At 44.3% G+C, this 288,358-nt stretch overlaps 6 protein-coding genes, 1 long non-coding RNA gene and 1 pseudogene across 22 annotated transcripts; 2 read left to right on the top strand and 6 right to left on the bottom strand.

The window, feature by feature from the left end:
• The first annotated feature begins 7,477 nt into the window (after nucleotides 1-7,477).
• On the top strand, nucleotides 7,478-16,226 carry LOC132515385 (small ribosomal subunit protein uS19-like; annotated as a pseudogene).
• Nucleotides 16,227-16,707: 481 nt separating this feature from the next.
• SNRPE (small nuclear ribonucleoprotein polypeptide E) lies at nucleotides 16,708-24,935 on the bottom strand. 2 transcript variants are annotated; one of them, XR_009536765.1, is made up of 6 exons: nucleotides 24,806-24,935; nucleotides 24,282-24,308; nucleotides 23,178-23,240; nucleotides 22,157-22,235; nucleotides 19,733-19,839; nucleotides 16,708-16,911 (listed from the first exon to the last, which is right to left on the bottom strand). XR_009536765.1 is itself a non-coding variant. In XM_060129135.1 (5 exons), the coding sequence occupies exons 1-5, from the start codon at nucleotides 24,857-24,859 to the stop codon at nucleotides 19,784-19,786; spliced, it is 279 nt and encodes a 92-aa protein (XP_059985118.1). In that variant the 5' UTR covers nucleotides 24,860-24,935; the 3' UTR covers nucleotides 19,625-19,783. The 2 variants fall into 2 exon arrangements, 1 of the variants encoding a protein (XP_059985118.1); XM_060129135.1 differs by lacking the exon at nucleotides 16,708-16,911 and having other exon boundaries at nucleotides 19,625-19,839.
• A 10,655-nt stretch (nucleotides 24,936-35,590) lies between these two features.
• Nucleotides 35,591-74,571, bottom strand: ZC3H11A (zinc finger CCCH-type containing 11A). 8 transcript variants are annotated; one of them, XM_060129086.1, is made up of 19 exons: nucleotides 74,460-74,571; nucleotides 68,587-68,640; nucleotides 67,185-67,247; nucleotides 62,467-62,665; nucleotides 61,262-61,381; nucleotides 54,317-54,440; nucleotides 51,784-51,987; nucleotides 51,542-51,658; nucleotides 51,195-51,275; nucleotides 49,839-49,949; nucleotides 48,966-49,028; nucleotides 47,508-47,606; nucleotides 45,364-45,432; nucleotides 39,372-39,878; nucleotides 38,737-38,816; nucleotides 37,615-37,930; nucleotides 36,838-37,004; nucleotides 36,414-36,481; nucleotides 35,591-35,997 (listed from the first exon to the last, which is right to left on the bottom strand). In XM_060129086.1, exons 4-19 carry the CDS (start codon nucleotides 62,518-62,520, stop codon nucleotides 35,739-35,741), a joined length of 2,439 nt encoding a protein of 812 aa, XP_059985069.1. In that variant the 5' UTR covers nucleotides 62,521-62,665; nucleotides 67,185-67,247; nucleotides 68,587-68,640; nucleotides 74,460-74,571; the 3' UTR covers nucleotides 35,591-35,738. The 8 variants fall into 8 exon arrangements, with proteins under 8 accessions (XP_059985069.1, XP_059985071.1, XP_059985076.1 ...); XM_060129088.1 differs by having other exon boundaries at nucleotides 74,479-74,552; XM_060129093.1 differs by lacking the exon at nucleotides 68,587-68,640 and having other exon boundaries at nucleotides 74,460-74,547.
• LOC132508766 (uncharacterized) lies at nucleotides 67,633-68,489 on the bottom strand. The gene has a single exon (XM_060129121.1). It carries the CDS (start codon nucleotides 68,119-68,121, stop codon nucleotides 68,023-68,025), a length of 99 nt encoding a protein of 32 aa, XP_059985104.1. The 5' UTR covers nucleotides 68,122-68,489; the 3' UTR covers nucleotides 67,633-68,022.
• ZBED6 (zinc finger BED-type containing 6) lies at nucleotides 68,676-72,728 on the bottom strand. The gene has a single exon (XM_060142087.1). It carries the CDS (start codon nucleotides 72,726-72,728, stop codon nucleotides 69,786-69,788), a length of 2,943 nt encoding a protein of 980 aa, XP_059998070.1. The 3' UTR covers nucleotides 68,676-69,785.
• A 41,084-nt stretch (nucleotides 74,572-115,655) lies between the features above and the next one.
• Nucleotides 115,656-123,145, bottom strand: LAX1 (lymphocyte transmembrane adaptor 1). The gene is made up of 5 exons (XM_060129078.1): nucleotides 123,011-123,145; nucleotides 120,366-120,475; nucleotides 119,842-119,952; nucleotides 119,082-119,167; nucleotides 115,656-117,277 (listed from the first exon to the last, which is right to left on the bottom strand). The coding sequence occupies exons 1-5, from the start codon at nucleotides 123,097-123,099 to the stop codon at nucleotides 116,534-116,536; spliced, it is 1,140 nt and encodes a 379-aa protein (XP_059985061.1). The 5' UTR covers nucleotides 123,100-123,145; the 3' UTR covers nucleotides 115,656-116,533.
• Nucleotides 123,073-227,493, bottom strand: ATP2B4 (ATPase plasma membrane Ca2+ transporting 4). 8 transcript variants are annotated; one of them, XR_009536739.1, is made up of 22 exons: nucleotides 227,109-227,493; nucleotides 183,689-184,350; nucleotides 171,441-171,638; nucleotides 170,562-170,819; nucleotides 169,970-170,095; nucleotides 169,411-169,536; nucleotides 168,229-168,264; nucleotides 166,482-166,643; nucleotides 163,505-163,719; nucleotides 162,946-163,188; nucleotides 161,965-162,206; nucleotides 160,750-160,981; nucleotides 159,628-159,807; nucleotides 158,590-158,677; nucleotides 157,825-157,931; nucleotides 153,105-153,296; nucleotides 152,436-152,649; nucleotides 150,662-150,873; nucleotides 149,555-149,662; nucleotides 147,396-147,572; nucleotides 123,550-123,678; nucleotides 123,073-123,210 (listed from the first exon to the last, which is right to left on the bottom strand). XR_009536739.1 is itself a non-coding variant. In XM_060129072.1 (22 exons), the coding sequence occupies exons 2-22, from the start codon at nucleotides 183,879-183,881 to the stop codon at nucleotides 138,549-138,551; spliced, it is 3,732 nt and encodes a 1,243-aa protein (XP_059985055.1). In that variant the 5' UTR covers nucleotides 183,882-184,350; nucleotides 227,109-227,493; the 3' UTR covers nucleotides 134,327-138,548. The 8 variants fall into 8 exon arrangements, 7 of the variants coding, with proteins under 7 accessions (XP_059985037.1, XP_059985055.1, XP_059985002.1 ...); XM_060129072.1 differs by lacking the exons at nucleotides 123,073-123,210; nucleotides 123,550-123,678 and adding exons at nucleotides 134,327-138,863; nucleotides 143,612-143,719; XM_060129041.1 differs by lacking the exons at nucleotides 123,073-123,210; nucleotides 123,550-123,678 and adding exons at nucleotides 138,704-138,863; nucleotides 143,539-143,719.
• On the top strand, nucleotides 224,838-244,522 carry LOC132508711 (uncharacterized). Its single transcript, XR_009536747.1, has 4 exons — nucleotides 224,838-224,956; nucleotides 228,459-228,502; nucleotides 242,421-242,542; nucleotides 244,239-244,522. It is a non-coding gene; the product is annotated as an uncharacterized LOC132508711 (long non-coding RNA).
• The last annotated feature ends 43,836 nt before the right edge of the window (nucleotides 244,523-288,358 follow it).

The raw sequence follows: 288,358 nt of genomic DNA, 5'->3' as shown, positions 1-288,358 counted from the left end.
ATGTTGCAACTATTGAATGTTAAATGTAATATCCATGGTAACCAGAAAGAAGATACCAATAGAATATACACAAAAGAAAATGAGAACGGAGTTTAAAATTTTTACTACTAAAAAATCAACTAAACAGGACTGCAGGAAATTAGGGGGGAAAAAAACTATAACTCATAAAAACAAATAGCAAAATGTCAGAGGCAAGTCCCTTATTACCAGTAATTACTTTAAATGTAAATGGATTAAACTTTCCAGTTAAAAGACAAAGATTGGCAGACTGCATAAAAATACATGATCCAAAATATATGTTGCCTGCAAAAGACTCACTTTAGATCCCAAAACACAAATTGATTGAAAGTACAAGGATGGAAAGAGATATTCCATGCAAATAGTAATGAAAAGAGAGCAGGATTCGCTATATTAATATCAGATAAATAGACTTTAAACCGAAAAAGATTACAAGAGAGAAGGGAGATATCATATATTAATAAAAGGCACACTACAGTTCATAATAATTATGAACATTTAGGCACCTAATAACATACCAGCAAAATATATGAAGCAAAAACAGAATTGAAGGGAAAAATAGACAGCTCTACTATAATAGTTGGAGACTTGAATACCCCACTCTCAATAATGAATAGAACAATCAGACAGAAGATAAATTAGAAAACAGAGGACTTAAACAACACAATGAACCAATTACATCTAAGACATATACAGAACACTCTACCCAACAACTAGCATGCACATTCTTCTCAAGTGCACAAGGGCCATTTTACAAGACAGACTACACTTTAGACCTCGAATTAAGTCTCAATAGATTTAGAAAGATAAATGTCATACAAAGTTATCTTCTGTGACCACAAGAGGACAACGTTAGAAATCAATGAGAAGTAAAATTGGGAAATTTATAAATTGTGGAAATTAAACAACATACTCTTAAACAACCAATGAGTCAAAGAAGAAGTAACAAGGGAAATTAAACAACAGAGATAAATGAAAACAAAAACACAGCGTATCACAACTTGTGGGATGAAGTAAAAGCAGTATTAAGAGGAAAATGTATAGCTATAAAATGCTTACATTTAAAAAAAATCTGAAATCAACAACCTAAATTTACAACTTAAGGAACTAGAAAAAGGAACAAACTGAAACCAAAGCTAGCAGAAGAAAGGAAATAACACAGACTAGGGCAGAAATCAATGAAAAAGAGAACAGAAAAACAACAGAGAAAACTCAACAAAACCCAAAAGTTAGTTCTTTGAAAAGATCAACAAAATTGATACAACTTTAGCTAGATGAACTAAGAAAAAAAGACTCAAAATTACTAAAAACAGAAATGAAAGTGGGGACATTGCTACTGATTCTACAAAAATAAAAAGGATTATGAGAGTATTATGAACAACTATATGCCAACAAATTGAATAACCTAGATGAAATGGAAAAATTCCTAGAAACACAAAACCTACCAACATTAAATCATGAAGAAATAGAAAATCTGAATAGACCATAAAGGAGATAGAATCAGTAGTCAAAAATCTCTCAACAAAGAAAAGCTCTGGACCTGACGGCTTCATTGTTGAACTCCACCAAACATTTGAAGAACTAATATTAATCCTTCCCAAGCTTTTCCAAAAATGAAAAGGATAGGGAATTTTTCCTAGCTCATTCTATGAGGTTAGCATTACCCTGACACCAAAGCCAGACAAACACACTATAAGAAAACTACAGATCCAATATTCCTTATGAACAATGACGTAAAAATCCTCAACAAAATACTAGCAAACCAAATTCAGAAGCATATTAAAAGGTTATATGCCATGACTAAGTGCTATTTATTCCTGGAATCCAAGGATGGTTCAACATACAAAAATTGATTAATGTAATGTAACACATTAACAGAATGAAAGGGGAGAAAAACCCACATGATCATTTCAGTTGATACAGAAAAGGCATGTGACAAAACTCAACAGCCTTTCATTACAAAAACACTCAACAAATTAGGAATAGGAGGAAACCATCTCAACATAATAAGAACCATACCTGAAAAACTCACAGCAAACATCATACTCAAAGTTTCAAAATGGATTAAAGACCTAAATATAAGACTGGAAACCATAAAACTCCTAGAAGAAAACATAGACACAACACTCTTTAACATAAATCATAGCAATATCTTTTTGGACCTGTCTCTTAAGGCAGAAAAGGAAACAAAAGCAAAAATAAACAAATGCCTAATTAAGAGTTTTTGCAGAGCAAAGGAAACCATCAACAAAACAAAAAAACAACCTACTGAATGGGAGAAAGTATTTGCAAATGATATGACCAATAAGGGGTTCATATCCAAAATATATAAACAGCTCAGACAACTCAACATCAAAAAAACAAACAACCCAATTAAAAAATGAGCAGAAGACCTGAATAGATGTCTTTCCAAAGAGGACATAGAGATGGCTAACAGGCACATGAAAAGGTGCTCAGCATTGCTAATCATCAGAGACATGCAAATCAAAACCACAACGAGGAACTTCCCTGGTGGTCCAGTGGGTAATAATAATAATCCACATTCCCAACACAGGGGGCCCAGGTTCGATCCCTGGTTGGGGAACTGGATCCCACATGCATGCCACAACTACAAGTTCGCATGTTGCAACTAAGAAGGCTGCACACCACAAGTAAGAGCCCGTGTGCTGCAACTAAGAAGCCTGCATGCCGCAATAGCCTGCATGCTGCAACTAAAGATCCCACATGCCACAACTAAACATGCTGCAACTAAGACCCAGCACAGCCTAAATAAATATTAAAAAAAAAAACCCACAATGAGGTATTACCAATATCACCTCACACCTGTTAGAATGGCTAACAGCAAAAAGACCATAAATAATAAGAGTTGGCAAGGATGTGGAGAAAAGGGAATCCTTGTACAATGTTGGTGGAAATATAAATTGGTGCAGCCACTGTGGAAAACAGTTATGGAGGTTCCTCAAAAAAACTCGAAATAGGGCTTCCCTGCTGGCGCAGTGGTTGAGAGTCTGCCTGCCGATGCAGGGGACAAAGGTTCGTGCCCCGGTCTGGGAAGATCCCACATGGCACGGAGCGGCTGGGCCCATGAGCCATGGCCGCTGAGCCTGCACGTCTGGAGCCTGTGCTCCACAATGGGAGAGGCCACAAGAGAGAGAGGCCCGCGTAGCAAAAAAAACAAAAAAAAAACTAGAAATAACTCACAGACATAGAAAACAAATTTATGGTTACCAAAGGGGAAAAAGGGTTGGGGAGGGATAAATTAGGAGTTTGGGATTAGCAGGTACAAACTACTATATATAAAATAGATAAACAACAAGGTTCTACGGTATAGCACAGGGAACTACATTCAATATACTGTAATAAACCATAATGGAAAATAATATATATGAATAACTGAATCACTTTGTTGTACACCAGAAGTTAACACAACATTGTAAATCAACTATACTTGAATAACATTTTTTAAACTAATTAATTAAAAAGGAAACTAAAAATAGAACTACCATATGATCCAGCAATTCCACTCCAGGGTATACATCTGAAGAAAACGAAAACACTAATTCGAAGATACATGCACTCCAATGTTCATAGCAGCATTATTTGCAATAGCCAAGATATAGAAGCAAAATAAGTGTCCATTAACAGATGAATTGATAAAGACTTGGAGAGAATTATGCTAAGTGAAATAAGTCAGACACAGAAAGACAAAATACTGTATATTACTTACATGTAGAATCTAAAATGTAAAGCCAACTAGTGAATATAACAAAAAAGAAACAGACTCACAGATACAGAGAACAAAACTGGTTACCAGTGGTGAGAGGGAAGAGGGGAGGGACAGGATAGAGGTAGGGGATTAAGAGGTACAAACTATTATGTATCAAATAAATAAGTTACAATATATATTATATAGCACAAGGAATACAGCCAATATTTTATAATAACTATAAATGGAGTATAACCTTCAAAAATTGTGAATCACTGTGCTGTGCACCTGAAACTTATATAATATTGTAAGCCAATATACCTCAATTAAAAAAAATGTGAAAGCCTTTCCTCTAAGATCAGGTATAAGGCAAGGATGTCAACCTTCCTCACTTTTGTTCAACTTAGTACTGGTAGTTCTAACTAGAGCCATTAGACAAGAAAGAGAAATAAAAGGCATCTAATATGGAAAAGAAGAAGTAAAATTATCATCATTTACAGATATGATCTTTGATAGAGAAAACCCTAGTCTACAAAAAATTGTGACACTAAAATGTTAATTCAGCAAAGTAACAGAATATAAAGTCAACATACAAAAATCAGTTATATTTGTATTACTAATAATCACCAATAATAAACAATCTGAAAAGGAAATTACAAAAACAATTCCATTTACAATAACATCAAAAAGTATAAAATACTTAGGAATGAACTTATCTAAGGAGTTGAAACACTTGTACAATGAAAATTACAAATCATTGCTGAGAGAAATTAAAGAAGACATTAAAAAATGGAAATATCCCATGCTCATTTATTGGAAGACTTAGTATTGTCAGTACTACCCCACAGATGTCAAGACTACCCAAAGTGATCTACAGATTCCTAACAAATGTAATGCATTTCTTATCAAAATCCTGATATTTTTCCCAGGAATAGAAAAAAAACCCAAAACCCATCCTAAAACCAGGGACTCTGAATAACCAAAACAATCTTGAAAAGGAAGAACAAAGCTGAAAGACTCACTTCCTGATTTCAAAACATACTACAAAGCTCCAAATAGTGTGGTACTGGAATAAAAACAGATATATAGACCAATAGAATAGAGAGAGCCCAGAAATAAATCTTCACATGGTGAAATTATTTTTGACAAGGGTGCCACAACCATGCAACAGAGAAAGGACAGTCTTCAACAAGTGGTGCTGGGAAAACTGGATATTCACATGCAAAAGAAAATGAAGTTAAACTCTATCCAATACCATATACAATGAATCAAAGACTTAAATGTAGGACCTAAAACCATAAAACTCAGGAAAAAACACAGAATAAAAGCTACACAACACTGAATTGGGCAATAATTTCCTGGATATGACATGAAAGACACAGGCAACAAAAGAAAAAAATAGGCAAACTGGACTTCGTGAAAATTTAAACATTCTCTGCACTGAAAGACACCATCCAGAGTAAAAAGGCAACCCACAGAATGGGAGAAAATATTTGCCAATCATATATGTGATAAGGGATTAATATCTAGACTATATAGAGAATCCCTAAAACTCAAAAAGCAATTTGATGAAAAAATGGGCAAACACTTGAATAGATATTTCTCCAAAGATACACAAATGACAGATAAGCAAATGAAAAGATGCTAAGCATCAATAATCATTAGGGAAATGTAAATCAAAACCACAAAGTCAATTAATATAAATTATTGCAGTATTGTAAGATAGAAAATTCATATAATCATTAATGAAAGCACTCTATAAAATTTAACATACATGCAGGATAAAAAGAAGGAAAAAGTATTGTACACTTACAATTTTGTTAAAGGGTAGATATCATGTTAAATGTATTTTCCACAATAAACATTTTAAAAAGAAAAAAAAAACAACACAATGAGATACCACCTCACACCCATTAGGATGGCTACTATCAAAAAAACAAAACAACAGATGTTGCTGAGGATGTGGAGAATCTGGAACTGTTGCATGCTGTTGGTGAGAATGTAAAATGGTAGGGTTGCTGTGAAAAACAATATGGTGGTTCCTCAAAAAATCAAAGACAGATTTACCATATGACCCAGCAATTCCACTTCTGAGGATATACACTCAAAAGAATTGAAATCAGGGTCTCCAAGAGATATATGTACACCCATGTTCAGAACTTTATTTACAATAGCTAAAACATGGAAGCAACCCAAGTGTCTGTTGATGGCTGAATGGATAAGCAAAATGTGAGATATATATATACGCAATGGAATGTTCTTTAGCCTTTAAGGAAAGAAATTTTAACATATACTACAACATGGATAAACCTTGAGGACATTATGCTAAGTGAAATAGCCAGTTATAAAAAGACAAATACTGTGTGATTCCACTTAAATGAGGTACTTAAATCATAGACACAAAAAGTAGAATTGTGGGGGCTTCCCTGGTGGCGCAGTGGTTGAGAGTCCGCCTGCTGATGGGTTCATGCCCCGGTCCGGGAAGATCCCATGTGCCGCGGAGTGGCTGGGCCCGTGAGCCATGGCCACTGAGCCTGCACGTCCGGAGCCTCTGCTCCGCAGTGGGAGAGGCCACAACAGTGAGAGGGCTGCGTACCGCAAAAAAAAAAAAAAAAAAAAAAGTAGAATTGTGATTGCCAGGGGTTGGTGGCAGGGTGGGGGAGATGAGAGGATTGGGAGTTATGAGCATAGGGTTTTAGTTTAACAAGATGAAGAGTTATGAAGATGGATGGTGACATTAAATATTGACCTGTACACTTAAAAATGGTTAATATAGAAAATTTATATGTATTTCACACAATAAAAATTTTTTTTTAAACCCATCAAGAGGTATTGAAACCTCAAATACTAACCTCTGGAAAAAGAACAGTAGAGATCCATAACCAAATTTTTGAAAATTTCCTTGCAATAGCCTGTCTTCAACAAGTCTATACAATTTCTTCACCTTCTTTTCTCTAGGCAAAGTTATAAGATCCCCAAACCCCAGGGTATGTATTTTCCAGGTTTCTTCCTCTTTCTAACCTACTTTTGTAATATATAATAAATATATAAAAATATATTTATATAGGTAAGTATATATATTTACCTATATAAATGCTGGTAGTTTTTAAATACACAAACCCACTCATGGAAATATACCTCATGAAGTGCAAAAGAGATGCAAAAGGATGTTCACTGTGGCATAATTTATAGTAATGAAAAAGCTACATAAAGAAATATTTCATAAATTATGATTTGTCAACTCAGTGGAATGTTATGCACAAAGCCTGAAGGACAGCAGGAAACAGCTATTACAAGGAACCATCATTATGGGTGATAATTTAAAAATCCTTGAATGCCATAACAAACTGTTTTTAACAATGGAATCTAGAAAAAGGAACCCTCTAGAGTTGAAACAAGGTAAAAAGACTGCAGCAGAAAGTACCTTTTCATTTCTTTAGCTGTCTGAAGGAAATTATGAAGAGGAGAAAAGGAAATGCCCTTATTGACCTTCCCTCCAGCCTTTCCTGCTGCTAATTCCTTGACACTCAACACTAGCCAACACTTTAAAAGGGAGCCTATACAGAAGTGGATTTAGCACTCAGGTTTCCTCTAAGAGGAGGTGGGAAGGTTACGTATGAAAAGATCTCAAGCTGAAGCCAAGAAAAGACCCACCCGGTAAAAAAAAAAACAAACCCTCACGTCTCTTAAAAAAAAAAATGACCTGAAAAATTATTCCCAATCCAAAAGTTAAAAACTGATAAGACAGAAAAGATGGTACTTCCCAACCAGATATTCAGGTAGGTATATGTGAATCTTGTTACTGACTATCTAAAGCAAAGATAGCAACAATGTATTGAGGAATTTATAACACATCTAAAAGTATGACAAAAGAGTATGAACAATGTGAGGAATAAGGTTCTAACGCCATACATGAAGCAGTAAAATACTATTGAAGGTAAACTATAATAAGTCAAATATGTATATTGTAATCCCTAGGGGAATCATGTAAAAAACTTTTTAAATGAGGTATAGCTAACAAGCCAATAGACAAATAAAATGGAATCATAATAAAAACAATCCAAAAGACAGAAAAATAGATAAAGGGCTTCCTGGTGGCGCAGCGGTTGAGTGTCCACCTGCCGATGCAGGGGACATGGGTTCGTGCCCCAGTCCGGGAAGATCCCACATGCCGCAGAGCGGCTGGGCCCATGAGCCATGGCCGCTAAGCCTGCGCATCCGGAGCCTGTGCTCCGCAACGGGAGAGGCCACAACAGTGAGAGGCCCGCGTACCGCAAAAAAAAAAAAAAAAAGAAGAAATGGGACTAATAAAAAACAAGAAAGATGGATTCAAGAACTGTGAAGTATCTGAAATTTTACCCTACTTGCAAGCTAACAGGTTGGTCTGTCACAGGATGCTGGCAGAAGACATGAGGCATTTGAGTTACAGAAGGGCAGCTTATTATTCCTATCAATGGAAATACCCAGAGTATCAGTTTTTGTTTTTTCTACTGGTTCCCCAAATCTCAATTAGCACAGAGCAATGCAACTAGGGCCACATGACACTGACATATAGTGCTTTGTCAGGTTCAGAAAAACCGTGAACTTGGAGAACTAAATTTTTTATGTGGGCAGTAAGCATGCCTGCTCCTTGCTCTAGAAAGATACTATCTTCCAAGGCTGTTTGCTAAATAAACATCCTTGAAAAAAGACAGTCAGAAACAAAGGGCAGTCAGTACCTTGCTTGCAAGACACACAGAAATGCAAAAGACTTATGAAGCTCTGTCTCCCACTAGATGGCAGATTTATTTTTAAGTTTTTTGTTCTTTTTTGATTTTTAAATTTTTTATTTTATTTTTTTGGCCGTGCCATGAGGCATGCAGGATCTTAGTTCCCCGACCAGGGACTGATTCCATGTCCCCTGCATTGGGAGTGTGGAGTCTTAACCACTGGACCGCCAGTGAAGTCCCTAGAACACACATACTTTATAAGTGCATGTGGAATAGTCACCAAGACAGATCATGTGGGCTATCAAACAAACTTAACAAACTTAAAATAACTAAAATCATATAAAGTGTATTATCTGTACACACAGAAATACACTAGAAATCAATAACAGAAAAATAACTGGAAAATCCCCAAATATTTGGAAATTGAACAACACACTTCTAAGTAACTCATGTATCAAAGAGGAATTTAAAAAGGAAACTGAAAAGATTTTGAGCTTAATAAAAATGCAATATATCAAAATTTCTGAGACATGATGAAATGCTTATATTAAAAATGTAACCGGGCTTCCCTGGTGGCTCAGTGGTTGAGAGTCCGCCTGCCGATGCAGGGGACATGCCCGAGTCTGGGAAGATCCCACATGCTGCAGAGCAGCTGGGCCCGTAAGCCATGGCCACTGAGCCCGCGTGTCTGGAGCCTGTGCTCCGCAACGGGAGAGGCCACAACAGTGAGAGGCCCGCGTACCGCAAAAAAAAAAAAAAAAAAAGTAACCAATATTTTTATATCAATAATCTAAACTTCCACCTTAAAAAACTAGAAAATATCAAATTAAACCCAAAAGCAAGCAGACAAAAGAAAATAAAAAGCAGAAATTGATGAAATCGAAAATAGTAAAACATTACAGATTAATGAAATGAAAACCTGTTTCTTTAAGAAGTTCAATAAAAATGATAAATTTCTGACCAAGGAAAAAACTTTGACACAAATTACCAATATTAGGAATTAAAGAAAAGGTATCTCTATTGATCATACCAATATTAGGAATTAAAGAAAAGGTATCTCTACTGATCATACAGGCATTAAAATAAAATAAGAAACATTAGGAACAACTTTATGCCAGTTTGATAGTTTACATAAAATGGACAAATTCCTTTATAAAGTTTCCTCTCAAAACTCACTCAATAAATGTAGATAACCTGAATAGTCCTAGATCTATTAAAGTAATTGAATTAGTAGTAAAAAACCTTCTATCACAAAAACAAGCTGTAGAGATAGGTGAACTTAGGGGACAATGAGTTATTGGTTTTGAATACAGAGGCGTCCTAGGAGTCCTGGGGGATAAGGCGAAGTCCTGAGAGATAGATAGACTGTAGAAAGCATTGAAAGTCAGGCTAAGGACTTCAACTTCCATTACACAGATGATGTCTTTCTTTTTCATGGTGTGCCCCAGACCACCCTCCGCATTTATGCCAGTGAATCTTTTTTTCTTTTTTTTTTTATTGGAGTATAGTTGATTTACAATGCTGTTAGTTTCTGCTGTACAGCAAAGTATGTCAGTTATACATATATCAGTACATATATCCACTCTTTTTTAGATTCTATTCCCATATAGGTCATTACAGAGCATTGAATAGAGTTCCCTACGCTATACAGTAGGTTCTTATTAGTTATCTATTTTATACATAGTAGTGTGTATATGTCAATCCCAATCTCCGAATTTATCCCTCCCTCCCCTTTCCCCCTTGGAAACCGTAAGTTTGTTTTCTACATCTGTGACTCAGTTTGTTTTGTAAATAGGTTCATTTGTAGAATTTTTTTAGATGCCACATATAAGCAGTATCATATGTTATAGGATATCACTGTCATATTGTCATTGTCATATTGTCTTTGTCTGACTTACTTCACTCAATATGACAATCTCTAGGTCCATCCATGTCACTGCAAATGGCATTATTTTGTTCTTTTTTATTATGCCAGTTAATCTTTAGTATTTATATAGTGCCTTGTACTATTTTCTCTGTTGATTATATGTGTAAGAGTGCCCTAAGCAAGTCTGTAAATTCCTTAGGATAGGTCACATGATAAAGATTTCCAAGGGGGCAAAGTTACAGAAAACTTCCAACTCAGGTGGCTTCATAGGCAAAAATATACCAAACATTTAAGGACGTAATGATATGAATCCCATACAACTCTTCCAGAAAATAAAAGATGAGGAAACACTTCCCAACTTTTTGAAACTATTACCCTGATACTAAAACCAGATAAAAACACCACAAAAAACTACAGATCAACATCCCTCATAAGCACAGACACAAAAAACCTTAAACAAATAAGCAAACTGAATTTAACAATATATAAAATAGATAATACACCATGACTAAGTGGTGTTTATCTCGGAAATGCAAGGTTAGTTCAACATTGAAAACCAGTTAATGCAGGAACTTCCCTGGTGGTCCAGCGGTTAAAAATCTGCCTTCCAGTGCAGGGGACTCAGGTTCAATCCTTGGTCGGGGAACTAAGATCCCACATGCAGCGGGGCAACTAAGCCCACACGCTGCAACTACTGAGCCTGCGCATCACAACTAGAGAGAAGCCTGTGCACCGCAACAAAGAGCCTGAGCACTTCAACGAAAGATCCCGCGTGCCACAAATAAGACCTGACACAGCCGAAAATAAATAAATAAGTATTTTTTAAAAAAGAGAAAACCAGTTAATGCAATTTGCCTTATCAGATAATAACAGAAAAACCATGTGATCATCCCAATAGGTGCAGAAAAAAGTGGTGACAAAATTCAACACATATTCATGATAAAAAACGCTAAGCAAATTAGATTTGGAGGGAACTTAACCAACTAAAGGGACATGTACCAAAAACCTACAACTGTATCGTACTTGATAGTATGTTTTTTCATTAATGGTATACTTTCTTGCTAAGATCAGGAACAAGACAAAGATGTCTACTCCTACCACTCATACTAGAATGGCCCTAGCCATTGAAAAAAGGCAAGAAAAAGAAATAAAAGGCTTAGTCTGGAAAGGAAGGAATAAAACTTTTTCTTTGAATTTTTATTTCTTGCATTTTTATTTGCAGGCAAAATGATCATGTATGTAGAAAATCCCAAGCAATCCACAAAAAAGAGACTAGTATTAATAACTGAGTTTAGAAGGGTCACAGGATACAAGGTCAACTTATAAAACTCAGCTGTACTTTATAATAGCATCAAAAAACATGAAATATTTAGGAAAGGATAAATCTAACAAAATGTGTGCAAGAATTTTATGCTGAAAACTGCAGAACACTGATGAGAGAAATAAAAGAAAACCTAAATAAGTGGAGAGATATCACGTTCATCAATGGAAGATGATAGTAAGATGTCAATTCTCCCCAAAACTATTTACATCATCAAGTAATCTCAACCAAAATCCCAGCAGATTTTTTTGTAGAAATCGACACGCTGATTCTGAAATCTATATGGAAAAGCTAAGGCCCTGGAACAAACTACTTTAAAAGAACAAAGCTGGCTGATTCCCACCACCTGATTTCAAAGCTTATTATAAAGCTGTAATAGTGAAGTCAATGTGGTATTGGTTAAAATACAGACCTACAGAGCAATGGAACAAAAGAGCCCCGAAAAAGTGACCCACACATACGGTCAACTGATTTTCAACAAAGGTGCTAAAGTAAATCAATGGAAAATGACAGTCTTTTGAACAAATGGTCCTGGAATATTGGTCATCCATCTGCCAAAAAAATGAACTCAATCTATACCTCACACTGTATTATAAAATTAACACAAAATGCATCATAGATCTAAAGGTGCACCTAAGATCTCTAGAAAAAAGCACCAGAAAAATCTTTGTCACCGTTGGTTTGGCAGAGAATCCTTATGACACAAAAAGCATAAACCATAAAAAAAATTTTTTTGATAAAGGAAAACCTTGAAAATTGAAAAAATGAAAAATTTGTGTTAAGACATTGCAGAGAAATGAAAAGATAGCCACAGACTGGGAAGAAATATTTGTAAAACCCCTCTCTGATAAGGAATTTTTTGTGCAGAATATATAAAGAACTCTCCAACACTAAAAGAGGAAAACAGCCCAAGTTTTAAAACAGCAAAAGGTTTGAAGAGACACTTCATCATAGATACAGAAGGCAAATAAGCACATGAAAAGACAGTCGGCCCTCCTCTGCATCTGAGGGTTCCACATCTGCAGAACAAAAATTTTCAGAAAAATAAAATTACATAAGTTCCAAAGTGCAAAACTTGAATTTGCCCCCACACCAGAAACTATTTGCATAGCATTTACATTGTATTTACAACTATTTACATTGTATTAGGTATTATAAGTAATCTAGAGATGACAAAGTATATGGGGAGGATGTGCATAGGTTATATGCAAATACTACGCCACTTAATATGAGGGACTTAAGCATCTGCAGATTTTGGTATCCTGTGGGAGGAGGTGGGGGGCAGCCACCCAGAAACCAATCCCTCAAGGATACCAAAGAATGACTGTAGTACTCACAATTATTCAATATTAGGAAAATGCAAATTAAAACGAGATACCATTATATACCTGTTAGAATGGAGAAAATAAAATCTGACAATACCAATTGCTGGTGAGGATGCAGAGCAACTGGAACTCACATACATTGCTAATGGGAATGCAAAATGGTATAGCCACTTTCAAAAGTCTCACAGTCTCTTGTTAAACATACACTTATCATTTGACTGTCACACCACTCCCTTGCCAAAAACTGGAAACCCAAATGTCCATTAACTAGGTAATGGATGAACAAATTGTAGTATATCCATACAATGGAATACTTAGCAATAAAAAGGGAAAAAACCACTGATACAAGAAACATGTATGAATCTCAAAAGCATTATATGAAGGAAGCCAGACACAAAAGGCCATACATTGTATGATTCCACTTATATGACATTCTGGAAAAGGCAAAACTGTAAAGTCAGAAATCAGATCAGTAGTTGCCAAGGAGCTAGGGTGAATGAAGTGGATTGGCTGTGAAGAGCCTGAGGAAACCATTTTGGATCATGGAAATATCAATGTTATGTTTTGACTGTGGCAGAGGTTACATGACTATACATTTGTCAAATGTCATCAAAGTGCACACGTGTGAAGTGTGACTTTCAGTATCTGTAAATTATGCCTCAGTAAACTGAACCATGAAAAACAAAACAGATTCCCGAAGTTGTGATCTGTCTTGTTCTATGTGGAACAAGTTTACCTTTTCCCCACACATTCCTAAATAAATCTTTTAAACGACAGATCTATCCTCATTTGTAACGAGACAAATAATACTTCTTGAGCATTCCCGAGGCCTGATAGGTACTTTACATGTATTATCTCATGAAATTATTCCACCAGCCCTATGAAACTGAGGTTAAGAGGTTTGGATAATTCTAAAGTTGCCGTTTAAACCCGAGTATGCGGACTACCAAGGTCATTTTTCCCTCTGTACCTCGCTGCCTTCCCAATTCCCCAAAGACAAGGACTAAACTTTTTTTTTTTTTAGTAAGTTTATTTATTTATTTATGGCTGAGTTGGGTCTACGTTGCTGCGAGCAGGCTTCTCACTGTGGTGGCTTCTCTCGTTACGGAGCACGGGCTCTAGAGCACAGGCTCAGTAGTTGGGGCGCACGGGCTTAGTTGCTCTGTGGCATGTGGGATCTTCCTGGACCAGGGCTGGAACTCATGTCCCCTGCATTGGTAGGCGGATTCTTAACCACTGTGCCACCAGGGAAGCCCAGGGACTAAATTTTATATTCTTCACTATGTCTAACATATAACATGCAAATAAAAACTGGCACTGGTGAAAAACAACTTCCCAAACAGAGTACCTTATCAAGTGTAGGATCTAAAGAAAGATGCTTTTCTGGGGAAAATCCTCCCTTTCCCACTCTACTCCTACCATCTCTGGTTTAGTATCAGCCCATCAAAAGGAGGCACTCATTTGTTTATTCTCCCTAGTTCCTCTCTGCAATTTCCCAGCCCTGCAAAACATCACAAACTCAGGTGGCTCTGGGGATGAGGCTAATCTGTTAATACTCCAGAGACAGCAATTTCTATGGACATAGAATGATGATCCAAGATCATCTTTCTCAGGAATTATTTTCCTAACTAAGGAAGTTTACTGTTTTATTGAATAAAATCAGTCACATCACTTCATTTGTATTCCCTCCTACAGTCCAAGATTATCACTTCAATTGCCAACTTTCTTAACTATGGCATTTAACGAATCTTCATTAAACAACTAATCCCATCCCAAGTTTAAGAGGTACTGAAGACAAGTGGCCCCATTCTGACACTGTTCTCAGTTATAATGCTTTAATTGTAATCCAACCAGGAATTTTCTGCTATCACATAACAAGTTAGGTGGTAGGGAAGTTCCAGAGTTAATTCAGTGGTTCCAAAGTCATCAAAGGCCAAATTTTTTCCATTTTTCTATTCTGGCATCCTTAGGATGTTGGCAATTATTATTTCATAGTATCCTCACAATAAGCCTGTGAGTTTCATTAAAGCTGCTGCCTAACCGTTGCCTAGTATGAAGAAAACAATTTTCTCACATGTACTTTGGAAGGCAATTTAGAAGTACCTATATAATTTTTTTTTAATGTGTATATCCTTTGATCTAGCAATTCCACTTCTAAGAATTCATCTCAGAAAATGTTAAGTGGACAAAGACAGGCATGAAGACGTTCATTACAAAATTTTTTTTAATGGTAAAAAATGAGAAACAGCCTAAAATACCCATCAATAGGGTATGATTACTTAAATTGAGAGACTCATATATAATGGAATACATCATAGCTGTTTAACATGGAACTATGTGCAAGTTTTGTTATAACAGCAGAACTGCAAAGAGTATGTGTGTAGAAATAAATAAAAATACCTATGACACTAAAAAGGCAGCAGGGGATTCCTGGCGGTCCAGTGGTTAGGACTCTGCACTTTCTCTGCCAAGGGCCTGGGTTCCATCCCTGGTTGGGGAACTAAGATCCCACAAGTTGCAGCAAGGCCAAAAAAAAAAAGGCAACAAAAGCAAAAACAGATAAACTGGATTACATCATAATTAAAAAATTCCGTGTATCAAAAGACAATGAACAGAATGAAAAGGCAACCACAGAATGGGAGAAAATATTTGCAAATCATTTATTTAAGCCAGAATATGTAAAGAATTCCCTCAAATTAACAACAACCAAAAAAACTGTTTAAAAATAGGCAGAGGACTTGAATAGACATTTCTCCAAAGAAGACAAGCTAATGACCAATAACATATGAAAAGATGCTCAACATCACTAATCATTATGGAAATACAAATCAAAACCACAACCTCACAACCATCAGGATGACTGCTATCAAAAACAGAAGTTTTACCTCTCCGAAGAATCGACAAGACAGCAGAAATGGAGCAGAAGCAGCAGACCTTCGGCAATTTCACCTACAGCAGCGTAGGCCTTGTAGGACGTGTCCTACAAGCAGCTGGTACAGCTGTATAGCACCCAGCTACTGCTGAACCAGGACTGCCAAGGAAGCACACCCTGCTAAAGCGCCAGTGCAAGGCCAAGAAGGAGGCACTGCCCAAGGAGCCACCTGAGGTGGCAAAGACGCACCTGGAGGACATCATCATCCTGCCTGAGATGATGGGCAGCATGGTGGGCGTCTACAAGGTCAAGGCCTTCAACCAGGTGGAATCAAGCCTGAGTTCTCAATCACCTACACAGCCAGGTTGGCATCAGGGCCACTCCTCTGGCTTCACCCCCTTCAAGTAGCCTGCTCAGCCAATAAAGTCACAGACTTCTCTTAAAAAAAAAAAAAGAAGTTGTTTTGCCAAGGATGTGAAGAAACTGCAACCTTTATGCACTGTTGATGAGAAAGTAAAATGGTGAAGCCGCTGTGGAAAACAGTATGATGGTTACTCAAAAATCTTCAGAGAACATACTCAAAAGAACTGAAAGCAGGGTCTCGAAGATTCACAGCAGCATTATTTACAAAAGTCAAAAAGAGGAAGCAACCCAAATGTCTATCGACAGTTAAATGTATAAACAAAATGTGGTATATATACATGCAATGTTATTCAGCCTTAGAAAGGAAGGAAATCCTGACACATTCTACAACATGGATGAAATTTGAGGACATTATGCTAAGTGAAGTAAGTCAGTCACAAAAAGACAAATATTGTATGATTCCACTTATATGAGGTGCCTAATCAAACTCAGAAACAAAAAATCAAATCCAAGGGCTGAAGGGAGGGATGGTTAAGTTGCTGTTTAATAGGTACAGTTTGTTTTTTGCAAGATAAAAAAGTTCTAAATATTGGTTGCATAACAATGTGAATATACTTAACACTACTGAGCTGTACACTTTAAAATGGTGAAGATAGGGACTTCCCTGGCGGTCCAGTGTTAAGGACTCCACGCTTCCATTTCAGGGGGCAGAGGTTCCCTGGTTGGGGAACTGAGCTCCCGCAAGACATGAAGCAGAGCCAAAAAAAATAAAATAAATAAACAAGATGGTTAAGATAGTAAATATTATGTGTATTTTACCAAAATTTTACCTAAAAGAAATTTTAAAGTAATACCAAAATGAGAATCAAACCAAGCTATACATATCTGTAAAGAGTTCAGAAAGCACCTAACTGTTAACAGTGGTTATTTATGGAGAACACTGATGGGAAAAGAAGGGACTTCTGTTTTCTGCTCTGTATATTTCTGTATAGTTTACATTTGATCATGAACATGTATTAAGTTAATGCTTTTAATATTTAAAAATTCCACTGGATATAACTTTTAAATTAAAATTAAATTCTAAGTAGTAACAGACTTAAGTTCTCATGTCACCTAAGTTTTACCAAGCATCCCCTCAAAAAAGCATGCCACGAGTATGTGGTTATGATCAGTTCTAATACAAATAATTAATTAGGGAAAAGATCCTGTGTCATCCAGTTAACATGAGATGGTGCTATTAGGTTTTCCCCAGAAAATGCCCGTGACACTTCCTGGCTAATAATGCCTTAATCCAAATTAGACAGAGATCTACTCTCTAGTCTTGAAATTGACAAATGTGATACAATAATATTTGGTGCCTGCATATATAAAATTCTAGCATTTTCAAACTATTCTTATCCTTCTTTCTCCCTACTTACTACTTACAGAACACCAGGCCCAAATCAGCACTTACTTTTTCAGAGGCTGATTCTCCTCCCACCCCTCACTTCAATAATATTACAAGAGAGTTCGTGGGTGGTTAGCAAGACCCCCTTCGGAAACCAACAGCCATTCCAGAAAAATAACCGCTCACATACCAAGGGCTGCCAACAAGAGCAGCTTCCCAGCAGCATGTTTTAATAACCTTAATGAAGCAGACAGCAACTCCCTCTGTAATACAAATTCTGGTTGGAAGAAAAGATCTCCAGATTGTGGAAAAGTACAACTTAAAAAGTAAACACCACAGGCTCCAGTACAGCAGGAAAGCAAGCAGAGATTTCTAAATACAGAGCTCAATTTTAAGAGTTCACTGTACCTTATTTCTCACTATCACCACTTGCTCTGTCAAAAATAGACCTTTCCATGTCTTGATCCATTCAGGATAAGCCACAGCAGGCACAGCTTTGCTTACATAGGGCAGCCAGGTCAGAAAGGCCATACAGGGAACTGGAAAAAGCAGCCAGCAGGTTTTCTTAGGGATTATACTGCTCCAGTTTTTATCCTGCTTCCCAGCTATTTTGGTGCCAAGAAAGCTGCAGGGAGGTCTTTGCTCTGCTCTCAAAAAGCTTTTCACCAGAAAGGCTGAAGCAGTCTCAGGACTGCAACTCCCTCTGCTGCCCAATGTTTTCTTTGCATGCTGTAGCAGGTTCAATTGAATTTCAAACTCAAATATGTTAAAAGAGCTAAAGCAGCCCTTTATTTCAAAATATGACCAAAAAGGCACAAGTTCAAATGGAGTGGAACAGCTAGAATGCCAAGTTCTAAGCTAGACTGATTTCTACACTTACCGACAAATCTCCTCTGTCTCATGAAGTGATTCTTTTACTCAGTTTAAAGAAAAGTTCTGGGCTTCCCTGGTGGTGCAGTGGTTGAGTCCGCCTGCCGATGCAGGGGACACGGGTTCGTGCCCCAGTCCGGGAAGATCCCACATGCCGCGGAGCAGCTGTGCCCATGAGCCATGGCCGCTGAGCCTGCGCATCTGGAGCCTGTGCTCCGCAACAGGAGAGGCCACAACAGTGAGAGGCCCGCGTACAGCAAAAAAAAAAAAAAAAAAAAAAAAAAGGAAAGTTCTGTATCTCCCTCATAGGCACTTGGAAAAGCAGGAACTGGACTTTTTGATTCTTCCTTACCTACCCTTAATAATACTGCCCATTACCAGAATTTAAGGTAGGCCTTATTCATCTTTCAAGATTCAACTTAAATAACACTTAGCATGTGGTATTAAAGCTATGTTTATCAGCCTGTTTCACTGTATATATTCAACTAATAGCAGATGCTCTATAACCATTTAACAGAATTCTAACTAGAACAACCTTGAGATATTGGGGCAAGAGAGAACTGACCACATAATTTAATTAGGAAATAAGCAATTACTGGAGGAGGAAACAAAATTCTTGGAGATAAGAATAGGAGAGGTGTTTCCCCAACTAACATACTATTGTTCTGCCTAACAACAACTTACCAGTGTTGCCTGTGGGTCTTTTTCAGGTTACCAATCTCACAGTCTCCCTCCAGTTAACTCTTAACAGAGCTCCTTTTTAACAAACTTTCATTCTTTGCCTATATCCAAATACTTCTCACATTCTGATCTTAATCAGAATTCACAAAGGCCTTACACAATAACTCTAAGAGAGTGCTAAGCAAAAACTGAGCTACTATAATGTCCCCAACCTATTGTGGTTAGAAACCCTTGTGTCCCAGCATTCAGAATTAGAACTGATGATATTGGGACCATAATCTTTACTTTTGTGAACACTCCCCTTCTCCACCACCCAGTATCAGAAGATTACATGTCAGGCAGAATTCCTACTCTTTGCCTTAAGAATCTACAGATCCCAGTTCTGTGAAAAGCAAATGCCCAGGACAAGTGCCATCTTCAGAAAACCTTAAAATAAATACTAACAGCTAATGGTGCCGTTGTGTAAAAACTCTCTACAACTGGATAAAAGAAAACAATGTAAATATTTTAATAAAAACAATCCCACAGCATTTATTGTCATCTGGTAATAACATAAAGGTGAGCAAAACAATATGAATAAATGCTTTAGAACTACACTTCTAACAAAGCACACCTAAAAAAACTGTATTGCCTTCTCAACAATTTCTCACTTCATTGATCATTTCTAGTTGGAGACACTTTGGAGCAGAGTAATGTTATCTCCTTTTAGCATGATCCGACCTGCAACACAAAATTTAAAAAAAAAAAAAGCTATTAATAGCCACTCAGACTACTTTGTAACCACCTTTTAGCCTCAGAATTTCATATCATTCTTGAGTGATTTTGAAAATGCTTTCTCTCTTGAGAAGGTATGTGACATTTTCCAATATTCATATATTGAAAGGTTGTGCATATCAGACCATGTGCACTTTTCCAACAATAACATAATGAAGGTAGAGAAATGTTATTTTACAAAAAGTAGTTTCTGTAGACTAAGTCAACTACCCCAACATTTCCTAATGCTCCGAGTTTGTAGAAGTTGAGAAATTGGTTTTTTTTAGGAAATGCAGCATATTAACTATAATCCCTTTCTTACAGTTTTTTTTTTAACATCTTTATTGGAGTATAATTGCTTTACAATGGTGTGTTAGTTTCTGCTTTATAACAAAGTGAATCAGTTATACATATACATATGTTCCCATATCTCTTCTACAATTCTTAATATAATAGATTTCATCCTGTGGTACACAAATTTGTTTAAGTTTTACCTAACATTTTCTAAACTTATTTGAGCAGAGAATACTTTTTTCCTGAGAAATATCTATAAATATCTTCAGGAACACTGGTGTTCAGTAAAACAGTTTGAGAAATGCTAATCAACACCAATAGCAATTAAATTGTTTCACTTTCCCAGGCTTCTACAACAGGTAATATTAATCTGTTCTACAGGGTGGATATTACCATGGGAAATCAACATTTTGCAAATAATTTATAAATAACATCAATAAGGTTAGCTTGGCCTTCCTGGCAAGACATGTTTAAATTCGAAAAATCCAGGCTTTCACAAAAATAGCCTAAGCAGGAAAAAGCAAAGCAAAACATTATACCACTCCTTAGAATCTACTTTCCACAGAGCTAGTATAGGCTCAAGAGAATCCTCAAGGACTGGAAGAAAGAGGCACCTGAAACCCACCACTGATAAAAATACTAGTGAGCTCTGAAGTGGGGCATTAAACAATTAAAGACAAAATGTCTAAATAAACCTCAAGTTAATGGAGTTTTAACAGAAATGATTCAGTAGGTCTTGATGAAGCCATGAATCCTAAAGAACGTGGGTTAATAAACTGCCTTCACTGTTCAAATATTTTAAAATTTCTACTACGTGGCATGCACTGAGTTAGGCACTGAGCATATTAGGGAGCAAAAAAGACAGGACTCATGCACTAATGGAGCATGTGGTCCAGTGGCAGAGACATTAATAATCCCAGTAATGAATATTTTACTACAAACTCAGCATAGCACACCCTCCATCAATCCCCACCCCAAGCAAAACCAAACCAAACCCTGGCAGGAAGTGACATTTGGTCTGAGTCCCAAGAAACAGGTAACAGCATATACAAAGATTTATGATGGGACAAATGTACAGATTCCAAGAATTGAAAGAAGTGTGGGTAAAGCTCAGAATATGAAGTGCAAAGTGATACAAAATGAGCAGAGGGAGGTAAGGCCAGATCATGAAGGACCCTGAAGGATACATTAAAGATTTCCTTATCCTATGAGCAATAAGAAGCCATTGAAGGCTTTCTAGCAAAGAGATAACAAGTTCAGATTGGTGTTTTAAATAAAAGATGACAGGAGCCTGCAGAGCAAACTGGAGGGAGCTGAGGTAGTTGCAGAGAAATTTATTAGCAAACTGAATAGAACTGGTGCCATTCAGCATGGCAGGGAACACTAAAACTGCTCTAAACAGTGTGTGAGGAGTTGGAACTGAGTTTGATTTCTGATATGCTAACTTTGAGGAGCCTTTGAGACATCCAAGTAGAAATGTTGAATAGGCTCAGAGAGGTCTAGAGCTACAAACGTAAATTTGGAAGTCAACATATAAATGTAATTTAAGGTGCAGTCTTGAGTGCCTAGGAAAATAATACTGAGTGACAGAAGGACGTAGAACCAAGACTTGAGCAACTCAAACAGTTAATGGCTGGGTCCTAAAGAATGAATATATAAAAGTCTGAAAAAGGAACAACTAGTAATGAAAAGCAAAAACCTGACTATAGTACCACAGAGCCAAATGCTGCTTAGAGCGCAACAAAATGAGGACCATTCGATTTAACACCATTAGTCTTTGGTAACCTTTGTGAGAGCTCTCTGAGTGAAGAGACAAAAGCAAAAATGGAGTGGGGTAAAGAATAAGTGGCAAAGGATGATTTCAGGAGTATATTTCTCTCCCAAATAATTTCTCAAATGCAAACTAAATTTAAACGTGAAATGAGTTGCAATTCAATTCTGTAAGTGAATAAAAATTTCTACAATTCTTTAAGGCCATCTATAGTCTTACCCAGTTGTTTTCTTGACTTTGTTTTAGAATGAATTTCTTCTGCATCATCTAATACGAGGTTCATATACTCATCAAAACCCTAGAAAAATAAGCCAATTGACTGTCATCTTCACATAAGATCATATCCAAACCATTCTAAATGAAAATGGCTATATATAGAGATGCTAACTTCAGAAACTCACCTCTCCATTGATCTTTTAGCTGAAACACCACCTCCCCGTCCTAAGCCTTGTTTTTTTTTTTTTTTTTTTTGGCCATGCTGCACGGCTTGCAGGATCTCAATTCCCCGACCAGGGACTGAACCCGGGCCATGGCAGTGAAAGCTCAGAACCCTAACCATTAGGCCACCAGGAAACTCCCTAAGCCTCTTTTTAAATAAAGGAAGATGGAATGTACTTCACATTACTTCTGGAACCTTTGGGACTTAAGATTTCATTAACTATGCCAAAGAGCCATTTCCCTTATCTTTTATAACGTGCTCAATATAGTGTGTGTACATATATGAATTAACTCTTCCCATGTTCCCCACAAGACACTACCACCACCAACCACCGTGCTTGTTTTCTAACTAGTAAACAGGGAAGGGGAGATTATTGATGGAATCTACACTGTCTAAAAGAAATACCAGAGTCGTAGCATAACACTTCCATCCATATCTTCCTTTTTAAAAACATTATTTAGGCTATTCTGCCATCGTGGACATCTTATTTAACTAACCCCACCCAGTTCTATTCAGGTATCACCTAACCCAGAACTAATACTCCATTAATCCCATCTCCCCGGCCCCATTTTATTTCTTTTGACCCCTCCTTTAAGGACTAATACTGTTGTTTAAATAATTTTCCCTCTCTTTTATGAATTACATAATCCCTATCAAGCAGAACAATGAGACAAGGACAGTGGGTCCTGAAGAACTTTCCGTGGGTTGGGTCTTTGACTTTTTGTATATTGCTCTGCTATCTTTTGGTAAGTCTTTTTCTATAAACAAACTGCTCTGAGATAAAATATCTCGGGTACTCACAATGATACAGCCCTCTATCCGCATATTCACTTGCTCATAAAGCCACACCTGAATCCGAGATCTCTGAAATAATCAACAAAAATAGAAATGTTAAGAAATAAGTAAATAAAATCCAACCACTTTGGTCAAACAACAGACAACCATGGCTCCTAAAAAAACCTTAACAAATAAAAGCCAAGACTAGTTACTTATCAAGAAACATTCTCACTTAATAAATATATTGGAACTAAGTTAATAATTTTCCTGTGAACTTAGAACTCAATCATATTTCCACTGCTTCTAGTCTCTATACATTTAAAGTGAAAATTTGTGACAGGATAGCATTTAAAAGGGCTTCTTTCTTATCTCCTATAGCAAAATCCAGCTCCAAGACAGTTTTCTCTAGGTACTCAGTTCTCCATGTCTCACACCTAATAACCAGGAGGGGGACTCTCAATTCCTGTGATTAACAATTACAAGAGCTTGAAATTAATCTGTTTTTCAATTGTGTTGTCACACACTAAAGTTTGTCAGAACAACAGCAGCCACATTTTCTTTCAGAGATAACTTAAATACTCCGCCTTGTCAAGTCAAATTTTGAATTGCTAAATCTCCCCTCAAAGGAAAGAAGGCTGCCACTAAATCCTCTAAACCTATCCTTCCTGTCTTCCTTCTTTTGGGTCTTTTCTGTAAATATGTGTCCCCCACCCCGCAAAGTGCTAAACACACCACTTTATGACCTAGTTTAAAGCCGACTGAATTTTTCTTCCAGTGTCTCATCCTAAAGGGAAGGGGGAAAGGTTCCAATGTTCTGGCCATACCCACTGCAACAAAAGTACCCAATTACCACTGTCATGTCAACCAATAATTACTTTTTGAAATTAGTAATTTTGGTCTTGTAGAGTAATTACGACACAATTCTTTGCATGCTTGGAGTTGGCATGGTTACACACCATTTTAACACATTAGAGCTTTCCCAGCACTCCTTCCCCTCAAATATCCTCACAATCTCCAGTTTCATCTACATTTAACTCTAGAACAATGATCAGACAGGATGAAACAAACAAATAAATTCACCTTTAACTTAAAAAGTAATTATGAAACAGTTAACAACAAACAACTTACATTTTGCAAGTATCTGAAGATGAGATTCTGCAGCAGTAGTTAAGGAAAAAATACACGCATAGCATAGACTCTACTTCCTGGAACTGGTCAACCCTACCCCCATCTCACTTTTCTGAACGCGACGTCTGTGCCTATGCAAAGTGCCCAACTAGGCACCCATTTGGGGCTCCCTAAACACTGTAAACGAATCCCCTCCCACTCTCATTCTCCTGGAGTTTCTTCGGCGCCGACATCTTCCTCAGGCATGAGACCGGTAACTCCCGCTTTCACTGAGTACTTAACTAAGGTTGTCTTCCAACAGCTCACCCCCGCCATTCTTGCATTTCCCACCGCAGGGGTCGGCCAAGCCCACCTCCCACCTGTAATTGCTTCTTCAACTACCCGCGCTTTCTCCCAGTCTCGGCCGCCCCAGGGGCTCATGGGATGAGGGGCCGGACTCCGCTCCCTCTGGCCTGCTCCGTCTGCTCCTTCGCCCCCCATTTCCTGACCCGAACCTCCTCCTTCTCACATCCCGAGTAGGATACGATTGGCTGCACCATCACCTTCTGCACCTTCTGGCCCTGGCCTCGGTACGCCATGGTGGAAGCTCACAAAGACCACACTATCCCGCACACTACCTCAAAAAGCAACTTCCGGAATAAAGAGCCGGAAGCGGAAGTGCATGGTGCTCGCGGGGCGACCTGGGAGGCTCCTGGGAAATACCTCTCTAGCCACGGGCTCCGCTTATCTCGGTGCTTTGTAGCAACTGGGGCGACTGCATTTTGGAACGTGGGTTAGTCCTACAGCGCCACCTGAAGGGAGGCTGGAGGTGGAGCCTAGCGGCTTCGGTTGTGCCTCGGCTGCCGGGAGGCGGTGCACAGCGCTTGGCCATCGCGACTTCGTTTTCTGAGTCGGCTTTAAGAGCCAGATCGTCCCCTTGCGTACCTCTGTCTGTGAAATAGGTTGGTTTAGTGCTTTTTCTAAGGCCTGTTTCCCTGGAATTTAGGCTTGATAGCAGCGTTGTGGTGGACAGGGTAGGGCCGCAAGAAGCCCAAACTCAGGGCTCCCACAGCTGACACTTTCGGCCACAGACAATCCGAATTCAATAGCCAGATGCTCTGGTTTGCTCCAGTAACCGATTCAACTCTCATCAACTTTGTGAGGAGTTAATTGTAAGGTGGCAACAGAAGATCTATGTAGCATGAAAACCCTGAAGTCTGATTTCTGGCTTCAAATCTGGCACTGTTATAGTTTGTGACCAAGAATAAGTTATTCAGCCTTGGACTTCACTGGTGGCGCAGTGGTTGAGAATCCGCCTGCCAATGCAGAGGACACGGGTTCGAGCCCTGGCCCGGGAAGATCCCACATCCTGCGGAACAACTAAGCCCGTGTGCCACAACTACTGAGCCTGCGCTCTAGAGCCTGCAAGCCACAACTACTGAGTCTGCGTGCTGCAACTACTGAAGCCCGCGAGCCTAGAGCCCCGGCTCTGCAACAGGAGAAGCCACCGCAGTGAGAAGCCCGCGCACCGCAATGGAGAGCAGCCCCTGCTCGCCACAACCAGAGAAAGCCCACGTACGGCAATGAAGACCCAACGCAGCCAAAAATAAAATAAATGCATAAATTTATTTTAAAAAAAGTTATTCAGCCTTGCCATGTCTTGGCTTAGTTGTTACCAAAGTGGAGATAACAATGTTCCTTCGGGGGCTTCCCTGGTGGCGCAGGGGTTTAAGACTCCGGGCTCCCAATGCAGGGGGCGCGGCTTTGATCCCTGGTCAGGGAACTAGATCCCACATGCATGCCGCAACTAAGAGTTCGCATGCCACAACTAAGGAGCCCGCTGGCCACAGCTAAGACCTGGCACAACCAAAAAAGAAAGTTCTTTCCTCATGGAGTTAAAGATTCAATGAAGTAGTAGTATACATGTGTACACATTAAGGTCTCAATGTTTGACCTTTTCTTTTCCTGGGTAACACAGCTGGAAGGGGAGGAGTTGGAATTTGTTAGGGTATGTTGTGGGCTGGCAGAAATTTCATTTAATTGGAATACCCATTTTATAGACAAGGAAACTGAAGCTCAGAGTTGAAGGGGCTCGTCAAAGGGGACACCACGTAGGGCAAGTAGCAAAATCCTAACTTGTTTAACTGAGGTTGTTACCAAACCAAACTTAGGTCCACTCAGCGGAGGAGCAGTAAAGCCAAGCGGTTGACGCCGGTTTGTGATGAAGGAAAGTACAGTGTTTATTGTGAGGCCAAGCGAGGGGAACAGGCAGCTCACGTTCAAAAGACCCGAACTCCCCAGTGGCTTTTAGGAAAGGATTTTTAAAGACAAAGTAAGGGAGAGGCTTGCAGGTACATGATCAGCTCATGCACAATTCTCTGGGTGTTGAGGTAACCACGTGAGGTCACAGGGGTCAGCATTATCAATCCTCAGGCTCCAGGTGGTCTGGAGGCTAGGTGTTTATGGTCAAGATGCAGTTAGCTTCTTAGTTGTTTTGGTATCTGAAAAACAACTCAAGGATATGGCTCAGGATATTATCTCTAGCCCTTGACTTTGTTTTATGGCTAAACTATCATGATTTTGTCTTGTTTGACTGTTTTCCTTTGTTTCTGCATTTTCTCACTTCTCTGATTAAATTTACTCTTAGAAACTCAGGGAAGTCCTAGGAGGTTAAAGCTTTTCTATAAACAAGAGGCAGGAGATACAAGGGGGTCTGTCCCCTGGAAGGCCTTGCAGGGTCCTGCTCAGTTTCAAGGCCTTCTGTTTAATGAGGATAATATTAATGGCAACCTCATAAAAATGTGAGATCAAAGGATATGAAAGTGATTTTTTAAAAAGGGCTAGATGGGACTTCCCTTGTGGCACAGTGGATAAGACTCCATGCTCCCAATGCTGGGGGCCCGGGTTCAAACCCTGGTCAGGGAACTAGATCCCACATGCATGCTGCAACTAAGAGGTCACATACTGCAAATAAGGAACTGGAGAGCCACAACTCAGGAGTCTGCCTGCCACAACTAAGACCCAGTACAACCAAATAAATAAAAATAAAAAAAGAGAGCTAGAAAACACACGGAATAATTATTTCTTTTTAATCAGCCCCCCCCAAAACCAAATAGAGGGTCATGATGTGCGTGGAGTAAAGTTGAGATTTGCTGAATTTGAAGACAGTGTGACTAGAACACACCAGTATACCTAGCCCATCTCATATGTAGAGATACTTAGCTACTTGTTTTTGCATTTTCCTGTTTCTGAAGTCATGATTTCTAAACTTTTAAGGATTGATCTCTATAACCAATCATTTGACTGATTATACAACTCAAATCTTTGATCCATCTAGAATTTATCCCAGTATATCCTAGAACTGATACAATTTTAAAATTTTCTAGGTGGCTACCCAGTTGTCCATCACTATTACAAAAAAATAATCCTTTGTTCCTCATTCAATTTTAAATTCCACTTTTATGATATACCAAGTGTATGTGTGTGTGTAGGTATGTGTTTTTATGTATAGCATTTATATTTTATTCAGTTGATCTTAGTGTCTATTTATAGACTAGTATCACTGTTATAAGTTTTGTAGCTTTATAATGTTTTCTTATTTGATAGGACTAGAATTACTAGAATTTACTGCCTTCAAGGGAAGGCAGTCCAAAACACTTTGCGGCAGTAACGTATTTCACATTTCCTTACAGCTTTTCTAAACTTGACTACCTTCCTTGACGTCTCAACCTCTCAACTAGAATTTTCCTAGTTATTCTGGTTTTTCTTTAAAACTTTAGAATAAGCTTATCTAATTTTAAAAAATCCTCTTGGCATTTTTACTGTGATTACATTAAATCTAGAACAACTTAGAATTCTTTTTCTTTTTTTTTCTTGCAGTACGCGGGCCTCTCACTGTTGTGGCCTCTCCCGTTGCAGAGCACAGGCTCTGGACGCGCAGGCTCAGAGGCCATGGCTCATGGGCCCAGCCGCTCAGCGGCACGTGGGATCTTCCCGGACCGGGGCACGAACCTGAGTCCCCTGCATTGGCAGGCGGACTCTCAACCACTGCGCCACCAGGGAAGCCCCATAGAATTAATTTTTAAAAATCTAAGTACATGATGGCTTTCTATTTGTTCAAATTTTCCTTTGAGTCTTTGAGAAGTTTTTAATTTTCTGTAGTTTTTAGTTTCTTCTTTCTAGTTCATCCAGTTTAATCATAGATATTTCATCTCTCTTGGACTGAAAAATTGTCTTTTATTCAATTGTATGCTCTAACTGGTTTTTAAAGAAAAGTAATACATTCAATTATATAAAAATTATAAAGTTTTGCATCACTAAAAAGCCACCATAATAAGCAAAATGAGAAGATCTGGGAAAAGTATGTTTGTACCACATCAGAAAAGTGGGTGATTTTACTAATATATAAAGAACTCGAAAAAAAAAAATGCTGTGCAAGAAATATTCCAAAACTTAATGGCTTAAAACAGCATACTTTTTTTTTTTTTTTAATTTGTGACCTTTGTGGGTCAAGAGTTAGGGCAGGGATCAGCTGGGTGATTTTTCTGCTTCAGATGGTCTAAGGCCTTGGCATGTGTATTTAGAAGGCTAGCCCCACCTGAGTCAGTCTCCATGTCTATATAGCCTCAGGGCCTCACCTCATGGTCTCTCTGGCAGAGGAATATACTTTATTATACGGGGGCCCAAGGCTCTAAGAAGCCAAAGCTGAAGCTAACAGTACCCTTTAAGACCAGGCCTGGAACTAGTATAATATTCACACCCCAGGCCAGGTTCAAGGGCTGGAAAAATAGAGCCCAACTCTTTATTGGAGGTGTATTAAAGAATTTGCAGCCATTTCTAATCTGACACAAAGACCCAAAATAAAAATTGGCAATGGATATGAACAATCAGTTTTATAGCAAAGGAAATACAAATGGTCTTCAAAGGTATGAAAAGAGGTCAAACTTCACTCATTATAAAAGAAATGCAAACTAAACTATACTGAGAAATCATTTTCTCTCACTAGGTTGGCAAAGATCAAAAACTGGTGGTAATATACCTTATTAAGCTCCAATTCTAGACACTTAATCATACAAACTTACATGTGTGAAATAATATAGTCATTGCAGCATTGTTTAAAATACCAAGATGGGAAACAACCTAAATGTCTGTCAATAGGAACTAGCTCAATTATTGCATGTTCATATAGTGTAACACTACGCAACTATAATAAAAATTGCAGTTCTTTGTGTCCTGTTATGAAAAGATATCCAATATACAGTAAGAGAAAAAGTAAGCTATGATACATTTCAGATTAACTTCAGAATAATTTAGTGGAGCCAGCAGAGCTGGATCTCAGATGGGGCAAGCCTAAGGAATAAAATTTTATGAGTCACACTTGCATGTACAAGTACAACCCTGAGAGTGAGCACTTCCTTCAATTATGCCCAGGTACCTTGCTTGCCTCACCCTAGCCCCAGTCCTGGGGGCCAGAATAGGGGATGGATAGCTGGTATGGGTATAGGTGAAACAGGATTTGTCATGAATTTGTAATTCATAATTTAAAACTGTTCATAATAAATATAATAAAAGCAAGGTGCAGGATATCACGTTTTATATATAATATTATATAGAAGTATATTTGTTTATATGTGCCTAAAATATCTGTAGAATACCTGAGAAACTGAGAACATTGGTTTTGGAGAAGTGGGTAGCTGGGGCAGGAGTAGGAGGGAGGATTTTTACTGTATACCCTTATACACATTTTGAAGTTTGAAACTTGTGAATGAATATCACCAATTCAATGAATTTATTAGATAGTGGAAAGTACTATGACATGTTTCCCTTTTTTTGTTCCAACTAATCATAATGTTCTTGTAAAATTTGAGATTTTCATGACATTCCCAAGGTATCTGCAAATGGCTGGTACAGAGACATACCCTGAGAATCACTGGTCCAAAGGGACATATCCTGAGAAGAGTCACCTCCAGGCCTTCTGAATATTGAAGAACATCCTTCCTCTCAGCTTAAAGTTTCTTGCATATCAACCAGGAGCCTCAAAACTTGCTGAATGAAGCATGACAAAGAATGGGGTTGGGAAGAGACAGGGGCAGCCTAACAAAGATCAACAGCCCTTGAAATGGGCAGCAAGTATTTATTGAATGCTTTCTGTTATTTTCCGAAGTGTGCCCCCCAAAATTCATGTGTTGAAGCTCTAAACCCCCAGTACCTCTAGAATGTGACTATTTGGAAATAGGCCCTTAAAGAGGAAATTAAGGTTAAATGAGGTCATATGGGTGGGCCCTAATCCAAGGTGACTAGTGTCCTTCTACCGAGAGATTAAAATACAGACATGTATATGCAGAGGGAAGGCCATGCCTCATGTGAGGACACAGTGAGAAGGGGAACATCTGCAAACCAAAGAGAAAGGACTCAGAAGAACCCAAACTAGCCAACACCATGATCTTGGAATTCTAGCACCCACAACTGTGAGAAAATACATTTATGTTGTTTAAGCCACCCAGGCTGTGGTATGTTGTTTCGGCCCTAACAAACTAATATACCTTCTATGTGCCAGACTTGTACTAGGTGCTGAGAATATATAGGTTAGTAAGAATCTCTATCTCAAGGAGTTTATACTCTGCTGATGGAGAGGTAAACAATTTCAAAACAATGAGGGTAAACAAAGAGTATATGTCTAGTAGACAGGCACCAGAGCCCAGTTTGGGGAGAGGGAGAACAGGGTATTGGGAGAGGTAACCTGGAAGTCATGGAGTGTGTAGGAATCAGCCAATGAAAAGGAGAAAAGAGACCTTTAAATGGAGGACAGCATTAACAAAGGCAAACAGCTAGAGACAGATTGGTGTATAAGCGAAGTCGACTGTCAGTAATTTTGCTAGTGTAGAGCATGAAGGGTGAGTGATGGAAGAGGCTGGTACAACATGCTATTCTAAGGGACTTTAATTTTGGAGGGAAGGGGAAGGCACAGGAGGATTTCATGAAACACAGTGACTCAGATTCACATTTAAAATAGATCCTTCTTTCTTTGTAAAAGACCAGTTTATTCCTTAGCCAAGAACAGCTGACAGCAAACTGAGCAAGAACGAGACAAGACAGACTCTGAGAATACCAACGGGATTGTCAGAGGTCACTAGAAACAAACCTTACCTGCTCAATTTGGCTTTGTTTGCAGCTCAAATCATCTCCTTTGCTAAGCTACACAAAACTCCAGATCTAACACCTCAAGGAAAACTTCCCTGATCAGTCTTGAACTCATTGATTTCTCACTCATCCCCTTTATAGACAGCATCATCCATTTATTACTTGTACCCATTTCACTCTTGTTACTTTATCCTTAAAAGTATTTCAAAGGCAGGAGTTTACCTTAATCTATCCCTAGTGGCCAGCAGTGTTTAATGATGGTTAGAATTCATAATGTTCTAATTTGAGCCTCTTCAAGGGAAGGCAGTCCAAAACACTTTGCGGCAGTAACGTATTTCACATTTCCTTACAGCTTTTCTAAACTTGACTACCTTCCTTGACCTCTCAACCTAAATAAGTGACCTCACTAATCAAATACACCTACCAGGGAAGGGTTCCTTCTTATTTAGCTTCTCCATCCCCTTGAAATTTCTCTTCCTCCTTTGAGTGTTCTTGATCCATCCAATGTCCTATTTCAGTCATTTGTCTATTCAACAAACAGCAGTCTTTTTTTTTTTTTTTTTTTTGGCCGTGCCATGCAGGATCTTAGTTCCCCAGCCAGGGATTGAACCCACGCCCCATACAGTGGAAGCGCGGAATCTTAACCACTGAATCGCCTGGGAAGTCCCACAGTAGTCTTTTACTTAATCATTTTTCCTCCTCTGCATTCTTCAGTCTGAATATCGGGTGTTAACACCCTTAACTCAGTAGGCTATTGCTTTACTCCTATCTGAACACAAATCAGTCACAGAATCTAAAGACCAAAAAGCCCAGGAACAGGCATTACCAAGTTTTAATCCACTGTTGCTCATCACGATTGACTCAGACTGCAACACTTTCCCAATTAAATCCAACCAAACTTTACTAATAGGCCCACTCAGTAAATTTTATGACTCCTATTTTTTAAAATATAAAATTTTAATTGCTGTTCTTATTTATGGCCATTGTTTATACTGTCAATTTTATTGTACAATGTTAAGAAAATGGTTGGGGCTTTCCTGGTGGCGCGGTGGTTGGGAGTCTGCCTGCTAATGCAGGGCACGCGGGTTCGAGCCCTGGTCTGGGAGGATCCCATATGCCGCGGTGCAACTAGGCCCGTGAGCCACAATTGCTGAGCCTGCGCGTCTGGAGCCTGTGCTCCGCAATAAGAGAGGCCGTGATAGTGAGAGGCCCGCGCACCGCGATGAAGAGTGGCCCCCGCTTGCCACAACTAGAGAAAGCCCTCGCACAGAAACGAAGACCCAACACAGCAAAAATAATTAAAAACAAAAGTACCAATGCCACCGTGGATGTGAGGATTAAATTAGTCAATGCTTAAAAAAAAAAAAGAAAATGGCCAAGTATTTTGTGTTGATGCCTCTAACATTTTGCAATTCATATAGTTTGGAGAATAAATTATTAATGCAGTTAGATGTGTAGGTTGTGGAAACTTCCACAGACTTACTGAGCAGCTTTCAAAGACCAGATTTAAGAAAAGAAGAGTTCTTGAAAGGTTCAACGAATCAAACCCAACTGCACATAAAAATATACTTTCTTACTGTTATATCTGAACACACTGATTCTGACACTCCAGTGGAGATAAAAAGCAGTAATCTTCCAAGGCAGTGTAGGATTTAGTGTCAAAATGGATATGTGAATTAAGAGGCACATAATTAAGTACTCAATATATGTTAGCTACTTTAGAGTGGTGTTACATAGCAACTGGAGACTACATAGTTCCTGTTGGTTCCTGACAAATTCAAAGCAAATATTTTAAAGAACTGCAGAAATATTCTGCAAAATGAAGCCACAATTTTAGAAAAGGATCATAGAACTTTGATCAATATAGAGAACAAGCTTTATTTCTGAAACTGTAATTAAACATCGACCAAAGATTGGTTGAGATGAAAACAAACTATGTTCTGGTCGTATGTGAGAGGATCCACTGGAACTTGAGGTTAAGGCCAGAACTTTAAGGATCATTTATTGAGACAAATACATGAGCTGCAAATTATCTTGAAAGTTCTGGCTATGCTATGACCAAGTTCTACAACATTTGGGCCCTTTTCCTGTTAAAACTGAAAACCATCATCACTCAAAACTGAACACACAATCGGTTCTGCTTTCTGTGAAAAGCTGACTCAACTTTTTGGGGACTACTTTTAGACTATTTGGGAAAATCTATACTCTCTGGTAAATTATAAAATTTATATGTATTCCCATAACAAAAAACTGGACTTTCCTGAAGTAAAAATTTTATATGCCTTCATGCTTGAAAATTCTAAATTGTTGGAACCATCTAAGATCACTTCTAAACCCTCTCTCCTTTAAAAAAATTAATGACATTACTCGAGTTACAATGCTAATGGCTAAGTATCAGTGTCAGAAAAAATCCTCACATATAATAGTATTTATTCTTACCTAAAGCAAATGCAACTAAAACTGAGCATACTTGTGGAGAAGTCTGGCAGTATGTCTTTGTAAAAGGTTTCTAAAGACCAATAGTATCTGTGAAACTGGGCCTCTATTGAGGCAGATCCCAGGCTGAAGTGATGTACGACTACTTAACTCATAACATCAAGACTTTCCTACACCAGCTTTATTTAAAACACAAATAAAGTATTTCTCTTTCTGTAATGGCAAATGGTTCAAATAATGCTGAAAATGAATCATTGACTAATACAGGGCTTTAAATATGAAACAAAATTTTTAAAAAAGCAAAAGAATAAAGGTTATATACAAAAGGGACCTGGAATCTACAAGCCGATTCCAAAAATGAAATGAGTAGAAAATTTGCGGTGAAACCAGAACATTCCACCCTTGCTTTGGAGAAGGGCTATTAGATAACATTCAGTCAGCTGAAGATGGATTGGTAGAGAAGTGTCTGTACATAAATTTCAAGTCAGTTTTGCTTGTGTAGAATCATCCAGATCTTCCCAAAACTGAACGGGCAATCCTGTGGCTTTCTTCCTTTTCCATATTCCCAAAAACGCTACATGAAGTTCAACTCTTGATGAGCCGCTTACAACAGCAGTTCCTTAGGAGCCAACATGACAGGTGGGTCAGATTTCCCTATGAGAAACAAAACCAGCCACCTATAGCAAAATATCAAAATGGGCAGGTCCTTTCCTCTTCCTTCTGATTATGCACAGTATGTCTCCTTTCAAGACTATTATTCCCATCATACTTGTTCCTTCACAGTCTAAACCTTGAGGTGATATGAAGGAGACCAACATCAAGAAAAGAAAATTCAATTCGGAAATGAAGAAAACTGGAAGGTATACAATACACCCCCAGAGCATCTTGATAATCCCTGCTACTGTACAATTCAGCATACTGCTACAGTCCATAGATAAATAATGGCAGCTTGAATGAGTTCATTTCCGCCCCCCTCAGGTGTTTAAAGGGCACCAAATAAATACTGGGCAAGAGGAGTTTGCTAGGAGAATTAGAAATTAAAAGTTAACCAATTTTTATCCCTGTGATAATTCAATGCTAGTAAGGTGGCAAGTACTGAAGAAGAGAAGGGACAACTTTCTTACTAAAAAATAAATTCCTGTAATCATTATGTCACCATCTCTTATTAAGAATCCAAGGAATCCCAGAAATAGAAAATTAGTTTCAGAGGACCCCTGAGGCACTTTAAAGCCTTAAAAACTTACAGTAATAATAAATCAGCTATTGCTCTTCAGAGGCTTACAGAGCAGTAGAAGCATGAAAATCACATCCAAAAAGTTATGTCCAGATTACAGGTTTCCTGAGCTGCTCAGCTGTCTCTAGAGGCTTAGTTGAATTTTCCAAATACCTTTAAAAAGACGTACAATTTAACACAGACTGAGTGGATTTTTTTGTTTAGTGGTGGCATGAAATTTGGTCCTTAATGGTAGCAGCTGTCTTCATCCTTTTCAAACTCAGGTAACAGTAGGTACATTAGGATAATACATAAAAGAAATAATACAACAAAGGGGAAAAAAGTCAAAACTGACAAACACCTCAAGGAGTCACTAAGTTTTCTTGTACCCTTTCACTTAGGTCTCCCGCTCAGTCTTTTTGTGGAGAGAGGGGTAAGACAGAACTTTTTTCTCAAAGATGCTAAACAATGGCATCAAATGGACAAAACGACTACCAAGGGACTTTAAAAATCTGACCCCAAGGAATCCAGAACACACATGGATAATTCAGAGGTATATTTCTTATTTGGGGAAAATTCTAGACTAAAGAAATGATCATTTTGGATAAATGTTATAATAGATGAAACTAAGTCCAGTTTTTGGTGAGTCTTTTTTTTGTGTTTTTGTTTTAAATGTTCTACTACAACCTTCAGCTATCAATCATTTCTGATAGCTCAAGCAGAAGGTCATCTTCATCCTTCCCAGGATCCAAGTCAATCTCAGCTTCTAATTTGCCTCCTGAAATCTCCCATATTAATTTCTCAAAATCATCCTCCATAGACAGTAGCGGCTTTCCTGTTGAGGCAGAGCTGAGTCGGCGAGTTTTTGTGGCCACCTGGGATGAGGAAGGGCCAGATACTTCTGGTGGGGAAGGATCTGAAGAGGACTGGGTTGGAGGCAGCACAAAACTGTAAGAAAAAAAACCCCGAAGGATTGTTAGATAATTGCCCTTCATCAATGGTTGGCTTGACCACCCAGTCTCAGGTACACAAAGAATTTTAGCAAAGAGTTGTTTCTGAAGACACACATAAACAAAGAATTGTTTTACTGATTCGGGATAAAGCATTTTCATCCTTTAAAGGAGAATCCAGACAGGTGTTTAAAAATTGTTTTCAATAATACAGGCAAAATATAAACAACAGCACCAAAAGAGAACAGCAACCTTGAATATCACGTTTTCCTGCAATTAATATGAAGTTTAGCAGATTTATTTAGATGTGGCTAAACTGTAAATTTTTCAAATTATTTAGCAGTGTTATTCTCTAGAGAGCATAAACAATAATAGCGGCCTAAACTTTGGTTAAAAAGAATTGCAAGGTATTACCTGTCTCTAGGTTTTTCTGTCTCAGGCACAGTGACTGATTTGTCTTCAGAGAGAAGTGGGACAACAGCCTACAAAAGTGAGAGTAAGGTAATTCAGTGGGAGAGTCAGGCTTTTAAATTTGAGCAGATTCATTTTCTCTGCTGCCTTCTTAGAACCATTCTTTAAGCCTGGGAATCCAAGAATAAACCCAAAGACTGAGGGTACAAATAAGCAAAATATCTTAATTAGGTTAAAAAAAAAATTCACCCTGCCACTGCAAATGTTTAAGCTGTAAACATAATATACAGTAACAACCTAAACACCTAAAATGCTTAGGAATTGACAAACTATTAGACATAATACAGAGAGAGCTAACAGAGAATTCATCTTGCCCACTTTCCTACCACACAGACTAAAGCACCACTGAGGTGGATTTCCTTCTTACCACAGCTGCTTTTTTGACTGGGCTTTTCTGCAGGACACTGCTGGAGGTGAGTGGTTTCACAGATGCAATGACAGCAGAGTGGGGCTCCACTGCCCTGCGTTTTTGGGCCACTTTGTGTGATGAGACAACTTTAGCCACAGATGGCTTCACATTCATTTTAGGTTTAGCTACAAGACAGAAAACATCTGATTAAAAGCTAGAATAATCCCCTTTTTACATGGAGAATAACTCAGAATATCAAAATTCCTTCTCAGCAATTAGGAACAGCACAAGTAAGTAAAAAAACGAACCAACTAACCAAAAAAGAAAACCAGACTGAAAATGATCCACCAGCAATCTGCACTACACTTGGCCGTAATATATACACACACACATGTATATATACACACATGTATCTACATACGTGTGTGTGCATGTACATATATGTATATACACACACACTCTCCCCTCTCCTCTCTCTCTCAAACAATTCCTTTCAGTGCCTCTTGAATTTGCTACTGCTCTTTGCTTCCCTGGTGTTTTTCTCCTTCAAAACCAGAGGGAAAAGGTACCATGGAAAGTTTTAGACAAAGCCTTATAAACAGCAATTTTAAATTGTGAAAAAGGAACTCATCTAGTCTTTCTGTCTTTTTAAATAGAATTTTCAGAAATATTACTACCCACCTGTGTGATCAGTATACAAAGGCAAATGAAATTCAACCCAATTATTGCCAGGCAGTCACTGAAACTTGGTAATTTTGAAATTCTAAAGCAAAATGCACTAGAAAAAACATTCACCTTTACCCCTTTTTTCCAAGGTCTGTGTTGCACCTTTCACATTCAGTTTTGAGTGCCCAATCCCTGAGGTTTCCACCTCTGTCTTCTGGGATATCTTTGAATGAGGCCGTTTAGTCAGGAGCCGTGTGATGTCTGGCACGGTAGCGAGCACTGGTTTCTCTGCTAACTGGGTGTTGCAAGTGTCTAAATCTCCCCGAAGGCGTGCCAAAACTGATTTTTGCTTCTCCGACAGTTTCTGCACATGCTTTTCTCTCACTGTCTCACATCTCTTGACTTGAATTTTAGTGACGTCAACTGCTGTGGTCTCATCTGAAGTCTATGGATAAATTTAAACGACAGAATTAAAATCTAGTACCTCCAACAATCTGTATGATGATAATTATTGTTTATAAGTTACCAAGCTAACATCTAAGTCAAGCAAAGTTTCACATGATCTAGAACACAAGAGCTTTTGCCTTTTATATGATATTAAATAGAAAGATCAAGATAAAAGATGTGTGGAACAATAAAAACCCAAATTCTATAAGCTAGACTATCATGACCGTAAGCCTAACACAAATGGTTCCTAATCAGACACTTGCACAAAAATGTATGTACAAAGACATTCATTATCTTAACTGGGTAAAACAAAATCCAGTCCAGAAACAGACTATATTTGTGTAATAGAACACTACGTGGCCATTAAAAGCAATTGTCTTAAAGAATTATTAATATGGTAAAGTCAAAGCAGGCTGCAAAATGATTGAAAGAAATGCATCAAAAAAACTAAGGGTAGTGACATCGGAATGTGGAATTATAGGGTTTCTCATTCTTTTTAAAAAATAAAAATTCATGAGTTTTATAAATGAGTAGCATTACTCTCAAAGGCAACGGAAAACTTAGTTTAAAAAATATGAACGGCCAATTAAAAACAACTTTAAAAGGGCAGAAAACACCGATATACACAGAAGTACAGAAAACTCTCATAGAAAATTATAAGCATAGTGAAAGACTGTTTACCTGAATATATCAGTGAAGTGTTAAATAGAAAACTTATAAACTAAAACTAAAAAGCACATATACCATTCATCTAGCCTTTGCTTGCCATGGACAAAATTATAAAATGATTCTAAATAAACTCACCTCTTTAGCCTCTGTTCTAGTAACACTGCTCTGAGAAGCAACAACACTTTCTTCTTTAAGTTTCCTCTCTTCTTTTATACCTAGATTCACATTAAACACATCACTAGTAATTTTATTCGTGCTGCAACCTTATAACAGATGAAGTTAAACAAAACTTTTCTTAATAAAAGTAATGATAAGATAGGACAAATAAAAATTGTGGACAAAATCTATTTAGTCCTCAAACAGATTCAAAATGCACATTAAAATATCAAGGTCTATATACAGTTGTTGTAAAGAAAGAGCTTTAACAACTTTTTTGGGGGGTGGGGTGGGGGTGGGTGTTGGCACGCCTCACAGCTTGTGGGATCTTAGTTCCCCAATCAGGGATCGAACCCATACCCCCTGCAGTGGAAGCACAGATTCCTAACCACTGGACTGCCAGCTTAACTTCTTTCAGTGCCCAGCTTAACTTCTTTTAATCCAGTGGTTTTCAAAGTTATCTGAGTAAAGAAAAGTTCTCACAGAATTCCTATGAATATCCTGTAGAATACCGCCCTTTGAAATATGATCTGGGGAAGTGGTACTACAGACCAAGTTCTTTTGTTACCTGTTCTTTTAGTGATCTGGAGAAACAGACCAAGTTCTTTTGTTACCTGTTCTTTTAGTGATCTGGAGAAGCCGTCTTGCCCCTGGGGTGGCCTCAGGCTGAGGCTGGGAGCTGGTTCTGCTCTCAGAACTCTGCTGCACCCTCAGAGCCTTCTCCAGTTTAATTTCCTCCAGCGTCTTGATATGCACTTCCTGCATAGACTTCGCTCTACCTGCAGGTTCCTCTGACTGTCCTCTGCTGGCTACTACAGGTGGCAAAACCACTGTTTTTTTAATTTCATTATCAGTCTTTAGCTTGATGCTGGTTACGTCCTTTTTGCTTTTTTGTCTCTCTGCTTCCTGCTGCCGGTGTTTCTTTTCAGCCAAGACCTCAGAGAACGTTTTGATTCGGACAGTGGAGGAGGTTCTTGTTCCTGTTGTAGAATCATCAACTTTTGAAGGTCCTTCTGTCTTGAGTTTAGTTTGCAATTCTCCACGTTTTTGACTGGCTCTTTCGAGAAGAATTTCTTCTAATGTCTTCACGTGGATCTCACCAACTTTAGTAACTCTCTCTGCTTTCATGGGGGAAAAACAAATCACTGTACTTGGATTTCATCTCTTAATGACTTACGATCTCTCTATTCTTGGATCAGGACAGAGTCCAATAGAGTGGTATCACTTAGGCAAGCAATTAAAATGGTCAAAAGCACATTAGTTTCAATCTCAATTTTAGATAGTGGCCCTCAAGGAAAACTCTCAGGAGGCAAAAATTAGTGATTTGGATTGCTATTCAGAAGCTTATTCTTGAGGATCCTGAAAGCCATTTACTAGTTAGAGAAGCTTGTCATTATAAATCTTACCAATAAAAATAAATTCTTCCATTCGTGCACAGATATAAACACATGCTAGACAGTATGCTAGAAATATAATGGCAAGCAAAATGCAAACTCTGCCCACATGTATTGATAGTTCGCAGTCTAACGGACCAATAATTAAACAACAACAAAGTATGGTAATGATAACAGCTTTGATAAAGGAGGTAAAGTTGACCCTTAAACAATGTAGGGGTTGGGATGGAGTACTGGGGCACCAACCCCTATGCAGTTGAAAACCCACATATGTGACTTTACAACTGGGCTCCGTATCCATGGTTCTACATCTGCAGATTCAACCAACCAACCATGGAACATGTAGTACTGTAGTACATACTTATTGAAAACAAATCCACGTATAAGTGGACCCACACAGCTCAAACCCATGTTGTTCAAGGGTCAATTGTATAATGCTATGTAGGAGCATACAGCAAGAACACCAACCTTTTTCTACAGATTGGTTAAGGGAAGCTTTTCAGAGTAATATTTAAGTGACATTGAAAGGATGAAAAGGAAGTAGAACATGTGACAAGACAGAAGAAAAATGAGAAAGGCCCAGAGACTGGCATGCCACTGAAGAGCTATTTTTAATGATACATTAATCATTCTATATTTGTTTAAACTAAAGAGAAAATTTCACACTTGGCACATATGCCTGTCCTCATTACTGAAGGGCCTAAAGAAAGAAAGAAATAATGAAGCGATGTAAGAAAAATAAGAACAATCTGGAGATTATACACACACATATTTAATCACCAACACCTTTTAAAGAAAGATCAAAACAAAAAATATCCTTTTACAGCCTTAAACATATCACTTCTGTCTCACCTTCTGAATCTTTGAATATGCTGTCCCTTCTATATGGAATATTCCCTACTGGTCTCATTTCTCCTGCTGCTTAAAGTGAGTTCAGCTTAGAACCTGACACCCTCCAGCAGTCTAGTTTGTTTCTCTGATCACAGCACTGATCACACAGTACGGGGTAACTCCTTGTAATTCCAACCATACTAGATACTTCATGAGAACAGTGACTATGTTTAATTATTTTAGTACAGTACCTGTTACAGAGGAAGTACTCACTGATTTTCTTAGGTTTTTTAAATAAAAATTCTTCCATTTCAAGATGGTAGTCTGATCTCAAAACCACTTTAAGAAAGTATGTGAATGGTCAGTGGTTAAGAATCCGCCTGCCAATGCAGGAGACACGAGTTCAATCCCCGGTCCAGGAAGATCCCACATGCCACAGAGCAACTAAGCAGGTGCACCACAACTACTGAGCTTGTGCTCTAGAGCCCGTGAGCCACAACTACTTAGCCCTCGTGCCACAACTACTGAAGCCCGCGTGCCTAGAGCCCACGCTCCACAACAAGAGAAGCCACCACAACGAGAAGCCCGCACAACACAACGAAGAGTAGCCCCCACTCATTGCAAACTAGAGAAACCCTGCGTGCAGCAACGGAGACCCAATGCAGCCAAAAATAAATAAATAATACATGTATTAAAAAAAAAAAAAGGATGTGAATGGTGACACAGAGACCCTGTTTCCCTACACTACAAAATTTCATCAAAACAATAGAGAAGACATTAAAAGAATAAATCCACAATAGCAATGGAAAACAAGGATGCTACTGGCAGAACATAAATCTTGAGGAATTTGAGACAGAAAGATGTCTGAAATTACAGAAACAGAAAAAGAATAGATAAAACCATAGGAGTGAGATCTGTTCTTCAAAAAACAGGCAAAGAAAACTGCCAAACTAGTATGAAAATTAACAGTGGTAGAAATTAAGGATGGTTTACAACAGAACAGCTGGATCAATCAAGACCTTCTCCTGAGAACTGCTCCCTAAAAAGAGGAGAATCTGTCAGGGAAGGGAGCACATTATGAGGATGTTGGGGCTGAAAAGAAGTAGAGCATGAAAATTTCAGGCTTTCACAAATACCAAGCAGAAAGACGAGAGGTGAGGGAGAAAAGTAAAAAGCAAAGCTAGAAAATGAAATTAGTTGCACTCTGAAAGTAAAGAAAGGCTTTCTTACCATAGCAATCATATGAGCCCTCAGCCTTGCAGCCTACAACCAACATAGGCTGCCATTTAGTGCACCCTCTCTACTTAGGCAAACAGACCTCCCAGCCAGGAGAGAGGACCACTTGGGAAAAAGATCCTTAGAATCACAGGCTCAGTGATTCTAGGTTGTAAGAAACCTCGGCCCAGTACTTACAACTATGAAAAAGCAACATTAAAAATGAACCAAGATGAAGAGAAGCAATGAGGAAGACAAAATAACATACAAACCCATTAAAAAAAAAAGATTCAAATTAGAAACCCCAATCAATGAAACAGAATAAAGAGCCCAGAAATAAACCCACATGCCTACGGTCAATTAATCTTAGACAAAGGAAGCAAGAATATACAATGGAGAAAACACAGTCTCTTCAGCAAGTGGTGGTGGGAAAGCTAGACAGCAGCATGTAAAATCAATGAAGTTAGAACACACCCTCACACCACCATGTACAAAAATAAACTCAAAATGGCTTAAAGACTTAAATATAAGACATGACACCATAAAACTTAGAAGAGAACATAGGCAAAACATTCTCTGACATAAATCGTACCAATGTTTTCTTAAGTCAGTCTCCCAAGGCAATAGAAATTAAAGCAAACAAAAACAAAACAACCAAATGGGACCTAATCAAACTTACAAGCTTTCGTACAGCAAAGGAAACCATAAACAAAACGAAAAGACAACCTACAGACAGGGAGAAAAATATCTGCCAATGATGCAACCAACAAGGGCTTAATTTCCAAAATATACGGACAGCTCATACAACTCAACAAAAAATAAAAAAAAAAACCCTATTGAAAAATGGGCAGAAAACCTAAATAGACATTTTTCCAAAGACATACAGATGGCCAACAGACACATGAAAAGATGCTCTACATCACTAGTTACTAGAGAAATGCAAATCAAAACTACAATGAGGCACACTGGTCAGAATGGCCATCATCAAAAAGCCTACAAACAACAAATGCTGGAGAGGGTGTGGAGAAAAAGGAACTCTGCTACACTGCTGGTGGGAATGTAAACTGGTGTAGCACTATGGAAAACAGTATGGAGGTTCCTCAAAAAACTAAAAATAGAATTTCTATATGATCGTGCAATCCCACTCCTGGGCGTATATCCAGAGAAAAATATAATTTGAAAAAATACATGCACCCCGATATTCACTGCAGCACTACTTACAATAGTCAAGACATGGAAGCAACCTAAATGTCCACTGACAGATGAATGGGTAAAGAAGATGTGGTACATATATACAACGGAATACTACTCAGCCATAAAAAAGAATGAAATAATGGCATTTCCAGCAACATGGATGGAACTAGAGATTATCATACTAAGTGAAGTAAGCAGAAAGAGAAAGACAAATACCATATACTATCACTTACATGTGGAATCTAAAATATGACACAAATGAACTTATCTATGAAACAGAAATAGACTCACAGACATAGAGAATAGACTTGTGGTTGCCAAGGGCGGGGGGTGGAGGAGGGATGGATTAGAAGTTTGGGATTAGGAGATGCAAACTATTACATATAGAATGTATAAACAACAAAGTCCTACTTATAGCACATGGAACTATATTCACTATCCTGTGATAAACCATAATGGAAAAAATACGAAAAAGAATGTGTATATATGTATAAATGAATCACTCTGCTATACAGCAGAAATTAATGTAACATTGTAAACCAACTATATACTTCAACAAAATAAATTTTTAAAAATAAAAAATAAATTACTTTTTAAAAAAGAAAGAAGCCCCAGAACTGCCTGAAATCAGGCTGTACAAAAGGAGAAATCAGAGAACTAAAAAAAGTTCTTGGAAAATAAAAAACCAAGTGACAAAATAAATCCAACCTAATTAAAAAAAAAAAAAAGACAAGGCTAGTAGAATATCAGCCATCTAGAACAGGGTCAGCAAACTATATAGTCCATGGGCCAAATATGGCCATGGTCTAAATTTTATAAATAAAGCTTTACTGGAACACAGCCATACTCATCCATTTACATACTGCAAATGGCTGCTTTCACACTACAGTGGCAGAGTTGAGTAGTTGCAACAAGAGATTGTGAACCTCAAAGTCTAAAACATTTACCATCTGATCCTTCATAGAAAAAGTGTGTCAATTCCTAATCTAGAAAATATAACCAAGCAAAAGTCATAGAAAGTGAGGCAAAAAAACAAAGGACTGGAAAGTATGAAGGCAAGGTTAAGATACATGGAGCGTATGTCCAAAAGTTCCAACATCTAATAACAATTCCATAAAGAGAAAACAAAAAGAAGGGTGGGGAGGACATGCTCAAAGAAATCAGAGGAATATTTTCTACAACTAAAAAAGTTAGTTAAAAAAAAAAAAAAGTTAGTTAAGTCCTTAAATTCAAAGGACCCACTAAACACTGAGCATAATGAACAAAAAGATCCATGTTTAGATCTATCATAGTGAAGTCCCAGCCTAGTAGGAAGAAATAAGAGGAAATCCTCAAAGTTTCTGAAGAGTAAATTCAGGTTGTTTACAAAAGAATGTTTGACATCAGATTCCCTTTTTATGATACTTATCCTTATCTAAAGATAAGGATAGGATGAAAAAGGAAAAGCACAGGTTAACACCATTCATACATATAGATATAAAAAAACTAGAAATCATCTCACATGTGGACATTTTCCCTAAGGAATATGTTTCTATAATAAGAAAATAAATTTCATTCCCCACCCCCCCAAAAAAAAGATTCATATGTTGCCCTAAGACAAAAGCACTTGTATATACTTTCATAACCTTTCTTCGTTCAATACAAGGAGATAAGTTTCCCATATCATTATTGTTCAGAACATGACTTTTCATGACAGCAATTATTTTAGTACATAACTATCTTAATTCCTTTTTGTTAGATATTTAGATTATTTCTAATTTCTGGTTATTAATGCTATCATAAACAATCATTTTGCCACCTTTAACTACAAAAAGAGAACTCATTCCAGTGAGAAAACTATTACTTAAAAAGCAAACCCACAAAAAACAGAAAACGTAAGCCCCAACATAACTCAAAAGGTAAACTGGAGAAAAACCAAAGATTTTAACAGCAAGGAAAAAAATATCAGGAGCTGGCATTAGAGTTTACCTACCTGCTGCCTCCTCATTGTTTAGACCAGCTGACAAGCCTAATCGCTCCTTCAGAGACTTGGAAACTTGAACTGTTTAAAAAAAAAAAAAAAAAGTTGGGGACTTCCCTGGTGGTGCAGTGGTTAAGAATCTGCCTGCCAATGCAGGAGACACGGGTTCAAGCCCTGCTCCGGGAAGATCCCACATGCTGCAGAGCAACTAAGCCCATGTGCCACAACTACTGAGCCTGTGCTCTAGAGCCCATGAGCTACAACTACTGAAGACCATGCACCTAGAGCCCACAGCAATCAATCAATCAATCAATCAATCAATAAACAAACACTGTCTTAAAAAAAAAAGTTGAACAGAGACTTTCTATAGGTCAAAAATCTTTTTCAAAGGTCACGAATTAGGCTTATACTTGTTTTCTAATGAAAATGCTTTTCAAAAATCTATTCAGGTCTTACAACTTCTTCTTCACAGTACAGACAGATCTATACAAATAATGGATTCTCTAGAGCACTTTGGAAAGCACAAAGAAAAAGTCCTCTCCTTTACATCTGAAAAGCAAAAATTACTGAATTTAAGGAAATAATTTTGTTACTGTGCAACATTCTAAAATCTTATCATTCTAAAATCTTATTGGCATCAAAAGGCTTTTTCCCCCCTAGATCCATCTGAAATATGCTCTTTAGTTATGAGAGTCTTCAATACGATTGATAGGCAAAAGGGAAGGAAATTTGACTGCAAAGAAAAAAAAGTTAACTTCTGTTTACAGCTTTCAGAATACAGGAAAGCCCCCAAACAAGAAAGTCTACTCGTCAAAGCCTCTCGGGCTAGGGGAGAAGTGGAAAGAAGTGTCTTATCTTCGGCAGAAGTTGAAACTAAACACAAGAAGGAAAAAACATTTTTTTTTTCAAGTAATTAACACCACTGCTTCACTGCAAGTGAGACAAGGGGAAAAAAAATCCAACCCTTTACTTCCTTCTATAAATAACACTTCAACTATAAAATCATTCTAACTTCCAAATATCTCTCAAATTAGTCTGCATCTCTTCATACCAACTTCCAGAACACTAAATCTATGACACTAACTCCTCTTGCCTGGATTATTTTAACAGCCTGCTAACTCATTCCTGGACAGCACTCTTATCCCCTTTCTCCATATTTTAGATGATGGTTCCAAAATGCCAATATGAGGATCTCTGATGCTTGTTTATAACCTTCCCATTGTTTGCTACTATCTTAGGATAAGCCCAAACTCTCTAATATGGCTTAAAAGGTTCTGTTATCAGCAGTCCTCAAACTTTTTGGCACCAGGGACCAGTTTCGTGGAAGACAATTTTTCCACGGACCCAAGGTGGGGAGGGGGTGGTTTTGGGATGATTCAAGCGCATTACGTTTATTGTGCATTTATTTCTATTATTATTACATTGTAACATATAATTAAATAATTATACAACTCACCATAATGCTGACAGGAGGCAGAGCTCAGGGGGTAATGCGAGCTATGGTGAGTGGCTGTAAATACAGATGAAGCTTCACTTGCTCACCTGCTGCTCACCTCCTGCTGTGCGGCCCAGTTCCTAACAGGCCACAGACAGCTACCTGTCCGTGACCCGGGGGTTGGGGACTCCTGCTCTATACGACCAATCCCTTCTTCCTCTCCAGTTACCATGCTCTTCATTCCAATTCTGATTCAGTCACAGTGAGTCCCTTGAGCTCTGTGCCTTCTGTGTATTATACTCTCTGCCTCTGGCCCTTCAACTTTACCTGGCTAAATCATATTTCAGGTCTAAGCTTCAATATCATTTCCTCTGGGAACCTTTCCCTGACAGATGGTGAGATTAGGTGCCCTTCCTATGTGCTCCCATAACACTGTGTACTTTCTCTGTCACAGAATTTATCACAATATATGTAAAGATTCCTATCTGCCATTATACTACAAGCTCCTGAGGTCTGTGATGGTGTTTATTTTTATCCAATGGTGTCTACCTAGAATCCAGCAGAGTAAACATTCAAATGTTTGTTGAACGAATAATAAAACAGACACAAGAAGATAATAATCTTATTAACCTGAACAAAAAGAATGACAAACCATACCTGTTAACATTACAAGAGACAAGTGTCAAGATTACACACACAAAGTATATTAGAACAAAAGTACCTTTCTTTGGTGTTCTGTCAGTGTCAGTCTCTGGAGCTTCAACTTTCTTCCCTAGCCTTTGTGCAAGGCTATGCTTTAATGGAGGATCACTGTCGCAACCTACAAACAGAGAGAGGGAACTCAGTTTAAGATTTCAAGCCAACCTTTAGCAAGGTCAAGAAATACAGGCAAAAACAGACAATGTAGAATAATTCTGTAAGTTTTCTGCATTTATATGATGTGTTCATTCACTAGCTTCCTTATAACTCAATGTTAGAGAAGGAATAAAAATGTCCCAGAAAAAAAAGGTAAGGAAGGAGATAAAAAAATTAGAATGCACAAATTAACATTTACCAAATAACTAAAACTATAAATGGAGGATTATAAACCCTGATTAAAGCTGAAATTCAGGAATAGGAATATGTGAAAAAAAAATCTTCATGCACAAAAAATATCTTTAACTGGCCAACTGTTGAATTCTAGGTCGATCTGTGATTAAATACAACTGGGATGATTAGGAGGACAGCAAAAGAACCATAAAATTAAAAATTTTCCAGGGACATGAAGACTCCAAAGGCCAAAGAGCCCCTTTCTTCGATTCCAGATAAGAAATCTAAGGTTAGGAAAGATGCTGTATCTTACCCAAGTCACCAATTAGTGACAGAGCCAGGACTTGAACCAAGTTTCCTGACTCCTGGTTTATTGCATTACACTGGTCAATACAAGCTGTTTAAATGTCAAAAGTTTTTAAAAACTATTCTTTGGATCACTTGACTGAAGGTAGAACTTTAGCAGGGTCCCATAAAAACTTTAAAGACCCTACACAGAATGTACTTTTCTCTCTCCTCTTATTTGTAATTTAAATATACAACCCCAAATCACAAAGTTTATTACACATATGCTGATATTAAAATAGATTATTTCCGTAATTTTTTACCTAAATTTCTCAGGCAGCGAGAATGGTATAAAACAAAACACAAAACAGATAAGATTTCATATTCATAAGCACATTTTAAAGGAGTATGAAGGAACCTCTGAAGTCAGATAAGATTTTCAAAATAATTATTTTGAGACAGATACACTAGGGTCAGTACACAGTAATTCAGTTACATGGTAAAATACTTCCCTAAGTATAAAATAGCACTAATAAATTCAAGGACTGAATTTATATTAACTGGACACTTTGTTTTCCCTCTAAAAACTCAAATTTCAATTTATCCATACAAACAGAGGTATTCTTTACTCTTTTTTAAACCGAGTACCTTCTAAAAAGTTGGCCATAATCTAATTAAAACACTATAAATTTGTATAACTTCGCACATGTCAAAAACATGAAGAGATTTTATACATGCTTTCAGCCAGAAATACAAGGGAGTTAATATCAATATTGACACGGCATTTGTATAAAGAGAATTTTGGAGGAGATATGTAATGCACAAACAAGCAGAAAACAAAGGATATGCTCAAAACTTATCTCACCTCCTGAAAATTTGTGTTTCCCCAGTCTCTCCGTTAGACTCAATCTTACCAAAGGTTCTTCTCCTAAAATGGCAAAAACAGAATTTCTCTACCATTAGCCAATTTTTCCGTATTCAGTAACTACTAATGGGTACAAAGTATGCTCTGATATTAAAGTCTCTTGGAAATCAGATCTCAGTCTTAAGGAAAACTACCCACATTAAAAGAAAAAAAAAATCAACCTATTAAATAATAATTTAAATAACCAAATGCACAGTCCAAAGGGAAGCAATAGCACAGTCCTAATTAATAGTAGCTAAGTACACAAAGACAAGCTGTGTCTAACCAATTGATTATAAAACCCAAGCTATACTTTTGCTTGTGCACTTCCATATGTTAAATGAAATCATACTTTACTCCACTGCTAACTCTCCTATATAACGTTCCTTGATCACCCCAGCAAAAAGTGAGATCTCTTTCCTCTGATTCTTTGTTGTCTGAATGGCACATTTTAATGTATCTGCATACTACAATTACTTGTGTCATATTCCCTATCAGATTTAAAACTATTAAGGGAAAAAGACTTTTACATTTTTCTATAACTTAAAAGGTATATTACAGTTCTTTACTTACAATGGACAGTCAATAAATTTGTTGGATAAAATACACAGTATATGTAAAAATCAAATACAATACATAATGTGAGAGCTGCATGATTAAGAATTTCATCTTTTTAAACAGTAGGGGCAAATGCACTAATTTTTCATCGTTCTATCCAATCAACATACTGAAGACTCCCTGCAAATCCACCAATATACCCAACCCAAGCATTTTGCTCTCCCAGTCATTTAAAAGTAGTAGGCTGACACCTCTTAAGACCTACCTATACCTCACCTTGTTTGTTGGACAGAGTTACTGTCCTCACCACAGTCCGGACATTCTCTTTTTCAGGACCTGGAATGGTCTGTGGTTGGAGTAAAAGACTGGAAACTCCTGAAGAACCTTCTAAATATAGAGAGTCAAAAACAGTAAATAATTTATGGAAAATACAGCTATCAGAAGTCAAGAAATTCTGTTTTTGAGACCAGGTAAATCCAACACAGACCACTGGACTACAAGTCAATCAGTTTTTGTGTTCCTGTTTGCCTACAGTGAAATGGAGTAGGGAAAGGGGAGATAATCTTATTTTTTATCTGCCTTTGGCACAATGTGAAAGTAAAATATAAAACTGTTTTGAGTGACTCAGGCACTCAATGTACTTTTATTTACTAGGAAGGCTAACATTATTCTAAAGTTAACCTCAGAAGCACATTAGCTATTAAGTGTGTTAATTCAATCTTTTCCATCTATATTCAATTATCTGCAAAACACAACTCCAAAGTTGCTACGGAACAATCCTTAGCAAGAAGGCACTTAGAACCAACCATTTGATTCTCTCTAAATGCATTTCACACTATATAATTTTTAGGGTTGGAAATATAGATCAACCAGGCTAAGGCAAGCACCAGAAGAAAATCCTAGCAGCTCCTGAGGAAGAATTCACCTACTACAAAATGAACTTTTTCCTCTTTTAAGTAATAGTTTAGGGAATTCCCTGGCGGTCCAGTGGTCAGGACTCCATGCTTCCACTCCAGGGGGCATGGGTTCAATAACCTGGTTGGGGAATTAAGATCCTGCAAGCCATGCAATGCGTTCAAAAAAACAAACAAACAAAAAAAACAAAAACCTTATATGCTATTCTTTAGTTATATTTCTCAAAATAAACAAGTTCTTTCAGGTTCTTCATTGTATGTGCCTAGCTCTGAACAGTTAGGGACTGAAACAGCTGCAATGGGTTAAAAAAGCAACTGTGATTTAAATAAGACTGTGTTTTACTTCAAAGAAGCCACAAAAATCAAAATCTATTTGCTCATTTTGGTTGGTGTCAAGTGTCCTTATTATCAGAAGTATCTTTTTTTTTTTTTTGGCTGCATTGGGTCTTCACTGCTGCAGAAGTGTCCTTTCTATTCTTCTGTAGCAACATTCAATCCTCCGTGTCAGGATTTCCCTGGTGGTCCAGTGGTTAAGACACCACACTCCCAATGCAGGGGGCCTGGGTTCCATCCCTGGTCAGGGAACTAGATCCCACATGCATGCCGCAACTAAGGAACCTGCCTGCCGCAACTGAGACCCGGGGGAACCAAGTCAATAAATAAATAAATTTATTTATTAAAAAAAAAATCCTCCATGTCAAAACTCCTGATAACTCACCACCTTGCTTCTTTGATTTTTCCTTCATTTTCTTTGATTTAATTTCTTCAAGAGTTTTTATCCCAAAATTCAAACATTCACCTAGGAATGCAAATAGCAACCACATGAGGAACCAGCACCATTTCACCTCTGCAGTTTATTTGTACACAGCTGGCATTCAAATGTTTGTTCAATGAATAAGAGAAATTAAGTGTGTGTGTGTGTGTGTGTATATAATGGGCGCAAGGAAGATGGAGGTGGTGGTAATCATGAACTAAATTTCAAAGGTATTTAAAATAGTCTGGACTCACTCAACAGTGCTGTAAGATTTATGAGCAGGAACCAGCATCAATATAGCCTCTTCTTACCTTGTTTTAAATTGACCCCAGGTTTCCGGGCAGAAGCCACTCGTAATCCATTATGAACTTCAGGAGTTGGTTGCAGGGTAGGTGTTTTGGTTTCATCACCTTCCTCAGAAAACTGATCTATATTATCAAAATTTAAGGCAAATTCCCAATTAAAAACAGGTCTACTAGAGCTTCAAGTCTGATTCTAATTCACTAAGTTACCCTGATCATTTACTTGCCTTAAAGAAAGAGCTAAAGCTTACCATCATCATCTTCATCATCATCTGCAGCATTGATTACCACTGGTGGATGTGTAGGGCTAGGAACATTTTCTGAACTTTCTACTTTCATAATACTTCGCAGTTGAGGAGAGGGATTAGACTGGACAGATAATTTGCTCTGTTGAACTGTGAGCTGGCTAGCCTTCACTTCCTCTTCTGGTGACTCAGGCACAGTGGGCAACACAGCTAGACATACAAAGTTAGTCATAAATTAAAAATAGAAGATACAGTCCCAATTCATCAAAAATCTCTGACAGAACAGTATGGAGGTTCCTTAAAAAACTAAAAATATAATTGCCATATATCTCAGCAATCCCACTACTGGGCAAATACCCTGAGAAAACCATAATTCAAAAAGAGTCACGTACCACAATGGTCATTGCAGCTCTATTTACAATAGCCAGGACATGGAAGCAATCTAAGTGTCCAACAACAGATGAATGGATAAAGAAGATGTGGCACATATATACAATACAATATTACTCAGCCATAAAAAGAAACGAAATTGAGTTACTGGTAGTGAGGTGGATGGACCTAGAGTCTGTCATACAGAGTGAAGTAAGTCAGAAAGAGAAAAACAAATATCATATGCTAACACATATATATGGAATCTAAAAAAAAAATGGTTCTGATGAACCTAGGGGCAGGACAGGAAGAAACACATAGACGTAAAGAATGGACTTGAGGACACGGGGAGAGGGAAGGATAAGCTGGGACGAAGTGAGAGAGTAACACTGACATATATACACTACCAAATGGAAAATAAATAGCTAGTGGGAAGCAGCTGCATAGCACAGGGAGATCAGCTTGGTGCTCTGTGACCACCTAGAGGGGTGGGATAGGGAGGGTGGGAGGGAGATGCAAGAGGGAGGAGATATGGGGATATATGTATAGCTGATTCACTTTGTTATAAAGCAGAAACTAACACACCATTGTAAAGCAATTATACTCCAATAAAGATGTTTTTTTTAAAAAAAAAAATCTCCAACCACCTATCATAAGTTTGGTGATTTTCTTTGAGCATTATGTCCTTTTAATTCATGTCTTTTAATTAAAATTTTAATCTGGGCTTCCCTGGTGGCGCAGTGGTTGAGAGTCCGCCTGCTGATGCAGGGGACACGGGTTCGTGCCCCGGTCTGGGAAGATCCCACATGCCGCGGAGCAGCTGGGTCCGTGAGCCATGGCCGCTGAGCCTGTGTGTCCGGAGCCTGTGCTCCACAACGGGAGAGGCCACAACAGTGAGAGGCCCGCGTACCGCAAAAAAAAAAAAAAAAAATTTTAATCTGATTTTTAATTTCCCCATTTTCCCAATTAGGTTTTAAACTCCCAGGGAGGGAAAATGCGGCTTTCAACTAGTAACTATTCACTGCACATAAACACACTCAAAGTGGGTGCTCAAAACAGAGAATAAACAGGAAGCTAGATGCACAGCAACTATTTACAAATTCTAGACATTAAATTTTAATACTAAAATTCTAGGCTCTTTGATCAAGAAGCAGCTTTTTAAAGAGATAGCGGGCAATACTTCTGAATTATACCAGAAAGGGGTGAGCCTTTTTCCCCTTAAATAGAGATAAAAATATATATCCATCAAATTTTAATCACATAGCAGATGTGGCTTTAAATGGCTGATCACTCCACTAGGAAATTACTTTAAAAGGACTTTAAATACTAGCTTTTGGCAGAGTGTAAGTTTCATTTTAGATTACACCCTAGAGCAGGGGCAGTGTTAGCAAATGTTTTTCTGTAAAGAGGTATATAGTAAATATTTTAGGCCTTGTAGATCTTGTCTCAACTACTCAACTCTGAAGCAGTAGCACAAAATCTGGCCACAGGGGCTTCCCTGGTGGCGCAGTGGTTGAGAGTCTGCCTGCCGATGCAGGGGACATGGGTTCGTGCCCCGGTCTGGGAAGATCCCACATGCCGCGGAGCGGCTGGGCCCGTGAGCCATGGCCGCCGGGCCTGTGCTCCAAAACGGGAGAGGCCACAACAGTGAGAGGCCCGCATACCGCAAAAAATAAATATAAATAAATAAATAAAGCTTGTGTTTCCTTATTTTAAAAAAAAAAAAATCTGGCCACAGAAAATATATAAACAAATGGGCAGGGCTTCATTTCAATAAATCTTTATTTTACAAAACAGGTGGAAGACCAGACTTGCCAACACCCCTGGCCCGGAGAATCAAGTTTCTTTTGAAAATCTCTATAGATATGATAAGAAAATGGGAAATGAGGTAATAAGCTGTAGTAATCTAAACTATCTTGCCAAGAAACATTTGTGAAGCAGCATGGATTTTGGAAACAAAGTTTTAATCGTGACTGCTATTTTATTGGCTTATGACTGTGTACAAGTCATTTAACCTTAATAAAGTTCAATTCCCTCATCTGTGAAGTGAAAATAATACTGCTCTCTCACAAGACTAAAAGAAGGCAATGTTTATAAAGTACTCTGTACATTGTGCATGTAGGTGTTCATTATACAGTAACTATTCTTTCAAAATTGAAACGAATCTCACTTTTGCTTGGAGGTAGGAAAAGGCCATCAACAAAACGTCCTCTGTTGTGATGAAAAGCACAGTTTAGTTTCTGACATCCCACTGGCTGATTTTCCCAATAACAAGGAATCTCACTGCGTTTTTTCTGTAAGAGGAAAAACACATTATTTTCAAATAAAAAATAGTGTGACCTGTATTAATTTGGTCATGTTTTCTGGACAAAGTTCATACAAGGTTAAAAAATCTGAGGCATGTGAAATGATTTTGAGTATGAGGAAGCAGCGCTGCTGAAAGTAACTTATTCTAGCATGACAGAGAGATGAAAGGAACAGGGAAGTAGTCTGCTATTCTTTCCTCCTTGCCCTAATCCTTGAACTCCTAAATGTCTACATTTAATTTAGAAAAGCAGGGTAATATAGTAGGTAAGACTATGGAATCAAGGATAAGAGTCAAGAATCTCTATTATGTTACTTATTGACCATGTGATGTCAAATAATTTAATACCTCTTAGTCTCACTTTCCTCAGCTATAAAATGGGAGTAACAGTAGCTATTAATTAGTTTCTCATGAGAGTTAAATGAAATAATGTACATGAAGCACTTAGCACACAGAAAAGACGCAATAAACTGCAGTTATTATTTGAAGCTGAGAGTTCAAGACTTGGAAAAATTCTTCCTCTTCCCATTCGTGACTTCTAAAGGTTCATGTAACACACTAGGATGGTTATCTTTCCTTCCCAAGCTACCTCGCTCTTATAAAGGGGAACAAGAAAAACAAGAATACTGGTACATCTAGAATGGTTTGCTGGATAACAGGATATATGTCCAAGAGAAACACATACATAAGTTCTAATATACACATTAGATGTATATAAAGAATATTCAAAGAACACTATTTGTAACAGCTCCAAAATGGAAACAAACCAAATGTACATCAACACTAGAAAGGATAAATACATTGTAGTATATTCATAAAATACAATGATATCCAGTAATGAGAGGGAATAAACAACACCATGGGTGCAGAACGAAAGAAGCCAGACACAAAAGAGCACATCCTGTGTAATTCCATTTATGTAAAGACCAAAACAGTTAAAACTCCTCTATTGCAGAGTAGTCAAGACGGTGATTAGTTTTGGGGGTGTGGTGAGTGACAATGAAGAGATAAAGGGGGAAGACAGAGTGTTGGAAATGTTCTATTTCTTGATCAGGGTGCTGGTCTAGTAAGTATATTCACTTTGTGAAAATTCTTCAACTTGTAAGATTATGATATGTGCACATTTCTATATATACTTTAACAAACAGTTCAATAAAGAAAAAAAAAGACGTGATAAGCACTTCTGAAAAGCAACTAAATTCTGATTAATAACCTGCATTATGTTGGATCTCTCATAATAAGCAGCCTAAGGATTAAATTTCCAGGAAAGAACAGAAGCACTACTTCAGAAATCTTTAAATATGGAGGAAAGAAACAGAGGAACAATGACCATTACAAAAAGATCCTTAAATGTATCAAAAGGGGCAAAGATCCCAATATCTACTATATTGGGAGACTGATAATTTGATAATACACTGTGTTGGTAGGGATGTGGAAGAATCATGGAGTCCCACATACTGATAATGAAAATATAAATTAGCTCAACATCTCTGAAAGTGATTGGGTAAAAACTATGTAAAAAATTTATGTCCTGCATTTACTGCCACATATTTTTAAAAAGTATAGCAAATAGGGCTTCCCTAGTGGCGCAGTGGTTGGGAGTCCGCCTGCCGAGGCGGGGGATGCGGGTTTGTGCCCTGGTCCGGGAGGATCCCGCATGCCGTGGAGCGGCTGGGCCCGTGGGCCGTGGCCACTGGGCCTGCGCATCCGGAGCCTGTGCTCCGCGGCGGGAGAGGCCGCAGCAGTGAGAGGCCCGCGTACCGCAAAAAAAAAAAAGTATAGCAAATAACTTTGCCTCTGAAAAAACTGGATAGAATTTATTAGTCTCCCGTTACACTTAAAAGGTAGGTATAATAGATACCATTGTTTTTTAGAATAACAACAATTATTCTATTACTCCTTGAAGCAGAATCTAATGCCAATCTTCCTTGCTCCTGGATTTGTGTTTGCTTAAGTTTTTACTTCTTTCCTGAAAGCAATCTTCAAATTACTGGATGACTACTGTGATAGCATCCTCTTTATACAGGAGTCACATGACGTTTATTTGATCTGTTTAATACTTTTACTGAATTTTGTTTCAAAATAAAAAGTAATACATAAGCAAAGAAGATGACTTGGAAAATAAAATTAATGCCTGTTAGGCCATTACCCAGTGAGAGTCACTTATTTTGGTATAGAATACTTTTTCTTAAAAAACAAAAACAAAAACCTGTAGAATGTATTGATTCACACTTAAAAGAAAGTTGTTCCATATAATTCTGTACATTTTCACTTAGCAACGCATCCTCCATAGTAACATTCTCCTGTATGATTACTCCTCTTTTTTTTTTTTTTTTTTGCGGTATGCGGGCTTCTCACTGCCGTGGCCTCTCCCGTCGCGGAGCACAGGCTCCAGACGCGCAGGCTCAGCGGCCATGGCTCACGGGCCCAGCCGCTCCGCGGCATGTGGGATCCTCCCGGACCGGGGCACGTACCCACGTCCCCTGCATCGGCAGGTGGACTCTCAACCACTGCGCCACCAGGGAAGCCCCTCCTTTAACTTTTTAACAGTAACATAGCACATGGTCCAAAGATATATAGTTAATGCTCACATTATTTAATTAGCAAATACTGAACAATTCTGCTCAAGGAAACAGAGTTGGGTTCCTGAAAGCTCTTGGTCACATTTTCATCAAGTGATCAATACATAATCTTGTTTGATGTGTGTCTGTGTTTAAAGACACCTTATTTAATAAATATCACTGGGGACTTCCCTGGTGGCGCATTGGTTAAGAATCCGCCTGCCAATGTAGGGGACACAGGTTCAATCCCTGGTCTGGGAAGATCCCACATGCTGCGGAGCAACTAAGCCCATGTGCCACGACTACTGAAGCCCGCATGCCCTAGAGCCCGCGCACCACAACTACTGAAGCCCGCACACTCCAGGGCCTACGTGCCACAACTACTGAGCCCATGTGCTGCAACTACTGAAGCCTGTGTGCCTAGAGCCAGTGCTCCACAACGAGAAGCCGCCACAATGAGAAGCCCGCACACCGCAATGAAGAGTAGCCCCCACTCGCTGCAACTAGAGAAAGCCTGTGCACAGCAACAAAGACCCAATGCAGCCAAAAATAAATAAAATTTTAATAAATAAATAAGTATCATTGATTCATTAACACTGAACTCAAGGTCAACAGCGCTGTAACTCACACCTGAATGAAGCTTATCGAACACTCGTGTTTTCTACACAAGGCACATAAGAGCTTTCTTGCACTTAGGGACATTACATACAGCACTTCAGCACTACACTTGGGGGCCATTTAAAACAGCAAAATCACAAACAAAAAGCACAAAAATGCAAACAAACATGGCACTAAATAGATCATGAAGAGGACATCTGTACTGATTTTGGGGTTATAAATTTTAGCATATATACAAATTTGCAAATATGGAACCCATGAATAATGAAAGTCGATGCATCTAGAAAGGGGGGTATACAGTAAACTGACTCCTTACCATTCCCATCTCCACTCTCCTATAGCCATTGTTGTTAGGTTTCTCCTTTATACTTCCAGAGATATTTAAAATGCATATACGAGTGAAAAACAAATATAAATTCTTTTCCTTATCTTTTTTTTTAACACAAATGGTAGTATATTACACACTTTATTCTGTCCTTTGCTTTTTCAGTGACACTATATCCTGATCTTTTCATATAAATAAATAAGTAGTATCCCTTTAAAATTTTTTGGTAACAGCTGCCCAGCACTCCACTGTATGAATGTAATAAAATTTATTTTAAATGAAGGTTCGTTTGCTTCATACACTTTACATATTATAAATTATGTTACAATGAGTAATTCTGCATAGATCTCATTTTGCACATGAGTACAGATGAAACAAAGGTACAAGTAGTTAGTAGTTTTGAAAGATGCAGCCAAACAAGCCTCTGTGCAAAAAAGAGTTAACAGAGTAGCCTAGCCCTAAGCCTGCAGTCCTCAGATAGCCTGCTTGTAAGGCTGGTCCTTTCCCGGCATGTGGGAAATTGGCTCTTATAATGCTCCTGGTCAGTTAACTGATCACTGTGCCTGGACTGTTCATGCAAACAATATGGCTTATGCTGAACACCTGACATCCTTCTAGGAGACTAGAGTTTTGGTATGTGTTAGGTAGAGGGTGCCTATGTGACCAGCCCCAATAAAAAAATTTGGATGCTGATCTAATGGGCTTCCTTGGGCAAAAACACCCCACACATGTTGCTGCATTTTCACCACTGGGGGAAATGTATGTTCTTTGTGACCCCTTATGGGAGGGAAAGATAATAAAAGAAACCCACACATGGATTCCTCCAGTCTCTGTGTTTTTTTCTTTTATGATCAGTGTAACCTTACTATATCACTGTAATAAATCTTAGCCATGAATAAGCCATATGCCAAGTCCCACGAGTTTTTTAGAAAATCTCCAAACGCAGATGTTCTTAGAGACTGATACACCTTTCCTAGGAGTTGTGCCAGTTTACACTCTGCTCGCAATGTTACAACATGATCTTTTGAAAGTTCCAGAGTATTTCTTTTTCTGAATGTATTTAGTGAATTCCCTATTTGGAAGACAGCATAGAATGTAGCTGAGAGACCATAAATCTGAAACCAGAATGGAGTAGTTATATAACCACAGGCATACAAATTGCATATTTAGTCTCTTTCTTCTTTCCCCACCCCCTCTCAAACAATTCAGTCCAAAGTCATTAGGTGAAGCTGAGAGAGGTAGGCATTCATGTTGGGAGAGGGAAGGGCAAGTGCCCCAGAGCAAGGTGTTGGAGGTTGACTGAGATGAGGAAGGTATCCATGTGACAAGGTGGAACCAGCTCATAGGGTGTCAGGGTTAGTAAGGCATTTGTGTAGGAGGATGGCCTGGCACAAGGTTGGCGCCTGAGAAGGGTGAGCAAGGCTTTTATGCAGAAGGGATCCTAATGTAGGGTGAGGAGGGTATACTCATGGAGTGTCAGCCTAGAATGGGCATCAAAGATCAAGTGAGGTGAGGAAGGCAGGCTCTTCTGAGTGGGTCCTGGTACAGTCAGAGAATGAGCAGGGTGAGGAAAGCAAGCATCTCACATGGGAGGGCTGCCCAACACAGAGTATCAAAGCCCAAGGATGTGAAAAAGGCATCCATGAGGTCCGGAGCAGGGTGAGGAAGGAGTCCTCACAGTGGAGCAAGGTGGGAGGCCTGCCCTGGTACAGGATGTCAGAATAGAAACAAGGTGAGAAAGATGTCCTGTGCAGGAGCAGCCTCATGTGACATCAGAGCCTGAGAGGAAGAAACAGGCTGTAATACACTGTCTAGTTTACGTAACTAGGGGACTGATCAAGTAAGATTAAGAACAATGGAAATCAAGTTTTGGAGAAAAGAGTTACAAGTATGAATAAGGAGAAGCCTACACAAAACACTGTAGTGTTGGTAAATTGGAAGCATCTATGTGAACTCATGATTTTCAATACATAAAATAATAAACAATGATATAAATGTATGTATACACATTTATACATTCCTCTGTTCTGTCCACTGCATGCCTGGAAGCAGTGACACTCCAGAAGCAGTTACACTAGAAGGAACCAAGGCTCCTTGCAGAAATGGCTGATTCCACAACTGGAGGAGGAAAAGTACCAGATGAACCTGGATAATCTTGTTAGGCCACAAAGTGAAGACGTGTTCAAAGAATGATGGAAACATCAAAAAGACACAAAAACCAGCTTTAAGGTCTCTTACTGGCCCAAACTGAGTCAACCTGAGGATAACAAATGATAGTAGTGACATAAAACACATTGAATAAAATAGGAAACCATGAGTTCACACATAAAAAGCTAGAAAAAAAACCTTGAGAACTTGATGAGGAACGGGATAATTACAAGGTCTCCAAGTTTCTCTCCAAAAAATACTTACTAAATACAAAAAGGAAAACTTTATAGTGAAGCAATCTGGTGGATACCACCTTAATGAAGTGATCAAAGTTAACACCACCAGTAATGGGATAATTAATATTGTATGCCACCCAATGATAAGCAATGAGAAGAATAATAAGAGGTGACTCTGTGATATTCCTGCCAAATATACATGACCTGAATTTAGTAATGAGAAAATATCAGATAAACCCAAATTGAGGAACACTCTACAGAATAACTGTCCTCAAACTACCAAAAATGTCAAGGCCAATGAAAGGCAAGAAAAAACTAACTGTTCTAGACAGAAGGAGACTGAAGAGTTATGGCAACTATATGCAACACTTGATTCTGGACTCACTCCTACTGCAATAAAGGACATCACTAGTACAATGGCAAAACTTGAATGGGATCTGAGGATTCAATGAAAATAATACATATATGTTAATTTTCTAATTTTGATGGTTGTATCACAGTTATGGAAGACAGTATCTTTCTTGTTTGTAGGAAACAGTCATGAAAGTATTTGGAAGTGATAGGAAATGTCAGTAATTTACCCCTAAATGGCTTAGAAGAAAGTTTTATAATACTGTACTTGCAAGTTTTCTCTAAGTTCAGATTGCTTTAAAATAAACATAGAAATATAAATACCCCCCAAATATACATATATAATTTTTACACTTTGGACAGATTACCAAACTACCTTTAAGAAATATGATACCAATTCATACCATATAACATCTAGATATTAAGTGAACATTTTAATGAGAGAAATTTCAGTAGGTCATTAAAAAAATTTAACTCACATGTTATATGAAACGTTGTTTTTTACCCCCATATTTTTTATTGGCCCATTAGGACACAAGACTACTTACTATAATACAAACTGAAAACTTACATCAATCTCCATGTGCCGAAACCTGCACACCTGTCGAAAACAGCGCCCTTCCTGCCATAATGTGCAAACAGTTTCATTCCCTAATGCAGCTTCACAGTGACGGAATGGACAGCTGTCACCCTGTAAACAAGAGAATAATACAGAAAAGAACTGTGGTACCAAACTAGATCCCAGGCAAAATGTTCACTGTACATTTCTTGGTATCTAGACAAACACAAAGCAGTAAGGAGAGACAGGTAAAGTAGAAAACAACTGGGATGAGATGACACGAACAATGTGAGGTCAACAAATTTTTAATTTCCTAAAACCTATTTCTTGACAGCATCCTACATCTGATCTGACAACATGAATGACACAAGCTGAGAGACGGGGCTGAAAAAGACAAATGGGAGTATTAGGTACTGTTTGAAAATATATTTTACTGTTAATCTTCAAAACCATTTCATACATCCTGACTTGTGTAACTAGTTTTTAATGGAAAATCAGAAAGTTAATAGATTAGAATTTAAGTATAATTCCATACTTCACTATGTATTTCATACAACGTTAATATCTGAAACAAAATGCTACTGTTGTGCAACTTGCTATATAAAATCAAAGCTTTGCTCAAAACTGACAATTTTAAACATAGCACCAATATGATTTAAGAAAAATTTTTGAAAAAAAATACACATGCATAGAATTAGTCATAAAAGAACAAAAGAAAACAGCAGACAGATCTAAATGGAGCTATAGAAGAATCAAGCTGAAAAACAGGAAGCTCTGACAAAGAAAAAGCAATAAAGCTGCAAAAGCTTATTTAGAAAATGGCTTTAGTATTCAGCAGGAAATCTTAAGCAAGAAGTCAAATTCAACCCACCCATTCATTTAACACAAAGTAAATAAAAGCAAAGTTGGCCAGCCACAGTTAAAGTGTTCCTAATTCCGAAAGCACCCTGAACAGATTAATTACAGCTAGAAGAACACTGAATGATGATTAAATGCTATGAACCTTTTTATTTTTGGAGAATATGGAGAACATAAAATGAAGAGAAAAAAATGATGAAGAATGAATTCCCTTAGGAATGCTACCCTTTACTAAAAACTGACAGCAGATAATAAATAGCTGAGCAAAACACAGAGACGACTTGGTATATTGGGAAAATCTTATCCAATTTTATTAGGGAAATCATAGAAAGAAATGATTTAGAGATGCCAATTCTTACTTTAGTACATGTAGAATAGAAAAAAAAATAGCAGTCTTCTCCTTGATTAGGCATGCTGAGTAGATCCTCAGATGAGAAGTGGCTTCTTGAAAACAAGCCACTGCTTCCTCAAGGCGAGGACCAGCTCCAAGTCCTCTTGATATGGGTTTAATCTTCCAAAAGACAACTCAATCACAGGAATTGTCTTTTAAACGTAATCCTAAAATGAGAAGTCAATGAACGAAAGTATTTCAGGTAAATTCTTCCAACTTTCTCCTCCAAATCACCTTGACCAATGAGATCACATTGTTAAAACCAAATTTTAATTGTATTAGTATGTCTATATTGCCTATAACAGAGCCTTATGAAAACTGATTCACATTTTATTCTGATGTGAAAGTTGTACATTCTCATCTACAATGTAAAAGTTTTGTTAAGAATAGTCATGCTTCTTTCTTTTGCACTCTCTATGGTACTTCAGCATAACCTAGGTAAGCACTGCACGCTCAATAAATGATCTGCAGTTTAGATTATTAATGGGACTTGGATTATTTTACACAAGATAATTTGCTAAATCTACATTTCTGACAAACCAGATTTTTTTTCATCTAACAGAAGTTCCAATATTTTCACAAGCATTTTTGTTATTTCAAAAGTATATAATTATAAGTATGTGGGAAAAACTGTCTCACTAGAAAAATTGGTGAAACAATTACTCCTGAAAAATCTGTAGAGCTAATAGCTAATATAATTAAGATGGACAAAGAGCTGCACACCAATTGCAAACAAGGAGCAAAAGAAGTTCTCAGGGCTTGACCCATAAAATAGTGCTTATGCAAAATGACCAATATTCCCTCCCGCCTCAGTCCTTGCCATACCCTGGCCCCCTGCACTAAAGGGTTCAAGAAAGAAAGCTTCTAGAGAAGTAAAAATACATGACAAGAGCACAAGCCAGAATTTGGAAGGGGTTTCTACAAACTCCTACATCAGAAGATCAGGTTTCAGAAACAGTGATCTAGGGACTTCCCTGGTGGTCCAGCGGTTAAGACTCTGTGCTTCCCCTGCACAGGGCGTGCAGTCGATAGGGGAAGTTCTGCATGCTGAGAGGTGCGGCCAGAAACAACAACAACAACAACAGAAACACTGAGCTACAATTTGAAATCAGCTGAATCAAATTCCTTCATATTTCCTACTAACAATTCCTAATCCAAGAACAGCAGGCCATGACAAAAACCAGCCTTTAAGTCAGCAACCAAGGTTAGAAGAGTTATGTTACTAAACATACCTTCAAAATGTACATACCCTATGACTTCCAATTCCATTTCTAGAATTTATCCTGAGATTAAAATTCAACAAATATGCAAAATAATAGTGCATAAGAAAGTTCATCACCATCTTCTTCTAACAATGGAAAACCACTGAGAAACCTAAATGTTCAAAAACCGATGCATCTATAAGCCAAGGAATGACACGGATTGCCAGGAAACACCAGAAGCTAGAAGAAGCAAGGAAGGATCATTTCCCTACAGGTTTCAGAGAGAGCATGACCCTGCCAACACCTTTTCAGACTTCTGGACTCCGTAACTGTGAGATAATAAATTCCTGTTGCTTTAAGACACCCAGTTTGTGGTACTTTGTAATGGAAGTCCTAGGAAACTAACACAGATTACAAATACAGTCAACTAAACTTTGACAAAGGAGCAAGGCAATGTCAATGGAGAAAGGATAGTCTTTTCAATAAACACTCCTGGAAGAAGTGGACAAAAGATTGAAACAGACACCTCACCAAAGAAAACATACAGATGACAAACAAGCATATGAAAAGATACTCAACATCACAGGGAATTGCAAATTCCTTTTAGAAGAGCTAAAATCCAAAAACATACCACCAAATGCTGGTGAAGATGAGTAGCAGGAAGAAGTCTAGAAGAACACGGACCAAAATGTTAGCAGTAGTTACGGCTATGGTAGTAGAATTACAGGTGGCTACTGATTATTTTGTTTTATGCTGAGAATAACATTAAGTTTTCTAATATAATGCAACACAGACATAAAAAATTTAAGTTTGCCCTAACTGACCTGACCATCACTGATCCACGAAGGACTGGACCTTTAATAGCACCTCACCAATCCACTACCAGGATTCCTCTGACCGCAAACACAGGGAATGCATTCCACCTTGTAGGGTACACCAAAAGGTAACTTTAAAAATTGGGGGGGAGGGGGACGTCCCTGGTGGTCCAGTGGTTAAGACTCCACGCTCCCAATGCAGGGGGCCCAAGTCCGATCCCTGGTCAGGGAACTAGATCCCACATGCTGCAACTAAGACCCAGTGTGGCCAAATAAATAAATAAATATTTAAAAACTGGCAGGAGAGGGGCTTCCCTGGTGGCGCAGTGGTTGAGAATCTGCCTGCCGATGCAGGGGACACGGGTTCGTGCCCTGGTCCGGGAAGATCCCACAGAGCTAAGATCCCTTAGCTGCAGAGCAACTAAGCCCGTGAGCTACAACTACTGAGCCTGCACTCTAAAGCCCGTGAGTCACAACTACTGAAGCCTGCTCACCTAGAGCCTATGCTCCGCAGCAAGAGAAGCCACCGCAATGAGAAGCCCGCACACAGCAACAAAGACCCAATGTAGCCAGAAATAAATAAAATAAATTTTTTAAAGAAAATAACATGATCAAAGAGGGTTTATTCCAGGACAAAAAATGGTTTAATACTGAGAAATTCATTACATTAATAGAATAAAGGGGGGCTAAAAACAGAAACTCTATGGTATCTTAAGATTTCAAAAACAGAAAAACGGTGGAAAATAAAGATTGAAAATTATAATTTTTTAAAGTTAAAATGGCTTAACAAAAAAGAAAGCTACAACACAACATCTACTCCCAGTAAAAACTCTTTGTAAATTACAAGGAACCTCCTTAGCATGAATGTACTAATTCATCAGAAACTATCAACACATGAGACATGGTAAAACACTAGAGGTAAAGCACTCAAGGCAAAAAAAAAAAAAAAAAAGGCAAAAAAAAAGTCTCGCCGTCTGCACCATCATTCAACACTGTTCCAGAGTCCAGTATATGCAATAAGGAAAAAAAAGTATAAAGATTAGAAAGGATGAGGCAAAAAATTTAGTATCTGCACATTATATGCTTGCAAACTATAAAATCTAACCATCAACTAAAGAAATTTAAAATAAGATATTTAAAAGATCAATAAATTTCCTGTGCCAGCAACAATCATTCAGATAATAACATTGAATGCAATTCAATTCAAAATCTCAGTGATACTTTATTTTTACTGGAACTTGACAGACTGCAAAACAACCTAGAGTAACTGAGAAAAATAAAGAAAATCTTAAAAAGAATGAGAGGCCTTGCGCTTCCTGATATTATCATAGATGTGAAAGATAACATTTAAATGTAATATTGGCAAATAAATGAGTACAAGATTAACAGAATCCAAGCAATTTCTGGAAAAGGTGGCATTTGAAATTAACCAAAAAAATTAGCTACCCATTTGAAAAAAACAATTACTACTTCATACAAAAAGGTTCCAAGGGAATAAAAGCAAGCATGGCAAAGAGGCTTTAGCTCACTAAAAGCACTATATAAGATTCTAAATTTGTAACTATGCTGAACAAAAAAACAAGCAATATTTGACAATGCTTAATGGGAGGAAGAGAGGCAATGTCATATAATTACAATCCTTAGACTACTTTTTTTTGGGGGGGGTTCGCGGGCCCCTCACTGTTGTGCCCTCTGCCGTCGCGGAGCACAGGCTCTGGACGCGCAGGCTCAGCGGCCATGGCTCATGGGCGTAGCCGCTCCGCGGCATGTGGGATCTTCGAGGATCGGGGCACGAACCCGTGTCCCCTGCATCGGCAGGCGGACTCTCAAACACTGCGCCACCAGGGAAGCCCAGATTACATTTTTAATATAAAATATATAACCACCCAAGTACTGGAAAAAAAAAATGCATGCTATTTTTTTTATAAGCTCAGGATGAAAAACACCTGTCCTTAACATGACACCAAAGTTACAAACCTTAATAAAACTGATGGATTTCACTACATAAAATGAAAAACATTCATATAGCAAAAGGTTTACCAGCAACATGGCCAAAGATTAATATCTTCACTAAAAGGGATGTGTTAAGAACTTTTAAAAATCAAAAAGACTTCATTAATTCAGCAGATTGGTATAATCTCTTTAGGAATTTTAACAATTCTACAAATTCGCATCTAAGAAGTGGTTCAAAGAAATAGTTCACATATATGTGTGTACAGAGCTGTTTTTGGATGCAGGGCTTTTTTGTTTTTAACGGCAAAAACCCAAATGTCTACCAATCAGGGATACATATATTATGGCACATCCATCCATACAAAGGAACACTATGTAGTCATTAGAAAAAGGTGAGGCAGAGCTATGTGTATGGACACTGAACTATGCCACGATAAACTATTAACAGTGCTTTTCTCTGAGGAGGTGGAATTACAGGAAGAGTCCACCTTGTTTATATTGTTTTTACCTTTTTTATAATGTGCATATATTATCAAAAAAAGAGGGGGTAGGGATATTTCCCTCAAAAAAACTAAAAACTCATGAACAATTACAAGAAAAAAATGTGTTGACAATATTTTTTTGATTTTCTTACTGATTCAGGAAAATTATGCCTTAAATTACAAAAATGTTCACTCCTTTAATCAGGGAAAAAAAGAACACATTTCCACACTTACATTATTAGCTGGTTGCTCTCAGCAGCAATGTCTGTGTCTTCACTGAGTTCCAATCTATTACGCCTGTAGGTCGAACCAACACTCAATCCATGAATTAATAATAATGAGGCAGAAAGAATTTTCCTCCTCACATTGCCAAGGAAACCTCTCAGCCACAATTCAAACACAGGGCGTGTTTTTAAAACATCTCCCAACTACTGAGAGATTTAAGTCCATTCAAACAACCTTTGTCAAACTGGAGACAGCTAGGGTTAGTTATCTCCTCAACAAAAAAACAACAAAAAAGAGTTCATATAAAGATGAACTTGAGATTCAAAGAATTATTAAAAAAAAAAAATCCATCTTCCATAGCCGAACAATTAATTTAAAAAGAAAAAAGAAAAAGAAAAAGAACACCAAAATTCAATAAGATCCAATTTCTGGTCTTCAAGATTTCTTCACCTATTAAGAAAAAAACAGAAACCTTCCCCCATCTTTATTATCTGTATAATAAAAACATACTTGTATGTAAAAATATAAAGTGTTTTATGTATAATATACATATACATATATACTAACTGGCTTATACACACACACACACACACACACATACACAAATGTGTAGAAATAAAACATTTGGGTAAGTTTTCCCTTTTAAAATACACTACAAAAGCTTTTAAATTTGGGTTCATTATAAAAATAGTGAACTTCCTCTTCTACCAAAGTATCATGAAGTATATTAATATGTTACACTAAATTTTGCCCAGCCCACAAAATAAAGATGAAGGGAAATCCTTACACATATATCGATGTGTACAATGTGGATGTATATATATCATCACATCATCTTTTATCACCTTCAGGGAGTGTTTAACCAAAAAAGATAGAAATGTATAGTTATAGAGTAACTACAGAGCGGTGCAGCAAGCTGTAGAAGGCAGAGCAGCATTATAGTCATCCTGAACTGGCACTGTCAAAATTACAGAAAGCTTCTATCTAATAAGGGAAGATGTTTTCCTTCTGTTATAGCAAAACCAGTGTCACCGGCATGACATTCAATGGTGGCCCTGCAAAGGCTTGCTTATGCAGCCTAGTTCCAAATTCTTTACTAGTGATGGCTTCAACTAAAGACTTTATAATTATCCATTTACTCCAGTTAGTAAAAGGGTAAACTTTTGGAGTTGAAATTTCATTTCACAATGGTACATTTACCATTTAAGAATTTCAAAAAAACGAAAAACAAAAACAAAAAACAATTTTGATACATAGAAATGAGTTCTAAATTTTGAACCAGCCCAGTAACAAAGCAATTTTGATTCTCACGTAATAAATACTACATAATTTCTAGGCTAAATCTTGCCAAATACTACCCAAGACAAAACTAAAATCAAAACTTAAAAAAAAGTGGACACCTTTTACTCACACTTAATACTAGTCAATTTTCCAGGAAATTTTTGGGCAGGGAATATCCCCAAATCTAAAATGAAAAAAAGGAAAAATTGGGATCTTACATTAGTTATTCAGTCTGAAACTTTTAATAGACTTTTACTAAAAGTCATCATTTATGGCCTCCCACTCAATCACAAAAACATACTTCCAGAGTGGAAAGGGACAAGATCAATTGAGATCAATTCTCTCATTTTACCAGTGAGGCAATGATTCCTAACACATGAAAATATTGACTGCTTATTTGTAAATAAGAATTAAGGCCAAAATAATCTCATAGTTAAGAATACAGTATTATGGATCATTCAGTATAATTTTTAAATGACATTTAAGATCACTTAAATTCAGAGAAACATTCTGTGGGAAAGGGATACTGGTTTGTCACAGTATACTCATGGGGCTTTCATTCCAATTTCCATTCAATCTTTTTCAATTCTGTAAACTTTTTGTCATTTACCCATAAATAATATAAAAGTAGCTAATCTTTGTTTTTACAATAAAAGTTAAAAAGGGCATTCAAAGACTAAAAGTAATTTCTTCCTAATTGTTTTCTAATGTTTCCTCTCTATATAGACCCAATCTGAAATATAAAGGGCAACTCTATCACACTCAGTAAGTTGAAATTATAACGCTGACCAGTATGAGGAGGCAATTAGGAATTCCTAAATATAAAACAATTTTGTGAACTTTGTTTTTGCCAAGCTGTAAGTATGAATCAGGGTTTTTAAAGAAATAGAAAAATGGTGGTGATGGGGAGAGATACCAGTTTAGTATGCTTTTTCTCTATTTCATTGGTTTCAGAGCAATCAAACCTCCCAGGTTGAGAGAAATTTTTACTTAAAACCAATTACTAGTTCAATCTACCAGCCAGAAATAGCTTAAGGCTTTTCAATGCTGCACTATATTTTTTTAATTAAAAAAGTCTTTTTTTCTCTCAATTGGTATAAACAAAATTTCAAGTGACAGCTACACTGAGTTACTACTATGAAATCTTTAATCTTCACTTTGTCAACATTATATTACCCCTGAGGAATTTTCAGCCCTTTCTGTGTTTTCAGGTTTCCCCAGATTGTGCATAAAGAATAATTAGTATAACTGTATACAACAATTATAGCAATTAGGACACAGTAACATAGCAATAAGTTGCCCATTTTAAATGGAGAAAGGAAAAAGAAATTAAGATAATATTTCTTTTTCATTGCTTTGAATAACTTCATTCTCAGGATCCCAGCTCAGAACCAATGAAGAATAATCATAGTTAACATTTTTCAAGTTCATTTTCAGAAACATCAGCTGTTCTATATTGTCAAAGTCCAGGCTCATGATCTGCTTTGGATGAAAGTGGCTATTTGCAGTAAAGATACATTCAGACTGCCAACTACACATGGGGCAGCTCAGATACTGAATGGCAACTTGGGTCAAAGCTGGCCATACGCTCACCTTCTTCTGCCAGTAAATCAAAGGGTCATCACCTCCTGAGGTCTCTGAATACTTCTCTTTGAAGTATTCATCCACTACTGCCATAGCAGAAGGAAACATGAAGCTTTTGCCTCCAATGGCAACATTATCTGCAGCTGAACTATCAACAGACCCTGAACTGGAGGTGCCTTCTCTTATAGATGAGGTAAATGAATCAGCTCCTACTATGGCTGAGGAACCAGAAGCTTCTGAAGTTGCAATATGGCAGACCTCTGATGAAGATTCCATATAGTTACAAACTTCTTCTGCAAGGATCTGCTTGTAAGTTTCCAAATGTGCACCTTGAGGGAAAAAGTCTTCCAAACTGTTTTTAAAGCAAGGGTCTAACAAGGCAGCCAAGATACAGGGCTTGGATTTGAGCATGGCACTTAATAGGGTATCAGTTTCAAGTTTCAGAGATAAACTGTCTACCAGATTGAGGGCCTGAGTAATACCTCTAACTTGAAAATCTTCTCTGAGTTTCTGCAGGGAAAGGAGTAGATGATAGATTAGGGGTAGCACCTGATTCAATCCTGTGGTCTTCACACTCACTTTCTGGGTGGCCTCCTCAAATGGTTTAAGAATATCACAAACATACGTCATTAGAGTCCACTGAAGGGAGGTGAGCACAACTCCACTGGCTCTACCAAGACTATGGTGAACTGAGTAACAATGCTCCAAGAGCCATTTTAACATATAAAAGGTAGAAATCCAATGGCCAGCTTCATCCTGCTTCAAATTTTTCCATGGAAGTTGGTGATCATTTTGGAATTCTTGTAGTATCTGACGGGCCTTGACTGAATGACTAAAATGATGACAGGTTTTCCTAGCAGCCACTAACATGTTCTCAATGCTTTTGTGCTCACAGAAAAAGTCTTGAATGACTGTATTTAAACAATGCAGAAAGCATGGCACATGGGTAAAACCACCATCTTTGATTGCATGTACTACATTAGAAGAATTGTCAGAAACGATGAAGCTAGGGATGAGGAAATTAGGAGAAAGCCACAGACCAATCTGGTCACTTAATTCTTGTAAAATGTTGGTTATCAAACAGTCTTTGGCCAAACCTGTTACACAGAGAACTGCCCACTTTCTAAAATTGGGGATCCTGCCATTACTGGAAGAAGGTGTAGTTTGCAAAGAGACCCAGTGTACAGTCACAATGAAATAGTCAGTGGATGGGTCATGGGTCCATATGTCCACAGTCAGGTGGATCTTTTGGCTTTGAACATTCTCCAAAGTTAAGAAAATTTTTTCTCTGACCCAATCATATAATTGAGGCACAGCCTTAGTGAAAAAGTAAGTTTCAGATGGTAACCTATAGTCAGGGGCCACAATCTGCATGAACCTCTGAAAGGCTGGAGTTGAGAAATAGTTGTAAGGATGCATATCTTCCACAATCATTTGAATAATTGCTTGACTTATTTGACTTGAGGTTGAATTTTCACAATATGTTGTTTCTTGTTCCTGTGCATGCATTAGAGTGTCTTGCTCTGCAACAGGAATAGGACTCTCAGATCTTCTATTTTCAACCTCTAATACAGGAGGTTCATCTGAATCAGAGTCACTAAGGTCCTCAGTTGTTACATCCTGGCTGCCTGTAGACTTCTCTCCAGGCAAAGTATCACTCAAGAGATCATTTCTCTCAGTCTCAGCTTCATCTAATCCATTTCCAACTGCACCACTGTCTTTGTTGGCAACTGCCCAATGGATGGGATGTGTGGCCTGCAGGTGTCGTTGAAGTGTCGAAGTTCCTAAGTGAGAACCCGGCCTACCCCGGCTCACACTTCTTTTACATATATTACAGACAGCTCTTGAGATGTGCTGAGGATCAGTATAGAAAAAATTCCAAACTGCAGATGTCTTGGCTCTTGTTCCAGGAATTAAGGCATGCTTGACAATGTTACTTTTGATGAGAAATCTCCCTCTTTCTGCCTTCAGGGCATCAGATACTGATTTATCACGTTTCTTTCCCATTCCATTATTATCCAATGGATCAGTAGGGATATATTCAAAGCTTCCACTGCTTCCCGCGGAAGAGGGAGATAAAGGTACATCCAAAGTAAAATCCTCCTCCCCACTAGTAACTCCAAATTTGTTTGCCCTGGTCCAGTGAGGTGAATGCCTTGCCTGCAGATGTCGCTGAAGAGTAGATGTCCCAAGATGGCTACCTGGTTTACCCCTGCTAACACTTTTTTCACAGAGGTTACAAATAGCCCGCCAGGTGTACTGGGGGTCAACATGAAAGAAGTGCCACACGATGGAGGTCTTGGCTCTAGTACTAGGTAAATAGATCTGTTTTTCTATATTGCTCTCAAAAAGACTTTCTTCATCCTGCTCAGGGGCATTGGAAGCCAACAAAGCAGGGGCATCTGCAACTGGCCTCCCAGATACCAAATCCTTACTAAACTTTTTTGCAAGGATCAGTTTCTTTCGTCGTCTTTTCCCCTTAATTCGCAAACCCTTCTTTCTTTTCTTTTTCGCGGGCAATTTTGCCTCTTTATCCAGTCCTTCTGCCACCATCTTTCCCTCTACCACATCTTCATCTGTATTAGACGTAATAGGAACACATCCCAGAATCCCAGCACCACTAAAAGTGCTACATCTTCTGCCAGGAGAGAGTGAGGAAACTGGTACACTTAAGGTACATACACTCATTCTTTTTATGTCTCTGAAATTCGTACCAGAATCTATTGGTGGGTTTACTCCTCAAACAGATATACAGCTGTTCCTCTCTACTTGCATTACCTTTTCTCCAATTTCTATGGGGAGTCAAATTCCCGTTGGACCAATGACTTCCAAACCAGGTTATTTTTGGAGGAAAAATGACAGCAATGGAGAACATTCCCAAACGCTTTCACAGAGGGCTTTAAGATCCCTTCCAACTTTCTGAGTTCTGAATTCAAACAGTCCAATTTACTCATGTTACAGGAAAAAGAACTGAGGCCTACTTTCCCAGAGTAATAGAGTTGATCAGTAGCAGCTAAAAACCAGGTCTTCCAAATCCCAGGTTCATGTTCTTTCTGCTTCAAGAACTATACCTGCTTGAAATGTCTTCAGTTTTTAAAATATGTATTTTGTATGCTGCCTCATGATAGCAACATCAATTTCCCTTAATTCTGAAGTTAATTATTCTCAGTAAATTTCATTTAAACAAAAACATAGTGCATCATTCAACATTCATCGTTTAGGACTGTGATTTGGCAATAAAACCCAAAATGTCAATTCTGGAAAGCTAAATCAGACTCCACATACTGGTCATTAACAGCAAATTCTAGTTGAGGCCTTTCAACTCTAATTAAAAGTAACACAATTTTTTTAAAATGTGGGTACCTAAAAAAAATGCTTTGGGAGTAAAATTTTTAAATTTTACTCAGAAGCTGAATTTTCAATTTACTGTTCGTATGGAGAGTTAATCCATGCTTGGTTTTCAAACATTTTTAGTCTGGAGAAGCATTACAGCCTGTAAATGAGTAACTCCTAGGTTGGACTCTATATGAGCAGCAAAAACTGAAATATTAGCTTTAAACCACTTCCATGCCTTCTCGGTTGATCCCTCCCCTTCCCCCAATACCTACATACATTTACCCTAAAAAGCATCGCTATCACTAGTTCAGCCTCCTTCTCAAGGTCCAGAACCAAGGCCTGGAAGATGTCAACAATATGGGCCTTCCCCATAGGAATCCGCACCGATTATGGGAGTTTAGGGGGTGTTCTTCATTACGGTTTCATCAGTCCTACAAGGAGAACGGAAGTGTCCCTGTTGCTCTTGACTCCGATGCTGAGGGCTGGGAGTGGGAAGTGTAATTAAGGTAGGGAAGGGGTGTAGGATACCGGAATAAGGTCGGTGGCTTTCTGTGTGTGGAGTTTGAGAAAATCTCCCAAGTAGTGGGACCCTGGAGAGGAATGAGAGTAGGTAAAATCAGCTCCTGGCACTCAATTTGACTTAGGCAGCGGGGGTCCGCTCAACTACGGAAACTGTTGCCCCCAAAGAAAGCAATCTAGTGTCAGTTCTCCTCTGGGAGTAGGGAAACAAGTCGGCTTCCTGGGGCTGCTCCGGGCTCCTACAGTTTCACCAACACCGGATGTGGGGGAGGGGAAGAAGGTTCGTTGGGAAAAGGAGCAGGCGCCGTGGGGGTGGGGTGGGGTGAAGTGGGGTGGGGGTGGGGTGGATGGGAGCGGGAGCCTGGGGCTCCCAGCCCGCCCCGGCGACGGCAGCGGCCGGGAGGTGGGGGAGGGGGTCGTTACCGCGGGGCCGAAGGACCCGCTCTGACTTCCCGGGCTAGGCCGCGACCCAGGGGCGAGGGGAGGCCGTGGCCACTCCCCTCGCCCTCTCCCCCACCTCCCCGGCCCCAAGCCACCCGGGAAGCAAAAAACGGGTCTAGTTACCAGAGAACAGAAACTTTACCGAACCGTCGACACTATCCCCGACTCCCGTTTGCTGCCACGTCTTTCTTCTTTCTTAGCCGCTGCCGCCCGCCGTCCTCTCAGCAGCAACACCAGCAGAAACCCAACACTGCCAGAGTCAAAGATGGCGCCCAGCTACAGGCTCAGCTCTAAGACCCGGCCACTAAAAGTGCCAGCACGACGCAAAGCGCAAAGGTTCTGGGAGATGTAGTTTCCTCTATGAGGCGCGGCTTAAGATGGCTTCCCCGGGTAAGAGAGGGTCACGTGAGAGGAGAGGCGATAAACTGGTGGCGTCCCTTCCTTTCTAAAGCACGCGTTTTAGAAAGTTACGGGTGTTTTGAAACCGTCTTTGATTTAAAAAAATTTTTTTAATCAAATTCACGTAATAAGCGAGGAAATCGCGAGAATTGTCTCTACCAGACAGTGGGCGCTCAGTTTATTCTCACCAGAGTGTTTGCTTAATGAATAAATCGTCCAAATCCTGTGTTAATTTGATTTAGAAATAAACTACTTTTTTCTTGCAATGTTGAAGGATTTGTGCATTTATTTTTATTTGAAGAAGTGAAATGGGTTTGAGGGAAGTTTCTTTTATTTCTTAAAACAAATTTTCGTTTTGGAAAAACAATTCATGCTCATTAAGAAGTTGACAAGGATTGAGACGTGAAAAGGAAAAAGATCACTTGCCTACCCACTTCATTATTGATATTAGCCTGTATTTTCCCACTTGAATGTCTTTCCTTTTTTCCCCCGATTATAAAGTAATGCATGAGTTTTTTTTAAAGGTAATAATAGAGAAATGTAAACGTAGAAAGTTTAAATCTGCGTTAACCTCATTCCTGAGAAATAATCTCTCATTAATTTAACATGTATTCTTGCTAACTTTTTTGTATGCAAATATACTTAAATATATTGCACTGATACAGCAGGAGCCCAAGATACCCCCTGGGTTATAGGCTCAACAGAACTTGGATAAAGGATCCATTTCTGCTACTAAGAAAGGATACACTTGATGGTAAAGCTGATGGGATTCCAGGCCTCTTTTATTTCCTCTTGGGCTTGTTTCCCCACCTGCCAGCCTAGTGAGAGCGTCCCAGCCAATCCAGACGGGTGAGTCTCTTCACACTTGAGCTGCTATCTCCTTTTAAAGTGAGAAGCCACAGCATTAGAATCGTAGCACCAATCCCTGTATAACATAACAATACTCTGTTGCCATGTCAACCAGCCCTACAAGTAGGTTCTTGGTAACCAGTTTCTGTCTATGCCACAACACCTAGGGTTTTTCAGTTTAACAGAAGGCTTTCCAAACAGCTGAAATGTTTTCCAGACTAGGACTTTCAAGCCGCATCCAAGACCTAATACGTAACCAAACTGTAGTTTCGGCCTCTCCCAGGAGTGAAATTTTAATTTCCTGGTCAGCACTAGTGAGGCAATCTGCCTGATAAGATTCCCCCCTACCTTTCTCTAAGAAAGGGTAAATTTCCCCAAAAGAATCCACTTTTAACTTCCTTGTCCCACCTGCTTTCTGCCTGTAAAAACCTTCCATTTTATACAACTCCCTCCTTCTATTTGTTAGATGGGATGCTGCCTGGTTCATGAAACGTTGAATAAAGCCAATTTCATCTTTAAATGTACTCGGCTCAAGATTTGTTCTTTAACAATAGTTATATTTCATCAAATTTAAGGTATCATTGATTATAGCGTGCATCTTATTTTACAGGCCTCTAAGAGAAAAAACTGCCGCTTAAACTCTGACAGGCCATTGATCAGAGATATTAAAATTTGATAGGATGTTCATCTCAGAATGAATGAAATACAGTAATTTCAGGATAAGAACAGGCTAAAACTATGCATATTGCTTTGCAACTTGCTTTTTTTCTTCCACTTTACCATTTATCTTGAGTATCTTTTAATGGTCATCAGTGCTTAGAGGCCTACCATATTCTTTTTAACAGCTCTCATACCATGGTAAGGCTGTTTTGCAGTAAATTTCACAAGTTCCTTTTTGATGGAAATAATCCTGTTTCCGGCTCCATTAGTCTCTCCCAAGGGGGAAAAGAGAAATAATGGAGTAATAGGGACACTGAAGAATGCAGAAGTTAAAAGCCTCTGGCTATTAAAAAGAGGGAGAACTAGTTAGGAAATCCTCTGAAGTCCAGGTGGGAACCCACATGGGGATCCCCCCACCCCACCCCATATATACAAACAGAATTCTCAGGGGTGGATGTGGGCTTGCCCCTTGTTTGTTAAAAGGGGATAAATTATCTAGGCCAAGGGCACAATGCCAGATTTTCCCTACTCATACCCCACCTTGATTCTAAATGAATTTCAAACAATCTTTAGACCTCTTCAGTAAGTAATTGACAAAACATTTTACCATGTGCAATGTGAGAGCAAAGGTTTTGTAGAGCCCTCTAGAAAAATAATGCAAAATTATTGAGAATTGATTCAAAAGTGAATATTTATTTAGACTAGGAAAGGAAATCACAATAAATTACACATAAAAAAATCTTGTACTATATATATTACAAACTCAAAAAAGTCATACTTTTTTTTAACCAATAAACTATAATCCTCTATAATAGACTTTTCTATATATTTAGCTGCATAGTTTTTGATTGCCTCTTCATATGACAATCTTGTAATATTTCTATAAAAAGAATAAAAAATACATCAGTCTTCCCTCTGGAATTTTTAATAAAAATAGTTTTATCAATGATAGTTTAGAAAAGTCTCTTATTTCACAGCTTATTGGTAAAATTGGTGAAAATTATAGATTTGTTGTCAAATTTAGGGAAACTTCCATCAAGTTTCTTACATATGTAAGCACTAAGACTTCATAGAATATTGAATTATTTAATATATTCTTGACCAGGAGAGAACAATCATTTTTGCTAGATATATTAGTTATCTATTGCTACATAATAAATTATCCCTAAATTTACTGGCTTAAAACAATGAACATTTATCACCTCACAGTTTCTGTGGGTCAGGAATTCAGGAGCAGTTTAGCTGGGTGGTTCTCGCTCAGGTTCTCTCATGAGATGGTAATCAAGTTGTTGGCCATCTCTCCAAGTCATCTGAAGGCTTGACTGGGGCTAGAGGATCCATTTCCAAGCTCTCTCATATAGACCTCAGTTTCTTACCATGTGGACCTCTCCACGGGGCTGCTCAGGATTTTTCCAAACATTAGTTTCTGGTTACATAAATTTCAAACCTTGTCTCTCCTCCACAATGTACATGCTACTTATATCAAGATATGACCTCTGGCCCTACAACTTTGGGTCATAATGCCAGATGAGTCTACATAGCAGGTAATAGGGGTATTGTTGAAAGCCATTTCTACACCTAAATATCTGGCAATAACTTAACTCTAAGTGAAAGTGACTGTACACCACATAAATAAAACCCAAAATATTTGTATCCCAACTCAACTTCCTCTTAGCAGGATCCCAAAAATGTCCAACAAGGGGAAGGTATTGGAGAGAGAGTCTGAGTGAAAAGAAACAAGGATCTTAGTCATTGCTATGAAAATATCTTACTTATGGAATTTTATGATAACCACATGAGCATATTGCTAAGGCCTTGCCCAGAGCCTTGAAGGAGGCTTGTGCAAGTAGGGGGCCTGAAGGTTAAACTTCTTTAGCTTCATGTTAAATCCTCCTCTCTTGGTATAGTATGTTGACTGTGGAGCCATATGATCTAGATTCAAATCCTGGCCTGTCCCTCCTCTGAAGCTCTAGCCAACTCTGTGGGCTCCACAAGTTGGCAGTAGCCCTCTTTTTGTACTTCCCACATTAGAGAACAGAATGGGAGGGGAACTACCACATGAGTAGCTAGTCCCTTCTCTGACCCAGTGTCCATCACCACTATCCATCAACCTTCCTCTTTTTCTTCCTGCCTTTGGGTCTCAAATGTCTGACATGAGTAAGGAAATAGGAACCAACAGAGTCTCCTAGCAAGGAGCCTTGCACAGGAGTCACAAATACCTGTTAACTGCAATGGATAAATTAAAAACTTCTTGCTCTAGCTGCAAGACCAGAGCTGGTATCACTGAAATCAACCTTCCTAGGACTGCCTTCCCCTCTTCACTCCCAGTGCTTTTCTTATTTCCTTATATAGAATTTTTTCCTTGGTATTTAATTTTGGAGTGGGGTAACTGTAGTTCTGTTGGGTGATGGGTTAGTTAAGAAAAAGCAGATTAGGTTCTCATTCCCGTTTATCTTATACTAGGTATTCTTCTATGTTTAGGTTGCTGTGCTAGGCATTGTGAGGAATCCCAAATAGGCATAATATGTGGAATTGCCCATGTGGAACTTTTCCAGAAGACATGATAAACGTAAAGATAAGTAACTGCCATGTACTGTACATCAAGTGTCCAGCTACAGTTTAGACCTGGGATTACAAACTCAAATGCTTACGTGAGCCAGGCTCGTGTGTATATGAGAATGATGAGCCAGGTGTAAGAAGAGAACTCGAGGGACTTCCCTGGTGGTCCAGTGGTTAAGAATCCACCTTCCAATGCAAGGGACATGGGTTCGACCCCTGGTCAGGGACCTAAGGTCCGACATGCCGCAGGGCAACTAAGCCCACGTGCTATAACTACTGAGCTCGTGAACTCTGGAGCCTGTGTGCCACAACTAGAGAAGCACGTGCACCGCAATGAAGAGCCCGTGCACTGTAATGAAAAGATCCCGCATGCAGCAATGAAGATCCTGCATGCCGCAAATAAGACCTGACGCAGCCAAGTAAGTAAATAAATAATTTTAAAATTATTAAAAAAAAAAGAATAAAACTTGAGAATGCATGCCCTAGCTAAAGATCCCACTGTTACATTCAACTCCAGCCTAGACTTGCCAGGTGGGAATGCCTGATTTTTCAATGGAAGCCAGGAACTCAGATTTTTATGTGAAAATTTATGATTGAGCTGATTCAAATGAAACAAACAAAAAAATCACTTCATGGCCTGGCCTGCAACTCTACTTTAGTTCTAGAAAGGAAGAGGTGGTCATTGAAAAGTGCAGTGTTCCAGGAAATACTTCCTGGAGGGAGTGAGACCTAAGCTGACCTTAAAGTATGACAGAGTGAGAGGTAAGTGAAGACTATGTTAGGGAGATCCCTGAAGGAGCTAGGAGAGAAATTCAGCTGGGGAAGAGTCTACAGACTATAGGAAGAGAGAACATTGTAAAAGTAGGTTGGAGAAAGATTATGGAGGCCCTTGAATGTTGGAAAGGCATTTGAATAATATTCCTTGGACATTAGGAATTCCTTGAAGACTTTGGAACAGGGACAGAAAGGTAGAGGATGTGACATTTGCAAACTTGTGTTTCATAAAGTCTAAACTAGTGGTGATGTTCAGCAGGAGTGATGACAGTAAAGAGTCAACGGGAGAATCGAGGAGTGGTCCCTTATTGATCCTACCCATGACCCCCTCTGGTCTCTTGTATTATTTTTTTTTAAGGTAAGACATAGCTTTTATTGTCATTGTTTTCTTTTCAAATATTTATTTATTTATTTTGGCTGTGTGGGTCTTAGTGGATTCCTTAGTTGCAGCATGCAGACTCTTGTTGCGGCATGTGTGCGGGATCTAGTTCCCCAACCGGGATCAAACCCAGGCCCCCTGCATTGGGAGCGTGGAGTCTTACCCACTGGACCACCAGGGAAGTCCCCATTGTCACTGTTTTCTAAAAAATGGCACTACACTGTATGTACCATTCTGAGACTTGTTCTTCTCACTTAAAACTATCTGGAGTTCTTTCTAAGCTGGCACGTGTGTGTCACCTCAACCCTGGTTCAGCTGCAAAGAGCTCTGCACGAAGAGTTTTGAGTCTCCCACTTGCAGAGTAGGGTACACCCAGAGCCATGCAGCAGCTTCTCTACTGACAACTCCACTAAGAGTGATCTTGACCCATTTGAGTCTTTGCTTTTAGGGTATGAGGGGGACACTATGAGCACTTAAGAGGGTTCTTGTATTTAAAGAAATTTTTCTTTTATTGAAGTATAGTTGATTTACAACTATGTTAGTTTCTGGTGTACAGCAAAGTGATTCAGTTATACATATATATACATATGCTTTTTCATATTCTTTTCCATTATGGTTTATTATAGCATATTGAATATAGTTCCCTGTGCTATACACTAGGACCTTGTTATTTTTATACATAGTAGTGTGTATCTGCTAATCCCAAACTCCTAATTTATCCCTCCCCCTGCCTTTCCCCTTTGGTCGCTGTAAGTTTGTTTTCTATGTCTGTGAGTCTGTTTCTGTTTCATAAGTAAGTTCATTTGTGTCTTATTTTAGATTCCACATATAAGTGATATCATACGGTATTTGTTTTTCTCTTTCTGACTTACTTCACTCAGTATGATAATCTCTAGTTCCATCCATATTGTTGCAAATGGCATTATTTCATTCTTTTTTATGGTTGGGTAGTATTTCCATTGTGTATATGTACACTACATCTTTTTTATCCATCCATCTGTCAATGAACATTTTGTTTGCTTCCATGTTTTGGCTATTGTAAATAGTGCTGCTATAAACATTGGGGTCCATATATCTTTTCAAATTATAGTTTTCTCCAGATATATGCCCAGGAGTGGGATTGCTGGATGATATGGCAACTCTATATTTAGTTTTTTAAGGAAGCTCCATACTGTTTTCCATAGTGGCTGCAACATAATTCCCACCAACAGTGTAGAAGAATTCCCTTTTCTCCACACCCTCTCCAGCATTTGTATTTGTGGACTTTTTAATGATGGCCATTCTGACCAGTGTGAGGTGGTACTCACTGCAGTTTTGATTTGCATTTCTCCAGTAATTAGAGATGTTGAGCATCTTCCAATGTGCCTGTTGTTCATCTGTATGTCTTCTTTGGAGAAATGTCTGTTTAGGTCTTCTGCCCATTTTTCGATTGAGTTGTTTGTTTTTTTGTTATTGAGTTGTATGAGCTGTTTGTATATTTGGGAAATAAAGCCCTTGTCGGTTGCATCATTTGCAAGTATTTTCTCCCAGTCCATAGGTTGTCTTTTCGTTTTGTTTATGGTTTCCCTTGCTGTGCAAAAGCTTGTAAGTTTGATTAGGTATCATTTGTTTATTTTTGCTTTTATTTATGTTGCTTTGGGAGATTCGCCTATGAAAACTTTGGTATGATTTATGTCAGAGAATGTTTTGCCTATGTTCTCTTCTAGGAGTTTTATGGTACCATGTCTTATATTTAAATCTTTAAGCCATTTGGGTTTATTTTTGTGTGTGGTATGAGGGGTGCTCTTACTTCATTGATTTGCATGCGGCTGTCCAACTTTCCCAACGCCACTTGCTGAAGAGACTGTCTTTGCTCCACTGTATATTCTTGCCTCCTTTGTTAAAGATTAATTGAATGTGGGTATGTGGGTTTCTTTCTGGGCTCTCTTTCTGTTCCATTGATCCAGTGTCTATTTTTGTGCCAGTACCATGCTGTTTTGATGACTTCTTTGTCTGAAGTCTGGGAGGGGTATGCCTCCAGCTTCTTTCTTCTTCTTCAGGATTGCTATGGCAATTCTGGGTCTTTCATGGTTTCATATAAATTTTAGGATTATTTGTTTTAGTTCTGTGAAAAATGTCATGGGTAATTTGATAGGGATCACATTCAATCTGTAGATTGCTTTGGGTAGTATGGCCATTTTAACAATATGAATTCTCCCAATCCAAGTTATCTCTTGTATTTTAACTTGTTCCTCTCTAAGTTGTTCCCCAAAGGCTAGTAACATATATGACTTCCCATTCCATTTTTTAAAAAGGCTGGGGTATGGGTGTAGGCGAACATTATGCTCAATTCCTTGTTTCCCTCTGGCACACCTACTTTCTCATTTTTTTAAAATAAATTTATTTATTTTATTTATATTTATTTGGGGCTGCATTGGGTCTTTGTTGTTGTGCGCAGGCTTTCTCTAGTTGCGGCGACTGGGAACTACTCTTCGTTGCACACGTGGGCTTCTCATTGTTGTGGCTTCTCTTGTTGCAGAGCACGAGTTCTAGGCACACAGGCTTCTGTAGTTGTGGCACGTGGGCTCAGAAGTTGTGGCTCACAGGCTCTAGAGAGCAGGCTCAGTAGTTGTGGCACACGGGCTTAGTTGCATCTGTGGCATGTGGGATCTTCCTGGACCAGGGCTCGAACCCGTGTCCTCTGCATTGGCAGGTGGATTCTTAACTACTGCGCCACCAGGGAAGCCCCTACTTTCTCATTTTATCTTCATTGCCGAATTCCTTGGCTCTTTCTTCACCTCTCATACACGCTTCTATATATTTCATTTGGATTTATATCTGTGTGGCTTCTCTGAAATTACTGTAGTAGGGTCATTAGTTTTAAATTGAATGGATCCTTTTCTGTGCTTATTTTTCTTATTAATCAGCATTTATTGATAGTTTATTATGTGCCAGATATTGTGCTAATAGCTTTATATACATTATCTAATTTAATCCGGACAATAACTCTATTAGATAAGTAATATTATTAATCTCTTTTTGCAAATGCTTATAAAGTTCTGGTGATGTGTCCAAGGTGTCATTGTCAGTAAGTGGCAAAACTAGGATTTACACCCAGGTCTGTCCAACTCCAAATCATTATGCAATCATTTGGCCTCACTCACCATTTTCTTTCTTTAAACTCCTCCTCCCATGGTTTAAAGGACAAAATTCTGTCTCAGTTTCCTTCCAGATTCTCTGGCTGCCTGTTCTCTAGTTCCTTTGTAGGTTTCCCCTCCTCTATCATCTCTCACTTAGCTGTGATTCAGTCCTCAGCCCTCATCTTTTCTCACTCTGCATTCTCTCCGTGGGTTATTTCATCCACTTCCTTGGTTTCGACTATGAATTAATTATATGTGGTGACTCTCAGATCTGAATCTCCGACCCAGATCTCTCTCCAACTGGCTTTAGGAATCTTTGATCAGATGTTTCAGAGGCACTTTAAATTCCAAACAAAAACTGAAATCATCATCTTGTCCCCAACATCTATATTTCCTCCTGAAGTCTTTGTCTTAGTGGATGGTGCCACTCACCATCCACCCAGTTACTGAGGTCAGAAATCTGGGAATGGGGACTTCCCTGGTGGTCCGGTGGCTAAGGCTCTGCGCTCCCAATGCAGGGGGGCCGGGTTCGACCTCTGGTCAGGGGACTAGGTCCCACATGCCTCAAGTAAGTGTTCACGTGCCACAACTAAAAAAAAAAGATCCCACATGCGGCAACGAAGATCCCACGTGCCACAACTAAGACCCAGTGCAGCCAGATAAATAAATATTAAAAAAAAAAAATCTGGGAATCAATGAGGACTTCTCTCTTTTCTCACCTTCCATATCCAAATACTTAGGAAATCCTATTGACTTTACCTCCTAAATATCTCTCGAATATTCCTTTTTCTTTTCCATTCCCATTTCTTCTGCTTAGTTTAGGCCTTTATCACTTGTTGCTCATTTTCCAGATTGCTGCCACAGCCAGCCTCCTCATTGCTTTTGCTGCCTGTCCATCTTGCCCTCTCCTTAGTCTCCCTTCCAAACAGAATTTCTCCCTACCACAGAATTTCTCTTTCTAAAATGCAAGTATAATGTAAACAACACACACACACACACACACACACACCACACACACACTTATGCACAGAAAAGTTTCTGGAAGAATCTATAAATGGTGGTTAATTGAAGAGAGAGGAGCTGGATGTCTGAGGTGGAATGGAGACTTTTATTATATTTTTTTGTACTGATTCAAATATTATTTTACTATATATGTGTTACTTTTATTATATAAAAACTAGTTTTTAAAAATGACTTCTCTATACTTTGACTGAGAAATTCTACATCTAAAAGTTTATCCTATTCTTGTACATACACATGAGCAAAAGTGACATATGTACATGGATATGATATAACCTAAATGCCAATAAATACTATAATGGCTAAGTACAAAAATAGTACAGACATACAATGAATTTCTATGCTGTCATGAAGAATGATGTGCTTTGTACTATGTACCTCTGTGTATTAATGTGCATGAACATGCAAAAGAGCATATTCTATGATATACCACTTGTATATCACAGAACATCTCTGAAAGATTTTTTAATATACTTAAACAGTAGTTGCTTCTAGGGAGGGACAAGGGGACAGGGGATATCTCCTATGTAGCATGGGAGGAAGCTTACTTTCACTGGCTTATAGTGTTTGAATTTTATACCATGTTTAGTAATGTATGCAAATGTATCCATGTAGTAATCTATGCAAAATTTTTTAAATGCATATAATTTTAATAGGTAATATAATCCATTTCATGAAAAGAGGCATAATTCACTTGGATTGTCCTATACTGACTGGAAGCTATCTTGCTTCTCCAAGCTTCTTTATCACTCATTCTTTGCAGATACACAGTTTTATGCAAAATGAAGGAACGTTATACTAGTAATGGTTTTAGTATTGTATTCCCTGATAGTCTGGCTAAATATGGTTTTCTACATTGGTATACATGGTGTTACTGAAGGTCACTGAAGGTCACTCCTCTTACCCTCTCTTCCATGTTCACAAACACGTGATCTCTCTGTATTGTACTGATAAGCTCTTCAAAACACATAACATGCCCCTTAATTAGGACTTATTTATGAATCAGAACAATTCCAAACCTGTATGTTAAATTTAAACATTACTCCCCTATTGAAAATCCTTCCAATCCTGTTCATTGCCTTTAGGATAAATTCTAAGCTTCTATTAATATCTATTATTATTAAAAATCTTACTCCTGCCTACCTATTCATCCTGAAAACTTGCTAGTCCACTCTCCAGTTCTTTGCTTTGTCTTGTTGAATAACCTGCAGTAACCTGAATGTGTCCTACTTCTCAAGCCCCCATACTTTTACACATGTAGTTTATTCTGCCCCCAAACTCCTTTTTTCCACCCTCAGTCAACCTACTGACTGGTTACCCCTAAGTTCCAGCAGCCTGTGCTTGGTCACATGGTTTAGGAATCGGCTTATTGCTCATTTGTTTCTTTCCACACACTGTAAACTCATTGAGAACAGAAACATCTTGCTCATCTTCATAGCCCCAGTGCCTCAAGGCATTCAATATGTGTTTGAATGAATTTTGGGGAGTAACTGCTAAGATTGCATACATAGGGGAATAGGGTTTAACAGCCAGGGAGAGGAATTTGGATAATTACAAATAAGGAACCACTGTTCTTGTGCAAGGGAATGACGTGACAAAATGGACTGGGAGAGAGAGAGGCTGGAGGGGGAGAGATTAGATAGTCAGATGTTGGGAGTAAGTTGGGTATAAAGAAATGAGGACTAATATTAGGGCTGTGGCCCTGGGATGGGTAGGGAAAGCCTAAGGGGAAACTGGTTTGGGGAGAAGAAGAGTTTATAGGCAGAAACAGGCAATAATAGTAATAGCTACCATTTATTGAACATCTATACCATGTACATGCTAAGTGTTTTACAGGCCTGGGTGGACCTTGAGCTTTTGCTGAGAGTTTAACAATGCCCCTCCCCCAGTGCATCTATTTGCTTTTGGGGTTTGATTGTTGTGGTTGGTGGATTCTGGTGGAATCCCTTGTATCTTTCTGCAGCCATGAATTTGTTTAGAAACTAATCCATCCCACAAAACAGAGGGAACAGGAACTCTGACCCCACTGAGATTTAAGGTTACAAAAACATGACTGATGGGACTTCCCTTGTGGCACAGTGGTTAAGAACCTGCCTGCCGATGCAGGTGACACAGGTTCTATCCCTGGTTCGGGAAGATCCCACGTGCCACGGAGAAACTATGCCCATGCACCACAACTACTGAGCCTGTGCTCTAGAGCCCATGAGCCATAACTACTGAGCCCATGTGCTGCAGCTACTGAAGCCCACATGCATAGAGCCTGTGCTCCACAACAAGTGAAGCCACTGCAATAAGAAGCCTGTGCACTGCAACGAAGAGTAGCTCTCGCTCGCCACAACTAGAGAAAGCCCAGGCGCAGCAACGAAGACCCAAAGCAGCCAAAAAATAAATAAATAAAATTAAAATAAATAAATAAACTTAAACAAACAAAAACAGCATGACTGATGAATGGGGAAGGCCCAGGCAAAGCAAGTTTTCAGGAAAGGACAATCAGATTCCTAACAGGAAAATCCCTACAGGGTAAAATGGACTTGGGCCAGTGACGCAAATTCAATTCAAAGGTCTAAAGGGGAGTCCCTTTGACAGTGTACTGAGTGGTGGTGACTCCGGAGGAGTGTATGCATGTGAATTGAATGAGCTTACCACTTGCAGAGCCAGGCAGTTTTGCCTTGGGTTTAGTCGAAATGGAGTATGTTTCCTCCCATTTCACTAAAGTTGTGCTGTCTGTGGAAACCTAGAGAGGTCTAAACTAAGGTCTTTAGGAGTCAGTAGACTAGGGTTTTATTCCTTCAGGATTTCTGGGGTGTAAGCCAAGAAACTGATACCAGTGCTGTTGATGGATTTCTAACTCTACTGAGTGGTGGATCTGTGGTTCCATTATTAGCAGTGGCAGCAGGTGCCTGGCTGTCCACGCTGGGGCAGAGGCCAGAGGGCATGAATGACTTGGTCAGACTGGTGTCTCTGAGGGGCGGTCAGGGACCAGAAATTGGGCCCAGCTCAAAGTGTATTTTAGTCTCCTTTTCACCAATGGGCTGAAGTAACAAGCAGTAATCAGGCCTATCTATGGACATATAGGCGTCATGGGGATCCTCAAAAGCAGAGGCAGAAAGTAACCCCTGGAAAAGGCTGTAGCTTCTTATTTGTCCAACAGGTAGAGACTCAGCAACACCTGGAGTGTTGTTAGGAATACAATTCTCAGACCTACTGAATCAGAAAAACTGTATTTTAACAAGCCCTCCAAGTGATTCAAATAAATATTAAAGTTTGAGAATTACTGATAGAACATCACTGCAAAAGTAAAATCATTTAGACTGAGAAAGACAAACACTGTGTTAACTGAAAAAAAAAGTGCACAACCTAAAAGTTGAGAATTATGTTTTATTTGGCAGACTTACTGAGGACTTAAACCTGGGATACAGCCTCTCAGATAGCTCTGAGGGACTGTTCCAAGGAGAAAAGAGAGGAGCCAGTATATATAGGAGTTTTTGCTGTAAAAAAACCCCCATGTATTCAAACATCAAAAGATTACTGCCATCTCAAGTAATGATTTTAGTACCTTTCTATGTATGGGAAGATGCAAGAGTCTGGGCTCATTGAAATTATTCTTTTGATATGCATTTTAACTATCTAGGGCCAGTATCCTGTTTTTCTCCATCCTGAATTCCCCTCAGGTTGCACCATCAGGGGCTGCTGCAGTAGCTAGCTGACGGTTTTATGGCTGCAACATCCTTTGTTTACTGAAATGGCAGGCGACATTCTTTTTCCACGGTGTGTGATATCACTTATATGTGGAATCAAAAAAATAAAAGAAACTAGTGACTATAACAAAAAAGAGACTCACAGATGTAGAGAACAAACCAGTGGGGAGAGGGAAAGGGGGAGGAACAAGATAGGGGAAGGGGACTAAGAGGTACAAACTACTATGTATAAAATAAATAAGCTACAAGGATAAATAGTACAACACAGGGAATATAGCCAAACTTTATAATAACTATAAATGGAATATAACCTTTAAAAATTGTGAATCACTATGTTGTACACCTGAAACTTATATAATATTGGACATCAACTATACCTCAGTTAAAAAGTAAAATCATTTGAACTCAGGCTAACGATAACTTAGATATAGACTCTCTATAATCTATAATCCTCAGAACAACCCATTTTACTGACAGAGAAACTGAAGTCACTATGAGCTCTATGTTGGCAAATCCAAAGAACATCTCCATGCCCCTTCTCACTCAACCTCTCAGCATCGTTGGCCATGGACGACCACTACTTCTCGGGAACACTCTCTTCACATGGCTTCTATGACAACACACTCTCATAGTCTTCCTCCTATAGCATCAGGTAATCAGTCTCTTTTCCTGGCTCTTTTCTCCAACTTTCAAATGATGGAGCTCCAAAACTGGGACTTGCATCTCCTTCTTTCCTCTATCCTGATTCTCTCCCTAGGGGACCACTTCCCCTTCCATGGCTTTAAATACTGTCTACGGGCTTGTGACTCCCTAAACTCCAAACTTTCATCTAATTAGCTACTTCACATCTCTACTCGGCTCTCTAAAATATATCAAACATAATATATTCAAAGCAGAGCTCTTAATTCCCCACTCTGAAACTTGTTTCTCCTCAGTCTTCCCCACCCCAGCAAATGACATACCATCTACTCATCATCTATTTGCTTAGGTCCCAAACCCAGGAGTCATCCCTGATATCCTCTAAGACTAGTATAACTGTTGAGAATATAGACTCTGCCAAAGGCAAAGGTTTCCTGAAGAACTTTGCATCGAAGGTGGAGCCTTTTCCCACAATTAAGAGATCAAGGAATTTTGGTAAAAAGAATGGTAAAAAATTTGCCCCAAATGTTGGCTGTCAACTTTCATACTAGATCAAGCAGATTTTTCAACTGTGAGGTAGCCCAGGGCCATCCAAGGCCCCATAAATTGGCATCCAGATAAGTCTTTGCCTATGAAACAAGATAATACTTGTGAAAGTGCCTACTACAGTGCTTCAGGAAGTGTGATGGTGAAGAGGGCTTGGGACTGCTCAGACATACCCCAAGACTACAGGACAGATCTACCAGCAGTTGGTTTTCTAAGCCCTCAGACCCATCCATGTATTGCCAAAGTGTCATGTGGGACAGTGAGCATCAGATGACTTATTCAGTGTTGATGGGGTCTCTGCTGATTGAATTTGATGGACTGACTGATACATGAAGAGTCTTCTCTTCCCCCATCATCCATACCTGAACACAGGCTAACTGTGCAAAGGCATAAAACAGGCTCTTTTCCTTACATGGGCTTCTGGGAGTTGATTAAGGGTTAATTAATTAATTATTTTTGTTTGTTTTAAGAACTGCTTGGTATCCCTGGGCACACAGACAGTACAACACAGTAGGGCTTAAGATATATAAAAAAGAGCCAAACAAAAAATTTTAATTCTCTAATTAATTAAGAGGCTAAGCCTGTTGAGAATAGCATTAAAAAAAATCAACACTGGCTCAAACCCTAGTGAGGTGGCCAGCTGAATGTGTTTATGCTGACCTTTGGCTAACAGAGTGGCTGTAACTAACTGAAGATGAACTATAGCTTGTCAGCTCAGTGGTTCTCAACTGAGAACTTTCTATGTAACATCTCAACCATCACATTTCAACGAATATTATCAAACCTGCTTTAATACTGGGAGAAACTGTATCTGACAGAAGATACAAGAGACTCCAGAATGAACTCTGTATAAGGCTGAATAAGCCAGAACATTTTTCTTTTTAATCAAATAACTCAAACATAAAAAATAATAAAGGTGAAGCTTCTGGTTCTTTCCAAGATGGAATAAGACCACTACATCCTCCGTCTCCTATGGATTCAGCTAATAACTCTGGACACAACATGAAAAGCAACTACATGAGGATCTGGAAAGTAAAAAAAAGAAGATAAATTGTCAAGAAAAGTCAAAACTTAGAGAAATGAGCCACACAGATGTGAATTTTTTGTTTTTTAAAAAAATTTCCTCCTTTTTCTCATAGCTTTGACCGGAGGGCAGGTACCAGTTATAACACTGTGTGGTGGTGGCAGAAGAGGCTAAACTTGTAGTAGAAACCCCATCTTTCTAAAAAGAAGAAACAGGAAAAGAGGATTGAAGACAGTATGTGTATGTGATCCTCATTTTTTTCCTCTCTTACCTTTTCTTTGAAATGGGGCCCTAGTTGTGGAAATGGGGCACAAAGCTGTACTTTGATGGTAATGTAGGCAATTAAAATTTCAGTTAAAATTCTATCTGGCCAGAGGAACTGGAAAAGGTGGCCCTGAGGGCCTGAGAGTGTGAGAGGACTCATGAGGAGGAGAGAACTGGAGAAGGGATCACTTAATTCTGTGTATGAACCTATACATGTCATGGGCTGATGTTAAACTGTGCTTGCGTGGGACAGACTGAAATCAGTACAGCAAAGGCTTTGAGAACTGAACTGAGATTGAAACTACTGCCCACAGAAGATGAAGCAGAACTAGCAATCTGACCCTAACTAGGTTGATTGTCTGCTATAATGAAAAAAAAAAATCAACATTCTTAAGAGGATTTTAACTGGACCCAGACCTTATACAGCATAATATTAAAAATGCCTAGCATATAATCTAAAATTACTTTACATAAAAATAAAAGGTAAGTGTGATCAGTTCTCAAGGGACAATTAACAAATGTCAACCACAAGATGACCCAGATGTTGGAATTATCACACAGACTTTAAAGCAGCTATGGTAACTATGCTTCATGAGCTAAAGGTAAACATACCTGAAGTGAATAGAAAGATAGAAGTTCTTGGAAGAGAAATTAAAACTGTAAAAAAGAACCAAATAGAAAACTTTTTAAATTGAAAAAATACAGCACATGAAATTTAAAAATTCATTTGATGGGCTAACAGCAGAATGGAGATTATAAAAGAGAGAATTAATGAACCTGAAAATAGATCAATAGAATGTATTCAATCTGAAGAACAAAGAGAAAAACAGGATGAAAAATGAACAGTATCTCAGGTTTCTGTGGAATAAAAAAATTTTTTTAAATTTTAACATTTATGACATTGGAGTTCCAAAGAAGAGGAAAGACAGATTGATGCAGAAATATGTTAGAAGAAATAATAGGTTAAAACTTCCCAAATTTAATGAAAGATATAAATTTGCAGATTCAAGAAGCTTGGTGAACTCCAAACAGGAAAAACTAAAACAACAACAACAAAAAAAACAAAACCCAAAAACCCCCAACCGCACACATGAAGACACATCATAATTAAACTGCTAAAAAAAATATATAAAGAAAATTCTTGAAAGCAGCTAGAGAAAAATGAAATATAGTGGACACAGAGATGAACAATTATTTGAATTACAGCAGATTTCTCATCAGAAATGTTACTGAGTCCAACCTTGTACTGCTTGTTGCACAACAGGCCAATAAATCAAGAGATGATGTGTTGGGGCAAAGAATAACAATTTAATTCAGTAAGCCAGCAGACAAAGAATATGGTGGACTAGTGTCCCAAAGAACCATCTTACCTGAGTTAGAATTCAGGCTTATTTTATACTAAAAGGGGAGGGGGTGAAGTTGGTTACTGCAAACTTCTTAGTGTAGGAACCCTTGTTCTTGCAGCTGTCCACCTAGGTCTGGTCAAAATGTTCCTATAAACCTCCAACAAGACAAATGTTATTCTCTGTTCTGCAACTTTTTAAAGGAAAAGTGTTATACCTTTAAAGGTCAGAGCCTTGAGAATGGACTATCCTGTATATTTCAGGCTATAGGCAACATTCTTTTGCAAAAGGTGCAAAGCCAGCATGACTAAGCACAGGCAACAGAGCACAAAGGTTAGAGCATATTGAATAGATACAATATGGAGTCAGGTTTGTTCATCTCTGTTACAGAAACTGTGGAGGCTAGAAAACAGTGGAACAAAATCTTTAAAGTACTAAAATATCTGTCAACCCAGAGTCCTACATTCAACAAAAATATTCTTCAGTAATGAAGGCTAAATAAAGACATTTTTGGGAATTCCCTGATGGTCCAGTGGTTAGGACTTGGTGGTTTCACTGCCGTGGCTCAGGTTCAATCCCTGATCAGGGAACTAAGATCCTGCAAGCTGTGCAGCACAGCCAAAAAAAAAAAAAAAAAAAAAAAAGACATTTTCAAATGAAAGAAAACTAAGAAAATTTGTCATCAATGGACATATTCTAAAAGAACAGGAAGAAAGGAAGTTCTTCAAGCTTAAGGGAAACAATGCTAGAGGGAAACTTGGAAATTTAAGAATAAAGGAAGACCAACAGGAGTGGTAAATAGCTAGGTAAATATAAAAGTCTATTTTTCATCTCTCATGTTTCTTTAATATATATGACTGAGTGAAAGCAAAAACAATATCATTGTCTGTTGGAGTTTTCAAATGTTCCTATAATACATATGACAGCTATAATACAAAGGAGAAAGGGTAAAGAGGCCTATATGGTTAAAAGCTTCTACATATTATTTGAGACAGTAAAATATTTACTCTGAGTAAACTGTGAAAAGTTAGAGATATATATACTGAATTTCCTAGAGCAACCCCTAGAATAAAAATCCAAAACAATATAGCCAAGAGGCCAATAGATAAAGTAAAATAATAAAAAATATTCAAATAATCAAAAAGAAAGCAGAGCAGTGGGGGACAAAAACAGCAAAAGAAATAGAAAGGAAAAGCAGAAAACAAATAATAAAATGGTAACCCTAAATCCAATAATATTAATAATTATATTACATGTAAATTGTCTAAATATACCAATTAAAAGGCAGAGATTATCAGACTGTATTTTAAAAAGACCATATCACGGTTGCACAACATTGTAAATTGTACTAAATATCACTGAATTGTTCACTTTAAAAGTGTTAATTTTATATTATTATATTTCATTTCAATAAGTGATTTCTTAAAATTACCACAACATACGCTACATACAAATACAGTTGACTTTTGAACAATGAGGAGGTTGATCCGTATATAACTTAGAGTGGCCCTGCGTATCCATGGATTCAACCAACCACAGACCATGTATTTACTATTGAAAATTATCTGCATATAAGTGAACTCATGCAGTTCAAACACACATTGCTCAAGGGTCAACTGTAACCCACTTTAAAGACACAGATAGGTTAAAAGTAAAAGTATAGAAAGGGATATAATCTGCAAACACTAATCAAAAAGAAAGCTGGCAGGAGAAAAGGAATGGCTCTCCTTTACAGATAAATGCCAGTTAATAAATGTAGAGGGAATGAAGGAAATAGAAAATTATCATTATGAGATGACTGTATTAATTGTCACTGACAAGATTCACCAATGATGCTAAAATTAATGGGAGAAAATTTGAGGAGAAATTAGGTATGTGAATAGTTTCAATGTATCTTCCCCCAGATATTTATTTATTACAAAGCAGAAAATAGTCAATTCTCAGTGGAGAAATCTTGCAGACACCACCTAAATCAAATGATCAAGTTAGACATCACCAGTAATAAGACATATTGACATCATGTACCTGCAGATATAATGTACTGAGAAGGGCACATCATGCTGAAAGACGTAAAACCTCAATCTAATGATGAGAAGACATCAAACACAAATCAAGGAATATTTTACAAAATAACTGACAGGTACTGTTCATTTAAAGGGTCAAAATCATGAAAGACAAGGCAAGAATGATGAACTTCCACAGACTGGAGAAGCCTAAGAAGATATACAATTAAGTGTTCTGTGGGATCCTGGAATGGATCCTGGAACAGAACAAGGACATTGGCCAAAAGCTAATAAAAGTCAAATAAAGTGTACAGCTTAGTCAGTAATCTTGTACCAAGGTTAACTTCTCAGTTTTTATCATCATATCACAGTTACGCAAGATGTTAACATTAGGGAATGTTGGATGAAGGATATGTGGGAAATCTCTGTATTATTTTTGGAATTTTTCTGTAAGTCTAAAATTACTTCAAAATAAAAAGGGTTAAACATTTTTTAAGTGAAAGAAAGGAAAGAAAGAAAGAAGGAAGGGTAGAAGGAAGGAAGGAAGGGGGGTAGGTAGTGGCTATATTAATGTCAGATAAAGTAGACTTCAGAACAAGGAATATTACCAGCAATAAAGAGGGACATTAAATAATGACAAGAGTCAATTCAATAAGAAGACATAACAGGGGCTTCCCTGATGGTGCGGTGGTTAAGAATCCACCTGCCAATGCAGGGGACACGGGTTCGAGCCCTGCTCCAGAAGATCCCACATGCCGCGGAGCAACTACACTTGTGCGCCACAACTACTGAGCCTGCACTCTAGAACCCTCAAGCCACAACTACTAAGCACATGCACCACAACTACTGAAGCCCTCACACCTAGAGCCTGTGCTCTGCAACAAGAGAAGCCTGCGCACCACAACGAAGAGTAGCCCCCACTCGCCGCAACTAGAGAAAGCCTGTGTGCAGTAATGAAGACCCACAGCAGCCAAAAATAAATAAATAAAAATAAATTTTTAAAAAAGACATAACAATCCTAAACGTGCATGCAACTAACAATAGAGCTTCAAAATACATGAAGAAAAAATGGGTAGAACTTGAAAGGATAGATAGAGAAATTCACAATTACATTTGAAGATATCAACACTCCTCTCTGAGTAGTTGATAGAACCAGTAGAAGGAAAATCAATAAGGATATGTATGACCTAAACAACATTATCAACCAATTTGACATAACTGGCATTTTCAGAGCATTCCACTCAGCAGCAGATGAATACATATTTTTTGTGTGAGAGATTCTGCAAAATTAGAACACACTTAGAGACTTATGCCTTTATCTGAGATTATCAAGAACACATACCTCTTATAGGGAATCAGGGTTAGCCAGGACACCTGTGACAAACCCAAGCTTTTGTCAGAGATTCTAAGTATCTAACTGTAAGCTACTCAGGGATTTTTAAATAAATTTAGCCAACTGGAAGCCTCCCCTGATGTATCCCCTGATACCTGCCTGGTATCTCCCAGGGCATTGGTGGCTCTACATGGTTGCTTTCTGCTTTGACGTTTGCTGTGATTTCCATGAAAGGAAGCACCTCCACTAAATTAATACACTATCTGGTACATAATCTAAATCAGTTTATCAAGAAACCAGCAAATGTGCCAGGCCTAGCAGCCATCTTCCTACTCTCATTTTTTCTTTTAAAACCCAGATGTGTGTGTATGCCTATGTGTGCACATATCATTTTACTTTTCTGAATCTTATAACAGAGCTTCAGATGCTATCAGCTTCATCTATCATCAGATATGTTAAACTGTTATGTAGTTGTGGTAGACAAAATAATGTCCCTCCCAAAGATGGTCATGTCTCAGTCCTTGGCATTTGTGAATATGTTACCCCATGTGGTAAAAAGGACTATGTGATGTGACTAAATTAATAATTTTGAGATGGGGAAATTATCCTGGATTATCTGAGTGGGCCCAATGTAATCACAAGGGTCATTATAAGAGGGAGACAAGAGACAAGAGAGGTGAGAGTCAGAAAAGGAGGTGTAGGGAATTTCCCAGTGGTCCAGTGGTTAGGCACTTTCACCACCTGGGCCTGGATTCAATCTCTGGTCGGGGAACTAAGAACCTGCAAGCTGCGTGGCACCGTCAAAAAATAGGAGATACAACAACAGAAACAGGGTTGGAGTGTGTGCTCTGAAGATGAAGGATAAAGGCCATGAGCCATGGAATGCAGTCAGTCTCTAGAAGCTGAAAAAGGCAAGGAGCCTCCTGAAGGAATATAGTTCTGCCGATACCCTGGTTTTAGTCCTGTGAGACTCATTTCAGACGTCTGACTTCCAGAACTGTAAGATAATAAATTTATGTTGTTTTAAGTCACTAAGTTTATGGCCTCATAAAACTAATACAGTAGTCAAATTTATCAATCTTTCTCTTTATAGCTTTCTAAGTTTGGGTTCATGTTTAGAAAGACCTTTGCCACTCTGAGATTATAAACCTTTTCCCCATGTCTCATTTGAAACTTCCATGGTTTTAGATTTTATTACTTTAATAGATTGACTAATTAAAGGAACCAGCCAGAGGTCTGTATCTTGTATTGATATAATAGAAGACGGAAACATAGATGGAAGAGTCTTTATCTGTTTGATCTTTGGACTGGGCCTGTCTTTCTCTATAGGAATCTGCTAGCATAGGTAGGGATGGTCATTTATTGTCTGTCTAGCTGACACTGAAGCCTGCAAATCCTAGGCTTGGGGCATAGAGTGCTGGGGAGAGTGAAGGACTGAGGGAGCCAGAGCTCTCCCTGTGAGAAAGGATGTGTTTCTTGAGGTTGGAGTGGGAAAGACGAATGTCCCATATTCCCGTAAAGAGACTCAGTACTTTGTTTGGGGGTGGCAAATTATGCTCAGAGACTGAGATTGTTCTTGTTAAATATTTTATTTAACACAGGTTCACTGCGGGAATTACAATGATTTCACAAGCCAATAGCATACAGGATAGTGTCTCTTAATAAGCCCGTAAAGAAACAACATACAGCAAACCAATGATAGATTGCTCCAGGCAAGAGGAGATGAAAAGAATAAAGTCCAAATTTAGTTGAGGGAATACCTTTTCTATGAGCTTTGATTTCTTGTTAGAGTTAACATCCGACGCCAGCACAAAAATAAAAGTCCCTGGTTGCTAAAGCACGTTGCTAGGGAACGATGGTGGTTGTGTTGGCAGGCTGGCTGATCTCCCAGCAGTTGGTCACCACTGCCAATAAAGAAGTTGCCTTTACCAAAGCAGCCAATGCCCCAAGGTCTTCGGAGAACTAGGTTAATAAAGAGTAGCTCTGCCCAGACAAAAATCTCGGTACTCATAGTCTAAATGTTCCCTGGCCATAGTTCCTTCTCCACATCTTCTACGGAAAAGCCCCCTTCCGGATCCCTCAGCCACTAAGCTACTGACTGCTTATTAACAACAGATGAGATGATGACATCCTGACACAGCTTACTTCATTCTCATATGAAAACAACTTTACTTCTAAAAACAACATTTTTTGTCTTAGTCATAAACAAGTAGATTAAAACAACTTCACCTAGGTGATAAACACCTGGATTTGAAATCATATCAAACCAATACGCAACACTGGGACAAGCACATCAACTGGAGGACAGGGAAAGAAGGCCCCTGGGAACAGGGCCAGACAGAAAACTCGTGAGGCCCAATGCAAAATGAAAAAGTGGGACCCATTCTTCAAAAATCAGGAAAAAAAGTGTTGTCAAAGGTGCTAAAATAGAAAACGTTTTCCTTTCTTCTACTCCCTTGACTTGTGTTTTTTCACTTACTACTTAATGTCATTCTAAGTAAAGCTTGAATTTTAAATTGTTAACATAATTTTACCATTCAGCTTTATATTGTGCAAATGCCAGTTTTAAATGTAAATATATCAGCATTTAACTAACACATCAGTGGAATCACCAAAATTACACAATTTTTATTTTGTAATTTGTACATGCATACACATAGTTGATCCTCACTATTTTTAGATTCTGTGTTTGTGAATTTGCCTACTAGCTAAAATTTATTTGTAACCTCAAAATCAATACTCTCAGCACTTTTGGTCATTCATGGACATGTGCATGCACAGTTTGGGAAAAACTGGAATTGGACAACATGCATATTCCCTCCCAGCAAACCTTTTAAGGAAGGTTTAGGGAAGATCCTACATGCCAGCAAACCTTTTAGGTTTGTTGACCTAAAACAAATAGACTGCCAGATATTTCTCCAGCAAAGATGGGTTTATTCGGAAACAGCAGAGAATTGCAATTCGAGGTCTGTGAACATGGTGTGCCATGTGCAAGCCCCCACATGGCAATGGAAGGGTACTTGACAAGGAGGAAAAGGAAATTGGGAGGGCTATAGCAAACAAAGAGTCCATGGCTTTTCATTGGCTCCTTGCTGAGAAAGCAGAGGAGTCTTCCTTTTTCCTTTTGGGCTCTGCCATCATCCCAGGGGTGACAGCTTCCCCTTCTAGTCCCCCACTCTATTCAACTGAGGTTTCTGTTTATTAATTTTCTTACAGGTTGAAAGAGGTGAAGTTCTGCTTTCTTGTTTTAGGTCTCAAACTGTAAACAAGTGTCTTTTTTGTGGCCTATTTAGTGTCACATTTTTTGCATTTTTGTGGTTTTTGTTCATGATTTCACTGTTTCAAGTGACCCCCAAGTGTAGTGCTGAAGGTTCAAAGGGCAAGAAAGCTGTGATGTGCCTTATGGAGAAAATATGTGTGCTAGATAAGCCTCCTTTAGGCATGAGTTAGTGCAGTTGACTGTGAGTTCAAATGTTAATGAATCAATAGTGTATGTTAAATAAAGTGTCTTTAAAGAGAAACACACATAAAATAAGGTTATGTATTGATCTGTTGATGAAAATGTGATCAGAAGCTTGCAGGAACCTAACTCTGTATTTCCCTTGGTAGCACTGTGGTTCAGTATTCACCAATTCCGTGTTTGTGGTAACTTTCTAGACCATAACTACCGTGAATAACAAGAATCAATTGTATTTCGTTCTTACCAGAGCAGTGGAAATACTGTACAAAACTAACACAACTGCTTTAACTCCTGTGATATAGTGACCTATAATAAGAAATACATATTTGGTCTTTGTCCCCATTTCTGGCACAGAGATCTTAAAACTCTTGGAATTTCCTAAGTGATGAGGATGACAAAGATACCTTTTGTTATGTTATTGAGGTGACTACTGGCCCCACCTAAGGAAGGGGGCTGATTGTCAGGAGAAGAAACCATGTGATTAGAGGGAGGAAAGGACAAGGAGGGAAGGGAAGGGAGGGAAAGAGGAGCTAGAGGTTGAATCCATCGCCAGTCATCAATGATTTGATCAATCTGCTTGTGAAACAAAACCTCCATAACGCCCCAGAAGGACAGAGTTTGGAGAGCTTCCAGGCTGGTGAACCAGAGTGCTTCCACCATGATGATAGAAGCTCCTTTGTTTGGGATGGCACCCTGTGTATTGATGTCTGTCAACTGAAAAAAAAATTCACAACGTAAAAGCTGTGAGCTGAGTTTATTCAGTGTCTTACTGACAACTATAGCCTGGGAGACAGCCTCTCAGATAGCTCTGAGAAACCGTTCAAAAGGTAAGGGGGGAGGTCAGTATGTATGTGATTTTGGCAAAGGGTGTAGGTGATTTTGGCGAAGGGTATAGGTGCAATCAAGCACACATCTCGGGCTTCCCTGGTGGCGCAGTGGTTGAGAGTCTGCCTGCCGATGCAGGGGACATGGGTTTGTGCCCTGGTCCGGGAAGATCCCACATGCAGTGGAGCGGCTGGGCCCGTGAGCCATGGCCGCTGAGCCTGCGCGTCCAGAGCCTGTGCTCTGCAACGGGAGAGGCCACAACAGCGAAAGGCCCACGTACCACAAAAAAAAAAAAAAAAAAAAAAAGCACACATTTCAGTAGAATGTTGCTGCTAGTCATAAGGAACTCAGTTAGATAGCTTAGATAGCTTAATTAACAGTTTTGTTGCAGGAAGGGGGACCCCTTCCAGGGCCCCAGAGTGGGCTCTTGTCTAACACTCAGAAACGAATTGTCCAAGGAGACACACGTGCTGACAAAGCAAGAGACTTTACTGGGAAGGGACGCCCGGGCAGAGAGCAGGAGGGTAAGGGAACCCAGGAGGACTGCTCTGCCATGTCGCTCGCAGTCTCGGGTTTTATGGTGATGGGGTTAGTTTCTGGTTGTCTCTGTCTAATCATTCTGATTCAGGGTCCTTCCTGGTGGTACATGCATTGCTCAGCCAAGATGGATTCCAGCGAGAAGGATTCTGGGAGGTTGGTAGGACATATTGATTTGCGTCTCCTCCCTCCTTTTGACCTTTCTTAAATTATTCCAGTTGGTGGTAGCTTGTTAGCTCTGTGTTCCTTACCAGGACCTCCTGTTGTAAGATAACTTGTGCAAACGGCTACTATCTTGTCTGGCCAGGGTGGACAGTTTTGGTCAGTGTTTCCCCTAACAGTTTTAGTGACTTTCTAAGAATGGGAAGATGCAAGAATGCAGATTCACAAAAAATTTCTCCTGAAAATAGCTAACTATCTGAAGGCCTGTTCTGCCAGTTTTTCCAGAGCACAGAATGCCTAATTCCTGATCTCCACCCTGAATTCCTTACAGGGTGTGTTGAAGGTCAGTGACTGAGAGGCTAATGACTTAATGCTTGTAGAACCGATGCTGAAAACTGGGCCTCTGTGCATCGATGCCAAACTGAATCTTGGAGACAGAGTTTTGGGTGAAGTAGAAAAGAATAGCTTTATTGTTTTGTCAGGCAAAGGGCTCATGCCCTCAAAACTATGTGTCCCAAGCCAGGGGGGATTTGGTGAGGAGTTTTATAGCAGTGGTTCAAGGGCGGGGTTGCTGATAAGGATCAGGGTGTGTGCAGGACCTGCATTCCTTTAATCTGGCCTCAGGTGGTCTCCTGAGGAACTTCTGTGATTCTCAAGGTTATCAAACTGTGCCCTTCTCTCTGTAATGAAGAATGCTTCTGTCAAGTAGTTAACATCTTCCAGCTGTTGGGGGTTTCAGTTCTGCAGAAGGGCTCAAAGATATTGTTATGTGTATCCCTTGAGGAGGAACCAGGACTCTGCCCCAAGGCTGCACTATTTTTTCTTGATTCCTCCTCCCTTGTCTCTGCATCCCCTCCCTTCCCTGATTAGCAACTGTTTGAACCCGCCTTTCGGTACTCAGGGAAGTTTATGGAGGCTGAAGGGTATTCCCTACAAACAAGAAATGGGGGACACAGAAAGGCTTCTGTGCCCAGGAGCTCCACAGGGTTCTGCTCGGTTTCAGAACCAGATGGTGAGTAACCTTCTTTAGTTGGCATATCTCTTCATCTGGTTATTGAGTCATACCCTTTAATACCCTTTGTAAGAAACTGGTAATCTAGTGAGCTAACTAGTTTCTTGAGTCCTGTGAGCTGCTCTAGCAAACTAATTGAACCCAAGAAGGCGGTTGTGAGAAACTCTGATTTATAACCAGAAGCATGGGTAACAACCAGGATTTGCAGTTGGCACTGGAAATGGAAGGCAGTCTTGTAGGACTGAACCCTTAACCTGTGGGAACTGATGCTATCTCAGGGTAGATAGTGTCAGAACTGAATTGAACTGTAGGATACCAAGCTGTGTTGGAGAATTGCCTGGTGTGCAGAAACTCCCCACATGCTGTAATCGGTGATTAGAATTGTTAATTCTGGATTTCCCTGGTGGCGCAGTGGTTAAGAATCCGCCTGCCAATTCATGGGACATGCGATTGATCCCTGGTTCGGGAAGATCCCGATTCTTAGCAGAGAAACTAAGCCCATATGCCACAACTACTGAGCCTGTGCTCTAAAGCCCACAAGCCACAACTACTGAGCCTGCATGCCATAACTACTGAAGCCCACGCGCCTAGAACCCGTGCTCCACAACAAGAGAAGCTACTGCAATGAGAAACCCACGCACCACAACGAAGAGAGCCCCTGCTCCCGCAACTAGAGAAAAGCCACGCACAGCAACGAAGACCCAATGCAGTGGGGGAGAGTCAAGATGGCGTACTAGGAAGATGTGGAATTCGCATCTCTTCACAACTAGGGTATCTACCAGGCACCGGTGAGGGACCACGGACACCTAAGGGGACAGGAGGAACCCCCAGCAACCGGATAGGACGTGCAGCGTGGGGGGAGTGAAGGGGGAGGAGAAGTGGAGGTGAGATGGGACTGGCACCCCTGAGGGGAAGCTGGGGGAGGGGAAGGGATCCCACTCCAAAGGGGTAAATTGGGGAACCACTGGGAGGGCAGAGGATCAAAAGGGAGCATGGCCAGGGCTCCCCTGCCCACTTGGGCCCCCAGGAACCTGCTGAGATCCCGGGCCTGATCCTCTGCCCACCTGGGACCCCTCCAGCCGTGCTGGTCCTGAGGGAGTGGGGGGCGGGGAGCAAAAGTAAAGGCCGGACTCCCAGGAATGGCACCCCTGAGGGGTGGCTGGGGGAGGGGAGGTGTTCCTACATCCAGCGGGACCCACCCATGGTTAGGGGTCCATCGGCGACGGGGGAGACCCTGAGGGAGACAGTGGGGGAGGGGGGCAAAGGAACGGAAGGGAACATGGCCAGTGTGTTCCCTGTCCACTTAGGCACTGGGGACCCTGCTGGGCTCCCAGGCCTAATCCTCTGTCCTCGGAGCCTCCCTCCAGCAGTGCAGAACCCAAGCCCCACCCCTACACCCCCACCCAGGGCCCTAAATCTACACTCGGAGACCCCCTCTGAGACCCCCTCTAACCACACTGGGCCTAAACCCCACCCACACACCCTCACTCAGGGCCCTACCTCCAAATTCCAGGACTCCACACTCCAGACGCCCTCCTTTCGTTGTGCTGCCTCTCTCCTTCTGCTCAGGTCCTAAGCAGAGACCCTGCCCCACACTTGAATGTTGCCCCGCCTACGCCCCGCCGCCAGAGCCTTTTCTAGCTACGTGGGTCCAGAGCCTAGGCCCCACCCCACGCTCAAACGTCACGTCACCCTCCCCCACCAGCCTAGGTCCCGCCCCACCCTAAACCCCACCGCTGCCTAAGTTCCACCCCAGCCTAAACTCCGCCCCCATATCCAAGGCTTTTTTTTCTTCTTTTTTCCTCTTTTATTTATTTATTTATTTTTTAAGGTAACTTGTATCTTTTTTTTTTAACATCTTTATTGGAGTGTAATTGCTTTACAATGATGTGTTAGTTTCTGCTTTATAACAAAGTGAATCAGTTATACATATACATATGTTCCCATATCTCTTCCCTCTTGCGTCTCCCTCCCTCCCACCCTCCCTATCCCACCCCTCTAGGTGGTCACAAAGCACCGAGCTGATCTCCCTGTGCCATGCGGCTGTCTCCCACTAGCTATCTATTTTGCGTTTGGTAGTGTATATATGTCCGTGCCACTCTCTAGCTTTGTCACAGCTTACCCTTCCCCCTCCCCATATCCTCAAGTCCATTCTCTAGTAGGTCTGTGTCTTTATTCCTGTCTTACCCCTAGGTTCTTCATGACATTTTTTCTTCTTAAATTCCATATATATGTGTTAGCATAGGGTATTTGTCTTTCTCTTTCTGACTTACTTCACTCTGTATGACAGACTCTATGTCCATCCACCTCATTACAAATAGCTCAGTTTCGTTTCTTTTTATGGCTGAGTAATATTCCATTGTATATATGTGCCACATCTTCTTTATCCATTCATCCAATGATGGACACTTAGGTTGTTTCCATCTCCTGGCTATTGTAAATAGAGTTGCAATGAACATTTTGGTACATGATTCTTTTTGAATTATGGTTTTCTCACCGTATATGCCCAGTAGTGGGATTGCTGGGTCATATGGTAGTTCTATTTGTAGTTCATACCTCCATACTGTTCTCCATAGTGGCTGTACCAATTCACATTCCCACCAGCAGTGCAAGAGTGTTCCCTTTTCTCCACACCCTCTCCAGCATTTATTGTTTCTAGATTTTTTGATAATGGCCATTCTGACTCGTGTGAGATGATACCTCATTGTAGTTTTGATTTGCATTTCTCTAATGATTAGTGATGTTGAGCATCTTTTCATGTGTTTATTGACAATCTGTATATCTTCTTTGGAGAAATGTCTATTTAGGTCTTCTGCCCATTTTTGGATTGGGTTGTTTGTTTTTTTGTTATTGAGACGCATGAGCTGCTTGTAAATTTTGGAGATTAATCCTTTGTCAGTTGCTTCATTTGCAAATATTTTCTCCCATTCTGAGGGTTGTCTTTTGGTCTTGTTTATGGTTTCATTTGCTGTGCAAAAGCTTTGAAGTTTCATTAGGTCCCATTTGTTTATTTTTGTTTTTATTTCCATTTCTCTGGGAGGTGGGTCAAAAAGGATCTTGCTGCGATTTATGTCATAGAGTGTTCTGCCTATGTTCTCCTCTAAGAGTTTCATAGTGTCTGGCCTTACATTTAGGTCTTTAATCCATTTTGAGCTTATTTTTGTGTATGGTGTTAGGAAGTGATCTAATCTCATACTTCTACATGTACCTGTCCAGTTTTCCCAGCACCACTTATTGAAGAGGCTGTCCTCTCTCCACTGTACATTCCTGCTTCCTTTATCAAAGATAAGGTGACCATATGTGCGTGGGTTTATCTCTGGGCTTTCTATCCTGTTCCATTGATCTATATTTCTGTTTTTGTGCCAGTACCATACTGTCTTGATTACTGTAGCTTTGTAGTATAGTCTGAAGTCAGGGAGCCTGATTCCTCCAGCTCCGTTCTTCTTTCTCAAGATTGCTTTGGCTATTCGGGTTCTTCTGTGTTTCCATACAAATTGTGAAATTTTTTGTTCTAGTTCTGTGGAAAATGCCAGTGGTAGTTTGATAGGGATTGCATTGAATCTGTAGATTGCTTTGGCTAGTATACTCATTTTCACAATGTTGATTCTTCTAAGAACATGGTATATCTCTCCATCTATTTGTATCATCTTTAATTTCTTTCATCAGTGTCTTATAATTTTCTGCATACAGGTCTTTTGTCTCATTAGGTAGGTTTATTCCTAGATATTTTATTCTTTTTGTTGCAGTGGTAAATGGGAATGTTTTCTTGATTTCACTTTCAGATTTTTCATCATTAGTGTATAGGATTGTGTATAGGATTAGTGTATAGGATTTTACCTTATTGATTCACTGTTATTGATTCTTTTATATTTTTATTCTTCCTAACAAGTCCTTTATTTTTCTAATTTTGTCTTATTCTTTATACTTTGTTATTGTTCTCTCCTTTTGGCTTCTTCCCCCCCCCCACACACACACCCCTTTTTCTTTTCCTTTTTCTATTGTGGTTTCATTTTACCTGTTGCAGCTGTTTCAATTATAGTTTTATTTTTCCTAATATATTTTTTATCTTTCAAATTTTATCTTGTTTTTTATTCTTTGATATTGTACTGCTCCTTTTTTTCTTTCTTTCTTCCTTTTTTTTTTTCTTTTTTTTTTTTTAACCACACCATGAAACTTGTGGGATCTTTATCCCAAGCCAGAGGTCAGGCCAAGCTCCTGTGGTGGTAACTCTGTGTCCAAACTGGTGGACTAACAGAGAACCTCAGACCCCAGGGAATATCAGTCGACGTGAGGACTCCTGGAGGTCCTCATCTCAGCACCAAGACCCAGCTCTATCCAACAGCCTGCAAACTCAAGTGCTGGATGTCGCAGGCCAAACAACCAGTGAGACAGGAATACAGCATACTCATCCAAAAAATAAATTTGGATGGTGAATTCTATCAAACATTTAGAGAAGAGATAACACTTATCCTTCACAAACACTTCCAAAATATAGCAGGGGGAGGAACACTCCCAAACTCATTCTATGAGGCCACCATCACCCTGATACCAAAACCCAACAAAGATGTCACAAAAAAAGAAAACTACAGGCCAATATCTCTGATGAACATAGATGCAAAAATCTTCAACAAACTACTAGCAGACAGAATCCAACAGCACATTAAAAGGATCATACACCATGATCAAGTGGGGTTTATCCCAGGAATGCAAGGATTCTTCAATATATGCAAATCAATCAATGTGATACACCATATTAACAAATTGAAGGATAAAAAACATATGATAATCTCAATAGATACAGAAAAATCTTTCGACATAATTCAACACTAATTTATGATAAAAACTTTCCAGAAAGTAGGCATGGAGGGAACCTACCTCAACATAATAAAGGCCATATATGAAAAACCACAGCCAACATTGTTCTCAATGGTGAAAAACTGAAACCATTTCCTGTAAGATCAGGAATAAGACATGGTTGCCCACCCTCACCACTATTATTCAATGTAGTTTTGGAAGTTTTAGCCATAGGAATCAGAGACGAAAAAGAAATAAAAGGAATCCAAATTGGAAAAGAAGACATAAAACTGTCACTATTTGCAGATGACATGATAGTATACCTAGAGAATCCTAAAGATTATACCAGATAACTATGAGAGCTAATCAGTGAATTTGGTAGAGTAGCAGGATACAAAATTAATGCACAGAAATCTCTTGCATTCCTATACACTAATGATGAAAAATCTGAAAGTGAAATTAAGGAAACACTCCCATTTACCACTGCAGCAAAAAGAATAAAATACCTAGGAATAAACCTACCTAATGAGACAAAAGACCTGTATGCAGAAAACTATAAGACACTGATGAAAGAAATTAAAGATGATACAAACATATGGAGAGATATACCATGTTCTTAGATTGGAAGAATCAACATTGTGAAAATGAGTATACTAGCCAAAGCAATCTACAGATTCAATGCAATCCCTATCAAACTACCAATGGCATTTCTCACAGAACTAGAATAAAAAATTTCACAATTTGTATGGAAACACAAAAGACTCTGAATAGGGCTTCCCTGGTGGTGCAGTGCTTGAGAGTCCACCTGCTGATGCAGGGGGTGTGGGTTCGTGCCCTAGTCTGGGAGGATCCCACGTGCCACAGAGCGGCTGGGCCTGTGAGCCATGGCCGCTGAGCCTGTGCGTCCGGAGCCTGTGCTCCACAATGGGAGAGGCCACAGCAGTGAGAGGCCCTTGTACCGCAAAAAAAAAAAAAAAAAAAAAAAAGACTCCGAATAGCCAAAGCAATCTTGAGAAAGAAAAACGGAGCTGGAGGAATCAGGCTCCCTGACTTCAGACTATACTACAAAGCTACAGTAATCAAGACAGTATGGTACTGGCACAAAAACAGAAATATAGATCAATGGAACAGGATAGAAAGCCCAGAGATAAACCCACGCACATATGGTCACCTTATTTTTGCTAAAGGAGGCAAAAATATACAATGGAGAAAAGACAGCCTCTTCAATAAGTGGTGCTGGGAAAACTGGACAGGTACATGTAGAAGTATGAGATTAGATCACTTCCTAACACCATACACAAAAATAAGCTCAAAATGGATTAAAGACCTAAATGTAAGGCCAGACACTATGAAACTCTTAGAGGAGAACATAGGCAGAACACTCTATGACATAAATCGCAGCAAGATCCTTTTTGACCCACCTCCTAGAGAAATGGAAATGAAAACAAAAATAAACAAATGGGACCTAATGAAACTTAAAAGCTTTTGTAGAGCAAACGAAACCATAAAAAAAGATGAAAAGACAACCCTCAGAATGGGAGAAAATATTTGCAAATGAAGCAACTGACAAAGGATTAATCTCCAACATATACAAGCAGCTCATGCAGCTCAATATCAAGAAAACAAACAATCCAATCCAAAAATGGGCAGAAGACCTAAATACACATTTTCCCAAAGATATACAGATTGTCAATAAACACATGAAAAGATGCTCAACATCACTAATCATTAGAGAAATGCAAATCAGAACTACAATGAGGTATCACCTCACACGAGTCCGAATGGCCATCATGAAAAAATTGACAAACAATAAATGCTGGAGAGGGTGTGGGAAAAGGGAACCCTCTTGCAGTGTTGGTGGGAATGTGAATTGATACAGCCACTATGGAGAACAGTATGGAGGTTCTTTAAAAAACTGAAAATAGAACTACCATATGACCCAGCAATCCCACTACTAGGCATATACCCTGAGAAAACCATAATTCAAAAAGAGTCATGGGGCTTCCCTGGTGGCGCAGTGGTTGAGAGTCTCCCTGCCGATGCAGGGGACACGTGTTCGTGCCCCATTCCGGGAAGATCCCACATGCCATGGAGCAGCTAGGCCCGTGAGCCATGGCCGCTGGGCCTGCGCGTCCGGAGCCTGTGCTCCGCAACGGGAGAGGCCACAACAGTGAGAGGCCCGCGTACCGCAAAAAAAAAAAAAGAAAGAGTCACGTACCACAGAGTTCATTGCAGCACTATTTACAATAGCCATGGATGCAACCTAAGTGTCCACTGACAGATGAATGTTTAAAGAAGATGTGGCACATATATACAATGGAATATTACTCAGCCATAAAAAGAAACGAAATTGAGTTATTTGTAGTGAGGTGGATGGACCTAAAGTATGTCATACAGAGTGAAGTAAGTCAGAAAGAGAAAAACAAATACTGCATGCTAACACATATATATGAACTCTAAAAAATAAAATGGTTCTGATGAACCTAGGGGCAGGACAGGAAGAAAGTTGCAGATGTAGAGAATGGGCTTGAGGACATGGGGAGGGGGACGGGTAAGCTGGAATGAGGTGAGAGAGTAGCCTTGACATATATATACTACCAAATGTAAAATAGATAGCTAGTGGGAAGCAGCTGCATAGCACAGGGAAATCAGCTAGGTGCTTTGCGACCACGTAGAGGGGTGGTAGGGAGGGGATATGGGGATATACATATGCATATAGCTGATTCATTTGTTATACAGCAGAAACTGACATAACAGTGTAAAGCAATTATACTCCAATAAAGATGTTAAAAAAAAAAAAGACCCTGGGGGATTCCTTGGTGGCGCAGTGGTTGAGAGTCTGCCTGCTGATTCAGGGGACACGGGTTCGTGACCCGGTCCGGGAAGATCCCACATGTCGCGGAGCGGCTGGGCCCGTGAGCCATGGCCGCTGAGCCTGCATGTCCGGAACCTGTGCTCCGCAACGGGAGAGGCCACAACAGTGAGAGGCCCGCGTACAGCAAAAAATAATAAAAAAAAAAGACCCAATGCAGCCAAAAATAAATAAATAAATAAATACATAATATTAAAAAAATTAACTCCACTGCTCAATAGACGTGCATTCTATCAACACTCTCCAATTTTGACTTGATGAGTAAGGGCAGACAGAAGAACAAACCATGGATTCGCCTATTTTTCCCTTTCTTGATAATGGAATTTTTTCAGCGGGGGCAGGGAGGGAGATTTTCCTTCTCCCCTTCTAACTTTCTTGGCTGGCCTAACTGACATAAGACACATGAACAGAAGAAAAAAATCACAAAAGCTTAATAACATGTATTCTTGGGACAGACCTAGGAAAAGTGAGTAACTCTTCAAAGTGGTGGAAAAGGGCACCTTATATGCCATCTTCAGCTAAAGACAAAGGATGTGGTGATGGTGAGTCAGTTATGGGCGATCACCAGGAAAAGCACAGTAAACAAGGGTAAGGTTGTTATGCAGATTTAAGTTGCTGCCTTCTCCAATGATAAGAGTTTCTAAAGATTTAGTCATCCCCCTCTTCCTGGTACAGTGAGGGAGACACCCTTCCAAATGGAGATTTCCCTTATAAATGTAAATGTCTCTTACAAAGGGGTAAATTTTACTCCGTTTTCAGAGCTTCTCCTGTGTCTGCAGTTTCTTTAAAATAACCAGTTTAAAATAATCCTTATGTCAAGAGGGCATATTTTGCAGTGGCAAAATTCTGCTCCCCTACAAACATAAGTGGTTAACCAATACAAGGAAATAATGTACATAGATAGGGTAGGGGGTCCCAGGAGGAAAAGAACCAGATAGAGCTTTTTTTTTTTTTTTTGCGGTACGCGGGCCTCTCACTGTCGTGGCCTCTCCCGTTGCGGAGCACAGGCTCGGGACGCGCAGGCTCAGCGGCCATGGCTTATGGGCCCAGCTGCTCCGCGACATGTGGGATCTTCCCGGGGCACGAACCCGTGTCCCCTGCATCGGCAGGCGGACTCTCAACCACTGCGCCACCAGGGAAGCCCAGATATAGCTTTTTGACATAAGAAACGCCATTTTGGCCAAAGCCATTTTGTGATATAAGCCTGGCCATAATTCTTGTCCTTGAACAAATCTCAGTAATTAATGATCTTAACGGAACACAGGAAAAGCAGCCTAGAAACAATGGTTCAGTGATAAAACAGAGTTATATAAACACAGTTCCTCCTCATGGAACTGTTTTTATATAACAACCTGACACACATCTTTGAGTTGTTCTACAAGAACTAAGGCTCCCAGCCAGGTGGAGGATAGTAAATACTTGCTAAGACCCCAAAATGGTTGGAACCTAAAGAATGATGATATTGACCTTTTCTGGCCCTCGTGACTTCAATCAACTAAGTCTTGGACTCTAACCTTTTCCCCAATTCAAAACTTCCCCGCTTTTGCTGTTTGAGGAGACACTGCTTTGGGAAAGATCCCCAGTGTTCTCCTTACTTGCTGTAAGTAATAAATGCTTCCTTCTGCTGCTCCTTGCCTTGGTTGAGTCTTTTGGCTTGACACCCACAAAGAGGTGAAGCCATTATTTGGGTAACAGTAACAAAGTAAGAATAGCTATGATAGATTTCCTTGGTTGTTTGTGTTTCCTAGACCACCATTGCCTTCCTTCTGTGACAACAGCTTACTGACTCATTTAAGACTGAGAGTTTCTGGAAGTATTTGCAAGTTCATACAGGCTCTCAGCCCAAAGGAAAATCAGAAATGACGATAAAGCACCGTGACACTAATGGAGTGTTCAGGAAGGAGACATGCCAGAGGGAATGTCCTCTGCTCACCATTAGAGGGTGAATGATAGAGAGAGAAGGAGGAGACTTAGCCAGCTTCTGTATTTGATACTAAACAGTACTCTGAAGGAAGTCACAATCTATATGCTACAAGCTTGAATAATTAACTTACTATATTTAACTAATTAAGGACTCATACTGAATAAGTTAGTTTTATATCTACTTTCTCATCCTGATCTTGAAAAAATGTCTTCATATTTAGCATTATCAGGCATATGAGATGGGACAATTACTGCAGCTGAAACTGCACAACTCAGATGGGATGTGAACCCACGTGCCAGGACTCGAGCCCAGCCAGAATTCAGATTGGGGCTTGAAACCATGGTCTTTTAATTGAAATCACACACCTGGTCTCAGGACTTAATGAAGCTCAGTTTCTTTAAGTTTCATTGCAGAAAGAATTCAGTGAGAGACACAGTGATAGGTAAGAATGGATTTAATTAGAGAGATACACATTCCATAGACAGAATGTGGTCCATCTCAAAAGGCGAGAGTGACCTTGGGAGAAGTACACACCACAGACAGAGTGTGGGCCATCAGAAGGCAAGAGGCCTTGAAATACGGGGTGGTTAGTTTTTATGGGCTGGGTAATTTCCTATGAAATTACCCGTCCCTATAAAAACTGGCAACCTCGTAACCTGGTGCTGCTCTCGCCTTCTGAGATGGTCCACATTCTGTTGAGTGTGTTCCTCTCTAAATAAATCCACTTCTTACCTATCACTTTGTCTCTCACTAAATTCTTTCTGTGATGAGACATTAAGAACCTGAGCTTCATTAAGTCCTGAGACCAAGTGTGTGATCTCAATTAAAAGATTGTGGGTTCAAAGTTCCCTGGTGGCACAGTGGTTAAGAATCCACCTGCCAGTGCAGGGGACATGGGTTCGAGCCCTGGTCCGGGAAGTTCCCACATGCCGTGGAGCAACTAAGCCTGTGCGCCACAACTACTGAAGCCTGCACGCCTAGAGCCCATGCTCTGCAACAAGAGAAGCCACTGCAAAGAGAAGTCCACGCACTGCAACAAAGAGTAGCCCCTGCTCACTGCAACTAGAGAGAGCCTGTGAGCAGTACGAGGACCCAATGCAGCCAAAAATAAACAAAGAAACAAACAAATAAATTCATTTATTTAAAAACAGACCAAAAAAAAAAAAAAAAAAGAGACCATGGGTTCAAGTCCCATCTAGGTTTTGGCTGGGTTTGAGTCCCCCTAAAACTGTGTTCCTCTGCTGACTTTATGATTAACCTCTCTATCCAAAACTTTATTCCTTTTCTTGTCCTGCCCCTGTTCCCCTCAAGATTGAGGAGTATCAAGGAAAAGGGGGGATTGACACTGAGCAGGATCCTGTGGGCCCCTCCCAGGTACAAAAGATACACCCCCACACTTCTTGTTTATAGAAGAAGGCTTTAGTCTCCTAGGCCTTCCCTGAGTTCCAAAGAACAGATTCAAATTCAAGCAGTTACTAATTAAAGAATGCAGAAACACAGGAAAAGCAGTCGAGAAACAATAATTCAGTGATAGAACAGAGTCCTAGTTCTGCCTCAGGGAATACACGTAACAATCTGATACATATTTTCGAGTTGTTCTGCAGGAACTAAGACCCCCATCCAGTTGGAGGATGGTAAATACATGCTGAGACGCCAGACTGGTGAGAAGCAGAAGGTTGATGACTGAGATCCCTGTTTACCTCACCACCAACTAGTCCAAAGAAAGTTGTACACCCTGCAGCCCTCACCCTAAATATTGCCTTTAAAAACTCTTCCTTGGGAATTCCCTGGTGGTCCAGTGGTTAGGACTCAGCGCCTTCACTGCTGTGGCCTAGGTTCGGTCCCTGGTTGGGGAACTAAGATCCCGTAAGCCAAGCGGTGCAGCCAAAACAAAACAAAACAAAACAAAACACTCTTCCCTGAAAACCACTGGGGAGTTCAGGTCTTCCGAGTATGAACCACCCATTCTCCGTGCATGGCCCTTGCGATAAACCTTTTTGTGCTCCAAACACCGACGTTTCAGTTTGTTTGGCCTCATTGTATGTCGGGCACATGGACTTGGGTTCGACTACGTAACTGTTTCTTGGTTATGAGAATCCTTACATGCCAGTGTTTTTCAGTTCTGTCTGAATCTTCATCTCACATCTGATACAAATCTCTCCTTACTTGACTGTGCTTATTGTTGCTTCTCAGGCCAACCTTTACTGGCCATCAATATCAGACTGATGTGGTACCCTCTGTGTGGCAGGAATTTAAATACCCTCTGTGTGGCAGGAATTTAAATGCTGTAGAGTGAATCTGAGAGCAATGAAGAAATCTACCCAAAATATAGCCACCAGGTATGAGAGAGCTAGCTCCTGTAAAAATCTGTCTTTATCCCACTGTCCTGGTCTGCTTGGGCTGCTATGACAACAATACCATAGACTGGGTGACTTAAACAGCAAACATTTATTTCTCACAGTTCTGGAGGCTGGGAAGTCCAAGATCAAAGTACTCACAGATTTGGTGTCTGGTGAGAGCCTGACACCTGCTTCCTAGGCAGCCATCTTCTTGCTGTGTCCTCACAGGGCGGAAGGGATGAGGGAGCTCCCTTGGGCCTCTTTTACAAGGGCACTAATCCCATTCATGAGAGCTCAACCGTCATGACCTAATCACTTCCAAAGGCCCCACCTTCTACTACTCTCACAATGGGGATTAGGTTTCAACATATGAATTTTGGGGGCGCACAAATGTTCAGTCTATAGCACCCACCCAAGTGTTTGTGAAGCCACCTCAGATGGTCTATACCTCACAGGCGTAGAGGCCTCTTGCCTTGGCACCCTGTTGAGGTGGTGCCAACAAAATGACCCAGGTCCAGTTGCCTTCCTCTGGTGACACTTTTATTGTTGCCATGGCCAACAGTGGGTGGCCATCTGCTCCACAGCCCTTTCTCTCCATTCTGGCAACACACTGCTCTTTCTCCTTTTACTGGGGCATCAGGTGCTCTGCAGAAGAGATGGTTAGCATCCCTGGGGACGGGGGCAGTGAAGGAGGAAAGAAACTCTCTTCCTGACCAGCATGTCCTCAAAGGCTAACCGCAATCACATCTCAGTCCTCTCCTGTGGAGAAGGGATGCGATGTGGTGGAGAGCAGTACATCGTAGGACTAATTTTCCTACTCTCAGTAAGCCTTGAGTGGTGTTGGCAGACCCCTAACAGCTGGTGGTGCTCTGAACTCAGAATGTGGGATGTTTTAACACCTTTGATACTTAGCTTTAAGCCTTAGTCTCCATTCCTGAACCACAGAAAAAACCTCACTCAACATTTTATAAAGACATGCACTGAAACCACATCATCAAGTGTCACATCGATAACCTGAGTTCATCTTGGGCCTCGTGCCAAGAACTAGGGTGAATACAAAGGATTTAATTATATTTTCCTAAAGGCAAAGTGATTTCAGTTTGATAGGAGAGACTGAGTACATACATTAACAGAGCAATGCAGAAAACAGACAAATATTCAGAACAATTACAGTAGCATATGCTTTATATTATGTCCATTTTGCAGAAAAAGGAACAAAGGCACATTTATTTAAGTGGAATGAGCCCAGATGTCTTCACTTCCAGCTTTGTCCATGTTTTAAAATTATTTTTTGTTTTGACATAACTTACAGAAGAGTTGCAAAGATAGTACAGAGAGTTCCTGTATACCCTTCACCCAGCTTCCCCTAATGTTAATTATATAACCATGGCACATTGATCAAAACTAAGAAATTAACATTGATACAATACTATTAACTAAAATATGGACTTTCTTGTTTTTCATTTCACCATTTTTTCCACTAATGCCCTTTTCCTGTACTATGATCCCATCCAAGGCATCATGTTATATTTTAGTCATCATGTCTTCTTAGTCTCCACCAGTCTGACAGTTTCTCCAGTCTTCCCTTGTCTTTCATGACTTTAACACTTTTAAGAGTTCCAGTCAGGTATTTGTAGAATGTCATTCAATTTGAGTTTTCTGATGTTTCTCATGATAAGACTGGGGTTGTGGATTTGGGGGAAGAATACCACGGCGGTGAAGTACCCTTCTCCTTGATCATATAGCAGTATAACTTATTACTGGTGAGTTGACCTTGATCACATGGTTAACGTGGTGTCTACCAAGTTTAGAAACCAAGGTCTGAGAGCTAAGTGCATTCACTGCTACTGGACCATGATTGCTGCTAGACCCTCCAGTGGACAGAGTTAGGAAGTATATATGTATACTAGCCTATGTATATACACGTCTATATTTCCTTTTCTACTTGCTTATTTGTCACTTCTTTCTCTGACAGCAAGAAACCTGCCTCTCCCTACCTGTAATATATTTACTTATTTGTTCAATTCAAGTATGCCCTACAAATTTACCAACTAGACTGCAGTGTTTGTTTTCAGTTCTTTGTGTCTTTAGCTTACAGTTTCAAGCAAAACATTGTTTTCCAAAGTTACTTAGGCCAGCTCATTTTTTCCCCCACTCCCTTCAGTGAGATTATATCATACATTTGTGAAACAGTTAGATTCATTTTTTACAATCTGCATTTTATTGTGGGTTCCCCTGACAGCGTGGTGAATTTTTAAAAATTTTGCATATGATAAAAGTCACCCTTTGTGCTATACAGCTTTTTGTGTGTGTGTGTTTTGACAAATGAATACAGTCATGTATCCATCATCATAGTACAATACAGAACAATTATCCTAAAAATTCCCTTGTACAGCTCTTTGTTGTAAACCCCTTCCCTCTCCCCAAACCTGCCAACCACTGATCTGTTTTCCACCCCTATAGTTTTGCCTTTTTCAGAATGTCATATAAATGAAACCATACAATATGTAGATTTTTAGGTCTAGCTTCTATCACTCAGCAAAATACGTTTAATATTTGTCCATGTTGTTGCATGAACCTACTTCACTCCTTTTTACTGCTGAGTGTGGATAAACTCATCATGTGGATATAGGACACTTGTTTATCCATTCACCTGTTGAAAGACATTTGGGTTATTTCTAGATTTTGGCAATTACGAATAAAGCTGCTATAAACAGTCATTGTATGGGTTTTTTTGTGAATACAAATTTCACACTTGGATAAATACCTAATAGTGGAATGACTGGGCTGTATAATAGGTTTATGTTTATAAGAAACTGCCAAATGGGCTTCCCTGGTGGCACAGTGGTTGAGAGTCTGCCTGCTGATGCAGGGGACGCGGGTTCGTGCCCCGGTCCGGGAGGATCCCACATGCCGCGGAGCGGCTGGGCCCGTGAGCCATGGCCGCTGAGCCTGCGCGTCCGGAGCCTGTGCTCCGCGATGGGAGAGGCCACAACAGTGAGAGGCCTGCGTACCACAAAAAAAAAGACAAACAAAAAAATCTGCCAAACAGTTTTCCAGAGTGAATGTTATGCCTTGCAATCCCTTCAGCAATGAGCGAGAGTTCCTATTGTTCTGCATTTTCTCCAGCGTTTGGTTGTCCACACTCATTTTAGAGTGGAAACTGTCCCCCCACCCCAGCCCAACTTCCTTGTTCCTTTTGGCCTCTGCCTGGATTACCAAATAATCTGTATTCCTGCTTTGCAGCCTGCTGGTATTAGTGAAGGTAATGATTTTAGACTACTTCATGTTTCCACTGTGTACTAAAGCACTCTTCCATTTTTAACCTCCTCACAGACCTATAAGGCAGTTTCAGCATTCTTAAGTTGGTATGAGAGGTAACAGCACCCTGCCTGAGAAGAATTTCTTTCTGACTTTCTCAAACCTCTGCTTTTGTGAGCCTCTTAGCTCCCTACTCATTTCAGCTTCTTTTTAGCGTAACCAAACGAATCCACTGAAATACAAGGGTGGTCAAGGGTCTTCACTAGACCCTGTAATGGCTATGGATCCGGCAGGATAGACCACTCCACGTGACTTTCCAGCTGGGTGGCTGGGTGTTAATTCATCAGGAAGGAGCCATGTGTCAGGCCCCTGCTCAAAGTCCCTAGCTCCTACCTTGGCAGCTCACACATTCTTGTAGTCATGAGAGTCTTCATTTGACATCTCTTCTCCATGTTTCATCTGACTGTTCTCACTCTGTGCAGATGACTGATAGGCCACATAATCCTTTAAGGCCAGGAAACTCCCTGACTGCATGACAGGTTGGATGTGGGTCTCTGGACCATCTGTCCTGCCCTCTACATGGTCTGTGTTTGAGGATGTGGCTTCCTTCTCCTCCCGCTGCTGGTTTCCACTGGGATCTGGTGGTACATTTTCATAATCTCTGCAGCACTGAAAAGTTCCCCAGGGCTGCTTCCCTTGGATGGTCTCGAGATCCAACACTGCCATGTTGACATAATCATTTGAGGTCTGAGAAGACCCTTCGCCATCGTTGAGTGGATAACTGCTCTCAGTTCCTGGAGACCCCAAACTGGTGTAGTCACTGGCGTTCCCACAGCCCTCATCTATTTCTTCAGTCAACTCCAGCACCTTGGTACTTGGGAGGATGAAGAAGTTCCCAGGAGGGCTGTTCGTAGAAGCTAAAGTCTCAGCAATCTCCTTTGCTGTGGGGATATTGACATAATCTCTTGAATCCTCTGAAGAAGTGCTTGGGCAATCTCTTGAAGCTCTGACATTGACATAGTGCGCTGAGGGAGTGAGGTTTCCATACATCTGGGGTCCCATGGTATTGTCATAGATGCCCACTGCATACCCCATGGCATGAGTATGGGCTCTGTGCACATGGAGGGCATCACCTGCTTGGGAGGGCTATGAGTAAGAAGAAAAAGCCAGTGACAGGATAGAAGTAGAAACATGGACAAAACCTTTCTTCTTCCCTGCCCAGTACTACTACATCTAATGGTTCTTCCTCTCAGTTCTTCACTTTGGAGAAAAGGTCTGAATCAGGGATCTCAAACCTCAAGGCTTCAGATGCTAGGTAGGAATAAGTGAAGTAGGCTGAGTTTAAGGAAAGCAGCAGTGTAAATTTGACAATAAATTGCAACAGATTTTTGGCCACACTGTGGGGTTTCAATGGGGAGTGGGGGAAGTATTAGGAATTGGAGAGAGCCTGCCACACCCCAGAGCACACTGAGGCGCGGCATAGTTGTTAAAGGTAGAGGCTTAGGCTCAGACTGAGGGTGCAAGTCCCAGGCCTCACCACTCTGTGCTCAGTTTGGGCAAGTTACCTAATCTCACTGTGCCTTAGTTTCCTAACTTATAAAATGGGTATAATCATAATAATATCTACACCATGAGGGTTTTGTGAGGAGTAAATGGATTACGGACCGTAAAGTGTTTAGAATAGCTCCTGGCACAAAGAAAACACTAAAAAATGCTTGTTGTTATATTAGTATAGGGGCAGCTGACACGCAGGTCAGCTGCTTATGGCCAATTAGAGATGCTAGTCTGTTGTTTCCAGAACTTCTGATTTTCAAGAAAAGCTGGACATCTGGACTTTAATATGAAATCTTTTAGGTTTTTGAATGTTGCCAACTGGTTCAAAATGTCCTTCAAACACTACAGAGTACAATCCAAACATGTTTGTGGGCTTAAGCCAGTTTGAAATCTAAACTCTAGATGCAAAATTCCCTCAGGGCCCCCCTGAGTCCTAGAAGTCGCTTTAGCAGTGGAGTTTCCTCCGCTCTTCCTTTTATCAGCCCCTTAGACTTGCTGCCCCAGGAAGTTTTAGAAGCAGGAGCAGAGCCCAAGGATGGGACATGCAAGAGGAAGGGGAAGCAAAGGTGGCAACATGGAGCGGCCGCATGGTAATCAACCTAAGCCCCTGGGTGAAGAAAGGCTAGGTAACAACCGAATTAGCAGCAGCTGCAGCATGGCTGTACTTACCCAAGGATGGTCACAAAACCAAAGGAACTGATTCTTTTAACAAGCTAATGAGAACTTATCTATGGAAATAAGCACCCTGATCTTCAAAATAGTCCCTCTACTGTCTCTGGTGTGACTCCTCCTGGGGAGCTGCCTTCAGAGCCAGACTACAAGACACAAGGGATTATTGTTATTAATTGTAATGGTCCCCTTGTAACCTCAAAGGTATCCCCGACGTGCTCAGTGTTTTCTACACCAGTTACAGTGCTGAGTGAATTTACCAGTATTTCTGCTATGGAGGAGGATTGAAACAATTAGACATAGGCTCAGAAGTAATTGTCAAAGTAGGACTTTAAGAGTATTTTGAGTACCAACAGCACTGTTGGAATATTTCGGTACCCTCCCAAGGTGATTACTTTGAAGGGGACAACACTCATTTGGAAAACACATTTCAGTTCTAACATCGTGTCCTTGAATACACGTACCCTGGTGCCTTTCCTAAAATCCCAAGTGCTTGCTCCTCTCTTTCTAAATTTTTTGCCTTGGGTGGTAGGGAAGTCCTGAGGCTAGTCTTCCCAATTTATTAATAGGGCCTCGGGGGTGGGGGGCAGGCGGGTGGTGTGTGTGTGCCAAAGGACATGCTGTTTGCAGAGGCTTAGAGCCAAGACCTAGCACTCTTGCACTTCAGCTCTTCTGCCAGAGACATATCATTTCTCCCAAACGGGTTGTCATTTCACTTGGCTCTTACCACATGCTCGGAGGGAGGGCTGTCAGAATTTCTGGAGAGGAGGCTCTCGGTACTGAAAATACGAATACTTCTTGACGGATGTCTTCCTGAAAGGACAGAGAACAAACCCTGAACGTAGTCAGCCAGTCCTCCGAGTGCTTCAGCCTGTACAATTCCTGCATCTTGGGTGAAGTGGGTTTGTGTGATGTCTGGGATTTGGGGCCTGGTGTTCTGTGGGGAGAGGGTCAGAGCTACAAGGATGATGTGCTAGGAGACCTGGAACCCTCCTCGGCTAGCTGAGGACAAAAGGACACTAGCACAGGAATTGAGGAGACTGGGAAAGAGGTTCCTGGGGCGAACCCTCCCTGCCTTGAGGCTGGAGGCCATTTTCTCCTTCTGTATGTCTTTCCCAATGCTAGACGTACCCAGCTGTCGCCTGCTAACTTACGTCAAGAAAAACCAAAGCTGCTGTCTATGTAATCAAACCATCATGCTGTACTCCATAAACTTATACGGTGATGTATGTCAATTTTTTATCAATGAAATTGGAAAAAGAAACAAACAAAACCCCCAACCCAGATGACCTCCCGCTCCCTTCTTCAAGCTCTCCAAGCCCCCACTGGAGTTGCATCTTGCAGTCTATCTATCCCATTCTCTTTCATGCTCCCTGAAGGGCAGAAAGGTCTGCAACTTTAGAGAAAGTTGCGTCCAGGTGAGAGGTACATTCCGGGGGTAGAAGTTCTGTAGGTCTGGACTCCATGGATTAGAAAGAAAAACCTACCCAGCTCTTCTTGTCTTCGGGGCAAGAGGTCATAAATATTTTTGGCTCCTTGTCTGGGTCGAGGCAGAGTCAACAAGGGCATGACGGTAACTTGGAAGTAAGGAACTCGCCCTGCAAGGCAATGAGAGACACGGAGGTCATGGCTGGGCCCAGCTGCACAGAATGCGGGGCCCCTTGGGGATGAGATGGTCCCTGAAAATATTGCCCACCCTCACCATGTATCATGAAAAATACGTTTTCAGACTTGACCAATTCCCTTTGAGCTAGAAGCATAGGGGACTCAGTGGACAGAAGCAGGGCACAGGGATACCAGGGCAATGACTTTCGAAATGGAACTCCACTCAGCACTGAGCCTTATGGAGTCACAGCTTAGGATCCCAAGGGAGACGATGACCCGTGTGTCAGGTAAGAACAGAGGACTGCCCAGCTCAACAGTTTATCTCTGGAGGGTAAACTGGGCTTTAAATACCAGGCTAGTTGATTGATCCTAGTGTGTCTCAACTTCGGACAAACAAGGGACTCACACTTCTTCCATTTGCTCCAGTTCCACAGGATGCAGAAAACTGCGACAACCAGGAGGATGGCAAGGAGTCCCGCAAACCCAGAAAAGATGCTGCTGTTGTGGTCTTTAGCTCTGCGAGGAAAACCAGACGCCATGACCCAGCCATAGGAGGGTGGGAAGTTGGAGAAGATGCTTCCTTTAGGAGGTAGGGCTTGAGGATTTGGAATGAGAGCCCGGTGAAGGAAACTGAGGTGGGGTGGGCTGGATGGTGGAAGAGAGGGTCATCTTCCCTTGGAGAGAGGGAAATAGGACATGGGAGAAGGGACCTATCCTTTTTGAATGCCTACTGGATGTCAGTGTTTTGCATGTGAACCTTATTTAATCTGTACAACAATCCCATTTCTCTTTGTGACCAAGGAATCCGAGAATTAGACTCAGAAAGGTAGAGTAACATGTCAAAGATCACACAGGTAGGAAAGAGCATGATGGAACGTGAGTCTAGGTCTGTTTGGGCCCAAAGACTCTTCTTTCTATGGCTTCACACTGTCTTCCAAACTTGTAATGTCAAGTCCACCTGCTCCCGCTTCCCCCATTCGCTGCTCCTGGGCTTTCTGTCTTGCTTGAAGGAGAAGATTACCCAACTTACAATTAGGGAGCAGCTCTGGGACAAAAGTTCAGGTTGCCTGCACTTGAATAAACCCTGTAGCACCAACTTGTGGAGCTGGTCTCCAAGCAACACTCTGTTGTTCTGCGGAATTTAGCAAATGCACGGAGCAAGTTCTGGGTTACTTGCAGTTCCCAGGCAGGCACGGAGTTACTGCTCTGCTTTGCTTATAAGAAGCAGCCAACTGATGTTACAGAAGGACTCACTAGCAGACCTGCTCCCCCAGATACTAGAAACCAGGTCATCTATCAGGGAAGATTTTTGTCCTCCTGAGTTCTAGGCTTGTTTACCCAACTCTGTATTGGACATTTCCACAAGGTTGCCTAATAGACATTTCAAACCAAAAATGTCTGGAACAGAACTCCTGCTCTCTCCCCACAAACCTGCCCCTCTGTTGTTTCCCATCATCTAATGACTTGGCCAAAAACCTTGGAGCCATCCTTGAATGTTTTCTTTCTTTCACACCCCACTTCTAGTTAACCAGCAGACTCTGTCTGCTCATCCCTGGGCATCTATCCAAACCAGTCACCTCTTGCTCCTCCATTACCAGCACCCTGGTCTGAACCACTGTGCATTCCATGTGGACCTTTGCAAGAACCTCTCTAATGGGTCTCCTTGCTTTCACTCTTGGCCCCAACACACTATCTTCATGCTCGGGCCAGAGTGATCCTCTAAACGGTAAATCAGATCACGTCCCTCCTCTGCTTGCAACCCCCCATGACTTCCTATCACACTTGGGATAACATCCATAGTCCCTACCCAGTGAGAACTTCATGGCCTCTTCTGTTCTGGCTTCTGCCTGCCTCTGACCTCATTTCCTACCACTTTCCCTCTGACCTTGACCTCCAGGACTCTGTGCTGTTCCTGGCAAAGCAGTCTGGTCTCTCAGACCTGCTGCTTCCTCTCCCACAGCTCAGTCCCTCATTTCACTCAGGTCTCTTCTGAAATGTCACCTCCTCAGACAGGTCCTTCCTGGCCACACCCTCCCTCGTACTCTCAGTCCTCTTACTCTGCCCTGGTTTTTCCTCAGAGCACTTACGACTGACTATTATGTTATCCATGCATTTGTTCATCTGTTTCTATCTGACTCTCCCACTTGACTGTAAGCTCCAGGAGGTCATGAACTTGTCTGTCTGGTTCACCTGGTGCCTGGAACAGTGCCTGGTACTCAGTAGGGGCCTTATGAATATTTGTTAAATGAATCAATGAGTAAATTATCAAACAAATGAATGAATATAGAGATAGGATTTTTTTGCCGGGGGAGTTGCAGGGTTCTGACATTTTATGAATTCATTCCCCATCAATGCCTCTGTCCACCTGCAAGTGACATGTATTTGTTTGTCATGGTAATGATACTTACCGCCCCAAACTACAGTGATCTAAAATTTATTATTTTGAGCTGTGCTGTTATGATAGCACTGAAACTTATACCTCCCACTGTCAAAGTTTCAATGGCTGATGGATTTTTTATTTAATATAATATTGAAGTTTTAGCTGTAAAATTTACATCTACGATTAGTTCTTTGGGGTTTTATGTTCTAAGGATATATCTTTATGATATCTATGATTCCATTTTTATTCATGGCAAGTTTTTAGGGCCTAAAAACACATGAAAAAAGTGGGCTTTCTGTTTCCATCAGAGTGGGAACTAGTTTTTGTTTTTATTTCTTTGAGGAGTGATTGGTGGGACCTGAGACAGTAATGATCGAGGACAGCAATCAGGACCTCTGAGCGTGAGAAATCCAACCAGGCCGGCAGCCAGCTCTAAGGAAATGTTGTGTTATCATATTTTGTCTCCCCCTATCAACTCCTTTTTCTCCTCAATACCCATTTCTTTCCTCTAAGCAGTTCTGAGTAAACTTCTCTGAGTCTAGAGTTTATTGGTCTCAGGGGACCACCCTGGTGAGGGGTGGCAATGCTGCTGGGGTAGAAGCATCCCAGGGTAGACCAGGGCCCTCTGTCTAAATCAGGGGAGGGGAGAGCTCACCACCCGGGCCACTTACGTGTCTGGGCTGCCGAGGGTTCCCTGCAGAGTGCTGGGCTGTGAGGTCCTCGCTCTGATTTCTGAGCGGGTCGGTATGGTGACATCCATTATCCCAGGACTGTCTCTGGCTTCAGCTCCTCCTTCTAAGCCTTCTCTTAATCGTCATCTGCTTGCCAGCCTGTCTGCCACTTTCCCTGGCTCTTCCTAAATTGCTGACTCCTAGGAGAAAAGGCAGAATTGGTTTGTGTTTTACATATAATCCTGTGTGGTATAACCACTTTTTTTAGTAGATAAGAATGACAGAACTCCTCCTGGTCTCCATGTCTTCCGAACATTCCCTAACATACAACATTTTACTCTCAAAATTCATCTTCGTAAACCTTTATTTACCAAAGTCCCTCACAAATAAAGTCTATTGGTTTTTCTTTCTTTCTTTCTAAAGCTTCCCATCTATCTTTCTAGAACTTTCTACCCCCCAATCAACTCCCTACCTTGCCTCTATCCCTTAAATGTCAGGCTGACTTGACCCAAAATATGAAACAACAGGTTTGGTTCTACCTGGATGTAGCTGCGTTGCCGACTGCAGGAGGGGCAAGCTCCTCTGGGTGTGGTGCTCCGCAGCGAGGCTCAGGGGGAAGCCAGGGTCTCTGCCTTGTGAGGGGGATGTGAGGGGCACTGACGGGGAAACTGCAAAGAAGGCAGAGACAGGCTCCGTGAGAAGCTCATCTTCCCCCAACCCCCAAAGCAGAGATAAGAGAGCAAACACTTTGCCAGAATGGAAACAGAGAGTCAGCTACAGGAAGCAACACCACCAACGTGCTAATGAAGCATGGGGCCCAGGAAAGGCTGCTCAGCTCTTAATAAGGTAGAAGCAATCATGTCTGCACCCCGTTCCCTGGGCTGCCCGGCGCACTGTGTTCTGGGGGGAGCGTGATTCAAGATGGGGCAAGGTGGTGGGGGATTTGTGATTGTTCGCCCTGGGTTTCTGAGACACGGAGAGTTTTATAAGCCTCCAGATTTACAATGTTTGTTTCAGCACTGCGAGGTGCTTTTTAGAAACAAATGCAGATCTCTGGCACCGGCTGCTGATACGTGGGCGGAGGGGGCAGAGGAGGACTGGTGGTTTTCATAAACACTTCCCAGGTGATTTTCACAGAACTGGTCTGTGTTTCACATTTTGAGGACCTCTGCTCTGGGTACGAGCCCCAGAATGAAGCTGAAGCAGGATTGACATGGCCCCGGGGGCCTGCCCTCAGGGCCCCCGGCCGCTGGCTGGCTTGCTTACAGGGCTCTTCAAGAGAAGATCCATCCCAGTCTGGCCTGTTGTGCACCTGTCTCAGAAGCTGGAAGATTCACTCCCCGTGTCTACCCAAAGTGTCCCAAACGTCAAAGTTTTTTTTTTTTATAAATTTATTATTTATTTACTTTTGGCTGCGTTGGGTCTTCGTTGCTGCACGCGGGCTTTCTCTAGTTGTGGCGAGAGGGGGCTGCTTTTCGTTGTGGTGCACGGGCTTATTGCGGTGGCTTCTCTTGTTGCTGAGCACGGGCTTAGGCGCGTGGGCTTCAGTAGCTGTGGCTCACGGGCTTAGTTGCTCCGCGGCACGTGGGATCTTCCCCCACCAGGGATCGAACCTGTGTCCCCTGCATTGGCAGGCGGATTCTTTTTTTTGACATCTTTATTGGAGTATAATTGCTTTACAACGGTGTGTTAGTTTCTGCTTTATAACAAAGTGAATCAGCTATACATATACATATATCCCCATATCTCCTCCCTCTTGCATCTCCCTCCCACCCTCCCTATCCCACCCCTCTAGGTGGTCACAAAGCACTGAGCTGATCTCCCTGTGCTATGTGACTGCTTCCCGCTAGCTATTTTACATTTGGTAGTGTATATATGTCCACCACTCTCTCACTTCGTCCCAGCTTACCCTTCCCACTCCCTGTGTCCTCAAGTCCATTGTCTACATCTGCATCTTTATTCCTATCCTGCCCCTAGGTTCTTCAGAACCATTTCTTTTCTTGTTAAGATTGGCAGGTGGATTCTTAATCACTGTGCCACACGGGAAGTCCCTTCAAAGATTGTTCAAAGTTTTTTTTCTAGTTTTCTCCCCCTCTTCCTTTTACGCATTTCCTGACACTCTTTCATCTTGGGAGAGTCCAAGGAGAAGGGGCCACTAAGACTATTAGTGAAGAAGAGCTTCTGATGTCACTTTCCACAAGGAAATGGATTCCCAGCTGGATGGCAGGGAAGCCAGCCAGTGCCTCATCACATGCTTCTCTCTCTCTCTCTTTTTTTTTTAAATAAATTTATTTGTTTTATTTATTTATTTTTGGCTGCGTTGGGTCTTCATTGCTGCGCGCAGGCTTTCTCTAGTTGCAGTGAGCGGGGACCACTCTTCGTTGCAGTGTGTGGGCTTCTCATTGCGGTGGCTTCTCTTGTTGCGGAGCACGGGCTCTAGGCATGCGGGCTTCAGTAGTTGTGACACGCGGGCTCAGTAGTTGTGACGCATGGGCTTAGTTGCTCCGCGGCATGTGGGATCTTCCCGGATCAGGGCTTGAACGCGTGTCCCCTGCAACGGCAGGTGGATTCTTAACCACTGTGCCACCAGGGAAGTCTAACATGCTTCTCCCTTATGTCATCCCAGCGGACACTGAGGCCTCAGTCAGCTTCCCTGAGGTGTCGGTGCCTGCCCTGTGTCCAGGCTCCCAGAAGGCCCCCAGGGGAAAGGTCTGCAGGTTGGCCCTGGCCAGCTCTCCTCTGGGCTCTGCCAGTGCAGGCCCTCGCTGCCTTCCCTCCAAGTAGCCTTACCTGGCAGGAAGTAGAGATGACTCAGAGGCAGCTGGTTCTAGAGCTGGAACCTGGGTCTCTGTCCGCCTCTCCTTTGGATGGGTCTGAGTAAGAACTAGGACTCCTCACAGGGGAAGAAGATCCATTGCTGCATCACACTTGTGTCTGGGACCGAAGGAAGAGAGAGGGCTCTACAGGCCTGTCTGGAGCCATTGGTGCCAATAGGGGATGGTGTGTGAACTGGGAACTTGGAAGATGGTACATGGGAAGTGCAGATAGAACCAAACCTCAGCACACTGACAGCTACTTAAAAAAAATTTTTTTTTTCAAGAACTTCCCCCTGCCTGTGATCATCTCAAGGTCTTAGCATGTTATCTTATCTACCCAGTCTGCTTTAGTTAGACTAATCTCTCCGGTCTTCTGCTTTTCTCCTGGCCCCACGCTTGAGTGAAACAGCCTCCTCATAGAAAGTTCCCAGGCTTCCGAGTGAGCTCTGGTTGCCAGGCCCTGGCTGCATCACTTTCCCCTGTTCTTTCCCTCCCCATGGTACGTAAACCAATCAAACCCACCACTCAAAACACAAAATAGATACCCTAAGTTATTCATCGTGATAGCGGAAGAAAACTACTCACTCCTGGGTGACAGCGTATGTGTTTTAAACCTGATTGCTCTAGTGTTGGCTTTTAACCACTCAGTGACTTGAGGGGTTGAATGTGACATATGATTCTAAAGTATTAAGGTTGGTTTTAAATAGACAGAACTTAACCATCCAAGCAAGCAAAGCCCTTTGAGCGGGCGGGGCTACACGCTAAACGTTGTTGCTAATACCAAAAATCGTTCAGAATCCTCTCAGGAAAGACAGAGCGCTGGGTTAAGAGTATCAGATCTTAAATGACTACCTGGGTGATGTCGGGCAGGTCCTCTAATCTTTTTGGCTGTTTCCTTGGATGCAAAATGACGATAATAATAGTGTTTAGGTAATGCTGTTGTGAGAATTAATTGGACGAACAATGAAAAATTCTTGGCTATGCAACAGCTCATTAAATGGGGCTGCTACTATCATGTCATCTCCTGATGCATGAGACTCATTTCTTTACACTTAATGGACTGCTCTCTCAAGCCTTTCTTCCTTTCTCGATGCTTAGTCTGCCTACCTTCTGCGTGGTCCTTTATTCTTTAAGCACATATCTCTGGGACAACTCCCACTGCACGGTACCAGGCACTGGCTTTGCACATAAAACAGAAGCGGTCCCAGCTCTCCTGCCGTGGTCAGTCTTGGATGGCCACCCCCTTGCAGGCACTCTGCACTCCAAGCAGACCCGGCTCATTGTTACTTTCGGACTCTAGGCCTTTGCACTAGTTCCTTCATTTTACCAGCGGATTCTTTTTCTCTTGTAGAATTCCAATAAAATCACATTTTAAGAGTTTATACAGGTTATTTCTGGGTTGTGGGGCTTGAGGTGTTTTGTTGTTTTCTTTTTTGGACCCATTGTTTGAATTATTGCAAAGATCAAGTGTCTTTTTTTTTTTTTTTTTTTGCGGTATGCGGGCCTCTCACTGCTGAGGCCCCTCCCGCCGCGGAGCACAGGCTCCGGATGCACAGGCCCAGCGGCCATGGCTCACGGGCCCAGCCGCTCCGCGGCATGTGGGATCTTCCCGGACCGGGGCACAAACCCATGTGCCCTGCATCGACAGGCGGACCCCCAACCACTGCGCCACCAGGGAAGCCCAAGTGTCATTTTTATAAAAAATAAAATTGTTATTTTAAAAAATGTGCCCTAAGCATCACCACTTCTGTGAAGCCCTTTGCACCTGGAACTGGATTCTTGCTCTTCTGTGGCACCGTGTGTAATAGCACCTCTCAGTTGTTGGGATTAGCTGTTTAAATGTATGTCTCCCCAAGTAGACTTTGAACCCTCTCAGGGCAGAGACTGTGTTTTAAGTTATTACATCTCTGGCATTTGGCACGGTGCCTGACTGGAGAAGTTCTCTCAGGTGCTTATTGATGCTGTGAATTTATGACTTAAGTGTGTAACAGGGTGAGATATTGAGAAAGAAATGAGTGTCCTTGTCTTTTTCCTGCTGTGCACTAATGGGCCAAAGGACAAAGCCATCTCTGCACTGCTCTCCCTGCACCTCACAGGAAGGGCAACCTGACGTCCTGTGTTGGGTCTCCTTTGTCCTAGGAAGGGGTTAACAGTGGCTTTTGTATTTCTGGGCCCCCCAAAATGCCCAAATTGCCCTGTGTGAAAGACAACTGCAGCCAGGCTTTGTTTTCGAAGGTCTGGGGGCTGGGACAGTGCAGCAGGATGACAGCTGGAGCCTTAATGGCAGCCCACGCCTCTACGCTCATTTGCTCGTGTCCTGGAGGGCTTCTCCAGTCCAGGCATGTCTGAAACAGAACAAAGGCAGCGAACACCTTCCTTTTAAGTTAACGTTGTGAGAAAGCAGGATTAGGACAAAACGATTTAGAAAGTACAGAAATATTTCTTCCACCTCTCTGCTCCCTGTCCCCACTCAACCAAAGGTCCTTGGGAAGAGTGAGGAGAATTTGGAAGCAAGGAGTGTGACCAGACTAGGGGATAGCTTCTGTCCCCTCCGCTAAGCTCCAGTGGAGGAGGTGGGTTGGCACTGCCGACAGGTAAGCGAGCCCTTTCCTTAAGCCTGGTGTCCTGAGAGAAGGCCGACCTCGGCCAGCTTGGTCCTTCTGGAGTTCTTTGTTTGGCAGCCTCCCCCTGAGTCCTGGCAGCTGGAGAGCCACGGAGCATAGATAGCTGTGAGGCTGACAGCCCGGTCTTCCCTCAGCCCAGAGCTGTGCGAGAGCTGGCTTCCATCCCCTGAGCCCATACAGGCAGAGAGGCTCTGGCAGGAGGGTGATGACTCCTCAGCAGAGGGAGCAGGGTGGGTAGTCACACCAAGAATCAGATTAGAGCACAGCGCAGGTCAGAGGAGGCGCTGATAGCAGAGGGCCTGCCTGGGGACCAGGCAGCAGCATGACAACAGGATTGGGAAGTTGGAATGGGGAAGGCACAGGTCAAGATGGTTTTCTTTGTTTCCTTCTTGTGTGAGTGAATAAAATATTATTTCAATCATTTCATTAACTAGGGCACCCTGAACAAGCTGGGGTGGCAAGCAATATATCTTAATTTTTCTGAACAAGAATTTTCTTTTCACTATTTTGTGTGTCAAAGGACAACAGCATGACAGTGGGGCTTGAATTTACCTGCATCCCTTAGTATTAGCCTAGGCCCATGTATGGCATGTGTGCTAGCTAAAGCTGCATTACTGTCCTTCCATCTTCCCTTGATTGCAGCCACACAATAGCCAAAGTGATCTCCTTAAACTGTAAGATAGATCATTGGAATCCTCAGTTAAAACCCTCCAATGAATTCCTGTTTCATGAAAGCCAACCTGATACTGGCTTATAGGTTCTTGCGTCCACTACCAGCCCTCCATCTCCGAACTTATCTCTTCACTTTCCCACTTGGTCACTCAGTGCCAATCCCTAGCTTCCCTGCCTGTCCTCAAACAAAGCAAGAGCACCTGCCTCAGGGCCTTTGCACTTGCTATGCCCTTTGTTTTGAATCTCTTTCCTCTCCATATTTACCTAGCTCACCCTTTTACTTCCTTCACTTCTCTTCACAGTCTTCTTTGTCAGAGAGGGCTTCCCCGACCACTCTACAAAAGAGCAACCCTCATGCCCTGTGCTCCCTGTTTTCCTTACGCCACTTTACTTTTCTCCTTGGTCCTTGTTACCATTCCATATGCTCTGTATTTACTTGTTTGTTTTGTTTCTCTCCACAAGACTAAATTCAAAAAGGTCAGGGTCTTTGTTTTGTTCCTTGTATCCCCCGTGCATACATTGGTGCCTGGCATAATAAATACTTGATGAACGAATGAGTGGACCAATATTCAAGTGGAAGAGATGAGACCATAAAAAATGACTAGCAGAGGCCTCTCACAGATCTTGGCCAGTGCTAGCTAGTTTGGTGCTAGATTTGACTTGATTTAGAAAAGAAGAGAAACAGACTTCTTGTACTTTAAGGGCTATGGAACAACTTGTCTTTGTTGCAGGTGTGAGTGGCTGAGCCCCAAGTGAAGCCTGCAGGTTCTGTCCCAATATGCAGTAGTGCTCAATGCACACACAATGCCGCATTTCAGGGAAGATAAAGCAATGGAGAAACACCATCTAGACATTCTGTTATGGTTATTAATAGCAATTTTAGATACCAGAGAAAGAAAGAGTGTCAGAGTTGGAGAGACCCTTAGGTCACACAGCAAATTAGCAGCAGGGTTGGGATTATAACACAGGCCTTCTAATTCCCAGGCCAGCTCTTTCCACCAAAGCTCAAATGAGCCACTTTGCTTCTCTAATTTTATGCCATTCCATTGGGTTAGATCTCTGGATTTCCGAACTACTGTTCTTCACAGCAAATTCCAAAGCAGAACAGCCAGATAACAATCTCAGCAGAATGGACTATAATCCATTACTCTATATTATTTATGCTTACGTTGATAATTATAATGGGAGACAATGAAGACAGGAACCCAATTACGCTTGCTTGTGTGTTTAATCACACAAGTTGTTGTGACATTGTCACCTAAGTTTGGATCATTTCAGCACTGATTATTTGATTTGTTAATTAGAACCTTAGCATTCCAGAGCTGGGGGACCTTAGATGGCTAGTTCATAGTGCTTTTAAGTCATTTTTTAAAGCTACAGCTGACCTGGAAGACAAACACTTAAAAAAAAGAAAAAATGAACACGGTGGGCTCTGAATCATCGCTGAGGAATCCCTCTCAGGTCTTCAAAGTGTAACTGGAAAATGATCGATGTAGTTCCACTTTCTCATTGTAGAGATGGAAAATCAAGCCAGTCTAGACTTCACATCAGGATTTTACTCTATCTAATTTTTCTGTTTAAGCTCCTCCACCAAAGGGTGAGCAGAAAAACATTCAAACCCCTTTGCTCTCCTACCTGATTAGCAGCAGTTTCAATTCAAAGGTTTAATGCAAAAGGTGCAGGAATGCTTGACTCAAATGAAGGGTTTGGATAACCGTGGCTGAAGGCAATCACGTTTCCAGACCTTCCCTCCTCACCTTCACGTTCTCTTTCAAAAGTTTTCATATATATTTACTTTATTTTTTTAATTTAATTGTTTTGACTATGCCAAGCGGCTTGCGAGATCTTAGTTGCCCGATGAGGGACTGAACCCACGCCCTCGGCAGTGAAAGCATGGAGTCCTAACCACTGGACTGCCAGGGAATTCCCTATATTTGCTTTAAATAAGGCCGGGATATGAAGATCTGGAATTAAAACAAGAAAATTAACCTAATCAACTGTGCTGTTTGGAGGATGGTCTGCATGGTCGTTAGTACAGGGGACATCAGAGAAACCAAGTGGGGCCTGAGCCTGAACTCAGGGACCAGGTCTATCCGACTAGGGAACGATGCAACTGGCTCTGAGTGCGATGGCGCCAGCCACTCAGACAGCTCAAGTAGTTCATGAGCATCAGTTAAACTTCTGATTATAATTCGGGTTTCCAAATACGTGGGTCATTTAAATTCTCATTTTAAGTAAGTGTGAAGTGGCATTTTGGTTTTGACACCAGCCTCCCAGGAGGTGACACTGGGAGGACATTCCAAAGAGACCGCTCCCTTCTATGTGTGTATTTTCTGAGGATTGGGAGGTGTTCTTTGAAATAAATTTCAGAGAAGATTAGTTCCAACAAGATATGGGCAAGTCCAGAACCCAGAACTCACTGCCTAAAAGGCTAAGAGTCAAGGCTAAAAGTATTCTGGTCTATGAATCTAGCTAGTTATTGCTTCTCGGGGCTTAGGTTCATGTTGGGGACAACTGGATGTTAACAACATAACACAGAGATAGTAATAGGTGTGTTTTCTTTACAACAGGGTTTCAAAGTTTGCTGGTAAAGGACATAGCATTTTTATCCTGCTTGCAGTGACATGGAGGCCGTGCCCTAATAGACCCATGTCAGGGGTTGGTAACCAGCATACTGGTTGGTAACCAGCTTACTCACTCAAATCCAGTGAGTAATCCTTGGATTTGCCCAGAGTTTAAGCCAGGGTGTTCCTAGTTGTGTGTATATACTTGGGGGTGGGGGAATCAGTCAGTCTTGATGGAGAGTTTCAAACAAACCCGATGACCACAGGGAGAGGATGTGGTAGCTGAGAAAGAGATTCACAAGCCGTTATTAAAGATGGAGGGCAAAGAAACTACTTTTTTTAGAAGTGGGGGTAGGGAAAAGATGGAAGGAAAGAGCATGCTTTTTTTCCACATGGTAATTTAGGCCTAAGGAGCTGAGCTGGCTTTACACCCCGTGAAACCAATGTCTTAGGAAACACTGGTCTCTGCCAGAAAGCTACTTTGTAGCTCTTCTTCATGCCTCACCACACACTGGGGTTAGGAGGTATGGTCCTTAAGATCCTGTTTGGTGGACTTCTCTGGTGGCGCAGTGGTTAAGAATCCGCCTGCCAATGCAGGGGACACGGGTTCGAGCCCTGGCCTGGGAAGATCCCACATGCCATGGAGCAACTAAGCCCATGAGCCACAACTACTGAGCCTGTGCTCTAGAGCCTGTGAGCCACAACTACTGAGCCTGCGTGCCACAACTACTGAAGCCCATGCGCCTAGAGTCCATGCTGCACAACAAGAGAAGCCACTGCGATGAGAAGCCCGTGCGCCGCAATGAAGAGTAGCCCCCGCTCGCCACAACTAGAGAAAGCCTGCGCGCAGCAATGAAGACCCAATGCAGCCAAAAAATAAATAAATTAATAAATTAAAAAAAAAAAAAAAGATCCTGTTTGGCATAGCAGAGAGGCACAGTTCTAGGGCCCAACGAAGACAAGGTGAGAGTAAGAGGGGAAATATAGGGCCAAGCTTTAGAAAGGACTCTAGTTGTATGTGTGTGTGTGTATGTATGTGTGTGTGTATATTTTGTGTATTTTGCACTCCTTTTAAGCAAGGGTATTTGGGATGGAAGCTACAGTGGAAAGAAAGAGGCTTTATTTCTGTTTTGTGAAAGATTTGTTATCAAATAAGTCCCAGCCCGTTTATTTGGTTGGTTATTAATTATTTTCTCCCCAACATGTTTCAAAGAAACTAGGGCAGTGTGGCTGTGCCTGTGGCGAGCAAGCTGGGACAGGAAGGAAAAGTGGGGACGAGACTTCTCACTACAGAAAACTCTTTCAAGGGCTCGTTCCTCCTTCGGAACCAGTCTGTTCAAACAGCCAGGAGAGTTGGGCTATTCTTCAACATCATACTTTTCCTAAAATACCTTGGGGAGCCGACAAAGTCCTTTCCTTCCTTGCTGTTCTATTTATTTATTTATTTATTGCGGTACGCGGGCCTCTCACTGTTGTGGCCTCTCCCGTTGCGGAGCACAGGCTCTGGACGCGCAGGCTCAGCAGCCATGGCTCACGGGCTTAGCCGCTCTGCGGCATGTGGGATCTTCCCGGACCGGGGCACGAACCCGTGTCCCCTGCATTGGCAGGCAGACTCTCAACCCCTGCGCCCCCAGGGAAGCCCTATTTATTTTTATTTTTTTTAATTTATTTATTTTTAAATTTATTTTCGGCTATGTTGGGTCTTCGTTGCGGCGTGTGGGCTTATTGTGGTAGCTTCTCTTTGTTACGGGGCACGGGCTCTAGAGTGCAGGCTCAGTAGTTGTGGCATGTGGGCTCAGTAGCTGTGGCACGTGGTCTCAGCAGTTGTGGCTTGCAGGCTCTAGAGCGTAGGCTCAGTAGTTGTGGTGCACGGGCTTAGTTGTTCTGCGGCATGTGGGATCTTCCCGGACCAGGGATTGAACCTGTGTCCCTTGCACTGGCAGGCGGATTCTTAACCACTGCACCACCAGGGAAATCCTCCTTGCTGTTTTAAAAGAGAGAAGGGAACTTGATTGTGTGCCTGGATGAGAGTTGCTGGAAGGAGTTCTGTGTTCTCAGATATGAGAGCTCAGAACTTAAATGACCTGCCAGGAAGCTGTTTTGACCTGAAACTAAGGCCTGCTATTAGTCATGCTAGAGACCCAGTGAATGGAACAGCTAAAACAAACAAAAAACAAACTCCCAACCTCCCCAAAAACCTTTGGGAAGGTGGGAACTGGAGAACCCCAGAAGAAAGATAGGGAATAGCTGCTATACGGGAAACTAATTTTCCCGATAGGCGTTTTGTTAAAAACAAAAAAATAAAACAAAGAAAAGAAAGAAAGGACTGCCAAGCCTGACTCTTTTTCATCCTTCCAAATTCATCCTTTCTTCAAAAGCTTCAGCTTCACAGTTCTCTGACTGCGGATTCTAACCAAGGTGGGCAGAGCAAAGCTCGTACTCCAAGGGAATGAAACTGGAAACCAGGGCTGCGAGTCACCAGAGGCAAGCGTTGGCAGAGAAGCATGTCAGGGTCCAATGACAGGCTAAGCTCTGGGCTTGCACAGGTAAGCTCTCCATGTAGCCGTGGCAGACCCCTTCTCAGCTTTGACATCCATTGACATTACCCAAAAGTGGATACACATTGAGCACAGCACAGTCTCCAGTGGGCATGGGTTTTATTCTCAGTGCGCAACAGTTTGGTTTCTGCTCATCAGCAACAGCTTTATTGGTTCCAAAAAAATTACCCTTCTTTTTCCTTCTTTTAAAACTCCCCTTCTAGTCTTCCTTTCTCAATGGAACAACATATTTGAATTTCAGATTTGCCAGTTTATAGCATTTTTTTTCTAAGAACCCTATAAATACATGCAAAACATTGTACAGAGAGCTTAAATAATATCAAAATGCAAATACAGATTGGGTGCACGGTTTAGCTGAACTGCAGATTACGGCAACACACGCTGGGGTACACATTGCTTTGATATCACCATTTGTTTGTTTATGTCATGCAGATCACAATAGTCAATCTTTTGTTTTGTTTTTTTTTCTTTTTATATAAAAATACCAGTGCCTGTTATACTAGTTACTGAAAAAAAAAAAAAAAAAAAAGAAGAAACTCAAAATTCCTATCTGCTGATTTGAAAAGAACAACACAGATAGATTTGTTGGCACATATATATGGCATATTCACATATGGCATATATACATATGGGGAGAAATACGTACGAAAGGCCAATTCAGTCATGGGGAGCTCACTTCCCTCCATCTCTCCTAATCAGGAGGAAAGGGGACAGCAGGCCCAACAGCAGGGCTGGAAAGGCAAAGGACAGCACTGAGCTAAATGGAAGGGTGTCTGGTCTTTTCTGAGGAAGAGCCTGGAATGGCTTAAGAAGAGCAGACATTTATAAGTGCCCCACCCCCACCACAGTAGTGGGGTGGTCCTCAGATACGGAGAGTGAGGAAGAGTGAGGAAGTACACACTTCGTGATGACATCATGGGCTGCTTCAATCACTAGGCAGGGAAAGGAGGAAAGAAAGGAAGTGACGTGTTCAGAGGTTTCAGGGCACATGTGAGCTTGCCACACCCCTCTGGTTTTTGGCAGTAAGGTCATCACTCAGATTTAAGTGTGCAGACTCCCCCCTCTGGAGCTCAACGGGAAGAAGGAACACAAACTCTAAAGAACTCACATGTGCTGGTGGGATTTCTCGGTGGTCTCTCTACAACCTTTAGAGATGGAGAGTCATTTCAGAGGGCAGAGGGCACCTGTGGGAAGGATCTAGTCAAGACTGTCACCCAGGCTAGAACCAGCCTTTATTTTTCCACTTAGAGCTCTACCTCCCAACTAATACATCACGTGAAACTTTTCTAGGGGAGGGAAGGAAGTCTCAAATCAAATCCTTGCATAAAAAGTCGCTAATGGAAAACTCCAGGGGAAACAGGAGGTGAAAAGAACCATAAAAAAGGCAAACCCCAAATCAGAGAGAGTATCCTTGCAGCCCAGTATCTTGGGTACCACTCTGCCAGCTGTTCTTCAAGAAATATAAATCTATCTGAGGTCCCTGATCCTGACCACTAGTTCCTGGTACCCATTTCCATGGGGGTGCACACTCATTTCCTGCTGGCTGTCCCTTCTTCCTGGATGCCTTCCTTCCCATCCGTAATCCACTGCCCATTCTCCTAGGTTTATCAAGAGAGGAATCTAGGATAATATTTCCCCCTTTTCCCCATCAGACCCTTTTCAAATCCAAAGCACCATTTTTGGGGAAAGCTTTATTAACTTATGCCATATTTATTCACTGCCAGTTGGATCACTGCAACTGAACAGGAAAAAAAAATTATATAAAAAATATATGCACATAAATACTTAAACTTAATTCCATATCAACAAATTTATATTAAAAACATTCTAGAACCCAACAAATTTTTTTTCCCCTAAGTATAAAGATGGCTGTTTGGAGAAAGGAAGTTTGGTGCATTGGTTTTAAAACCAATTGCAAATATACTATAAGTCACCTGCCATGTCTAATAGCTGGTTATGTGCTCCCTTCCACAGGGTTACATGACAGCACTTTATTTTAAATCCTTTAAACAAAATACATATGGCTGACTCAAAAAATATCAGTTTCTCATCTAAAGAAAACTATATTTCTTTGCATAATATTTCTATATTTTCTCTCCTACTATGGAAAGTAGAATACACACAAAATCCCCTTTGACTTTAAACAAGTAGACACAAGCCCTCACAAGTAACCTGTCAGGCACCATGAGAGTCTTTTGGGAGCAGGAATGATAAAATAGCCTCCAAAGTTTGTTTTAAAAACTGATCTGAGGTAATAAAAAAGACTCGACAGAACTAAATCTTCCACTGTACTTAATAAATATATATGTGAACACCTAACGCCTCGGGTGAGCTATTTTTTCCCCCATTAGTATTGAAGACAGAGAAAAGATCACTGAAACGTGTAACCTTTACAAAACCAAAATCAGATCTGGTCGCTGATGTAGTAATACGGATGTGCAGGGGATACTGTTTCTTTATTCTTCTTTCCTAGGGCAGCTCAGGTGAAAGGGTGAGGGAGGAGGGATCCAGAAGAAAAGGCCAGAGAGGAGAGGTTTGGGTCACCTGACTCCCAAATGGAAATTCGGCAGCTCCTAACAGCCTCAAGCCCCTTCTCCCTACTCCCATCACTCTAGAAAGAGGGGGTAGGCTTCATTTACCCAGTGGGAGATGGGAATTGGCAGACATGAGCTGACCCCTACACGGAAGAGCTTACAGCAGCACGGTAGGGATAGAAATGGAGATCCTGCAAAGGCGGCTCCACCCTGTTGCATTAAGGAACACTTAACAAATCTCCTAGCCAAGTCCCCAGCTCCTGAGAGACAGGTGGGAAGGGGACGCTTTGGGCAGTGTTCAGGGAGAGAAGGCACAGGGCTTAACTGTGCAGTGCTGAGCACATTCTGGAGGGGGCTTGAGTGGGGTGTGCAAGAGGGAGGGTGGAAGCAGGGGAGCTTTACAGGGTGGGTCTTTTGCTCCTTTAAGTCGGGAAAGCGTCAATGAAGCCTCCCACTTTGGATACATGTTTTCAAAATCAGAATATTTGAGAAAGGCTGGGGTCTTTTCAGAGACTGATGTTGGCGGACATGGCAAAGAGTAGAATTAAAAACTAAAGGGCACGTCAAAGCTGCTCCCCAGCCACCTAAGCTCAAGGTTTCTGGTTTCTGAGAGGAAGGTTTGCTCAGATGCTGCTGGAATGGAACTTTGGCCTCTCCCAAGGCTTCTCAATACTCACTGTCCCAACAATCAGGTCCTGCCCTGGAAGAGCCTTGGTGGATGGCTTTGAAAGCAGTAGTGGTCACCCCGAGGAGGACTCCACCGAGTTGACTTTGATGGTCTGTTTTCCAAGTCCAGTTAGGAGGCAAGGTCATTCTTAATTCATTCCTTTGCCCCCACTTTAGGAAGAGGAGAAAGCTCAGGCTTCAGGTAAAAACTACAAACCGCATATATGCAAGCTTCACGTCAATGCTGATCTCCCTGGCGCTTAGAAAGCACACACACCTGACAATATGGCAGTTTAGAAGCAGATAACCTGGCAACAACAGGAATATATTTTTACCAGCTCTCAATTGCTTCCAAAGGACCCTGTTAGCAAAGAAAACTATCTGCCTCTAGAACTAAATCAAGGGCTCCACTGGGGCCAGAAGGGAGAATGGTCAAAGTCGACTTAACTCATCCATGTCCTTTCCATTTTCTAATCATCACAACTTAAAAAAAAAAAAAAATTAGTGAAGCTAAGGAAGACAATGGTCACAAAAGACCAAGAGACCATGGGGAGGCTTGACTGGAAGGGCAGAAAGAGGTAAAGGGCTTTAGGTATAAGTTTTCAAAATGGAAAAATTGTTTTAAAACAATCACTCTATAGGCTGATTCTGTACCTTCCATTCTTACCTCAACACATTTCATTTGAGGATATCTGTCACTCTGAACTTTTAACTGAGCCTGTAAACAGCACAGACTCATAGGGTAAAAATCCAGAAGTGAGGAGATGGCTGACACAGGTATGAATACTGGTGAGAATTTAGGTTGGGGTCAATGCCAAAAGGATTCTTGTCATTTCTTTAAAAATGACAACTGATACAGGCAAGGAGTATAGATCTACCATTCATTACTTGCCTGGGGTCTAACTGGGTCCTGCTACAAACCCCAACTCAGGTTTCAGCTGAAGTCCTCGTAGGTCTGTGCTCTTGCCTCTTCATGGCCAGGTGGGGGTTCACACATACTTGGGAGCAGCTGACATGACAGTGAAAAGTCCCATCATCCCCTTAGTGACGGGGCAGATGAAAAGGGAAATAGGGAAAGCAGGAATGGGAGTCAGAGAATGAAGTTCAAACTGATGTCTCCAGGCTGTGTAGAGGGCTGTCTGAGTGGCAGGCAACAATTTGCACTTGGCAGCAATCCACCGCATTGTTGTTTTTGTTGGCTTGTGGAGTGACCTCACCATCCGACAGGAGCATCCTAGTCCCAGGCTTAGAGACCTTTTCAAAAGTTTCCTCTTCTTGCTCATCCAGGAGTGGTGTTCGTGGCCCCTCCTCATCTATGGCGAATTCAGGGTGGGTCATGAAGTTGTGGATGGAGTTTTGGTTCTTGGGTTTCTGAATGCTTTCATGGAGGGAACTATGGAATGCTTTGACCACTTTGATCTACACCAGGGGAAGGAAAAGGAGGATGAGAAAATACGGAGGCAAGAATTGGTTAGTAGAACAAGGAACTGGGGGGTTTGAGGACAGAAACAAGACCCAAACTACAAGACACTACTGCTCAACAACCAAAACCAAACATATGAGAGGAGATCATGAAACACTAGAAACATCAGGTGGCTCAAATTTCAAGCATTGAGGTGGGGTGGGGAGAGTGAGTAATGGCAAACAACTGGAATATTTCAAAAGCTGCATAAAAACAAAGCAGAAAACCCAAAGCAAAGTTAGCATTCCCAAACAATCCACTCTTAAAATGAAACAGGAAACAAAACGATTCATTAGTTCTTTTGGATGGAGGGCAAGGACGTTGGAACTAGGTGCAAATTAATAGCCGAACTTAAAAGATAATTCAGACATGTGGATTTTTGTGTTGAAGCCAAACATTTTGTGAATGTGGAATGGAAAATTACACACTGAAGTTTAGTTATCTGTTTAAAACCCTCAAAGAGCCAAACATATATCAATTCGCACGCAATACACTTTGGGTGATAAGTGACCATGAATACCATTCAGCAAGGCAGACAAACCAATCTTCATTTGTGTCAGCAGCATGCAAGAAATGAAAACTCTTATATTCTCCAATTAGTAATTGCTCTTTCAGTCAGGAAACATGCATATATATATAGTCCACAGCCTCCACCATGTCCTCTTCCCCCAAAGAAAGTAGAACTCCATTCCTTCAGTCCCTCCCCTGGAAGAGGTGAATGAATACAGGCATCAAAAGATGCCTCCCCCTGACGCTGACAGAAGGCCCGCTCTCTCAGCTCAGATGAGGCCGGACACGCATGGCCATGTCTCTGACACACAGCAGCTGTGCCCAGTCGTGCAGCTTTCTCCAGCTGTTTGTAAATTATGAAGAGGAATGTGATCTTATGTAGAGAAGGGAAAGGATGGGACCAGGACAGAAAACACCCCATCCAGGAGGCAGTGCTACAAACAAGAGGCTTTTCTGATGGGGGGGACCAAGAGGATGGGGGAAAGGAAACAATTTGCAGTTTGACTGGGCAAAGGGAAATGCACTGCCCTATAAGTGTCAAAGTCTTTGTTCTACTGCACAACAAAGGAAGGGATTCAGTTTAGAGAAGAGGAAAAATTGACAATAATTGATCCCTGGGCCCAGCCTTCACCTTATCCACAGGGAGCAGCTCCTTTTCTGAACTGGGGGCCTCGCTGAGGTATGCTTTGCAACTTGGGTTGGTAGAATTGGAGGAGGGGAGAAGGTTGGATCCTGAGAGTTTGGAGAGAGAGGCCAGGGGAAAAGAAGGTGGTCCTAGGACAGTTTTAGTTGTTGGGAGGTGGCTGATCCTAGTCTTGTCCCAAGGTTCTTTCCTCAGAAAAGAAATGGAAGTAATGCAGGAGAAACTGTTGAGGTGGGGAGGGGGATAAGGAGAAATGATGAGGGTTGGGGTAGGGCACATCTTTCGTTACTCTGCTCTTTAAGCAAAGAATATGTTCCTGGAAAAGAGGCAAGAATGTGGAGACATCAGAGCACCCAAAGAGGCAGGCAAACAAACTGGTTGGATTGCTTGTCTCAGTGTTTCCTATCACTGTAGAGAACCTACAAAAGTAGTGCACAATGAAGGTTCATTAAAGTTGTGTCTCCGCTGGCTAAGGCTTTCCTTACCTTGCCCCACTCCACAACAGACTGGCAGACTCACCCAGGATGGAGGGTGCTCAGAGCTCAGAAGGCAAAGGACTCTGTCACTCAATGGAATCCGCTCAACGCTTCAGCCAAGAAGAATCAAGGAACCTGGGCACACATTCACCATGCTGCACAGAAAGTTAGGACCTACTTTTCTATCTTTAGGTGAGATCAGATGGAATAAAGGTTCCATCTGGCTTTCAGGAAATCCCAAGTTTTAATGGATCTATGCCAAACATCTTAGAGCAAGGCAACTTGGATTAAGTGAGCCCAAACCCAATGCCTTCTCCCCTGGCCCTAGTCAAGAAATGGGCTCAAAGTCATACCACCCCCTGTAGGAGTGATAATATAGCCCACACTTTTCACTCACTCTTCAGATCTCAGCATTTCTAACAAGTGCTACAGGAGAACAGGTACCTTTATACCATGAGTTGATCATCTTCAATATCACTGATTTCCAAACTTCCTGCTTCTATTTTTTTTGAAGCAATTGAATACTTTGTTGAAATAATGATATGTGAAGTCCTATCTAGAAAACAGATTTTTAAGTTGGAATGGGGGTCTGGATCCCTGTTTGCTGGCTTTTCCTCTCACCTGTTGGGGTGATCAATCACTGTTACAGGTAAACAATAAGGGAGATCAGAGTGAATTGGGGATGGGTAGATGGAAAAGATAGGGACAATTTCTTTTTTGGGGGAGCAAGGAACAGTCATCCAGCTAGATAACAGGACTTCTGGAATCTAAAGGGAAAGCAGCCACCTGTAAGGGAAGCTCAAGACAAGAGGAGTCGGAGAGCTAGGGAGCACCATCTTGTGGCCTGGCAGGTGGAGAGAAGGGTGGGGCTGTACCAGAATGCTCCTCAACTCCAGCACTGGCCTCAGAGACTATATAGTGTATGCCGATGAACAATCACACAGCTACATCATCACCAATCCACCCCGAGTGGTGGCATCTTCCTTTCTGGATGCATGGTGCCTGGTGCATGAGCAGTGTATGGGGAATAAGACACAGATAGTGAGGTGGGTGCTGTGAAAGCTTCAGGTCCTCTCCACTCAGTCAATCAACCCTTCCTTCCCCAGTCATCATCTCTCAAAGTCTCTGGGAAATGTCTCTTCTGTGGCCCCTATCCTACAGGTGAAAGCGGATGACTGAAGGACAACACTTTCTCATGGCTCAGAAGCCCAAACCAGGCTGGACCTTAGGTTAGGTATGAGCACTAAGGGCCACTCTCTGGAGCCCAATGAATGGACAGATGAAGACTCCATTTCCTCAGCTGGTATTCTGTAGGTTTCTGCTCCTTTGTCAGAAACCAGGGTCAGAGAAGGGATTAGGACCTTCTTACAGAGAGAAATCTTAGAGGTTTATCTACTTGAAGGTTAGAAAAATAAATGAATTCATTTGGAACTCTGGAATGGGAAATGGGTTTTAAAATGCATGACTATAACTTCTAGGCCCTCTAATAGGAAGGCACAGCTGGAGAAAGAGCAGGTGCGGCCTGACTCTCCTGAGTTTCTAGCCTTTGAGGGTTTGCACCATATCCTCCACCAGCAACTCTACTACATGAGCCCAGTGGGCTCTGTCTTTTCCTTAGTCTCCTTCTACCTTCAAATTACCAGGGCAGCTGACACTACTCCTTCTAACAGAGAGGCATGATTTAAGAAAGAACAGTAACTAGTTAGAAGGACACGACAAAACTAGAAGAAAAAAGGAAATGAGAGGAATATGGAAGGACTAGAATGAGAGGCTCTTGCATATCTGTAGGGTAAGACTTACATAGTTCTTTGACTGCCTTTGAGCCTAAAGAATATGCCTCTAGGGCTTCCGTGGTGGCGCACTGGTTGAGAGTCTGCCTGCCGATGCAGGGGACACGGGTTCGTGCCCCAGTCCGGGAAGATCCCACATGCTGCGGAGCGGCTGGGCCCGTGAGCCATGGCCGCCGAGCCTGCGCGTCCGGAGCCTGTGCTCCGCAATGGGAGAGGCCACAACAGTGAGAGGCCCGCGTACCGCAAAAAAAAAAAAAAAAAAAAAAGAATATGCCTCTAGAAAGACAACAGATAAGCTAAGTCTGATCAACCTACACACTCACAGTCAAGTGAACCACAGATAGTGCAATTGTTTTTTCTTTATCCCCCATCCCAGGGTTACGGGAGTGGGGGAGGAAGAAACAGACTCAAACACTCAGATATTTGAAGCCCAGAGTATACTTAACACAGAGAGACTCCTTCCCCACCAAATACCTTAATAGCATTATCAGCAAAGAGCCTTCCATTTCCTCTCTGTGTCCCACTTGGGGAAGGTAAAAAGATCAGGAATAGGAAGGCATAAGCATTAGCAAGAATCCAATAATCTACCAATAATCCACCAGATCTTAGGTTGAGCCTTCACAGCTTTCCGGCTAATAGGCTGGCTGAGAAAGGGGTTCCTCAAACTTTACATGCAAAATAAGATATGAAGTGCTGGCTATAAGTAAAACAAACTAGAGGAAAGGAGAAGGGAAAAAAAAAAGTTTGCTCTTCGGAAATTCCTAAAAGAAAACAAAAGACTTCCTGAGTCTTCATTCGGCTTACCCTTACCCCTAACCTTAGGAGACAGAGTTGAGACTCAAAGGAGCAGAAGGAGAGAAGAGGAACAACATATTCAAATACAGCAACAAACAAAGTAAAGTAAAACAAACAAACAAACAAAACTCAAGGAAGGACCAGGCAATGCAGAGGAACAATCAGAACACAGGATTACTGTCTTTAAAATGGTTACGGTTTTAAGAGCTTTTCAACATAAAAAAATAAAATAAAATTAAATAAAATGGCACACAGCCCGGTTTTGGAGTGGAATTTTTGCCCCGCTTTTCTTCCCTTAAGTCAAAGATCAAAGGGAAAAACCAAAAGGAAAAGATAACCACAGCTGGTTAAAGTGAATGCTACGTGCTCTCTTGTGGTCATTTTAGCAAATCATGCATCATAATAGACTATCACTCACTGCCCAGAGTAGGAGATGAAACAGCAGCAGCAACAGAAGTGGTGGGGGGAGATTTGACTGGTGCAACTGTTACATAGGATGAGCTAGGAACATGTTTTACATCAAGGTGTTGACCCATGGTCTGGCGCTTTAGGACTCCCTTAAAAGAGGCTCCCGTCTGGAATGTGTTAATTACGTCGATCTGCAAAGAATCAGAAAGTGAGACAGCTTTGCTCCACAGTCAGAAAGAAGTGAAGAAAGAGGAAGGGAGGGTCCAAGAGGGTTAGGGAGGGGTTGGAAAGAGCTGGGAAAAAGGGACAGGAGACGGAAAGCAAGAGAGAGAGTCCCTTACACACAAGACAATGGTGAAGAGAAGGGGGAAAAACATTAATTGCACATCACACTTCATTTAAGGAACAGTTTGCCATGGAGTCTAAATACCCAGCCAGAATCCAGTCTTCTCTTCCCTTTTAGCCTACGATGGATATTTTAGGTGTGCTGGTATCCAAAAGTATCTAAAAATTTAAATGGACTTTCCCACTCATGATTCCTGACAGAGAGTGACAGCTTATTCACTGTCTTATGCTCTGACCTGTACTTTCTTTTTTTTTTTGACCTGCACTCTTAAAAAAATAAGGCATGCAATTTAAGATAGTAGGCAAAGTGTATATATTACTGAATTTTGAGGCTCAGGAACCTCTAAACCAATTAAATTGACTACCTATTTTTGCAGATTTTCCAGGAAAACAACTCATGTGTTTAAACAGAGGCGTGTAGTAATCCATACACAGGTGCCATGGTGGAAAGGCTCCTGGACCATGAGTTGCTGGGCTCACCCTCTTCTGGGTTCTTCTCTGAGACTCCCTGTCCTTGGGCAGAAGTGGATAAGGCCCCTGAAAGTGGAGCTCAGGAACCCAGTGGCCAGGCTCTGTGGAGAGAATGCCACTGGCAGCATTCGCGCACTGGAGATCCTGAGAGGCTGGCACAAGTGCAGATGAGAACTCAGCAGTTAGACGGGGTGGGGGGAGGAAGAGTTGGCTGGCGGTGGTGGCAGCAGCTGCAAGTCTAGCCCCATACAAGTTGTCTCTGGTTTTCAGTGAGCTACTCCTCAGAGACTGAGGCAATGAATGCCATTTGTTTTCCAACAGCGGTCTTGATCTAGGGCCTCAGTCAAACCTACCATCCTCATCCCTGACCTCTGCCTGACCAAGGACCAGCTGACCAGGAATGTAGGAAAGGTGCTGATTTCACTCATCTAACTTTACTTCCCCAGGTGAGAAGGTGGGAAAGCAGGTACCTTGTGAGTCAGACAGTTGTTCTTACTTATAAAGCTTCCTGAGAAGCCATGAAATGTTTAGGGTTAGTTTCTGGACTCAGACCAAGTTTGAGCTAAAATACCACTCTTCATCACATGATACGGTTTTCAGTTCCAGGGGACCGAGGAGCCTGATGCTGTAAGAGGAAAAGGTCTGCACGTGGGGAGGGTTCAGCCACACGGAAGAAGGGGCTGGAGAGTCACCTTCCTCAGTGCTTATTAGGGTCACAAGGTCCCAACCTCCACAATGAAACTGGCCCCCAGATTTAGCTTCCCAAGATTCTAGACCTCAAGTTTCCCAATCTTCTGCTTTCTAGTGCTTCTAGCTCTCCCAAAGCTAAAGGGACCAGGATGGGACAATAGCCTGGCAACACTTCCCACCCATAAGTGTTGCAAGAACGACAACAAGGAACAACAATCGGATGGCAGGGAATTTCATTAGAACCCAGCTGAGGTGAAGAGCTGATGCCAGGAGAGAGCTTTAGGATCCAGGATGCAGGTTAGCACAGTCATCTGCTTATGGAGTCAGGTGGGATGGCATAGATATGCTCATCATGGCATCTTTAACAGGTTGCCTTTGCTGCCTAAGTTTAGGCTTTAATGTCATTCTGGTCCAACTGCCTTTTGCTCCAACAGAGAAAGGTAGTATACCTAAAGCTATGTAGACAGCGAAACCAGAGAGGTATATAGTCGAGGGAATGGAAATTGGTAGTGGAGGGGAAGGAAGATCCATGAATCTCAGCCCCGGGAAAGAAGACTGGGAAGGAGCCAGGAGACACTGGAACGAGGGCATTCTGGCTAGGAAAAAAATTACATAGTAGAAGAGGAGGCAGACGATCCTGAAGGGAAGAAAAGCAGACAGGTTATTCTGAAAAGAGCAGACCTACAGGGAAGCACCGAGGCCTTAGAGACATGAGCCAAAGATGCCAAGTTCTCTGGGCACGTGAGGCCCTTGCCCGTGATGGACTTGGCAGCCTGGAGGGTGGGGTGCGTGTGGAAACTCTGGACATGCTGAGGTAGTGTTTGCGGGTCCCATGCGGATTTCCCTCTCCGGGAAGGGGAACTCAAGAGGAGCCCCAGTGTGCTTCCCTCCCTAGCCCTGCTTTCCCATTTGCATCTGTTGTTTTGTCTATAGGAGACCAATGCCCAGCTGCTACAGTAGTCCTCCCTTATCCGTGGGGGATACGTTCCAAGACCCGCAGTGGATGCTTGAAGCTGCAGATAGTGCTGAGCCCTGTATATACTATGTTTTCTCCTAGAGTAATGGGTGGGTAGCTTATACAGCGAGGATGTGATAGGCAATGGGATGACTTATGTCCAGGGCAGGACAGAGTGGGGGACGTGAGATTTCATCAGCTACTCAGAACGGCATGCAATTTAAAACTTATGAGTTATTTATTACTGGAATTTTTCATTTAATACTTTCAGACTGTGGTTGACCACGGGTAACTAAAACCAAGGAAAGCAAAGCCACGGATAAGCGAGGGACTATTGTATTTAGCTTAGACTTTTCATTTCACCTCTTCCCTAGGAAGTGGTGGGCTCCACTAGGGAGCTTTTGAAACCATCTGCAAGGCTAATTTCAGAGAGTGAAATTTACTTCTGGGATCTCTAGCCAATTAGCAAAGAGGGACAGGCCTGTTCTCTGGTGAACACCTTTGAGAACTTGGGGATTTACAATTTCTTGAGATGGGAAATCTCAGGACTAACACAATAGAGGTATGTGGGGTAAGAACAGGGAAAGTGATAGGATTATCAATGTCTAGACCAGCCCATTTACCCAGGAGAAGGTAGTTACAGTTGCTGCACGGGAAGTGGGGGAAAAAAGTTACTGTAGGGCTATAGGAGGGGACTTAATAGCAGCAGGAGCAGCTTCTATCCCATTTTAGAAATTGCAGGAAGGGAAAAGGTTTGAAGAAATTACAGCTTCTTGCTTTCTGGGAAGCAAGTCTGAATCCTGTAAAAGATACTCAGGCACTGAGAGACTATTATCATTTATATACACTTAGCCATCAGATTCCCCATCATGGCCTTAAATTTTGAGTGGGGAAGACATAAGAGAGCGAGTTTCTTTTACAAAGATCAATCCAGATAACATCTACATTCCCCTAATAGCAGCTTGAGGATATACAGTAAATGTCTGCTGGGGATGCTGGCATAGAGATATTGTCTAAATCCTACCCTCTGCAGGGTCAGGAAAGACTCTGAACATTTCCCACCCTGAGGTTAGGCCTAGCGCTTACAAGAGACCTTATGTGGGAAGATGGCCCACCCGACAGAGGGTGGGAAGTGGGCTTCAGACGAACCCAAAGCTAGAGGATGATGCTAGCAGTTAGTGTCCCGTGTTCTCGGCCCCCCATGATCACTCTCCTCTCAGAGGAGCCCATACCACTGCCTCTGCCTGTCTGTCCTGAAGCAAGGGAGCTCGGGCTGCCCTCCAGTGAGAGGGCCTTAGGAAGGGGAGAGACGTTGGCCAGCAAGAACTGCTGCCCTCCCAACACCTCCCAAGAAAGATGGGGGAGATTCCTTCTCCCAGGGCGAGGACAGGCCACTATCACAGTACCTGAGTCTGGATACGGTTCAGGCCCCGGAACCAGAGGATCTGGCCTCGGCGCAGCTCCATCTCTGCATGGTCAATCTCGTCCAGCCCCTCAGCATCCTTGGTGATCTCCTCTTTGGTGGTGCCATGCCCAGCCTCCTTTAGGAACTTCAGGGATTGGGTAGGTATTGTGGAGATGACCTGAGAACAGGTGCAGCAAAAGGGTAGACACCAGAATCAGGGCGAGAAGAGCTGTCTCTCAACTTTATGGGTCAGGCCCTTGGGTAGGTCACTCTTTGCCCTATAAACCTTCCCGCTGGGAAAAGTGCCAACCCATTCAGGCAAGCGTTTGCCAAGTGCCTACCAGCTGTCAGGCCCTCAGGAAGATTTTCTGTACTTGTGGACGTACAAAGGAGAACTTATATTCTAGTATTTGACCAGCCATCTGCCTTGTTATATACTTCATTCTCTTCCTCCTGTCTCAGTTCTTTCTTTGCATTTTGCTATCTGTCTCTTAAAGGAAGTAGAACCATAATGCATGATACACAGTAGGAAGAGACAGAGACAAGGACCTGGGAGAAAACAAGTCTGGAGACAGGATGGTCAAAATGTATGTGTATGGGCAAGGGGAAAAGAAGGGTGTTGGAGGGGAATGACCCTCTTCTTAGTTACCATATGCTAAGTAATTCCTCTTTTATAAAACTATAGTGAGAGGATACTAAAAGTTTTCTTGGGCTTGGGGTGAGGAACTGGGCGGGATAGCCCATAGAAGGGACATATGAGTATTATCAGAAGACATGGAGCAGTAGGCTGGGGCTTGCAATTCAAAATAAATCACTCTATAAGCTGTCAGTCAGTTCTCCTTTACAAATAAGACAAGGGCTCAGCTGGGAAAGGGGGACTGTGTGAGCAGTCCAACATGGAGTCAAGTGTTTGAAGTGGAAAGAATGTCCACGTTCTGCTTTTAGATGTTAGAAGGAGCTGTTGTGATACAGAAGGAAGGCTGTTGTTACCTGGCCTCAAGGCCACATGGCCACATGTGAGACTAGACCCAGGTGAGAGTTTCAAACAGTACGTGAAATCATCAAGCTCCGCCCCAGTGTAGAAGCGCTTTAGGGACCCACTGGTAAATAACTTCAGCAAACAGAGCAGGGTGGAAGGACTTGTGTTAGGAACGGGGATAGGGATTAATCAGGGAGGCATCTAGGAGCTATGAAAGAAACAACTAGCAGGTCTATGGGGGAAAGCGTGCAGCCCTAGGGAGGGATCTTTGGGGCCAGTTAGAGCAAAGCCTCCATTACCCAGGTGGCTGGGCACCAATCAGTAGAGACCTGGGGTCTGCAAGCAGAGGTAAAGGCCAGGCCAGAGCTGAGGATGAGAGGGACTCGCAAAGTGGTATTAGGGAAGGAATGAAACTCTTATCAAACCTGATTATATTATTATAATATTAATAGCTAACATTTATTGAGTACTTACAGGGTACTAGACATTGTTCTAAGTCATTTCTGTATTGAAACTGATTTGCTGATTAACAATGATTCACAATGATCCTGTTATCCGGAGTTGAGGAAACTGAGGCAGAGTTGCTAATAAACTTGCTCACTATGATGCAGCTTGTAAAAAGAAGAACCGGGATTCAAACCTAGATGGTCGGTTCCAAAGTCTGTGCTTTGAACCATACGCTATACTGCTTCTCTAGAGACCTTGTGAGTCTGGATTTATCTTAGATGACAGTCAGGCAACCATCCTGGATAAGGCAATGGTGAGAAACAGAAGAGGCAAGGGAGCCCTACATTATGACAGCACAGCAGCTCACGGCCAGACTGCAGCTTCATTGAAGACATATGCTTTGCAAACTCTTCTACTTCTAAGACCCTTAATTTTTTTTTTTAGCAAAATTCCATTGAAAATTTCCACTTCCGTCTCAGAGAAGCTAAGGGATTTGTCTGTCTCCAGGCATGATTAGAGAAGAGATCAGAAGCCTCTGAAGTGGTGGGCACAGATCATTCTGCTTTGGGTTCCTATAAGATGGAAAGAACTTGAAAACCTGGTGGTAGAGAGAAGAGGGAAGGATATGAAGGCGAGGAGCTGGGCGTCTCCACAGTTGCTCGTTCCATCTCATCTGGGGGGGGGGGGTGTCTGCCGGCCATGTGACTGCACGGGGAGGGTGAGCCCGTACTCACCTGGCCCCACAGCAATTCTCCAAAACCGATGAAGAGACACCAGAACCACTGGGACAGGGTGAGGTTCGTACAGCTGAAGGGTTTCCCCCCAAATTCCACAATGATAATCTAGAACAGAGAAAGAAGCAGCCCATCATTGGGAGGTAACAGGTAGCCAGCCCTCCAGTCAAGGCCATCAAAGCCACGTCAGCCCCCTACCCCAGGGTCCCTGTGGTGTGAACCCTGATCTGCTTGTTGGGGAAGGAGAAAGGAGAGATCCAGGTGGGGAGAAGGGAAAACAGACACAGTCTTTACAGAGCACTCTGATGGGGAGACAGATACAGCTACTATGAACACTATTAATGCAAAGGCTGGGGGAGCAAGGGTAGCTGGAGGCTTCTTGTGACTAAAGCCAGTAGGTGACAAAGAGAAGGCACAGTGATGGAGAAGAGGAATTTAGGAGCGGGACAAATAAGAGTGAGGCAGGAGCTCTTTTGTTACAGGGCAGGCTCCTAATCTCTTGTATTGGCAGATGTCTTAGTGTACCTCTGACTGGGGCAAGAAGGAAGGGGCTCAATCCTTTCACCACCAGGGCAGCCATGCCCTTGACCCCACTTCCCACAGAAGGAGCCCACGTCAGGCTTATCTGTCAACTACATATGGCAGCATTCCATGTCTTCTCTTTTTCTCTGAATTGCATACCATTTTCTACCATGAGCCCTTTCTGAACAAAGGGGCAAGGAGGGACAGGGAGAGATCCCATATAGCACTTGCATGCACATTTCAAGTATGCTGGCAGGAGGCATGGAAAGGGGTTAGAAGACAGTGATCTTCCTCCTGGTCACTATGTGAAATTGCTGTGTTTTAGAAAGATAAGGAAAGGATTCCACTAATTTTATTTTATTCGCTACCAACATGCTGCCTTGCACTGGAGCACTTGACACAGCAGGATCCAATTCTAGAGCAATGAGCAAACGGAAGCATTTGGGAACCCCAAAGTGTTCAACCCACAGCCTGAGTCCCCATCACTCCCTCACTCCTTTCCCCGGGTGCTCAGGGAATCCTGGCCCCCAGCTTCTGGCCTTTATCGTCCCAGACCTCCTATCCCAGCTCCAGCTAGAATCCCACCTGGCTGACGAATGTGCCCAAGACCACAGAGCAGAAGATGAGGTTGCGGAAGATGCCCGAAAAGACATTCCTCTCTCCATGGATCTTGCGGGAGTTGATTTCATTGAAGAGCTGCATCAGCACGAAGGTGTTGAAAATAATGGTGTAGTGTTGGCTGGGTGGTGAATGCAGAGGTGCTCTCCTCCCACTATCAATGTCAAAGAACTTCTCACCTAGTTGGGAGAAGGGATGCATCGGAGGATAAGTATGCTCTCAAGGAGGGTTCAGGTTGAGTCAGAACACTTGAGTATGGCCTCACTGGTTGCTTATGACTGGTGTCCATTCTAACTGGTCAGTATCCGAACCACAACAGTCACCAAATATTTTCAGTGTTAGCTCTGGTCTCAACATCACTTTTTTTTTTTTTAAATAAATTTTATTTATTTATTTTTGGATGTGTTGGGTCTCTGTTGTTGTGCCTGGGCCTTCTCTAGTTGCATTGAGCAGGGGCTACGTTTCATTGTGGTCTATGGGCTTCTCATTGTGGTGGCTTCTCTTGTTGCGGAGCACACGTTCTAGGCATGCGGGCTTCAGTAGTTGTGGCGCATGGGCTCAGTAGTTGTGGTTTGCAGGCTAAGAGCACAGGCTCAGTAGCTGTGGCACATGGGCTTAGGTGCTCTGCGGCATGTGGGATCTTCTTGGACCAGGGCTCGAACCCGTGTCCCCTGCATTGGCAGGCGGATTCCTCACCACTGTGCCACCAGGGAAGCCCCTTTTTAAAATATTTTTGGCTGTGCCATGTAACATGTGGGATCCTAGTTCCCCGACCAGGGATCGAACCCGTGCCCCCTGTATTAGAAGGCGGATTCTTACCCACTGGACCACCAGGGAACTCCCTCAACATTTCTGACCCTCTCTCTCAGCTTGCTCCATCACTATTTGCCTTCTCGTAGTGCTGCATTGTGGTAGAACTATGTGCACGAGAGTCTGGCAGACATAGGTCTGAATCTTCGTGCCACTATTTACTCAATATGTGACTTAAGCTTCAGTTTTATGATCTAAGAAAAAGGTAACATAAAGCCACCCTTTGGAGATTCTTTTTTTTTTTTACATCTTTATTGGAGTATAATTGCTTTACAATGGTGTGTTAGTTTCTGCTTTATAACAAAGTGAAACAGTTATACATATACATATGTTCCCATATCTCTTCCCTCTTGCGTCTCCCTCCCTCCCACCCTCCCTATCCCACCCCTCTAGGTGGTCACAAAGCACCGAGCTGATCTCCGTGTGCTATGTGGCTGCTTCCCACTAGCTATCTACCTTACGTTTGGTAGTGTATATATGTCCATGCCACTCTCTCACTTTGTCACAGCTTACCCTTCCCCCTCCCCATATCCTCAAGTCCATTCTCTAGTAGGTCTGCTTCTTTATTCCTGTCTTACCCCTAGGTTCTTCATGACATTTTTTTTTCTTAGATTCCATATATATGTGTTAGCATAGGGTATTTGTCTTTCTCTTTCTGACTTACTTCACTCTGTATGACAGACTCTAGGCCCATCCTCCTCACTACAAATAACTCACTTTCATTTCTTTTTACGGAGATTCTTAAAAGGAGTAATAAAATGGCACAATGCACCACGTAGCGGGAACAGAGGATGCGCTCAGTAAGCGAAGCTGCTATAATTCCCGTCTTGTGCTCAGCTTGCTCCCTGCTACTTTCTTTCCTTGGGCTGCTCTCTGCCCCCATCTCCCTCTAGCACTCCAAATGCCGCCACCCACCCCCGCCTTGGCTCACCGGCAAAGACAAGGAAAAAGATGACGGTGAGCTGATAGACGGCGTGACCCAAGATGTTCTTCATCATAGTGCGTGAGATCAGAGGCTTATTTCGGCCATAGGGGCGACGCTTCAACAGAGAGTCTGTAGGAGGCTCTGTGGCCAGGGCCAATGAGGCAAAAGTGTCCATGATGAGATTAACCCACAACATCTGCACGGCTTTCAGTGGGGAATCCTGATGGGAAGAAGAACCACTCCTTTTAGCTTTCCTTGGAGACCACCCCCCACCTCACTCATCAGCCTCATCTTTGCCCTTGAAATGGCCTACCTCCTGCTATCCAGCATTTATTAGCTGAGTGACACTGAGAAACTTATTTAACCTCTTTGAGCCTTGGGTTCTTCACCTGTAAAATGGGGATAATACCTACTTTGCAAGGTTGTTTTTGAAGAACAGAGAAACTACATATAAGTGCTCATCACACTGGCTAACGTGTAAGTACTACATTAATGGTAGATAAATTATCATCATCCCACATGAGCAGATGGAGACCTAGTAGAGCTATTCCTGCCCCAACACCCCTTCGGAAACTCTGGTTCTTACTCCTCAGTCGACATACTGTACCCCGCACCCCCTGTTCCTTAGCCCCAGCCTCATCCCTCCCATCTCAGCTCACCCCACATTCCCTTCACCTGGGTGATACAGGCTCCAGTGAAGGCCACGATCACAGCCACCACGTTGACAGTGAGCTGGAACTGTAGGAACTTGGAGATGCTATCGTAGACGTTTCGTCCCCACATCACTGCCTTCACGATGCTGGTGAAGTTGTCATCTGTTAGGATGATGTCAGAGGCCTCCTTTGCCACATCCGTGCCTGCAATACCCTGAGGTAAGAAGGGGAAGGAAAACAGTGAGGAACTGGACAAAATTCATGCACATTCTGAACTCATATCTTGACCTCCAAGAAGCTTCAGAACTCAGCATAAACACTAGAGGGCACACTAGCCACACAAATCCTACAGACTAAACCACCATATTTTGAGCGGTCTTCTCTCCCAAAAAGAAAATGAAGGGAAAATGTGTCACTGTCACTCTGTGGGAAAGGGGACTGGGCCATGATGCCTCCACCTTACTCCTGAACTCAGACTGGAAATTACAGTTATCTCTGATATTCCTTTCTCCCGTCCCTCCTACTTCCCCACCTTAGAAAATAATTAGAAGATAGAGAAAAAGTCCTATCTGTTCTACCTCTAAATTTTAAAATTTCTTTTGCCACTGCCAATATTTAATTTAAATCCTTATCTCTCCCGCACCTTGAAGTTACTCTACATTTTTTCCCAGGAGGAGTAGTCTGGCAGTACAGTTCAGATGTCCTGTCCTTATTCAAAATCCTGTCACTGGGGAACCACCAAAGGTTTCTAAATAGAAAGATCAGTGGTTGAAAGCAGTGTTTTAGAAACAGTAAACTTTCTAGTCTGGTAGTCAAAGCCCTCAACAAGTGAACTCTGGTTCATTTTCCAACCTGCTATATCTTTCTGCTCAAAACCTACTGCTTTATTCACAATTCCCTGAATCTCTCATTTACTTCTAGAGTCCAGTCTTCTACTTACACCCTTTTCTCCAAGCCTGGAACATCCTCTTTCCCCATCTATTTAAATCCTATCTGTCCTTAAGGTTCTATTCAATTAATTAAGCCCTGCTTGCTTGGCAAAGCTGTCCCTTACATCCCCAGCCTATTCTTCTATTCCATGTCTTACAACCCCTGTAACCTACAGAGGGGCTTGTTTGTGAATCTGACCTGCACTAGTAGATTATTTGTACCATTTACCTGGCAGTATTATTTTCCTATCCAGATTGCAACAAATGAATATCTGTTAGATAGACTATACAATTAAATTTCCCCATCAAAAAGTTCTCTAACACATGCACACAATGCTGTACCATGCACTGTAAAGAGAAAGGACGGAAAGAAAGAAAGAAAGAGTATCTTTATATATGTACTACTGCAGAATAATCTCTAAGTTAGGTTGTTAAATTAAAAGAAGCAAGGTGGAAAAAAGAGTATATAGTGTGTATATAGATAGATATAGATAAGTATCACTTATCTAAGAGAGTGGGATATAAATACACTACACATTTGATTGTATTTTAAAGGAGCAAACAGAAAGATAAACCAAAAATCAAAGAAGTAAGTTATCTGTGGGATTAAGATGGAGGCAACAGCGTGGAGGTGATAGGGATAGAAGCTAGACTTCTATGAATAGACCTTGTTGGTATATTTTACTTTAGAATTATGTAACTACTTTATACAAGTATAAAACAAAATTAAGTTTAAAATAAGCAATCTCAAAAATGGAAGAAAAAAAACCCCATGATATAAATGAACTGGTATAACCAGTTGGTAGCACAACCATACCAAGGGAAAAGTTCCAAATGACTTTTTGAAAAACACAGTAACTTGATGTTAGGATATACCTACAGGATAAAAAGAACTACAAGAAAAATCTTTAACTGTTTTTAGTAGAGTAATTGTATTATTATTGCTATTTTGAGACTATTACATATATTTTAGGATAAAGCAAATAATAATTATGTTAAGCCATTAGGAATCAAACTTTTCAGCTTAAGCGATAAATATAAAATCAGGGGAGTAAAATAGGAAGTTAGAGTTCTAGAAATCTAAATTTGAATTGGAAATGCCAATATGGATTCATGAAGTATTTATCTTTAAAACAAAGAAACACAAAAGCAAAAAGAGACATAAAAGACATATTTCCTAGCTTTGTCCACTGAAAAGTTCTAGAAACAATAATTTACTAAGAAGTAAGGAACATCCTGACATTCAGATTGTGTTCTCTAAATATCATTTCTCACTGAAATGAAGCAGAACTCCTTTGAGAAGTGGATGATTCTAGATCTAGGACAAGAAATATGCATGATGAATCTGGAACATCTTATCATGCAAGAGACCAAGAAAGCTATTAAAGACAACTGAGGTTGTACCCAAAGGACTTAGCAGTGTTGAAGAGGTTAATGATGGGTCAGTATAAACATCAGAATAATAATAAGGGCAATGGATCAAAACATATCACATATACTTAAAACCATGAGCTCATAATGATATTTAAAAAAAACAGACAATTAACTTTTAGTAGTTTAGTAAGTTTAAAAAGTGAACAACTCATTGGTCACCTTTGGAGGATCCTAAAAAGTCAACTCATTATTTTGAAAACTGGTTAATAAAGGGAGAAAAAATCAAGCATTTAACCTGTCTTTCATGTAGGAAGTGAACCTCACAGTAACCAAATAATCGACGAGGGCAAATTTCTTTTTACAGAAGTATTCAAGTTAATAAATAAAGAAAATCAGAACATTGTCATTTTGCAACCCCTAATGAAAGATGGGATGTAGAATCTGATTGCTCATAGAACTAAGTACTAGTTTATAGGAAATACAAGGGCTGAAAGAACAGGTTAAAGGACACTATAGGGATACAATCAACAAAATCCCTGCCATGGGATATTCTATGTAGAAAAACAACCTTATTCCTTCAAAACTAAGTAGCTAGAAAAAAAGATGGAAAGGGATTGTGCAGAAAAGAGTTACATAGCAGGCCTGAGACTGCTTTCTTGAGAATGTTCTGTTTGCAAGGTTGGCCCTCGGCTAGCACCTGGAAACTTGGCTCTCAGTCAATAATTAACTGAAAATTAATTAGTGATTCACTGTGCCTAGACTGTGCCCAAACATATGGTTTCCACTGAAAACCTACTTCCTTCTGGAAGTCTGGAATCTTAGCACATGCTAGGCAGAAGGTGCCTATACGACCAACCCCAATAAAAACCTACGACACCAAGTCTCTGGTGGGTTTCTCTGGGCAGAAACATCACACGTATTGCTGCATTTTCATTGCTGGGGGAAGAAGGTGCTCTTTGTGACCCCTCATGGGAGGAAGAGATCATAAGGGACCCTGCGTGTGGATTCCAGACTCTACCTGTGACTTTCTGCCTTACTAGATTCTTACTATACCAATGGACTAAACCTGAACCATGAGTACAGCTGTATGCTGAGTCCCCTGAGTCCTTCCAGTGAATGCACAAAAGGGTGGTCTTGGTGACCCCTGACACATAGATCCTACAGGGTCAGTGGCTGCTGAACTTTATGATGTGTCAGAGTCACCCAGAGGGACTGTTAAAACATGGACTGCTGGGCCCCAACTCCAAGCTTTCTGATTCAGTAGATCTGGAGTGAGGCTTGAGAATCTGCATTTCTGTAGGTTTCCAGGTAGAGTTGGAAGGAAGAGCACACTTCAGGACATACTGTTATAGATTAATAGATTCAAGAGATATATCAACCAATTGCAACGTATGGATCTTGTTTGCATTCTGATTTAGAAAAATAATCTATTAAAACAACATTTATGAAGCATTTGGGGAAATGTGAACACTGACTAGATATCTAATGATAGTAAAGAATCAATTTTGTTGTGAGACAATGGTACTATGATTCTTTTAGATATTTTATTGATACATATATATTTTCCAGAGACACATACTGGATGAAATGACATAATATCTTGGATATGCTTCAGAGTAATTCAGGTGTAGATGGGGAAATGTGTATGTGTGGGCCAAGATTGGCCAAGTGTTGATATTTGATGCTGGGTGACAGATACATGAGGATTCAATAAACTATTCTATTTTTGTATATTCTTGAAATTTCCTAGAGTAAAAACTTTTTAAATTTATCTTTTGGCTAAAGAGAGCACCCTAAAGACAGATTTCTTCTTGAATCTTCTTCCACTTCTTAAAAATCACCAACAGTTCAATGTGTATGGGAAGCTTACAATCATAAGTTACTTGAGTGTGAGAATGTACTTTGCAATCCGGGGACTTCTAAATGTCCCTGAGCATTTGAATCAATAAGTGTACCTGTTCAGAAAATCCAAACACTTCTGGGACCCAGCTCAGATGCTACTGAATCAAGATAGCCGACTGTGGAACCTTGGAATATATGATTTTAAATGAACTTTCCAAGTGACTCTGATGCTCCGGGCCTCACAAGTGAAAAGCAGAGTGACGAACAGTGCTAACTATAGAGTGCACATTTTCCATATAGAATGTGAATTTTCCATAGTGTGCCTAGGCAGACAATACCATCATGTCCATGGGCAAGTTTCAGTTGGTCTTGCTTTGCTGGGTAATGATACCTCATGATTTCCCTGCCTTCATACTTGATGGGTCCCTCATTATACATATTATTATTGGCCAGGTAGGGAGGCGAGATGGAGTTAGAGAAAGAGTACAAAGGGGGATGTGAAGGTACGGGAAGCAGCAGGTTACCAGAAGCCTGTCCTGGCTTCCCACTGGAGGAGGCAGCTTGCAGCAGAGAGACACACTATGCTGAGCTGCTTACCATGGCAAAACCAACATCTGCTTTCTTCAGAGCCGGCCCATCATTTGTGCCATCCCCAGTGACAGCCACCACCTGCCGCTGTTCCCCAACAGTGCTGTCGATGATGCCTGGGAAAAACAGACACACTACAGTGAGTTCCACATGTGCCATCTGAGGCCATTTCCCCATGAAAGGCAGTTTTATGGTCTTCCTCTCCGGTCCCTGCCACCACCTCCCTTTCTACGCTCTTTCCTTCTTTTTTTCCCAATGCTAGAGGTTCTGTAGCGTCACCTGATGGCAGTAAATTGTTTCACGGGTAGCACTCTAAGCTAAGAAAGTCTGACCTTGTCGAATATCCTGTCCGGTGCCCCAAGGCAGCTATTATGTGGTAGAAAAAGCACTGGATGATTTGAAGGCAGAGACCCAGGGATTGAATGGTAACACTTCCACTTACCAGTTGGGCAATTTGGATAGGTTACTTGTTGTCTCAGCCTCAAACTTCCTTATTTGCAAAATGGGACTAGCTTAACCTGTACTGTCTAATTCACAGTACTATCAACAAACAAGATAGGATAGTGTTTAAAAACAACTTTATTATATTATATATCTTATACTCACCAGGGACTCAGATGTTTGCTAAACTGTATGTTCTTCCCATGAGCGGGGAAGCTCTCCTAGGACCTCCCTACTCAGGACAGGAGAGTTGCTTTGGTTGATGGCTCTGATCTGTGTTCATCCCCGCCTGCCTTCCTCTATCCTAGGTACCTCCTCAGGAACCAGCCTCACCTTTCACCAGTGTGTGCTTGTCAGTGGGGGAGGATCGCGCCAGCACCCGGAGCTTAGGCCAGATCTTGTCCAGCTTTTCTTGCTCTACCTGCCAACACCAGACCACACCTGGGTCAGTCAAGCTCAGAACAGCCATCTGGGAAAATCTTACTTCTTTACCCACGCTGAGCTTCTGGGAGAACTGGTATTCCATGGCCCCCGGGGGAGTGTTATCCTGGCCTCCAGTGGAGGTGAAGCAGCCAACTCAGGCTCCAGGGCAGATTCACGGATGGTGACCATTCAGGCCCCGCTTGTCTTCTTTTTCCTGCCAATTCCCTACCTGGGAGCCAATTCCGTATTTCTTTTTTTTTTTTTTTTTTTTTTTTTGCGGTACGCGGGCCTCTCACCGCTGTGGCCTCTCCCGTTGCGGAGCACAGGCACCGGACGCGCAGGCTCAGTGGCCATGGCTCACGGGCCCAGCCACTCCGCGGCATGTGGGATCTTCCCGGACCGGGGCACGAACCTGTGTCCCCTGCGTCGGCAGGCGGACTGTCAACCAGTGCGCCACCAGGGAAGCCCCAATTCCGCATTTCTTAGACCCTTGACAGAGGTGGGCCAGGGTTAGCTGTTGGCTCAGGTGGCTAAAGTAGTGCTTCTGAGGTCTTAGGTTCAATATCTACATTGACCTAATGTAGCTCTGGCCTGCTCCACACCCAGACCATGTCCTCCTACCAACCTGTGCCACTGTCAGTCACAAGGCAGTGACATAGGAGGGGTGAGGTAGAAGGAAATCAGTACAGAATCATCCCACAATTGAAAAAAATGGAAAGACATGAAAGGTTAGTGACACTGTCTCAAAAGATGGCTTGTGAATGAAGATAGTGAGAAGAAAAAAATCCAGTTTTACTGTCTGAACAGCTTTGGTAAAAGGGACATCTCACTATGAATAGATTTTAGTTTAAAAACCACCCACTTCCTCCCACCTGTCCCAGATGCCTTACACGTGAACCAGCCCTCGCCTAATAAAGGAGGCCCTGATTCCTCCCACCCAAGACCCACCTCTCCCTTCTCGTTTCGGATGAGTCGGTTGAATTCTTTGCCCTCCAAGCACAGAAAGTCATCCCCAGGTGTCACAATGCCACATTTGGTGGCGATGGCCCGGGCTGTGTTGATGTTGTCACCTGTCACCATTCTGACAGTAATACCAGCTCGTTTGCATTTGGCAATAGCTTCCGGCACCTGTGGAGAGTGAGGCAAGAGGAATGGAGGAGGTGGGGGTGGCGAGGCCTGGTAGGCTGTTCCTGTTCAGTTGTCCCCTCATGGTGGACAGCGGAGAGGCACCCTGGAAGCAGAACCATGGGGCGTGGGCTAAGTCTGGTCATTTTTATATCGCTTGGTGCCACCTTGCTTCTGTCCTATCCATGATACTCACATTTGAATTTGCCTTATTGTGTCATGAGTTGAAGGGGAAATTTGCTTCAGGAGCCGGGTGTGAAAGCTTACTCTCCCACTCACAATCTAGATTTCTTAGCAGGGCACGCCTGGCCTTTTGAGATTTTGCCACTGCCTTCCTTTCTAGCAGAAGTTTTAACCACCTTCCACCCCCCTGGCACATACTCCAACAATACCAATTCTTTTAAGTTTCCCAAATGCACGACACACTGTCATGCCTCTGGGTCTTGATGGTTGATAGTCCATTGGTCTGAACTTCTTAGAAGCAGAGACTTTTTCAATGCCCTACAATTGAGAGTGGTGCTTAGCTATTCTAGGGGTGCTCAACAAGAATGTGTTGCTTGAAAGAAGGTGGCTAGACACAAAGCTGGTGTTCCAGTTAATTCCATCTCCTGACGATTCTTGAGTACCAAACAATAATCCCAGTAAAACCTATGCTTCTTACCCCTCAGACAGCATGAACCGTAGGAATGCCACTTTCTATGAGTTCAGTACTCTACAGCAGTTCTGTGAAGCAGGAAGCACAGACACATCTATCCCAGCAAATGAGAAACAGTTAGGAAACTTGCCTAAGTTTCCTAAGTTACAACTAGAAATGGAGCTAGTACCCCAGTTCCTGCAACTCCTGGGTGGCCTCGCATTAGGTCACACTGGGCCGGCGCATGGGCCGGGGCCACTGTAAGACTTCCATTCATGTTTCCTAGCCCTTTTTTCAAGTCAAAGCCTCACCTCTGGGCGCACAGGATCCTCAATGCCCACCACTGCAATACAGGTCAGTTCAGTGAGGATTTCGCTCTCATTGTCCCATGGGGGCTCTCCGTCATTGAAATCCCGATAAGCTATGCAGATAGTCCGGAGTCCCTCACTGGCCATGGGCTCGATGACGGTGCGGACCATCTCATCTCGGTCCTTATTCTTGAACGGCACTGCTTCTCCTTTCTTGTCCAGGATTCGATTACACCTGGTGGGGCACACAGTCAGAAAGCAGCATCCCCCCATGTGCTTGCATGGTCATTTACAGACATTCTGGCCACTCGGCATTACTCCTAAAGACACTGTCGTGTGGCCATAAATCTCCACTCATAACCCAAAGCTGAGCCCCTTTTTCCAAGGTGGGGTGGCCAGTAGGTGGGTAACGTCTAGGTGGGCAGAGCATTTGATTCTCCCATGTTGTCTGCTCCTACTCTTATGTGGATACGATATCAAGGGTCATTTGTGGATTGCCTGCTCCTTTGAGCTTCACAAAGGTAGAGACACTTTCTCAATCCTCAGTATCTAGAGTGCTCAGTGCAGAGGGTGTTCTCAACAAGAACGTGTCACTCGAAAGGGGGTGGCTCAAGCCAAGCTGGGGCACCAAGCTACTGGCCCTATATCCACGTAGGTGATCCACGTAGGTCACCTTTTAATGACCTATGGATCATCTAGCCACTTTGATTATGCAACTTCATGTGATCAGAATTGAGAATAAAAAGGAAAAGGGAACGCAGAACTAACATTTCTAGTATCAATACTTGCTATGTGCAAGGCATTTTACATACATTTAATCACTTAATCAGAGTAACCCTGTGAGATGGGTGGGTATTATTATCTCTTTTCAGAATAGGAAATGGAAGTTTGGATTGCCTAGGTCTGAACCGTGGCTGTGCCACTAAGAGCTGTATCACTTCCAGCAAGTTACTGAACTTCCCAGCACCTCTGAATTCTCATCCGTAAAACAGGGATAATGACAGCATCTACCTCGCTGAGCTGTGAAGAGTAAGTACAGTATCCAAAGTACTTAACAGCAAGGCTTGGCCTGAACCAAGCTCAGATGTTAGTCATGATGTCACCGCCTGGAAGGAGGGTTCACTCATCATCCAGGTGGATTCAGTGTGAGGCCTGGCACCCTGACCTCCCTGAGGGGAGGATCCTGCAGGGAGGAAGAAGCGGGGGAGGGGCGCTCACTTGCGCAAGATGATCTCAGAAGCACCCTTGCTGTACATGCGGTAGCCACTGCGGGGCTTCTCGATGACGGTGCTCATGGACTTGCGCACCGAGTTGAAGGTGTACACCTTGTAGAGCTTCTCCTCGGGCACCTCACTGCGCACGGCGTGGTAATCCTGCTTCAGGTCCGTGACGAAGCCCAGCAGGGCGCACTCGGTCTTGTTGCCCACCTGCCGCGGCAGGCCGCCCTCCTTCTCCGGAGGCTGAGAGGAAAAACACACGTGGGAGTGTTGGATGAGGTGCCGAAGCTGGGGAGAGAACCTAGGAAGGGAAGGACTCCGCTCGAGGCTTTCACACATGTACCCAGGGCCCGTGGGGGTGCCGACTGTGGTCCCTGAGCCACCCAGGGCTTGGGGATTTTTTAGTTGCCCTGGGAGTGGTGCTGGTGTCTCACCCTGTGTGGGTCTTATTCTAACACTCTCTCTTAGTTTCTAGAAACTGAGTAATTTACTCCTGACCAGCATGAGGTCTCTTTTTATTTATTTATTTTTATTATTTTAAGATTTTTTGACGTGGACCATTTTTAAAGTCTTTATTGAATTTGTTACAATATTGCTTCTGTTTTTTGTTTCGGTTTTTGGGCCCCGAGGCATGTGGGAGGGATCTTAGCTCCCCGACCAGGGATCGAACACACACCCCCTTCATTGGAAGGCGAAGTCTTGACCAGTGGACTGCCAGAGAAGTCCCAAGTTCTTTTTAGACATACTACCTTTACCTGGCGATTGGAGGTCATTTCATAGCCATAGATTCCTACCTGCCTCCCCCTTGCCCTCCCATCCCCCAATCTACTCCCATGGATTATTTCCTAGTTTCACCCCAAACATGTTCACTGGGGAGTGGGAAATGGGATGTGGGATGGCAATTCAGGCAGAATAAACAAGAGAAAATGAATGGTTCCCTCCACCTACCCATTTTAAGTGTCCTGGCAAAGGAAACGCTTACCAGAACCTTGGAGGTGTAGGCACTGTTGATAGAAATACCATTGACAAGAAGGTCCAGGACCTTGGGCACAAGGACATCAGGGCTTGGGATTTGATGGTAACGGGTTTCTCCGATATAAGCCTGCACCACAGTCATGCGGTTCATGGTCAATGTGCCTGTCTTATCGGAGCAGATGGCCGTGGCATTGCCCATTGTTTCACAAGCATCCAAGTGCCGTACCAGGTTATTGTCTTTCATCATTTTCTACAAAGGAGAAGAGAAAAGACTTCCCAAATACAGGTCAAAGGCCACTTCCTAGCCAGCATCTCTCCACATTTCATTCTCTGGTCCCACACAAAAATGCAGGATACCATTTTTGTAAATACTCTTAAGATTCTACTGGATTACTTAAATGTTGATGCAACTGATCCAGATGGTCCTTCCAAAGTGCCAGTGGCTTCTGCTCCTGAAGGCATCACCCAGAGTTTATGAAGACAGAGTGGCCCATCCCAGAGGCTACACGGTACCCTCCCCTCTGGTCTCTGCTCTGAAAGAAGACACAGTTTCATTCCAGTCTCACCTTCACAGAGTAAGCCAGTGAAATGGTGACTGCCAGTGGCAGCCCCTCTGGCACAGCCACCACCAGCACAGTGATGCCAATGATGAAGAACTTGACAAAGTACTGGACGTAGATGGGAGTACACTCAGCCAGCCATGGTTTGCGCTGGATCACAAAGTTGTCGATCACAAAGTACAGAATCAGGATGAGAACTGTGATTGCAGACATGATCAGACCTGTCCAGGAAACAAGTCAAATGAACCCAGGCTTCAGGGTATTCCTAGGGCCCTAGCCAGAGATGGGTGGCATAAATTGTAGCCTTTGCTATCCATTTTTAAAATGACTCTCTAAGTCATACCCAAAGCCCCTATCCATTATCTGGCGCTTGTACATTACAGTGTAGGGGAGAGAGGTGGCTTTGCATCCTAAAGACAGGGGTGCTATTCTCAGCACTGCACTAACTTGACTTGTGGCTTCTGACTGGTCTTGACCCTCTCTGGGCCTATTTCCTCATTCATAAATAAGAGGATTGGTCTAGTTTTCTAAAATAGCATTCTATGCTTCTATCTCAGACCTACTCTCTTCCTACAAATCATAATGTAGTGACTATAGGTGCCTATTTCCTAGTAGTTTATCAATTTTAACTTCTTCCCTAGTAGCCTGAGAATGTCAGGCAATTCACAACTTGTTCACAGTGTTGCCCCTATGGTGTTAGCACATCACCTACATAACTAACCCTTAGAGCGGTGCTTCCCAACCTTTCTCCTGACATGGCACAGACAGAAGATGACAATAATAACAACTATTAATATAGTGCTTACTATGAGTCAGGCAAGCACGTCACAGGTATTAACTCATTTAATCCTCACAACGATCCTGTGAGATGTTACTATTATCATCCCCTTTTCTGTGTCTCTCTAAGGCACAGAGAGGTCTTGGTATAGCACACTGGAGGCGGACCGACCATCCTGGTTTGCCTGCGACTGAGCAGTTTCCTGGGCTGTGGGACTTTCCGTGCTAAAACTGAGAAAGTGTCAAGCAAACTGGGATAGTCGGTCATCCTACATATCCTACAATGGAAGAATCTGCTCAAGATCAGAAAACAACTGGTCTAGGGGTTCCAACTGCCTTGGGTGCTGCCTGGCTGCTCTGAGGGCATCTGTATCTACCTGTGGCACAATATCTGGGAAAAGTTCCACTTCAAATCATAGTTTGATTTGTGTCTTTGCTTTGCCTGAGGGTCCAGTGATTCAGAGGGATCAGAACAAGGCTACAGGTGATTGTATCATTGAAAGCATATTCTTTTGTACTTTGCTTCATCAGGGTCAGCCCTAAGAGGTGAGGCAAGCAAGGCACCTAGGCTGCAAAATTTAAGAAGGCGTTCACTGTCAGGGTGGTGCCAGGCACCTCACTTGCTTCCCCCTGGTCCTTGGTCTAGATGATGTGTGAAATGAATAAACAGAGGAGACCAGTGGCTAGCCCTCAGGTGGCTTGTCCTCCCTAAAGAATAAGCTAGGGATTAGGAGCACAACAGTAGGATCTGTTTAATGCTTCAAACCCGTGTGCCAGGCTCAGCAATTTGATTCCACACTTGCAATTTATCTCATCTGTGTACTGTGTTTTTCTTTTTAAAAATTAATTAATTGATTTTTGGCCGCATTGGGTCTTAGTTGCTGCGCGCAGGCTTTCTCTAGTTGCGGCGAGCAGGGGCTACTCTTTGTTGCGGTGTGCGGGCTTCTCATTGCGGTGGCTTCCCTTGCTGCGGAGCACAGGGCTCTAGGTGCGCGGACTTCAGTAGTTGTGGCACAAGGGCTCTAGAGCGCAGGCTCAGTAGTTGTGGCGCACGGGCTTAGTTGCTCTGCGGCATGTGGGATCTTCCCGGACCAGGGCTTGAACCCGTGTCCCCTGCATTGGCAGGCGGATTCTTAACCAGTGCGCCACCAGGGAAGTCCCTCATGTGTGTATTGTTTATATGCAAGAGACTTCATGGTGGTCAAAATTAGCTAGGTACTAGAACTGGATGAATAGGCCAGACTGACACTCTATAAAACTCTCTGTGGTGCTTAAAACGTTCTCTATTTGCACTGTCCAATATGGCAGCCAGTAGCCACATGTGGTTATTGACCAACTGAAATAGGTTAATGTGACTGAGGAGCTGAATGTTTAACTATATCTAATTCTCATTAATTTCATTAATTTTCATTAATTTAAACGGAAACAGCCACACATGGCTAGTGGCTGCAGTAGTGGACAGCATAGATTCTCGCTATTCAATGTGTGCTTAGCAGAGCAGCAAGCACTGCCATCGCCTGGGGGATGGTTAGAAACGCAGAATCTCAGGCCCCACACAGAAACGTACTGTAGTAAACAGAGAGGTGAGGTCAGCAAATAAACAGTGGAAAAAGACTAGTTTAAGGGATATGTGCGCTGAAGGAGCGATCTTCCTTTGTTGCTTCCTCTAAATCCCCCGCCCCACCCCACCACTGAAAGAAGGCAGGAGAGAGGAGAGTGCAGAGGCGAGCGATGGAGAAGCTGCTTCCTCTCACAATGCACAGGAGTGCCTTTACTGACCTCTGCTCTGCAAAGCGCCTCTTTAATCACTGTCTTCCTTTTCCCTCCAGTCCTTATTCTGAACTGATTGCTCTATGCCTGGCCATTCCTATGCTAGGGAATTGCCCTCAGCAAACAACAGCCTTCTCTACCGTTAAGGAATTTACAAGCCAACACACAAGCAGGTGAGTAGCTATTGAAGTCTTCCTTCTTGCTAATGTAAATCTCCCATTTGTTTGCGCCTTTAACCCTAACACACAGGAAAACATCTCTCTCTGCAAAAGCTAAACAGTCGCAGAGAGAGACACAGCTACCTGGACTGCACTAGCCACTTGGAATTTTCAGCTTCTTTCTGCCAGACCTGGCTGGTGTAGAAAGAAGGCAAGCAAAGTAGCGAGGATCCAGAATAGCACTGATAAACAAACCAAGAAAGCTCCACCCTACTCACCAGCTTTCCCAATCTGTACAGCCAAGCGCGTCAGCTTGCCCTGCAGCACCGACTTCTCCTTTTTGGGCAGCTTGGCTGCCTTCTTCTCCTTTTCCTCATTGTCGATCCCCTCCTGGCTGTTGAGTGGCTGGATTTCCAAGGCCACTCCATCCTGAGTCTTTGCTAGGGTGTACACACAAATAGGACAGGTAAGCAGGCAAGGTAGTAGCACTGAGTAGCAGGCAAGTGGAAACTAACAAATCCTTCTGTCTTATTCCTGGAATATACCTTGGACCCCTGACATCAGATCTGACCACCCTCACCCCATGCCAGACAGGGAACTTGACTCTGACCCTCTATTAGGGCTTTTGGAATGATATCTTAACAACTGGAGGTGAAATATGGTGCTTTTAGGGTATGGATTTCCACTTCAGTGGCAGCTTCCTGGCACTACCTCAGAGTCCCAAGCCAGGTTTATTCCAGCAAAAGGATTAGTCATGCCACTAAGTGCTATTACCAACAACCATCCTTCCCAGAATTCAGTGCTTAATATAGTGAATCTTTACTGCAGAAAGGGGCTGAAGGGGAAGGCTGGTAGATATTCCTAGAGCATAAGGGTCCTAGTCGGCTCTTTGAAAACTTCATCTCTCTCTCACTATATCTATATCTAATCTATATCTATATCTATATCTATATCTATATCGACTGTCAAGGAAGAAACACGGACCCCAGACACAGGGTATTTTCCAGTTCCCTCTCGTATTAGTTGAACGATAGGGGAAGGAAATCTCTTTTCTCCCCTGTCTGATGAAGGTAGGGAGGTACGGAGTGGGACCTAGGGGAAAAGGGAAGAAGCTGGTGTGAGGGACTCCCTGGAATGAGAGAAAGCCAGGATAAAGACAGACATATAAATCCACTTTGCTTTAAAAAGAAGAGTTAAAGAAATCTAAAATTAAAGAATTATTTCTGTGGAGCCCTGGTTCTCCGACATGATGCCTTTATTTCTAAAAACTACTATGATGTGCGTTACAAAAGGAAAAAATCTCTAGAAGCTGTCTCAAGAGAGCAGTTCTTGCTGGTTCCTGGCACCCCTCCAATTTCACCCCTGCAGAGCTCGACTCCTTTGGTTAGATGCCCTTCCTGAGATACTGTCTCTGCTGTCAGACTCACAAACAAGACAGAGACAGGATGTAAACACAGCCACCAAAAAAGCAACACACATCAGATTAGGAGGAAGAAAACAGACTGTGGAGAGAACAAAGAAAGAGGTGGGGAGCGAGGTCACGGAGAAAGGGCTCTCTCCACCCCCGAGAAGACTAGCTGAGAAGGAATCCAGATCAGAAGAGGACACCGACGAGGAAGCCAACAGAGGAGGGTGCAGGGACTGCCCATCCCAACTCCTTCCACCATAAGGACCCTGAAGTCTTCCAACCCAGAAACCGATGACCGTTGTTGTTTAAATCTGGCCTAGGGCAGTGAAGCAAAGAGTTCAGCACCCTGGGAAGAGCAGATCAATCTCACAGGCTCTCCAAGATTGACAAAAAGTTCCTTGAGCCAACAGCAGAGGATGCTGTCGTCCCATCTTAGATTGGGTTTGAGAGCTTGAGACCACCCCCAAATCTCTGCACCTTCCTCAGGATAAGGCATCTGGGCCACAGCAGCAGATAACAAATTTATGGAGAGGAAAAGGGAGGAGGCAGATGGCCTGGGAAGGCCTGGTTTGAGTGTGGGCAGGTAGAGATGGTAAATGAGTGGGTGGAAAGGTTACCTTTGTTGCGATTTTCAGGGACTCCTTGTTTTTTACCTGTTTGAACAAGAAAGAAAAAAATGGGGTGGAGACCCAAAGTGACTATTAAGAGATCAGATATCCAATGCTTCGGTCCTGCTCAGAGCCCAAAAGGGCAACAGCAAAGGGGCTGAGTTGCAGGAAAGGGAATGTAAAGGAAGCTCACATCTGTTTACCTCCATCTTCATTAAGGGCTCTCATGAATCCTTGGGGTATGGACCAGGCCACTCATGCAGGTGAGTGCACACCCACTTCTGAGCTGCTTTCTCCTGGAGCACAGCTGCTGTTGGGAGGGTGCTCCCAGCCTGAGTCACACCACTTGGAGAAATGGGGTGGGGGTTAGGAAGCGAAAGGTTTGAACTGTTTCTGCCTGGTGGCAAAGGCCCTGCAAGGTGCCTCCATGTCAGTTTATCAGCGCCAAGCAAGCGTCCTCCTTATTCACTTGCAGGCAGCTGCAGAAACGGATAGTCTAGTTCCTGAGTGAATGTGTTTTGTCTCCTTCTCATTAACTCCCCTTCCCTAAACAGCCCAAGAAGGTCCTCCAGCCAACTGGTAGAAATCCTTCTCTCCTCCAAGGGAAGAAGGAATTCTTAAGGGAAAGGTGTAGATATGGTTTGCTATCTTTTTTTGCCTTCTGTTTTTCCTTCTTTCAGGAACAAGTGAATGGCAAAGACAGGGCTAACTTTGGGGTAGACACTCCCTCTCTGTTCCCACTCTCCTGGCCGTGTCTCTCTTCCACTGACAGCCCATAGTTTCAGCAGGAATCCAGTTTCTTCTCCTGGACAGTTTTCCCTTAGCCTTGATGATTCATATAGTCCCCCATATCTGAGGAAAAAAGGGGCAAGGGTCGGAGGACTACACAGAGGGGAGTTGAGCACCTCGCCAGCTCATTTGGGGCAGGCTTTCTACCTCATCCCTTTACAATCCACCAATAGACACAGGAATCAATGCAACCTGACTGGGGAGCCTAGAGCCAGGATCTGGTTTCCATTAGAGCACTGTGGGGAGCCAGGGATGATACCCTTAGCTCAACAAGGAGTTTGGATATCTGCACTCATCATCCTGCAGATTCTTCCAACCAGGTACTGCATCCAGACCTGCTCCCTTTCCTAGTTTGTCCACGGGGGTGGGAGGGAAAAGACTCTCGTCCCGAAAGCCCTTTACCTTTCTTCTTCTTCTCTTCCTCTTCCCCCTCACTGGCCCCCAAGAGGGTAAAGATGATTCCAGTCTGAGAGTTGATACCCACAGCAGTCACTACCATTCGGCCAGAACCTTCCATGACATGGGTCCCTAAATGAGAAAGAAGACAAGAGAAGTGTTTGTTTTTTTTTTATACCTGGCCATTCTTTGGTGTGAAACATAGACCTGGAAAAAAGCAATCCCTCTTTCTTCCTCTCCCGTGGATAGTGATATACTCAGCAGATAGTAGGAAAAGATCAAGAGCAAGCAAACTGGGGGGTAAGGAAAACAATGTGCCTAACTGCTTTAGCGTAAGGCTCCTTTCCCACCACCCACCCCCAGCCAGCAGAGCCCTTATAGCACCTGCTTCATAGGCAACCTCTTATAGGTTGCTTGATATCCTTGTATTCAACCCACTAATATGCTACTGCCTCAGCTGACCCTTGAGGCAGGGCCAGAAGGGAGAGCAAGGTCTGGATATGGTCTCTGTGGCTGACTGTCTGGGGGGAGGTAGAATGGGAGCTGGTGTAGCCAGAGGCCATACCTGAGAGCAACATGGGGTCTCTTTCCAGGGACTTTTTGACATGGTCCGATTCCCCAGTCAGAGAGCTCTCGTCAATCTTGAGATCATTGCCCTGGATCAGGATTCCATCTGCAGGCAGCAGGTCACCTAGTACACAGAGGTGAAGGGGCAACAGGGAAAGAGGGTAGGTAAGGACCATCCAACCCCATCTCAGGGCTGCTCCCATGGGCCCTGCCTATATGGCAAAGGCCCAGGGAGAATCTGGAGAGCATTTGAAAGACAACTTCAGCTCTGACAACCTGGGATAAGACTCCATTCCGGGTATTATAAATTCAAATAGTTACTGATCCCCAAACACATTCCCATGGCCTGAATATTATATACTTTTAATCTAAGCCACACAGGGTACAGTCTAACAGTCTTTGGGAGTTTCAGTTACTGCTTTCTGTGAATTTCTCTTCCATAACCTCCTTAAACTCTAACCTAGAAGCTAACACAATTTGGGGTCTTATCTTTTTGGGTCCTCAGCAATTCCAAGCAGCTCCCTTATGCCAAAGGACCTAGCCTTGAAATAGGGAGGGTGGCACAGGTACAAGAAACACAGAGCTCTTACCGTATTTGATTTGGGCAATGTCCCCCACCACGATCTCAGCCACAGGGAGCTGAATGATGTGACCATTTCGGATAACGGAGAATTTCTGTTCCTTTTCAATGCGGTTCTGCAGCCCCCGGAATTGCTTCTCTTTGCTCCAATCATTGAAGGCAGTCACTAGTACCACGATGATCACTGAGAATAAGATGGCTGCCCCCTCAATCCAGCCGGCTTCTGCCTCCCCTTCATCTTCTGGGCTAGTTACGGCTAGACCGCACTCTAGCCCAGGGAAAGTAGAGAAAAGAAGGGTCACCTAGGGGCTTTTGTTGACATTAAAAATGGGGGTGGTGCTTCTGCAACCCCCCAGAATAGAAAGACAGGGAAAGAGAATAACAGCTATTCTCTTGGGTAGAATAGCTCTCCTCTGAGGATACTGGAGCACAGCAGGATTGGGCGTCATCTCACCACCAATATAACTATTTATGTTTACCTAAAAGAAGCAAATGACTAGCATGAAACATATCAATACAAATTACAGGCAAGTCACATATAAAGAACTTATGACCGCCAACATGGTAGTTCCCACTACGACTTCCTATGATGCTCACACAACTGGGGGAACTCTGAGATGCAGGGCTTTGCTGGTTGAGTGAGCATAGAGGATTTAAGACATTCTGAATAAGGATTTGATGGGAAAAGGGGGAAAAGACCCTGGAATCAGGATAGTTTGGAAGAATAGCTTACTAGCTACTTATTAGTTTCCTTTGGAGAACCCGCTCTGGATAATGCGGGGGGGGGGCATTTTAAAGCTATAATCTGTCAACATGAATACTAAGTGCTTTTTGGTGGTGCTGGAAAGAACCCAGATCAGAGTCATGCTGGTCTGTTCAAGATACTCACGTTCATTTTCTTCCCCAGGGGGGCGATAGAAGGACAGGACCAGGGAGATGATGGCCGCGATCTCCAGGATGATGAGTGTGACATCCTGAAGGGCTTCCCACACTAATTCTAAAAAGGTCTTGGGCTTTTTGGGGGGAATCAAGTTTTGTCCAAATAGTTGTTTACGTTTCTCCAGATCTGCAGGGTTTCCAGATAGGCCTGAAAAAGACATAAGAGTGGAGCAAATGAGCGAGAAAAAAGGGGTAGAGATGAATGACAGAAGAAGGCAGTTAAAAGATCCCTTTAAAAAAGATACCTTGCTTCCCGATCTGCCCAAGTATGAGATCCAGTTAGGGTGACTGGTCTCTGTGGCTGACAGACTTTTTGCTCAGACTCAGGGGGTGTGAAACTTTCAGTCTAAAAATGGGGGCAAACCAAGACAAGTTGGTCACAGGGGCCACTCACTCCTCTTGGTCTCCAGGGTAAGCTAACCTAGACCTAAAACTTCATCTCTTCCTCATGGGGTTTGCTCCAGGCTCCAGCTCTAAGAGCACAAACATTAAAATGTTTCCTGAGACTCACACAGAACTTTCCTCTCACATTAACATGTAAATGCTGTTCATGACTTAAAAACAGAGCTGGGACTTCCCTCGTGGCACAGTGGTTAAGAATCTGCCTGCCAATGCCGGGGACATGCATTCGATCCCTGGTCCGGGAAGATCTCACATGCCGTGGAGCAATTAAGCCCGTGCGCCACAACTACTGAGCCTGTGCTCTAGAGCCCGTGAGCCACAAATACTGAGCCCACGTGCCACAACTACAGAAGCTCGTGCACCCTACAGCCTGCACACTGCAACTACTGAGCCCACGCACCACAACTACTGAAGCCCGCGCGCCTACAGCCCACGCTCTGCAACAAGAGAAGCCACCGCAATGAGAAGCCCATGCACTTCAACGAAGAGTAGCCCCTGCTTGTCGCAACTAGAGAAAGCCCGTGTGCAGCAATGAAGACCCAACACAGTCAAAAATTAAAAAATAAAATAAAATGTTAAAAAAAATAAAAACTAAAAACAGAGTTGGCTTCCACCCAGTGGCTCATACACAAAAGCAAGAAAGAATAAGCTATCTGCCCAAGGTCATGCTAGGAGGCTAGGAGACAGAGCCCAACCAGTTGTCCTGTGCAAGTTTCAGTGGTTTCAGGAGATCAACAGAGTAGAGGCTTCGAGACTCCAACTTTGGGCATCCCCTTTTTGCACACAGTCATCCTTTTCTGTCACACACAGAGGCATACATGCATAGACACACATACATCACTAAGAGGCACTATTGTTCTGCTAAGTACTATGTACTTAGAGATGTACTAGGTGCTAAGAGAAGTACTACTTAGACAAAGTACTAGGAGAAGCACTATTATTCAGGTTGAATAAAAAGAGAACAATGAAGGTGAAGCCACTGAGTTAGTACTCAGTCCTTGATTATCAGCATGCCCCCCACTAACACACATGTGCTTACGTACCTCTGTGAGTGTGCACACACAGTCCAGGCATGTTGCCAGAGAGAAGAAGAGTGAGGCAGAATTATTCCCAGTGTCCTCCTCATATTTAGGCCCTTCTCCTGGGCCCTAGGGGTGTTATACTTTAAGGGAAGAGGAGACAGCTTCTAACTTTAATTAATGCCAGGTGACATTTATCAAGTTGTTTACACAACTTGATTAGCAAATTAGCCCTGGTTTTGGCACTGGACATTGTTGGCTATACTGTGGGATCCCCACAGTCAGGGTGAGGCAACCTTTGTCTTGAAAAAAGATCAGCAGCTGAGGAGGGTTAGAATCAAAGGATGGGGACACTTAACCCAGCTTCATACAGAGGTGCAAGAAAAGCAGATGACCGGAAGCTGCAAGGAGAAAATGGGGATACTGATGCCAGAGGACTTCTTCACACTTTAGTCAACGTGAAGGGCTACTCCACTGGTGGGGAATGGGGGCTTAGCAGGAGGGCAGACATCTATTCTCCATCTCCACTGAATAGGATGCAAGAGTGTTTCTTTAAATGGCAAGGAGAGAGATTTGGGTTAGAACTAAGGAAGACAGAGCAAGATTTTGAAAATGGAAAAATAGATACTCAAGGGAGTATTGTTTGCGGGGTCCATTTCTCCACCCTAAAAACAAAAACCATCAGGAGAGGTACTTGAAATCTACCTGGGGACCCCGCCTGGAGGTAAAGTGGGGGTGTGAACTGGCACCCACGATTGTGGAGTGAGGACTGCAGACCACTTCCTCTTGCCAGTGCTCAGGAGAGGGAAACAGGGCAAGTGGCGCCTGATGCTCTTATCCAGGGCCTCCTGCCTCCTTGGGCCCAAAAGCACCACCCTGGCTGGAAAGCTGAGAGGCACAGCAGAGCTCTGCAGGGGAGCGGGTTTGACCAAAGCGCTAGAAGCAAGCTGGGCTGCCTGCCAGAGAATCCCTGCCTCTACCACTCTGAGAAGTCAGTTCTCAGCAGGAAGGAAAATCCAGGGCCTGGGAAAGGAGTGTTTCTGGGCAGGGCATCTTGACCCCCAGGCAGGCAGAGGCAGAGTTGCCAGGGGACAGGGCCTTGCTGGTTCTTCCTCTCAGGGACCTGAGATAGCAAGTCTGTTTCAACTTGGAACTGCTGTGCTGGACGGCCAGGCTTGCTGGAGGGAAATAGGAGTTCTGCTAATTTGTTAATCTACCTAGGATGTTTCTCAAGAAAGCAGGATTCACAATGTAAAGGGAGGATATGTTATTCCCTCCTTAACAAGGGTGAGGGCAAATCAAGACATCAGATATTAGAGGTTATCATCAAGGGACATCCCAATAAGTCTAATGAAGGCCAAAATGGCGTCAACACCACAAGAACAGTCTCGCTAAAAGCACCCCATCTGAGGTAGCCCTGCCTCTCCCTGCTCTCATATTAATGCCTCATAATCAGCCTTGACTCCTCTCTCTCTCTCTCCCTCTTATCCACTATATCCGTTTAGTCAGGGAGTCTGTCAGCTCTATCTTCAAAATATATCCAACGTTCCCTCACTTCTCATGTTCCACAGCTGCCATCCTGGTCTGAGTCACGGTCATCTCTTGCCTGGACCACTGCGACTGTCTAACTGGCCTGCTGCTTCCACCCTTGCCTTTCTGTTCTCAGTCTCTTCTCTTTCCAGAATGATCTCTTACAGTCCAACCCATGACACTCATCTACCCAGAATGCTCTGGTGCCTTTTACTTGGAATGAAACTGGATACAGAAGACATTACAATGGCCTATAAGCCAAGCCCCCTTTATGAGCCCCCAGCCCCCCACTCCTTAACTCCTACCATTTTCCCCTTGTTCACTGAGATGCCATCAAGCTAGCCTTCCTGCCATTCTCTGCATGCACTAGACACGTTTCTTTTTCAGGGCCCCTGCACACGTTTCCTTTCTCAGATTCCTCTTCACTAGGTAGGGCTCACCCTTTCACCTCCTTCAGGTCTGTGCACAAACACCACCTTCCTCGTGAGGCCCACCCTGACCCCCGTATTTAACACAGACTTTTCTGCCCCTAGCACGTTTGATCCCCTTATCCTGCTTAACCGTTTCCCTCTACAGGTCTTCTCTCAGAACAGATTATATACTTATCCTAAGTTTGTCTATCCCCCTCCACAAGGGCAGGATTTTTGTCTTTGTTCCTTAGGTCTAGAACAGTGCTGGACACACAGTATGCACACAGATTTATTGAATGAACTGCACGAATGAGTAACAAATAAGACTGTGAACATTGAAGCGATTACAATTGTGCCAGATGCTTCACCAGGCACACTTGTGTCTTCTCACCGAAACACTGCAAAGCCCTGTGTAGTAGCTGCTATTAACCCCACCTCACATATAAGCACACTATGGCCTGGAGAGGTTTTCTAACTACTCAAGTAAGTGCGCGGCAGTCTATGCCGCTCTACAGGAAGCAGCTGGATGCCAACCTACACACAGTGGGGCTGGGGTGTGGAGGCAGCCGCACTCAGCTGAGGCTTCATTCTGGCGTGACTAACTTGTCCTGGTTTGTCTAGGGCTTTCCAGGTTTTAGCACTGGAGCTCCTGCCTCCTGGGACGGCCCCTCAGCCCCAGGCAAACAGGGATGGTTGGTCCCCCACCCTCCTTTATTTACCTCAGGGCAGGCCCACATGCTGCTTTTCTCTACACCTCTAGGCAAATCAGTCCCGTTCCCACTCTTTATTTACAACCGGGGTGAATTAGTCCCATCTTTTCCAGTCCTCAGGGATGGTGACACCAGGTCTGTCAGAGTCTAATCTATGAATTTTGTATTCAATAAGAGGTTCATTACTGGCCTTTTTTGGACCCAAGCAAATGAAACAAGACAGGTTATAGAAAACAAAAAAGGTCAGGCCTTGCTCTCACTTGGATGCCCTCAAAGTCACACATTTACTTCCCTTTTGCCATTTTCTCTCATCTCTCTGCTCCACCTTAAGTCACCCCACGCTCTTACAATAGCTACCTTAAGAAGTCAAGTGGCTGCCCAAGTTCCCCGCATGCCCTGTGGCAGGGAGGGGCAGTTTGGGGCTGTCAGTGTAGTAGCCTTGGGAATCCTCTCTGACATGTGGCATGGCACAGGAAAGCCATGTGGGACTGGGAGCTCGGCCAATCCCCAATTTTGGGCTTTCCATTCCCATTCTTCCTGCCCCCAAGAGGCTCTCAGGCCTTGATCTCAGCAGCTGTGATTTCACATAAATACTTGTCCAGCCCAGGAGGGGGTTTTAGTCCCTTATCTCCACAGTTGCTTCTAAAATATACCGCTTCCCGAAGAGGGGAAGGAAGACTTGGCAGGGAGAAAATGCTGGAAACTCTGGAAAAGGGTTTCCCCTAAAAATACATCAAGAAAATGAGAAGAAACCTTGTCCCCAAGAACATAAGAGAGAAAATCCTACCCAAATTGGGAATACATCTGGCCCGAAGAACCAGACGTAACACATGAGCTAGGAGAGGTGACAAGAATGTCAGTCTGTGAAGTCATTGCCCCCACCCCACGCTGGGGAATTACACAGCCCTGCCCAGGCTGGCGGGAGACGGAATAAACAGCAGTGGAAAATCTGTGTCTGCTATGAGCCTGTGCGGGGACCCAGGGCTTGGGCGGAGAAGCAGAGGCCCAGCCCTCAGTGGCCTGGCTCCAGCAGGGAAGGACCAGGGCCAGCTTCCCTAGGAGGCCGAGGACTGTTGGCAGAGGCACCCCTTATCAGAGCCAGCCCAGGCCCAGAAAGGGTGGGGCTAGGTTAGACGTCATGAGGGACTTCCCAGCTGTCTGAGTTATGATACCTTGCCAATGGGACAGCAGAATCTTCTCCTACAAAGATAGTATAAGGGAAAGGTTTCTCTGGGTTGATTTGAAGGCAATCCTATTTGGTATATAAGAACAGACATCAGAATACCTTTCAAGTCCTACCTTAAAAACCCTGGATTAGGGGGCAAGAGGGAAGAGTAGCCTAAAATCAACATAAGGACTGACAGGCTTCAGCCAGCTACTGCTGCTAACCCATTGCCACTCCTCCGAGGATTCAGAGCAGTTTCCCTGCTTCTGCATCTCTAGCTTAACACACCCACAGCTTGGAGATGTGCTCCGTACCTGCTGGCCTTCCAGCCCCCAGAGAGAAGGCAGTCTCCCTAAGGTCACAACAAGAGGATGATGGACTTAGAGAAGAATGCCCCTTTCTCACTCGCAATCCTAAAGCCCTGCCTTAGGTGGACAGCTATCTCAGGGAATGTCTCCCCCTATCTGGCCCTCTGCTGTATGCCTTTTGTGAACACTCCAACTCTGGCATAGAGAAGAGACAGCTCCCCAGAGCACCCTCCTCACCCTCTGCTCGGCCGCCCTCTCCCACGCTGCACGCACACACTCCCCTGCGGTGTCACACCCCCCAGTACTCACACCTCAGAGCTAAATACAGAGAGCGAAAGCTCCACTTCCAAGGGTGGATGCAACATCTGCCCAGCCAAGGAGGGGATGCTATCTTTCTTCCTTCCCCTAGCTGATGGTTCAGTGCAAGGCACTGACAAGAAGGTTTAAAGCAAAACAACACTTTTTGCTTCGGGCAAGGAGGAGCTGGATAGAAAAGAATTCACAGAGCCTGGGGTTGGCCTGGGAAAGAGCAGGCCCATAGCTGTCACGCATGGTTGGCCTAATTCAGCCCTAGGCATATAACTCAAACCAGACAGGGAACTCCCAGGATGCAACGTGGAATTCCCTGCAGGGGGAGGAGGGACTAAGGGAGGGCACTTTTTCTCTCCTGTCTTTCTCAATCATCTACCATCCCACTGTTGATGCTGCTTCCCCCAGGTTTTGTGAAAACCTTTCCCACCCCTCTGCCAAGTACTAAATATTTCACAGCTACTCACATCACAGCGTAGCTGCTCTCTGGCTGTTTGAGCTGGTTTGCCCATCTCTAACCCTTCTCCTCCCTCTAAGATATTCTTTTGGCATGAGTCTCTGTCATACCTTAAACTTAACATGTCTGCCCAAAGTGTGATAGGCAGAGAGGACCACAGATTGTTATTCTCAGCAGTCATGCCCACATGAATTGTTTTTAGAATAATTTATTTGGCATCTTCCAGGTGATGGCTATGGGGCAGAGGGCATGAGGAAAGAGAGGTAGCTTGGCCATGCTTCTAAGTTGAAATTGATGGACTCCTAAAAGTGGATTTTCTAAAACAGACTATAAGCCCTACAGATAGGGAGGAAAATCTCAGAGAAGCCAGTTGCCCATCTTCTTCTCATATCCGTTTCATTCCATATCCACTTGCCCATTTCTTTACATCCCCTGCAACATCAACATTCTCTAAAGCAGTGGTCTCTAAATGGGGGGCATGCATTCATCCGTTAGAGCGTGGGAAAGGTACTGGAACTTTTTGTATTACTTCATCCATTTCTATTTCTTGTAGATCCTACTATGTAAATAATATTAGTGTTAGAAGTACTGTAGGTGAACATTTATTGGGGCTACGTGTGCAATTTTCTTTCAGATTGACAATGCTACTGGAAATTTCAATCTCCTACACTGAGGAAGAGCCCAATCCCAGTATGTCCCAGCTTATGGGAAAATGGATAGTTCTTGGTAGAACATGCCACTGACCTCAAAAGGCAACAGGAACACAGCTAAGTCCCAGAGACCTTAAGGTGGCAGGAGATATTAACCTAAATCCTGCAGTTAATGAACCAAAATCAAAGCTTGCGCTGTCTTAAAACAGATTCTTCCCCCCTCCTGCTGTTTACTCCCCAAAGAATCTCAGCTCCCAAAACCTAGTCAGTGCTCAGTTATTAGGCAAGGTAAAGATGCTTGCATCTTATGCCAGGAACACTTACTAAGTGGTAGCAATTACCACAGAGCATGGCCAGGCCAGAGCTTCCCTAGGCAATCACACGATGGAGGAGTCCTACCTCTGACTCCTAGGCCCCCTTTTCCTTCCCTACAATCCCCTCAGCTTAGGTCCCTGTACTGTGTGCTCCCATAATACCATCATAGCACTATGACAATATTTCTGAAATTGCCTTAATTTTTGTGTATCCTCTTATTGCCTGTAAGCTTTATGGAAGCAAGAACTGTCCCTGTCGTGTTCACCACTGTGTCCCCAGCACCTGCTGGACATTAAATATTTGTTTAATGTGGTTGAAAAGAAATTAGAAACCCTCTGTATCCCACTGTCACACCCTCAACTCTGCAGAGGCGGAAAGGAATAGCAGGGTACAGAGGGAACATGAGACAGAAATTCCCACCAACATTCTTCTAGATCCAAATTCAACATAAATAGTCTTTAGCCTTCCGAAAGAAGTCCACAGGTAATGACTCATTGTTTAGTCAAGGCTCCCCTTCTCTGCCCTTTCTCATCTGGGCCCAGATCTCCCCCCTAACCGTTGGCCTAGCTCCTCCTCAGAAAACATCATTCTTCCTCCTAAAAAGGGTAACACAGCTGAGGACCAATGTGGAAAAGTTCTATGGAGAAGAAGAATTCATACAACTTTCTATCTAGACCAAAGAATCTCTCAACTAGGATCCTCTCTGCTTCCTGCACGCAAAGGGAGACTGAGACTAAGGAAAAATACCTCTTCTTTCTTCCCCTTAAGCCACGGGTAATTCTCATTCCAGATTCACAAAGGTTTCTCTTGCTCTTGGAAGCCAGGAGATGGCATGGAAAACTGATCAGAAGATAAAAGCCTATCTTCTAGGGGGTAGCACCCAAAATGCTCAGCTCTCTGGGGATTGGAGAGATTGGCTGGGGTTGGGATGTAATGGGGAAAGAAGAGGCAATAGAAAGAGGGGGGATAAAGAAATTGGAATGAGGAAAGAAGCAAGCAAACTACACAGATTCCACTGGTGCAAAATGCTCAGGTTTTCCCTACTGGTAAACCTCAGGCAACACAACCACCACTTATCCAGGAACTAGAGCCTCACCTCTGCCTCTTTGTCTTTCTTTAACATGGCCATGAAGGCTGAACTCTTTAGTGGCTTAGATGAAAGCATGTGTCGTCTTTCACGTCTCCCCCACCCCTTTTTGTTTCCCCAACTTTCCTTCCCTTTTTTGCTCACACTCAGCCTTGTGTCTGGTCGTTGCTGAATGCCATGGAGGCTGAGCACCTCCACGTCATCTCGAATGTAACCAACTCTTGGCCACTGGGGCATCTCCTCTCGTTCCAACTAGCCATTGTACTCAAGGAACGCAAGCCAACATTAAACTCACATTAGCATTGGGTCACGGTTAGACATTTTATCAGGCATTGGAGTACAAAACAAACTGTAAAATTATCTGTGATTCTGAGATTCTCCATGCTGCTGCTCTAGCCAAAGGGGCAGCAGAACATTAATGGACTGTGATTCAGAAAACATGAATTATTCCATCGAGTTCTACCCTGTGGTAAGACTTTAGGCAAGTCATTTAAACCTTTTGGTCTGTTATGAGCAAGAGCGAGTGAGCGAGTGAGACAGAATAAAAAAAACATGTTAGTGTTTGAAATGTTATAAACTCCAAGTTCCATAAGACCCTTTAGTAGCTATGGTTTAAAATAATCTACCGGGCTTCCCTGGTGGCGCAGTGGTTGAGAGTCCGCCTGCCGATGCAGGGGACACGGGCTTGTGCCCCAGTCCGGGAAGATCCCACATGCCGCAGAGGCTGCGCGTCCGGAGCCTGTGCTCCACAATGGGAGAGGCCACAGCAGTGAGAGGCCGCGTACCGCAAAAAAAAAAAAAAAAAAAATTAAGAAAAATAGAACAATCTACCAATCTATACTAAAGATACTATCAATCCAACAGAAAATAAAGGGGAAGAGTCATATTCTAGGAACCAATCTCCCCTATCTTACTTCACCTTGGTTTCCAATCAGCAGAATTCTAACACCGGGAAAATTTCTTTATTCTTATTATTAGCCTGCAGGGGCCTCGCACAGCTATGCTAGGCTGTCAGGCACCTCAGAGCAGTCTTCTGTGAACAGGCTGTTTTTTTATGGCACCTGGATATTGATGCTCTTTTCTCAGCCTGTCCAACCAAACCGCTCAGCACCATCCCCGTCTGGGGAGAGACTCCCGTGTCATAGCTCTTCTGTGTCTCCTTTTCCCATCCCTTTACTCTTCTCACATATGAGGGGGTCATCGTTGGCACTGGGGGCTAGAAATTACTCACGGAAAAGTTATTTTCTGACACCCTGCCTCCCAGCTCTAGGACCGGCCCTATGGGTAAGTCGTAATGAAATAAATCAGGATACATATTTGTGATCTAAGGAAGCAGGAGAATGGCAGTGGACAACTGTGACAAAGGTAGGGGTACTGGGATGTAGGCATGGCCAGGGTTTGTAGCAACAGAGGCACCTGACATCAGAAGGGTGACTTTCAACTACAGGTCTGAAACCAGGACTGGGAAAGAATCTAAGCATTTGATATCTGATGTTGAGATTAAAGTACAATATACATGCTGGCCTTTGGGAATGGAAGCTCTCTGGGAATCAGGAAGTTAACAATAACAGCTATGAGAAAGGGTTTGGAAAATCGGGAGGAAAGTCTGGACCCGGCTCTTAGGAGTTTCTTAGGTTCCAGCTTATTTGGACTTGTGAGTTTCACTTTGTGAGAGAAACAACTGACCCAAGGGATAAGAACAGAAGAGGAAGGGAAAAAGAAAGATCCTGCTTAAATTCTGATGAATGTTTCAAAAGTATTACAGTATCTCAGTTAAACATAATAAGAATACCCTCTCTTTAAGGTCAATGCTACTGTGAAAGTGGCAGAATAAAGAAATCTAGCTGACAAGAAGTAGGCATTATCCAAAGGGCAGTCATTAGATACTAAACAGAAGGCCTTTGCTAAGCCACATGAAAGCAACTAAGCACTGCCATCTTAACCAGGCTTTTTGACATCAACAGGTGAATGGAGAAAATGGACAGTGGTTGCAAGTAGGCTGCAGCAGCCTCTCCAGATGTAAAAACACATTGCACTCCATAGGCACTCATATTCTGGCAAATATCTTCAGACACGTGGACTCCATTTTAATGTGAGACGACTAATTCATTGAACACCCATTATAAGTGTAGGCAATGTATACAACATTACATTATTTAATTCCAATAACTCTGCAGCCTAGGTACTAACATCATTTTCAAAGAAGAAAATGATGTTTATTTAGGGAGGCTGAGCAAACTGTTCAATGCTATTCAGCTAGTAAATGGTAGAAGTAATTTTTTTTTCTTTTGTGGTACGCGGGCCTCTCACTGTTGTGGCCTCTCCTGTTGCGGAGCACAGGCTCCGGACGCGCAGGCTCAGCGGCCATGGCTCACGGACCCAGCTGCTCCGCGGCATGTGGGATCTTCCCGGACCAGGGCACGAACCCATGTCCCCTGCATCGGCAGGTGGACTCTCAACCACTGCGCCACCAGGGAAGCCCAGAGGTAATATTTGAACTTAAAGCCTATGAGATAAGAAACTGAATTCTAGAAGTACAGAGAACGTGTAGGGCAGCTCTCTTTGATTGCAAAAAATAAACTAAAATAAAATAAAATAAGACATGGGCAATGTCCAGATATCTAGATAAAAATCTCTTCCTTTTTTAAATCCTAGAGAGTCTGGACTCCAAGTCAGTAACTTATAACATTGGCTAGGGGTCAAAACTTCTTAGAATTGGCAAGAAGTATGATGTGGCCTCCAAGGAAGGGTCAGAAATGGTATACCTCAAGAGGCTGAAGGCATCTAAAGGACAAGATCTTTGCTCTATCTCAAGCTACTCAACCATGGCCTGCCTGACTGATAGGTCCAAGCAAGGACCTGTAACAGATGCTGAAACCAGGCAAAGGAGAAAATAAGATTCCTCTGGTACTCTCTCCATTTCAATGAGGCAAAATTATCATGGCTCACTGGGCAACTGGGCTGAGCCAGGTAAGCATGAAGCTGGATTTTTCCTTTTCCTTTTTTTTTCTTTTTTCTTTTTTTTTTGCGGTACACGGGCCTCTCACTGCTGTGGCCTCTCCCGTTGCGGAGCACAGGCTCCGGATGCGCAGGCTCAGCGGCCATGGCTCACGGGCCCAGCCGCTCCACAGCATGTGGGATCCTCCCGGACCAGGGCATGAATCCGTGTCCCACGCATCGGCAGGCGGACTCTCAACCACTGCGCCACCAGGGAAGCCCTCATTTTCTTTTAAGAATAGATTATGAACAATTATACTAAAAGTGCATAGGACAGGGTTGAAAAAGTCATCAATAATTCCCTGAAAGAAAACAGAGTGAGTAATCCAAAGATATGGTGGGTACAACTCTCTACGTTATGACTTACCATCCCGTTTGTAACTGTGTACCATAGAGAAGTGCTACATTAGGTAGATGGACTCACCCACTTTTCTTCATATTACACTGTAAGATCAGTCAGTGTGGGGAAGAATTTTATCTTCAACCTTTGCAATCAAAGACTGATACAGAATAAGGGACTTGATTACTGATAAAAGCATTTCTAACATAAACACTTATAAAATAGAGATCTTCTGCCTTCTGTACATTGATACAGAAAAAGGAGGAAAGAATGATCTTCAGAGAATACCACAGTCACTCAACATCATCTCTGGGAAAGAAATGACATTTCTCTCCATAGTCGCACCTCCTTTCAGCGCTTCAGATACTATACTTTACCCACCAGACACAGATATACCAGCAAGGTCTCCAGAAATGTTCCTTCTCTAGAAGTTGGGAAAATAATGTATTTTAACACTAGCCACCTTCCTCCGATTCCCCACCCCTGGTACGGCCTTTACCTTCCACCGGGTTGGTTTTCAGTCTACTGCAGAGATTCATTACTCCTCCATAGTGGACATTGATCTGGTTTATTGCATCAGCTGAACGCAGCTCCATGAGCTTCCTCAGGTCCATTACCGTGCAGCCAAATTCCCCTTCATGGCTCTCAATTATCGAGTTGGCTGGCAAGGCGTGTTCTGTTGGGTTTGTCATTTTGCCTGCTGTTACCAAGCCCCTCAACCAGAGAAAATGTGAAATTCCCCTTCCACTGATCAGGGTCTCTTGCCTCTCTGCCTCACTTCTTCTTACTTTTTGCTTCACTGGGAGCCCAGACGGGAAATAGATCGACTATATCTTGTGCAATAAGCTTCAGAGTAGCAACCCGTAGCCCAGATCCTTTTCTGGGTATGAAGCTTGGCAGTAGGAGGAGGAAGAGGATGGGGGAACTGAGTGGAACTGGACCACGTGTCACGATGATTGGTGTCCCCAGGTGGCGATGGAAGTGGTTGTCCAGGGTAGGTAGGTTCCTAGCTTAGACCAACTTGCACAGATGGAGGTGTAAACAGGATGTGCATGTTACCATGGAGGCAACCTTAGCAACAACCAGCGACTGCGGTGGTAGAGAGGTGGCAGGAGGAGGAGGAAGAGGAGGGTTCCCTGGATACCGATGACAACAGGATCTCTGGAATAAAGATTCAAAGATAGACAAAAAGAAACAATTAGAGCAGCATGGAGATCCAGCATCTGCAAGGGCAAGAGGTACTCATTCTAGCACAGGGTTTAGGTGACAGTTGATGTCTGAGCTGAACTGATAGCTGAGGCCTGAGCTGAGGCCCCTTCCTCCCTGGGAGGCCCCAGCAGCCTGTAGACTCCAATAATTTCAGATACACCCCAGTCTTCATACCTCACCTCTTCCAAACCACGTAACGCAAATCCTACAACTTCAGAAACTTGGAAATAAAAGGTTATGACTTCTAATTGTTCTAATGCACTCCCTGTCTATTTGAGGGACCTGCTATAGAATCTTTTAGTCTGACCTTACTTCTAAGAGGTGAGAAGAGGTCAGAAAAGGAGTCCAGACCAGAGTGATCTGGAGGGTGGCCTGCCAGTCTGCCACCCTCCCCCATACCTTGCACCCTCCCCTACTCCTAACACACACATTTACAAACCAGGAGGACAACCTGGTAGAAGATGCCCAATCCTCTGCAGCCCCTCAGAATACTCAGCCTGATGCTGTATAGAAATTCCTCAGGATGCCGCAGGTGTCAATAGATCAGGAGCTAAGCCCCCCACTGCTCCAAAAAGCTTTTGGGGGGAAAGGATGAGTAAAATGCTCTGTCAGTAGGCGATACAGGGTGGAACCTTTTTACATAAAGGGGACAGAAGGACCTCTGAGGAGGAAAGATAGTGAGTTTGAAGCCTATGAGTGTTAAAGTTCCTCTGGGGTGGCAGGAATACGACAGCTACTGATTCAGATAGAGCCTAGGGCCACAACAAGGTGAGTAGGGGAGCAAAGTTAGTCTGCGTGTGAGTGACACCAGAGGGTCTCAAACCAGCATTTCTCCCCTCAGGAAGGCATGTGTCACCTCTTACACGTGCTCACTAGGGAGAGAGGGTCAGGAGTATGTACAGGTGAGAACAGGGAGGATGAAGGTGAATAGTCTTATCCTGAGCCCCATTCTCAGCATCAGAAAGGGGCTGCTGTGTGGCATGCAGGAGGACTGCCACACATTGGCTATTTAAATGTGAAGGGGCTCTTCTTGAACACAGCACCCAAACACCGGGGGCCCAGCCCCTCTCTAATAAATGGATGACATCCTTGCTTCTAGAAGGTGAACGAGGGAGCACAAGGACCATCAGATAAGGACTTGACTCTTTTATCAATTAATTTTCCAAAAATCACATGTGGCCAAAGTTCCTGCTAATTGTAATCAATCCTGTCCTTGGCAGGTTCCACTGGGATGGAGGTGGTTAAACCCCTCCCTCTCCCAGTCTGCCCTCTGCCTCCTCCTTCTACTATAAATTTTTAGAGCTACTCTGACTTACAAAGGGTTATGCAAGCAGGGTTTTGTTTTGTTGTTGTTGCTATTGTTTTTTAAACATCATATTCCCTTTCTTTTTAGATGTCATCAGAGAATCCTGGGGAACAAGGAGGTCTGGAGTGAACCTGAGGCAGAGTGTCAAACTCTCTTCAATCATACTGGCATAGGGATAGGCAGTACCACAGACTTTTCTCTCCAGTTCACCTTCTTCTCCAAGTCTGGAAGCAGTGGGAAGGGCTATAGCAGCAAGAAGCCCAGCTGACCCTTAAGTTGAACCCCTTAACCTTTCAAGAGGATGTTGAGGACAGTGCTGATTGAGAGCTTAGCTGGAAATCAGAAGATTTTACTTTTTTTTACTCTCTACCCACTGCCATGTTTGTTCTATGAAGGCAGAGATTTTTCACGTGTCTTCTTCACTGCTTTCTCTCCAGTGCCTAGATAAGTACCTGCACAGAGCAGGCATTCAGCTAATTCTTTTGGTTGAATAACCAGTAGTAGACTCAGAACCAGATTCACCATCTTCCCAGGTACCCCTTGGCAAGTCACTTGGCCTTCTTAGTGCTCAGTTTTCTTAGGGCTCAGCTCCTCCCATCTTTATCTGGGGGAAGAATCAGCCCTACCTTTTCACACCATCCTAAGAAAGTGATAAAGGGAAGGGATTATAAATAGAAATAGTGCTTTGAAATCTTAGATGAAAGATGACCAGTGTCCAGTATAGGACACTCAAGTGATGAGAAAAAGCTTAATTTGATCTTAGTGAACTTTTTTTATCTAGCCCTTTAAGCAGAAAAGCAATAATTTCCATGTGCCCCTCCATCTTTCCTTGACAGGGGGAACTCCCACACCCCCAAAAGAATGGAAAATTCCAAGGCAGCTTCATTAGCAGTAACCATTAGCTAGGTTATAACCATTTGCTATAACCACTAGGCAATGCGGCCTTGGATCTCCAGAGAAGTAGGGGCAGTCTGAAGAGATCAAAGAGGAGAGATTCTTCCACTCACACAGACAACCAATGAGAAAAGGTCACTTAAGATTAGAACACATGGGACAAGTAGAAAAGAATGAGGTTTGTCTGCTTCAGGTTGCTCTAGAGACACACATGGAGGTCAAGCACTGAGTTGCTGGCACAAAGTCACAGGGACGGTGCCCATTCGGGACCCTTTCTCAAGCTGGGCTCTCCGCGAAAGTTCTTCCGGAATCCAGAGGCATAGCTGGTGCCGATACTCCTCTCTGAGCTCCTAGAATAAGAGCAACGGCTGAGCTTGCCTAGCCCCTAACCTTATTAGGCAACTGGCAAAGAACAGTATGTAAATGCTCACACAGGCTCAGCCTCAGATGCAACGCTCAGATGCCAGGGAGGTACCACCTCTTGTCAGGTCAGGATTAGTCATTCGGCTCAGGGCCTCCTGGGTGAGGTATGTTCTCACTCCCCGTTTCTAGCGTTTTGCCAGCTTAATGGTGATGGGATGGAAGAGCAAACTCTCACCCCTTCCTGCGGGGGCAAGAAGTCATACTACTTATATGATCATTAAATCATTTTAATTTTTTTCCTCCTAAAGTTCTGTAACATCTGTTCTACACCTTGCAGTGACATGTAAAAGGACTGTCATATCAATTTTACGTAGGACAGCTGTGACTCCCATCTTACAGATGAAGACACTGAGGTCCAAAGACATAAAAAGTGATTTGTTCTTTGGCAAGTCAGTGGCCTTGACTGCCTGGTCCTCTTTTTGTTATACCTTGCTCCTTCCCTCAAGTCTGGACCTCCCCATTTTCTGACAAATATAAGTCCTTTAAAAAGTAGGCAGCTTTGGGTTACAGAGAATACACATAACCACTGAGAGGAAATGCTGACTCTTACCCTTGCTCTTTCTCTTTCAGAATCAACTACATCACATCCCAGGCAATGAGGGTGAAAGAGACCCCCTCCTGTTCCTACACATGCCTGAGAAGCAGACCATCCTATATTTCCTGATGACTCAATATGCAGCTAAGCTCCCTAGCAAGTTCTAAACTGAGGAGCTGCCAGAGACAAAAACCTCATGCCTTAAGTCACCAAACCACAAACAATAGTCAGACACTGTTTCCTCCAATTTTGTCAAGAAATCCCTTACTCTTAACTTTCCTGGGGTGCATCCCCAGGCTATGAGGAAAAAGGGTAACTCCCTATGTAGGGAGTAGGGTATTCTGAGAATCTGAAAGGAACCCACCCCCTGAATCTCCCCTGCCAAAGGCTCCTATTGAATCTGGCGTGATGCATGGGAAGTGAAGTATGAATGGAAAGAGGAGAAAGGAAACAGGAGGGTCCAGGGGCCTAGGGCTTCAGGCTGGTGCAGCACTGCAGCCAGACTTGCCTGGAATAATAAGTAGCTATGCTCAACTCTGGCTTCCGGGCTGCAGGCAGGGGCTGTCCAGTGGAGTGGACTCTCATGCCCTGTCCTCTTCGCTGGGCTGGGAGCCTCTGCTCAGAAGTGAGTCGGTAGCACTCAGAGATGCTGTGTTTGGAGCGTCAGTGCCAGGGAGGGAAGACCTTGTGCGGGTGGGGAGGGGGGTGGCACAGGAGTAGGCTGGGCCCACCTTAGAATGCACCAAACTGAAGTATGAAAGCTGCTTCAAGCCCACACTTCCCCAAGAGAAATCATATATGTAAACTCACACACATGCGCACACACGGTGTAGTGTATAGGCAGCAGCCTAGCATAGCAGCTGATATGTAGTGGTTGGTCCATACATAGTAGTTATTTATCATTATTCCACATATTGTTTCACTGAATCTTCACTAACAGCTCTATAAGGAGGGCACCCCATTTTATAGCAGGGAAATAGAGATTCAGAGAACCAGGATTTGTGTCTTAGTCTGAATCCAAAGCCACCCTGCCTCAAGTACAAGGACAATCCTGTAAGAAAAATGAAAAAAAAGCTACAGGTTTACTTCCTACAGCTTGATCAGAAGACCCATATAAACCTATCTATCTGTCCCTGGCCCACAACCCCTGAAGCCTCTACAACACATCAGGGCAGGCGTAGGGGTAGAGCTACAGCTTGTGAGGGGCAGACACTCCCCACTCCATCCTCACCCCCACACATACGTATCCCCCCAGCCAGAATGCCCTTAGCTCTGGATTGGCATGATTCCAAGTATATCCAGTTCCCACCTAGAGACTGAAGGAGTGGGGCTGAGGGCTCCCTCCACTCCTCTTCTCACACCCAGGGCCTTGCAGCCTGTAGGGACTGGGGAGAGGCACAGAGAGCCCTGGCTCTAGATTCTCTCCCTCCTTTCTCCAGTGGGGGCAGTTCCTCGGCCATTACCTACAGTGTCTTAAGCTTCACTCCTTTTCTCGGCACTGTCATACCTCTTAGAGGGGCTTTCAAGAAAGCTGGCAAGCACCTGAACATGGCAGGCTGCCCAGCGCGAAAACATCCTTGGTTGGCCCTTCTCTCTGAAAGTCTAAATTCTACACGAAGGCTGCTCTGCTCCCTCCTCATTACAGGCCCCTTATTCCCATATCCCAGAGTCTAGCCCACCTGTGCTAGTTCCCACCACTTGGGTGTAGCAGCCATCCTCATCGTGGTTCCAGGTACTCTTTCCCTCCCCATGCCCGCCCTGCCCTAATTGCTCCCCTAATACCTGCTGACTTGCAGAGCAGACCTGCGCACAAACCCTCCTTCAGTCTACTGAGGCCCTTTGGAGGCATATGGGAAGAAGGTCAGAGGCAGAGGATGTTGGCTAAAGTTCAGGTAGTGGGCGGCACCACCTGTCTTCATCAGTAATAGCCATGCTGGTGCCAGGAAGCCAAGTGAGGGCTGAGGCCCCAAACCACGCCTCAGCATGGCATACGGTAGCCTGTGCTTCTGGTCCTGGTCTTGGAACTTGATGCTAATTCTCAGCCAGCCCCTAGGATTTGGGTTCTGGTGGGTACTCCCTTCCTAAAGAGAAAACATCACTTGCTGGTTAGGAGGTGGTATACATGAGGGTCCCTCCCTTACCCTCCCCCTCCCCAAGTCTGCTACCCTGAGAGTGTCTTCTTCAACCCAGCAGCAGAAATGCAGTGCTAGAATCAAAGCATCCATCTGGAGAAAATGTCTTGCTCTCAACCCCTGGGTCTCAGGGGTCCAGAGTTTCCCCTCATCCTTGGAGCCACCTCGTACTTGACCGAATTAAGTCTATGCATACCCTGGATCCAGTCGTCAAGTGGGTACCTCTCCCAAAGAAACTCTCACGCAGGTTCAGAAAAGGGCATGTGTAAGGATGTTCACTGGGGCGTTATCTGTGGTGACAGAGAGTTGAAGGCAACCTGGGATCCCCTCTCCCAGTGATGGACAGGTAAAATATGTGGGCTAGATAAGAGGGGATATTATGCAACAGTTAGAAAGACAGATCAGATATACACACAACAATATTGCTATCTTAAAAATAGTGCTTAGTGGGGGTAAAAAAGGTGCTTTAACAAAAGTTAAAAACACATGCATCTAAAGCAAAACTATACATTTTAAGGGATGTATTTAAACAAAAAGATACATATTAACACATGAGAATGCTGCTCCTAGGCAAGGAAGGGAAAAGACATGGGCTATGGAGAAACAGTGAGCACAGGAAGGGCCTCGCATGGACCAACGATAATACTGGGCCATGAATCCCTAGTATGATTGACTCAATCGTCTGTACCTGAGGTCTGAAAAAAATAAAACATACTATGATGCCGGAGCCTGGAGGGGCTGTACTGTCTAAGATATGCTATGACAATGAGGACAAAACCTATCAGTTCTGGCCAGATGCCTTCAGAGGGCAGGGAGAAGGTCAGGCCCATAGATAGCACAGCCTTCTCTCAACAGTGATACCAAGAATTGACCCAAGGCCGATGACAGTCTCTTCCTGATCATCTGGCCTGTCGATCCGGCCCCTCTCAGAGACTCCAGGAACCAACGAGATGAAGACAGGAAGCTTCACAGCATGGGTTGGGAAACTGAAGCTGGCATGTGTCTAGTGGGGCATTGTCACTCCCCTGCATTCATCCTAATAATAGCATCAACAGATCAAGATGAAAACGGGCAGTCCCTTGAGCCTAGAGCCATAGGGAATATACCCTCTTTTCCAAATACTATGAGTCATACGGGTCCGGGTCACCTCCGCGGACTCCTGTGACTCAAGGGGTGTTGAGGAAACGTTCACAGCAAGCTAGAGCTAAAAAAAAATGTAGAGGATGGAACAGCAACCTCCCCCTTCTTCAGCTGATTAGAGGACAAGAGGTGACTTCAGGTGGGAGCAACAGTGCCAGCCAGGTCTGTTGTCTAATGAAAGGAGTGCTGGCCAGATTGTGGGAAATGCTCAGGATGTGGGTTAGAAGGGTACCTGCCTCTAACACTAAGGTGCAGCTGCTCGAAACTGGGACGGTTAGAGGCAGACCCTTGGACAGCAGCATTCAAATACCCAGTACACACACTCTCCTGGGCAACACAGATTGCCTTTCTTGAGGCTGCTGCGGTGTTTCCACATTCTGGTCCCAAGGGAATCAAGGGGCTTTTTAGCAGCTGGGTTGGATCCTGTGTTATTTTTAGAAACAAATTTCAGCAGAATCACTGCCATGCTCCTGGAGGGGGGAGGAGGGCCAATCTCCCTTGACTACTGGAGTCAGTCAGGATCTCCCTGCTCCCGGGCCTCAGGCTCTGGGCAGGCCTCCGGGTGAGAGGGAAGTTGCCTGGCCTCAGACTGAGGAGGCCACATGGCATCTACCTAAAAGAGACTGCCGGGGCAGCAGGGGCTCAGCAGGAGAGGAAGCAAAATAACATTCCTGTGGGACCCAGACACTAGCCAGAGTGCCACACCCTGGACACCGTGCCTGCCGGCGTCCCATCGCCTCCCCCAGTCCTCGGCCGTCTTGCCGGTACAGCCTACAGAGAGCCAGGCCCCGCCGCTGCCTCTTCCAGGCTCTCTCAGCCCAGCTACTTCCCGGAATTCCCAGGTGAATGGACAAGGACTCCATGCTGAGAAGATGGAGTTCACCAGGAAAGAGAGCTGGGAGCATTCCCGAATAGCTGTCGCCTCACCCCCCAGTTTCACTCTTCCTTCTTCACACAGGAGGCGCTAAGCCAGTTCTGGTCTTTAGAAAGTGGGCAGACCATACTCTCTTGCACTTCTGTTGTGCCTTGGAGCAGTGATCCTGAAACTTGACTGAGCATCAGGACTCCCAGGAGGGCTCCCAGAGTTGCTGGTTCAGGAAGTCTGGGGTGGGGCCTGGGAATGTGCATTTATAACAAGCTCCCTAACAAGAGGATGCTGATGCTGGTCTGGGTACCACACTTGAGAACGACGCCGAGTTTACAACGTCGTGAGACTCTCCAGCAACACCAGGCTAAAGCACTTTGACAGCCTCGACTAGGGGCCCAGTCCCGACATTGTCCTCAGATCCAGCCTGACAGGGGAGGCACAGGAGGCTCTTGTCACGTCTCACCCTCCTTTAGTCCTTCTAGAATGTTGATCTCTGCTTCCATTCATCTTGGGGCAGCCCTCTTTCCCAGAGAGACCCATGATCCTCCCAAGGAAAGCTCCTCTCCCGTGAGTCCTTGAGAAAATAGACTTGAGAGGACCTCCCTGAACAGGCTGCAGCTGAAGCCAAGATTTATTCAGAAGGTTAAAACAAGATACCTGGTGAGGTTCAGAGGAAAACCCAGACCCCTTTCGGGTTCTGGTGCAGCTAAGCACCCTCTGCACTCCTGTTTCCTACTCGGCAGGAGATGAGAGGCGGTGTGGTACCCAGGGGCGGGGGAAACACGGATGCAAAAGACACCCACCACTCACTTCAGGCTCCCCAAATATTACTGCCCCCCAGCACATCTGAATCCCATGCTGCTTTTGCTCTGTCATTTCCCACGGCCCCCGCAGAAGGGCTGGTCTGTGGCCCCTGCGCCACCTCTCGGGGTGGGGTGGGGGGGTGCGTGCCTGCTGTGCTGAGGCCAAGGCAGCGGCACGGGCGCAGCTGATGAGCATCGCCAGCTGCCGTTCTCCAGTTGGGGCGACAGGCTGCTATAAACACTCGTCGAGGTTGCTATGGCAAAGTGAGTCTGCAGCCTGGCTATGGTGGAGCTATTTATGTGCCTGTAATGGCAGAGTGGTCTGTTTTTTATTATTTTACTTTTAAAGTTTTCCTTTCCCAACCCCCTAAAACAGCTTAAAAAAAAAAATGTCAGCACAACTTTCTCAGGAACAAAAAGAGTATGGCCAGACTACAGAGCATGCGGTTTGAGCCAGCAGGGGGAACACTGAAGTGAGGAGTAGAGTAAGTTCCTTTAAAGAAGGGAATGTATGGCTTCTTGCCCCTACATGCCTCTGCCTCAGCTTATCAAGGAGAAAGGCCCAAACTCAGGGTTTTCTCACCTCTGCACCACTCACACTGAGAAGAGACAAAGGCACTTTGTCCTCTTCCTTCCTGTCAAAGGCTGGCTCCAGCCAGCAGCATTCCTCGCATCCCCTTACTCCCTACCAGCCCCCACTGGCTGCCTGTAACATCAGGATGAAGATACGAAGACTTCCACCAGGGGTCGTGGGAAGAGAGCCTCAAAGCAAGCCCCACCCCCTACAACCTGGGTGCAGTGTCACCCAGCATGGAGCCTGGTCACTCCTGGCTGGAGGGCTGCCGGAAATGATCTCTGAGGTACCTCTGAAGAGACACATGTTTCCGCCACTTGTACAGAGAACTTTCATCCAATTCTTACTCCTCAGGGAGCTCTGGGGTGAAGGGATACTCCTGCACAACAAGATTCAAGGTTCTAGTCAGGGTGGTGAGGACCTCTCACCAGCACCAAGGAGTCAGAGGCTGAAGGATGACCAAAAGCGAGGTTGATTTATTCTTGGACACATATGTCTCCAGGGCACTAGGCACTTGGGAAAAGATTTTGGTAGAAATAGCGAGTACCTCCTACCTCTGGCTACTGGATGGGGCACTATAGCCTCCTACCTTCTCCACTCGCCCAGTCAAACTTAGAGTAACAAATGAGAACAAAGAAATGGGCCATCAGGCATAGGCAGATCAAGTGGTGCAAGACAGTGGAACATTACCATGTGGTAATCTCACACACACACATATACACACCCACCCACACACACAACTGAGCTGAAAGTGTGTGCTGACTGATAAATATGCCAGTCACTAAATGATATCTAAGGAATAGAGAGACACCTTCCAGAAACAGCTGCTTGGAAATACAAAAGGTGCTGCAGGATTTTTACCATTCTTCTTTCTCCACCTTATTCCAGTTCCTTTTGGATTGTTATACACTTAGTAGGAGAAAAACCCCACTGCCGATGGGCATATTAATCAGATTAAAAAATAAAGTTAGGGCAGTGTTAAGAAGAGCAAATCTCACAGACTGTTCAATTCTGTCCATCTCAGATTATAAGTGAATGTCTTGCAGATACCACTATGGCTCAGAAAGGCTATCAATGAGAACAGCCCCCAAGGGGAAGAGGGAGGAGGAAGCGGGAAGCTGCTGCTGATTCCACAAGGGAAGCACCCTCTGCTGCCCCAGGAGAGGTCAAAGTCCTAACTGACAGCCGGGTGAGCTGATAAAATCTTGCTGGGAAAATCAGAACTTGGGACACAAATCAGTCTTGGCAGCACCTTGAGGTCAAAAGAGCAGAGCACACATGGTTTCTAGGCTTGTCAAAGCAACTGTCATCAGCATCCCGTTGTTCCTGTAGGGTAGGAAGGGAGAAGGGAGGAGGTGAGGAAAGGGCCCAATCTGGGGCACTGGAGGCTGATAGCATCATAGACACCAGTGTTTCTGTTCCTAAGTCTCAGAGTATTTACTCAGGCTGAGTGGCCGTTACTTGGGAATACATAAAAGACAAAGAAACAGACATGTCTCAGAACCCCCAAGGTAGAGTAAGCTTCCAAAAATCATGGTTAGAAAGAGCATCTATTCAAAAGGGCTCAGATCCACAGTGATGGACACAGGGCCCATTGTTGAAAGAAACAACGGGCAGGCAGAGAGGTGACTCAGCCCCAGCTGGTGGCTGTTTATGGAAATCTCACGGGAGAGAAAGAGGAAGGTACCGTTTATTCTTCTGAGTGAGCAGAAAGGTTGTATCACCTCTCTCTCCCAGTGTCTGTCCCAGCGCCCAACCTAACATGTGGAGTTCATGAATGAACCACCCTTCTCTGCTCCAGTATGCTTTTGTTTCTAAGGGAAGCAGAAAGATGGAAGGCCCAGAAGGGGACCCAATCTGCACAGAGAATCAGTTGTCTGTAAGTCCCTCTTCCCTCTGGGGATATATAGTGTTGGTGTATTGGAGGCACGTCACCCTTGTTCTCCAAGACACAGTCACAGGGCCTTTCTGGTGCAGACAGAAGGGAAACCAGCCATCACTGTAGGAATCATCCGCTCTCTAGGCAGAAGCAAAGGTAAACTATAAAGAATTCAAGTTCTCCTAACACCCATTTGATTCTAAACTCCCACACACAGCATTTTGAACATCACTGCCATACCTCCAAGGAAAAACCTGGGAGAACTATGATGATGGTGGTTGGGGGGAGGCCTGTAGGAAGTGGCAAAAAAGGGTGTTTTCTGGGTTATTTTTGAAGCACTGAGCTACCAAAAATCATGGGAAAAATACCCAGCGCCAATCTCTTTCCACCTCCTCATTTTTCTCTCTATACCTCATTTCCAAGCCTCTCACTTTGTTTTTTCACATCTCTGTATATCCTTTTCCCCATCTCTCCCTCTCTTCTTGCCTCCTTCCTTCTCTCTCTCTCTTCCTCTCACCTCCTCTATCTTCTATCTTTAAAGAAGGGAAAGGGATATACAGAGATGTGAAATAGATAGCCTCTATCTATCTATCTATCTATCTATCTATCTATCTATCTATCTATCTCAATCTCAAAATCTCTCTCATTCTCTCTTTTCCACATCTCCAAGGACAACCTAATTGGACAGAATTCCATTCTCCTTACCTGGGTAATTTCTGAAACCAATCAGCCCTGTCAAGTCCACATTGGCTCAAATAGCGAAAGAGTATGGAAGTGCTGAGAGGCAAGCCGGGAACTCATGGGGCTGCCACAGCTAGCGCCAACACAGGGCTGATCCGTGTCATGGGTCATGGATGATGGGCCCAAAGGCACACAGGATGAACTCTATGAACCAATCTGCATTCTCCCAAATCTACCTGGAGCTTGCCTGGATTAAGTCGAATATGTAGTATCTAACCATGCTTGAAGCAGAGGCAAACACTGAGGACTCAGAAGTGAGAAGCCCTAACAGAGGTGGGGGGAGAGGAAGGATATGAGACTATTCCTATGGATTAAAAAGTAAAGTCAGGATTTAGTATGCTCAGCCGTTCCCAATCCAGTATAAATAGGAAGTGGCCTGATGGAGGAAGAGGCTGGGAGATCAGACCTTGTGCTACAACTGGACTCTGGATCCTTTCAGTACTCCCACAGAAGGTGAAAATTCAGAACTGAACATGATAAACTAGTCCTACCCAACCACAAGCTGCAAGGTGGCTCCACTATTCCACCTAAATTCCACTCTGAGCCTATAAAACTGGGGCTGGGTATAGACAGATGGAGGCAAACATTCAGCTCCCTGGTGACATGGCCACCTTCTCCTAGCTCTCCCCACCACCTGCAAGGATTCAAGGATTTGCAGAGGGGACCAGAGGGGGAGCAGCAGAAGGCATCCTAATCCAGCAGAGCTAGAACTCTGTAGGCATCTCACACTATTTACCCAACATTTGCTTCTGCAAAGGTTTGTGGGAGCTCCAGTCTCACATGCCCTGGCCAGCTGTTCCAAATCAGTTAAGACCTCTATCTCCAGAGAAAATCCTTTTCAGTGTGGGGGGGAGGGGTCAGTGCCCTCCCTTCAAGGCTTCAGCCACTAAACCCTCCCATTGCAAGCCTCCAAGTCCAAAGAGAAGCCAAGGACAGGCCAGCCCACTCTCTCCCCTCCCACCTCCAGCGGCCAATTCAAGCAAGAGGACTCCTTGTGGGGGAAGTCCCTCGGCAGTGAGGCTATGGAAACTTTGCCGTCTAAGGCTGTGGAATTCTTCTACCGGGTTCCTGCAGTCAATCATCACAGCTCCCTGGATTCCCTACTTGGGGCTTTAAAAGGTAGCACCAGAGCAAGAAGTACAAACATGTCAAGAAGAAAAAGAAAAAAAAGTTGGTGTGAGCTAAAAGATAAGCACCTCCAACAGAATTTTCTAAGCAACCGAGTAATTGTGAGAAGGGAAAGGAGAAAAGAGCATAAGAAAAATAAGTGTGGACAAGACACTCCGGAATACACTTCAGGATTCCCAGCTAATGCTGCCTGTATTCATACTCTGGGTCTTACAGGGACTGTTGCTCCCACTCCTAACCAACTTGTAAAAGGATTATATCAGGGTTGGTTTGTTTGAAACTTTCTTCTTTTAGCAGAACTGAAAATTCAGAGGCTCCTGTCCCACTTTGGAAAAACGTGTTAGAGACCTCGCAGCTGTGAGTACAAGGCTTTGGAGCATTAACTTCCAAGGTGGTAGAAGTGGCCTCTTAGGCCAAGTTGCCATGGTTTCCAAGAGAACAAACAGAATATGGCCCTAAAGAGGGGTAGGAGGGTGAACTGCCTTTTTTTTCCAATGAGAGTAGTTTCAAGAGCTAAGACAGGAGGGGCATATCGTAAAATGAAGAGAAGTTTACAGAAGGTTACAGGGGACAGAAAATGGACTTGATAGTCCCCATTCTTCCTGGGGAGGCTAGGGTGAAGGCCCCATTTTTAGGATGATAAGGCACTATGTAGGGGGTGAAATAAACCTAGGAATTACCCAGGAAGATGAGCAACTTCTCTTCAAATGCCCAGCCAACCTAACCTAGGAGGCAAGGAGAACAGAGGCTGAAACTGAGTTGCTTTGGGAAAGGCAAGGACCTCCAAAGCCTCTGAGTTTTGCCTGCAAGAGACAGGTGAGGCAACTATCCCCAAAAGTGACACGTAGAGGTGCTGTTCCCCAGAACTGAGGCCCACCCCACTGGCCGCTCCCAGCATCAGCGTACTGCCTCCCCAGGCCCCCTGGTCAGGACTCTTTATTCTCGTTCCAAAAGGAGCCAGATGGGGCAAAATAGTGTCAAGTGCCAAAATGCTACCATGTCTTTCCAGCAGGAGCTGGCAGGTGAATGGGGCCACCTGGCCTAGGAATTCCCTTTCATGCTCATGGGCAGCTCTCTGCATTGTACAAGAACCCCCTGGATGCCTCCTCTAGAGCTGCTGCCAGCTTGACTCATACTGGAGAGATGGAAAGGAGACAGACCTGCTCAGGACTCCGCTACACCCAGAAGCAGTGCTGCCTCACCTTTGTAGGTTAAGTACCATGTATGCCCCGCTACCTTCTCAAAGCAGAGTGGGGCCAGGGGTTGACTGGCCACAAGGTAGGAGGCAGGCCAGACCTAATCACAATTTCATTATTAGTAACTGCACTCAAGAGTACGTTCCTTGGCTTTCCAGGGAGCAGATCCTCTCTGCTCTTCCTACCAACTACAGCAAACACCTCACAGAATCCCAGAATCACAGCCCGGTAGGGAACTTTGGGGAAAGCCTAATACAAATCCCCTCATTTTACACTGAAGCCTCTATGAGTCAAACACTGTGCTGGGCACTAGGACAAAAAGACTATACAATCTAGATGGGGGACTTCCCTAGTGGTCCAGTGGTTAAGACTCTGTGCTCCCAATGCAGGGGGCCTGGGTTCAGGGAACTAGATCCTGCAAGCTGCAACTAAGAGCCCACATGCCACAACTAAAAGATCCCACGTGCTGCAACTAAGACCCTGCCGCAGCCAAATAAATAAATATTAAACAAAAAAAAAAATCTAGGGGCTTCCCTGGTGGCGCAGTGGTTAAGAATCCGCCTGCTAATGCCGGGGACACAGGTTTGAGCCCTGGTCGAGGAAGATCCCACATGCCTCGGAGCAACAAAGCCCGTGCACAACAACTACTGAGCCTGTGCTCTAGAGCCTGTGAGCCACAACTACTGAGCCCACGCTCCTAGAGCCTGTGTTCCGCAACAAGAGAAGCCACTGCAATGAGAAGCCCGTGTGCTGCAACGAAGAGTAGCCCCCACTCGCCGCAACTAGAGAAAGCCCGCGCGCAGTAACGAAGACCCAGCGCAGCCAAAAATAAAATAAATTTTTTAAATAATTAATTAATTAATTTAAGAAAATCTAGATGGGAAAGCAGGGGACAGATGATGCGAAGAAATCTGTCTTAGGTGTCAAATGAAGGGCGGAAATACCTCACTTACCCATTCACCTGTGTGTATCCAACACCTCCAGGGTCTGCTCTGCAGGCCAGCTTGCAGCCGTCACGTGACTGCCAGGGAGAGCTCACTCACAGCACCCCCACCCCCCACCTCTGGGCTCAGCCCACACCCTGAGCAAAGCAGAGGTTTCTTACAGCTTTCCAGAGCTGCTACATGCAGGTGTGCAGAGTGTGCCCTGAATGTGATGAGCCATGGTAAGGAGCGGGTTGGGAGATGAGACATGCTAAGTTTTGCCAGGTAGGCTACGCACCCAATGCGCTGCGTTCATCTGAAGGGAACACCTTGCTAACATCTTTATAAAGGTGTCTTATGGGCTGGCAGTTGCACTTAACCGTCAACCTGGCACATTGACTTGGGTCAGCGGACCCTAAGAAATATCTAAGGAAGAAAACCAGAAGTGAATCCAGTGTGACCAGAGGATACACCAGAAGCAGCCAGCCCCGTGGGCCCAGGCCCTGATGGAGCTCTGCCTGGGGGCCAGATCTGCCCACTGTTGGCCAGGCTCCTGCCCCTCACAGCTCACAGGCTTTCCCTTAACAGTTCTTCCCAAGTAGCACTAGGCTTGCCTTCCCCTCAGCACACTCTCCTCCAAATCCATTCTGCCTAGGCCTTAATTTCCTCATCTGAAAAAAGGAGATAATGAGAGTAACTGGCCTCATATGAAGTTGAGAGGGTTATTACTTCTTTTGTATCCAAAGGGCCATTGTCTTTGGATGAAGATCAGTTGCATTAAGAAGCTTTTGCAGAATGGAGGCAACCAAGGCTGCCCCTCTGTCAGAGGCTCACAGTGCCTCTGGCCACCTTGTTCCTATACCTCCCAGTACTGGGTCTGGATCCTGGCTCTGTGTGCCAGGAAGACATTGATACTCCCCATTCACGGATCTCTCCATAATCTCCAACTTTGGCAGCTTTATCTTGGGAATCTGTCTGCCTGAGGTTTTCTGTTAAGTGGTGTCAGGAAGACTGAGGAGAAAGGCAGAAAACTTCATGAGAGTCAAAGAAGATTGAGGTAAGAACTCACATCCGGGTACTGCCTCGTAGTTTCAAAGCACTTTGATGTGTGATCTGAAAGCAGCCTTTTAAGATAAACAGGACTGATGATATTATTCATTCTACAGATTTTATAACACATGGTCTTAAAGGTGACATGACTCAGTTAAGGCCACGCAACCACAGGAAGAGCCTAGAAGCTAAGACATACTACATGCTACAAGTTCCTATAAAGAAAGTGGAAAGAAACAGGAATAAGAGGTAAGAGAGCAGCCTATATAAAACAGTCAGATGATGTTAGGCCCAACCCAGGATGTTGAAGCTGGGAGATTCCTGTCCTGATGAGCTCAGAGGATTAGTATAGGTTCTCCCACTTCCCCTGAGAAGTAACTGTGAGACACGCTGAGGGTATGTGTGATGACGGTGTGTGTCATCATCTTAGCCACGGACACCTTGAGGGTACAGATTGTGGTCCACATAAAGGCTATGCGGCTCTGGTGCATTGAGGGGGTGTGAAAGGGAGAGAAGCAGAGAAGGGAGAACAAAAAAGTGTGGAGGAAGATTCAGAGAAAGGAAGAGAGCCCTTCCCTTAAGGGAACTCCCAGATACAGAAGTCTAAATAAAGAAGACAGGACACGTCTCTATTAATAAACCCTACGATTATAGTATAGTACACACAGAAATACTGACGTGTCAAGCAGGAGACCAGAAATGACAGAGATTGATGAGAAGAAATATACAAAACAAAAACTTAACAATATAAACAGGAAAACCAAAGTTGCTCTAGAGTCTCTAGACCCTTTGCCTACAGCACTGAAAACACAGCATCCCTGGGGCAGCAGTAGGCTCTGTCCCCAGGAAGGCAGGCAAAGGCAAGCTTGTAGCCCCAGATAATCCCTTCTCTCCTTTGCCACTAGCACTTCTGGGTTCAGGTGACGTCAGCACGTTATGTACCTGTTGGGAGGAGACCTCTGGAAGGGTGAAACCCCAGAAGAGGCTTCAGAGCAGAGTTTACAAACAGCACACTTGGCTGCACCCTCTCCCACCACCTGGGACAGTGACACCCCTCCGTGTTCTGCTGCAAGAAGCTGTTCTCTCCATATTATTGCAAATTATGATACGCCCAAAGAAGTTCGATTAAAGAAAAGAGAGCAGGGACTTCCCTGGTGGCGCAGTGGTTAAGAATCCGCCTGCCAGTGCAGGGGACACGGGCTCGAGCCCTGCTCCGGGAAGATCCCACATGGCGCAGAGCAACTAAGCCCGCGTGCCACAACTACTGAAGCCCGCGTACCTAGAGCCAGTGCTCGGCAACAGAAGAAGCCACTGCAATGAGAAGCCCACGCACTGAAACGAAGAGTAGCCCCTGCTCACCGCAACTAGAGAAAGCCCACACACAGCAACGAAGACCCAATGCAGCCAAAAATAAATAAGTTAATTTTTTAAAAAAGAGAGCATTCATCAACAGATGAATGGATAAACAAACTGTTGTATATCCATACAATGAAATATTATTCAGCCTTTAAAAGGAATGAAATTCTGATACATACTACAACATGGATGAAGCTTGAAAAAAATTATGCTAAGTGAAAGAAGTCAGAAACAAAAGGACAAGTATCGTACAGTTCCACTTACGTGAAGTACCTACTCTGGACACAAATTCATAGAGACAGGAAGTAGCATAGAGGTTGCCCAGGCTTGAGGGGAAAAGTGTATGGGGGTTATTGTTTAATGGGTACAGTTTTTATTTAGGGTGATGAACAAGTTCTTGAAATGGATAGCAGTGATAGTAGCACAACAATGTGAATGTAATTAATGACACTGAATTGTATACTTAAAAATGGTTAAAAAGGATATATTTTACGTTCTGCGTATTTTACCACAATAAAATTTTTTTTTAAAAAAAAAAGAAGACAGGGGCTTCCCTGGTGGCGCAGTGGTTGAGTCCGCCTGCCGATGCAGGGGACACGGGTTTGTGCCCGGGCCCGGGAAGATCCCACATGCCGTGTAGTGGCTGGGCCCATGATCCATGGCCGCTGAGCCCGCGCGTCTGGAGCCTGTGCTCCGCAACGGGCAGTGAGAGGCCCGCGTACCGCAAAAAAAAAAAAAGAAGACAGGAAAGCAAATGGAATAGTGCTGGTACAAACAGGTGAGAAGGGAAGAACAGTCTAGTCCAGGACTGTGGAATCCAGCTGCTGCTGTCACCAGGAGCTCAGCCCCGTCTTGGCAGTGGTGGTGGAGGCCCAGTGGCGCAGAGGTCAGTTATCACAGACTTGCCCAGAGCTGAGAGCCCATGGAGGGCCTAGCACAACATCAAAAACTCAACAGGGGACCTGGCAAGGCTGAGTGGCAAGGCCAGGGGGAGGGGAAGCAGACTGGGGCTTTCTTTCTTTCCTTTTTTTTTTTTTTTTTTTTGCAGTACACGGGCCTCTCACTGTTGTGGCCTCTCCCGTTGCGGAGCACAGGCTCCGGATATGCAGGCTCAGCGGCCATGGCTCACGGGCCCAGCTGCCCCGCGGCATGTGGGATCTTCCCGGACTGGGGCACGAACCCGTGTCCCCTGCATCGGCAGGCGGACTCTCAACCACTGCCCCACCAGGGAAGCCCCTCTTTCCTGTTTTTTTAAATATAAATTTATTTATTTATGGCTGCGTTGGATCTTCGTTGCTGTGCCCGGGCTTTCTCTAGTCGCGGCGAGCGGGAGCTACTCTTTATTGCGGTGCGGGGCTTCTCATTGCGGTGGCTTCTCTTGTTCTGGGGCATGGGCTTTAGGCGTGTAGGCTTCAGTAGTTGTGGCACGTGGGCTTCAGGAGTTGTAGTTCGTGGGCTCTGGAGCGCAGGCTCAGTAGTTGTGGCGCATGGGCTTAGTTTCTCCGCAGCATGTGGGATCTTCCCAGACCTGGGCTCAAACCTGTGTCCCCTGCATTGGCAGGCGGATTCTTAACCACTGTGCCACCAGGGAAGTCCAGACTGGGGCTTTCTGAATACCATGCTCTGTGTGTATGTGGTGTGTGTGTGTGGTGGTGGTGAGGGGGTAGGGGCAGGGATGTAGAAGGGTTGAGGGCAATGTATAAATCACCTTTTAAAGAAGCAGAGAAAAAAGTCAGCTTTCATCTACTCACTCTCCCAAAGTCACCCCATCATCAGCTCAGAGCACATAGGCATCTGCTTAGAACAGGTACAGCTAAGGCCTTCCTGACCCATGATGGAAATACAGGGTCTCCAGTCTTCCTAAGGACCTCATATACGATCTCAGTTGATCCAACAAACTAAGTGGATACTACCACCCTTATTTTACAGAGAAGAAAACTGGTTAAATACCTTGTCTAGGGCCACACACTAAAGCAGAGCCAGAATCCAAACCCGAGTTTGGCAAAGGCCACACTTTTCCCACATTATTGCCTTGAAGGTGCTTTCCAGACACGAGGGTTCTTTTTCTCAGGGACCAGTCACCTTATAAGGTATAGTGCAGTGATCAAAAGTGCAGGCTCTGTGGGCAGGTGGGCCCAAACCCCAGATCCACCATCACTACCTGCTTGACCCTGGGAAAGTTAGTTAATGTCTCTGCTCTTCCATTTTGGCATTGATAAAATGGGGATGATAATAGTAACCCCACTTAAAATATTTCACAAGATTTTGAGATAATTGAATAATCCATGTAAAAGCACACACTGCTGCCACACAGTAAGCACTCAAATATAATTACTGTGGTTATTATTTAACACCATCAATCAGCGCATTTCAACTGTTGGGTCTGGAGTCACTAGAGACCTGCTCACCATCAGAAGGTGAGTGGAGAAGCACTGCAGTATTTCCCTTGCTTCTGCTTAAGGAAGAAATGAACACCTTAAGGGCATCCAGACTAATCTCTTTTCCAGTGTTAGAAACCATTCTCTTCTTACTGCTCCCTAAAGCTCGTACTCTCTCTTATATTAAACTGGGATCTAATTTGTGATCTCCACCATCAAAGTGATTGGCATGCAGTCTCACAATCTTACAACCACCTTTTTAAATAGCTTCTTTTTTTTTTTATCCCCTTTCAACAGTTGAAGAAGTTGAGGCCCAAAGTCCTATAGTTAACTAAAGTCCTATAGTGGTCAAGCCTGGCCATGAACCCAGGTCAGCCTGAATCCAAATCTCCTGTTCTCAGCTATTGTATGAATACTTCTGCATCAGAGAAAGAGGGAAAGTCTACTACATGGTAGAGCGGGAAGTAGGTATGGTTGAATTCCAAATACCTGGATTGGAATCCAAGCTCTGTGACTCTGCACAAGCTCCCTACCAATAGCATCTATCATTTAGTGAGCACTAAGCATTTAATGAGCATTGTCACGTGTCAATCACTGTTCGACTTATTTTCACAAATAAGAAAATTGAGGGGCATTTATGCTCAAAACCACAAAGCTCCTATGTAGAAGAGTCGTGGAGTTTCATTCTCATGCTGCCTGATGCTTTTCTTTTTATCATGTTTCTCAGAGCCTCAGTTTGTTCATCTTTAGATAGGAATCAATATTCACTCCCATTTAAGTCATTCTTCAATAAATGAGTGCTTACTAAGGTCCAGATCTTGTTTTAAGCACAGACATATAGTAATAATAGAAACTGTACATTTTAATGCCTACTTTGTGCCTAGTACTCTTTTGTGTATTACATGAAATTATGAAGATTAATGATTCAAAATGACTAACATGACATCTACTCAATAAATGGTAACAGTTATTATTTTCTTCTATATCACAGCCTTAACCTTTTTAAACTGTCACATTTCCTGTTGTCTTCATTCTTTTCTTTCTTTCCATTTTCTTCCCCTCCACTAGTCTGGAAGTTATATTATTCCTAGTTTTTTAGTGTTAGCCTAGAAATCTTAAGAATCCTAGAATGTATATTTAACTTAAAAACTTCTGAAAATCAATATCTTTAACCTCTTCCCAAACAATACTCGGACCTTAGAACACTTAAACTCTACTTATCTTCCAATTTATATGCTATTGTCACTGGCAAATTTAATTACAGCTTCACTTTATTGCTATAAATTAGACACTGTTATCTTTATTTTCTTTGTGAGTAATATTTAGATTTAGCACCACGTTTACAATTTTCTTTGCTTATCATTCTTTCTTGTACCTTCCTTGTGGGTAATTTTTCTTCTTCTTGAACTGAACTATTTCCCTTAGAAGTTGCTTTTGTGGAAGGCCTATTGGTAGAAACCTGGTTTTGTTTGTCTACAAAGGGCCTTATTTTGCCCTCATTCTTGGAAGATTTTCACTGATGACAGAATATTGTGTTAGCAGTTTTTTGCTTCAGAACTTTGAAGATATTATTCCACTATCTTCTCGCTTTTACTGTTGAGGTTGAAAAATCTGTTGTCAGTCTAATTGTCATTCCCTTGAAGATAATTTATCTTTTGGGTTACTTTAAAATTATCTCTGGTGTTTCGTAGTTTCATTATTGTGTGTCTAATGGTGAATTTTATTTGTCCCTCTTGGGATTCATTAGGCCTCACAAATATAATGATTATACTTCATCAATTCTTTTTTTTTTTTTTTTTACTTCATCAATTCTTGACCACTGCTGCTTTAAACATTGTCATACTCCTATTTTCTCTATTATCTCAGTATGGAGCATTAATTAAGTGTATATCGGGATCTTTTTACTCTATTCCTGGGGTGGGGAAACTATATAACCTGGGCCAAATCTAGCTTGCTGCCTGTTTTTGTAAATAAAGCTTTATTGGCACACAGCCACATCCATTCATTTATATATTGTCTGTGACTGATTTCATGTTTCAACAGCAGAGTTGAGTAGTTATGACAGAGACCATATGGGCCACAAAGCCTAAAATATTTACTATGTGGCCAATCTCTGATCTATTTTCTATGCCCCTATACCTCTTCCACATTTTCCATCTTCATCTCTTCCATCTTCCATTGTCTATAATTACTCAGAAATATCTTACAACTCGTTAATTTTATCTTTAGCTGCAAAATACTACTTTAAGCTATTCACTGAAATTTTAATTTCTTTTATTGTATTTTTTTCATTTTTAGAAGTTCTCTCTGGATATCTGCCTGGTCAATTGAGTTTCCTGTCCCTACATCATTCTTTCAATACCCTCCTATTTCTTTTAACATATTAAATATATTAAAATTTTTTCTATATCCAATAACTCCAATGTCTGCAATTTTTGTGGGTCTGATCTGTGAAGTGTTATTTCTGCTGTTCAACTTCATTGGTAATCAGAGAAATGCCCATTAAGACCACTAAGAGACACTATTTACACCATTCAGTTGGCAAAAATTTGAAAGTCTGATGATACCAGGCCCTTGAGAGGACATGGACCAACAGCATCTCTTACACTTTACTGGTAGAGGCAGAAGCACTACAAACATATTGGGAACAATCTGTCATTATCTTATAAAGCTGAATGTTCACATACTAAGACCTAGCAATTCCCTTCTGAGACTGATACCTAGGAGTGACTTGCAGAGGAAAGCATGAACAGGAAAGTTTGTGGTAGTACTGTTCATTATGGTGAAAAAGGGAGATAGCTTCGCTAATGGAATATTACATAACAGTGAAAATGAATGAACTGCAGCTACACTCAACAGGGATGAATCTTAGTATTATAATATTGAATGAAAATAAGCAAGCCCCAGAAGACTGTACACAGTATATATTTTTAATAAAGAATATGAAGTAAGATTAAATAATATATTTGTTTAGGCATACATATGTTTATCCAAAGAATGGTAAACACAAAATTCTGGATAGTGGTTGGGATGGGTGATGAGGTAGGGGGATAGCATAGAAAGGGATTACAGGTGGATGCAAAATATGGTAGTGATCTCATTTTTGGATTGGGTGGTGAGTTTAGGTGTCTTTAACAGGTTATTAAAATACATTAATAACCTATATAAATAAGTAGCAAAAGAGAGACATACATAAACCAGTGAAGAATATGTATCATGAAACATCCATTTTTGTGCACCAGAGAAATAAAAGGAAGAAAAAGATAGAGCTAGAGATCAGAGAGAGAAGAAAGAAAAATGTTTCCAGTATTTCCGCCAGCAACATTTTTTAATCCGCATGATCAAAGTCATGGATCTTAACCAAAAGTTAAGTTAGCAAGACTCTTTTAGATAAGACTTTCTGTTGTCGACTTCACGGTCTAAAGTTGCCATTTAACAACAGTCAATGTACTGCATTTGACCATGTTAGCTAGTAACATATCAACCAATTTAGAAATTCTGATTTTGGGCGTGGTGAGGGGGTGGGCTGGGCGCGGTGTTGGGTAGACGTGGGGGTAAAGGGAAGCAGGGCAGAGGGCTGGTTTGCATTATTCCTCTAGAGACCAGAGAGCCAGAAGGCGGGAGGGGCACAGAAGGAAGGTGGGAGGGAGAAGTCGGCTGTGACCTGGTCCCCCGCTTTGGGTGGGGAGAGGTGAAAGAGAGGCATTTCATTTCACAATGGAGGGAGACAGCAACTGGGGGCAGAGGCCTAAGCGCCAGTCTCCTCTTGGATCCAAAGTGAAATAGCTCGGGGAGAACCCCCACCCCTTCCCGCCGAGACTTCCTGGGTCCTCTTGCTGCCACCAACCCCACCCAGACAAGGAGCTCTATGCAGGCTCTAGGCGCGGGAGGCCAGCGATGAGCTCCCGAGCCTCCCGCCAGCACGAAATCCCCGGCCCAGCCTCCACACGCTGCCTCGCCTGCCTCTGTACGGTAGGCGGGCGGAGACCCAGGGTAGCAGCTGTGCCGCCGTAGCTCCCCGGGCCTCCCTTTCCGCTCGCTGGGCCGGTCTAGTCCTTGCCCTCGCCCTGGCCCGGGGCGGCCGGGTTCCGAGGTGTCGCAGCTCGGCTCCCAACGCGCCCGGGCCTGGCCACGGCAGCAGCTGGGGCAGCAAATGCCTCGGCCCTTTCCAAGTCTGGCTCTGCACCAAAGCCCGGGAGAAGGCGGGCGCCTCCACCCCTCCGCCCCGCGATTGCTCAGAGGAGGCAGTGACTCACCGCGCCGTCAGGCCCGGCAGCCCCCGATCCTCCCCCAGGACTCTTGTCCTCCCCGTGCCACACCCCGGGGAGGAATCTCCACCTTTCAGCCTCAGGAACCCTTCCAGGTCTCACCCCGCCCTTCACCTAGCCTCCCTAAACACTCAAGAGCTCAACCCTGCGCTTTCAATGACTCAGCCGGCTGCTCAGCACAGTTGATCCTCCAGAGAGCCCTGTCCCGCCGCTGCTGTGACCGCTGGGCGCAGGGCCGAGTTCCCCACTCTGCCCAGCACGCCCGCTTCACGAATGTTGATTATCGGCGGCTGCATGATGTCAGAGGACAGGGACAAATACTGGGGTGCTTCTAGATGTTAGCATCCCAGTGGAAGGGAAGGCTGTGGCAAATCTGAGAGCCTTTGACACAGGACACTATGGTGTGTATGCAGAGTGCATGATCTCTTCAGTCCTCACTCCTCCACACTGGGATGAGGGAGAGGTAAAACTGGAGGGCACCCCACACATGTGGGGAACCTGAGCCCTAGAGTAGAGTGTGACCTGGTCAGGGTACAAGTGGGGACTGTGTGGATTCCCTGCACTCAATTTTTCTCGTCTGTAAAACTGAGGAAGTTGAGTGATAGCCCCTTCCAATCCTGATATAATAGGATTCTAGGATTTGTAACCTTAAACACTGGTTCATCTTGACATCCTCAGGAACACCTCTGAGCTCTAACAGCGTACTTTCACACATGTATAGTGCTTTTAACTTCTCAGAATACTTCTATTTAGATTCTACACTCTCCCCCTAGATTATCTATTAACAGTTCTCATGGTTAGAAACAAATGACAAATGAGGAAACCTCAGTTCAGAGGTTAAGGGGTTTGCTCAAGGTCGCGCTGTTAGCTAGTGGCATGGTCAAGAGTGGAACTCCATTAAGGGGCTCTTTTTAGTGCCTCTAGAGTTCCAGCTTTTTTATCTACTTTGAGCAAACCATTCACACTTGCTGGGTCTCACCCTCCATCTACAGCATGGAGAGAACCCACCCTACCTAAGAAAGAGGGCTCAAATTTTAGATGAGCTGGAGAAAAGGCCTTCCAAACCTCAGAGGAGTCACATGAGTGAGGAGGGGCTTCCCCACTCAAGAATCTTCGTTGTACAAAGTACTTTTACACCCACTGTCTCATATGATTCTTGTAATGATCCTGTAAGGTATTCAGAATTATATTATCTGATATTTTAAGGAGAATGAAAAGGCTGAAGTTTAGCAGTTGGGTGACACCTGCAATGATAACACCCAGTCTGTTATCTTCCTGTGTTATGGCAGGAGTTTCTGGAGTAACTAGTATAATAACAAAGATTCCTCTATTTCATAATGGAAACCAAAGCATCTCCCTCCATCTTCCTCATCTATCTCCCTAAGATGGCCTAGGAAGGAGGAAGGTACAGGGATGAAACCTCCCTAGGAAGGAGGAAAGTGCGAAGGTGAAACCTCCCTGTGGGCCAGGGCACAAAGTGGTGGAAGGCTTCCCCAGAGTCACATAGGGAGGTGGCACCAGCTCGTGGATGAACCCAAGACTTCATGTCCCACCCCTTGAGCCTGCACTGAACAAGTGCCAACATTCTTCAGATAAGCCTATATCCATCATGGTGGTCACCAAGACTCTTTGTCACTCTCAAATGTATAATTGCTGGTTCGTGCAACCTCTAAGAGGCTGACACCTTAGGCTTTCATTCCAAAGCATCCTAACTGTTGAGGGGTGTTGAGCTGCCTACCCAAAGCACAGGGACTTTCTGTCTCCATCATATGCACTTGACCTCGTCTTTGTCCCCAGCCCTACATTTGCTAATTTTGGTGGTGGTGGCAGCCTCTTGCTCTTCCTAACTCCTTTCTCTCTGCCCCTCCTTGATCTAGTCCTCGATGATTATTTAAAAGACAAAAACAAAAACATTTCTTTTCTTTAAAAATATAGCCCAAGATGGGACCTCCCTGGTGGCACAGTGGTTAAGAATCTGCCTGCCAATGCAGGGGACACAGGTTGGATCCCTGGTCCAGGAAGCTCCCACATGCCGTGGAGCAACTAAGCCTTGCGCCACAACTACTGGGTCTGTGCTCTAGAGCCCATGAGCCACAACTACTGAGCCCTTGTGCCATAACTACTGAAGCCTGCACACCCTAGAGCCCACGTGCCACAACTACTGAGCCCGCGTGCCTAGAGCCCATGCTCTGCAACAAGAGAAGCTACCACAATGAGAAGCCCGTGCACCACAACTAGAGAAAGCCCGTGCACAGCAATGAAGACCCAACACAGCCAAAAATAAATAAAAATTTAAAAAATAATTGAAAAAATAATAATTAAAAAATATATGCAGCCCAAGATAAAATATACTAGGCCTCTTCCACACATACCCATTTAAGAGAAAGAAGGCAGGAAAGCCATGTGGTTCTTTCCAACCAGGGGCTAATGTGAGAGCAGGAGGAGCCAGCCTCTCTGCCATTAATGAGTAATTCCACTCACAGGTGTAAAAGCCACTTTACATTACAGGGGCTTGATTTAGGGCGTTCCACATCTTCTTCCAGAGAGCCCGGCCCTTAACGGAGCCTGTGTAAAAGCCACTTTACATTTTTAACTCTCACTTCAAACACAAGTTGGCCTGGACCCTCATGTGGGATCCAGACACACAGAGGGAAAGAATTTTCAAAGGCAATTCAAGAATTCCAAGCTTTCTCCCCTCTCTGATCTCTTCATCCCAGGTTCAAACCCCTGTGCCCCACCCAGGTTGGCTCCAGACTGCCAACTTTCAAGGCAAAGGGTGCAGGCAACAGTATCTTTATTTCCCTTCCAAAATCACATCAACCTTTCGCCTCAGGTTGCCTGCTATATTATTTGATTCCATGGACCTTTTTTTTTTTACGGTATGTGGGCCTCTCACTGTTGTGGCCTCTCCCGCTGCAGAGCACAGGCTCTGGACGCGCAGGCCCAATGGCCATGGCTCACGGGCCCAGCAGCTCCACGGCATGTGGGATCCTCCCGGACCGGGGCACGAACCCGCGTCCCCTGCATCGGCAGGCAGACTCTCAACCACTGCGCCACCAGGGAAGCCCATGGACCATATTTTTAACTGACTTGTGGCCAGTTTCTTAGGATGTAGGAAAATGCTCATGACTTAGTATTGGGTAAGAAAAAATTTGAATCAGAAACTTGATATTCAATGTAGTCCCAATTTTGTTTTAAAAATGTTTAGTCACCTCACCTACATATATAAAAGAATAAAAGAGAATACACCAAAATGTTAACAATTATCTCTGGACTTATGCAAGTCTTACTTATCCCTTAAGAAAAGCATGCAAACCAGAAAGTACGAAAAACAGATTCTGTGAGTGGGTATGCAGGGGATGTTCTGCCTGCTTAGGGTAAGAGAGAGGCAGAGTTGCCTAGGGCTTAGACAGGATAACTAAGGAGCTGAGTAAGAAACAGCCCTGACTTACACTGGGGCACGAGTTAGCTTCCAGTTAGACAAGGGACTTTGGGATTGGCCAGCCTTGCGGAGCTCTGAAGTACAGCTGTTTACAGCAACAGGTGCATGAGATAAGCTGAGTAAGTTAACAGGAGAACGTGCACTTCACCAATCTGAATACAGCTGGGATCCTGGGTTGCCTCATGTATTTATGCCAATGGTCTGACCTGTTTGTGCCCAAAACACTAGTGAGAGAAGTGAAAAGGGAATTACCGCCATTGCCAGGGTTCTAAGATGGAGCCCCAGCCCTCCTCCCCGCCTTGTAGTGGCCAGGTAAAGTTATACAGAGGCAGCCCCAGGGAGCCTCAAAATCTCCCAGCAGGGGTCCGAGGAAAAGGAAACAGGTGAAGTGGGGACAGCTTCCTCAGACAGGCTTAACAAATCCTGGAGGCCAAGTCCCTAAGCAAAGTCTCCTGGGGCACTGGCTACTGTTTCTTTTCACAACCCAGTCACCAACCTCCCAGGAAGATCCCCCGGTCTCTGCCACCAAGCCCAGCTGAGCTGTTACCCCCTCCTAGGTGCCCTTGCCTCCACCCTTAGAAGTTTTGCTTTCCCCATTCTAGGTCTGCAAATTCAAATGCCTACACAGACCAGGCAGGCACAGAAATGAGTGAAGCAGGCTGAGCATTAGGCAGTAGGCAGCAGGGAGAGGAGGAGTCTGTGGCAAACTAGCAAGCATATGCATGTCTGAATGGGGCGGCAGTTACTTAGTTCCTGCTAACTGTTGCCATGGAAAAAAGGCAGGATTTTTGTCAGACTTCCACTTTTGGAGAAGAGGCAAGAAATCTGGATTTCTATGGAAAATCTTATTTTTAAAATTTGCTAACCAACTCTAAGTAATCTGCAGGGTTGTTTGGGTATGAGGAGAATTGGGAGTTAGAACATCCCTTCAGTAAACTTAGGCCAGACTATTCATTTTGCACCTGAACAAACAGCAGCCCCAATCTATCCCCAAAGTGACAGAGCAACTTTAAGGGTTCAAATTCCACATCTCACAACTTCTAATCTAGAACTCGTTTCTCTAGACCACCCTGCTCGTCACTAGGAGTCCTTCGCAATTATTCAGCATGAGATGATGAAGTGTTGAACAGGGATGGTGACCCTGGGAAGAAGAAACGTAAACTCTGCTGTGATCTTGACTCTAGTTTACAGAAACATTTCTATTTGTTTATTCAGTCATTCATCCATCCAACGTTTACTGATGATCATTCCTTGAACCAAGAGCTGTGCTAAACACTGGCTAAACAGAGCTAACAAAGGCACTACTCCTCCCTTCAAGCAGCTCATAGGCTGTGTGTGAGCCCGGCTGATGCTGTAGCCAGAGCCACAAAAGTTGACACGTCCCGGAAACCACACTGCCATAGGCCTGCTCACACGAACTTGGTTAATACTCACATGCTCACTTCTTCTGAAAGCATCTCCTGTCACTGGATGCCTTCCCTGAGAGACTGGGAGGGGGCTGGAGAATCTCCTCCGCTCCAAGAGAGCCCGGAGCACTTAAGTAATCCATAGGAAGCAGGAGCAAGAACCCACCCTCTCACTGCCAAGCCCCTTCCAGCGCAGGAAGGGCAAGTTCTGGTTCATGCATTACCTTGGCCAAGCTGCCACTTCATACCAGCTAAAGTTTGTGTGGGTGTGTAGTGGGCAGAGAGGAGGAGATCCCAGACTGGGACTCTCCGGCCTGTTTATTTTTTAATATTTATATATTTATTCATTTATTTTTTGCTGCGTTGGGTCTTTGTTGCTGTGCGCAGGCTTTCTCTAGTTGCAGTGAGCGGGGGCTACTCTTTGTTGTGGTGCGTGGGCTTCTCATGGCGGTGGCTTCTCTTGTGGAGCACGGGATGTAGGCTCATGGGCTTCAGTAGTTGTGGCTCGCGGGCTCTAGAGCACAGGCTCAGTAGTTGTGGCGCACGGGCTTAGTTGCTCTGTGGCATGTGGGATCTTCCTGGACCAGGGCTCGAACCCGTGTCCCCTGCCTTGGCCGGTGGATTCTTAACCACTGCGCCACCAGGGAAGTCCCCCGGCCTGTTTATTAAGTAGCCTGCTTGAGTCCAGTGGCAGCTGGCAGATGATCTGCATGATAGCAATGGCATCCTTGGGCCACAGCTTCTACAACCAAGTAGAGCACCGTCACCCAGTCTGGCTCCCTGCATCAACAAGAGATTTCCCGGCATGGCTCTTACAGTATACCTCCCGGGGGAGGAATGCAAGCCAGGAGCAAATAAGGTGAGGTGACTGTAGCTTTCCACCTGCCACTCTGCCTTATTTTGCCAGAACTCTTGCTGTGCAAGGATCGAGCACAATCTTGGAACTGGCACTGAGAGGGTAACCTGCCATGCGGAAGCGATGGAGTCCGCAGTCAGTCCCTAAAGCCCTTTGGTGGAAAGTTGCAGGAAGCTGGGGCCTTCTGGGCCTTTCAGTTACCTGGAGACAATGGACTATGACCCTTTTATAAAGGTACTCAGCCCAAAAGTTAGCAGGGAGCAGGTGGGCAGGCTGTGGGATCCACGGAGAAGGAAGGGAGAACTGGAGGGATGGAAGAGGAAAAACTGAAATTCAACGAGGACCTACTATGGGCCAGGTCCTCAGAACACGTAGCACTCTTTGTTAATATGTTATCCTCTTTTTTCAGAGAAAGTTGAGTCCAGTCACGGAAAAACTTGTCCATGGTCACAAGGATGGCAAGGCAGACTTGAACCCAGTTCCGTTTGACTCTCCCAAATCTGGGATTGGGAAGGCTGTCTGGGTGATTGAAGACAGAGGGCATTGCTATAGAGAAGGGCATGCGAAGAGATTCAGGATTTGGTAAACTCTGGATCCTGGGGCTGGAAACCCAATGGAAATTAGCATTATTTTCTCTAGGGACAGAGGAGCTTGGCATCCTATTTCCTGTTCCATTAAGTGTATTTTCCAGTGTTTGGGAAATCTCCTTTCACCTGCTCCCTTCACAGGGCTAAGTGTCTTAGGTCAGATGTACAGGACAGGAGACACAGATGGATATAGGGCCATACTTGCCTTTAGACTCCTTCATGTTGAGGGACTGTTCCTAATGTCTCCCATCAAAGTAGAGTTGAGTAGGGATCAGAGGCACACCCAGAGGGTTACCCCAGTTATTTCAGTGGCCCATCCTCCAACAGTTAGAATATTACCCTTTTCCCTCTGACCATGGGAAGCCCAGGAGTGCAGAAGATACTAAAACAAAATCCACTCAATGATTTTTTTAATTGAGCACTTACTATATGCCACATACTATTTTAGGTGGGATACATAAGTGAACAAAAAGACTAAGATCTTTGCCCTCATGGAGCATACATTACAGCAGGATCAATGTAAAATATCTTTTTTTTTGGTGAGTCTTGGTTACTAGAAAGGGTCTTAGTGTCAGACAGGCCTGGGTCAAATATCAGCCTAGCCCTAACTTAGCTTACTGAGTGTTAGCTTTCTTATCTATAAAATGAAACAATGACACATTGTAGGGATGTTGTAAGGATAAAAGATAACGCACATAAAATGCCTGGCATAGAGCAGAGTTCAAAAATGGTATTCTTATTTCTCCAGGCCCACCTGAACATGCAGACTCTGGGACAACTCACATGCTCTCTTCTTCAGGGGCTGCATTGCAGGGCATCATCTCCATGATGTCCTTAGTGACAGTCCAGTGTGGTAAAGAGCATACTTGGGTTTGCATCTACCTGAGGTCCAGGATTTCCCCTCTAGAAACATCTGCTCCCACCCATAGGCCCTGTTGAAGGGATAGACCTGGGTGGTCATGATTTGATTACTCCACCCTCTCCTCAAGCAGGCCACGGATAATTAGCAGGGGTGGACATTGGACGTGAGCTGGAAATCAGCATCTCTTGACATTTGGATGGAGAAACTGAGTTAATTTACTTTGGAGAGCTAAGCAGGAAGGTCATATCAATTTGGAGATCGAACCTGTTGCTTGGTGAACCACAATGGGTGCTGCGCATGTGGACCAGGAGGCAGAGAAGAGAGTGCTAGCAGCTCCAGAGAAAAGACGCGGTCCACCGGGTGCTGCACTGCCTGCTGCTAATCCTGTGATATTTCTGTGTAACCTCCTAAAGCCCCCTTTTACTTGTGCTTCTTTGGGTTGGTTCTGTTCTGCAAACAGATGATGTCTAAGACAAATCCAGTACCTGTCTCAGAAGGTGGTTATTGTGACATAATTTGAAATCAGCGTATTTAGTCGACATTCAATAAATGCTGTCGAATCTCTCCCTGTTCTTGTCAACCACTCAGTCATTCAGCAATGGAAAGAGGAAATTCAGAAATGGCCTACACTTGGGTTGGACCTCAGCCTGTGTTTTATGAACATCTTTACTAATCTGTAAAATGAAGATAATACTAGTATTACTTTATTGTCTGCTAAGGATATTAAATGATGGGACTTCCCTGGTGGCGCAGTGGTTAAGAATCCACCTGCCAATGCAGGGGACACAGGTTCGAGCCCTGGTTCAGGAAGCTCCCACATGCCGTGGAGCAACTAAGTGCCTGAGCCACAACTATAGAGCCTGCGCTCTAGAGCCCGTGAGCCACAACTACTGAAGCCCACGTGCTTAGAGTCCGTGCTCCGCAACAAAGAGTAGCCACCACAATGAGAAGCCTGCGCACAGCAACTAGAAAAAGCCCGTGCACAGCAACGAAGACCCAACGCAGCCAAAATAAATAAATAAATTTTTAAAAAAGAATATTAAATGAGATAATCCAAATTTAATACCTAGCACATAATGGATGTTAGCTCAGACTATTACTTCTACTGTTGGTATTATTTAAGATGCAACAAGTGTTGTTTTAGATCTTGATCTAGGCAAGGAGAGAAGACACGGTAAGAGCAGAATCTGGAGTGGACAGTGAGAGATCAGAGAAGGATGTGCTGGCAAGTGGCGTCAAACGACTGGGCAGTAGAGGGGACTGAAATGCGAACCGGAAAATGAGAAGGGGGCCACTGGAATAATAAGCCTTACATACATCCAGCACTTCAGCGTTTACCCAATGCTGTCATCCACTGTATCTGATTTGTCCATCACAACACTCTATAGGGTAGATAAGGAAAGGTGATATTATATACACGTTATAGATGGGAAAACTGAGGTTCAATAAAGATGTGTATAACATGTATCAACTGAATCTAAATCCACTCTTTTATCCTTCAATATCACAAGTAGGGTGGAAGGGCTGAAATGAGACGTAAGGATTGGAGGAGAAACTGGAGGGTTTCTCTTGAAGTTTATTTTCATTCCGAGGTTCCATTCAGATGGAACTCTGCACATCCCGGCAACAGAACGTCTCTGCCCCATCAGATTCTGAGAACATAAGCAGGGGGTTACAAAGTCAGATGACACTGGGATGCCAGCCCAAGGACTGGGTATACCAGGCTGCAGAAACACCCAGCTCCAGCACCAGGCCCTGGCCCAGAACGCAAAGGACAAGGGCAAGTCCTTCATCATCAGGCCACAGGCTCACTGGTAACACAGAGGTGCCTCTCCCAGCTCAATCCTTCATGGAATCTAGGCCTTATCTTCCTGAGTTCGGGGGTTAAAGGTATTCTCCAAGAACACAAATGCAAGTTCTCTGGAACACTGCTACAATCAGAGTTTGCTGTGGGCGCCCAGGCTCACGATACTTGTCCTTGAGCTGAAAGTAGGTGATTTTTAGTCCTTCCCTGCCTTCCGGACGCCACTTCTCTCCAAATACTAACACAGCGCCTGGCACACAGTTTGTGCTTACTTTGTGTTTGTTGAATGAACAAATAAATAAATAAACGAGCAAATGAGTGACAGATTGGCTCTGGCAATAAAATCGATCTGTGCTGTCCCATTACAGTGGCTCAACCTTGCTGATTCTTAGCCCCAAAATCAGAGCTCCCAGCCCACCTGGGTTAGTCAGCTGCCACGGAAGAAGTGAAGGTCAGAGTGCTTCCCCTCCACACTCCTTCCGAGAGGCCACATCCTGAGAAAACGGCTGGGCTGGGGACACCCAGGCAGAAGGAGGTCCTTTTCCAGGACTTCTGCTTCCCCTCTCCATTATCCTGCCTCTCCCAGCTCAAGGCCCAGCTGCCTGGGAGGGGCTGTGGAAGAAAACCAGGTCCATCAGGAGATACACAGTGATAAGGGTGGTGCCGAAAGTGCTTCTCCTTTGCATATTCTCTAGTCCTAATGACCTTAATTGTTAATAATAGCAATCACAGCACAGCACTTTTATGGTTTCTAGCATCTTTCTTCCAAAAAGCTTCTAGCACATGACCTCATCGTGTCACACGTCATCCTAAGAGGGGCTGGAATAATTCTCCCAGTTACGTGGGTAGAGAAATCGGGTACCAACGTGGTTTGGTGTTGATCTGGCTCATGCAGTGATGCACTGAGGGGCTCAGGGGCCCAGTCACCGACTTGAAGTGGGGAGAACTGGGCTTGGTCTCCAACTAGTCTGGTGTCCTTGGGCAAGTCTCTAGTTTTCAGTTTTCTCACTTGCGATAAAGGGAAATTGGACCATTTCTCCAACTCTATCCATCTCAAATGCCTGGCTCAATAAAATGAGCTACCCCCCAGCCCAAAGCCTGGTGACTGACCTCCCCTGTACCAAGGTCAGAAAGCCCCTGGAAGTTTGGATGCCGGCTCTGCCTATCCTAGCATCCTAACAGATGTCCTATGAGTGCTCCCCACAAAGAAGGTTGTAGTACAGGCAGGCGAGAAAACATCAAAATTCACCCTAATGGTCCATGAGCACCAGGAGAGTAGGCAGGCAGCAGGCTGCTGCTGAGGCCAGATGCCATCCTGCTTGAGACCCAGGTGCTGGCTCAGACAGAGGGCTGGAGGCATTTCAGCAGGAGGGAGCAGACAGCCTCCCTCACCTGCCAGAGCATCCGGCTCTCCACGACGGCTGAGTGTCCTCAGCCAGATGCAGCAGCACAACCCTTCCTCCCATCTACCCCCACCCCCATCTTCTCCTTCATCAAAGCTATTTTCTCTCCTCATTCAAATCCTGTTTGGCAATCACCTCCCCCAAGAATAATTTTCAGGTGAGCCCTGCCAAATTCTGGTCCCCACATTCCCTCTAATACCCCTTCAGCTCCCGTATCACTGTGCCAGATGAGGCTTCAAGTGTGTGTCCCCGCTGTTGTCTGCCACTGGAGGGGGGAAACATTAGATGGATATTTCCTATTTCTTCCTTTCTTAGTTTCCTCCATTCTCAATTCCCAAGATATGAAGCAGGGCATTCAGGGCACAGGAATAGTGGACTACAGATGGGCAGCACTCTCCTCTCTACCCACGGGCAGCTGCCCTGGCCAGTTACCAGAAATGCTAATGCTGAAATCTCAACCAAAGTCTGGACAAGGGCTCGGCCAATGTGTCTACCTCCAGGACCAAAAGTCTGGATTGAGAGAGAGGTAGGACAGACCGGCCTAGCAACTGGTGGCTTTACCCAAATTTCTCCAAACCCAATCCATTGTTCAGATGAAAATCTCATCTCTCCATCCCATGGCACTGACTGTAGTTCCTGATTTCCAATATCTAATAATATTAATATTATGTTGAATCATATTAAATTGCCTTTTATAGGTTAAAAGCGGTTGCAAACTGGCAATTTCATATGGTTGGACCTAATAACTCTTTGTGGGGGGGATCATTTTCCTTAGGAGATAGTATACTACCTGAAGGCTTGGATTTCTGTATCTCTAGCTAATCTTTCTTTCTCTAGCTTAGGACATAGCAGAATCGTGGCCTTAGAAGGTGTTGAGTAGGTACTCAATTGAACTTACAGACAGGTGGAGATGGGGACTCTGAGAACCTGTTCTAGTCCCAAAACTTGAGGGTGTGGCTGTCCACAAGGCAGATCTTTTTAGGTCTCCTTATGTCTGGTCATCCTGGGAAGAAGGATGGAACTTAGCTACAGGCTGTTACATTGTGCTAGACTACGATAAAGAGCTTGGTTTGGGTGTTGAGAGTTTTGCCTCTTTGTAGAAAAAGAGAATCTTGAATCAGAAATGCCTTTTTGGGACTTCCCTGGTGGTGCGGTGGTTAAGAATCCGCCTGCCAATGCAGGAGACACGGGTTTGAGCCCTGGTCCGGGAAGATCCCACATGCCTCGGAGCAACTAAGCCTGTGTGCCACAACTACTGAGCCTGCGCTCTAGAGCCCTCGAGCCACAACTACTGAAGCCCACGTGCCTAGAGCCCGTGCTCCGCAACAAGAGAAGCCACGGTGATGAGAAGCCCACGAACCACAACGAAGAGTAGCCCCTGCTCACCACAACGAGATAAAGCACGCACGCAGCAACAAAGACCTAACGCAGCCAAAAACATAAAAAATAATAAATAAAAAAAAAAAAAAAAAAAAAGAAATGCCTATTTGTCCAAGCTTGGTTTCAATTTATAGTGGGGGAGACGAAGGCCCAGAGACATCACCTGACTCTGTCAAGGTCACACAGTAGTCAAAAGCCCAGATCACCAGTTTTCTTTTTTTTAAAATAAATTTATTTTATTCATTTTATTTATTTATTGGCTGCATTGGGTCTTCATTGCTGTGCGTGGGCTTTCTCTAGTAGTGGGGGCCACACTTCGTTGTGGCATGCGGGCTTCTCATTGCGGTGGCTTCTCTTACTGTGGAGCACAGGCTCTAGGCGCGTGGGCTTCAGTAGTTATGGCACACGGGCTCAGTAGTTGTAGCTCACAGGCTCTAGAGCACAGGCTCAGTAGTTGTGGCTGGCTCAAGGGCTTAGTTGCTCCATGGCATGTGGGATCTTCCCGGACCAGGGCTCGAACCGGTGCTCCCTGCATTGGCAGGCGGATTCTTTTTTTTTTTTTTTTTTTTTATTTTTTTTTGCGGTACATGGGCCTCTCACTGTTGTGGCCTCTCCCGTTGCGGAGCACAGGCTCCGGACACGCAGGCTCAGCGGCATGGCTCACGGGCCCAGCCACTCCGCGGCATGTGGGATCTTCCCGGACCGGGGCATGAACCCGTGTCCCCTGCATCGGCAGGTGGACTCTCAACCACTGCGCCACCAGGGAAGTCCCATGATCACCAGTTTTCTGACTCCCAGTCCCATGTTCTTCTGGCAGGCCTGGCAGCGCGTGAGAACAAACTCCTCCCTGTCTGCCCCCTTTCAACTTCCTGGCTTCTGCTCTTTCAGCCTCCCTCAGCAAGACAGAAGGTGAATTGACTAAAGGATCAAGAGCCCTCTGCTACATGAAAAAAACACTGAGTCACACAGAGCCTTAGTCCCAAGCTTTTCAGGGAGAAAAGAGAGGGGGAGAGAGAGATACACCTCCTGGAAACCTGATATCTCTCCAGAGCTAGCACCAGGCTGAAAAGGCAGTGGTGGACAGCACAGTAATTTGGGTCAGTGACAGTGCAGCTGCTATGCAGGCTCCAGCAAGGGAGGACCTAGGAGCCCTTGCTTAGCCCACACATGAAGGCTCAGGGCAGGCACAGCTGGCTTCTCTCAGGAGCACCTCATTATAGAATTCAGAAGGGATGTGAAAGGTTGGTCAGAAACAACTTTTGGACTGTTGGTGGATTCCTCCTCTTACAATTGGGGACCCTCCTCAGAAGGCAGGTGGGTGATTCTGGAAGCCCTCAAACCGCAGGCTTCCTCAGCTGGCCCATGGCATTGTGGGGAAGTGCCTGCTTCCACCCATTGCTCCTGGCCCGCCCAGCTGCCCAGCCCATTGTGCCCCAGCCACTCCCACCCAGAAAGAAAAGCCTGATGTTGACAGCAGTGAGAGTGAAAACAAAGACTCCCCAGGGAGGGTGGTGAGCGAGCTGGGGTGGGGGGGGGTGCTAGAGAGCTCAGAAAATATGCCCCGTTTGGTCAGTCGGTCCGGAGTCAGGGCAATGAGTGAGGGCAGTCTAGGAATCTGGGAGTCCTTCCTAGCATGTACTTCTCTCCATACCTTGGTATTAGGAAACATTTCAAATTTGAAACGTTGAAAAAAATAGTACAATAAACAACTCCATACCCTTCACTTAGATTCACCAATTGTTAGCATCTTGTATGCCCTCTCTTGAGGTATATATATACATTTTTTGCTGAACCATTTGAAAACCACTTGCAGACACTGTGCCCTTGAATACTTTTTCATAAAGATATTCTCCTATAAAACCATTGTCATGACCACTAGCACACCTTTAAAGATTAACAAAAATTACATGTCATCTAATATCTATATTAAAAATTTCCCAATTGTCCCAGAATGTCTTTTATGGTCTTTTTTTTTTTTTTTGACCCAAGATCCAATTAAGGTTTCTGCATTGCATTTGGCTATAATATCTCTTTAGTTTCTTTAAATCTAGACTGGTTTCCACCTCCCCACCCTTTTCCCCAAACACATAATTTTAATGTTATTTTTTAATGAATTCACTTTTTTGAAGTCTCAGTTATCATGTAGGATGGCTCTCATTCTACCCCAGCAGACGCTTTTTTTGCTTTTTTTTTGTTTTTTGGTTGATAACATCCAGAGATGCCTGCTTTATTTCTTACTAGGTGATGGCGTTTCAGGCTGATGACATCAAATAAGTCTAATTACCAACTAATTTTGTACCTCTGAACACCTATGAGATTAGCTAAAACACTACCCCCCCCCAAAAAAAACTGACCATACTAAGTGCTTGTAAGGATGTAGAACAAATGGAATTCTCATGCAGTGTTGGTTCAAAATGGTGCAGCCACTTTGGAAAACAGTCTGGCAGGTTCTTATAAATTATATCCCTAAAGAAGTGAACGATGTTCTCACAAAAACCTGAATCCAATGTTTATAGCGAATTTATTCACAATCTCCAAAAATCTGGACACAACCCAAATGTCCTTCAACTAGGGAATGGATAAACAACCTGAAACAATGGACCACTACTCAGTAATAAAAAGGAACACACTCCTGAGACACACAAGAACATGGGAACCTCTGAACTGTGTCATGCTGAGTGCAAGTCAGACACAAAAGACCACATCCTGTGCAATTCCATCGATAGGACATTCGGGAAAGGCAAACACCGTGGTTCAGTATCTCATGGCGGTGCTGATTATATGATGATCACTTTTGTCCAAACTCATAGAACTGGACACCAAAAAGTGTGACTTTTACCACACAGGAATGGTTAAAAAGTGAATAAATTTGTTAGAAGGGTATTTAAAGAAAAATATTGTAAGGCTATTACAAATATGTCTTAAAGAATCACCTTGTGCACATATCTTTTTGTATTTGTGAATGTGCATTTTCTGGATGAATTTCTAGAAATAGGATTGCTGGGTAAATGCATATGTTGTTTTGTTAGATGTTGCTAACTTGCTCTCCATAGGGGCCGTACTAATTTGTACCCCTGACATTGATTTTGCAACCTAGGTGGAAGATCATAGCAAGATGCTAGGAAGTGTTCTGAGCTGAGAGTTACCCTGAGCTTACCTGAGAGTCCTTAAGCTCCCCACCAATAAACACAATACCCCAAGCTCCCTCTGCCCTAGCGATCCGGCAAGAAGGCAAAAGCAAAGGAATCTCACTGATTTCATTGCTGTCCATCTCCCTGAGTTATCCCAAAGATTTTTCTACTTAACTTGGGAAAACAGAGCAGAGAGAAATGATGAGGCAGAAGGCTGTAGCCAGAGAAGAACTAGAGTGAGGAGAGTCCAAATAGAGGGAGGGACCCTCGGCCCTTGACACTTACGTTCTCACCTCCCTTTTCTCTCCTTTGGCGTCTCTGCTACCCCCTCTCCCAACGCAAATTGCCTCCAAAAGCTCCTCCCCTGACTGGGAGTCCTTGGCTCTGGTTCTAACTAGGTCCTGCCTGGTTTCCCTCCTCAGCCCGCGTTTATGTGGGCTGAACACAGAGGACTGGCTTAAGGTGGAGGCAGAAGTCCCTGTCATTTCTGTTTTAACACGTGCAGAGGAAATAAGTCAGTGGAACAAGAATGGCTCATACAAGGGAAAGAGGAAAGAGGAGACAAAGAGAGATGCTGGGAGAGGAAGCAGAGTACAAAACATTCCACGCAACCCTTTTGGACTCCAGCCCCGGGGGGGGGGGGCCAGCTTTATTCCTCTGACCCATTCTACAGAAGGGGGAAATGAGTGGGGAAAGGATGTCATCCCAGTTGACTCTGCCCAGATGTTCTCCTTCCTTGTGACCCAGAGACCTGGCCTTTCTCATCCCTCCCTCCTTCTCACCTCTACCCACCAAATAGCAATCAGAGATGACAGAAGTCAATGCATGCATGTCTGAGGAGCAAGGAACTGGCTGGGAAGAGAGCCCTATCTCAGGGTAGGCTGGGGGGAAGAGGTCAGAGGGCAGGAAGAATTACTCTGGGAAGGCAGCGAGGCCTAGGGTAGGGCATTCCTCTTCAAAGTCAAACCAAATACCTGTGTCAACCTAAGCCAAACGTGATTCTTAAGGTCCTGGGACCAAGAATGAACAACCTCCTTTCCTCCCTCCAAGGCTTTGGTGTATCTGGAATGGGCAGGCCTTATCCCTCTCTCTGGGTGCTGGGTCCAAGGCCAGGATAATAGAAAAAAAGAGAAAAGGGCTCATGGGGGTTGCTGAGAGAAGTTAAATTCTTGAATAAGAGGCAGTTTCCTGTGTAATATTTGAATTGCTGGGTCGGTGTTGGGCTGAGTGGCCCAGGACCCCTCTCCTTTTCAAGAGGCTGCGGTCAGAGTGGGAAAGAGTAAGGCTCCCCCTTCCCATTGCTCAGGGACCTCTGCCCCTCCCCCACACCATCTGAGGACTTCTGGCGCTCACACCTCAGGCAAACTGCGCCAGTTCTGCCCCTAACTGCGCCCTCCCATTTTGACTTTCTTCTGACACCAAAAGCCGTAGAAATCCCACAAATCTGACTCAGCACTCCCTCCCACCATTACTGCGGGAGCAAGCTTTCCACCTTGCAGGGGGGAAACCGAAGACCACAGGGCAAGCTAGGAGTCAGCCCGAATGAGGTGGATCCCCAGATCTGCTGATTCCCAGACTCCCCCAACATGCCACCTCCTTCTTCCAACATTGACCAAGCGCCTAGGTGCTAGGAATCCTAGAGGTGAAAACGAGCTGTGTTCCTTCAAGTTGACCTTGAATCCAGCCAGGGACACGGAGATGGTAACTGGGAGTGGAAGGAACCGAGGCTCAGCACGGCCCCAGAGGCAGGTAACCTCCGCTCCAGCTCCGAGCGCCCGGTGCAAGGAGTACTCAGATTCCCGCAGAGCCCGAGGGTGGAGCGGCGCTGTAGGAGTGGCTGCGACCGGGCGTGGCCGCAGAGCCGCCGAGGGGAGGGGGCCGAGGGTGTGAGGCAGCACCGACCCCGCCCCGCGGCCCCGGCGGGAAGGGAGGGGGCTGCGGGGAGTTCCCCCCCGCCGCCCCACCCACCCACGACTCAAGGCCACGGGACAGGCGCCTCGGCGCGCGCTCTGCTTCTCAAGAAGTTCTTCCGAGCCTACCAGAATCTACCCCTAGTCAGAGCACTGAAAACGGGAAGGTCGGCTGCAGGAACGGTGGGATTATGGGCTCCCAGAATGGGAGGGCGCAGGCAGTGGGGTGGCGGGCGATGTGATTTCGGGGTTTGTACCTCTGCAAGATGGTGGCAGGGAGGATGGGGCTCCCGGGCAGAAGCAAAGAAATAGGTTCTCCTCCCTGGCTTTCTACAGAACCAAGGCATGGATCCTGTCATGGGTCCCCTGCCCACTGGGTAAGGCCTCATTCCCATCTCCAGCAGAATCTAGGGAGAGACGAGCTGTCTGTCCTTGGGTGCAGGCGGATCAGTCATCCAAAACCTCAGGATGAAAACTGGTTCCTGTTGCTTCCCGGCCCCCATTTCTGCTATCCTCCAATTCTTTTGCTTCCTTCTTTCCAGTTTCTAACCTCTTGCCTTTACCACTCTTCCAGCCAAACTAGCTGGGACAGGGGCAGGTGCTTCTCTTCCACGCACACCACCCCCCTCCCCAGCTTCGGTACAGGACCCACCTCATAGAGCACCCTTTTACCCCCTCCCAGAGTCAGCTTCCCAGGCCACCACCCCTAGCCAACCAGCGAGGGAACCCAGCTCCACAACTCTTCCTGGCCTCCTCCTTCTCTTAAACCTTCCCTCACCCAGCTCCTCCTAACCCCTTAGGTCCCACTCTGTGGCCTGTCGCAGCCTAGGGTGACCCAGGTCTCTTCCCTTCCCTTCCTTCCTCGTAAAGAGGGCCTGGACCTGAGGGAGCAGAAAGGGGGGGGCTCCAAATAGGAAGGACCAGAAGGGGCAGCTCTGGGGGGAGTCTCAAGGAGGGAGAAGAGAATCTTAAGACTGCCTGCCAGACACCCCACCCAGAGGAGGAGGTAGCCTGGTAGAGTGGGATTTTACTTCCCCTCCGCAAGTGATGCCCGTTGAGTGCCCGCCTATTCCTTCAGCTGAGATTCCCCCCTACCAGGCTGGCTGGTACCGACTGCAAGTTACTGTAAGTCCGGCAGGAATGCCCACGAGGGTACTGTCTCTGGCCAGCAGAGTGCCCACTCTCTCCCAGGATGTGGTTAGCCACTCTCGCATCCCCCACACCCAGCAAGAGAAGAGTGGTGGATCCTTCAGTGAGATGGAAGAGTGTGTGAGGCTGGACTCGTCTGGAAAGGATGCCAGCCTGCCTCTTCCACACCAAGAGCAAGCCAAGTGTTTGAGTGAGTATGTTTGTGGATGAAAGCAGGAGGGACAATCCTGGCCTTAATTTATAGCTCTTCAGCAAGACGGCGCAGTGGCCCAGGATGCTCAGGGACCCTCCCAAGGATGCCTGTGGCCAACCCCCAACCACCAAACACTCACCAGCCCCACAGTCACCAGCCTTGAAACTGCAAACTTTCCAACTTCACCTCTTCTCCCCTTTGGGAACAGCTATATATGGGGCAGTGCCCTCAGAGACACTCATACAGTTGGTTCTTGACTCTCCGCACACACTCAAACAACAACCAAACAACAACGGTACGAGGGAACTCCCGGCTTTTTCCACGACTAATTATAGACGTGAAAGTCTGAGGATGTTTTGCAAGCGGTAGAGAGAAATTGCTGAGGTTTCTCTACAAAGCCAAGGAAATTTAATTTGTACATTCCCCTTCCCTACCCCCAGCTTCTCCTAGCTCCTACCTCCAGCCATCCCCCCAGTGAGCCCCTCCCTCAGTCCCCACTGGTGTCCCTCCTTCCTGTTGAAGATTTCATACTCATTTTTTTTTTCTGTTTTTCTTTGGTGCTTTCAAGAAAGGGAACGGACCCGGAAAATATTTTTGCAACAGTTTTCCATTCTGCGTCTCATTCCCAAGCCAAGGGGGAGGGGGAGGGCAGGAACGAATGGGGGAAAACAAATGCTTTTTCCAAAAGCTCAATTTGGGTATGAAGAATACAGTCCCTCCACTTCCCTACACCCACAGGCCAGGAATGACAAAAACTAGGGGGGAAGAAAGGAGAAATCACTTGTTTGATTATATGGTTTCTAAGAGCTGAATCTAGGAAGGAAATACAGTATTTGACAAATCTGTGCACACACACACACGTACACACACCCTAAACCCAGTCGCAAGAAATATGCTAGTCAGAGGAAATTCAGGGAGTTTTAGAAGCCATTGAGAGGAAAGAAAGAAACTAAGTTTACAAATCAAGATTCAGTTCATTTTCTGCAAGCCTACCTCTCTTTCTAGCAAAGATCCAGGCTTCTCCACGCGGGACTCTCCCTCTGGCTGTCCATGCACAGGGGTAGGGTGGGGGTGACCACCCAGCGGTCCAATGTGGCAACCACGCCGGAGATGCTGGCTGGTCTCTTCTGCCTTTCCAGCCACGACCAGGGAGTGGGCTGGGTCTCCTCCCCCGGCCCTCCCAAAGGGAAGGACCTCTCAGGTTTCTGGAAGGAAAGGGTGCAGGGGAACTGGGCGGGTGTCTCTGGTCTTACTCTCCTCGGAGGGATAGTTCCCCAGGAAGTTCGTGCCCCCTTTCAACCCCCAGCTTTAGACGGTTTCAACAGCAGAGCTTTCTTGAGAAAATGCTTGTCATGGCAACAGCTCCAGCCAACTCGGGCAGACTCTGGCTCACCAGCCCGGCCGGAGCGGGAGGAGAAAGAGGAGGAGCGAGAAACGGAACGGGGGTGGGACTTGGCGAGAAGCCAGACCATTACTCCACTGTTAAGGTGGCTCGATTGCGAGCTGTGGCTGCTTCCTGGTTTGTTTTAAGGCGGAATGGGGAAAGAAGGGGAGGAATCCTCTTTCCTGTGGAGTTTCCTCCCCGCCCTTTCTCTCCCTTGTTGAAAGCAAAGTAGGGTGTGGGTGGAGCGGGAGTGGATGTGGGTGGCGGTATTCAACTGTTGCTGGGTGGAGGGAAAAAAGGAAGCTTCTGCCGGCGGTTGGCTTCCTGCAGCTCCTCTCAACCTCTTACTCACTTAGACCCAGGACCCAGAAACCCAAGGTGTCTGCGAAAACTTGGACCGCCCCCTGCCACCCTCCTGCCCCTGTCTGAGTAGGGGGCCCACTGGACAAGGCGAAGGCATTGCTTTAGATGCACACACCTGTACACCGTTTGCTTATACACACACATTAGTACGCACTCCTCACCCAAATTTCATACACACACTCCCAGGTCACATTTTGCTCCCTCTTGCCTCTGTACCCACATCCACAGTGCATGAAAATAGCTGCCTACATTTTTAAAATTATTTAATATTTATTTATTTGGCTGCTTCAAGTCTTAGTTGCGGCGCGTGGGATCTTCGCTGGGGCCCAGAGCGCGTGGGCTCAGGAGTTGTGGTGCACGGGCTTAGTTGCTCCGCGCCATGTGGAATCTTAGTTCCCCACAGTTCCCCCGACCAGGGATCAAACCCACATACCCTGCATTGGAAGGCGGATTCTTAACCACTGGACCACCAGGGAAGTCCCAACAGCTGCCTACTTTTTAGCTCAACTCTGTGTGGGCTATGGCACCACAAGCTTTGTATATACGGTTTATAATGCTCATGGCAATCTTGAAGGGTCTTACTATTTTCATTTCAGAGTTGAGATTGAGGATCAGTGACTCGCCCAAGATTACACACCTGGTAAGTAACAGAGCAAGGATGCAAGGCCAAGTCAGACTGACTCCAAAGCCTGTGTACTCTCCTGCACTTGTATCATGTTCCGGCACACATTTCCATTTTAGTTTGCACACACTCAGACATCCATGCACACTTATACATAGACTATAAACTGTTAATCACACCCAGCAGCCACACACCCACCAGCATTGTGCAACAGTGCCACTCCTAGATTTTGCCTGAAAAATTCTGGCTTTCAGGTGCAAACGTGCACCATCAACTGGTTCTCGCTGCATGTCTTCATTGACTGATATATTCCCACACCTACCTCAGCAGGCGCATACACACACACACACACATTCATATGCTAATGACAGGCAGGTTAACACAGACCTCAGAGGTTAGAGTTGTAAACTATGCTGAGAGATGGGTGACTGGCCACAGCTTCAGGGTTTGGGAAGAGACCTCTTTGATCCTCCCATCCTAACTCAACACCTCACACCACACCTGTCCTCCTTTGCCACCCGACCTCCCTACCCTGGGATGAAGAACCATGTGCACGTGGAGAAACAGAGTTGTGGATTAGACACAACTGGTTTCCCTCTGCCTATTAACACCCTTCCCAGTGTCCTAACATTGGGGTCCTTTCTTTCCTCTCTTTATTTTTCTATCCTAATATTTCTCAATAACTCATCTATGTCCTATTTCTGAGCCAGGGAAAGTTAAAGAGACAAAAGTAAAGAAACTTTTTAGAGTGGTTGGGCTGGGCTCGGAACTCAGAGTTTCCTAATGTGGTGCTAGAGGTTGCCTACTGCCATCTATTTTGGGAGCTGAATCCAGAATAAGCCCCTGCCTATCCTTGTGCCTCTCCTTTCCAGCCCAGCCCAGCAGATGGAAGGTTCCAGGGGTGTGGAGGGGAGTTTAGGGTCACCCTCTTTGGAAGTCATCATGGATTGTTTTTCAAGCAGTCCTTTTTTCCTAGAGATTGAAAGTCTCCTCCTCTTTGGCATTTAGAGGACACCAAAGGTGAGGTGTGCTCTCATTCACTCCCCGCCTCTCTTCCAACTCCTCTGGTCCATCCCACTCCACTCCCCAGGGCATTTCAGTGGAAGAACTGATGGCAGGGATAGAGATGGTACCTTGTTAGAGTTTGGAAGGTCCTACCAAAATGTCAGTTTCAGGAGCCCAGATCAATTGTTGGGGAAGACAGGGCAATGGAAGGAAAAGAATCAGCAGAACAGAGCTTCAGATTTAATGGCTTGTCAGGCTCCCTGCCGGACTGCAACCGCTTGACATTTTAGTCCCCAGTGAGTGTCAGTTGCATCTTTATCATGAGAAAGGCAGTCTCTGAAATGGTGCTTTAAATGTATTAAAGTGTATTTTAAGCTTGTCTGCAGTGGCTGTGCGCGGAGGCCTTGCCTAACTGTTCCGTAAACTTGTCTTGGAGGAGTAACAATTTAGGCCAGATGTGTGGGCCCATTAAAGGAAGAGTCTGCTTTGGCTGCCTGGCATGTGGGGGCCGGGAAATGATGCCTGGTTAGTATTTGAAAGGCTAGATCCTCTCCTCAAACTCCTTGGGTTCCAGGGAGGCAGGCTGTGCAGGGCAGGTGCTGCCCAAAGGGGCTCTGAAGTCTGTCCTGCCTCTGGCTGGCTGGGGTCCCTGGGCCAGTGTCAGGTAGATCTGCCCAGTGTCCCCTTCACCGGTGGGGGTTTGTGGGATGAGGGAAGAACTCCCCGACCCCATCCCAACTCCAGCCCCCTTGTAGACAGGAGGGAGAATGTGGGAGTGGGGTGGCTGTCACCTACCTGATCTCTATAACTGAGCCAGCCCCTGAAGCCTTCCAGTGTTTTTTGGAAACCCAGAGCCTTGGTGCCTTGTTTCTTTTAGCAGCGGGCTTGAAATCTAGAATGGATAAAGATAAAGATAAATCTACACATAAAAGTAACTGCCAGGCTTCCCTGGTGGCGCAGTGGTTGAGAGTCCGCCTGCCGATGCAGGGGACACGGGTTCGTGCCCCGGTCCGGGAAGATCCCACATGCCGCGGAGCGGCTGGGCCCGTGAGCCATGGCCGCTGAGCCTGCGCGTCCAGAGCCTGTGCTCCGCAGCGGGAGAGGCCACAGCAGTGAGAGGCCCACGTACAGCAAAAAAAAAAAAAAAAAAAAGTAACCGCCAAGTGTGGGAGAGTAGAATTGTGCCCCTTCCCCCACCATGGCAAGAGGGGGGTTACTGTCTCTAGCATCGAAAGTTCCTAGTTGGGCTGTTGTGTATGGCTGGCTGACTAGCCTCTGACTAGACCCTTTTCCTTCTTATCCCTGCCATGCCCTTGACTTTGCATGTTCTCTACTTCTTGAGCTCTAGCCCCGCTCTCCTCATCCAGGTGTCATGGCCTCCCCAGAGCAGGTCAGTCTAGTGGGCTTCCATCACTGTGGACCCTGTCCTCAAGCTGACTCTTACTTGAAGAAAATGCAGTCAGCCTTGTCTCTCCCTTAGCTGTTAACAGAGTATGTTCCTCTGGCCTCTTGAGAGTCCCACTTTGAGTTCCCCAAATTACCTGTGTCATTTCTCCCCAGATTTCTTGAATGCAGACTATACCTCTCCTTCCTGTGAATATCTACTGTTTTATCTGTCTAGAACAGCAGATATCCTCCCCACTCCCAGACCCAGGTCTTCTTTAAGGTGGTCTTTCTCCTCATTGTTAATATGGGAACTGTCATTGTATTAGAGGCCCCATCTCTACCTGACCCAAACTGAGCCAATTATATTCTTTCCTGAGATTTTTGAGTTTAAGGCCAAAAAGAAAATGAGGCTTGATTCTCTCCAGCAGTGGACACTCAGAGGAGTGAAGCTCTGGAAGTATGAGGGACTATATTCCCTGCCACATGAAAGAAGCCTGCCATAGGAATGAATAAAGCTTACCTGCAGAGAAAGACAGAGAAGGAAGCTAAAGAGCAAGTTCTGGAAGCATTTGAATCAACTCTACCTCATATCCTACTGTACCCTTGCTGTTCCTACAGATGAGTTAGTTACATGACTCATTATGAATGTATAATCTAGACTAAACTGGGTTTTTTGGTCACTTGTACTAAGTAATATAGAAACCTTTTATGCTGGTACCTACTACTTAGATACATTCATTTCAGTGAATTTTATTCATTCATTTTATTCATTACTGAATATCTACTATTCAATTCAGTACACACATATTGAATGTCTACTGTTTCAACATCTATTGGGCCCAGATGAGGTATACAGAGATAATAAAGCTTATAGTTTAGTGGAGGAAAAAGAGATATTCATAGCATAAATAACCACAATAGAAGGTGTTTAGTTATTCTTTTAAACATATTTATTGAGTGCTTACTATGTGCTAGACAGTATATGTTGAAATATGGAGTATGAAAATACTTCTCTGGAAATTCCAGGGAGTGACTACTTCTGACAAAAACATTAGAAGGCTCTAGGAAAGAGATGGTATTTGGGGGTACCTGGAAAATCTTGAAGAGTAAGCTTTAGCCTGTTTTTGGCGTTGGGAGGGGGGGGCGGGCGGGTTGGGGTGGAGCTGTGAGCAAAGGTCCAGAGGCAGAAAGTGTAGAGAGTGGAGGCTGGGAGATGGGCTGGGAATGGACTGTCCAGAGCCCTGAGTGGCCACTTCAGGTCTATGTTTAGCAAGCTGGCTGTGGCAGCAGTGTGTCTGGTAGCTTGGAAACCTAGGTGGCAGGCAGGGGTAATCCCCGCCCAGTGCAATGCTGGGCAATTTTATATAATGTTGTTATATTTAACATAGTCCATATTTTCTAGAAGTTTCTGATCAGTTGTGGAGACACATAAAACAGATCACAAAACAAAGTGTGTGATTAAGTCTAAAACTTGGATCCAGGTGAAAAATCCAGTGAGGGTCTAGTGAAGGGAAGGGTAAAGATGGGCTGGAGCCTTTGGGGAAGGCTTTTTAGTGTTGGTGGGACTCCAGCTGGACTTTGAAATTCTTTCCAGTGTCTCTCCTCCCACTGCCCTGCAGAACAATTCTGGTGATGGCTGAAGGCAGGATAGACAGAGGCATTTATCCAAGCAACTTCTGCCTCCATGCCCTTTGTTTGTCCTTATACATAATCCAGGACAAGGCTACTGATGGAGAGGAAACTGGAAGACAGGACTTAGGAAATTAATTTGGCCGCAGGCTGGTTTCAACGGTTGGGGGACAAGAGTACCTGCTAGTAACTGGGGGTCAGACTGCTAGGCAGAGATATCAAGACAGAAGTCCATAGAATTAGCCTGGGCCAAGATGACAGGAGATAAAAGAAGGCTGCAACTAGATAAGAACACAGATAGCTAAGACAAGCTCATCTGCACTCAGACAACTAACTCTCAAGTCTGTGGTGAGGTTTGTTCCAGGAACCAGATAGGGAGGACTCTATCCTGGAAGGCAATAGTGATTTCAGCTGGGAGGGTCCAAGGACTATTAAAGGATGGATAGCTCTGGCTGTTAGTGTGAGAGAGAAGCTAATCACAGCAGCTGTCTCAGCAGCAGTAGCAGCAGCAAGCCAGGGCTATTTTTCCACTGCAGGAACTTTGCTGGGCCCGTCACAGGAGGCCTGGCTCCCAGCTCACCCCCTTGCTGAGTGTGGGTGGTCGCCTACCGTAGACAAGCAACAATCTCATTTTTTTCCACTTTCTGGGATTCCTGTGGAGAGGACTGGATGATGGGACAATCTTTAGAGATCATTAGAAAGCATGTCTGAGCTGCAAGGGTACGATGCAGAATTAAATCAAAGGATGCTTTCTCTGCTGGCTGGGAAGGGCTGGTCTCAGGAGCACCTCACCACAGAGGCCTTTGGGGCTCAACTTTTATTTTTTGGGTTTTTGGTGTTTTGTTTTATGGTTGGTTTCACGCTCTGATTCTGGCAATAATGAGGCTTTGTGGAGGTGCCGAGAGTTCCATCTCACTCTGTGGTCTCAGGCAGAAGAGGGTTTAGAGTGGGGAGGCAGTTGCGATGGGCAGTGGGAGCATGTTTGAATAGGAAATACCTGTGTGTTGGGCCATAGGCTCCTGGAGGGAAGGGATTGTCTCTTCCTTATCTCTGCATCCTTGGTGACTTAGCACATCTGGGACGTCTGGGGCATCCTGTTAAATGAAGGAGTGCAGAATCTGACGTGGGAAAGCGTGGACCAGCAGAGGTGAGGGCCAGAAGCGCTTTTTGGATCCAGGGCCTTTGATGATATGTAGAATCAGTTTGATTTACTTGGGAGCATATTTTGCTGTTCCAACTTCATTATGGTTCAGTTGTTTTAGAAGCTGCAGTGGCTTGGTTTTAATTTCATTTTGAACTCATTAGCTAGGTTTTTTTAAACTCAAGTTTGGTTCATAATCTGTTTTTATAACAAAATATTTGTCTTTCATTTGTTTCAGTCTACATCAAATTAGTGACAGTTAAAAATAGTTTTTGGTTAATGGTTGTGCTCAGTAGAGCTGAGGAAGTGAATGTGGAAAGAAGGGAACAAGTGATGACTTTTAAATTTAATTTTTTTAAAATAAATTTGTTTATTTATTTATTTATGGCTGCGTTGGGTCTTTGTTGCTGCGCGCGGGCTTTCTCTAGTTGCAGTGAGCAGGGGCTACTCTTCGTTGCGGTGCGTGGGCTTCTCATTGCGGTGGCTTCTCTTGTTGCGGAGCACGGGCTCTAGGCGCGTGGGCTTCAGTAGTTGTGACACGCGGGCTCAGTAGTTGTGACGCATGGGCTTTGTTGCTCCGCGGCATGTGGGATCTTCCCCGACCAGGGCTCGAACCCGTGTCCCCTTCATTGGCAGGTGGATTCTTAACCACTGCGCCACCAGGGAAGTCCCTAATTTTTAAACTTAGAGTGTCAGCAATGCCTTAAGTGCTCATTAAGTTTCAAATGAAGATCAAAGCAACACCAATTGGAAGGATTCTTTCTGGCCCCCCTGCCAGACAGGAAGAATTTACAATCTGTCCCATCTCACATGTCCTCTGTTCCAGAGCCTTTAATAGCTCTTCCGTGTTTGCACAGTACTTGCAGTTTACAAAGCGCTTTTTCTGCATAGAATAATTGGATCTTTGCAGTAGTCCTATATGGTAGGGAGAATAGGGTGTGAGCTATTATTCCCATTTTCCAGTTGGGGAACCGAGGCTCAGACAGGATTGCATGAGATCACACAGTTCATGTGGCAGGACTGTAACGAGGTCCTCTGGCTGCTGACCTAGGCTCTTGCCCCTACCTTGAGTTGACAGGGTTTCTCACCCTGCACACCTTGGGCCGGTTCTTCAGGCTTCAGGCTTTCTAGGCTTGGGTGGTACCAGGGAGACCTGGGGAGAGCAGCCCTGGCTGGGAAGGGCTGCAGCAAAGGGGAGGTAGCAGTAGTTCTGCCTCCATCCCAGGAAATGAATTCTAACCCCTCTGGTTTGTTCTCAAGCTGACACTGGATCCTGGATTCCAGAAATCCTCCTTCGTTCATGTTTTCACCTGGGAAAGACCACAGGAGATGGACCCTCACAGAAACCCAGGGTGGAATTTGCTCTGCAGGGGAGGCTCAGGCTTTTTACCCCGGGATCTAGGGCCCTTCAGTCTCTCCCCTTATTTAGGCAGCTCCTTAGGCCCCATCTTCATGACCCCTTCCAAACACAGAGTGAACTGAAGTGTTCCCACTGGGGCCTGGGCAAATGCTTAGGTTGGACACTTGCCTTTCAGCCATTCATCCAACTAATATTTATGTGCCAGACAATGGGCAGGCCACCTCACTTGCCTTATCTCCTTTCACCCTGGTGGTCTTAAGAAGTAGGTGGCATTACGCTCATTTCATGGGAAATGAAGCTCAGAGAGGGCTGCTAACCAGTAAGTCACAGAGGTGGGGCCAGTTCTAGACATTCTGACCAAGCCTGCTGTGCCCTCACCCTTCTGTGCTACTTAAAAGAAACAATGAACGTATGAGTACAGTGTCCAGACCAACCCAGAGTGGCCAAGGCAGGGAGGAAAGAGAGGTTTTAAATGTCTGGCTAGTCTGCTTGTCCATCTCAGTTTTGTTTTTTAAAAAATATTTATTTATTTATTTTCTTTATTTTTTTTGGCTGCATCTGGTCTTCGTTGCAGTGCACGGGCTTCTGTCTAGCTGTGGCACGCGGGTTTTCTCTCGTTGAGGTGCGCGAGCTCAGTAGCTGTGGCTCGCAGGCTCAGTTGCCCCGCGGCATGTGGGATCTTAGTTTCCCGACCAGGGATCCAACCCGCGTCCCCTGCATTGGAAGGCGGACTCTTAACCACTGGACCACCAGGGAAGTCCCTCCATCTCAGTTTAACAGCCTCCAGAAAGCAGGGACTGAGGATGGAGAACATTTCTGGGAAAAGGACACCTACTTCCCGTATTTAACCTGGGCGTGGGGAGGGTTGGGGAGAGGGAGAGTAGGCAGATGGAGGGCAGACCCCAGGTGAAGGGAGGGTCCTGTGGGCTGGGGTGGTATCCCTCCCCAACGACTGTCTGCCCCACTCTGCCCCGAGCCCTTGGGGTCTCAGCCTGACCTCTGGAGGAGCCATGCCCTGTGCTCCCGGGAAGTCACTTTGTCCACACCCCTGCCTCCGAACAGACCCTTGTAAGGCTCACCAGGTAGAGCGCCCTCTTCCTCAAAATCCCCCTGAGAAGGAAACTCTGCTGCCTCCTTGGGTTATCACACGTTCCTCTTTTATCGATTAGAAATAAGTAAATTCTTCGGAAGGTCTAACCTGAATCCTTCTTATTCAGATTCTGACAGGCACACACCAGAAACAGAAAGAGGACGATAACTGAGATAGGGGGCATTTTAAGACTTACTGAGTCTCCCCAGCCCCCCGTGCCACACTGACATTTGGGGTCTGCAGTTCTGCCTTAGAGGCACCCTCATCTGCTGGAGCTGAAAGTGAGGGTGCCGGAGGGAGTGCGTCCACCAGAGCCAAGAACAGGCGCATAGGGGCTGCTTCAGCCGTTGGCTCTAGGCTGGCTTCATTTATCTGCTTAGTTTCTCCTGGGATTTGGTGGTTGGGGGTGGAGAGAAAGTGTGTAGGCAGGAAAAGCTGTTTTTCTTTGCATTGTTTGGAGGGGTGTGGCTTACCTGACCCATTGGAGTGGCCACAGACAATGTTCTATTTTTGGTTCCCTGAGTGGCCTTTTGCAAAGTGCTCAACTTCTGTAGGCCTCTGTGGGCTCCCCACACCTGCGGCATAGAAGCATGGGAGTGGGATGCATGGATGCCTTTCCTGTGGTGGTGTGAAACCTGGCTAATTAGTTTGAGGGAAAGACCAATGGCAGCGCTTTGAGGCAAGATCCTTGGGATAAGTTAGAAATAAAGCCAAATTCTGAAACTTCTTATCAGAGGAGCCTCCCGAGGTCATCTGGTTCTTCCCTTCCACATTCCAGGCCGGACGGTCCTTGTCACCATCCCATCTAGCTGATTCTTCATGAAGAAAAAATGATTCCACACCCTTCCCCAGTGGGCCGGGCCTCCATTCCTGCACCTTCCATTGAACATGAAGGCTGCAGCAGCCCCTGTGGTGCATTCCAACGGGACCACCTGCTTCAAGGACCTTAGGGCATCATTCACCGTAAGAGTCCATGGTGCCCAAGTTGTCATCACCCTGGAATCACAGGCATTGGGCTGTAACTTCTGCTTGGTAATTACCCCAGCGCCTTCAGCGCGATATCATCTCCATGAGATAATCAGCCTGACAGTAACCAATTGTTAGGCTTCTTGTGTGATAAAGGCTGAGAAATAGTTCTCAAAGTAACTGTTGCTTAGATCTGCTTGCTCAGCAGTCCCTTAAGACTCAGCTCAAGTGTCACCTCCTCTGAGATGCCTTCCCTGAGTTCTCTCTCCCAAACCCAGGTTAGGTGCCCCTCGGGGCTTCCAAAGTGTTCAGAGGTGACCTCTGTTGAGGCACTTACTGTGTACTATGATGATGGTCTATTGCTGTGTCTCCTTCCCACTAGACTCCAGGCTCCTTGAGGGCAAAGCATCTTATTCATTTTGTATTTCCAGAAGCTGGCATGGCGCCTAGCACAACAGGTGCCCAGTAGTTTATTATAGCAAAAATGAATCAACAGCTGAATGAGTACTTGAATGAATATAAACTCTGGTTGGTGCTGGAGGGCTTGGAGTTAGTCACAAGAGCATCCTAACTAACAGATTCCAGAAGCAGGCAGGCCGAGTAGTCTGCCACCTGGAGGTCTTTAAGCAGGAGCAACATGCCATCTGCCTGGTCTGGGCTAATTTTGGTTTTGCCAGGCCTAGGAACAGGGATATAGGTCTCTGACCTCCTTGCAAGCCACAGATATTAAGTGAGGAGATGAAGAGTAGGGTCAATGGTTCTCCCTTTGGGAACTCACCCTCTTCTCCCTCATCTGTTTCTGAGGCTGCCTGTGGCAGAACAATGTTGAAATGCTCAGAACCCTTTGAAATGGGAAGTCTTGGGTGGGGTCTGTACCCACCATTGATCAGACGCTTCTGAATTTCCAAGGTGATAAAGGTTTTAGTTAGGCTACTGTATTTGAGTTTATGAAAACTCATTATCCTCATTGAATATTATCCTTATTTTATTGAAGAGGAAAGTGAAAGTCAGAGAGGTTCAGTAACTTATCCAAGGTCACACAGTTGGTATGTAGCAGTACTAGTTTTCAAACCTAGTTTCCTTACTCTAAAGCCCATATTTTCTCTTCCAAAGCCTGGGCCCATGGCTTCTGGACTTCTGACTTTCCTCCATCCCTATCCCTCTGCCTTTACTCGCCCTCTCTTAACATTTAGTCAGAAGTTTAGAGTTCACAAAATAGTTTATTACTGGGTCTGGCATCTTGGTGTATAAACTCAACCCCAATGAGGTAACTGATGCAGTCTCTGCCCTCTAGGACGGGTTGGCAGGGGCTCCCTTACACACCAGCTATCACAGCCGCATTTCCAGTTCCCTTTCCTGGATTCCCATTCCTTCTATCCCAGTCCATAGCCAGGGATATTTCTCTTACCTTCTTCTGCCACACAGGAAGCAACACCTCCTCTGTCTGGGCTCTGAATTATCTCGGCTTTCATCACAGCTCTCTCAATCTGAAGTCATTGCATCCTCTGAATTACGAAAACCAGAATTTTATAAGTGGTTTCTACCTCTACTGGACACCCAGGAGAGATGAAATTTTTGCTAAACATTCTTCATTTTTCTTGAACTCACAGTTTTTTAAAAATACCTTGGAGGTATTCAAGTCAAATGCACTGACCGCTGTTTTAAGACCGAAGAAACGAAGGTGGATAAGACTGACCCTGGCTCTTGAGGGTCCAGGAGTTTGTCAGAAGTTCCTCATGGCATCCATTTATTTAAATGCTTTGCCTAACCCTGAAACATACTTTTTGTGTGTGTGTGTGGTACGCGGGCCTCTCACTGTTGTGGCCTCTCGCGTTGGGGAGCACAGGCTCCGGACGCGCAGGCTCAGCGTCCATAGCTCACGGGCCCAGCCGCTCCATGGCATGTGGGATCTTCCCGGACCGGGGCACGAACTCGTGTCCCCTGCATTGGCAGGCGGACTCTCAACCACTACGCCACCAGGGAAGCCCCCTGAAACATACTTTAGTAGTTAAATTGGATGTTTTCATATTAAGGAAACTAGACCCATTGATTAAAGATAGGGTCAGTAGTGGTCATTTGTATGTTTGTCTGCTTCTGGTAACAGCACTTTGATTTTTCTTTGAAAAATCACTGCTTCCTCATGCTAAAATCTTGCAGTTTGGGAACAGTTGACCCCACTCCTGACTCCAAACCTGGCAATGAGATCCAATTCTGGGACTTTGGTCGAAATCCCTTCTGGTAGAATCGAAGCTAGTAGGATTAACACCTGGAGTTGTGGGGCCATCTTGTAAATGCTTCCAGGAGAGTGGAGCCAATGTAGAAAGTCCAGCTGCAAGTGGGAACGAAACCAGTCCTGACCATGTTATGAGATCTCTGTATGCAGCCAGGCCTGATATACTCATGGATTTTGCTCAGGCCAGGTATAGATGGGTTCTTTTCATTGCAGTGGAAAAAGTCCTGACTAATATTGGACCTGAGGCCCATATTCATTAAAAAAAAAAAAAAAGTTGCCTTTTCCCACTAGCCTCAGGGAACAGGAGTGAATTCTTCTTCCTCCTACATCTCCTACTATACACTGACCTTTTCTTACTTCCTTTCCCCTTCCAGGCTGTCCCTGGAGTTTGGTTTAGCCTGACTTCATCAGGATAAGAGTGTATAGATGATGGAGGAAGGGGCAAGCCTCCAGACACGACTGTCCTGATGGGGCAGGTGAGGCCATGGAGGGATTCAGAAGCAAAGTCCTCGGTTTAGGGTGGCCCCAGCTGCACTGACTCCCGGGAACAGCCCTAAGGATGGTAGGTTACTAAGACTGGGTGAGGGAGTAGCAGTCTGTCAATGGGCAATTGTACAGCCTCTTGAGATGTTGTCCACCCTGCACCTTCTGACTCCTGATACTGAAATAACTGTACTCTTTGCCTCAAAACTCCACAATACCTGGAGGTCTTGCTTCTATCCTTTTCTATCCAAGATCCCACCGTTCAGGAAATCAGCTGGGTGTGGTTTTACCCACAAGAGCAAAGGGACCTGAAATTTTGCAGGTATGCATTGTCACATCTAAAGGTCACACTTTGGACAGGTCACCCTATTAGGGGATTTCTCTACATACAAGGTATTGTTTTAATGCATTAGACTAACAGGACTCTTTGGTGTATTGCAGACAGATTTGTCAGTCACTCCTTTTGTCTGTTCCTTCCCTCTGTCTTCCCTGGTTCCTGTACCTTTCTTGGCTTCTGGCCATATCCAGTTTTTGAATTACCGTTGAGAGAAGCAGGGCTTGTATTAATTATCTCCACAATATTCTTCCCCTCTGGCCTGTGCTGAGATGAAAGAAAGAATATCCTAGCTAGAAATGCCTGAGGGAGGGAAGCTGAAGAATGTTCCAACCTAGGACTAATGAGTCAGCCACACCCACCAGGCTCCTGTGTCCCCTCTGGGAGCCCTTTCCAATCAGACAGGGAACCAGTGCCTTTCTGTCTTCAGCTCGATTGTGGCGCAGTCCACAGGTGCCTCCCCAAGCCTGGATGCTACCTTGGCTGGGGTCCTTCTGTATTTCAACTGCTCTCCCAGTGGCCACCACCCTCGTGGACTCCAAACAATTGGCTGCCCCCTGCATTACCCACTGCTGTGCCCTATCAGGCTGATTAGATACCCAGCACCATCTACTTTCACATTAGCACAGAGACACTTGTTCTTTTGGACTCTAGTCCTAGCCTGCCCGAGGTTTTCTCCAGCCCTAGTCTGTGCAGCAGCATCTGCATTGCTGTCTCAATCCGGTTCCATCTGGTCGTTTCCTCTCCTACAAGGTCCCAGTCGCTTTGAACTAGATCAGTATCACAGAAAGCAGTAAGGTGAAGGAGGAAAAGGCTCTGCGCCCCCTCTGCAGGGCAGGTGCCTTTGTTCTGGCTGTGGTGGTGGGAAGTGGTGGAAGGTTCATTCATGCTCACTTGTCCCATCCTTGACTGACCAGCAGCACAGAACAGCCTGGGTGGCCTGGACTCTTAGAACCATCTATAGCCTGGACCCTAAGCCCTGATCTCATTAGCCTAATGGTCTAGCTAAGCTCAGCTCCTTTGCTCATTCAAAATAGCTTTAGCATCAAGTATGTGACTAGTTTTGTTGTAGCTGCAGGAAGAGTTATTAAAAGGCTATGGTGGGGGGCTTCCCTGGTGGCGCAGTGGTTGAGAGTCTGCCTGCTAATGCAGGGGACACGGGTTCGAGCCCTGGTCTGGGAGGATCCTACATGCCGTGGAGCAACTAGGCCCGTGAGCCACAACTACTGAGCCTGTGCGTCTGGAGCCTGTGCTCTGCAACAAGAGAGGCCGCCATAGTGAGGGGCCCGCGCACCATGATGGAGAGTGGCCCCCCCTTGCCACAACTAGAGAAAGCCCTCGCACAGAAACGAAGACGCAACACAACAAAAATAAATTAATTAATTAATAAACTCCTACCCCCAACATCTTCTTTAAAAGAAAAACAAAAAAAAGGCTATGGTGTAGCTGGCTGTGAAAACTTACACCCATGAAAATTACCCAACAGCATAATAAAATGAGATGTGAATGACAAAGAATGTCCCAGAATATGGTCTGTGATTTGTCGTTGCTTGAATCAGAAGGGAAGTGCTGTGGGTGTTCCGAGGATGGCAAGATGCCTGGCACTGGGATTGTCAGGGAAAGTCTGTCTGGATTGATGCAGGTCTTGAAGTTTTGAAGGATCTGGACCAAGTGGGTCTGACTTTCCAGGGAGTGGCTGGAACTCAGGGAGGCCCAGACTTCGGTGAGCAAAATGCCTCTGAAGAATATCAGAGTTGAGGTCCGTCTAATTGAAGCCAAGGATTCTTGTCAGGGGCAGTGGAAGATGAGGAGAGAATGTGACCCTTCTTTCTCTAACTTTGGGGAAAATTAAGAACTCAGCTGTCAAAATAAGTAACATTTATTGCTGAAGTCTTTTGCACAGATTAATTCATTTAATCCCTAAAACAATGCTATGCAATCGGCATTTAGGTTATCCCGGGTTTTTAAAGATAAGGAAGCTGAGGCGCAGAGACTTTAAGGCCCCAGAGCTCTGTCAGTATTTGAACCTGTGTGTCCTCAGAATACTTGCTTTTCTTACCCTGTCATGCTGCCTACCCCACCCCACCCCTGGCCCTCCTTCCTGTGGGTCCTGGTGACTCATACTCCTTCTTGGCAGACATCGTGGTTTCTGATAACTCAGTAAATGAAGTCATCTTGATGTTGCTGCGCCCACTGGCCCCATGTCCGCGGGCTCCTCGGGGCTCTTGGCTGCTGGAGCAGGAACTCTGTAGCTAATATTGCCTGTTTTTTTTGTTTGTTTGTTCATTTGTTTTGGTTTTTGGTTTTAGTTTCTTCTTTAAAAGAACATGGACCAGGTTCCCCAAGGGCTGAGCCAGGGCCATTTAAGTGATGTGCTCAGTTATCTAAAAAAGCCTTTCTTCTACATCAAGAACAGGAGTTGTCATTTCAGGTGAGTTTCTTGCCTTTCCGGAGCTCCCCATATGCTCACAGTACTTGGAACAAGTTTTATCGTCCCTTTTCGTTTGAAGCCTTAAGCCTGATGTGCCAGAAGCCTGCTCATTATCCCAAAGCCCTTTACCTTCTTCTCAGTGGCCCTCTCCTGGCCCTTGTAAACATGGTGTATTGGTTGTCTCCCAGAATTCCCAGGGTGCGGTTGCAGTTAGGTGCACTCTGTGCGTCTTGTGGAGGGATGTGGAGGGAAGTAACAGCGAGGAAAGCAGAAGGGGGCTAATGCGTACTGAGTGACTTCCATGGCCTAGGCACAGTGCCTTATATGTATTTTAAAGTTGAATCACAGTATTAGGATATCAGTACTATGGGCCTCATTTGGCAGTTGAGGAAACTGACACTCAGACAGGTTGCAGTAACCTTCCAGTCAAGGGCAGAGCCAGGATTCTCTTGGTTCTGAAATTGTTTTTCCCTCTACGTCAGACCTCATCCAGCTTGAACTTTATCCTTTAGGCCATGGGGAATCATGGTGCCAAGCAGGAAACCAAGAGGCTACAGGAGTATTTTAGGAAGATTGATTTGACAGCAGTGAGTGGGATGGATGGGAGAAAAGCGAGGCCAAAGCTGTGAGGACCAGTTAGGAGGTTCCTGCCACGATGTCACCTTGAGACACCTCCAGGAGGACAGCAGAAGCAGAAAGGACATTGAGAAGGAGAGGTCAGTAGATCTCCACAGAAGAGAGGACCCAGATATAATGAGGAACCCCTTCCTTCTTTCTGATCATTTAGGGTCTCACTGGCTTTGGTGGCCTGTGCCAGGAGAGAGACCCAGTTGTCATTTCTGCTCAGGTCAGTTCATCCAGGAGCAGAGGCCATGTGTGGTGAGAAGGTACCTTGCTGTGCTCCTTGGCAGGGCTGGGCTAGGCCTAGACCTTTGAAAGATCTGTTTATCCAGCCCAGGAGACTGCATCTGTGTGCTCAATAAACTGTAATTGACAGTGGTGAGCTCAGAAGTGTCTCTGAAATAGACTGAGCAACACTGATTATGAGCAACTCACCTCCTCAGCTAGGGGACGCAAATGGGTCTAATGACTCCTCCTTTTCGGATGGGGAAACCGAGGCTCAGAGGTTATGCCACTTTCCCAGGGTCGCCAGGAGAGCCAGAGGGCAGAGTTCCAATTCAGATGCATTGACCTGGAGTTCTGCTGCTTTCCCGGCTCCTCTCTCTGTGGTGCCCAACAAACAGGGGAAATTAGTGCTAAGCTTTCACACGAGTGTGGCAGTTTACAAACCTGCGTCCCATTCATTATCTCATTTGATCCTCACAGCAACTGGGTATTATTATTATACTCATTACAGAGGAAGAAACTGAGGCTCAAAGAATTGAAGGCTATGGTCATTCCACTGTGAGTGACAGAGCTGGAATTCAAAAGGAAGTTTTCTGACTTGAAGTCCACAGCTCTGTCCCGGAGCCATGAGAATGAGGAAACAAATGAAAACCAGGGCAGCAAAGAGGAGAAATGGAAGAGTCAGGGAGGCGGTGAACACAGCTTAGATGGTGCTGGAGGCCTTCAGGTTCAACATAATAAAAGCTTCTGGGCGGCAAAGATTATTCACTATAGGTGCGAGCTACCTGGGGAAATCAGTCTATCTGCTGAAGAAATGACCTCTAAAAAGTCTCCCCCTTCCTACCCGCAGATCTCGTGAAGAGAAAGAAGCCAGAGAAAGAGGAAAAATGCACGGCAGCTTTTGTCTGTTAGGTGTCCAGTAAATTAGGTTGAGTGGATGGATGGATGGATGAGACTTAGGGAAACTGCACATCCAGTCACCGCATGGTCCTTCTTACAAGTCCTGAACAACTCTCCCGGCTCCCCGGTCCTTTAACCCATCCACAAGATCTCACGTTATAAACGACGACGTTCCCAGCCAAGGAGGAAGAAATAGGTGTGGCACTAGAGAGAAACTGGGAAGTAACTTGCTCTGTCACAGAAAGGTGGAAAAATGGATGGAATGGAATCCCGTCCTCCCTGCCCGCCCCCGCCCCCCCCCCACCCCGCCCCATACCTCTTCTCATTTGCTGAAGCCCTGCTCTGAACTCAGTCAGGATTTCTTCCCACCCGGCCTCCCGTGGGGTGGTCAATATGGCATTTGTGGTTGGGCTTAGAAAGGTAAAGTACCTACAAAGGCCCAAGGAGCCAAGAATTCTGCTGGCTCAGGCTCTCTTTCCTCTTGTTCTTTGCCCACCTGTCAAAGGAACTCTGCAGTGGGGCCCCTCTCAAGCCAGGGAGGGGAAAGGCCAAAGAAAGTGTTGGAGATGGTCCATATAGGGCCGTGGCTTTGCATACTGCTCAGGCTCAACCACCACTTAGCAGCTGAACCAATAACTCTGGCCTGAAGGCTGCATTGTGGTTTCATCATAGAGAACTCATGGGCCTGTGTATCCCGACCCTGGGTTCCGGTTCTAGCTGTCACTGAGTATGCCCAGTATATAACACGACATCTGTAGGTAATAGGTGCTCACTAAATATCTGATGGAGTGAGTGAATGAATGAAATAATTAGCTGTGACCTTGGACAGATTACTTCTCCCTCTGGATCTTGATTTCTACATCTGCAAAAGGGGCATTATAATGCTGGCCCTACCTCTCACTCCAAGCCATCCCCCAGACCTCAGGAGGAAATGAATGGATGGATGTTTATGCACAGTAAGGTCTGGGCACACACCAGTAGCTGACATTTGAGCCACTTCCCCTCAGGTCACATTACTGCTTGCTCTGTGGTTAGGATGGGCCCTATCCTTAGGCTCCTGAAAGTCCTAACCCATGGCAGAGTCCTAATTTTTTTTTTTAATTACTTGATTTATTTATTTTTGGCTGCACTGGGTCTTCGTTGCTGCACGCGGGCTTTCTCTAGTTGTGGAGGGCGGGGGTACTCTTCGTTGCAGTGCGTGGGCTTCTCGTTGCGGTGGCTTCTCTTGTTGCGGAGCGCGGGCTCTAGGCGTGCGGGCTCAGTAGTTGTGGCTCGTGAGCTCTAGAGCGCAGGCTCGGTAGTTGTGGCGCATGGGCTTAGTTGCTCCGCGGCATGTGGAATCTTCTCAGACCAGGGCTCGAACCTGTGTCTCCTGCATTAGCAGGCGGACTGGCAGAGTCCTAATTTGCCTGGTCACCTGGGCACCTGGTCGCTGCCCTCCAAATTAACCTGCAGTTTCTTTTTCTCCTGAAGAGCTTACCCACCTCTGGGGAGAACGCTTCAATGTACTTGAAGCCCTCCTCCCCGCCCTCACTCAGCCCAGGACTTGGTGCCGGTAAGGAAAGGAAACAGCTCACTTATAAACTCATTCCAGCTGAGCCTCTTATGGAAACACTGACAGACCCTTCAAGCCTAGAAGCCAGCTCCTGAGGCGCCTTTGTAAAACCCCGCCTCTGAGCTAAATATAGTCAAGGGAGGCAAGGTGGTGCGGTTTGGGAGGTGGGGAGGGACTAAGGAGAGGGGGCAATGAAGCCTGGAGGAGAGTGGGAGGAGGGAAGAAAGGAGGGAGAAAGAAGAGGCAGCCGGGGTCTGAGGGAGAGAGAGAGAGCAGGGGAGAGGCAGAGAAGAAATGGAAGAAATGGGGAGAAAATACGAAGAGATGCAGAAAAGAGTTGCAGGGAAAGAGATGAGAAAGAGAGCTGGAGAGATAGAGATCAATCAGCCCCTGGGAAGGACAGTAAATCTCAGCAGTCCTGACTGGTGAAACGTGCTAGCTTGGTGGAGGGAGCACAGGGGGAACAACAGAGGTCGCCTGGGATAGGGATAGGTTGGGGTGGCCCAGGTCTGGGGTCTGGCCACTGCTGAAAGCCCTTGCTAATTGATTATCTGCTGCGGTGATGACTAGCACAGAGACAGTGCGCTTCTCCAGATCCCTGCCTGCCTCCCCACATCTTCATTAGGAGCCAGACCTGACATTACCTTACCCCCAAGGCAGCAGTTAAGGGGCCTGGGGTCCCAGCCAGTCTGCCTTTGGCCTTGGGTGGGGGTAGGGTGGTAATGACGGTGGTGGTGTGCCCTTCAGGATGGCCTGTCCCGAGTGAGGGTAGGATTAAGACATAGTATAGTGAAAGAGTGCAGCCTCAGAAATCTTCTTCCTTAGCTTCAAACCCCTCCCTGTGGAGGCCATGGACGTAACAGGCAGGTGGAAGCAATGACCTGGCAGCACTGATGTGGAAATGAGTCGGGGCAGAGCAGCTGAGCTGAAGCCAACTGTGAGCTGGCTGAACTGGTGGGTTGTGGAGAGCCCAATGTGGGGGTGGTTCTGTGGGGAGGGAAGGGGGTGCTGAGGCACATGGGAGGAGAAGAAGGAACTGGAAGACTGTCAGAGGGGTTTGGAGAGTCCACTGCATTTTGGTCTAAAACCTAAAACTGCGTGAGCATCATATGCAGCTAGGTTTGCTTTCACAGCAAGTGCTCTGGCCCCTTGGGGTGTGGGGTAGGCTCTGACCATGGCCGCTGGCTCTGTGGGGTGAGAGGTGAGTGGAGATCTGGAGGGAGGGTGGGTGTGTCTGCTGCTCTGAGGCTGCTCTGTAACCAGTTTGGGGCGGTGGTGAAGGGTGGGCATATCCAAAGCCTCAGGGAAGCAGGAGACTGGTGCATTTCTCTTCCTCATCCCATTCCCTTTCTCTCACAGATTCTGGGAGGGAGTACCGGGCAAGGAAAGAGGGGAAAGTGGCTTGTTCTCTCACTGGTGTGTGAGCACAGGAGGAGATAGATAAATTAGCCTTGTCACCCTTTTCCCAGGCTCCACAGAGCAGAACGGTTCCTGTCCCCCGAGGGAAGATCAGCCATTATTTATGAGCTCCTCTGAAGGGGGCACTGCGGGCATATCCATCTTTGCTCCCCTCCCCCTAGCCGGGGAAGGGGGAGGGGAGGAGCTGGTGCTGCCTGCAGGCTCCTGCTTTCTTTTTTTTCCTGTTTTAAAATTAATTTATTTATTTTTGGCTGCATTGGGTCTTCGTTGCTGTGCGCGGGCTTTCTCTAGTTGCGGAGAGCTTCGTTGCAGTGCGCGGGCTTCTCATTGCGGTGGCTTCTCATTGAGGAGCACGGACTCTAGAACACAAGCTCAGTAGTTGTGGCACATGGGCTCAGTAGTTGTGGCACACGGGCTTAGTTGCTCCGTGGTGTGTAGGTAGGATCTTCCGGGAGCAGGGCTCGAACATGTGTCCCCTGCACTGGCAGGCAGATTCTTAACCAACCTCTGCGCCACCAGGGGAGCCCCAGGCTCCTGCTTTCTTAAAGGCACAGGAGACCCTTGCTGGAGAGACTGGGTCCGGCCCACACTTGAACCCGGGGCATCTTCCAGTTAAAACAGAGAGGTGCAACTGAGACCTACTGCAGGAGAAGCCGCTGATGGCACAGGATAAGAGACACCCGTGTGAGTGGTGCAGGGAGCGTGGGGGTTTTCTACACCTGGCATCCTCAGGAGCAGCTTCCCTGGGTACTGCTGGCTTTGGCCCCAAACACAGCCAGCAGGATAGACAGAAGTTCAGTGGACCGACTGACACGAACCGAAGATTAAAGGCTGGGAATCTGGGGAATGGGTAGAGGCCTAGGTACAATCGGAGGATGGAAATAAAAATTTTCAAATCCTAAGTTTGGTGGTCAGGAAACAGCTCAAACCACATGATAGCCTGGCCTTTCTCCTTGTTGGTGAGGGTCCAAGGCCCCCAAAAAAGGAGCCCAGGCAGAAAAGGGAGAGAATGAGGGGCTAAGGGAAAGTAAGAACGCAGTGGTTAAAGGAGCTGGAATGGGAAAGGAAGGGAGGAGAGAGAATAAAGCAATGGCTGAATTAGGAACTTAGGTGGGCCAGGGATCTACAGCAGGGTGAGGAGAAGCAAGATGTGAGGTTGGAGAACCTGGAGACAGGCTAAGGGAAGAGGCGGAGGGTGAGAGTGACAGAGCTACTGCAAGGCAGGCAGAGGGACAGACAGAAAGTCAGGAACGCTGGGGAAGAGGAAAGGAGGAGGCAGGTGCGGGGGAGAGAGATGGGGGGTGTGGAGAAAGAGGCCTGTGAGCTCTGAGGAGTGGGCCGCCTCAGGCCCCAGGGAAGAAGGTAGGTGGGAGGACAGGGGAGGAAGGGCAATGAGCCAGCAAGGGAGAGGTTAGTTACTGCTTTATTCCGTCTCTTTCATTTCAATCGCTATCAATAATACATTCCTAAGGAGCTGCCTTTGACAGCAATTAAAAAAGCATTTATGCTTCCAGAGAGAAATCGAAATGATTTCCTCCCACCTCCCTACGCTCTCTGGGCAACGGTCCCTAGCGATGATCTTCCCGGTGGTGTGCTGTCCAAACCTGGGACTCACTAGGGAAGGGATGGACAGGGGCCAGGGAGGATCCTCCACCCCCTTCCCAGGGGTGGCATATCTGAACGCTTTACACTGGGCTCTGGGTGTGGGGGTGGTGTGGGAGATGGGGTGGGGTGCAGAAGCGGGGATTTTAAATATGGTACCTTTGGAAAACCTTTCCTGACTACCAAACCTCAGAGAGCGGCACAGGGAGGCTGGCTGCCTCTTCACCCTGACAGCTGGAGGTGACACCTGTCTTTGCTAAGGTACCAAGAATCCAGGAGGCTGCACCGTGAGGAGTAATTTCCAGAGCTGATTTCAGTTCAGTAGGCGCTTTTTTTTTTTGCTGTACGCGGCCTCACTGTTGTGGCCTCTCCTGTTGCGGAGCCCAGGCTCCGGACAAGCAGGCTCAGCGGCCATGGCTCATGGGCCCAGCCGCTCAGCGGCATGTGGGATTTTCCCGGACCGGGGCAGGAACCTGCATCCCCTGCATCGGCAGGTGGACACTCAACCACTGCGCCACCAGGGAAGCCCAGTTCAGTAGACTTTTACCAAGCTTCTACTGTGTGCCAGGACCTCTGACAGGTGGTGAGGTGTTTCAGAAAGAGCAAGAGGGTCTTAGTCCTCTAGGAACTTATTGTCTGATGGGCAAAGAGACATATTGAACTACACAAAGAACTGTGGTACTAGGCAGATGGCGCAGCAGGCACTGGGAGCATGACAAATTCATACAGGAGGGGGATAGAGAAGGCGAGAAGGACAAGTCGATGGGAGAAGCTCTTTCTCAGGATGGGGAATGGGGCGGGAGGGGGGCAGGGATGATCACTGCTCCATCGCCTCCTTACCCCCGTGAGCCAGGCTTTGTGCCTGGCACTTTATATACATTACCTTTTACTTGACCCCTCATAGCTACCCTACAAGGAAGCAAATATTTTAACAGACTAGGGAACCAAGGATCAGTGAGGTCATATAGCTTGCTGGAGGTCACCCAGCTGGTTAGTGACAGAGCCAGGATGAAAGATAGCAGTCTTTTCCTCACCATTCTGTTCTGTTTCCCATTGGGAATGTTTAATTCCAGAGCCTGCCACTCAGCAATTTCATGTCTAGGAATTTATCCTACAGATGTCCTTGCACGTGAGCACAATGACCTTGTATACAGAGTTGCTCACTGTAACATCCTTTTTCATAGCAAAGGATTGGAAACGACCTAGTGTCCATCATAGGGGACTGGTTAAATGGATTTGTAGACAGTGGAATACCCTGCAATCATCAAGAGAAGTGGAGAGGTACTTCCCTGGTGGTGCAGTGGTTAAGAATCCACCTGCCAATGCAGGGAACACGGGTTCGATCCCTGTTCTAGGAAGATCCCACATGCCGCAGAGCAACAAAGCCCGTGTGCCACTACTGAAGCCCGCATGCCTAGAGCCCGTGCTCCGCAACAAGAGAAGCCACTGCAATGAGAAACCCGCATGCTGCAATGAAGACCCAATGCAACCAAAAATAAATAAATAAAATTGATTCTTAAAAAAAATAATAAAGAAGTGGAGAACACTTTATGTATGGATATGGAATAATTACAGGAACACATTGTTTAGTAAAAAAATACAAGCACAGAGCAATGTGTTTAATATATGATCATTTCTTTTAAAAGGGGGGAAAGAATATTTATACATAATTACTTCTTTTGCACAATGTATCCATGGAAGGAGGTATAGAAAACAGGTAACAGTAGTTGCCTCTGGGAAGAGTAACTACATGTTTGGGGATCAAGAGTGGAGGAAGACTTTTCATGGTATGTTCTTTTGTAACATGAGTTTTGGGCTTTTTGAATATATGACCTATTACAAATAAAGAAATAGAATTAAAAACAAATGTCCTGGCCTAGGCGAGGTGCAGTCTTAATGAGCAGGAAAGTGGAGATGACAGTTTAGGGCAGCAGTGGAGAGGTTGTTGATATTGGCTTTAGAAAAACCTGGATTTGGATCTGCACACTGACGCAGCTCCAGGTCTTCAGACAAGTTACTTCACCTCATTGAATCCCAGTTGACACATGTAACTAGGGACTCTCCCTCCTCGTGGGGAAGACGGGTGACGGTGCAGGCAGGCACTTAGACACCTCTCTGTGCTGAATCTCAGAAAGTGGCAGCTGTGCCACCATGGGCCCTGGAAAAAACAAAGAGAAGGAGAGCTTGGGTGCTGTTCATGTCTGGTCAGGAGTAGGAACGCCTCGCTGCTTCTTGATGCCTCACTGGTTCAGAGCATCCCTGAGCATACCTGTGCCGCTTGAAAACCTGGTGTTCTCTGAGTTGCCGGGGCAGGAGGAAGTATGGAATTCATCACACTGGCTGTGCTGGCTCAGTAGCAGCGCCCTCTTGCCTGGGCAGAGCTGGCCTCCACCGGGAACTGCTGGGCCCCACCAAAAGTCTCCATCTGGCCAGAAACCCTGAGGGCAACCCCAGCCTTGCTCCAACTTGAAGGCTATGTCTATCTTCTTTTCTGCAAGGAGCTTTCAGTTGTCTTCAAAGACTTTCTCTCCAGACCAAAGGCGATGACTTTCTGGAGGTTGCACTTTGTGTGACCCCCACATCAGGTGGGGAGAGAGGCAGAGGGCTGCCAGGTGACCTGGCAGGCTGGAGTCAGAAGATATCTGTCCAAACTGTGAGCTCCAGGTCCTTCACTCCAACTCCCTTAGCCTCAGTTTTCTCATCTGTAGAATGGAGATGCACCTGTGATGATCAAATATACAGTAAAAGCACTGTGTTAGCAGGAAATCTGCCTGAAGCACACTTTCTTTTTCTTAGGATGGTTGTGTTACAGACAGTGGAGACTGAAATGGGCCTCAAGTCAAGTCAAACCAAAACAGGATCTGCCAGGGGTTTCAAAGGAACATGATGAGGCTGTGCTAGTTCTGCTCCTGCTGCTTGGGAGGGACCTATGGGTGGGCAGGTGAGCATTGGGTAGGGAAGAGAGGCTGAGTGGGCTAGCTGCAGAGACTTTTCTGGGGTTTTTCTCCACTCACTCAACAATCAGGAATGGGTATCCCTTTATTGGTTCTATTGGGAGATTCTAAGAAAAGATAAGGCATGGGTGGCCCCATCCTTAAGAAACCCTCAGGCAAATGTGGGGGCAGAGATCCTTCAGTCATTCAACAAACACTTATGGAGCCACTTGTGAAAACGGTTGTGAAAGATGCACAGAATGGATCAGCCATGGTCCCTGTTTTCTAGAAGCTTATAGTGTAGCAGGGAAGATCATTCATGGCACATAAGGCTGTATTTTCATAAGAGAAATTACCACTGTGCCAACTAATTTTGTGAGAACTGAACGAACATGGGGCATGACTACTCAAGGCCAGGGAGGCTCAACTAAGAAAGGCTTCCTGAGGAGGCTGGAGCTAGGTTAGTGGGACCAGAACCAAGAGGCCACACTGAGGGGAGGCGGGATGTCCCTTCAGGAGAGTGATGTGTGATGAGCTAAGAGGGCTGCTGGTAGGTGGACTGGGGCCCTGGGGCAGTATGGGCCCCTCTCCAAAGCTCCCATCAGCCATGCAGCTGTATTGCTGCCTTGCTCTGTAGGGGGGAATAAACTGCTTATTATTTTCCCCTCAGCCTCACCCAGGCAGCTCACCCTGCTAAACACCAGAGAGAAAGGGACCTGTAAACGTCTGGCAGGGGCTCACATCAGATCTGGCCACTGGAGTGGCAGGGCCTGGTTGGCTCCTGGCTCATGCTGACCTCAGTCTAGCCAGAGGCACCAGGCACCTGGGTCACCTGCTTTGTGTCTGAGTTGAAACCCGCCCATGTTGGGGATGGCGACTCTGCCTCTGTCTGCTGGGTCTCTCTGTCCAGCTGGCCTGGTGGATTCACATAAATATTGATTGTCTGCTCAGCCATCTGGGAAGGGAGAGAGAGAGAGAGGGAGAGAGAGAGCGTGAAGCGGGGCGGTGGGGAGAGCCCTATCAGGCAGCCCTGGATGGATAGAGTGCTCACACTGAAGGCTGACCAAGGCCCTCTTCGGCCTTCTCCCCGTAGGAGAGGCAGGAATCTTAGGGTGGAGAACACCCTGGAGGTTGGTACACACCAAATTCAGAAGAGTGCTAACCTCGAGCACTCATGATGAGGAGCATGCCAGCAGAGAGACCAAGGGGGTCTACGGTGGTATTCGTGGTGGTTTATTTCTTAAGCGAAGAAGGGCTACACGCCTGTTCCTGCTCTTGTTCTTTGTATCCTTCTCTATGTCTGAATAGTTCATAATACATTTTGTTTAGTGACCTTGAGAGTTCACTGACTCCTTCCTCAAGCCTGTAGGCAAGACTTCAGCAATGTACTGGAAATTTGTGATGTTCTAGCCTAAGTTTAAAGCTTTGAAGAAGGAATTCCCAAGACCCCAACACAACCCAGGCGGCGTCCCGCTACCTGCTCTTCCTCCAGCTTTGTCGGGGACGTTGTTCCTTCTCTGGGCTCTGGGCAGCAGCCCTATAGCATTCCTGAAGTCCCCCAGTCAGACTGTAAACTCTGTGGGGGCAGAGACCCCTCCTGTGATGGCGCTGGGCACACAGCAGGCGCCTAATTAGTGTTAGTTGAAACGCTGGGGAAAAATCAGCCCAGGTGAGGGTGCTTTCATAGCTGGGGAAGCGTGACACAAAGATCACAAGCTTTGGGGTCAGACCTGGATTTGAACCTGAGTCCTGACACATATCAGCTGTGTGACAGGGGGGTGTCACTTCACCTCTCTACTCTGGGGTTCCCTGATCTGTAAAAAGGCAATAATGATAGTGCCTACCTCATGGGGCATTGCACAGGTAAACGATCTGATGTACAGAATGCAGCTGGTCCATAATTGGTGCTAAAATCCTAAAGTCCCCACCCCCATCCTGAGCAGTTCAATTCCCGAGAAGCTTCTTGAAGCTCCTGATGGAGATGTTCTTATATCTTTGTCCTTGTCTTAGTCTGTTTCTGTGTCGTCTCGTTTCTGATTCTGTCATAGATTTTTTTTTTGTCAGTTTTTCTTTCTCCCCTTTCTGTTTCTCTCATTACCTTTCCCCCAACCCACTTTCTTAATTATCTTCCTCTCCACCCCCTCCCTCCCTTCTTCTTTCCCTCCTTCTTTCTTCTGATTCCTACCCTCCAGGGCCTCTGTGTGACTGTACTTCTCACCTTGCTGGCTCTGTTTCACATTCCTCTATTCAAGGCATAGGATGACTCTCCTTAGTGCATTCAAGGAAATGAGCGAAAAGAAACCAGACAGGTAGCTGCTGTCCACGGAGGCCATGTTTGATAATCAGTCATTTCTGGGAAAAGCTCTTAACTCTTGGAACCCAAATGGCTCCTATCCCATGGTTATTGCTCCTACTTCCCAAGGGCCCCAGTCTCCATCAGGGTCCTCTGCAAACCAACAGCAAGGCCTTGAAAATCGTGTCATCCAGGCAATGGACTCCTTCTCTGAGTCCACTCCCAGGTCAGGATTCTGCAGGACCCTGGAGGGAGGGGACGTTGTTTGGAGGATTAGGAAGCTCTCATCTAATGGGAGAGTCAGCACTCTCATGAGTCAGACCTGACACAAGCTCAGAAAACAAGCAATAAATAGAAAGCAATTTTCTTCCTGAGCACTGAAGAGCTGTGCCATTTAGAACAAAACAGATTTAATCAGAGAAGACTTCTTGGAGGAGGTGAGTATGCGGCAGGGATTGAAAAGAGGACTGGGGGGGGCGCGGACACCAAGATAGAGAATAATGGCCCAGGTCCTCTCAGAGGGCAGGTGAGGGTACCCAGGTTGTGTTGCGTTCAGGAACTGTGCATTTAGTTTCACAGGTTGGAGCCAAGAACCATCTAATGAAATTAGATTGGTAGGGAAGGGACAGCAGGAAGACAGGTTTCCCCAGAGCAACTGGGTCAAATCCAAGGATGTCAGACTGTCAGTCTCTGGGACATGCAGATTCTTGGGCTGCTGGTGCCACTCCCCTCCTGGAAAAAATGCAAATGGTGCAGTTACTCCCCTAGCCCTGAGCCCCCTAGACTGCTTTTTGGGAGAAGCCCACCCTGCAGGAGGAAGGGGCAAGGTGAGGTGGGGTAGAAGGTGAGTGATTTCATTTGACTTTCTCGTATGTGGGGGTGGGGGGGAGGGTACATCAGGATCTTAAAGTACGCATCTCTGCTTTTATGAGTCTATGTGTGAACTAAGATCCCACATGCCACACGGCGTGGCCAAAAAGAAAAAAAAAAGTTAAAAATTAAATTGTACCTGAAAAAGACATGTTTTTGTAAATCTGTGTAAATGGGAGCGTATGTGTATGTATATACATGAGACCCAGGGCCATACCCCGACTGTTTTTTTTTAAATTAATTAATTAATTTTTATTTGTTTATTTTTGGCTGCATTGGGTCTTCGTTGCTACGCGTGGGCTTTTCTCTAGTTGCCGTGAGCTGGGTCTTCTCTTTTGTTGCGGTGCTCAGGCTTCTCATTGCAGTGGCTTCTCTTGCTGCGGAGCACGGGCTCTAGGCGTGCGGGCTTCAGTAGTTGTGGCTCGCGGGCTCTCGAGCACAGGCTCAGTAGTTGTGGCGCACAGGCTTAGTCGCTCCGTGGCACGTGGGAACTTCACGGAACAGGGCTCGAACCCGTGTCCCCTGCATTGGCAGGCGGATTCTTCATCACTGTGCCACCAGGGAAGTCCCGCCCCGACTGTTATTATTAACAAACCCTCTTGGTCCTTCTGAGGTATTTCTCTTCTGTGGCCTGAGGGCCCATCTAGCTCTCCTGCTGATCAGGGGATGGGATCTGGGACCTTGGATTTGGCTGGGCTCAGCTGCATCATTTTGCAGTGTGATGCTGCAAATTGGCTGCGGAGAGGCCCGGGCCCAGATGGAATCAAATGGGGAGAAACTCTGCTTTCGTCTCTGATGAGGCTGGTAACAGCCCAGCCTGCAGGGAGGAGGGCCAGAAGGATGGGTAGTTTTTAGGAACTGATTCACCAAAGCTCACCCAACATATGTTTTAATGAGGTTCTTTTTTGCTGGGTTCTGTGGGAGAGTTGTGACAGAGCAGGGGATTCCTTACATCCAAACTTTCCCTGGCTTTCTCCTGAATTTTTCCTTTTCCAGGGAAGCTCAGCAGCTAGAACTGGAATCACCAGGTTGGCACCTTCCCACCTTCTTGCCATTCTTCTCTCCTTGCCCCTCCTCCCTCCTACTGCAGCAGCCCAGGCTGGGCTGGGCAGAACAGAGTGGGCCCTCAGCCCCTTGCAGCACTTTGGAACGGGGACGGATGGGCCAGCCTGCGGCAGGCTGGGCCAGCACGCACCAGCATCCAGGTCTTCCCCTCTGACTGTCAGAGAAGCCTTGGTAGCCTCGGATGAGAATAATCTGGGCAAGCTTCTGGCCCTTTGCCCTCACGTAGCCCTTGGTTCTCTGCAGGTAGCCGTCTCAGAAAGCAGGGATCAGACTGGAAATTTCCAGGGCAGAGGCCATATGTCCCCAGCACGGAGCCCCTTAAGGGCTCCTTACCTTTTCCCTATATCCTGCCTTCTGGGCATGTAGGGTGCCCGGTGGGGTGGGGGTGGGGATGGGGATGGGGGTTGAGCATGGTTTTGACTGATTGGGAAACTTGCCTCCTGCTGGGAGTCCTGGGCTGGCAGGAAGGTGGTGAGAGCCTGGAGGAAATTCATCAGCTTCTTCTTCCAAAAACCTCCAAAGAAACCTCCAAAGCACTTTATGAAGATCTATATGTCCTCCTACGACGTCTGGGAAACCAGAGGACAAAATCACTACTTTTCTCTATCAGAGTAGGGAACCCCTGAGAAACCTAGCATTTTAGCCAGACAGACACATCTGGGAGTAACAAAGTCAGAGTTCAAATGCAGAGCCCTTCTGTCTCCAGTCCTCAGCTTGGCCCCCATACCCCTATCTGGTGGGATTTTAAATAAGTTGGAAAATTAGCTCATTGGCATCAATAAGAGCTATTGAAACAGCTCACCAGCCCTCGGTGGTTTTATGCAGTCACTCCACTCACTTGCTCCTGATAATGGACCATTCTGTCTGGCTGTATAGTGAGACTGGTCAGACGAGGGGCTGCGTGCATACAGAAGAGAACCACTGGTCTGACTGAAAGCAAGTTTCCAAACACCATAAAGGGAGATGAAGAAATAGAATAAAAGAAGAGGGGAGTGAGGCTGAGAGGCAGGCAAGGAATGCTGTGGAAGGGCCTGTCTGCAAGGCTGACCTGGGGGCTGCAGGGGGAAGGCCACTGAGCCTAAGCATGGACAGATCACTTCCTGCTGAGACCAAGAGCCAGATACTAAAGCAAGCTGGCCGGAGCAGCAGGCTGACAGAGGAGGGCCCGTCACGGAGAGATGGATGGGGCCAATGCAAGGCAGAAACTAAGACTTGGCTGAAAAGGGCAAGGAGGGCTGGTAGGGAAGGGACCAAGTTGTCCTTGGTCACCCCGTCTCCAGCTTCTAAGAGTGACACCCCTCAAGCTTTTAAGAGTATGGCTGACAAGGGGAGAAGTAAATTGGTACTGAAGAGGATGGGGAGGTGTGGCAGGGAAGAGACAGAGGCAGGCAGGAAACCACTGGAAGCCTGGAGGGTGCAGGAGAGTGTGGGAGAGGTTTGCACCCACATCTTCTGGGCACCCAGCCCAGGCCTGACGATAGCCAAGACTGCCATGGGCAGGGGGTAGGGGAGGTCTGCTTTCCTCTTCTCACCGTGTGTCTGCCTGCCCCAGGAGGAAGAATGGAAAAAGATGCATTTACCGATTGCTTCCAAACATTAACCCCTCTCTCCCACCCTCTCAAATAAGCACACCCCACCCCATCCCCTTGTCACCCTGCTTCCCCAACAAACATTGGCTTCACTTTGTCTTACTTTCCCGGGACTGGGGGCAACAGTTGCGTGCACAGAGAAGAACTTGGTAAGCGCTCAGAATTCCTTTGGGAGGTTGGTGTGTTTTGTGATCTGGAGCTACTGTTATATCACATTAGAGGTTAAACTTGCTCCTGTTGGTATCTTTAAAATCAATGGCAATACATAAAGATTTTATCCAAATCAAGGCATGTATCTGCAGGTGCTAAGAATTCATGCAGGAGAGATCCATTAGCAGTGCATGAACAGCAGAAAAGGGGCAGAGAGGAGGCCAGGGCCTGAGATCAGATGCTAGGACCCAGCATGGACACAGAGGTCCTTGGCGTTTTGTCTGACACCTGCCAAGTGGGGGCCTTGGAACTGCAGCCGAGGAAAGCAAGCATTAAGGAGGCTGGGCATGGTCGCCTGTTCATCCATATCTCAGCCACATTCTGGGCAGGTGAGACACTAGTGTTTCTTGAGGACATCCAAAGGAGTGAGATAATCTGAATGGAAAGCCTAAATGGGGGCGAGAGAATTCCAAAGGATAGTGCTTCCTCTTTCCCAACAGAAGGTGGGATATGTAACTCTCCGATCTGAAGCCAGAAGGGTGGGGTAAACCTCCTACAATTTCAGTTTTTATGAATCTTATTACTATCAGTGATGTTGTAAATGATTAATAGGGCATTTGAAATGGAGGCTTGTCCAGTGGAGATGAGGAAGGAAGGAAGAAAGGGAGGGAGGGAGGGAAGGAGGAAGATTAGTATTTATTGAGCGCTGACATATCAGGCTCTCTGCTGGGAGCTTTCACACACCTTATCTCTGTAGTTTAACCTAGGCAGCTGCAGTCTAAGGGTAACTCCTTGCCTCCCACAGCTTCTCCCTGTTTACCTTTCCTCCATCTGGGCCTTTGGAACTCAGGTCCACATTCCCTCTGAGTTTCTATCCCCAGGGGCTGTCTTGGAGTCGTTGCGTCAAGGAAACAGTTTACAGGGCCTCCTGGCTGTCACTGACTCAAGACTCCAAGCCAGGAATGGAGCAGACAGTCAGCTGGAGACTTGTGGAACAGGCTTGGAGGGGGAGGAGGGGGAGGAAGAGGGAGGGAGGAGGGGACTCAACACTGCTCTTCATCTTCCCCAATCAGCACAGAAACCCTTGCCCTTGACAGGCGCTCTGGGAAGGATACTGGACTGGAGTCACAGCCTATGTCCATTCTCTCCTCTCCTGCTGCTGATTGGGAGGCTGGGGCTTACTCCTCACTCACTCTTCCTCTCAAGGCTTCAATTCCTCCTTGGTGGGAGCTCAGGGGCTATTTCTCAAGGCCTGGAACAATTCTGACCTTCCAGAATCGAACTTGCAGTAGAATGTAAGCTCCATGAGGCAGGGACTTTGCCTGTTTTGTGCACAGTTGTGCCGGAACAGTGCCTGGTGCATAGTAGACCCTCGAAAAATATTTGTTGAATGAGTCTCCCATCCTTTCTTCCCTCAGAGAGACATCCTTTCCCAGGAAGCCCACACCTCTCTGCCCCTGCACTTGCTCCTGGCAGCAGTGTGCGCAGCACATGGAGAGATGCAGGTTCTGGATGTTCTCACACAGCTTCCTTGGGGTCCTGGCTTCCCAGCAGGCTCAGTACCCTGCTGTGGAAATACCAGACCATCCCTTCCTCTGGTGGAGCAAAGCACAGTGGAGGACAGGGTTCTTCTTGGCAAACTCCAAACACGGCCACTCGAGGCTTGCCACTGCAGAGTAAATTATTACAAACAGGTGTTTCCTCTCAACCCCACAAACTCTTTAGAGATGGCTGGGCTGGGGTGGAGGGACCCTCTCCCAGAGGCTCGGTTACCAGGTGCAGAGAGAACACTGTTTCTGTACCCTCCCGGCCCAGGTCATGTTTGTGAAGCACCTTGGGCAGGAAGAGTCCTCCAGAGGTCATTCCTCTGCCGCAGGCACCTTGGGTGCCTCCTGACTGGCAAACTGGTCAGAAAGGGAGACCAGTGTCCTCTGGGTCATTCAATCTTCCTGTTTCCCTTGCAAAGAATTCCCGTCCCTACGTAACCCCTTTCCAGCCAGCTTAGGACCTGAGCAAGGTTACAAGTCCCTCCCACTGTGGAGGGGCGAGCACCTCCTTAGGCTCCAGGTGGCCACAAGCACTTCATTCAGTGGCACAGTCTGCGCCCTAGGCTTCAGTGCCAATAGTCTGTGGGGCCCAGTGCCAGCACCGTGGCAGAGGCTGGAACCTGGGCAGCCTCTTGCCGACGGCAGGCTGGACTCTCCCCCACAGATCTAGAATGAGCCCTCCTGTAGGTGGGAAGAAAACATGGCTGCCATTCTACATGGTCTCCTGGAATCGCTGCCTGAGAAGGAAAATGGGTGTAGATTTGCTTCTCCCTACCTGCTACCCATTTCATACCAGAATCCAGGGAACTAATTCTGGGTCTTGCAATTTCCCTGTTCATCGTTAGCCTCCTCCTCCCATGGTCTCCCGGGTCACCCAGCCCATCCAGCTCAGAGGAACTCCAGGTGGGGAGGCTCTCCTTAGAGGCTGGGAGAGGTGGGGTGCTTCCACCACGTTAGCCATCTGGTCTCTGGAGCAGCCCCCCAAGGGCGCCGCAAGTTGGAAGCTGCTCTCTGCCTGTTTGGAATCTTTGCTTGGGTTCCAGAAGGACAGTGGTGTCATTTTCATAAGCTTTGGCTCATTGCTGCACACTACCTGCTCCTTCTAGGGGGCTCCCTCTCCTTCCTCCTCCTTGTACCTCTCTTCTTGGTTATTAGCAGGGCCTGGGAGGGCATCCTGCCAACAGACGGCCAAAAGGCAGAGCAGGCAGCCGTGGCAGTGGCCGTGCCAGCAAAAGGACGGGCGATTAAAACAAAATGATTCATCTTGGGAATGAGTGCAATTTGCTTTCCACTTACAGGAACCGGGGCTGGGCTCCAAACAGCCTCTGTGGACTCTGAGGGGAGATGGGAGTCTAGGCCATTGACTGTTAAGTAATGAACTCCACTGAGTGCTCCCTGTTGACTCTGTGGAGGGGGGATCTGGCTGGGAACGTGGGTGGGTGAGCCAGAGAACGGGCAGGGGAGGCCGGAGGCTGTACAGCTCAGTCAGGACACAGGGGAAAGTGGGGGCAGTGCTTCTGCAGGTGCCCTGGAGGATCCAGAGCAGTCCTGGGCACCATCATTGTGGGAGGCCTCCAGAAACAGTCAGGCTGGGGCCACCTAACCCTCTGCTTTGTCACCAGTGCTTCAGGAATCCACAGGCTATTTAAAGAGCCTTTGCTGAGTGTGCCAGGCTTTAAAGAGCGGGAGATTAATAAGGCGTGGATCTTGTCCTCAAGGGATTTATAGTCCAGGGGCGGGCAGTCAGCAGGTCAACAGAGGAGTGCAAAGGATAAAAGCACTGTGATGGAGGCAAATAGAGGACATCATGGGGCCCAAAGTGTGGCGATGCCAATCCTATCTGGTGGGGGTGGGGGGAGTGAGGAAAGGCACCTAGGTGACTGTGTCCTGAAGATGACTAAGTGTTCTCTAGGTGGATTGGGGCGGGGGTGGGGTGGGGCAGCAGGATGGAGTGAGGAATTAATCTAGCTAAAGAGATGAGCCTGAGGAAAGGACATGTGAAAAAGCCTGTTTAAAAAATGCGGACTTGGGCTTCCCTGGTGACGCAGTGGTTGAGAGTCCGCCTGCTGATGCAGGGGACTCGGGTTCGTGCCCCGGTCTGGGAAGATCCCACATGCCGCGGAGCGGCTGGGCCCATGAGCCATGGCCGCTGAGCCTGCGCGTCCGGAGCCTGTGCTCCGCAACGGGAGAGGCCACAACAGCGAGAAGCCCGCGTAACGCAAAAAATAAATAAATAAATAATGCCGACTTCCATGGTGGCGCAGTGGTTAAGGATCTGCCTGCCAATGCAGGGGACATGGGTTCAAGCCCTGGTCCGGGAAGATCCCACATGCCATGGAGCAACTAAGCCCGTGTGCCACAACTCCTGAGCCTGCGATCTAGAGCCCGCAAGCCACAACTCCTGAGCCCACGTGCCACAACTACTGAAGCCCACATGCCTAGAGCCCCTGTTCTGCAACAAGAGAAGCCACCGCAATGAGAAGCCTGCACACTGCAACGAAAAGTAGTCCCCGCTCGAGACAACTAGAGAAAGCCTGTGTGCAGCAACAAAGACCCAACACAACCAAAAATAAATTAAAAAAAAAAAAGTTCAAAAAAAAATGCTGGAATTTGAACAGCCTGACCCGGCTGCCGTTGGGGAGGGGATGCAAGCAGAAATGGACCTAGGGTTCAAGAGGGCCTGGGAACATCATGCTGTGGAGCCTGCCCTGATCCCAGCCACTGAAAGGGTTAAATCAGGGATGTGATGAGGTCAAGTTTGCATTTTTAGGCAACTTTCAGCCACCTTGGGTTTTTTCAATCATGTCTCATCCAAGACCACTATATTCTAAAAAAGAATCTGAAACATGTATGTCAAACTGTTAGCATTTATTTAAAAAGGGCAGTGGGTACATGAGTATATGTTATTTTATTCTCTGTACTTTTCAAATTTCAAAATTAATAATGAATTTTTGTGCATCCATATGATAGAATACTGTGCAGTATTGAAGAATGAAAGTGAAATACGTATTCTGTCATGACAAAATGCTTGTGATATTTTTTTTTAAGAATTTTTAAAAAATTAATTTATTTTTGGCTGTGTTGGGTCTTCGTTGCTGCACATGGGCTTTTCTCTAGTTGCGGCGATCGGGGGTTACTCTTCGTTGTGGTATGCAGGCTTCTCATTGCGGTGGCTTCTCTTGTTGAGGAGCACGAGCTCAAGGTGCATGGGCTTCAGTAGTTGTGGCACGTGGGCTTCAGTAGTTGTGGCTCGCGGACTCTAAAGTACAGGCTTAGTAGTTGTGGCGCACGGGCTTAGTTGCTCCGTGGCATGTGGGATCTTCCTGTACCAGGGCTCAAACATGTGTCCCCTGCATTGGCAGGGGGATTCTTAACCACTGCGCCACCAGGGAAGTACCTACTTGTGATATGCTTGTAAGTTGCTAAACAGGATGTAGATAGTATGATTCTATTTTTGTAACAATGATAGCAACAAGTAAATAAAACGGATCTGGAAGGAAACTATTGAAATATTAACAATGGTGAAGTTACCTTTAAGGGGTGGAATTTGGATACAGATAGAGAGAAGGCAGAATTTTCTTTTTCTATTTTATGCCTTTTAGAGTTGTTTGATCTTTAAAATGAACCTGTATTATTTCAAACAAAAGTCTCCTGCTTTAATTGCTAACTCTTTATTTTGATGGAATTTCAAACCCAGAGACAAGTTGCAAGAATAGTAAAGGCATTCAACTATACTTCAATTAAAAAAAAAAAGAGGGCTTCCCTGGTGGCGCAGTGGTTGAGAGTCCGCCTGCTGATGCAGGGGACACGGGTTCGTGCCCCGGTCTGGGAAGATCCCACATGCCGTGAAGCGGCTGGGCTGGTGAGCCTGCGCGTCCAGAGCCTGTGCTCCGCAATGGGAGAGGCCACAACAGTGAGAGGCCCCGTGTACAGCAAAAAAAAAAACAACAAAAAAACAAACAGTAGAAGAACTCGTTATACTTTTTACCCAGGCTCAGCACTGGCTTCCATCTTGCCCCACACAACACACATTTGTGAAAAGATTACCTCCATTTTGCAAACTCCAGTGGCCACTTTACAGTTTTTACTTCTAGACCTCTCTCCTGCTTCTGACCCTGCTGTCCTCAGAGCTTCCTGAAAGGCCTGCTGTCCCTCGGCCTAAATCTCCTCTGCTTCTCCAACTCTCCTTTTGTGTTCTCCTTCTCAGGGCCCTCCTTTCCAGCACCCTTTAAACACTGGGGTTTCTCAGAGTTTCAGCCTGGGCCCACGACTTGGCTGTGTGTATTTTCTCTTTGGGAGAGCTCATCCACTTTCATTTACTAAAACTCCTGTCTCTATGCTGATGAAGCCCACATCATATCTGCAGCCACCATCTCTCCCTTTAGTTTCAGATGCCCATATTCAAATGCCTGTTAGACACATATGCCCTTAGATGGTCTACAAGCATTCTGAACTCAACAGTCTCAAACGCATCATCATCTCCCCTCCCTCCTGCTAACTGTTCTCTTCTGTGTGTCCTTCATCTCAGGTAATAGCACCACCATCTTTCACTGTGACAACTGTAATCAACTCCTAATTGGTCTCCCAGACTACAGTCTTCTGCCACATAATCCCCCTCTGTCAAAGTGACAATCCTTAAATGCAAATCTTATTGTGTCTTGCCCTGTCGATGGCTCTCATCCCCTGCAGGTCCAAGATCCTTAGGCTGGCACATGTGGCTCCTCCCAGCCTCTCCAGAGTATCTCGCGCCACTGCCCGCCCCATCCCCATCAGCCCATGCCTCCATGTGTCTGATGAAGTTGTTTTCCTTACAGGGACCTCCTCTCACCTTTCTTTCCTTGGCTAACCCATCCTTCAACACTGAGCTCAATGGGCATCTCCTATAGGTTAGGAGGAGTGTCCCTTTCACGTGTAATTGCATTCTTTTTCTTTCTTGTATCTATCCATCTACCAAACAATTTTTAATATCTTGGTTTTGTGTTTGTCTCCCTCACTGCTCTGTAAACCCTGGAAGGTAAGGGGTTTGCATATCTTTATATACAATTATATACCTTTATATCCTTAGTGTCTTAACACAGTGCCTGGCGCATGGTAGACACTAATAAATGTTTGCTCAGAGGAGGTGGACATTCGCTCTGGCCTTCTCCACATCTCTCCCCCCTCCTCCTGGCTGCAGTACACTTGACCACACATCGCCTCTTTCTCTGTCCCAGCCCTGGCCTCCAGCCTCTGCTCCACCTTCCCCCTCTGTCCCTATCCCCGGGCTTTGCTCCTACATGCTCCTTCTGCTGCTTTCCTCCCTCACGTTCTCTTCTGCTTCTTCCCTTCTATTTTCAACAGCTCTTGCTACCCTCTCGTATCTTTCCAGATGCTTCTCTCCCACTATCCTCCCTTGTGGGGGCCACTCAGGGCAGTTCCAGCCCACTCCTGGCCCAGGGGTCTGGTGTAGGACTTTATATAATTACTTCACAATGGAGCTTAATGATTGTAAAGCATTTTCATCTCAACCCACACAATTCCAGATTTACAGCAACCAAGACTTTACGCTTACAATTGAACTCACACCCCACTAGGCCTCTAACTGGAGTGTCTTACGGAAAATGTATCGTCACAGCCCTTTAGGGAAGAGGGTAACTTGCTAACAGGCTTTTCTCTCTAATACCTGTAAGCGTAAGAACCTAAGATGGCACCCCATCTCTGTAAGGATCCCCTTCATCACATGCATCCAGGCATTTACCGTGTTATAAGCTGATCTACTACCATGTGAGGGGTCTCGGGGGTACACATTCATTCCGTCTTTCACTTGTAAACTTACTGAGCTCCCACTAATGCCACCCACTGGATACAGACAAGGGGTCATGGATGAGTATGCCCTGCTCAAAGATCCAAAGGGACTCATGGTCTGGAGTGGAAGACAAATATGCAAAAAAATTTAATAAAGTAAGAAAGGTGTGGTGGAGGTACCAGGTGCTATGGGAACATGAAAGGAGCACCTGAGCATGCCTGGGTTGGAGGAAGGTTTTAGAGAAATGACATTTGAGGAATGAACGGGAATTGATGAGGCAGACAAGGAGACAGTGAAGTGGACATTTGTCATGTGTTTGATTACCCAGTGTCTGAGCGCCCTTCTTATTTCAGAGGGAATTCCCTATCGCATGAGTCTCAGTGCAGGCAGGATTCCACCTTCTACTCCACATGGTGGGTAGGGGCGGGGGGAGCATGGTGGTGCAGATTTTTTCTCTCCCTGCTTCCCCCACAGCATGGGTGTGGGCAGAGTAAGGGTAGAGGGAGGGTGGGCCCTGCAACCTGAGCTCAGCCAATCTGATGCCCCCACAGGGTCTTTGGGACTTTGACAGGAAGGGCAGGTACAATTGGGAATCGTCACAGCAAAGATATCTAGCCTGGGGGGGTGTCAGTTGAGGGTGGATGGGAAGGGGGCAGAACTAGCAGCAGTGTCTAACCAGATGCCCTCGTCATTGACCTTGGAGTGTTCTCTGCCATCTAGCCTCCCTTTGTTCTTGCTTGTGGTGGGAGCTACCGCTCCAGCCTACCCATCAACTCTTGAGCCACCAGAATTTCTCTTTCCAGAATACTCCTTATCTGCTTAATTAGTGATAGTTGGTTTCTGTCGTTTGCAGCCAAGTTTCCTGTCTAGTCTAGGCTGGGAAGAGTCTTGAAGAAGCTAAGAAGAGCAGAGCGCAGTGTTTGGGGAAAGGTGGGTAGGGTGATATAGCTGGAGTACAGGAGAATGTAAAGAAAAAGGGTTCACAAGACTGGGAAGAGGGGCAGAGGCTCACGATGAAGGGTCTTCTCAACCAGGCTAAGACATTTGCCTTTTTCCTCATAGGAGATAAGCAGCCATTGAAGAGTTTAAGTGAGGAGGGTCATGGTGAGACTTGGACTTTAGGAAGATCACAGGAGATCCATACAGGGATCGATTGGAGCAGGGCCACTGCTGCCCCTCGGGGAGATTTAGCAAAAAGGTGCCTCTTCCAGGCAGCCTCTATCCTGTGGGTTGTATTGCTTGGCTAGCAGAACGTGACTGGATTTCAACCGCAATTCGCTCGCTCTGTTGTGCAGAGCACAGGTGGTACAACAGTTCTCAATAGCCTGGAATTTAGGCCACAACACTATCCCTGACCCTAAGGAGCTTACAGTATCACCTCTACTTTGCTTTCTTCTGACACAAACCTCCTTCCCTTCTCACCAGAGAGACTGCCTCTCTGTCCCTGATTTCTGAGGAAATGAAGCCAATTTTTAAAAAAACTTTCTATTGGAGTATAGTTGATTTACAATGTTGTTATTTCTGCTGTACAGCAAAATGAATCAGTTATACATATACATATATCCACTCTTTTTTAGATTCTTTTCCCATATAGATCATTACAGAGTATTGAGTAGAGTTCCTTGTGCTATATAGTAGGTCCCTATTAGTTATCTATTTTATGTATAGTGGTGTGTATATGTCAATCCCAATTTCCCAATTTATCACCCCCCACCCCCGCTAACCACAAGATTGTTTTCTACATCTGTGACTCTATTTCTGTTTTGTAAATAAGTTCATTTGTACCATTTTTTTAGATTGCACATATAAGCAATAACATGGTATTTGTCTTTCTCGTTCTCTGTCTGACTTACTTCACTCAGTATGACAATCTCTAAGTCCATCCATGTTGCTGCAAATGCCATTATTTTGTTCTTTTTTATGGCTGAGTAATATTCCATTGTACATATGTTCCCTGGTTGTCTAGTGCTTAGGATTCAGTGCTTTCACTGCTGTGGCCCAGGTTCAGTTTCTGGTTGGGGAACAGAGATCCCACAAGACACGTGGCATGGCCAAAATTAAAAAATTAAAAAACAAAGAACCAAAAAACCTCCCCAAGGACTTCCCTGGTGGTGCAGTGGTTGAGAGTCCGCCTGCCGATGCGGGACACACGGGTTCGTGCCCCGGTCCGGGAAGATCCCACATGCCGCGGAGTGGCTGGGCCCGTGAGCCATGGCTGCTGAGCCTGCGCGTCCTGAGCCTGTGCTCCGCAACGGGAGAGGCCACAACAGTGAGAGGCCCGCGTACCACAAAACAAAACAAAACAAAACAAAACAAAGCTTTCTTTGCTGGTTCTCAAGACACAACCCTTCATTTCAAGTAGAAATTGGCTTTATAGTCAGGGCCTCTACCCCACGTGGTTGTGTTTCTCTAATTCCTACACACAGAAATCTTCCATTGAGTTTTTCTTTAGGCATCTTCTCTTCGGTCTATTCAAGTCCTCCAGGGAAAACAGTGGCCAGGTCCCTTGGCTGATCAGTGGGAAGGTCAGCTGCACTGGTGAATGCCAGTGTATGGAAGGAAGGGTTGGCCCCCTGCCCTCAGCCATCATGCACTGAGAGGGCCTGTTTCATGCAAAGACTCTGAACTATGGACTCTGGACTCTTCCTGCCACCAGAATCTCAGAGGTCATTTGACCTAAGTTGCCACTCATAGTAGCCTTGTCAGTGGGCACCCAGCCTCTGCTTCCATACCTCCTGTGATGAAAAACTCAGTACTCATTGTAGCAGCTTGTGTCTTGGCTGGACAGCTCAAATCACTGGAAAGGTCCTTGTTTGATGGTGACCTTGGTCTGAGTCCTGGGATTTAGGAGCTGTAGAAAGATGCTAAACATTGTCCACTTTACAACCAGTTGCCTTTCACCATGCTTTTTTAGCCCATCTCCCTGCCTCATAGTATCTCAGTTCACTTTTGGAACATCTGGAGAGGCTGAGGTCCGTGTCCCCCCATCACAGAGGGTGATGTATTTGGGTGACCTTCTCAAGGTCAGACTCCACTCTGACTCCCACTGTGGAGCTTCTGGATCATTCCTGCACATTCCTTTCTCTGCGTGGTGCCTCTCCCTGTTCCTAAGGACTCATCCCCTCAGGTAGTCTGACTTGTTAGCTCTCTCTGGACTGACCAGCCTGAGGTGGCAGGGTGCTACCCGAGTGGGTGGGCTGCCTGGGGCACCCAGACCTCGCCAGCTCTGCAGGGCTCAGAGGAGAGGAGGATGGAGGTAATTGGGGCATGCAGCTCCACCGGGAGGCTGGCAGGGCAGATTGTTTTCCTGTTTGGTTTTCATTCTCTCTCCTCCTATTAGGTTCGGCTGGGCGATTGAAACTGCTGGTGTGTGTGTGGGCAGCACAAGCCTGTGTGCTTGTGTGCTTGCACGTGTGCGTGTACGTGTGTGTGTGCATGCACACGTGCGTGTGCACAGCTGTGTGGGAGGACATCCGTGCGGGAGGCTTCAAGAGGGAGCAGCCTCTCCTTGCCGACCAACTCAGGCTCTGACAGCGCTCCCACTGAATTGGCCTTAGAAAGTTTCCTGGGTTTGACAGGAACAGAACAGAAGCTGCAGATAGGCTGCACAGTTTCCCTGACAACCCCAAAACATGGATGGGAGAGGGAATGGTGGGAATCAGAGAGAAGGGAGTGATTTGGGTCCACCACCAGCTTCAGCCCCTGTCTTTCCCCCTCACAATAGCTTAGGATAAAATGTTAACCTGGTCCCAACGTTCTCCTGGGAAACGGGGAGGGAGGACAGACAGCAGTGAGGGAACAGAGGTGCCCCCTCAGGTAAGGGAAGCAAGAGCTGGGCTCCAGAAGCAATTTCTGGAGGAATCTGGCACCCTCGGTTCTCCTTTCTTACAAAGGTGACTTCTCTCCCTCTACCATTCGCGTCCCTCGCTTTCTTCTCCTGGCAGCTTTGAGGACCCCTCCCCTCCCAAACTAACCCAAGAAAGACCAGAACCCTGGACTCTCTCTACCTGAGAGGAGTGGGAGGGGCAGCGAGGGGCGGGTGTCTCTCCTGATCCCACCCGCTGAACTTTGGGACCGCTCTACTCCTAGAAAGCAGGAGGCGGAAAGCTGAGACTGTTCACTAGGAACAAAAGTCATTTCTTACTAGTTAGTAAAGCTGCCTCCCCAACTGCAAGGTCCCCTCCCAAGCGAATGTGCTCATAGCGTCTCCCCAGAACCAACTCCCGGGAAGACCTGTGCCTGGCAATTCTTGACAGCCCTCTGGTCCTTCCCAGCGTGGAGGCCTCTGGATCAAATTAGCCTTGTCCTTGATCCCTGGTCCCTTGTCTTGGGCACTAGAGTTCCTTTACTTGAGAATTATGGAGGCTCTGAAGGCATTTTTGCATAAAATTTTAAAACCAAGCAACCCTGATGCTGTACTAGTCCTGCAATTAAACCTTAGTGCTGGTTGCCCAGCCCGGCCTTGGTGCAGACCAGACACCAGGCTTTGGGCTCCTTTGGGCACTCAGAGAAGCCCTGCCTTGTTGAGGTGTCAAATGTATTTAGCGAGCAGGTAGAAGGCAGGGGGAGACACTCACAGTGTCCCCTGATGGGTTGGTCTGAGGCTTGAATGGAGGAAGGGGTGCTGGGCAGGGAGTGACAAGGCCAGGCCTCCAGTCTGGCCCAGGCTCCAACCAGCTGACTGGTTGGAGGAAGACAGCCACACTTCTGGTGGCCACAGTCCCAAGCCAAACATTGGAACACAGTCTGACATGCATGTGGGGGGTGGGCAGGTCAATGAATCAGATTTGCAATGAAACAGATGGTTGCTATGACCATGATCCCTTTCTGAGTCTGGCCTTTCTGTCTCTCTCCATGCGTGCTGGGCCCATAACTCCCAGGATGTTTGTGAAGATCTGCCTGTTTTTCTGCCTCCAGGGAGTCCAGTGTTCCAGGGCATGTTCCCTCTGCCTCCTCCCTATCTGCTGCCCCTTCCTCTCAGCTCCCTCACCCTCAGCAAGGCGTCGTGGCCCAGGCCCCCCCATCTCCCACCCCAGCCCAAGCCCAGGCGAGGAGAAGACAGTGCCCACCTCCTCCTCCTGGCTCCCAGGAGAGCAGCAGAGCTTGAAACCCACCCAGGAGAGCAGAGAAGACTGAGTCTTGAGAGTTGCCAACCCCCACGGCTCTAGGAGGACAAGACAGCTTTGAGACTGTGATAATTTTAGGACACTCCAGTAGGTGGCTGAGAACTGCTTATGAGGAGGGCAGTGTCTAACAAGAATGAGCACAGTATGGGGAGGGAGGGAGAATGACTCAGGAGATCAGGCTCCTTCCTAAGTAGTAGTGTAACCACGTGGGTTGCCAGTAGAGAGGCCTCAGCGTTGGGCCCTTTGTCCACTCTGGAATGTTCTTCCCAAACATCATGTATGCACATACACCCCATTTAAAGGGAAGGATCTTTCTCAGGTACCTTATGGGAGGAACTGGGGACAATGGATAAAAGAGTGTCTTCTTTTGCGGGTTCTCTGAGGTCCCTACTTTGAGTGCTGGGATCCTGGTTTCCACTGGCTTTGACCTCCCTTAACCTTATACCTGTGGGTCCTCTGCTTCCCCCAGGCCAAAGAGACCCCTGTGACTGGCAGCCCTGGCTGAGATTGAGGAGAGAGCCGCTGGAGGTCAGGCAGGTGAGAGATCCATGGTGGACAGTCACCATTTGGCCTCATCTCCCATCCTGAGCCTCTGAGAAATCTGTATGGGGGAGGACTGAGCAAACTGAGGCCAGAAGCTGTGAGCAGATGTGGTGGTACAGAGAGGAGGTGGCAATCCTCAGGCTTGGCCTGAAGCCCACACTGAGTGGTGCAGAGGGCAGTTCAGGGTGGGGTTCATATGCGCCTGGAGTGGCTATGAGGGAGCAGGAATTGGGGGGACTATGTAATAGAATCTCTAACTTCTGAAGATGCTCTACTGAGAGATGCTGCAGACATTAAAGTGTAGGCCATTAAACTAGGTGATACTCCAGGGTACTTTGGGGCCCTTGGGGCACCTCTGGAACCCTTCTGCCCAATTCCCTTGTATTAGTTTCCTGGGGCTGATGAAACAACTTACCACAAACGTGGAGTTTAAAATAACAGAAATTTATTCTTTCACAGTTCTGGAGGACAAAAGTCAGAAATCAAGGTGCCCACAGGGTTGGTTCCTTCTGGAGGCTCTGAGGGAGCCTCATTCCATGCCTTTCTCCTGGCTTCTGGCTGTTGCTGGCACCCTTTGGCTTGTAGACGCATCACTCTAATCTCCGCCTCCATCTTCACATGGCGTTCTCTGTATGTCTTCTCCTCATTTTATTAGGATATCTGATGTGGAGCCTACCCTGAACCCAGGATGGCTTCATCTTGAGATTCTTAACTAATTATACCTGCAAAGATCTTATTTCCACATAAAGTCACAGTCTGAGGTTTCCGAGTGGTCATGAATGTTGGGGAGACACTCCTCAACCCAAAACATCCCCTAATTGCACCCTTACACCAGATCTCAGGAGGAGCTGAGAAGACCTCCACAGGTTTGTTCACCACCTGCTTGTTGGGGTGTCGCAGGTCAGGGTGGTCAGAGGACACTGGGACCTGAAACTGAGACCCACCTTCCCCACCCCCTTGTTACCCTGAGCCTCCCAGAAAGTTGCAAAGAAAAAGCTGTTGAACCCCGCTCCCACCTTGGGCAGGAATGTTCCTCCTCCATCCAAAAGAAAGACAAATGTCCAGAATGTTTCCTTGGAAAATAAAACTGTACCTTGAACTGCTTCTTGTTAACTAGACAAGTGCCTTTCTCAAGCCTCCCTTAATCCATCTTGCAGCAGCTCAGCCGTGTTTCCTCTTGGTCTGTCCGTGAGGTTGGAGTAGAGCAACCTCCTCCTGACCTACCACTCTGCTAATGCTGAGGAAACATTTATCATCATGTCTTTCCCTGTTTCGGTGGTGAATATTCTCACCTGGAGAGGATACAGCAGAGACATTCAGATGAAACAACCCACCTAAACGCACAGATTTTGAATTTTCTCTATGAGCCATCTCGGCTGACTGTTATTTTTGCACCCCTCCCTTTGTCCCTCCCACCCCAGGGTTGGTAACAAGCTGAGCCATGACTGTCTACTTGCCTCAGAGCAATTATAGCCACCCCCACCCAGCACCACTCCACACAATTTCTCTCTAGTGAAAGAGAAAGCCAGGAAGACAAGTGTGAGGTAGCATGGCTGTCAGTCACCCTGATGCTCTAGAATCAGCAATCATTACTATGGTAAATTTCTTTGGAGTTCCCATCACGAATAGTGCCTCAGAAGGGAGAAATCATATTTAAACCTGAGGCCCCACTGAGTTCATCTCCTTTCGGCATTTTGAGGAGAAAAAGGGCCAGCGCTGCAGTGTTAGGCTTTCTTCTACAGCACATGAAGGGGGCAAAGGGTCAGGGGAAGGGGATACTGTAGTCTGAGGATTGAGCAGCTCTCACTGCAGTCTTTTTAATCTTATAAACTCTTGAGCGTTTGGGAGTCTGGTGATAAGAGCAGATCCTGCTCAGGCAGAGCCCAGGGATGGGTGAAAACAGAAGAGACTGGAGCAGGGCCTGGGGAAAAGGAAGAGAGTGGGGCCAAGTGTTGCACCATAGATCAGTGTGTAGGCTGGGATGAGGACCCGGACCCCAGCTGCTGTGTGTCCCTTCCAGAACCATGAATTTCACCTACAGATAAACAAAGGAACCACCATTGTTTTGTGCTTTATACAGTATCTGATTTAATCCTTACAACCCCACTGTGAGGTAAGTGTTGTTATGTATATTTTACTGATTGGAGAAATGAAGCTCAGAGAGGTTAAGTAATTTGCTCAAGGTCACACAGTAAGAGGCGGGAGTCTGGATTTGAACTCAGGTTTGTCTCACCTCAAGAGTCAGTAAGTACTCACAGGCGCCTTGCAGTCCAGCCTCTTTTTCTCCTTAAGGGCCAAGCTGGGGAACTCTGGAGCTGTGAGGTGGAAAGAGGGGAGACTGTACAGGTGGCTCACAGGAGCCACTGCAATAGGGCAGTGAGTAGGTTTGCTGATGCAGAAGAGGAGGCGTCCAGTGACTGGTCCCGGGTACCCATGGGAGAGAAGTCTGGCTAAGTCACCGGAATCAGAAACTGGCAGATACTAGAAATGTAGGTTTTGTCAAGGAAATATGAGGTGGTGATTGACTGGGTCAGGGTCTATCTCATTCATGGAACTCTCTGCCCAAGCTTCTCCTCAAGCAGGACTTCTTACTTCTCTTAAATGACTTTATTTTTACCCCTCAGAAGCACAGATTTAATCACATCCCTTAAGTCACTGGTCTGTTCTAAGCCTGTGTTTTATGCTATTTTATTATTTTCTTCCCTCACTCCTGTTAACTCCTTTACCATAGACACTCACTTCAGTGCATTAAATACATAGCTCTCCAGTCTGCCTTTCATATGCTGATAGAGATATATGTGTATTCTTGAAAAAAGATTCATGATGTTATTGTGTGTGTTCTTAACCTGCATCATTGGTTTTGTGCTGTAAATCTCACTGTTTCTTCGTTCACTCAATGGTAATGACTTAAGATCAATGCGTGTTGTCATGCATATTTTTTACAGCATAATAGTCCATCATATGCAAATACCATGGTTACTATCCAGCTCCTAGGCACTAGCAACCGTGCTGCAATGAGAATCTTTACACCTCTCTTCATCAGCCCGAGGCAGTGTTTTTCCCACAGTGGGAATGGGAACGCTAGGCCATAGGGCAAATAGATGCACCCCAGTCACCTCAACCTCTCCTTGCACGAACTCCCTGTAACCCACATTCATCATTATGTTCTGCTTTTTAATTGCTGGTTGTATCTTCACTTGTACATGTCTTGTCTCTCCTGCTAGATCACCTCTTGAGGTCAGAGACCATGTTTCACTCATTTTCGTATTCTTAACAGTTCCTAATATACATCTTATACATAGTTGGTGCTTAATAAAACATTTTTTAATAGACTGAATGAATATCCCCTTTCCCACTGGGATGTTACTTTCTTTTTTTATTATTATTATTTTATTTAATTAATTAATTTATTTTGGCTGTGTTGGGTGTTCGTTGCTGCGCTCGGGCTTTTCTCTAGTTGCAGCAAGCAGGAGCTACTCTCCATTGCAGTGCGTGGGCTTCTCATTGTGGTGGTTTCTCTTGTTGCGGAGCATGGGCTCTAGGCGTGTGGGCTTCAGTAGTTGTGGCACGCGGGCTCAGTAGTTGTGGCTTGCAGGTTCTAGAGTGCAGACTCAGTAGTTGTGGCACACGGGCTTAGTTGCTCTGTGGCATGTGGGATCTTCCCAGCCCAGGGCTCGAACCCATGTCCCCTGCATTGGCAGGTGGATTCTTAACCACTGTGCCACCAGGGAAGCCTGGGACGTCACTTTCTTGAGAGCAAGATTGACTGTGGTTCATTCATCTCAACCAAGTTCAGAATCTGACCCTTTGTAAACTGTTTGTCTTAGGTCTGATGCATGACATTTCAGACGTGAAAAAGAGCACTGCTAAGAAAGAATTGGGTTGGGAATTAGGAGGCTTGAGTGCCATGTGACGAGTTTTATGACCTTGGACGGGTACATTTCTCCTTTGAGCCTCGGTTTCCCTGCACATTGGGAGGGGTTTAGTGGCTTCTTTCTCCCAGCCTTGGATGAGGAAAATGATGAGCTGTGTTGATGATGAGTGTTACCTGTCCATCTCCCATTCGAAAATGCTGCTGGAGGAGAAGGGGAGCGGGGGAAGCCAGGGCCAGCACACACCTGTCCCCTTTGGCCCCTCCTCTGTCCCCCATCACCCCATGCAGTTTCGATTTACCCATTTCTAGAATATTTGTCACTGAAGACATAGGGTCTCTGAGAGGGATTAGGGCTCCCTTGGGAAGATCTAGCCTATGAATGAACAGAGAAAGAGAAGAGAACGGCTGAAGGAAGACTAAAGGCCTGCAGTAGTAATTGGGGCAACAACCGGAATTCAAGGGAGGCATCACTCATGGCAACCAGACTGGAACACAGAAGAAATAGGGCAAAAGTGTAGCACATAGTCACCTCTGAAATGTGGGCACCAGGGCTGATCCAGGGGATCCTACCACGGTCCTATCGGAGATACCTGTTTAAGGTCTAAGGGAGGAAAACCAAGTGGATTCAGGCTACACTGAGAAAACTCAATGGGACATCAGGGCCAAGTGTAGGACTGAATGGGTTCCCAATCAGGATGCAAGAAAATCACTACTGGGAGGTGTTTTGAAAGTAAAACCTACTCTCGTAGAAAAGGTCAGCAGCTCTGGGAAACTGGGGGTGGGGGGAGGGATGGGAGGAGAGTATACCTACCAGTACTGGGGTCTATGGTAACCTTTTTGGGCTCAGCACTGAGAGATAGTGAGATCTCCATGGTGACAGGTTAGTTAGTACTATGGGTGATCAGGGTTAAAGATAGACCTGCTCAGGGCTCCAGGAGACCAAGGAGGAAGACCCCAGCCCCCTTAGAGTTTAGGCCTGGCACTGGCATAGCATCACTTCTGCAACACAGAAGTACGACACAGGCAACACAGTCACAGGCCAGCCCGGATGCCATTGGAGTAGCAATAGAGCCACTTCTTCCTGGGTGGAATGTCAATAAACTCTTGGTCATTTTTATTCTGCCATGCATGCCTCCCACTCAGTCCTTTCCCCTCCTACTCCCCTATTACCTGCTCCTAACCTGTTGCCTCCTGCATTCCTCTCACCTGCCTTAAGCACAGACCCTTTCCTCTGGCCTCTGTCTCTAAGCCCTCCGTTCCTGCACAGTCATTACCACCCTCCAGGGTCACCCCCTTTTCCCTGACCCCTCTATCTCAGCCCCTCTATTAGCTCCTTTCACAGGCCCATCTGGACCCTCTTCTGTTGTGAACTTCATTTTGGGTAATCCTTCCCCTTTCTCTTCCCTCGTGAAATAGAACTTTTCCTCAGACAGAACCAGATCTTTACTGGCAATTTTCTTTTCTTCTTTTTTTTTTTTGATTTCTATTTATTTATTTATCTTATTTATTTATTAACATCTTTATTGGAGTATAATTGTTTTACAATGGTGTGTTACTTTCTGCTTTACAACAAAGTGAATCAGCTATACATACACATATATCCCCATATCTCCTCCCTCTTGCGGTTCCCTCCCACCCTCCCTATCCCACCCCTTTAGGTGGTCACAAAGCACCGAGCTGAGCTCCCTGTGCTATGCAGCTGCTTCCTACTGGCAATTTTCAATGACAGCTGCTGCTTCTCTCATGAAGAGGGCTCAGCTCTCTTGCTTCCTATCGTGACTTCAGACTCTGCACAAAACAGTACATAATGGAAATGAAATTATCTCATTAAAGTCTCTCAATCCAAATGGAGGATGAAGATAGAGTTACAATTAATCAGTCAAAAACCTTTATTGACTGGAATGCCCAGTCCAGTGAGGAACCAACCACTTAACAGATAATCAGTTTACAGTGTATGACCAGTGGGTATGAGCAAAGTGGTAGTGAGCTCCTCGAGGTCAGGGACCAAGTCTCATTTATTTGTGCCTTGGATCCCAGCTCAATGCCCACCAAATGTAAACGCATGAGTGAATACATGAGTTACTGAATGAATCGTTGCATGCTTCTGGATATAAAATTACCTCTAGAAAGCCAATTTCTCTTGGATTAACTGGCATTCACATGAGTCATGTAGAAGTCTCTGGAGGGCATTCAGGATCAAGAATTAAGACTCTTCTTTTAAAAATCTTTGCCATCTGGCCATCTGCTTATCCTGGCTTCTCCCCATCTTGACTGAGGATGCTCATAACTCCCGGACTTTCCAAATGACCTCAGCATCTGACTCACAGTTCTCTTGCACACCATGCACACTCTGTTCTCAATCTCGGCAATTCAATATCTGTGTATAGTTGTTTCTTCTCTAGCCCCCTGATCTAATGATTCTTGACCTTGGCCCATTTTTTTTGTGTGTTGGTTGCTAGCTCAGCTTTCCAGCCTTACTTTCAAGATTACTTTTTACACCTTGTATTATCAACCTAGGTGGCCATGTCCCCCACCACAATTGTCCATGTTGAATGGGCACCATCCCCATGAACCAACATGCCACCCATACTTCACAGGCAAGCTTAAACATTGCCTTCTTCACAGGACTTGTGCTGATTCACCCAACTAGCTGTGATCTCCTCTTTCCTGAAAATTGCAGAGAATCTTACTTGTCCTTCTCTTATGGAATGTGTCATAGTCTGCTGTCTTAGTCCATTCAGGTTGCCACAACAAAAATTCCATAGTGTGGATGGCTTAAACAACTAAATTTACTTCTCACAGGTCTGGAGGATGGGAAGTCCAAAATCATGGCCCTGGCAGATTTTGTGTCTGGTGAGAGCCTGCTTCGTGATTCACAGGTGGAGCTTTCTAGCTGTAAGCCTTACACAGCAGAAGTGGGACAAGGGAGCTTTCTAGGGTCTCTTCTAAGAGGGTACTAATCCCACTCATGAGGGTCCCACACTCATGACCTAATCACCTCTCAAAGATCCCACCTCCTAACACCATCATATTGGGGTTAGGATTTCAACATATAAATTTTGGGGGACACAAGAATTCAGTCCATAACATCTGCCTTCTAGTATTGTTATGTGTGTCTTTGCCTCACCTTCTCTAGTTTGATGTAAGTTTTCATGGAGAGGAGGCTGTGCCTCACTCATCTTCTTGTCACACCCCTTCATAACAGTACCTAGCGCAGAACAGTGGACAGATGTTATTTGGTCTTCACAGCATCCCATCTTTTAAGGGATCCTCCTTCTATGTCTATATGATTAAAGTGGAGCTGTAAATTATGGTGTCCCACAAAGTTGGGCAGAAAATACAGGCTGGCCAATGAAAATACTCCATTCCCAGCCTTAGAGATGACACACAACCTAATCAGAACAAAAGAGTCTGCCTTGAGATTTGCTACATGCATACACTGAGAAAGGTCTTTCTTCTTCTAAGACCAGAAGCTATGGGGAAGAGGTAGATTGGCCTTTCTGTGGCCGTCTCGCTAGCCAACATGGAGAAAGCTACAGGAGAGAGTGAGGCCTACCTCAAAGGGAGCAGACACAGAAACAATAATAGCTGGCGTGTTCAGAGCTGGCTTTACACTAGACACTATTCCAAGCACATTGTGTGGATGATCTCATTTACTCCTCACAAGAACTATGAAGCAGATACTATTATTATAGCCATTTTACAGATGAGGAAACAAGGGTACTAAGAAGTTAAGCAACTTGTTTTCAGATACCAGCTAGATAGGTGGTGGCGCCAGGATTTGAATCCAGCCTGTGGGACCCCAAAACTATCATGCTATGCTATTCCATATGAGCCAAGACGAACATAAATGGGAGATAGATGGATTTATTCATTTATGAACAAGTGCAAGGGAGAACTGACAACATCGTTTGTGCCTGGAGCCAGCTGACTCATGTGCTTTTTAGTTAAATAAGCCAGTGCATTCTCTCTTTGCTTAAAATAGTTTGTGTATCAGTCACTTGCAACCTCCTGGGTTCATGGAAGAACATGTCTTAGAGATAGAGCACTACTTCTAGGCTTGCATCCTGGCACTACCCCTCAACACTTGGACAAATTACTTGACCTCTCAGGACCCTGGAGGTAAATACCCCAGACTCTCAGGGCTGAGGGGACTGTGACTGGAGATGAGATTACATGTAAATACACTTAACATTCTGCTAACACAATTTAAGTACTCAATAATTGTTAGATCTCTTCTCTTCTCCTTTCCCTTATGAGGAGTACCTGTTCAATAAGCATTTGTTGAATTGAATTAAATCCTCAAGAGGCTGCAGGATGTAGCCTGAGCTTGAATGCAGCTGGAGTTACAGAGTCTCTAATCAGGGGCAGCTCCTCAGCTTGAGAGGCCACCTGACAACCCTATTTGGCCATTAGAAAGAAAAAGAAGGATGTTGAGCATCTTTTCATGTGTTTGCTGGCCATTTGTATGTCTAACAAACACATGAAAAGATGCTCAGCATCACTAATCATTAGAGAAATGCAAATCAGAACTACAATGAGGTGTCACTTCACACGGGTCAGAATGGCCATCATCAAAGAATCTACAAACAGTAAATGCTGCAGAGGGTGTGGCACGGATTGGGAGACTGGGGTTGACATACATACACTACTATGTATAAAATAGATAACCAATGAGAACTGACTGTATAGAACAGGGAACTCTACTCAATGCTCTGTTGTGACCTAAATGGGAAGGAAATCCAAAAAAGAGGGGAAATATGTATACGTATAGCTGATTCACTTTTCTGTGCAGCAGAAACTAACACAACATTGTAAAGTAACTATAATTAAAAAAAAAAAAGAAAGAAAGAGGAGGAGGGATTCTGCCCTTCTTTGGTCTCCATCTCACTGACAGTCTTAGCCTCTCTGCTTCCAGATCGCTCCAGCCTAGAGAACAATGGCTGTCTGCAGTAACTTCAGAGGTGCTCTGGCCCCTCCATGTCCTCTTTTGTAAGATAAGGTGGGGGTCCTTTGAGAAAGAGAACCAGGCGTGGCTTTCTTAACATAAGAGAAGACATTTTTTTGCCTAAGCCATTTTGTAATCTAAGCCTGGCCACAATGCTTGCCTTTGAACAGGTCTTAGTAATTAATGATCTTAAGGGAAGTGAGGAAATGTAGGAACAAAGGAAAAGCAGTTAAGAAACAATAGTTCAGATAAACAGCAAGGTCCTACCGTACACCACAGGGAACTATATTTAATATCTTGTAATAACTTATAATGAAAAGGAATATGAAAAAGAATATATATATAACCGAATCATTTTGCTGTATACCAGAAACATAACACTGTGAATCAACTATACTTCAATTTAAAAAGAAAAGAAAAGAAAAGAAAAATCAGAATATATAAGCAGATCATCTGATTTAAAAACAGTAAAGAAGGGCTTCGCTGGTGGCACAGTGGTTGAGAGTCTGCCTGCCGATGCAGGGGACACGAGTTCGTGCCCCCGTCCGGGAAGATCCCACATGCCGCTAGGCCCGTGAGCCATGGCCGCTGAGCCTGCGCGTCCAGAGCCTGTGCTCTGCAACGGGAGAGGCCACAACAGTGAGAGGCCCGTGTACCGCAAAAAAAAAAAAAAAAAAAAAAAAAAAAAAGGAAAGAAAAAAAAAAAAAGGAAAGAAACAATAGTTCAGCAATATAACAGAGTCCTAGTTCCTCCTCAAGAAAAGCATCTAACAATCAGATATGTATCTTTGAGTTCTGCAGGAACTCAAAGGCCCCCACCCAGGTGGAGGAAGGAACCATGATGTTGACCCTCCTGACTTCAGTCAACTAAAGCTTGGACTCTGTCAAACTTTGCCCCACTTCTATGCTGAATTCTCCTCTGCTGAAGCCCCTCCATGAATATGCAAGTACTCTTAGCTTAAAACGTCCCCACTTTGGGCTTCCCTGGTGGCACAGTGGTTGAGAGTCCGCCTGCCAGTGCAGGGGACACAGGTTCGTACCCTGGTCCGGAAAGATCCCACAATCCGCGGAGCGGCTGGGCCCGTGAGCCATGGCCGCTGAGCCTGCGCGTCCGGAGCCTGTTGCTCCACAACGGGAGAGGCCACAGCAGTGAGAGGCCCGCGTACCAAAAAAATAAATAAATAAAAAATAAAATAAAACTTTCCCACTTTTGCTGTTTGGGGAGATACTACTTTGGGAAAGATCCCCAGTGTTCCCCTTACTTGCTGCAAGTAATAATCCTTCCTTCTCCCAAACTTTGGCTTAGTTGTATCTTTTGGCTCAACACCCACCAAGAGGCAAACCCAGTTTTTAGGTAACGCTTTCCCTCCTCCTCATAGTTTCCCTCCTATCCAGATACTACTGATTAATTAACCTTCTAGGTCTTTCTCAGACCTGCTCTCTCTTCTTTACCCCAACTGACAGTGCCCTTCATCTCCTTTCTGGATGTTTGCCTCAACCTCCTCACAGCCTCCCTCCCTCCAGCCTGCCAGCCCCATGGTGCAACCAGGAACACCCATGTTCAAGATGACCAAGCCACTCTTCACCTTAAAACCGCCATTGCCTACTGGATAACGGGCAAACACTTAGCAGTCACGCAAGGCCCTCCTCAGCCTGGTCCCCACCCACAACTCTAGGCCCATCTCCTACCTTTGCTATTTTATGCCTCCGTGCCATCCTCACCCTGTTCCCGCTTCTGGAAAACCCTGCACCACCCACCTCCTGCAGCCCCTTCCCCCAGTTCTTACTCATCCTTTAAGACTCTGCTCAGTTGTTTGGTTTTTTTTTTCTCCTGGAAACCTTCCATAGACTCCCAGCCCACTCACTGGGCCAAGTGTCTCTCCTCCGTGTTCCCACGGCACTGGTACATAATTCTGTCTTCTCACATATCTTTTTATACTGATAAGATCACTTTCTCCATCTCTTCTGAGAACTTTGCGGCCTTACTCAAGAACCTTGAGGTCTTACTCAAGTGTGTAACCCTTGCACCCAGCACAGTGCCTGGCTCCCAGTCGGCCCCCACCTGCAGACACCGTGAAAGCTGATTCAAAGGGACTGAAAAGGAGAAACAGGAGCCATTACATGTCTTGCAGATGAAAATCCTGGTTTCTGGGCTTCCCTGGCGGCGCAGTGGTTAAGAATCCACCTGCCAGTACAGGGGACATGGGTTTGAGCCCTGGTCTGGGAAGATCCCACATGCCGCGGAGCAAGTAAGTCCGTGCGCCACAACTACTGAGCCTGCGCTCTAGAGCCTGCAAGCCACAACTACTGAGCCCACGTGCCTAGAGCCCGTGCTCCGTAGAAAGAGAAGCCACCACAATGGGAAGCCCACGCACTGCAACGAAGAGTAGCCCTGGCTCGCTGCAACTAGAGATAGTCCGCGTGCAACAACAAAGACCCAATGCAGCCAAAAATAAAATAAAAATAAAATAAATTAAAGAAAAGAAAATCCTGGTTTCCTTTTTTCCCTCTGGTTGATTCCTTAATCGCAGGACTGGGGCCAGTGGTTAATACAACACTTAGGGTTTAATTGTTGGGGGGAAGAGGGAGTGGTTTACTCACCTTCTAAACTGAGGAAGGGGTACTCTCTCCACTAGTGGTGGAAAAGGAAAAAAGAATTTTCTCTGGGATCCTGTGTGGTTGTAGCATTGTTTGTGTAATTGTGTGATTCTTCATATAGTTTTGCATGCATGATACATGAATAGGTAACCTTTGGCTACCTTAAAATAGCCCCCATCTGAGTTTTAAAAAGGATAAAGTTATTTCATTACATCTAAATATAGGCAAAGAGTTTGTACTGATGCATAACTTAAGCAAATGCATGCAAATCCCTTGCAGGCTGGTGGGACCTGATGATGCCATCACCGTAGTTACATCTCAGGCCCCCCATCGTTCCTCCTCCCTTCTGCTGGACCTGGAACAACCATGTAATCTCTCGGACTCTTAGGATTCTCCTTGACCTAGTGGGCTAGTGATTCCTGTCAGCCTGCCTCACAGGGCCCTTGGGAGAAGTGGATGGAAAAATGGGCAGAGAGAGGGCTGTGCTCCAGGAGATGCAACCCTGAGGAGGAGGAACTGGGTGGAGTGGTGGGCAGGCCATCGTGGGAAGTCCTGCTGGGCCAGCTGCCCGCTGCTATGCTGGAATTTCTGGGGTTTCATTCCTCTATAATTCTCATTTCCCCCCCTCTCAAATCTGTTTTCCATCAGATAGAAATGTGTTCTCTCTGCCTTTCTCCCCGAGCCGTGCCTGGCCTCTCAGAACTAGGCTGAATCTTTTGGCACCCACTAATTAAAACCAAGAAGACAGGAGACGGACTAGCCGTGCGGCCACCCCTCGCGATCCCCCTTCCCCCCAGCTCGCCCTGATTCCCGCCTTTCTCCCTGGATGGAAAGTTTGGCCTCAGACTGTCCTCGTGACTGGAAAAAGCAGGGTCAGCTCATCAAAGCAGAACAGGGGTTGTTAGTTATCTTTCTTCTTTCGGAAGGTTATTAAGAAGGCATCGCTTGGGAAGGGGGGGTCACCCGGGCCCGGCTGGCTCCAGCCAGAAATGTGGCCACGTGGTTCATCAGGGAGAAGGCCTGCCAGGGGCAGGGAGGACGTTATCAGCTGGTGGTGAGGTGTTGAGAGGGGGTGGCTATGGAAGGGAAATGTGTGTGGGGAAGTGGTCGCTGTGCCAGGCCAGGAGGGAAGGCCAAAGGGGAGTGACTTATTCTATGTCAGGCCAGTTTTCTCTCGAAAGGTGCTGGGGCCAAGCCCAATGCTCCCTCTTTCTGTCTTTCCTGCTTCCCTGGGAATAGGAAGGAAGTGTGTGTGACGATGAGGAGAAGGGCTCTGTACCTCTGAGGGGATATTTGGGGCCAGCTGCTGGGTTTTCCAGTTTTCATGTCTCAGTAACTGCAGGAGACTGTCTCTTTCTAAGGGGCAGTTGCAATATTACCTTAGAACATCTGGGTTGCCATCTTGTATTCCTGGATTCTCCAGCAGTACAGTGGGGCTGTGGTATGACCTGGAAGGGAACACCTAGGGTGGGAACAGAAAGAAGGAGACTTACATGGTGATCATTTTGAAATGTATAGAAATATTGACTTACTATGTTGTGTACCAGCAACTAACATAGTGTTGTAGGTCAATTATACTTCAAAAACAAAGAGGCAAACAAATAAACTTATCAAAAGAGATCAGATTTGTGGTTACCAGAGGCAGGGGTTGGGGGTGGGAGTGGGGAGAGGGGAATTGGTTGAAGGCAGTCAAAAGGTACAAACTCCAGTTATAAGATAAATTCAGGGAATTCCCTACTGGTCCAGTGGTTAGGACTCCACGCTTTTACTGCTGGGGCCCAGGTTCCATCCCTGGTTGGGGAACTAAGATCCCACAAGCTGTGTGGCCCGGCCAAAAAAAAAAAAGATAAATACATACTAGGGATGTACAACATGGTAGATACGATGAACACTGCTGTATGTTACATATGAAAGGTGTTAAGGAGTAAATCCTAAGGGTTCTCATCACAAGGAAAATATTTTTTCTACTTCTTTAATCTTGTATCTATTTGAGATGATGGATGTTCACTAAACTTACTGTGATAATCATTTGATGATGTATGTAAGCCAAGTTTCTATGCTGCACACCTTAAACTTATACAGTGGTGTATGTCAATTATATCTCAATAAAACTGGAAGAAAAAGAAAAAAATGAAATAAAAAAAAAAGAAAGAGGTCTGGACAGGAGTCAGCTGAATTGGGGGACAACAGAGGGTGGGGTGTGCGGGAAAGGACGCATATGTCTGTCGAAGATCAGTGGTCGAAGGCTGAGGCAAGAAGAGCATGGTCGGAGGGGGAGGGGATATTACAACCTCCACCAACCCCCAGCACAGCGTTCTGTCCCTGTTGAACTGCCGTAAGCTCTCCCACATTTCTATTTTACCTGTAGAGATCTGAGAGTTTTCAGGAACTAATTCTGGGAAGTTCTGACTCTGTGTGAAAGGCAACGTCAGAAACAACAGCATACCAAGGCGTGATTACGGTCCCTAAAAATGTATCTATCCCTTCTTCTCTGAGTAGTTAAACTCAGAATTTCAGTGAGGCACCTGGCTCCTCAGCTCGAGACCCCATCTCCCAGCTTCCCTTGCTCCTAGCTGTGGCTTTAGGGTGAAGTTTTAGCCAATGGCATGTGAGTGGAAGGGATGGGTGCCACTTCTGGGTAGTACCCTAAAGGGAAAGACATACACTCCACTGCCCTTTTCCCCCTTCTCTCTGACCAGATGTGGATGTGATGGCAGGAGCTGGAGCAATTACCTTAGATCTTGACATGGAAGCCACATGTTGAGGATGGCAGAGTGACAAAGTAGGATGAGTCTGTCCTGCACTGTGAAACTGCCATAAGACTCTCTCTTGGTGAAGCCACTCTTAGCATGACTTTGTCACAGCAGCTGAACTTGTATCATACCTATGTAAATAACACAGCCAACAGTTGCTGAGAGCTTCCTGTGTATCCATCACTGTACTGGGGGTTTTACACGTAGCATTTAATTTAATCTCCTCCTAAGCCAGTGAGTTGGTGAGCAGCATGCTGTCCTGACCCTCAACACCCCAGACATATCTCTCCTCCCCTCCCTATCCTATCCAGGCAAGGTCAGGTTGTTGGGGTATCTGCCTCACAGCCCTCATTGTCTCCGCCACATACCATGCAATGGATCATGCACATATGAAGAGCCCACATCTATGAATAAACTCAGACTAAGACATAGCCGCCCCCCCAATTTAACGATCCTTCACGTGGAGTAGGAGTGGCGATCCCTGCTTGATGGCTGTGGTTACATGCAGTAGTCTGTATACCGGTCCTACCCCCACTCTTCCTTCCCACTCAGGAACGCCTATTGCAGTGCAGGGGAGTCGGAGTGACATTATTGAGGATGAGTCTTGAATTTGTTCTAATTTATTTTTTAGAAGGTGGATTCCTCCATAAGTATTTTGAGCACTATTAGTAACAAATCTTTCTTCACCCTCTCATTTGACTGTGGTGGATCGGTTGTAATGACACTGCTGTGGGGAACCACCAGCCTGAGGGACTGCTTCAGTCATTGGTCATGTCTGCAGCTGGTCAGCTTTCCCTCGCACGGTCTGCAGCACCACAGGGCAAGGACAATGGGGTGCTAGCTCTTCAGTGTGGACAGAACACACGGATGTCATAAAAAAGAACATGGGCCAGTTTTGCACTCCCTGAGTATTCCTTCTGCCTTCTGCTTACAGTGTCTTGCTTTCCCTTCAGGGAGCACCTACTGCCTATTCCATGTGTTCAAACGTCTGCTCTTTTCAAAGTTTAGGCACGTGACCCAAACCTGACTAGAGTCTCTCTCTCTCTCTCTCTCTCTCTCTCTCACCCAGTGTTGTGTCCCAGGTAACAAGATGTATAATAGTTGGGACTGAATTGTCTTGACTCATGAATTCTCACTACTCTGGATACTGAGTATTAATTTACATAATTAATTAGAGCAAATTCAAGATTATCCTTAAATGCAGTCACTCTCTCCTGCATTTCAATATGTCTTCTTGAAGTGGAGAGAGAAGACTCACACTAGAGTTAACAGGTAGGAAAGCTGCATAATGGGCAGGACCCCAGGTCCTGTCCTTCCCAGGCATTGTTGCCCAAGTCCCCCTCTCATTCTGGGAGCTTCCCTGTAATCCGAGCAACCACACTGCACAACTTTAGGAGGAACCATTCACATGTCATCTCTGGTGTTGTGCAAAGAGGTGGCACTGCCCCATAGCCTTCCAGTACATTCCTCGTTGTTGTTTAAGTTAGCACAAGTCAGTTCTTGAGGGTTACAACCAAAGAAGCTAACCTGGAATCTTTAGCCATTCTCCCACAACCCACTGCTATTCAACCATCCAGCAACTAGACTTGCTTCCCTTTTCCTTTAAGTGCTCCAGGAATAGCATTATCACATTTGAAATATAAAAAAGTAAACAAAAATACAGGATACCCAGTTAAGTTTGATTTCAGATAGACATAATTTTTTAGTATAACTATGTCTCATGCAATTTTTGGGCACCCTGTGTTGTATCTGGCAGCCCTACCCAGGGAAGAAAATGATGTCTCATCTTTCGGGGTTGATCTAAAAGCACTCACCCACATTTACCCTTTTCTCCTGCCCCTTACTGCAATATGTAAAGTGCATCTTTAGGAGTGGCCATATAATTTACCAGATGGTCCGCATGCCGCGGAGCGACTGGGCCCGTGAGCCACAACTACTGAGCCTGCGCGTCTGGAGCCTGTGCTCCGCAACGGGAGAGGCCGCCACAGCGAGAGGCCCGCGCAACGCGATGAAGAGTGGCCCCCGCTCGCCGCAACTAGAGAAAGCCCTTGCACAGAAACGAAGACCCAACACAGCCAAAAATAAATTAATTAATTAATAAAAAAAAAAAGCAAACTAAGGCTTTGCAACATCAAAGTGAATATTACTTTTGACAAAATGTACAGAGATGTGGAAAAAAGGCTGATCAGAAGGTTTTGTTAATAATGGGCTTGCTGGCTGATCCCTGAGGCTCCCTTCAGCTCTAAGTCTTTGTTTCTTCTGTGTTCATCACATTTGCATGCTGATTTTTGTATCAATGGTGAGGAAAGACTCCAGTGAAAATGTTGTCAGCACAATGGGCTGACAGAACAGTTGTGATTTGTGGAGATGTCTTCCCAACTATCTTATCTCTGTTAAGTATATTCTTGCTGGGAATTTCCAAGAGAGAACCTGATCATTTACTGACCTATTGACCTACATACCTACCTATTGATGTCTCTTCTTTATCATCAACTACTATTGTTATTATGCTAAGTGCTTCAGATATATCATCTCATTAAAAATTCTCACTTAAAATTCTTTTCAATCTTATTAAGAGATACTATCTTCTCATTTGATGTATGAAGAAATTGAGTCCTAGTGAGATTAACTTGACTGATGTCACACAGCTGGTAAATGACCAAGCCAGGGTTGGGACTGAAACCTCCCTGACTTCAGAATCTTAATGAGTTTGTGTAATTGGCTTCCTTCCCTGATCCACTTGCTTAAATTGTATGTTATCTTCTTCTTTGTCCCTTAAGACATTTCAGGGTCTTTATATTCTCCAGTGCAGAGGGTCTTAATCTGGGTTTGCAGAAGAGTTTCAGGGAATCTGGGTTTACAGAAGAGCTTCAGGGAATCAGTGAAGCTTTTGAAAGACACGCACATTTTATGTGTAGATACTCACGTATGTGTTTCTGGGAAGAGATACCATTGCTTTTATTGCATTCTTGAATGGTTATAAGACCCTGAGTGTTGGTGTGAGTTGGCTCGTTCCAATGAACTCTAGTGTCAAGTTCTAGGACAGAGGTTCCCAAACATTAGCGAGCATCAGTCTCACCCAGGGAGCTTGTTAAAATGCAGATGCGCTGCCACTCCAGGTGATGTTGAAACTTGGTCTCTGTGCACTGGTGCCAAATCAAATCTTGGAGACAGAGCTTTGGGTGCCCAGGAGCCCCACAGGGTCCTGCTCAATTTCATAGGGAGTCTGATTTGGTAGATCTGGGGCCAGACTAGGAATCTCCTTTTTTTCTAAATTTAATTTTTATTTTATATTGGAGTATAGTTGATTTATAATGTTGTTGTTAGAGGAATCTACATTTTAACAAGCACCTCAGTTGATTGTGATGCCGGATATCTGGGATACACATCTCACGGGGAGAATAAATTATTTTATTTGAT

The sequence above is a fragment of the Lagenorhynchus albirostris genome, chromosome 2 (assembly GCF_949774975.1).
Source record: "Lagenorhynchus albirostris chromosome 2, mLagAlb1.1, whole genome shotgun sequence".
Classification (NCBI taxonomy): domain Eukaryota; kingdom Metazoa; phylum Chordata; class Mammalia; order Artiodactyla; family Delphinidae; genus Lagenorhynchus; species Lagenorhynchus albirostris.
This window is presented reverse-complemented; position numbering and strand designations above follow the sequence as displayed.

What these genes read in the sequence shown, in the direction of transcription:
- ZC3H11A (XM_060129086.1), bottom strand. Translation starts at nt 62,520, where the DNA reads ATGCCTAATCAAGGAGAAGACTGCTATTTTTTTTTCTATTCTACATGT. An exon ending in TGGGGTCAATTTAAAACAAG is followed by an intron (nt 51,276 to 51,541) that starts GTAAGAAGAGGC and finishes TTGCATTCCTAG; the next exon opens with GTGAATGTTTGAATTTTGGG. An exon ending in GAAACACAAATTTTCAGGAG is followed by an intron (nt 47,607 to 48,965) that starts GTGAGATAAGTT and finishes CTCTGTTTGTAG; the next exon opens with GTTGCGACAGTGATCCTCCA.
- LOC132508766 (XM_060129121.1), bottom strand. Translation starts at nt 68,121, where the DNA reads ATGACTATAATGCTGCTCTGCCTTCTACAGCTTGCTGCACCGCTCTGT.
- ATP2B4 (XM_060129072.1), bottom strand. Translation starts at nt 183,881, where the DNA reads ATGACAAACCCAACAGAACACGCCTTGCCAGCCAACTCGATAATTGAG. An exon ending in GAAAACCAACCCGGTGGAAG is followed by an intron (nt 171,639 to 183,688) that starts GTAAAGGCCGTA and finishes TGTCTTTTTCAG; the next exon opens with GCCTATCTGGAAACCCTGCA. An exon ending in AGGATCCTGTGCGCCCAGAG is followed by an intron (nt 159,808 to 160,749) that starts GTGAGGCTTTGA and finishes CACTCTCCACAG; the next exon opens with GTGCCGGAAGCTATTGCCAA.
- LAX1 (XM_060129078.1), bottom strand. Translation starts at nt 123,099, where the DNA reads ATGGATGTCACCATACCGACCCGCTCAGAAATCAGAGCGAGGACCTCA. An exon ending in CTGGAGCAAATGGAAGAAGT is followed by an intron (nt 119,953 to 120,365) that starts GTGAGTCCCTTG and finishes ATTGCCTTGCAG; the next exon opens with GGCGAGTTCCTTACTTCCAA. An exon ending in CCGAAGACAAGAAGAGCTGG is followed by an intron (nt 119,168 to 119,841) that starts GTAGGTTTTTCT and finishes CTGTCCTTTCAG; the next exon opens with GAAGACATCCGTCAAGAAGT.
- ZBED6 (XM_060142087.1), bottom strand. Translation starts at nt 72,728, where the DNA reads ATGAGTGTATGTACCTTAAGTGTACCAGTTTCCTCACTCTCTCCTGGC.
- SNRPE (XM_060129135.1), bottom strand. Translation starts at nt 24,859, where the DNA reads ATGGCGTACCGAGGCCAGGGCCAGAAGGTGCAGAAGGTGATGGTGCAG. An exon ending in AGGTGATGGTGCAGCCAATC is followed by an intron (nt 24,309 to 24,805) that starts GTATCCTACTCG and finishes CTACTGCTGCAG; the next exon opens with AATCTCATCTTCAGATACTT. An exon ending in TCTTCAGATACTTGCAAAAT is followed by an intron (nt 23,241 to 24,281) that starts GTAAGTTGTTTG and finishes TGATTATTTCAG; the next exon opens with AGATCTCGGATTCAGGTGTG.